The 288,358-nt window shown below is 37.6% G+C and overlaps 8 protein-coding genes and 1 long non-coding RNA gene across 17 annotated transcripts in view; 3 read left to right on the forward strand and 6 right to left on the reverse strand.

Moving 5' to 3' along the window:
* LOC126824820 (cathepsin B) overlaps positions 1-12,465 on the reverse strand; it is a 12,620-nt gene extending 155 nt beyond the window's left edge. The window contains exons 1-9 of one of the 3 annotated variants that reach the window (XM_050554229.1): positions 12,337-12,465; positions 9,411-9,546; positions 8,368-8,577; positions 7,638-7,753; positions 5,147-5,231; positions 4,524-4,668; positions 2,686-2,799; positions 1,814-1,942; positions 1-579 (exon numbers count right to left, since the gene is read on the reverse strand). The exon at positions 1-579 is cut by the window's left edge and continues 155 nt beyond it. In XM_050554229.1, coding sequence (XP_050410186.1) covers positions 503-579; positions 1,814-1,942; positions 2,686-2,799; positions 4,524-4,668; positions 5,147-5,231; positions 7,638-7,753; positions 8,368-8,577; positions 9,411-9,536 — 1,002 coding nt within the window. In that variant the 5' untranslated portion in view covers positions 9,537-9,546; positions 12,337-12,465 and the 3' untranslated portion in view covers positions 1-502. Of the gene's footprint in view, positions 580-1,813; positions 1,943-2,685; positions 2,800-4,523; positions 4,669-5,146; positions 5,232-7,637; positions 7,754-7,812; positions 7,929-8,367; positions 8,578-9,410; positions 9,547-12,336 lie in introns of those variants that run through there. The other 2 variants (XM_050554226.1, XM_050554231.1) reach the window with 2 other exon arrangements.
* A 10,345-nt stretch (positions 12,466-22,810) lies between these two features.
* Positions 22,811-28,242, reverse strand: LOC126824187 (uncharacterized). Its single transcript, XM_050553375.2, has 2 exons — positions 25,100-28,242; positions 22,811-23,602 (listed from the first exon to the last, which is right to left on the reverse strand). The coding sequence occupies exons 1-2, from the start codon at positions 27,632-27,634 to the stop codon at positions 23,516-23,518; spliced, it is 2,622 nt and encodes an 873-aa protein (XP_050409332.1). The 5' UTR covers positions 27,635-28,242; the 3' UTR covers positions 22,811-23,515.
* A 3,441-nt stretch (positions 28,243-31,683) lies between these two features.
* LOC126824597 (polyadenylate-binding protein 1) lies at positions 31,684-48,274 on the forward strand. The gene is made up of 8 exons (XM_050553859.2): positions 31,684-31,814; positions 34,084-34,359; positions 38,139-38,213; positions 39,410-39,643; positions 40,328-40,531; positions 41,950-42,112; positions 43,244-43,425; positions 45,249-48,274. The coding sequence occupies exons 1-8, from the start codon at positions 31,743-31,745 to the stop codon at positions 45,300-45,302; spliced, it is 1,260 nt and encodes a 419-aa protein (XP_050409816.1). The 5' UTR covers positions 31,684-31,742; the 3' UTR covers positions 45,303-48,274.
* A 527-nt stretch (positions 48,275-48,801) lies between these two features.
* On the reverse strand, positions 48,802-74,809 carry LOC126808633 (polyadenylate-binding protein 1A). 6 transcript variants are annotated; one of them, XM_056098345.1, is made up of 14 exons: positions 74,589-74,809; positions 72,022-72,164; positions 59,819-60,019; positions 59,541-59,615; positions 58,465-58,698; positions 57,880-58,089; positions 56,182-56,344; positions 55,198-55,445; positions 54,615-54,818; positions 52,947-53,109; positions 51,951-52,210; positions 51,139-51,360; positions 50,206-50,242; positions 48,802-50,173 (listed from the first exon to the last, which is right to left on the reverse strand). In XM_056098345.1, exons 2-14 carry the CDS (start codon positions 72,142-72,144, stop codon positions 50,037-50,039), a joined length of 2,277 nt encoding a protein of 758 aa, XP_055954320.1. In that variant the 5' UTR covers positions 72,145-72,164; positions 74,589-74,809; the 3' UTR covers positions 48,802-50,036. The 6 variants fall into 6 exon arrangements, with proteins under 6 accessions (XP_055954320.1, XP_055954317.1, XP_050389483.2 ...); XM_056098342.1 differs by lacking the exon at positions 59,819-60,019 and adding an exon at positions 71,080-71,370 and having other exon boundaries at positions 74,589-74,805; XM_050533526.2 differs by having other exon boundaries at positions 48,802-50,242; positions 74,589-74,807.
* A 667-nt stretch (positions 74,810-75,476) lies between these two features.
* LOC130010631 (polyadenylate-binding protein 1-like) lies at positions 75,477-87,113 on the reverse strand. The gene is made up of 10 exons (XM_056098368.1): positions 86,892-87,113; positions 84,324-84,466; positions 83,386-83,676; positions 83,106-83,180; positions 82,539-82,772; positions 81,367-81,570; positions 79,699-79,861; positions 78,703-78,962; positions 77,790-78,011; positions 75,477-76,915 (listed from the first exon to the last, which is right to left on the reverse strand). Exons 2-10 carry the CDS (start codon positions 84,444-84,446, stop codon positions 76,844-76,846), a joined length of 1,644 nt encoding a protein of 547 aa, XP_055954343.1. The 5' UTR covers positions 84,447-84,466; positions 86,892-87,113; the 3' UTR covers positions 75,477-76,843.
* Positions 87,114-87,779: 666 nt separating this feature from the next.
* LOC126824298 (polyadenylate-binding protein 4-like) lies at positions 87,780-103,419 on the reverse strand. The gene is made up of 10 exons (XM_050553508.2): positions 102,920-103,419; positions 101,596-101,789; positions 100,094-100,369; positions 99,826-99,900; positions 95,391-95,624; positions 94,808-95,011; positions 93,136-93,298; positions 92,140-92,399; positions 91,311-91,532; positions 87,780-89,218 (listed from the first exon to the last, which is right to left on the reverse strand). Exons 1-10 carry the CDS (start codon positions 103,110-103,112, stop codon positions 89,147-89,149), a joined length of 1,893 nt encoding a protein of 630 aa, XP_050409465.1. The 5' UTR covers positions 103,113-103,419; the 3' UTR covers positions 87,780-89,146.
* Positions 103,420-113,935: 10,516 nt separating this feature from the next.
* Positions 113,936-127,263, reverse strand: LOC126824512 (XK-related protein 6). 2 transcript variants are annotated; one of them, XM_050553762.2, is made up of 4 exons: positions 127,139-127,263; positions 117,479-118,251; positions 116,201-116,409; positions 113,936-114,972 (listed from the first exon to the last, which is right to left on the reverse strand). In XM_050553762.2, the coding sequence occupies exons 2-4, from the start codon at positions 118,183-118,185 to the stop codon at positions 114,347-114,349; spliced, it is 1,542 nt and encodes a 513-aa protein (XP_050409719.1). In that variant the 5' UTR covers positions 118,186-118,251; positions 127,139-127,263; the 3' UTR covers positions 113,936-114,346. The 2 variants fall into 2 exon arrangements, with proteins under 2 accessions (XP_050409719.1, XP_050409710.1); XM_050553753.2 differs by lacking the exon at positions 127,139-127,263 and adding an exon at positions 126,680-127,097.
* Positions 120,540-124,481, forward strand: LOC126825113 (uncharacterized). Its single transcript, XR_007681800.2, has 3 exons — positions 120,540-120,760; positions 122,546-122,640; positions 124,153-124,481. It is a non-coding gene; the product is annotated as an uncharacterized LOC126825113 (long non-coding RNA).
* A 14,307-nt stretch (positions 127,264-141,570) lies between the features above and the next one.
* LOC126824922 (uncharacterized) lies at positions 141,571-150,669 on the forward strand. Its single transcript, XM_050554377.1, has 2 exons — positions 141,571-141,648; positions 148,570-150,669. The coding sequence occupies exons 1-2, from the start codon at positions 141,634-141,636 to the stop codon at positions 149,485-149,487; spliced, it is 933 nt and encodes a 310-aa protein (XP_050410334.1). The 5' UTR covers positions 141,571-141,633; the 3' UTR covers positions 149,488-150,669.
* Positions 150,670-288,358: the final 137,689 nt, after the last annotated feature.

Consider the following 288,358-nt stretch of genomic DNA (forward strand, 5'->3'; position numbering starts at 1 on the left):
ACGATTGTAATCCTTCTGCAAAAAAACCCCATTTAAATTTTTACTCAAACTTCATATGTTTGAAAGACAGAATAGTCCACGAGTTTTTTAATGTACAATCAACTACCTAATTTAGACAATGACATGAGCATTAGACGTTTTTTCACAGAAGCATTTATAAATCGTTTCTTCACCGAAGCATTTATAAATAGTATTTGGCTGTATTCACTAGTTGTGTGGGTTTTGTGACCAATACAAGGCGTCAGTCTAACACTAGTTTTGTTTATAGTGCTAACACTATTTGAGCTGTTTTGATATGGAGTACACCATTATTATAAAAATACTTAATTGAATACATTATGGTGGAGAAAAACAACCTAAACACTGTTCGAAATTATTCAAATACATGAATAAATCGCCTGAATTTAACATTTCAACTGTGTAGGTTGGGATGTAGCAGAAGTCAATGTATTATATGTACAATCATAATGATGAGGATGAATTTTTTTGATAGTTTTTATTTTTACATTCTTGGTTCACCAGCGACGATCTGACTTTCGATTCCACACTCATCAACACCTCTAAGGATTTTGAAAAAACCTGAAAATTAAAAAGTAAAAAAAACGTTAAGCATGTAAAAACGTGTACTAATGGGGGGGGGGGAGGGGTAGGTGTGTGTTTAGGAGCTTTAGGGTCATCGTTTTTCTGACCTTGAGCCATCCTTTACACATAAAGGACCAGGGTTGAAAAATCGCACAGTCCTTCTCTGACTAGTCAAGCTACACGCTTGGTTGAATAAAACAAGAACTCTTAAAGGGCCAATCCCGATAATATTTTGGAGAATAAAACTGCTTAATTTTGAGTTAAAATCCCTTAAAATCGTCTGCCTTAGGGCCGAGCAACGAACTCAATATATTTGATACGTTTTCAAACAACTTAAACCCGTTAGTCTTTATCTGGAAGTGGGGACCGGTGCCCAAAGCTGTATTATGCGGTGTCTTGATAAAACCAGACTTTTATTTTATAAAAATAATGTGCAGGAGAAATTTATCTTTTGTTATCAAGTACAGCACATGGGTCATTCACTGTATAAACCTCTAAAGGAACGGGAATCGATTATCAGGTCACCCAAAGAAAGAATTCACCCAAAATCTTAAAAGGGTTACGTGTCCGGATAAGCAGTTTTGACGTTCACGTCAAAATGACTCAATATTTTGAGCTGAAATTTTGAGACAGGGTAAATACACCATTCCTTTATATTTTGGTGCTTAAATTTCATACATACTCGGACTTTTAATTTTGAGACTGTTCAATCCGGGATAGTCCCTTTAAATTTTTTAGGGTTCTGCATCTCGTAATTACTCTAATGCACAGAGTCACTCAAGAACTTTGAGTGCACCATCTCCAGCTGAGAATATGTTCTTTACGTTTTGTAACAACCCAATGCTGCCCCATATCTGTTTTTGGAAATGAAACAAAGCTCATCTTCCTACTATTCTGCTTCTACTGGGCCAATCAATGAAGGAATGAGGAAACTTTTGTGGCACTACTGGCTACTTTTATATCGAATTCCAACTTCCAATGGATCATTTACATGCACACCAATGGTGAACATGCATCCTCATTTTTTTGTCCAATCCTAACAACTATACTTTGTTCCTTGCCAGTCAGTCTGTCCTGCACTACTGATAAGGGGGAACCATAATGAAAAATCCTGATGAACTTTCTAGGCCAACACCAAACTTGAACTCGGGATCTCAATGTTATCAGACTTTATGTCACTTCATGACAATTCTGTCAAATCAGAAAAGTTTCAAAACCATTTTATTCTTACCTTTATCACCCCAGTCTGAGTTCCAGGAATTGGCAACCAACCAGTATTTATCTCCATTCTCAACTCCGTAACCTAAAATTTTGACGGCATGACCTCCAAGAGCAGCACCGCTGGTGTGTCGGTAAACACCTAAAAATTAAGCAAAAATGCAAACTGAAAAATATTGGTTAAGATTAAATATTCTTGTGACTGGTAAATGATCTTCAGGGAACTCAGCGTGACCTCCAAGAGCAGCATGCATGGTGTCCTGTTAAACAACTAAAAATTAAGTAAAACTGAAATCTGAAAAATATTGGTCAAGATTAAATATTCTTGTGATTGGTAATTAAATGATCTTCAGAGAATTCATTTGGAAAGAAATGAAATTATATGACATGGGGTTTAACATCCTATTTTTCTTAACCCAACATAGCTGATTTTGTCTGCACAGCAGGGTTTTCGTCTACTCTTTATTGAATTCCAACAGTCTAGGGTTCTTTGCCATGCACACCACTTGACTCAGTGACAGACCTTACGATCTAAAGTGCAGCATTAGACCATTTGGTCCAAATAATAAGTAGAAAGTATCTATATCATATAGAAAGTGGTGGCAATGACAGACCTTATGATCTAAACCGCATGTATTAGACCATGTGGTTTCCATAATAAAAATGAAAGTAGTAGAAAGTATTCATATCATATAGAAAGTGGTGGAAATGACAGACCTTATGATCCAAACCGCATGTGTTAAACCATGTGGCTCCCATAATAAAATGAAAGTAGTAGAAAGTATTCATATCATATGATCTAAACCGTATGTGTTAAGACCATGTTGTCCCCATAACGAAAACGAAAGTAGTAGAAAGTGTTTATAAGAAAGTTGTGTAACTGACCTGATTTATAAGCTACAAAATCAGCATAGACAGTATAGGCAGCTTCTACTGGTCCGTTATTCACCAATTCAGTCATAACTTGTTCTACACTTCTTACTTGGTAAGAGGAGCTTCCTGAAAATCAATTAAAATTGAAACAATTTAAAAATAAACAGAAAAATCTGTAATCTAAAGATGCCTATTGCAGGTCTTTATTTTGGCTTCAAATATTACATGTATATAAACTATATTAATGGACTCTATTGTCAAGTATATGAACTATAAATTATTAAAGATACATTATGGGAGATTAGATAAAGAGTTGACTGTTCACACTATAATAGTTAAAAACTAGTTAATGTAAATAGAATATGTTGAAAATTTCAGTCAAATTTCTCCACTCTGAACCAAGATATTAGGTTTGGAATTTTAAGCCTAGCCTCAATCATCATTACTAAAGTCGGTACGATAAAAAACATAGTCTTCATTATCCATTTTTGGCTTTAATCAGCAGCAGATCGGATTCAAATCCAGTGAAAATCTGACACATAAGATGACATCGAGAGCTGATTATGGTCTGGATAAGTTAATTAATGTCTAATTAATAATTTAGATAACATTTCAGGCCTACAGAAAGGCCTGAAATAGGAAGATTTAACTATTGCATAATGTATGATTAACACTGTAAAGTTGATATTGTTGACTAAGCAACAAATAGCTTTTAAAAATGAATCTATACGACACTGGCAGATCAACGACATCATTTTATTTACATAATGTTTATTAGTTCATAGAAATTGCTACTAATCAGGCAGAAGTCATTAACTAGGTGTTATGTCACTAAGGTGTTAAAACTGTGACTATTGAATGATATACATCACTATTGTACATCTTCAAACACACATAACTTCACTTAGACTAAAGTAATTTGAATGAAATTTTCAATATATTCATTTTGCATTATCTATTTTTAAACATCATTAGTATTATAGCAGAGAGAGAGAGAGAGAGAGAAATGGGGTTTAACGTCCACACGACACAAACTAGGTCATTTTGGGACTAACGTATGGTTTAATTTTATTTCTTTAAATCGCTTGCGCGTAGGGGTCTTTAGCAATGGGAGGAAACCCGGAGTAAACCCACGAGGTTCGACAGGCGAGCCTACTCCTTGTCACGTACAACCGGGGATTCAAAACCACGCCAGTTGACTCAATGACAGACTTTATGATACAGCGTGCATACGCTAACCATTCAGCCATCCAGCCCCCCCAGTATTATAGCAAGACTGACCAGCTCTTTATCTAAATCTGACATAATGTTTGTTTAAATGTTCCAAGTTTCTTAAATGCATAGATAATTGAAAACAAGTAAGAGCGTACTATGAACAAGGAACCGAGTACGATACGACATCATCACAGCCATCTTTGAATTGTGATGTCATATCTAATATCTAAGTCTGTCAATCGGTACGTAATTGTCAAGGAACAAGTGTGCTAAGTTTAATGTCAATTGTAATTGAATTGGCGGAGAATAAGAACAAGATGAAGTTCCTGGAGCAAAAAATATAATTTTCTCACAGTTGCAACATAAATTAGGGAATTTAAGGTAAATTTAGAAAGCCACTCTAACTTTATGCTTTTAAGTTATGTAAGTTGGCAAGTTTCACCCTAACTTTATGTTTGATCCTACCTTTATGTTTATCAGAGCTGTAAGTCAGCTAGTTTCTCTACCTATATGTTTATCAGAACTGTAAGTTAGCTAGTTTCCCCCTACCTTTATGTTTATCAGAACTGTAAGTTAGCTAGTTTGACTCTACCTTTATGTTTATCAGAACTGTAAGTTAGCTAGTTTCACCCTACCTTTATGTTTATCTGAACTGTAAGTTCCATTAAAGCCAGCTTCACAGGTATGAGAACATTTTGGTGTTTTTTCTTCACCACCACAAGGGTTAAGATGGCCCACAACATGGTGATCACAGGATTTTATTTCATAGGGTTGACATCCCTAAAATATATATATATACATATATGTGAATGATCATGGATTCTGCTAGACTTCAATGAAATGAAATGGGATTTAATGTCCTGCTTTTCTGCATGAAATGTAAATGGACATACTTCATGCAGTGTGCTATGAAGGTTATTTTGATCATATAGCAGCGTTTCGTTCTGATCTTCATCGAATTCCAATTGTTGAGGGTTCTGTTAGGTGTAGGTAGGCTACCCCAACATGTACATGGGACCTCACATTTTTGTCCCATCCAAATGACTAGATACTGCTCCTTGTTAGGAGAAACCACCTGGTTGATGAGCCACTGCCTTACTCAATGAGACATGCCAGATGTCAATCAAAACAGGCAAGTTATACTAAGAGAAAGATAGAGAGACATGGGGTTAACGACACAAACTAGATCATTTTGGGACTAACACATGGTTCAATTATATTCCAATCAATATATGTTAAATTAACTTAAAAAACAAACCTGGTGTGAATTGTATTGGCCTCCAGTAACAAGACCTTCTGTCTTCCAGAAATCCCAAGCAGCAGCAGGGAAACCACCATTACATCTGTAACAAATAATCTGATTGGTCAGACCAATGTGACATGATTGATGAATAATAAAAACAGAACCCTTCAGCTAACAAAAAATTGTAACCAACAATCTGATTGGTCAGACCAATGTGACATGATTGAAGAAGAAATTCATAAACTTAATCAGCAGTAAATATCTGCTTGGCCACTACTATCACTGATTAAAAAACATTGTGGCCAGTTAATAACCTTTCTTCTTCTCCAAATTAAATTCTAAAACAATTTTTTTAAATAAGCAAAATAAATAAAGGTGAATGAAGTTTATCTGGATAAAAAATATTTCCTATTTAGTGTAAGTTGGTACATAAAATAGTACAGGCAGGCGTAAAATGAGTAAAACACTCTGCCGGATACCAGTTTGTATTACTAGATCTGATGTAAACAATTCACATGTCATTGGTGCAGTATGATGTGATGTCACATGTAGAGCTATACTGGGTGCGACCTTAAAAGTCAATCATTTTGTACAGTGTTAGAAGAAGGCCAAGCTGATTAAAATACAGATCTATATTTTGTTTTGTTTTTTTATATATTCAATGGCCTCTACTACATGAAAATCTAACTAGTTGAGGTGTGTGTGGGGCGGGGGGAAGCTTTTGACCCTATGACTTCAGTCATTTGGTTAACCAATCAGTGTTGATGTTTCTAGCAGGATGCCCACAGTTCTCTGCATTGCACACCAAGAACTCTCTGCAACAGACCGTTTCATTGGCTAATCCCCCACATCAACCAGAACGCAGGTTATATAATAACTCTTCCAGATCCTAGTGTAAAGACAAGTAAAACAATTTTGACCTATAAAAAATGAAACAAATAGGAAGAGGATCTGTGTTTTAATTAGATTGAAAGAAGGCTTTCACATTACCAGTGTGAAACTGATTGGAAATTCAGATATATCAATAATTTACTTGATAACAAACATATTAAACGTTTTTTTGGCAAAAATTATGAATGCTTTAACAGGAATTATTCAAGAGGTAAACCTGTCCATTTATTTAGGCCTTAAATGTTTTATAAACTATTAATTAGACATTTATTAACATGAAAAGACCATAATCAAAACCTGATGCCATTGGACAGGTCCGATTTTAAGTAGATTAGAATGGTCCAGCCATCTAATAGCTGAAATGGTGAAGCGAGGCTAAACTTCAAACAACCAGTACGGTAATTACACTCAGTGCACACATCTTGTCAAACCTTCAAAGGCTGATATCACTGCTCAGAATAAAGTAATTTGAATTAAATTTTCAATATATTCATTTTGCATTATCTATTTTTGAACTATTATAGCAAGAATGACTAGCTCTTTATCTAAATTGTACATAATGTATCTTTAAGTACACACTACACAATGTGATTCATAATCAAATTCATTTTATGGGAAAAGCATGCCAAACAAAAATAGCTTTATAAATGGTTAATAATTTCAAATATAATTTACAGAAGCATTTCTACCAAAATAAATATAAAATCCCTCATGGACATAACTAATACAAACATAATCACACAGAAGCGCCCATCTCAAAATAAAAATATGCAGATATAATTACTCATGAAACAGGGTTTTTAAAGTCCTACAGTTCTGCTCTGACTGGGCTAATGAAGACGGGCATATACCATACAGTGTGCTATGAGGAAAATTGAGCCCAGACAGCAACACTATGGCATACTCTTATATCGAATTCCAACTGTCAAGAGATCTTTTATGTGTACACAGGACTTCAGTATTTCATCCCATCCGAACGACTAGACAGCTGTCCTTGTCGGGTCCTCCGTCCTATACAACTGACAAGGGGAAACCACGTCGGAAAATCCTTTCTCGGCCAATGCAGGGATCGAACATGCGACCTCCACTTGGACACCATGACTTCCCAATCCATACAACCGTCGGATGCAACATATTGGATGACTGCTTACACGATACAATGGTTCTATTCATTGTAAGGCCATATTTGCCCCTTCTTAGTAACTAAATAAAATAACAGTGACTTTTCACCCCCATCGTCTTGTAGTTTTGATGTCGCGGGGCTCCACAAAGTCCATGTTTCCTATATAGATATTCTAATGCAGTCACGGATAGATCCATCAATTTGATTTGCTAGTGCATCAGACCTTTAGATGGGAATAGAACTGGTCCTATCCATGCAACATGCTGTCCATCCGTCCATTTGGATTGGTTGTATCGTGTAAACACTGCTTGATACATAACTAATTATTCTTTACCACAGGTTAATTAATGAACACAGGTAAAAAAAAGCCCAACATAATAACTAATGCGCTCATGCTCTAACATAAATAATCTGCATAGGGTATAGCATAGCAAAACAAGAGGTTGCTAAGCATTTTGTTTTGGCATAATAAGGTTACCATGGAAACCTCACCCAAATCCACAAAGATGGCAGCAAGTCATCAGATCCTCAGCAGAAATATGGTGATTTACTTTTCCATTAGAGCTAATGCAAATTCTATCAGACATTGCCTCTACAGCTCCAAATGCCTAAAATAGTTATTCATTATTAACTTTTAAAAATTCTGATTGGTCTATTTTTGACTTACCCATAACCACATTGGCTGCAACATGTGAGTAAGTCTTCAGCAGAAATATGGAGGTTGACTGTTCCGTTGGATGCAATACAGACTCTGTCGGACATGGCTTCTACAGCACCAAACGCCTGAATGGTCAAGTTTAAATCATAATCAGGAATCACATTTGAGACATACTGGACATATCTTTGGCAATCTGGACATATTTGGGACAATCTGGGCATATGTGGGACAGTCTGGGCATATGTGGGACAGTCTGGGCATATTTCAGACAGCCAATTAAGGCATTCATATTTTCAAGAATTAATGCATTGTTGAATCACGAGTTTGTCAGAACTAACCGACAGTGGAAATTATTCTTATTTAATATCACCTAAAATTAAAATTAGGGATCGTTAATCTTTAACGCTATGATATGCTATGACCCACTAAAAGTTTGGGAATTTCGGACCAATTTAAAAATGGGTAATGTACAACTAACTGGTGGTCGTTGCTTCAGGAACATATCTATACATAGAAGAGTTCCCTGGTGAACTACTTTTGGAAAATACTGAAATAAATTCTTACCCAGCAGGAACCACAGCTACCTTGATCTCTGACCTCTTTAAGAGTTGGACAGTTTGGCCACTGTTCACGTGCATCAAAGTTTTCAGGTAAATCTTGTTTTTTATGGACTTTTATTGGAAGTTGATCGTGATATTTTTGTGATCCTTCAGCCACGCCCATCAATCTGTAGATGTATTTCTTGTCAATATTCTCAGCAAAATTTCTACCAGCCTGAAGAAAAAAATATGTATTGCACAATGCTGGAAAGCTGTCACATTTCTTGTTTAAAAATGAAACCTGTGAGGTACTAACTGAAAGTCCTAGGGACTTATTCAATAAAACTTGATGCAAGAGCAGGCCATAATCAACACTTGATGTCAAAAAATAGGTCATTTCGGGACTAACATATGGTTTAATTTTATTTTAATACTTCGCTTGAGCATAGCGGTCTTTAGCAGTATGAGGAATCCGGAGGACCCAGAGAAATCCCACGAGGTTGAACAGGCGACCCTACTCCTTGTCCCGTACAACCGGGGAATCGAAACAACACCCATTGACTCAATGACAGACCTTATGATACAACGTGAACGCGTTAACCATTCGACCATCCACCCCTAACTCCCGCCTTCATAAACAGAAATGAAATGAAATGGAGTTTTTATTGTCAAACTGTTCTGCTCCGAACTGGGCTAATGAAGACGGGCATACACCATAAAGTGGACTATGAGGGAAACTTTGCCTGGACAGCGGCACTACGGCCTACTCTTATATCGAATTCAAACTGTCAAGGGATCTTTTACGTACATGCCAATGTGTACACAGGACTACTTTTTTAGTACCATCCGAACAACTAGACAGCTGTCCTTGTCAGGCCCTCTGTCTTGCATCACTGACAAGGGGGAACCAAGCCAGAAAATCTTGATGAACTTTCTTGCCCAATGCAGGGATTGAACACCCGACCTCCAGGCTAGCGAGCCAGCGTTTTACACACTAAGCCACTGTAACCCCCTTCATAAACAAGGCCCCAGTTCCACTTGTGTATCATTATATAATTATGGCCTTACCTTCCATGATGTCTGAACTTTGTTGATGTAATCGATTTCTACATCAGTCAATAAACCAAAATCAGGTTTTCGGGGTGCTGCCCAGGCTAAAACCACCAATACAGACAAAATTATCAACACCTTCATCTTGATGGATCTGGAATGAAAAAAATAAATGGAGTATTTATTTTAACCAATATCTGATCTTCACTCGGGATTGTCAGTCATTAGATTCAATCTGATTAAAACACAGATCCTATTTCGTTCCGTTTTTTTATAGTTCAAAATTTCGTTTTACTTGTCTTTACTACACTAGGATCTGAAAAAGTCGTTATATAACAGGCGTACTGCTTGATGTGAGGAAATAACCAACAAAACAATCTGTTACAGTGAGTTCTTGGTGTGTTGTGCACGGAACTGTTGTTAACCCACTAGAAACATCAACCCTGATTGATTAATAGATGTTTGACATCACAGGGTCAAAAGCCTCGACCTCCCACTACAACTGGTCAGATCTTCATGTACTGTAGTCCATCGAAAGTATAAAAAAAAAGCAATTAAATATGGATCTGTAATTTAATCAGATTGTCATTAGACCCACAATCAAATTAAATTTATTATTATCATAACCATCAGCATCACCACAGCAGCCCAAATAGGGCTTCTGAGTCAATCTGATCTTCACTCGAAACTGTTAAAACTATTTGCTCACCCTACTTAATTATTATCTTTTTTTTAGCATTTTCCAAGCTTCTATCCGGATTATCAACCTTATTGTTAATATTGTTTGATGTTCTAAATCATGACATCCACTGGTAGACTATCGCCATTAAAGAGATGAACAATGTCAAGATCGGTCGCATGATTTCTGGTAAATTTTTTTTTTTTACATTTTGAGTGAAACCTGCATTATTACAGGCCCGGGACGGTATAACGAAGTATATGCTTACGGCTGGTCCCTGCATCCATTAGCTTAATTTGATGTGGATTATTTCTTGCAATGTCTATGTAGTTTATTTTGTCGGTTATGTTTTGTGTGTAGTGTGGTCCTTCTGCACTATTATAAGTATAGTTGGACCTTAAATCACAATAACAAATGATTTAACTAGGGCAATAGAGTGAATCTCCAACATGTGCAAAGTAGATTATAAAGCCAGCCATCATCTATGCATGCCATGGGATTAATCCCAGGACTGTACGTGACAAGAACCATGTTAGGGTTCATAGATAATTTTATTTGTACACAATGTTGATCAGCTGAAACGCAGTTTGTTATTAATTTATCTCATCCAAATTAATCTCTTTATCTTCACCTATCATGTTGACGACATACACCCAGATATAGATGTGTCACTTTTACAACAGATATAGATCTATTACAGATAACAAACTTTGACCGCAAATTCGATAACGATGACATTAGTCAGCATTATCTGAAAGTAGCCAAGAAATAAGGCACCTGTCACAAACATTGTCAGACACAAATCCTGGCTTTGTCGATAAAGTTTAACAGAGCTATTATAATTTCCGACGGAGCATGTACCCTGCATGGCATAAATGTCTGTCGTCTTCCTTAGGGAGAAAGAGAGAAATGGGGTTTAATGTCCACTCGACACAAACTAGGTTATTTCAGGACTAACATATGGTTCAATTTTATTTCAATAATTCGCTTGTGCATAGGGATCTTTAGCAGTGGGAGGAAACCCACGAGGTTGAACAGGTGACCCTACTCCTTGTCACGGACAACTGGGGAATCAAAACCATGCCAGTTTACTCAATGGCAGACCTTATGATACAACCTGCACATGATAACCATTAAAATTTAAGGTATAAAGATTGATTAATCAGGGAATTTGTAGGTGTTATTGTTTTGAACAAAGGTCATAGATAGATTTGGAGAGGTAAATAAAATGGTGAATTGTGAATCCCTGAGAAAAATTATCAATTACATCTAACTGACTTATTGGTCAATTTAAATCAACAATGATGTTGTTATATCTTACCATGAAAAGATGGGCTTCTGATATCCAATATTTAAAACAAAATGAAAATTTTAAAATTGGCACACGAATCACATGCCAGAATGCTTTCGAGCACTATTTCTAATGAAACAACTTGATGAACAAGGCTAAACATACACCGGTGTAGACTGTAATAATTAGATACCAAAGACTCCCTTTCAATTCAAACTCTTTGCATATTTCGCCGAACATAACTAGTCAGAAATTATAGTAAAAACAGAAACGACTGAATGTAAATCAGTTTATATATACACTCATAATACATTATTATTGCAACCCATTTGTGTCCATCTCTTGGTGATGAAGAATATCGATTTCGCTGCTAAAGTCTCGATTGTTCGGAAACGCTGATAAAGACAGGAACTTATAAGTCATTGCAATCATAATAAAACCACCACAAAGTCCAGAGAACTAGCAATTCAAACAATTCGGACTAGCGCCAAGCTTGCATGGGATCGATGATTCAGAGTAAGTTACTTTTAAGATCGATATTCGGAGAAAATGAAAATGCAGTAGGCCTACCAGCAAAGTTTTTACAAACGGTAATTACTAAGTAAGCTGGCGATCATGTTTGATCTGACTCCCTTTTCTATTTCCATCACTTTTACACCGAAAAACTAGCGGTCAGCCGTCCGTAGGCCACTGTGTCCACATGGAACTTCCTACTTTCTATTAGGATTAGCGTTAGGGTCAGGTATTTAAGATTAAAACCTATAACACAAAAATGGGAGTCCCATCAATCAAACATAATGCCAGTGAGTAAGCTTCCGTAGGCCAACCACTTCTTTGACTTGCTTGACTTGAGGGGCGTACTAAACTAAGTTACAATATGACGTTTTTGATAATTTCGTTCACTTTCCGAACAATCGGTCTGTGGTTTCTTTGGATCGTGTATAAACTATTTAGATAAATAACACGTTACTCACCTTAAAACAATTGGCCCTAAGAATGACAATATAACTTTCTTCCTTCCTTATTATTACAGGTAAATAATCACGAGATCTCTGATCATGTGACGGTCATGTGATTACGTCACGTGATAGACACTGTCAGGTTTATCCAGTCACATGCATGGCAGGATTACGGTAAGCAGTCTTGTCAACATAGTCAACAACTACAGAAAACGTTGGATTTTGAGGGTCTTCTTCCTTTTTTATTTCCAAGCAAGAACATGGATAATGGCAATAAATTAATATTTTTATTCTACCGCTTTGTCCGCCGACTTGGTTTTATGGGAAAATGATTGCTTAATTGCATTATAGTCCTTTTATCGGATGAAAAATTAAAAAGCTGGCATTAATGGTGTGTGTGAAAAATATCTAGACTGGGATCTGTGTGTACAAAGACGTATGGTAGCTTACTGAATTGGCAAGCCTAGGACCTGCCGTTCGGATGGTGCAAAAAACGAGGTCCAGTGTACACGTTGGTGTGCACACAGGGCCGGTGGGAGCAATTCTTCATTGGGGGTGCTCCCATCCTAAGACTTAATTTAGGCCAATAAAATCACTCAGCAATGAAGTGAAACTTTATTTCTTTTCTAAATTCATTACCATGCAAACACAGTCGATAGTGGTTTCCTGCGATGCAGAACTTGACAAATATATACATAATGATACCAAGGTTGTGAACACTCTAGAGGTTACAATTTTTATACGATTTTGATGAAACTGACATTGTATGTTTATAACCTAGGACCGCCACTTCATACAGTGCCGGACTGGTGTGCCGAAGGCCCACCTGTCAGGTCATTGACCAAGGCCCACACAAGTACGCGCCGAAGGCCCGCGAGCGTCCGAGGGGGGTCATGGGGGGTCTCCTCCCATGAAAATTTCCAAAGCATTTCAGACCAAAGCAGAAGAAGGCAAATTTTTGATTTCCTGATACAATTAGATAACAGAATGACCTAAGAGCACTATCATTAGATGAATTTGAGAATTCTCTTCAGTGTCAAAAGAGGTTAAAAGATGAATTACACGGTTCTCGGTATAATGAGGTCAAACTCATAAAGTTCTTTCCTTGTAGTACACATCTTTTTTTGTGTTGTTTGTTAGTCATTTTTTTCCTATCTTTTCTTTCTCCTGTGTCCTGTCCTCTCCATCTTTCTTTCTTTTTTTTCCTCCCCCTCTCCTTTCTTTCTCTTTTCTTTTTTTCTTTTTTCTTTCTCTTTTTTTCTTTTTTCTTTCTCTTTTTTTTCTTTTTTCTTTTTTCGTTTTTCCTTATAGGCTTAGGCCCACTTTTTTTTAATGAGCTTAGGCCCACCTGTCATGGACAGGTGGACAGGTATGCCCAGTACGGCACTGACTTCATATATATAAGCTTTCAGTCAAATGGCAGTTCCCCTCTATGCAAATAGTATAATAGCATGTAATGCCCAGGTTGTAGACCATCTAGAGGTCCGATTTGGATGAAACTTAAAACGGGTATCACTAGCTCTTGGACTTCAGTTTTGTTGCGCATTAATTTTGCCCTTGCCTTTTACGGAAAATGTGAAATATGTATGAATTGTGTAGGCCCTCGTTATTTCATGGATAAGGGACACGAGGAAAGGGTGTGAGAAAAACTCTATTCCGTCGTTTTTTAAATTACCTAATCTGCCATAGATACAATGGAATTGAGATGGGGTTGAAATAAAGACCGACTGTAGTTAACTAATCGTACGTGACCCTTGGAACTGGGAGTAGCTAAAGGGGAGACAATTCTACTTGGAATATTCGCTGTACATATAATTGTCAATCTATCTATACTGAGCGCCATGGAAAACGCATCACTTAGTTTTTCGTATAACAAAATGATCCTGTAAACATATCTTATTTATTTTGCTTCTTATTGTGAACAATATTCAAATGGGAACACATCAATAACAACACAGATGTTTAATCTGTAATCAACGGTACAAAGTCAGAGGGGTCAAAACCAAAAGTACGACACAGATGTCAGTAGCACGTGTGTCCTCCGCGGGCTCTTACGCACGCTGTGCAGCGACGTCGCATGGAATTTACCAATGTTTGAAAGAAGGCTTGGGGCAAATTGTTCCATTCTTGGACAAGAGCAGCTTCTAAAGCAGCAATGGTGTGCATCTGTGGTCTCCGATACAGACGGCGTCCAATCTCATCCCAGACATGTTCTATCGGTGCCATGTCCGGAGACATGGCTGGCCAGTCCAAGACATTGATGTTGTTAGCAGTCAGGTAGTCCATACTAAAACGGGCGGTATGCGGACGTGCATTATCCTGTTGGAAGTGCTGAAGTTGTGGGTGCGCTCGAAACATCGGAACAACAATTCGTTGCAAGACATCATCACGGTAGGCTACAGCATTAACGCGACCCCTGCAAATGTGCAGGGTGGTCCGGTTATGAAATGTGAAGTCTCCCCACACCATTACACTTCCCCCACCCCATCGATTCGTTTCGAAGATGCAGCAGTCTGCAAGACGTCTCCACACACGTTGACGGCCATCAGCGTGATAAAGATGAAAGCGACTCTCATCACTGAAGAGCACACTTTGCCAGTCTACTCTTCTCCATGTCTGGTGTCCTTGAGCCCATATCAAACGCCACTGACGGTGATGATCCCTGAGGATAGCTCCAACATAAGGTCGTCGTGCACGGAGTCCTACTTCTCTTAGACGACGTCTTACGGTGTTGGCACTTACTGGTCCTTGTCTTCCGACGACTGCTGCACCTGTTCGAGTCGCTGGGCAGAATTTGTCTCGCAGATGAGTGACCCGGATGTAGCGGTCTTGACCCTCGGTTGTAACGCGTTGTGGACCAGGACGTTGACGGTCACGTGTTAATCCAGTAACTCAAACACGTTCCACCAACCTTACAATAGTGGACTGATGACAATTGAAGTGTCTGGCAATAGCACGTGTAGACATGCCAGCCCTGGACATTCCCATGGCTTCATTCCTTTGATTTTCAGTAAGTCTCGGCATCTCTAGCTCGATTCCTTCCCACGTCCAACAACAAATTACGACAGATTGACGTTTCACAGTTCATGTACTGCACATTAAGTTGAAAACATGCTTTTAAAGGTCTCACACACAATACTGCACGTGAATATTGGGTTTTTCATGTGCATCTCGTGCAATTTTTTTGTGCACACAGGCCGATATTTTTTTGCGATTGGGAGCATTGTGTGAAACAATAGTTCATAGTATTGCATAATATTATACATACAAAACCACCTAGTAAGAAATGTTTAACGCCCTACTGCAGTTCTGCCCTGACTGGGCTAATAAAGATGGGCATACGCCATACATTGTGCTATGAGGGACATTTTACCCGGACAGCGGCGCTACGGCCTACTCTTATATCGAATTGACAAGGGATCTTTTACGTGCAGACCAGTGTGTACACGGGACCTCAGTTTTTCGTCTCATCTGAACGACTATACCTTGCCTGGTCTTCTGCCCTGCACCACTAACAAGGGGGGACCTCGCCGGGAAATATATGCAATATATATTTGAATGGTTGCAAACATACCAGAATATAGAGAGGGAATGCTGATAATGTAATATAGCCAGGAATGCCAATTGATTGTCGATTATTTTCTTTGTCAGCATACCATATTATAGCAGGAACGATTTTCTCCGGGGACTACTTCCAATGAATGCACTGGGGTCTTTCTACACTATACCCGAACATGCATCGAGTGTATAATATTCCAAACCCTCCCGAAATTAACAGAATGCTGTTTTGGTTGTTGTCGTACTTTTTTAATACATCGACCGAATGCTTTGACACGCTTCCGTATTAAAGATGCACATACACTAGCACACTCCAATGCCAAATGTCTATTTTGAATTTTTGGAAAAATATCTCAATTTCGACATTTTAATCTATGATAAAATGTACTCAAACTGGTTATCTAACATTGATAATTATAATCCGGTAGATTCGGGCCCTTGACCGGAAGTAGTATAACGCCAACATCGAAAGTAGAAGTCACTCCCCGACCTGAGCTGTTCTTATCATGCAAATTTTCAATTCATTTTATCTGTGTAAATACTGAACCATTTTGGGCTGACATTCCCATTAGAGATCCAACTGTCACCATATTGTATTTTGCACCCCGTCCAATGATACTTAAAGACAACAAAGACAACTAAACAAACTGGCACGAAGCGAAAATGTTTAATAGTCAAAATACATAAAGTATAACAAATTTATGTTTCAAGACATCAGTCGACTCAACTCTTCAACACCAATCTGATTAAAATACAGATCTATATTTCGTTTCGTTTTTTATACTTTACACCAAAACCTCGCCTTAACAGACCGTTTCATTGGGTAACCCCTTTCATCATCCAGAACACGCCAATAATAACAACCCTTCCAGATCCTAGTGTAGTAAAAACAAGTAAAACGAAATTTTGAACTATAAAAAACGAAACGAAATAGAATCCGTGTTTTAATCAGATTGCCTCAACACCCCCGCCCTCTCACAACCGGGCCTATTCAGTACTAAATCTACTATTGAATAGACGCACTGAATAAACCCTGAGTTGTCTTACCATAGATGTCGACGTCATACATCTTGTAAAGCACGTACATTACAATGTATGCTTACTTGTTCCCGGACAGCTGTTACTATTTTATTATTGGCCAATTGATAATTTAGATAAATTTTATTTAAAGATACATTATGGGAGATAAGATAAAGAGATGGCATTTCTCGCTATAATAGTTAAAAACTAGATAGTGTAAAGGTAATTTGCTGAAAATTTCAGTCAAATTGATCCACTATGAGCCGAGAAAGAAGCGGGTGAAATTTTTGCATAGTCTCGGTCATCATTACTAAAATCATTAATATAAACAGCATAGTCTCGATTATCCACTTTTATTGATTTAATTATCAATAGCCGTTAGCGGCATATAGGAATCTAATCCAGCCAACATCGAAGGCTAGCCTTGACATCGAGAGTTAATTATGGTCTGGATAAGTTAATTAATGTCTAATTGATAATTTAGATAACATCAGGCCTAAAGAAAGACTTGTAATAAGCAGATTTTGCTCTTGCATAATGCATGTTTAATGTTTCAGTATTGAATCAGTTTTTGACGGATATTCTTCTCAGAGATTCAACTATCACAATAGTGTAGCTTGCAGATGGTGATCAGCGGGCTTTAATTGTACGTGCTGTATGTGCGTGGTTTTGTGTTCTTATACTATCATGTGTAAGGTCCCAAATTCAAAGCAGGTAGGTCCAAAACGATATTACTGAACTAATGTCTTGTTCGGGTCGGGGAGGTTGATTTCTATATGGTTCGAAATAAATAAATAAATAAATAAATAAATAAAAAAATAAATAAATAACAGCGTGGGGTCTACGTCATTATAGCATGTGTTCTTCGTATGGTACCACGGGCTCCCATGGGATTCAAACTTGCCTGAAACGAAAAAATTACAAAACACATTTAATGGAAACGAAAATTCAATGGTAAAAAATAATAATTTGTTCGGATATATAGTTGCAGTAAATACAAAAATTTAATTGTTTCGTTTTATTTTCCTTCAAGAGTGGGACACGTGTTACATAAGCTTATCATAAGACCTGTCATTGATTCAACTGGCGTGGTTTGGAATCCCCGGTTGTACGTGACAAGGAGTAGGGTCGCCTGTCCAACCTCGTGGGTTTTCACCGGGTCCTCCGGATTCCTCCCACTGCTAAAGACCCCTACGCGTAAGCGAATTATTGAAATAAAATTAAACCATATGTTAGTCCCGAAATGACCTAGTTTGTGTCGAGTGGACGTTAAACCCCATTTCTCTCTTTCTCTCTTTTACCTGAGCCACTATGCTCGAGGGACACCCGGGCAAACTATAGGCATCGAGTCCTTGCGTTAAGACGACCCTGCTTAGCGTCATCAATCCTTCAAAACTATTTACGGGGCATCCGTAATTCATAAATACAATAGGTAAATGAATTTCGAAGTGAATGAATAACCTCGCCCTTTTTTGAAAATAAATCTGTACTCACGTGCACATTATTGTAAGCCCCCATGGTTGCAACAACTTCTGGTGGTAATCGACCTTTGCTGGCATCATTTGTTGGGCTTGAGACTTGTGGTTTTGGACGCGAACTCGCGGGAGATGGAACCGGTATCAGAGGTAGGACAACTGGATCCGGTTCGATGTCACTGTAACGTCTTATTGTTTGACGTTGATTCGGAACCGGTTTGGGCGATTCACTGACAGGAAGATACGTTTGTTTCGGAGATGGAGTTCTGGGTTTAGCAATTGGAGGCAGTTTCGTAACGGATGATTCGTTCGTTTTATTTAATGACTGTGTCGTGACAGCTGCCACTGCTACTACTGGAAGGTGTGTGGAAGTAACTGAGGGTGTTGTTGAGTTTTGTTTAGGAGGTTGCACCCTAGGAGATTCTTCTATGGTTGGTGTTTTAGTCGTCGCTGTCGCTGTTTTCTGTCGTACACGTCCATTTGAAACGTTTGACCCCACGACTGCGGCTGCGGCCACGGGAATAGGACTGATCCGTTGACTTTGTTGGACACGTTCGTCTGTTTTTGACGGAGTCGAAATCTTTCTGTATGATTCAATAGTTTTTGACTCATCTACAGAAGCAACAATAGCTGTCGGTACTTGTGGTTCAACAATTGGAGAATCCCATGCGCTATCGGGACGCTCTGTATCGAATTTCTGTTCTTGGGATTCCTCAATCGTTTGTTGTCTTGGCTCTTCTTTCTTGATCTCTGATTGCTTTTCCTCTCGTTTGACTTTTGAAGCAACTTTGGCAACCGTCGGCGCTTCCCTAGGTTTAGGTTTGGGATTTTTTGTCCGTGAAGTGGCCACTAGAGGTTTAGGGGCTGGTTGATGCGTTGTCGTCGGTTCGACAGTTTCGTCTAACCGAACTATATGAGGGTTACCGTCAGTTGAGTTTTTACTGGTATAATCGAACCGGTGATCGTAGGGTTTAGCCTCGTATTCCCGGTAACCCGAATAGTTGTGAACATGGGCATATTCATGATAACTGGTATAGTCGTGAGATTTGTATAATCCGTTGTCTTCCCTCCTTACGATTCGTCTAGGTTTTGGCGCGATTTTTGTATCGTTTGCTATGACAACAACCTTTGCCTTTTCAGGCGACGTAACTTTCTGTGGTTGCGGTTTTTCCTTAACTTTCGGGGCCTGTTTTGTTTCCTTAGGAACAGTTTTCGGTTGCACCCTTTCTTTTGGTTTCCTCTGTATAATTTTGTCTACGGATTCCCTGGTAGCGGGTCTATAGACTCGATTACCACGACGAAAACCATAATAGTTCTGTGGTGTTTGTTGATAGTTCACATTACCTTTATATTCGAGAAAGTTATTATAAGGCTTGTAACCGTTGTATTCCCTATACTTATGGTTATAAGGTTTCGGCTTATAGTCACGTTGTTTGTACTCATGAACTGGATATTCGGGACCACCAGGTTTATTGTAACAATATTTGATTTGTTTTGGCCATCGCTCTGGACGATTGAGTCTTTTACGTTTCGTATTTTGTCTTGGTTTGGTAACCCTTTTGGTGAGGCCTGCTTTGTATCCATGGTAACCTACGCGGGTTGGTTTGTATTCTCTGTGATGGTAGTTTCGTACTTTGTTGTATTCGTGATATGATGAATATTCGTGGTATTTTGGCTTATGTCTTATTCGGTATTCCGTGGGCTTGTTGTAGTCTCGAATTTTATATTCCTTTACGCGCATTATGATAATATGACCTCTTACTGAGTTTAAATAGTTTGTGACACGTTTTTGTTTTTAGAATGCTATACACCAAAAATATTTTATCGCATGTCAGTCACAGAAAATACGTTATCGAACTATCACAGAAAATACGTTTTCGAATTATCACAGAAAATATGTTTTCGAATTATCACAGAAAATACGTTTTCGAATTATCACAAAACAAATCAGAGATATTATTTTAATCGGAGTTATGCACTAAAATGTTATGATACGCACAGAAAATAATGTGTTTAATGTTATATACAAAAAATACTCTCTTGAATGATTCCCCAAATTTTCTTTTGAATTTATTTCACTAAAATGTTATTTCTGATATTATCGGAGAAAATAGTTTTTTGAATCTAATTCATAGATACTATACCTGGATGTTATTCACTAAAATTATTTCTATTCTAATTCACACGTATTGATCTACAAAATCCTGAATAAAAACAGAATTTAATAATAACTGAGGTTTTTTGAGTATTTTTAAATTATTTTAGACCGAACTACTGAGACGTTCTGTGACTTCAGATTACTTCGAATTTTATTGCAACACTATTCAATATTTCCACCATATTTCGCAATATTTTAGATTAAAATCACCGTAAAAGAAACAATGGCGTTCTGTCACCTCAAAACAAACTTTATATTAGTCCGATTATGTCCGAAATATCCTTGTTTAAACACTATGCAGGATTTCACAAATGAGAGTTTTTAACCATTTTCAATTCATTGCTTTGTAATCCAGCGAAATAATACTGACTGAGATAACACAATCACACATTTTATAATTACACACGCAGACAGTTTTAAATCACCTCTTTACTCCCGGATTGAGATTTCAAATGAATTTAAAATCCAAAAATATAGATATCACTTTAAAAAGTGAGTAATTAATGTGTAGACGTACAGTAGATAGGTGTGTAATATTTAGAATATTTAATTATTAATAATCATGTATGGTTATATATACCTATATCGCCCGTTAGCCTCGAAATGAAACGTGTGTTATTGTCTATATCACAGGTTTATGTTTAATAGACTTGATTGATGTCCATGAACACGACTTGTATTCAACACCCCCATTATTCAAATCATTCATATATTTACTTGCTAAGAAAAGGCTCATGTTACATGATACGTCACCCATTGATGTTGACTTTATTAAAATATGTTATCCCCAAATGAAATCACTTCAGTTGTATGGAACCATATACATGCCAAAAGTGCAAAAAATGTGTAGGACATGAAAGGAAAGGAAATAAATTGAAATGGCGATTAAAGTACGACTTTTCGGGCTAATGAAGAAGCGCATCCGAGTAACCTTCTCGGACAAAACCGTAATCGAACCAGCTGGATGGACAACACCGCGGCTCCGGATGTGAAACATTTGATATTTGATATTATAGCTTAATATTTATTCATTTGAAATTTGAATATGGGTTGGGTTGGGTGTCTTGTACTCGACTAACGAATGCTAAACTGGTTGTATAACGTCAGATTCGTCAACTATGAATATATCGTAATGTTCGAATACGTCATTAAATCATAGCTTACGTGACGATGATAAACACATTCGTCATGTGTGCTCTATAAGACACGTGGCCCATAATTATTTTATGTGTGCCCTGTAAGACACACATACCCCAAGACAAAGGGATACTAACTATTTTAAGTTTGCCATGTAAGACACATGGGCCATAGTTTTTTTGTGTTTTTTTTTTTGCATGCCATATATAAGACACAAGACTCTTGGGAATTTAAGGCCCAACACAGCATGGTGCATCTATCTATCTCTTCTTCATTACCATAAGGAATTGTACTTGACACAGTGTTCCAGCACAAATATCAAGTATATAATGTAACAAATATCACGTACTTAATGTAACAAATATAAAGAATTTGTTATAACAAGTATCACGTATATGTTCTAACAAGTATCACGTATTTAATATAGCAAATAAAAAGTATTTATTATAACAAATGTCACGTATTTAATGCAACACATATCACGTATTTAATGTAACAAATATCAAGTATTTAATGTAATAAATTTCACGGGTTTAATGTAACAAATATCACGTATTTGTTATAACAAATCTCAATAATTTGTTATATCAATTATCGCATATTTAATGTAACACATATCGCGTATTTAATGTAACAAATGTCAAATATTTAATGTAACAAGTATTTAATTTAACAATGTAACAAATATCAAATATGTAATATAACAAGTATTTAATGTAACAAGTATTTAATGTAACAAGTATTTAATGTAACAATGTAACAAATATTAAATATTTAATGTAACAAGTATTTAATATAACAAGTATTTAATGTAACAAATATCAAGTATTTAATGTACAAGTATTTAATGTAACGCATATCACGTATGAAATATAACAAATATCAGGCAAAGTAATAAATATCAAGTATTTAATATAACAAATTATCAGATATTTCATATAACAAAAATCAAGTAATGTCACAAATATCAAGTATTTATTATAACAAATATCAAGTAATGTAACAAATATCAAGTATTTATTATAACAAATATCAAGTATTTATTATAACAAATATCAAGTATTTATTATAACAAATAACAAGTAATGTTGTAGATATCTAAGTATTTATTTAAACAAATATCGAGTATTTATAATAACAAATATCGAGTATTTATAATAACAAATATCGAGTATTTATTATAAAAAAAATCAAGTATTTAATACAAGAAATATCAAGTATTTAATATACGAAATGTCAATAACAATGGTCAATTCACACATTAAAATACATATATTTACAATAATATCAATTTATTTTGTTAAAATAATATTCCTTTTACGTCAAAGGTCCTAAATTTGTAACAATCTATTGTGGAATGAAGCCAAACTGTCAGAATACTGTAAATGTTTAAGAAATGTCTTCGTTCAACTGTTCACGTCCGTAGATAAAGCCATAGTGTTGACATGTAACGAATGTGTGTTTCATTGACAACATGGGAAGCCCGAGGTGAAAATACGTTTCGTAAACAGACCAAAAGCCGCGTAATCCATCTAAACAAATAGTTAATCGCACAAAAAGTGTCATATCACTCCTCGAAATAACGCAACAAGTCAACACAATTTTATACTTTATTTTGATCTAACATAAAAAGGTAGATCATTGGGCCTTGTATGGCTAGGAATGGAACAGTTGCGTTTTCATTGGCCGTTCACAGCACACAACCAATAACACGTCACGCTGATAAATCATGTCAGATATTGTGCAACTGATTCCGGTAAAATATGAAATACGGAATATGAATCGACGGAAATGAAAAACGAACTAAACAACATCTGGTTTTTAGTTCCACTGAATTCATGATCTATTATCCCATCATATTAAACGTTCTTTTGACTGTTCCTAGTGCTCCTAATTTTGGTACTGCTATTGACGGCGCTGTTTCAGGGGTCGGCTGAAAGTAGAGCATTTCAACAATTAGAGACATAAAATACAGTTTATATATATACAGTCGATAAAAGGGACAAAGAGACACGAAATAAAATAAAATGGGGTATAACGTCCTACAGTTCTGATCCTATACTGGGCTAATGAAGACGGGCATACGCCATACAGTAGTGCTATGAGGGAAAATTGGCCCGGGCAACGACACTATGGCCTACTCTTATATCGAATTCCAACTGCCAGGGGATCCTTTCCCTCTGGCAAGCGGAAACCACGTTGGTAAACCCCGATGTACTTTCTCGGCCAATGCAGGGATCAAACACGCGACCTCCAGGCTAGCGAGCCAACGTCTTACCCACTTAGCCACCGTGGCTCCACAAAGAGAGACGATTGTATATGGACTTCCCACGGTTAGTAATAACCTGCAATTAACCTGCATCCTCATAAGGAACGTAACATACCCACAAGCTGTTAATGGGGATTTAGGCATCGGATACCAATCGGGAGATGTTCGACAACTGTCCATAGCCTCTAGTAAACAGTGGTGTGTCGGGAGAAACAAATCAAGCAACAGGGGCGGATCCAGAGGGGGGTTTGGGGGGGCGAAACCCCACCCCAGCCCCCTGCTCAGCTACATATTTTTTTTGTAAATCAACACTTTTTATGAGAAAAGTTTCTCGGTCGTGTGCTTTATCCTTTATCGTCAGATGTGGGAAAGGATGGGCACTCAAAGCACTAGATAATGATATAGACAATATGTGATATCACAATTAATGCTTTGCATCCATGAAATTGAATCCCAATGTCATTGTATTAATTCATAATAAAACTGACGTCAATTTCTCTGTTTATAAAGCTCAATGTGTATGTATATACGCCAAAATGACGATAGAGACCTCTAACTCAATATGTTTCATAATATCCGAAATTAAAACCACGAATTATGATTCCCGATTTGTCTATTTCAATCAATACCGATGTTGTTTTCTTGCCCTACAAAAATGTTGGTATAATAATATCCAATATTTAAAACATAATGAACATTTTATAATCAATACACGAGTCGTGTATTTTATGGTTTCTGGTGCCATTGTCAATGAACAATGACAACATATCCTACAAGACAATTCGGAAGTCATTAGTAATGGCTGATTCATAAATGACAAAATAATAACAACAAGACATGTACAAACTACCGCCGTTCAATTTTCACTGATCACATATTTCACCGAACATAATTGATTAGAAATTACAACAATTTATTTTTTAAAAATTGAATATAATCACTTTGATACATTCATATTACATTAATATGTGCTTCTAGACCCATTGTCGTCTATTTTAAGGTTCCAAAGAATACTTCACTGTTCGACAGTCATGTACATTGTCCGACAAATAGCTTTTATGTATGAGAAGACGGTAGTGAAAATAAAAACTGCCCGATATGTACAAATCAGCCAGGAACGAACTATAAATGGTTAAAAGTTGTATAACGTTGAACACTTACCTTCCGTTTGGGAGGAGGTGCACTTGGCATTTCTAAGGGTGGTGAAGCAGCTCGAGAAATACTCGGTTTTCTGATGGCGGTTCGTAATTTTGGGGGTGTACGTGGAGTTTCTGGTCGATCAGGTTCTGGAGGGGTCTCTGGTTTGGATTGTACAGGTTTTTCCGCTGGTTTCGGTTTAGGTGGGGCTTGTCTCGGCTGCGGGGGTTTCACTGGTAAAGGTGTGTATCTAGGCCGCTCCACCTTTTGCTCGACTGGCGTTAATTTTGGCAATTCGGCTTTTATTGGAGGCTGCTTAGGTTCCGGGTCATTCGGTTTAAAGTGCGGTATTGTTGCCACTGGGCCAATGTCCGGTTTGCTTTTCGGTTGTTGAACGGGTGCCAGTTCACTTGGCTGCGGTGGGGGTAGCTGAACTGGTTTAGATTCTGGAGATTTCTGTTTAACTTCTGGTATTGCTAGAACAGGTGCTATAACTGGTTTAGGTTGTTCTTTTGGTGTAGACGGCTTAGGCTGTGGCGTGGGTGTGGGAACGACCACAACCGTCTTCTGTTTGGGCTTTTCTTTCTGTTTTGGTGGAGGTTTCGCATGCACAATAGGAACCACTACTGGGTTAATAATTGTTTGGGCATTTTCTTGTTCAGGTTGTTCGGCTTGTAGTATTACGGGTGCAGGTTGGACTACTTTAGACACAGATGGTGGAGGGATTGGTGGTTCACTGGGGGGAGTAATTGGTCGTGGCTCAGACTGTTTAACCCGGTTTGATTTAGAGGCAGCGGCAACAAGTGGGACGACTATAGGATCAGGTGTACGATGGGTTGTCTGCTCTTGTATAAATGGTTTAGGTTGTGCAATAGGTGTCATAGGTTTGGTCTGAATTTCTTTATCCACTTTCAAAACAGGGGGCGGGACTGGTATGGGTTTCTCTACCTTTACTTCTTCTTTTCTAAATTTCTTAGGCATAGTTACAATGACCGATTGATCCACATATGTACTGTACGTAGGGACATATTTCTGTTGGACTGGGGCTTTTGGAGGCGGGGCAGCCGCTGCCGTCGCCACTATTGGTGCTACAGTCGGTTTAACAACTTCCGAAACCTCTTCAGTAATCTCAACTGGTTTTATCGGAGGCGGCTTTTTCTTTGGGGCAATCACAGTGATGGATTCTTCTACATATTGTTTGGTTGTTGGGACATAGTGTGGCTTCTTGTTTGCAACTGGTAAAATCAAAACCTGGGATTCTTCTACGTATTCTCGTTTGATGGGTATGTATCGTGGTCTGGGGGCTCTTTGAACCCGAGTCTGTTCCTCCTTTACCACGGTTTCTTGGACGGTCTCTTGCACGACGAGTGTTGGCATGATCAACATCTGGCTCGGATAAACTGGTTCATTTTGATTTGGTAGTTTCTTTCTAGGTTTCACTTTTTCTGGTTTCGTGGTTGGCATGATAAGAATTTGTTGCTTTAGCTTCTCCTCCTTGGCGAATATTTTTTTCCATTTTTGTGGCTGTTTCTGTGGTTGTTCAACAGGTGCTTTAGACACTGGTTCAGCCTTGACGGGTTCTTCAGGATAAGATATATGCCGGATATCTTTTTCCTGTCTAAATATGTGTGGTTTACGATCGGGCATGTCTTTGGCGGTATATATGTATAAATGATCATAGTCTCGATATTGATTATATTCTTTATACTGGTATGGTCTAAACCGTGTGTTGTAGCCATGGTAACTCTTATATTCATGATAAGTAACCGGGTGTTTCAAGCGATAAAACCCGTTGTTTTCTCTGATGATTGGTTGATAAACCTCCTTTTCTTTTACGATTGGGAGTACCGGTTTGACTGTTGCCGGGCGGATCAAAACCTGTTGTGGATAAACGATTTCTGATGCCGGGGAAAGGGGTTTGTTAACCGTCATTTGTGGTTGGGGAGGTTCAATTACGGTCGGTTTGGTTAACGTTTGTTGTGGAAATTCTGGCTCTGGAACCGGTGCCAATGGATACCAAACCGGTTTAGGTTTAACCGTTGCTGGAGTTATGGGCCGGTAGACTCGCTTACCACGTCTGAATCCATAATAGTTTAAGGCAGTCAATGGATAATGAACTGATCCATTATATTCTGGATATCCCTTGAAGGATTTGTATCCTTTGTACTCGTGATAATCAAGCTGTTGTTTTTTACGTTTGTATTCCCGAGTTTTATACGTTTTTACTGGGTATTCGGGTCCCATCGGTAATTTATAACAATGCTTCAACTGTCTGAACCATCGCATGCGATTATACTGTCTCTCGCGTTTGGGAAGCAACCGTTCATTTTCTGGCTTTGGTGGACGCTTTTCTGGTCTGTAGCCACTGTAACCAGGCTTGATAGCTTTGTATTCCCTAAGTTCGTGGTTTCGTATTTTATTATATTCACGGATTTTTCCATATTCATGGTATGATTTGTATTCGTGATATTTAGGTTTGTTTTTTAGCTTATATTCCTTAATTGGTCCATAGTCTTTCCTTTTATATTCGGTCACGTGGTACTGTGTATTCGTTGTCATAGTTACGCTACGTTATATTGCACTTTTCTATACGGTAAAAACAAATTATGACACTATTGTCCCTGTCTCGTTATCAACTGAACTAAATTCTCATTGACGGCTACCTCCGGATGTCCTTTTCACTACAAATGTCTGTTCAGTAAATGTATTCCACGAATATGATTAAAATGACAATAATTGTGCCACATCACAGTCAAACTACTATCCTTCGCATAATGGCCAACAGAGTCAAAACTGTAGAAATATAATCTTCCGAAAGTGGTTTTTGTTAAAACTGGGTTTACATAAAGGTAACTAACATTTCGTAAAAGTAAATTCCCACTCTCTTGAAATAGAAATAATTTGTCATTAAATAATGTTATTCAAACCATAATGACAACTCAGATTACATAAACTTGTACCCAGATTTTAACACGCCTTTCCTTGTTGAAATCACTCATAAAATCGAATCCATCGAAATGAATCTGCAGTTTATTTTCTGTTGAATTTTCTACTTAATTAATCGGTCTGATTATTTATCATTTAATCCAACTTGATGCGATTCTTGTTTGGCTGTATCGAAATGTCTGCTATGCTATCCTTCTTATATCATATATTCCGTTATAACCTATTGATCTATAACTCGTCCAATTCCAATACAACTGAATAACAAAAGGCTTTTAGATACAATTTCTATAGCACAGTCGAAGGTATAACAAAACTTGTGCTTTGTACACCCATATTCATGACGTTTTCCACACGTTACACAAAAGATCACTAGTTATGTGTACTGATTTCTCTGACGTATAATGTGTAATGCTAATAAAGATCTGTTATAAGTGTTTATGACTTGTATTTATTGATATATAATAAGGGCGAGTTAAAGGCTTGTAAATAATGTCAATAACAAATTGTAGGTCACAGGAAAAGTCATGAGATAGATGACGTCAACTCTTAGGCCAGGGCGAAAATTAATATTTTGGTGTATAAGTTATTGCACTTGTCTAAAAGATTGATTTGTCAATTTTAATTAAAAATTTAATCTGTTTAGGAAATCATACGTTTTTTAAGTTAAAAAGTATAATTATCCATCATCCAACCCCATTCACCTCATAAAACAAACACACCAACAAAATACATAGGCCCCATTCCACCCTAATCCTAATCCCCTCCCCCCACCCCCACCCAAAACAAGGAATTCTCGGGGAGAGGCTAATTAGCCCTTTGATAGAGTTGCTAAGATTGGGTATGCAATTTAAAGTCTCAATAGGTCATTTAGAATTCCCTTGCAAACTACAATTTTGTTAAAGATAAATCTCTAATAGGAAAATTTCCCCAAAATGGTTGAATTCCGTTCAGTATTTACAAGGTTGTGTTGAATTGAAATGGTATCGATCTATGCTGCTCGCTATGTAGTCCTACCGTTGATATTTTGATTATGTTATCTTAATTAAATGGATTCCCCGTTTGTACGTGACAAGGAGTAGGGTCGCCTGTCCCACTGCTAAAGACCCCTACGCGCAAGCGAATTATTGAAATAAAATTGAACCATGTGTTAGTCCCGAAATGACCTAGTTTGTGTCGGGTGGACGGTACCCCCTTCTCCCCCTCTCTCTCTCTCTCTCTGGTGGACGGTACAGACCCCCTCTCTCCCCTCCCTCTCTCTTTAACATTAATTAAATGTTAAAGATGCACTACGTAAGATTAATATATAGAGATGCGTTTGCTATAATAGTTCAAAAATAGATAATGAAAAGTGATTTTATTGAAATTTCATTCAGATTACTTTATTCTAATCGAAGTAATGACTGTTTGAAGTTATAGCGTACGTTAATTCATTGTCGTAGCAACGTTACTTGCTAACCGAGGCTTATCCTCGATTGTCCATTTTATCGTTAAATCCATTTAAATATCGGCCATCAGATTGTCTAGATAGTTGATTATAGGTTTGTCATGTTAATAAATGTCTAAATAAAAATTTGAAGCCGAACGAAAGACCCCCAATAGGTAGATTTAGCTCTTTCATAATGAATCTTTAAATAGCCAATCTGGGTAGCGAATCTATTATTATTTCGAATCTATTGTAGTTTGGGCGCAGTGAGTTTCGTATTGGGGAGGGTGACAAGGCGTTACGGCCTTCCAGTTGGCATGGGCTCTTTTACTTATGTGCCAACGGTCTTTTGGCTCATAGGCGTGACTGGGCCATATCCCCTGCCAGTCATTCCGTCCCCGTCCGGTGGATCCTTCTGGGCCAACACCAGGATCGAACACGCGACGTTCGGGTTAATTAGTCAGTGCCTTACTCACTGAATCATGATAACTCAGCTCGCTTGACATGAGGCGATCTAATATTATAATAAGTTATTTTGGACACGCGCAATCGCTTTAGATCTAATTTCATGGCACACTACAACCGGCATATTCTCAAAATCTTGTAAAACAATATTAACTATTTCGACTGATATGTCTATCCATACAACAGCTTTATGTTCGATAAAAACAGCTACTGATTTGTTTATATATGTTTAGGTGACGTACCCTAGCAGCTGTAAGTGTTATTGAATATAATAAGATATGAAATCATAGAGTAAGTATACAGGTCAAAGGTCAATTGAAAATAAGGTCACGCAGATAAAGCCAATCGGTACACATAAATAGTCTCACACAACATGTTTTTTCATATTAATTATAGGGGGTTTTGTGGACTAGTGGTTTGAGGCGTGCACGGGAAATCACAAGGTCTGTCATTGAGTCATGTTGCGTAGTTTCCCCGCTTGAACGTGACAAGAAGTAGAGTCACCTGTCTTACGTCGTGGGTTTTCTCCGGGTCATCCCGCTTCCTCCCTCCCACTGCCCTACGCATAAGCGAATCGATCCATTATGTTAGACCCGAAATGATCTAGTTTGTGTCAAATGGACGACAGCCCCCCCCCCCCTACGGCCTACAAAAAGGTTCGCTACCCCCTGAGAACACTTCCCGCCCTCTCGTTGCTCTGAGCTAGTTACGGCCCTGATGGACGATAAACCCCGCCTCTCTCTCCCTCTCTCACTCCTCATGACATTAAAATTTCTAAAGACAATGAGCAATCCACTAAAAGTTGCCTCGGTGCATGTGGTTTGATTCCCCGCACTTACGTGACAAGGAGGATGACCCTCCGGTTTTCACCCACAGCTTAAGATCCTGACACGCAAATGTTACTCCCTCTCCCTTTCTCTCTCTCACACACACACCCTTACCCCCCCCCCCCCCCACACACACACACAGCAGACACGTAAACAAAGCCAAGATTTAACAAATAAATGAGGGCCCGTAGCCACAGGGGGGGGGGGGCAAAAAATTCCGTAGCCCCACCAAATTTTAAGAGCTGGCTACGGACCATCTTTGAGTCGACAAAATCCTTTTTCTTACTGCGTCTAATGGGATTTTGTAGAAACCTGGTTGGATATTCGATTAAGCCAGCTAAGAAAAAATTGTCCTCTCGAAGAACATGACTGTGTTTTTTTAAGCTGACTTTGTTCGCCCCACCTTTGATTTCCACTGTGTCTAATGGGCTTTCGTAGAAGCCTGGCTTGGTATTCCCCGTTTTCTTTTCTATGAAAGAGAAACTAGTAATATATAGATCGACCAATCCACACGTTGTCATCATTCCTTCTACGGTGATATTTGAGTCTGGACGATGAAGACTACGTGTTATACAGTTTTGCTTTCGTATTCATTATACCCGTCAACCCGGATTTTAAATTCTTACTGAAGCGATATAACGGTCTTGAATATAGTAAATATTATGATACGGGTTAGTCTGATGACATTAACAGATATAAGTTTAATATGGACATTGGAATGTTTTATTTGTGGTATTAAAACTGAATTTTACCAACGGAAAGTACCATTTAATATCATTTATTGGCGACCCGAAAACAGATCGAAAGAACACCAGGAAACTGAATACAACGCTCATACTTTAGGAAGGTTAATTTTGCTAATTGGCGACAACGACAATCATACAAATGAATCCAACAGGAACTAACTACAATGCGGCTACACTACGCGTTGGTGATTTACATCCAGATGTTTCCGAAGCCATGTTATTTTCCAAGTTTTCAACAGCAGGACCAGTGGCATCCATTCATGTGTGTCGAGAGGGGATTACGAAGCGATCATTGGGTTATGCATACCTTAACTTCTCTCAACCTGCGGATGGTAAGTGGAGATTGAATTTTTGTGTGCGTTATCTACACATTTTTGTTGGCATTCTCAGAAAACTAATGAAGATGAGAAAACCATTAGCCAAGAGATGACCATTCTACCAGTAAGACAAAATAAATCAACCAAGGAGGTAGTCATTCAATCTATCACACGAAATATATAGAGTAAATAGGTTATTCGAGAGAGAAAACCGAGATTTCAAGACGTAATATATAGTTTAATCTTGTTCAAATCCTTTCTTTTCTACACTATAATACAGTCGTATTTACAAATTTTGAGAAATACACCTATAAATGGACACGAAATTCACCAGACATAATAAAACTGGTATTTTCACTGGCATAAATATGTACCCTGTGTCCTTTTTGTTTTGTTTACATTTTTAACACGGGGGTGTTTTCTTGGAAATCTTACCGGAAGTTGTAATGACAACAGGGAGATAACTTGTGGATAACTTGTGGATTAAGACCACAATGGTTATCACACAAAATAAATCTACCAAAGAGGGGGGTGGGGTCATTTTATCTATCACACAAAAGAAATAGAGCAAAGAGGTCGTCACACAAAATAAATTTACCAAAGGAGTGGTCGTCCTATTAAACACACAAAATAAATCTACCAAAGGAGTGATTATTTTTATTAGCTTAACTTTCGTTTTATCGATTTTATAAGCTTCATGAATTGACAACCACCCAGTTATTTTTACAATCTTCACCTTCCAGCAAAGCGAGCAATGTCCACCATGAATCACGATATCATGAATGGAAGATCAATTCGTATTTCGTGGGCTCAACGGACAACTGAAGACGGGGAAGATACAAATGTCTTTATTAAAAATCTGGATAAGGGTATCGACAACCAATTTCTGTATGATGTGTTTTCTCCTTTTGGTGACATCCTTTCTTGCAAGGTAATAGGCAATCTGATTAAAGTACATATCTATATTTCGTTTCGTTTTTTATTTTTTCGGTGGCCTCTACTACATGAAGAACTGACCAGTTGTAGTGAGTGGTCGCGCAAAGGGTCGTACGAGAGGCTTTTGACCCTATGACGTCAGACATTTGATTAACCAACCAGCGTTGATGTTTCTAGTAGGATACCCACAGTTCCGTGCATCGTGCGGCAACTCATTTGATAATTCCTCACATCATCCAGAACGCGGGTTATATAACAACTCTTCCAGATCCTAATGTAGTAAAGACAAGTAAAACGAAATTTTGAACTATAAAAAGCGAAACGAAATAGGATCTATGTTTGGATAAATACATCAACATGAACATCCCTTAAACGTAACTATGGTAACAAGTGGTCACATCGATTGCTGATTTTACGATTAGAAATTCAAAGATATTATTCAAGCGCTTTTCGAAAATCCGACTGAATTTAGATATAAAGTTTATTTTTGTCCAGAAATTATTTAATAAGATTAAAAACAATTATCGCATCCGTTAGACTATCGAATATAAAAAACCCAACTAAAATGTGAACTAAATATTTGTATCTTTTAAACAGTTGAGCGCCTTTCCAAATAACCCTTGGGCTTAGAAATGATGTAACTACTGGCAATGTTAATCATTTTATTATTATAATGTTCTTATATAAAATCCTATACTCTGCTCCGAATGGGCTAATAAAGATGGACATATTCCCTACACAGTCCGATTGGGAGCGATTTTACCCTTGTCAGTGGTGCAGGACAGAGGTGCAGGGTCAATGTATAGTCTTTCGGATGGGACGAACAGCCGTGGTCCCGTGTACATAGTGGCGTATCCGTAAAGAACCATTGTCAGTTTGAAATCGATAGAGGTGTAGGTGTAGCGCCGTTGCCGGGCAAAATTTCTTTGATAGCACAATGTATGTTGTATGTCCTTCGTCGTTAGCCCAGTCGGACGTTAAACCCCATTCATTTCGTTTCTGATGTATACATGGGTTTTACTATGTTCTCCAGATTGCCGAGGATTCCCTCATCGCACACTGTATGGCGTATGCCCGCCTTCATTAGCCCAGTTCGGAGCAGAACAGTAGGAAGTTAAACCCGATTTCATTTCATTTCTAGTTAACCAGCGTAATACTCACTGAACCACTATGCATTTTCGTTCAACACTTCGAGCCCATGCCTATGGTCATCTGCTTATTTGCACACCTTGTCTACATTCATAAAGATCATTCCCGCCAATATTTACTTATGGCCTGAACTGCCTCTGAATTTTGTTTGGTTTTATATAAATAAATTAATATGAATAATTTTGACTGATTTCTTTAGGTTGCCGCTGATGAACAAGGCTCCAAGGGTCATGGATATATACAATTCAAAACCGAAGAAGCGGCTAAACAGGCTATTGAGAAAGTCAATGGTACGGTGTTAAAGGACAAGAAAGTATATGTTGGAAAATTCATACCCCAGTCTGAGCGTTTAGCAATGATGAGTGACAGGCCTAAAAAATACAACAATGTATACATCAAAAACTTCGGCAATGAGTATGATGATGACAAACTGAAAGTAGAGATGGAAAAATTTGGAAAGGTCGTTAGCGCAAAGGTGAAAAATGTTTATCTATCTTCAATCTATCTATATATATATTTGTGACTGTCGTTTGTCTGTCTGTCTGTCTGTTCGGGGTTGGCGGCTACACTAGGTCTGCCCCGAGTCTGAAATTTGGGTTATAGGGGTAGCTCGGACTGGGGAGTAACATAGGCCAGGTGGCGTTAGTCTACCACTTCCGGTTTCGTAGTTATGACCCCCGAGCGAAGCCGGTCTGTTCGGGGTTGGCGGCTACACTAGGTCTGCCCCGAGTCTGAAATTTGGGGTATAGGGGTAGCTCGGACCGGGGAGTAACATAGGCCAGGTGGCGTTAGTCTACCACTTCCGGTTTCGGAGTTATGAACCCCGAGCGAAGTCTGTATGTTCGGTGTTGGCGGCTACATCTGCCCCGAGTCTGAAATTTGGGATATAGGGGAAGCTCGGACCGGGGAGTAACATAGGCCAGGTGGCGTTAGTCTACCACTTCCGGTTTCGGAGTTATGACCCCCGAGCGAAGCCGGTCTGTTCGGGGTTGGCGGCTACACAAGGTCTGCCCCGACTCTGAAATTTGGGGTATGGGGGTAGCTCGGACCGGGAAGTAACATAGGCCAGGTGGCGTTAGTCTACCACTTCCGGTTTCGGAGTTATGACCCCCGAGCGAAGTCTGTTCGGGGTTGGCGGCTACATCTGCCCCGAGTCTGAAATTTGGGATATAGGGGAAGCTCGGACCGGGGAGTAACATAGGCCAGGTGGCGTTAGTCTACCACTTCCGGTTTCGGAGTTATGACCCCCGAGCGAAGCCGGTCTGTTCGGGGTTGGCGGCTACACAAGGTCTGCCCCGACTCTGAAATTTGGGGTATGGGGGTAGCTCGGACCGGGAAGTAACATAGGCCAGGTGGCGTTAGTCTACCACTTCCGGTTTCGGAGTTATGACCCCCGAGCGAAGTCTGTTCGGGGTTGGCGGCTACACTAGGTCTGCCCCGAGTCTGAAATTAGGGCTATAGGGGTAGCTCGGACCGGGGAGTAACATAGGCCAGGTGGCGTTAGTCTACCACTTCCGGTTTCGGGGTTATGACCCCCGAGCGAAACCGGGCATTCTTCTAGTATAACATAATGTTTACAGAAAATGACTTAAACTTTACTCACTGTAGAAATGGTTCCACTACTGATGTCTTCCGTCTTGGTCCAGCCACGGTAGTGGATCGTTTTAAGGTCTTCCTTTGAGCAAGTTGTGTAATCATTTGATTACAGGGGGCCACGGTGGCTAAGAGAGGTTAAGACGCTGACTCGCTGGCCTGGAGGTCGCGTGTTTGATCCTTGCATTGGCCTGGAAAGGTCATCGGGATTTTGCGACGTGGTTTTCTCTTGTCAGTGGTGCAGGACGGAAGGGCCTGACAAGGAAAGCTGTCTGGTCGTTCGAATGGGACGATAAACCGAGGCCCCGTGTATACATTGGCATGCACGTAAAAGATCCCTTGGCAGTTGGAATTCAATATAAGAGTAGGTCATAGTGACGTCATTAGCCCAGTCGGAACAGAAATGTAGGACGTTAAACCCCATTTCATTTCATTACAAAAAAATACTGGCCTGTAACTCCCTTAATTTCCAAATAAACATACCCCGAGCTGGACTGCACATAGCTTAACATATAATCATAGGGTACGAGCCAGGGGTGGCAAGTTTCGGGTAGTCTGACTTTTTGGGCAAACGGGTAAAGTGAAAACAAAAATTATTATTTCATATAGTTGGCAAAATAAAGTGCCCGAAATCTAAGAAAACACTAATTTTCTTTTTCTTTTAATTGAATTCCACGAATTTGTACTGAGTATACAGTAGATCAAAATAAGCATTTTGTCTGAAGCCACTCTACTTTGTGCGACATTTTTCGGGCATCGATTAATATTTGTGAATGCTGCTGCAACATTTTGATTGGATGGTTGGAATTCGAGTCGGCATAGAGTGAGATTTCGGTTGCAACTCGACTGGAAACTTTAAAGTTGTATAATCCACGGGCTAGAATAGGAGAAAAACACATTTGCGGCGGTTAAATTTTCAAAATGTTCTCCCCATACCCCGCGAGGATTGATTGGTTGTTCGGGTAAGTGACCAAAGGTAGGCTATATTGGACCACATTGAAGTTACTGTATTCACAGGCTGGAAAAGCAGGAAAACGCGTTTGCGGCAGTTAAATTTTCATTCATCGAGCTCGTACGCCTATGCATCACGGGACCATTTTATGTATAAATTTATCTGATATTTCTAGATTTGTCTTGGTAATAGGACACCGGTGAAACGTGAAACACCCTTCCTAAAAGGCTTCTGGTTATTAAAAAATTTAAAAGTCACGTCGTAATCCAAATGTATAAATAATGAATTTATTTATCGTTGATGTTATACATAGTATACAATTTCAAACACCGTCTTATTTATATTATATATTATTATTGACACACTTATTCAACACGGATGTTACTCAAATATCTATTTTATTTTTACACATGTGGCGGCGTTAAGGAGCATAAAAAGTCTGACTATTCATGCTATTCGTACAAACCAGTGAGGTGTTAAAATAGTTACATAGAAATAGATGTTAATCCAACCGTCTTAACGCTAGGTTATAACTATCCCGATTCGCGCCAGGAAAACGTGTTTGTGGTCTTCAAACTTTCCAAATTATCCTCTCTTTTTTTGGGGTGTGTGTGTGTGTGTCTGTAATTCTGCCCCCCCTCCCCCCTCCCCCCCATGTTCATCGATCATCGATCCCGTACGCCTATGCTTATAATAAACTAATTCCCATTAAAATAAATGTGAAGCCTTACAGCATAATTTTTATGATGAAACCCAACTAACCTACAGCTCACGAAATGTCTTTCCTTTTCCTACATATCCTTGTAAAGAAAATGAAGGGCGGGGCTATGTGGCTTGACATTTGGCAAGATTACACCTGGGTGATATTATGGCGCCCTGTAAATCATTAGGTTCAAAAACAAGGGTGGGTCTAGTGTTGGTGTGTGTGGGGGGGTGGGGGGGGGGGCACGCAGATATCGTAATGTACAATTACAGCTTCGATTTGAACCAGTAGGTCTTGTTGCGTCTGGACTCGGTTTGCGCAAGTAAGCACGATCACGATCCCCATGCTTGTGTCGAGGTCGCCTCAACTACGGACCGTCGGTGCTCTCCGCCTATCCATAGTCGCTGGACCCGCCGGTGCAAAAGTCATCAGTGCAAAGGTGCAAAATGTTTCTAGTGAATAATGTTTACAGAAAATGACTCACTGGTTCTTCGAATTCTTAGTATCATTGTTTTTAGGTTCACAAGTCTGCCAAATTCGGGGAGCCATAGTCGGTCGGTGAGAATGGCACTGATGATCACGCGATCCACCGTTCGTTTCCGGTGTTGGTCGAGACAATTCCTCGAGATTGTCCAGATTGTCCAGTCTCCCCTTGCTTGTGCAGGACGGGGACAATGAATGGCGTCTAGTTGTTATTGCCGGATGGAAACTCAACTGGCAGCAGGTACAAGATGCCCCCCACCCCCACACCCACTATAATTGGCAGCAGGTGAAAGACATCCCCCACCCACCAAACACTACCACACCCATTACAATTAGTAGCAGCTGAAAGATCAACACACACCAACTACAATTGTAACAGGAAATAAAAATAGGCCAGACAAGATTTGCCAATATTGAACACATCTTCACTGGTGCAAGAGCCACAAAATAAGAAGAATCCTCTCCTAGGTCCAACACGTTATAACGACTTGTTTTTATCATTTGTTTTTTAAACATTTACTAGGTGATGACAGATCAACAGAATATATCACGAGGCTTCGGTTTTGTTTGTTTTGAAGATCCAGAGGATGCAGAAAACGTACGTATATGGCCTTATTGTTATATAATATGAAGAACGATAGTTTGAAACACATCCAAACCGGATTTGTAATACGACTGATCAAATATGTAACACTGTCCTGTTGCAACTCTCAAATAATGGACATCACGTTGTGTTTTAATGTGGACTTCACTAAACAGTCTAATATGACTTCACGGTGTGTTCTTTTGATATTAAAAACTCAGGAAAACCGTGTAGCTTTAAATACGTCTTAATATAGCAGAATACATCACAAAAGCATATATAAGCATATCCTGTCCATAATGTATTGGACATTAAATTTATAATAAACAACAACATCTATAGAATCGCTAAAAAATAGCCCCCTCTCAATCCGTCCGCCCGTACTGGCTGACCGAAATCCAGCTTCAAAATATCTCCCTCATTTCTGCTTGCTCTTTTATTCCCTGATATAGTAAGAAAGAGAGAAATAACTATGGGGTTTAACGCCCACTCGACACAAAATAGGTCATTTCGGGACTAACATATGGTTTAATTTTATTTCAACAATTCGCTTAAGCGTATGGGTCTTTAGCAGTGGAGGGAAATCATAGGACCCGGAGAAACCTCACGAGTTTAAACAAGCGACCCTACTCCTTGTCGCGTACAACAGAGGAATCGAAACCACGCCAGTTGACTTAATGACAGACCTTGCGATACAGTGCGCACGCGCAAACCATTCGCCCCCCCCCCCCCCATATTCTATAGATCGACAGCCAGAATTGAATTGTTGTTTATGATGTTAATAACGAAGTTTGAATACAAGGTTGTTATAGATTTTAATAGCAAATATCCAGCATACAACATGTCTGGGTCATCTTGTTATATTACATCCGTCCTGACACTTTACCCAGTTGTACATATAATTGAAATATGTTTACCCCCCCCCCCCCTCCCCATGGCATATATAAGGATGGCTGCGAGGATATGCCTCAGCCGTCAAACTAAAATTGTTTCCATACACCCCAAATAACTGACCTCGATCATCTTCATTATCTTGTGTTTGGCACAAATATATATGCACTCCCTATATGCACTCCCTGAATCACTCCACAACCCCACCCAAACCAACCCCCTTTTAAAATCAATTTATCCCACCCCCGTTGCAAACACTAAATTCCCCACCTCTATTACCTTCTAATCAGTGCTGAAAATACGATATTTCTGAAATTTAGTGTGTAGACCACATTATGGGATCTGAGCTCAATGGTAAGATACTGTATGCTTCTCCAGCTCAAAAACGTGCTGAACGACGGGTCGAGTTAAAGGAGAAGTTTGAGCTCTCGATGAGAGAAGGAGTTAATGGTTACCAAAGAGTGAACTTGTATGTTAAAAATCTGGATGGCCGTATAGATGATGAACAACTGAGAAAAGAATTCTCAGACTTTGGTACCATCACTAGTGCCAAGGTAAGCATTGAAGTTTAGTTTAATGTGTAAATATAATTTACTACAGTTGCCATGCAAGATACGCCCACATTTTTCAAGAGCAAGTTGTGTATTTTCGGTGTTATGATTAACATAGCTGTTGTATTGTCGGTATAGTGATGTTATAATTAACATAGTTATCTGTTGTCAATATAGTGATGCTATAATTAACGTTAGTGTTATGTCGGTATAGTGATGTTATAATTAACTAAGTTGTCTGTTGTCTGTATAGTGAGATCTTAATTAAAGTTGCGTATTGTCGGTATAGTAATGTTATAATTAACATAGTTGTGTATTTTAGGTGTTATAATAAACATAGTTGTGTATTGTCGGTATAGTGATGTTATAATTAACATAGTTGTGTATTGTCGGTATAGTGATGTTATAAATGAAATGGGGTTTAACGTCCTACTGTTCTACCGCTGATGGGCTAATGGAGACGGGGAGTGGTGTTATAATTAACATAGTTGTGTATTTTCGGTGTTATAATTATCATAAATTAAATGAAATGGGGTTTAACGTCCTATTGTTATGCCCCGGCGGGGCTAATGGCGACAGGGGGTGTTGTTAGAATTAACAGATATTGTAAAGGATCATATATTGGAGTTGCCCTAATTTAATATATCCAGGTTGGGTATATGGAGCTTTTTAACATTTCTTTTCCAGGTGATGAGAGATGGAATCAAGTCAAAAGGATTTGGATTCGTCTGCTTCAGTTCACCAGAAGAAGCAACTAAAGCTGTCACTGAAATGAATGGTAGAATTGTTTACGACAGACCTCTGTATGTTGCTCTTGCTCAACGTAAAGAGGAACGTAGGGTTCATTTAGCTTCTCAATACACGCAACGTATTACTACCATGAGACAACAGGTTAGTGAATTTACAAACTATGGGAATACTCGAATGAACATTCAGGAATGTATCCTCGACAAAACGTCACTTAGTATTAAACTCAGTAATTGTGTATCCATAAAATTGTACCTTGTGTTATATTATTATTCAGATTTCTAAATGTCATTCAAAGAATGGACCTAAAAGCATAATATTAATGTAATACGAATGTATTCAATTTTTTTAAAGCAAATATTGTTCGGTGAAACACGTCAACTATCCAAATTGAAGGTCAATCGTTTACGCCTGCTTAGTCCATTCTACATGATATTTTATTATTATTTTATCGTTTGTGAATCAGTCATTATTAAAGATACATTATGGGAGATTCGATAACGAGTTGGCAGTTCTCACTATAATAGTTAAACACTAGATAACGTAAAGGCAATTTGCTGAAAATTTCATTCAAATTGATCCACTATGAACCGAGAACTAAGCGAATGAAATTTTTGCCTAGCCTCGGTCATCATTACTAATGTCAGTACGATAAACAGGATAGTCTCGATTATCCATTTAATCGTTAAATCGAGAAGAAAAGTTATGCAGTAAATCGGCTCACAATCCACTTAAGATCGCAGGCTAGCGATGCCATCTAGAGTTGATTATGGTCTGGATAAGTTAATTAATGTCTAATTAATAATTTAGATAACATTTCAGGCCTAAAGAAAGACCTGCAATAGACAGATTTAGCTCTTGCATAATGTATGTTTAATTACTTCCTCATTTTGTTGTGGGATATGTTTGCTTTGTTCATTAAAAATGGCCCCCGAAACCATAGAGTACACGACTCGGTTACTTACTTTAAAATGTTCAATGTGTCTATTTTCACGGCAAAATAACAACACCAATATTGATTGAAATGAAAACATATTGACTTCTAATTCGTGCTATTCATTTCAAATAGTATGAAAAATATTGATTAAGAGGTTTAGATTCTGTAGGGGGATCACGTGACTAAGTGGGTAAGACGCTGGCTCGCTGGTCTGGAGGTCGGGTGTTCGATCCCTGCATTGGCCGAGAAAGTTCATTCAGATTGTCTGGCGTGGTTTCCCCTTGTCAGTGATGGAGGGCTTGACAAGGACAGCTGTCTAGTCGTTCGGATGGGACGAAAAACCGAGGACCCGTGTACACATTGGCGTGCACGTAAATGATCCCTTGGCAGTTGAAATTCGATATAAGAGTAGGTCGTAGCGCCGCTGCCCAGGCAAAATTTCCCTCATAACACACTGTATGGCGTATGCCCGTCTTCATTAGCCCAGGTTAGGAGCAGAACAGTAGGAAGTTAAACCCTATTTCATTTCATTTCATTTCATTAGATCCGTTAAGTCCTTTAATACACGAAAATAGAACGCTATATATATTAGACCTATTGTATTATTGTTTGGTTTGTTTTACAGCAAAGTGCTCAGTACAGTCAGATGTTCCAACCAAGTGGAGCCGGTTATTTTGTTCCCCAACTGCCTCAGGCTACTCGTGGATTCTTCACACCAACTCAGATGCCACAAGTTAAGGTTATTCCAAGATGGAAGACTGTAGTCCGTGAACCTACACCTTGGCGAGGTGAGAAATGATATAGGCTTATTTTACTATGAACTGTTATCTATTCAAAATTAGATTACAATTTCGTGTACTGATTTAGAGAGAGAGAGAGAAATGGGGTTTAACGTCCACTCGACACAAACTAGGTCATTTCGGGACTAACACATGGTTCAATTTTATTTCAATAATTCGCTTGCGCGTAGGGGTCTTTAGCAGAGGGAGGAAACCGGAGGACCCGGAGAAAACCCACGAGGTTGGACAGGCGACCCTAATCCTTGTCACGTACAACTGGGGAATCGAAACCCCGCCAGTTGACTCAATGACAGACCGTATGATAAAGCGCGCGCGTGATAACCATTCGGCCATCCAACCCCCGTACTGATTTGGGAAATGAAATGGGGTTTAACGTCCTACTATTCTGAACCAGTCAGGCTAATGGAGACGGGTATGCGACATGCAGTGTGTTATCAACTAACGGACTACTTTTGAATTCCACCTGTCAAGAGTTCTTTTACGTTTACACCAACGTGTACACCAACGTAACTTTGTCTCATCCGAACGACTAGACGGTGTAAACCACGCTCGAAAAACCCTGGGAATTTCTCTGCCAAGACCTGGACCAAACCTCTGATCTTCAGATTAGCGACCCAGTGCCTCACTCGCTGAGCCACCATGACCCCCTTGCATTGTAATCTAACCTTCTAACAGTAGTTTGCTTGGTGCACAAAATTTGGACATCAAACCCCACTTCATTTTATTCGGGGTGGAGGGTGGGGGGTGGAGGTGATTGGTTAGCTCGTGCGCGTTGTATCATAAAGTCTGCCATTGAGTCAGCTTGCATGGTTTCGATTCTCCGGTTGGTCGCCTGTCCAACTTTGTGGGTTTACTCCCACTGCTAAAGAACCCTACGCGCTAGCAAATTATTAAGATATGATTTAACCATGTTAGTCCCGAAATGACCTAGTTTATGTCTAGCGGACGTTACCCCCCCCCCCCCCCGCTCTCTCTCTCTCTCTCTCTCTCTCTCTCTCTCTCTCTCAAATTGCATGGAATCAAAACATCTTTTCATTAGCAGTAATATCGGTGACTTGACTTAATTTGGTGAATGCAAGCCAAGCAGTATAATAAATAAAGCTTGGCTCACTTTTTCAGAAGCCGTCGCGTTCGATGTTGCCTCCCCTACAAAACAACGACAGATGTTGGGCAATAGATTGTTTCCTCTGATCAATGACATGTACCCTAAACTAGCTGGTAGAATCACAGACATGTTGCTGGAAATTGATAAGTCTGAATTATTAGATATGTTGGATTCTCCAGGGGATCTCAGAGACGAGGTATGAACGACATTTGTTTTAAGGGCGTTAGATCTAACTAAGCATTATCTTCAATATTAGGATTACAAACACGATTTATTGGTCCATTTCGATCAATATTGATGTTGTTATCTTAACGCGCGCGAGCGCCATTTGTAATGAGGTGCCGTGGTTAACGTGGCAAAACGTCAGTGCGTAAGTAAAACCTCAATCCATATTTCGTATACAGTTCTATGACTATGGTCAAACCCGACTCCCTTTGTTGACTGGACTAACCAGACACAAACGGCCATCATTCAATTTGGACTGCTCGCGTATTTCGACAAACATAACTGATTAGAAATGACAATAAAACTATTAAAAAAAAAATGTAAATCAATTTATATACAATAATATTCCGTAGATATGACTGTGCTTTTTGGCCCTTTTGCGTCCGTTTTAGGTTCAAAGGAATAGGGCGGATCACGGTGGCTAAGACGCTGGCTCGCTAGCCTGGAGGTCGGGCGTTCGATCTCTGCATTGGTCGAGAAAGTTCATCCAGATTATCTGGCGCTGTTTTCCCCTTGTCAGTGATGCAGGACGGAGGGCCTGACAAGGACAGGTGTCTAGTCGTTCGAATGGTACAAAAATCCGAGGTCCCAAGTACATATTGACTTGCACGTAAAAGATCCCTTGACAGTTGGAATTCGATATAAGAGTAGGCCGTAGTGCCGCTGTCCGGGCAAAATTTCCCTCATAGCACACTGTATGGCGTATGCTCGTCTTCATTAGCCCAGTTTGGAGCAGAACAGTAGGACGTAAAACCCAATTTCATTTCAAAGGAATAGAGGGATACTTTAATTTTAAATCACGTTAGAAAAAAGAAACCGATTTATTTTTATCAGTTTTTAATGATATTATTCCAAGTAAATGTTATTTATGTTAATTATTAGTTTGTATCTCTTTTTTTTCATCTTTTACAGTTTTAATTTATATACTTTTATATGCATTGTATATTATGCATGTCAACAATGTTAGTTGCTCGTTAAACGGGTGGTCTCGGTTTTGCTCCTGGCGTTGGCCGAGAAAGTTCCTCGGGGTTTTTCGGCGCGGTGTCCGATTGTCAGTGGTGCAGTACAGTGTCTAGTCCCTAGGATGGGACGAATACCCCGCGGTCCCGTGTACAGATTGACGTGCATGTAAAAGAACTCCCCTTACGCAAATGAAGTGACGACACCACCCACATGAAGTTTGAATGACACTACACTGTGACGTTTGGAATTCGAAATAAGAGTAGACTTTAGTGTAAGTCCGTCTTGATTAGCCCAGTTGGTGCAGAAAAGTAGGACGTTAAACCCCATTTCATTTCACCATTTTAGTTGTAACTAGAAAAAAACACGAAGTCAAACCCGATAACGGGTCAAACCGTCCCGATAATATTTCGGAACCAGCTGGGGCTAAAATAATCTTTTCGAGGCGTCTTCCCATTGTCAGAGGTGCAGGGCGCTTAGCCTGGTAAGGACGGTGTCTAGTCGCTCGGATGGGGCGAAAGAGGCACCAAATCAAACCCGATACAAAGTCAAACCGTCCCGAGAAAATTGCGGAACCAGTTGGGGCTAAAATAAACTTAAACATACATTATGCAGGTCTTTCTTTAGGCCTGAAATGTTATATAAACTATTAATTAGACATTTATTAACACGAAAAGACCATAATCAACTCCTGATGCCATCTTATGTGTCGGATTTTGACTGGATTTGAATCTGATCTGCTGTTCAAAGCTCATTAATGATTAAATCAAAAAATGGATAATCGAGATTATGTTTTTTTATCGTACCGACTTTAATAATGATGTCCCTTTTCAGGTTGAAAATGCTGTTTCATGGCTGAATAAAAGATACCAACCAGAACAATCTTAAATTCTCTATTCGCCAGACTGTCAGTCATTTCTCTAAATGTAAATGACTGCTAGTAGTCTAGACCAGTCCCCAAAAAATGAATATAAAAATGGTCCCTAGAGTGTCGATCGGAAAATTATTTTTTTATAATTCGTGGGATTTGGGGGATAAGAATGGGTAGAATCAAGGGCGGATCCAGAGACTATGGATAGGCGGGGGCGCGCACGCTGCGAGCACCGAAGGCGCGAAGCGCTCAACGCGGTGTTCGGGTGGCCCCCTCGGAAAATATTGAAAACTAGAAGTCTGGAAATGCCATTTCCTGTGATCTGAGACAAGAAACTGGTTTAAAAATAATTATTCCAATAGCGGGACATGCACCTCGCGCCCTCCCCCCTTCCCACTAGATCCGCCCTTGAGAATATTATTACCTCTTTTGAACAGTGAGTTAAAGATAAGACTAAAACCTTAAATTAGACGCCATCAGTGGACATTAATGTATTTTTCTTTAGGCATCGTCAAGTAAGATGTCGAATGGAGTTTAATGCAAAGGTTAAATGGCGCTATCAATATGATTTCAGGAAATCTTTTTATTGTGTACTGTCGCTAAAGCGTTGAATGGTGTTGACCGAACAAACTCACTCGTATTTTCTCATGTCTGTGGCACAGGTAAAGAGCGGTCGTTGTGTTTTGTGGCCAGTGGCACAACTTATCCCCCCTCCACGCCCTTCCCCCCTTACATATCATATGTTACCGTTTGCATATAGTTATTAACTACTATTGGTTTATACATAACATATCACCCTGAATGTAACATGACGTATTAACATTATTCGTATGCTTATAGACTACTATTGGTTTATACATTACGTATATCACCTTGAATGTAACATGACGTATTAACATTATTCGTATGGTTATAAACTACTATTGGTTTATACATTACGTATATCACCTTGAATGTTACATAACGTATTAACATTATTCGTATGGTTATAAACTACTATTGGTTTATACATTACGTATATCACCTTGAATGTTACATAACGTATTAACATTATTCGTATGGTTATAAACTACTATTGGTTTATACATTACGTATATCACCTTCAATGTTACATAACGTATTAACATTATTCGTATGGTTATAAACTACTATTGGTTTATACATTACGTATATCACCTTGAATTTTACATAACGTATTAACATTATTCATATGGTTATAAACTACTATTGGTTTATACATTCCGTATATCACCTTGAATGTTACATAACGTATTAACATTATTCGTATGGTTATAAACTACTTTTGGTTTATACATTACGTATATCACCTTGAATGTTACATAACGTATTAACATTATTCGTATGGTTATAAACTACTATTGGTTTATACATTACGTATATCACCCTGAATGTTACATGACGTATTAACATTATTCGTATGGTTTATATATTACATAATCATCTTGAATGTTACCGTTATTGATAGAGGTATAAACAAGCCAACGGCGAGGCTGGTGCCCCCCGTCGAAATATCAAAATAAATAGATGACACATATGGATTAATTAAATATTTGCCTTTAATCAAACTAATTATCTGTACTTAGCCTAAGCATAAAATGTTAATGATCAAATTCAGTCATGGTTTTGAAGTACCTGGTAGTGAAACTATACACTAAGTTTCATCAATCTCCATCAGTTAAAATCAAAGTTATCTTGTCCCAATGCATCGACCAATGAAATTGCTTATTCCTGCCTAGCTTTAATTGGAAATGCTAATCATCGAACTCAGTCATTGAACTCACTTAATGAACATCTACATCAAGTTTAAACATTCCACCTCAATTAAAAGCAGGGTTGTTATGTTCCAAAGTCTTGACCAATCAAATTGCTTATCGTCACTTAAATGGTAATTATCGAACTTAGTCAAGGTATTGATGTAATGAAACTATAAACCAGATTTCATCACTCCCACTTAATTAGAACTAAAGTTATCGTGTTCCAAAGCATCAACCAATCAAATTGCTTATCCCTGCTAGCCGTAAGCAGAAAATGCTCATATTCAAACTGCATCAAGGCATTAGCCCAATGAACGCCTACACCAAGTTTGAACATTCTGCCTCAATTAGAAGCAGAGTTATTGTGTCCCAAAAAGTGTGACCGACAGACCCATTTTAATAGTTCCCTTTCTTCGAAAGGCGGGGACAACTGGTCCTGGGCCATGTTTCTCAAAATCTTAACTTAAGATAAAATCCAAATCTTAGTAGGTACTTCAATTTTGATTGGTTAAGCACTAAAACCAATCTAATATTATCCAATCAAATTACTAAAATTTGGATTTTATCTTAGTTAAAATTTCGTGAAAGAGGCCCCTGGTTTATATATGAAATATTATATATCATCCTGAATGTTAATGTATTACCGTTATTGATATATTTCCCACCTCGTCTTGAAATTGTAATTGTTGTGTTTTGTTAAATCTTTTGTCTTGTATAATGTATTAACTTTTCTCTTTGTACATCTATCGATTATTATATTCCTCATAAACCAAAATAATGTCATAATTTTATTTATTCTTGTATTATTGCTTACTTATAAATAAGTTCAAACTTAACCATAACACGTATGGTCACTCGACTGGTCTTTTCAAGTCCTTATCAAGAGAAATGATTTGAACAACTGGACTGATCTGTTAACGTGTGCTTCCACAATAGTGATATGGCAGACAAGATATTGTCGCTTACCATTCAGGTTATAGTCGGCAGTAGGGGTAGCGATTTAAAAAGGGTACGACCTACTTTACCATTCAGGCTATAGTCGTCAATATTGATATCGCAGACAAGATATAGTCTCGAACCATCCATGCTATGGGGTATTATGGTAGCTATTCAAGAATGGACAGATCTTTTTTCAAAAGAGGACTCCACTTAATCTATTATATTCCCCACCCTTTCAGAGTCCTTTGATCAGACACTGGCACTACGGCCAACTCTTATACAATTTGATTAAAATACAGATTTCGTTTATTTCTTATACTTTCGATGACCTCGACTACATGAATAACTCTGCAACAGACGATTCATTGGCATAATCCCTCACAAACCAGAACGCAGGCAATGTAACAACTCTTCTAGATCCTAGTATAGTAAAGACAAGTAAAACGAAAATTTTCAACTGTAAAAAAAAGTCCTACTGTTCTGCTCCGAATTTTGCTAATGAAGACGGCCATACGCCATACAGTGTGCTATGAGTGAAATTTTGCCTGGACAGCGGCACTACAGCCTACTCTTATATCGAATTCCAACTGTCAAGGGATCTTTTACGTGCACACCAATGTGTACACGGGACCTTGGTTTTTTGTGCCATCCGAATGGCTAGACAGCTGTCCTTGTCAGATGCCAGAAAATCTGGATGGACTTTTTTCAGCCAATGCAGGGATCGAACACCCGACTTAGCCACTGTTACACCCCCTCCCCACGGACTACAAACAAGCAGATATATAACAACAAACTAGATATATATTTAATCCAGAATGATAGTTTTATTGTAGAGAAATTAAAGACTGGTTGAAAGGAACTAGAAATATGAAACTTTCCACATAATATGGAAACAGATTTGAATTCGAAGAGACCTTGTGATAAAAATAATTCATAGAAACTTATCCGTCCCCAATTCCCTGTTTTCTTTCATAGACTGATTTCTCTAGGAAAACAATTTACTAAAAAAACATCTGAGACACCCCCTTGACCATTAAGTTCAAATCAAGACTAAATGTCTGATAACACATTTATAGAGTTTTTATCCAGTATGAATTCTCATGTGTCCCTGTAGACTACAAACATTCACATTTAAAAGTTTTAATCTCCGGTGTGCATTCTCATAAGATGCTGTTGATCACAACCACACCCATTTTGGGGATCTGTTGATCACAACCACACCCATTTTGGGGATCAAATTTGAATCAATTATTTTTTTCCAGATGGAATTCCTTAATTTGCCACTCGATTGTTAAAATGCATTTTCATCCTAAAATTTCTATCACAAGATCTCTTAACATGAAATCATTAACTAAAATATAACATTTTTACAATCCTTTGAAAAGGAAACAAAAAAATCTGAACAGCTTCTTTTATTGGATGTACAGTGTTTTTTTAACCAAAGAATTTCAAAAATGTACAAAGAAAATAAAAGTTAAAAGAAAATAATCCTCAATAGTAAACCATTTCTCCATTAATAAACTAAAGAAAAAAAATATCCTACAAACTGGCAATTTGTTTTGCGTTTTTTTTTTTTTAAGTGAATGTAAATAAACAAGTATCTACAAATTGAAAAATTATTTTGCAGTTTTTTTTAATCATTTGTATTTTTTATCTTTCCATGAAAAGATTGGTTTTGTAGATTTGTCCCATCTTTTTTTTGTTAAATAGTTCTTAAATTTTGATCTTCATCCCAAAATTAATTTTCGGAAACTAAAATGAAATTAAGGCTGACACTTTGACTTGCCCAACACAAACTGAACGCTTTGAAAAGTCAATTACTTGACTAGAAGTTTTGACAATATTAAATATTCCTTTGCTTGTCAAAGTCCACTTTCAATTTAATTTCAATTTCAGAAAATCTACGTTACTTTGGTAAATATTTTTTTTTATTGATAATCCAAAATTTTACTGTTTTTTTTTTCTAAATAACTTCAAGTACCAAACATCTAAAGTAACAAATTTTGTTAATTTTTTAGATTTGTAAACCAGGTGAAACTATTTTTTTTTTTCAGAATTATTTTTAATTTTTTTTGGGTATGTTGGTGAAACGGAGTTTCTTTTAAAACTCTTTAAGAAATTCTGTGAATCTGGTGACAACTGATCCAATGCTAAATCCTTTCCAAGGGAGATTACTCAGGGCCTTTCTTTGTAGCACTCTCTTTGGCTTGATGAGCCACGAGTCCAGCCACAGCTTCTTCAACCTGAAAACAAATAACAAAATTACTCAAGGATTTAAGTTAAATTCCATGTATTAAGTTAAAGGAGCTAAATCACTAATATTTGGGACCTAAACTGATTTACAGTCAATCATTTCCATTTTTACTCTAATATCTAAATCAATTATGTTTGGCGAAATACACCAGAGTCTCAATGGTGCTGAAACGCATTATGGTACACGATTCGTGTACCAATGGTAAATGTTTATTTTGTCTTAAATATTGGATATCAGAAATCCATCCTTTCCCAGTAAGATAACATCAATGTTGATTTAAATAGACAAATAATTTGTGTTTTCAATGCCGAAGACTTTTGATGATACTGAGTTAGAGACAGCTACTTTTAGTTATGCCGTACTGCTGCGCTTCTGTCGAGACTCTTAGTGAAATTGTAACTGTTGAAGAGTTCTTATACGAAACGCCAGTGTTCACGTGACCTTGGTTTTTCTTCCCAATTAAACTAGCTTCTTCTCAGCCAACAGGAAACAACCATCTGACCTCGCAAAAAAGTTGTAAGAGCTAGCAGATAAGATATTTAATGAAATGAAATGGGGTTTAACGTCCTACTGTTCTGCTCCTAACCTGGGCTAATGAAGACGGGCATACGCCATACAGTGTGCTATGAGGGAAATTTTGCCCGGGCAGCGGCGCTACAGCCTACTCTTATATCGAATTCCAACTGCCAAGGGATCTTTTACGTGCAGGCCAATGTGCACGGGACCTTGGTTTTTCGTCCCATCCGAACGACTTAACAGCTGTCCTTATCAAGCCCTCTGTCTTGCATCACTGACAAGGGGAAACCATGCCGAAAAAAAAGATTTTTTAATGCCAATTATATTGTCAACATATTCTCTGCTCCAAAGCAAATTTTGATTTCATACCTTGCCCTTGAGAGATTCCTGGGATTCCAACATGTGCAACAATTCTGAGTTGTCAATTTCCAGCAACATTCCAGTGATTTTACCAGCTAGATCTGGGTGCATACGATTGATCAGAGGGAATAATCTTTCTCCCAACATCTGTTTCTGGTCTTGTGGTGGAGCAGCAGCCAACATGTTGGCGGTCAATGGTTCCTGACCAGCAATTACCACTGAAGCAGCAGGCTGAAATAGAACATCAAGTTTTATACAATGGCAATAAATTTATGACTGTTTGTCAAATATTTATAACTGGGTGGGTGGAGGGAAAGTATGAAATGGGGTTCAACGTCCAATTTTCTGCACCTACTGAGTAAATAAAGATGGGCATACACAATACAGTGTGTCAAAGTCAAATAACATGGGGGTTTATCGTCCTACTGTTCTGCTCCGAACTGGGCTAATGTAGACAGGCATATGCCATACAGTGTACTATGAGGGAAATTTTGCCTGGACAGCAGCACTACGGCCTACTCGTATATCAAATTCTAACTGCCAAGGGATCTTTTGCGTGCACACCAATGTTTTTCATCCAACCTGAACAACCAGGCCCTCAACCTGCATCACTGACAAGGGGGAACCACGTCAGAAAATCTGGATATGCACACACACAAACCTAGACATAAGGCACCTGGCAAAGACTGTTACACACATCACACAACGTAAATATTATAATAAAGACTGCCAGATGCCATGATATTTTTTGTCACCGGATTAATTTTCTCACCATACGAATTGTGTACGCAGATAAAAAATTTAAACAATATGATCCTTACCTGTGACATGACCTGTTGACCCATTTGAGGATTTCTGATTTGATTGTTGAATTTGAAGGCACCTCTCTGGGGTGCAGCCATACCGGCAGCCCCTGGGGGTCCTCGTGGCATACCTGGACCCATCATTCTCTGTCCACCTGGCTGACCACCAGCTTGTCCAGTTATAGGTCGAGCGTTCATGTTAGCTCTTACACCCTGTTGTCCACTACCCTGGAAGCGAGCTGGTCGAAGTTGATTGCTTTGAACAGCTTGGAAGCTTGCTGAAAGAAAATTTGGGAAATAAAACATTTCATTCAATGATTTCCATAATGTGTGTTGGACTATTCTTTAGTGGTCTGAACTGACATAGGAACTGTATATTATATGGAGTTGTTTCCCCTGGACAAATTACAAGACGGCTTAGTTTTTATAATTAATTGATAGGTAATTTCATTGAAGCTAGCTTTATTACAAAAGTTTCATGATCTGTAGGTTTCAGCAGTCAGTTGGGGATAATTAAGTTTTAATTCTAGCTGCTAAGGGTTCTTTTATGCAACCAGTAACATTACACAGGATGGGCCCTTGTTTTCTAGTACGATACGAACGACTAGTCACTGTACCTTTACAAGCCATTCTTTCTACACCAGACAACGAAATACCAAGATAGAAAATCCTCCATAACTTTTTTGGGCAACACTGGGAGTCGTGCGGATGGGACGAAAAAACAAGGTCCTTTGTATACATTGGCATGCACACGAAAGATCCCTTGGCAGTTGTAATTTGATATAAGTGCCACTGCCCGGGCCAAATTTCACTCATAGCACATGCATGGCGTATGCCAGTCTTCATTAGTCTAGTCGAAGCAGAACAGGACGTTAAACCCCCATTTCATTTTTGCAACACTGGGATCGAACTCTAACCCCATTGTCAGTCAGTGTCTCAATCACTAGCTTTTTTAGGGGAAATGCATTCTGAAATTGCTCGCAAGACCATCTTCATATTTATATTATTTCTCACCTCCTCCTGGTGCAGGTTGTCTGACTTGAGCCTGCCATCTTGGACTAGCTTGAACTTGTGGCATCTGAGTTGGTGTGAAGAATCCACGAGTAGCCTGAGGCAGTTGGGGAACAAAATAACCGGCTCCACTTGGTTGGAACATCTGACTGTACTGAGCATTTTGCTGAAATTGAAAGGGATGATTATAGCTGGATAACCGACCAAATTACCTCAAGACAAATAAATTTTACACAAAGAACACATTAATTATCCTAAAAACCCTTCAATGACCAAAATTATGATTAGAAAAGCAAAACAGTGATTTAATCACCCAAACATCAATGGTAGATATTATTCAGCTCGAGTTCAATCTTATTAAAATACAAATCTACATTACGTTTAGTTTTTTTAATACTTTCGATGGCCTACACTACATAAAGATCTGACCGGTTGTAGTAAAAGGTCGCGTCAGAGGTCGTGCGAATGGCTTTTAACCCTATGACGTCAGACATTGATTAATCTATCAGTGTCGACGTTTCTAGTGGGATATCTAAAGTTCGTGCATCGCACTCCAGGAAGTCGCCGTAACAGATGGATTCATTGGGCTAATCCCTTGCACCATCGAGAAAGCAGATTATATAACAACTCTTCCAGATCCTTAGTGTAGTGCAGACAAATAAAACAAAATTTTGAACTATAAAAAAACAAAACGAGAGAGAGAGAGAGAAATGGGGTTTAACATCCACTCGACACAAACTAGGTCATTTCGGGACTAACATACAGTTTATTTTTTTTTTATTTCAATAATTAGCTTGCGTGTAGGGGTCTTTAGCAGTGGGAGGAAATCGGACGACCAGGAGAAAACCCACGAGGTTGGACAGGCGACCATACCCCTTGTCACGTACAACCGGGGATTCGAAACTACACCAGTTGACTCAATGACAGGCTTTATGATACTGCACGTACGTGCTAACCATTCGGCCATCCAACCCCCCAAAACAAAACGAAATAGGATCTGTGTTTTAATGAGATTGGGTTCAATTGGATAAAAAAAAAAGTTCAGTAGAAATCATTGGTATGTGTCGACCACATCCTATACAGTGGATACCAAATGGTACAATTCATATCTTTGTAATGAATGTAAAAGAAACATTTTTGAATATTTCTTTGAGAGATACAATTTTCACAATATTGTAGTTTGCTAAGAGATTAACATTCCCTTAATACTTATGTGCAAAAGGCTTAAGATTAAAAATATCCCCCTTAAAATAGTCAAACTAGCTTGTCTGAATACTAATTTTATGGTGAATGTATGAAATTTCACAAGCACATTACATGGAAGGGCAAGATAAGTCAAATTGTCCCCCCTCCATTCCCTCCAACCATGGAGGCTTTATAATACAAAATGGATTTGTCTTTTATATCTGCGGTTAACAGGGAAACAAAATTGTAGAGAGAAATGGGAGTGTGAACGTCTACTCGACTCATTTCAGGTCTAACATATGGTTCAATTTTATTTCAATAATTCGCTTGCATGTAGGGGTATTTAGCAGTGGGAGAAAACCGAAGGACCCAGACAAAACTAGTGAGAATGGACAGGCAATGTATAAGCTGGGAATCTAAACCATACCTGATGACACAATAACAGACCTTACGACAAAATACACGGTACCCACCTCCAACACTAACCTGTTGTCTCGTGGTAGTAATACGTTGCATGTATTGGGAAGCTAGATGAGCTCTTCGATCCTCTTTGCGTTGAGCAAGTGCGACATACAGAGGTTTGGCAACAATAATTCTACCGTTCATTTCAGTGACAGCTTTAGTTGCTTCTTCTGGTGAACTGAAGCAGACAAATCCAACTCCTTTTAAACTGGTTCCATCTCCCATCACCTGGAAAAGAAATTTGTTTATTCGCAGGATCCTTTTAACATGTATAAATACAAATTCCTAATAATGATACACAATTGAATAGGTACAGTTCATAGGGGTTAACCATTTCAGGTCCAAAAATTGGTCATGAAGAAATTATTGGGGATACTCAAACATTTTGGGAATTCAATTCTTTGAATCCCAAAAGAGACAATCGGGTGTATAAGAAATCTGACAAGACTGCCATTCTGAAAATTCGGAATGTTCCAGACTTGACATTCGAGCATGGACAATAAGTGTTTTGCACAACAGAATGTCGCTTAATTTAACAGTCAAAATATTGACGGGGTGAGTGGTGGCATGTTCACAACATTGAAAATAACATCAACTTTGTTCTTACCTTGGCACTAGTGATGGTACCGAATTGTGAGAATTCTTTTCTCAGTCGTTCGTCATCGATACAGTCATCCAGATTTTTAACATACAAGTTCACTCCTTGATAACGATTAATTCGCTTCATCTTCAATCGCTCAAATTTCTCCTCGAGCTCAGCCTGACTTTCAGCACGTTTTTGAGCTCGACCAGCATACAATGTTTTGCCATTGAGCTCTGTTCGAAGTTGATTGCTTTGAACAGCTTGGAAGCTTGCTGAAAGAAAATTTGGGAAATAAAACATTTCATTCAATGATTTCCATAATGTGTGTTGGACTATTCTTTAGTGGTCTGAACTGACATAGGAACTGTATATTATATGTAGTTGTTTCTCCTGGACAAATTACAAGACGGCTTAGTTTTTATAATTAATTGATAGGTAATTTCATTGAAGCTAGCTTTATTACAAAAGTTTCATGATCTGTAGGTTTCAGCAGTCAGTTGGGGATAATTAAGTTTTAATTCTAGCTGCTAAGGGTTCTTTTATGCAACCAGTAACATTACACAGGATGGGCCCTTGTTTTCTAGTACGATATGAACGACTAGTCACTGTACCTTTACAAGCCATTCTTTCTACACCAGACAACGAAATACCAAGATAGAAAATCCTCCATAACTTTTTTGGGCAACACTGGGAGTCGTGCGGATGGGACAAAAAAACAAGGTCCTTTGTATACATTGGCATGCACACGAAAGATCCCTTGGCAGTTGTAATTTGATATAAGTGCCACTGCCCGGGCCAAATTTCACTCATAGCACATCCATGGCGTATGCCAGTCTTCATTAGTCTAGTCGAAGCAGAACAGGACGTTAAACCCCTATTTCATTTTTGCAACACTGGGATCGAACTCTAACCCCACTGTCAGTCAGTGTCTCAATCACTAGCTTTTTTAGGGGAAATGCATTCTGAAATTGCTCGCAAGACCATCTTCATATTTATATTATTTCTCACCTCCTCCTGGTACAGGTTCTCTGACTTGAGCCTGCCATCTTGGACTAGCTTGAACTTGTGGCATCTGAGTTGGTGTGAAGAATCCACGAGTAGCCTGAGGCAGTTGGGGAACAAAATAACCGGCTCCACTTGGTTTGAACATCTGACTGTACTGAGCATTTTGCTGAAATTGAAAGGGATGATTATAGCTGGATAACCGACCAAATTACCTCAAGACAAATAAATTTTACACAAAGAACACATCAATTATCCTAAAAACCCTTCAATGACCAAAATTATGATTAGAAAAGCAAAACAGTGATTTAATCACCCAAACATCAATGGTAGATATTATTCGGCTCGAGTTCAATCTTATTAAAATACAAATCTACATTACGTTTAGTTTTTTTAATACTTTCGATGGCCTACACTACACAAAGATCTGACCGGTTGTAGTAAAAGGTCGCGTCAGAGGTCGTGCGAATGGCTTTTAACCCTATGACGTCAGACATTGATTAATCTATCAGCGTCGACGTTTCTAGTGGGATATCTAAAGTTCCGTGCATCGCACTCCAGGAAGTCGCCGTAACAGATGGATTCATGGGCTAATCCCTTGCACCATCGAGAAAGCAGATTATATAACAACTCTTCCAGATCCTTAGTGTAGTGCAGACAAATAAAACAAAATTTTGAACTATAAAAAAACAAAACGAGAGAGAGAGAGAGAGAGAGAGAGAGAGAGAGAGAGAGAGAGAGAGAAATGGGGTTTAACATCCACTCGACACAAACTAGGTCATTTCGGGACTAACATACAGTTTATTTTTTTTTATTTCAATAATTAGCTTGCGCATAGGGGTCTTTAGCAGTGGGAGGAAACCGGACGACCAGGAGAAAACCCACGAGGTTGGACAGGCGACCATACCCCTTGTCACGTACAACCGGGGATTCGAAACCACACCAGTTGACTCAATGACAGGCTTTTTGATACTGCACGCACGTGCTAATCATTCGGCCATCCAACCCCCCAAAACAAAACGAAATAGGATCTGTGTTTTAATGAGATTGGGTTCAATTGGATAAAAAAAAAAGTTCAGTAGAAATCATTGGTATGTGTCGACCACATCCTATACAGTGGATACCAAATGGTACAATTCATATCTTTGTAATGAATGTAAAAGAAACATTTTTGAATATTTCTTTGAGAGATACAATTTTCACAATATTGTAGTTTGCTAAGAGATTAACATTCCCTTAATACTTATGTGCAAAAGGCTTAAGATTAAAAATATCCCCCTTAAAATAGTCAGACTAGCTTGTCTGAATACTAATTTTATGGTGAATGTATGAAATTTCACAAGCACATTACATGGAAGGGCAAGATAAGTCAAATTGTCCCCCTCCATTCCCTCCAACCATGGAGGCTTTATAATACAAAATGGATTTGTCTTTTATATCTGCGGTTAACAGGGAAACAAAATTGTAGAGAGAAATGGGAGTGTGAACGTCTACTCGACTCATTTCAGGTCTAACATATGGTTCAATTTTATTTCAATAATTCGCTTGCATGTAGGGGTATTTAGCAGTGGGAGAAAACCGAAGGACCCAGACAAAACTAGTGAGAATGGACAGGCAATGTATAAGCTGGGAATCTAAACCATACCTGTTGACACAATAACAGACCTTATGACAAAACATACAGTACCCACCCCCAACACTAACCTGTTGTCTCATGGTAGTAATACGTTGCATGTATTGGGAAGCTAGATGAGCTCTTCGATCCTCTTTGCGTTGAGCAAGTGTGACATACAGAGGTTTGGCAACAATAATTCTACCGTTCATTTCAGTGACAGCTTTAGTTGCTTCTTCTGGTGAACTGAAGCAGACAAATCCAAATCCAAATCCTTTTGATCTGGTTCCATCTCCCATCACCTGGAAAAGAAATTTGTTTATTCGCAGGATCCTTTTAACATGTATAAATACAAATTCCTCATAATGATACACAATTGAATAGGTACAGTTCATAGGGGTTAACCATTTCAGGTCCCAAAATTGGTCATGAAGAAATTATTGGGGATACTCAAACATTCTGGGAATTCAATTCTTTGAATCCCAAAAGAGACAATCGGGTGTATAAGAAATCTGACTGCCATTCTGAAAATTCGGAATGTTCCAGACTTGACATTCGAGCATGGACAATAACTGTTTTGCACAACAGAATGTCGCTTAATTTTAACAGTCAAAATATTGACGGGGTGAGTGGTGGCATGTTCACAACATTGAAAATAACATCAACTTTGTTCTTACCTTGGCACTAGTGACGGTACCGAATTGTGAGAATTCTTTTCTCAGTCGTTCGTCATCGATACAGTCATCCAGATTTTTAACATACAAGTTCACTCCTTGATAACGATTAATTCGCTCCATCTTCAATCGCTCAAATTTCTCCTTGAGCTCAGCCTGCCTTTCAGCACGTTTTTGAGCTCGACCAGCATACAATGTTTTGCCATTGAGCTCTGTTCCCATAATATTGTCTACACACTAAAATTCAGAACAAATTCATTTTTAGCATTGATTAGAAATTAAATGAAATGGTATTTAACATCCTACTGTTCTGCTATCATACAGTGTGCTATGAGGGAAATTTTGTCAGGGCAGCGGCACTATCGAATTCAAACTGCCAAGGGATATTTCACGTGCACTCCAATGTGTACACAGTACACAGGGCATTGGTTGTTGTCCCATCAAAACGACTAGATAGCTGTCCTTGTCAGGCTCTCTTTTCTGCACCACTGACAAGGAGAAACCCAGGCGGAGAATTTTGAAAGCGAGACCAGAAATGACAAACTTACGAAACGTGGAAAATGTCTCACCAGCCATCAGATACAATTACTGATTGATGGCTGCCAATAATTTTTTTTTTTTTTTAACTCTTAGCTGACTAAAGTCGGCTTTTGTCGACACCTATAATATTACCTCCGACAACTTTTAATGACAAAACCCGTTAGAAATGAAAGGAGTTACTTCTTATAAACAGGCGACTTTCACTTGCTTGTAAACTTCCTGTTTTGACATTTTGACAGTTAACGTCCACTAAACACAAACTAGCTCATTTCGGAACTAACACATAGTTCAATTTTATTTCTATAATTTGCTTGCGCGTGGGGGCTTTAGTAGTGGGAGGAAACCGGAGGACCCGGAGAAAACCAACGAGGTTGGACAGGCAACCCTTCTCATTGTCACGTACAACCGGGGATTTGAAACCAGGCCAGTTGACTCAATGACAGACTATGATACAGCATGCACGTGCTAACCATTCGGCCATCCAACCTCCCCAGCAGGCATACATATCAATACCGACAGATATATGTAATCTAATTTACCTTTTCAGCAGTTTCTGGATCTTCAAAACTGACAAAACCGAAGCCTCTTGATAGATTCTGGTTATCTGTCATCACCTATAAAAATATTAAAATGGTAAAAAAATAAAATAACGGGCCCCAAAAATATATGGTTCTGAATTTCAATTGAAAACGATTTTCAAGAATATCAGAATGAGTTTATGGTACTCAAGGTCATGAAAAATAGTTTCAATTACAAGGCACGAACACTGAACTATAACATCCAACTGCTAACTACCAGTATTAAAAACATATTTTACCTTTGCACTGATGACCTTTCCAAATTTTTCCATCTCTACTTTCAGTTTGTCATCATCATATTCCTCACCCATCATTCCTACATTTACTTTCTTACCGTTTAACAACATACCATTGACTTTCTCAATAGCCTGTTTAGCTGCTTCTTCGGTTTTAAAATGAACAAAACCATAACCTTTGGAGCCTTGTTCGTCAGCGGCAATCTGAAGAAAATCAATTATTCATATTTTTTAATTATATAAAATCAAAACAAAATTCAGAGGCAGTTCAGGCCATATGGCATAAGTAAATATTGGCGGGCATGATCTTTACGAATGTAGACATGGTGTGCAATAAGCAGATGACCAAAGACATGGGTTTGACGTCAGTGTTGAACGAAAATGATTAGTGGTTCAGTGAGTATTACGCTCGTTAACTAGAAATGAAATGGGGTTTAACGTCCTACTGTTCTGCTCCGAACTGGGCTAATGAAGACGGACATATGCCATATGTAGACATGGTGTGCAATAAGCAGATGACCAAAGACATGGGTTTGACGTAAGTGTTGAACGAAAATGATTAGTGGTTCAGTGAGTATTACGCTCGTTAACTAGAAATGAAATGGGGTTTAACGTCCTACTGTTCTGCTCCGAACTGGGCTAATGAAGACGGACATATGCCATACAGTGTGCTATGAGGGAAATTTTGCCCAGGCAGCGGCGCTACGGCCTACTCTTATATCAAATTCCAACTGTCAAGGGATCTTTTATGTGCACGCCAATGTGTACACAGGACCTCGCTTTTTCGTACAATCTGAACGACTAGACAGCCGGAAAATCTGGAAGAACTTTCTCGGCCAATGTCCAATGTACATAAAAAGAACCGTTGGTAATTAGAAATATAGTAGGTGGGAACATCCAAAATATTATCGGGATTGGCCCTTTAAGTAATCATTGATGGGTTGGGATGGCTTAGTGGTCTATAGTGCAGTGCCGGACTGCATGGGTCCACCTGTCCATCTGTCCGTGACAGGTGGGCCTAAGCTCATGAAAAAAAAGTGGGCCTAAGCCTATAAAGAAAAATGAGAAAGAAAAAAGAAAAAAAAGAAAATAAAAAAAAGGAGAATAAAAGGATTTTGTTTTTGACACTGAAGAGAATTCTCAAATTCATCTAATGATAGTGCTCTTAAGTCATTCTGTTATCTAATTGTATCAGGAAATCAAAAATTTGCCTTCTTCTGCGTTGGTCTGAAATGCTTGGAAAATGGGTTTGTGGTTGTCAATTTTCAAAATTTTCATGGGGGGAGATCCCCCCCCCCCCCAGACCCCCCTCGGACGCTGGCGCGCCTTCATCACACTCGTGATAGTGTTGTGCTTCGAGCTCTAGCTGGCCGGTGACCTATGGCTTGCGGCCATTGTTTTGATCCCTGGTGTGAGTGTATGTGGCTTAGTAACAGGGAGACACGGTGGCTAAGTGAGTAAGGCGCTGGCTCACTACCCTGGAGGTTGCGGTTCGCTCCCGGTGTTGGCCGAGAGAGTTCATCTGGATTTTCCAGCGGGGTTTCCCTTTGTCAGTGGTGTAGGACGGAGAATCTAACAAGGCAAGCTGTCTAGTTGATCGGTTGGGACGAAAACCCGAAGTCAACAGACACTGGCATGCATGTAAAAGATCCCTCGGCAGTTGGATATAAGAGTAGGCCGTAGCGCAGCAGTACAGGCAAAATTTCCCTCATAGCACACTGCATGGTGTATGCCCGTGTTCATTAGCTCAGTCGGAGCAGAACAGTAGGACGTTAAACCCATTACATTTCATGGGTTTACTATGTGTATTATGGTTACCACCCACAGGAAAGATGCATGCAACAAGACAGAGTCAGGATCAATCTCAATTTTAAACCGAATTAAACTATCTACATATATACTACGTAGAAAGACTGGGGGTGGGGGATGAGTTCGCCATGTGACAGGAAGCGCTAAAATTAATGCCCCTCCTTTCAAAGAGAATTAACATATATCCAATGATAAACACAAAGCATGTGGTGTTTTCCATTTTTAGGGATTCTTATTCATTATGACGAAATAGATCTGCCATATTGGATTTGGTTTTATCGCCATCGTGGACATTTTCTGAAATCTCTGTCATCGAGTCAAGTGTCGTGGTTTCGATTCACCGCTTGTACATAGACAAGAAGTAGGGTGCCCTTAACAGCCTCGTGGGTTTCCATCCATTGCTAAAGAACCTTACGCAGAAGCGAATTATTGAATTAAAATTGAACCAGATGTTAGTCCCGAAATGACCTAGTTTAAGCAGACCCATTCAAAAGCCAAGTTTAACCACCTTAGAAAAAAAGGGCCTTTAAGCTGGTTTATTTTGCCTCACCTTTGAGTTGAGTTCACAAAAAAAAAATTCTACTGTGTCAAATTGGCTTTCCCAGAAACCTGGTTGGGTATTCCGTTTTCCTTTTCTAAGAGAAAGTAGGAAGATACTATATCCGTTCCTCTCCAAGGTTGGAGGACCCACACTGCAGGTAAAAATTATTTCCTATTTAGTGTAAATAGGTATTCAAATGAGTAAAAGACTCCATTCAGCCCGATCACTGACAGCCTTCACCTCCGTAGATTTGTTTTGTGTAATTATGTCTGGTGTACTCCCCCTGCACTTTCTATCAGGAATATTCAAGGGAAATAATTTCAACTGGAGGCAGACCACTAAACTGTTAATGTGCTTCCACAATAGTATTCTTTTAGTGGGATTTAGTAACTGGGTATAAAAAAAAACAAACTATAACCATACTTATGGAAAGGAGCTTTCATATTTCCCCATAAGTATGTATAGTTTTGTATTCCACAATAGTGATATGGCAGACAAGGTATTGTCGCTAACCATCCAAGTTATTAGTCGTGGGTTGGGGTAGCGGTTTTTAAAGGGTACGACCTACTTTGCCATATCAGGGTAGTCTTAATATTGATATGGCAGACAATGTATAGTCTCGAACCATCCAAGTTATGGGAGTATGGGCTAGCTATTCAGGAATGGGCAAGTCTTTTTTCATAAGCGAAGACTCCACTTAAAAATCTTTATTTGCATTATATTCCCCACCCTTTCAAAGTCCTTGGCACTACGACCTACTCACAGTCAAATTCCAACTGTCAAGGGTTTTTTTATGTGCCCCCTGTTGTGTACACAGGATCTTGGATCTTTAGTTCCATTCAAATGACTACAAACGAGCAGATATCAATATGGGAATATATAACAACAAACTAGATATATATTTAATCCAGAATGATAGTTTTATTGTAGAGAAATTAAAGACTGGTTGAAAGGAACTAGAAATATGAAACTTTCCACATAATATGGAAACAGATTTTAATTCGAAGAGACCTTGTGATAAAAATAATTCATAGAAACTTATCCGTCCCCAATTCCCTGTTTTCTTTCATAGACCGATTTCTCTAGGAAAACAATTTACTAAAAAAACATCTGAGACACCCCCTTGACCATTAAGTTCAAATCAAGACTAAATGTCTGATAACACATTTATAGAGTTTTTATCCAGTATGAATTCTCATGTGTCCCTGTAGACTACAAACATCACATTTAAAAGTTTTCTTTCCGGTGTGCATTCTCATAAGATGCTGTTGATCACAACCACACCCATTCTCATAAGATGCTGTTGATCACAACCACACCCATTCTCATAAGATGCTGTTGATCACAACCACACCCATTCTCATAAGATGCTGTTGATCACAACCACACCCATTCTCATAAGATGCTGTTGATCACAACCACACCCATTTTGGGGATCAAATTTGAATCAATTATTTTTTTCCAGATGGAATTCCTTAATTTGCCACTCGATTGTTAAAATGCATTTTCATCCTAAAATTTCTATCACAAGATCTCTTAACATGAAATCATTAACTAAAATATAACATTTTTACAATCCTTTGAAAAGGAAACAAAAAAATCTGAACAGCTTCTTTTATTGGATGTACAGTGTTTTTTTAACCAAAGAATTTCAAAAATGTACAAAGAAAATAAAAGTTAAAAGAAAATAATCCTCAATAGTAAACCATTTCTCCATTAATAAACTAAAGAAAAAAAATATCCTACAAACTGGCAATTTGTTTTGCGTTTTTTTTTTTTTAAGTGAATGTAAATAAACAAGTATCTACAAATTGAAAAATTATTTTGCAGTTTTTTTTAATCATTTGTATTTTTTATCTTTCCATGAAAAGATTGGTTTTGTAGATTTGTCCCATCTTTTTTTTGTTAAATAGTTCTTAAATTTTGATCTTCATCCCAAAATTAATTTTCGGAAACTAAAATGAAATTAAGGCTGACACTTTGACTTGCCCAACACAAACTGAACGCTTTGAAAAGTCAATTACTTGACTAGAAGTTTTGACAATATTAAATATTCCTTTGCTTGTCAAAGTCCACTTTCAATTTAATTTCAATTTCAGAAAATCTACGTTACTTTGGTAAATATTTTTTTTTATTGATAATCCAAAATTTTACTGTTTTTTTTTTTTCTAAATAACTTCAAGTACCAAACATCTAAAGTAACAAATTTTGTTAATTTTTTAGATTTGTAAACCAGGTGAAACTATTTTTTTTTCAGAATTATTTTAAATTTTTTTTGGGTATGTTGGTGAAACGGAGTTCCTTTTAAAACTCTAAGAAATTCTGTGAATCTGGTGACAACTGATCCAATGCTAAATCCTTTCCAAGGGAGATTACTCAGGGCCTTTCTTTGTAGCACTCTCTTTGGCTTGATGAGCCACGAGTACAGCCACAGCTTCTTCAACCTGAAAACAAATAACAAAATTACTCAAGGATTTAAGTTAAATTCCATGTATTAAGTTAAAGGAGCTAAATCACTAATATTTGGGACCTAAACTGATTTACAGTCAATCATTTCCATTTTTACTCTAATATCTAAATCAATTATGTTTGGCGAAATACACCAGAGTCTCAATGGCGCTGAAACGTATTATGGTACACGATTCGTGTACCAATGGTAAATGTTTATTTTGTCTTAAATATTGGATATCAGAAATCCATCCTTTCCCAGTAAGATAACATCAATGTGTGTTTTCAATGCCGAAGACTTTTGATGATATTGAGTTAGAGACAGCTACTTTTAGTTATGCCGTACGGCTGCGCTTCTGTCGAGACTCTTAGTGAAATTGTAACTGTTGAAGAGTTCTTATACGAAACGCCAGTGTTCACGTGACCTTGGTTTTTCTTCCCAATTAAACTAGCTTCTTCTCAGCCAACAGGAAACAACCATCTGACCTCGCAAAAAAGTTGTAAGAGCTAGCAGATAAGATATTTAATGAAATGAAATGGGGTTTAACGTCCTACTGTTCTGCTCCTAACCTGGGCTAATGAAGACGGGCATACGCCATACAGTGTGCTATGAGGGAAATTTTGCCCGGGCAGCGGCGCTACAGCCTACTCTTATATCGAATTCCAACTGCCAAGGGATCTTTTACGTGCAGGCCAATGTGCACGGGACCTTGGTTTTTCGTCCCATCCGAACGACTTAACAGCTGTCCTTATCAGGCCCTCTGTCTTGCATCACTGACAAGGGGAAACCATGCCGAAAAAAAAAGATTTTTTAATGCCAATTATATTGTCAACATATTCTCTGCTCAAAAGCAAATTTTGATTTCATACCTTGCCCTTGAGAGATTCCTGGGATTCCAACATGTGCAACAATTCTGAGTTGTCAATTTCCAGCAACATTCCAGTAATTTTACCAGCTAGATCTGGGTGCATAGGATTGATCAGAGGGAATAATCTTTCTCCCAACATCTGTTTCTTTTCTTGTGGTGGAGCAGCAGCCAACATGGAGGCGGTCAATGGTTCCTGACCAGCAATTACCACTGAAGCAGCAGGCTGCAATAGAACATCAAGTTTTATACAATGGCAATAAATTTATGACTGTTTGTCAAATATTTATAACTGGGTGGGTGGAGGGAAAGTATGAAATGGGGTTCAACGTCCAATTTTCTGCACCTACTGAGTAAATAAAGATGGGCATACACAATACAGTGTGTCAAAGTCAAATAACATTGGGGTTTATTGTCCATTTTTCTGCACCTACTAAGTAAATAAAGATGAGCATACACAATACAGTGTGTCAAAGTCAAATAACATGGGGGTTTATCGTCCTACTGTTCTGCTCCGAACTGGGCTAATGTAGACAGGCATATGCCATACAGTGTACTATGAGGGAAATTTTGCCTGGACAGCAGCACTACGGCCTACTCGTATATCAAATTCTAACTGCCAAGGGATCTTTTGCGTGCACACCAATGTTTTTCATCCAACCTGAACAACCAGACAGCTGTCCTTGTCAGGCCCTCAACCTGCATCACTGACAAGGGGGAACCACGTCAGAAAATCTGGATATGCACACACACAAACCTAGACATAAGGCACCTGGCAAAGACTGTTACACACATCACACAACGTAAATATTATAATAAAGACTGCCAGATGCCATGATATTTTTTGTCACCGGATTAATTTTCTCACCATACGAATTGTGTACACAGATAAAAAATTTAAACAATATGATCCTTACCTGTGACATGACCTGTTGACCCATTTGAGGATTTCCTATTTGATTGTTGAATTTGAAGGCACCTCTCTGGGGTGCAGCCATACCGGCAGCCCCTGGGGGTCCTCGTGGCATACCTGGACCCATCATTCTCTGTCCACCTGGCTGACCACCAGCTTGTCCAGTTTTAGGTCGAGCGTTCATGTTAGCTCTTACACCCTGTTGTCCACTACCCTGGAAGCGAGCTGGTCGAAGTTGATTGCTTTGAACAGCTTGGAAGCTTGCTGAAAGAAAATTTGGGAAATAAAACATTTCATTCAATGATTTCCATAATGTGTGTTGGACTATTCTTTAGTGGTCTGAACTGACATAGGAACTGTATATTATATGTAGTTGTTTCCCCTGGACAAATTACAAGACGGCTTAGTTTTTATAATTAATTGAAAGGTAATTTCATTGAAGCTAGCTTTATTACAAAAGTTTCATGATCTGTAGGTTTCAGCAGTCAGTTGGGGATAATTAAGTTTTAATTCTAGCTGCTAAGGGTTCTTTAATGCAACCAGTAACATTACACAGGATGGGCCCTTGTTTTCTAGTACGATACGAACGACTAGTCACTGTACCTTTACAAGCCATTCTTTCTACACCAGACAACGAAATACCAAGATAGAAAATCCTCCATAACTTTTTGGGGCAACACTGGGAGTCGTTCGGATGGGACGAAAAAACAAGGTCCTTTGTATACATTGGCATGCACACGAAAGATCCCTTGGCAGTTGTAATTTGATATAAGTGCCACTGCCCGGGCCAAATTTCACTCATAGCACATGTATGGCGTATGCCAGTCTTCATTAATCTAGTCGAAGCAGAACAGGACGTTAAACCCCCATTTCATTTTTGCAACACTGGGATCGAACTCTAACCCCATTGTCAGTCAGTGTCTCAATCACTAGCTTTTTTAGGGGAAATGCATTCTGAAATTGCTCGCAAGACCATCTTCATATTTATATTATTTCTCACCTCCTCCTGGTGCAGGTTGTCTGACTTGAGCCTGCCATCTTGGACTAGCTTGAACTTGTGGCATCTGAGTTGGTGTGAAGAATCCACGAGTAGCCTGAGGCAGTTGGGGAACAAAATAACCGGCTCCACTTGGTTGGAACATCTGACTGTACTGAGCATTTTGCTGAAATTGAAAGGGATGATTATAGCTGGATAACCGACCAAATTACCTCAAGACAAATAAATTTTACACAAAGAACACATTTATTACCCTAAAAACCCTTCAATGACCAAAATTATGATTAGAAAAGCAAAACAGTGATTTAATCACCCAAACATCAATGGTAGATATTATTCAGCTCGAGTTCAATCTTATTAACATACAAATCTACATTACGTTTAGTTTTTTTAATACTTTCGATGGCCTACACTACATAAAGATCTGACCGGTTGTAGTAAAAGGTCGGGTCAGAGGTCGTGCGAATGGCTTTTAACCCTATGGCGTCAGACATTGATTAATCTATCAGTGTCGACGTTTCTAGTGGGATATCTAAAGTTCCGTGCATCGCACTCCAGGAAGTCGCCGTAACAGATGGATTCATGGGCTAATCCCTTGCACCATCGAGAAAGCAGATTATATAACAACTCTTCCAGATCCTTAGTGAAGTGCAGACAAATAAAACAAAATTTTGAACTATAAAAAAACAAAACGAGAGAGAGAGAGAGAGAAATGAGGTTTAACATCCACTCGACACAAACTAGGTTATTTCGGGACTAACATACAGTTTATTTTTTTTTTATTTCAATAATTAGCTTGCGCGTAGGGGTCTTTAGCAGTGGGAGGAAACCGGACGACCAGGAGAAAACCCACGAGGTTGGACAGGCGACCATACCCCTTGTCACGTACAACCGGGGATTCGAAACCACACCAGTTGACTCAATGACAGGCTTTATGATACTGCACGCACGTGCTAACCATTCGGCCATCCAACCCCCCAAAACAAAACGAAATAGGATCTGTGTTTTAATGAGATTGGGTTCAATTGGATAAAAAAAAAGTTCAGTAGAAATCATTGGTATGTGTCGACCACATCCTATACAGTGGATACCAAATGGTACAATTCATATCTTTGTAATGAATGTAAAAGAAACATTTTTGAATATTTCTTTGAGAGATACAATTTTCACAATATTGTAGTTTGCTAAGAGATTAACATTCCCTTAATACTTATGTGCAAAAGGCTTAAGATTAAAAATATCCCCCTTAAAATAGTCAGACTAGCTTGTCTGAATACTAATTTTATGGTGAATGTATGAAATTTCACAAGCACATTACATGGAAGGGCAAGATAAGTCAAATTGTCCCCCTCCATTCCCATCAACCATGGAGGCTTTATAATACAAAATGGATTTGTCTTTTATATCTGCGGTTAACAGGGAAACAAAATTGTAGAGAGAAATGGGAGTGTGAACGTCTACTCGACTCATTTCAGGTCTAACATATGGTTCAATTTTATTTCAATAATTCGCTTGCATGTAGGGGTATTTAGCAGTGGGAGAAAACCGAAGGACCCAGACAAAACTAGTGAGAATGGACAGGCAATGTATAAGCTGGGAATCTAAACCATACCTGTTGACACAATAACAGACCTTATGACAAAATACACGGTACCCACCCCCAACACTAACCTGTTGTCTCATGGTAGTAATACGTTGCGTGTATTGAGAAGCTAAATGAACCCTACGTTCCTCTTTACGTTGAGCAAGAGCAACATACAGAGGTCTGTCGTAAACAATTCTACCATTCATTTCAGTGACAGCTTTAGTTGCTTCTTCTGGTGAACTGAAGCAGACGAACCCAACTCCTTTTGATCTGGTTCCATCTCCCATCACCTGGAAAAGTAATTTGTTTATTCGCAAGATCCCTTTAACGTGTATAAATACAAATTCCTCATAATAACGATACACAATTAAACAAACAATAAGTCAGTACAGTTCATAGGGGCTAACCATTTTAGACCCATAATTGCTAATGAAGAAATTATCAAACGTTACGGGAATTCAATTCTTTGAATCCCAAAAAGAGAGACAATCGTGTGTATAAAAATTATCTAAACCAACCTAAACAGCTGAAACACATTGTATGAATAATCGAGTCACGCTTCTACCCACAAAACCTCAGTTGTTTGTCTGGCCCACCCGATTAGATTTTATTACATACTTCGAGAAGGTATTTGTTGAGTAATAAAACCTTCTAGACTAGTAGTTTATCGAGGGCTGGCCGTCCTTACCGCACGGTACAAATATTATCACCACTAGAAGCAACAAATTCCAGAACAAGCCAGAACTCATACCAAAATGGCCGCTTTATACAAATGAGTATTTAGGGGAATACTAACCTGAACCCTAACCCTAACCCTTTTAAGAGAAGTAAAAACTAAATTAGACCCAAGTTCAGTCTTTTAAAAAGGGTTAGGGTTAGGGTTAGTTATCCCCAAAATTCTCATTTATATAAAGCGGCCATTTTGGACTCCGGAAGCACCCGAACCCTCGATAAACTACTAGAAGGTTTTATTTGTACCGTGCGGTAAGGACGGCCAGCCCTCGATAAACTACTAGAAGGTTTTATTACTCAACAAATACCTTCTCGAAGTATGTAATAAAATCTAATCGGGTGTCAGGCCTGACAGAACTGTGACAAGACTGCCATTCTGTAAATTCGGACCCTTCCGGACTTACAATCGAGCATGGACAATAAGTGTTTTGCACAACAAAATGCTTAATTTAACAGTCAAAATATTGATGGGTGAGAGGTGGCATGTTCACAACATTGAAAATAACATTATAAATTCTGTTCTTACCTTGGCACTAGTGATGGTACCAAATTGTGAGAATTCTTTTCTCAGTCGTTCATCATCGATACAGTCATCCAGATTTTTAACATACAAGTTCAGTCCTTGATAACGATTAATTCGCTCCATCTTCAATCGCTCAAATTTCTCCTTGAGCTCAGCCTGCCTTTCAGCACGTTTTTGAGCTCGACCAGCATACAATGTCTTGCCATTGAGCTCTGTTCCCATAATATTGTCTACACACTAAAATTCAGAACAAATTCATTTTTAGCATTGATTAGAAGGCAATTGTGAGTCGGAGAATTTTGAAAGCGAGACCAAAGATGTCAAACTTACGAAACAGTTTAAATGTTTCATCATCCATCTGATACAAATACTGATTATGGTTGCCAATGTATTTTAAGGGTAGTGTCTTACTAACAGGATCTGTTTTTACTTAGTTAAATCTCAAAGACAAAGCAAGTCAGTCCAGCAGGCATACCATGGTAAATTCTGATGAAATAATACGTCCGCATTATGAATGGGGACGTATAATAAAAAAAATGGCTATTTATATCAATATGTAATCCAATTTACCTTTTCAGCAGTTTCTGGATCTTCAAAGCTGACAAAACCGAAGCCTCTTGATAGATTCTGTTTATCTGTCATCACCTATAAAAATATTAAAATGGTAAAAAATAAAATCATACTGGGTTCAAAAAATATATGGTTCCTAATTTCAATTGAAAATGATAATTTTCAAAAATACCAAAATGAGTTTATGGTACTTAGGTCATGAAAAATACTTTTAATTACATGGCAAACATTGAACTATAAAATCCAACTTCTAACTACCAGAATCAAAATCATACTTTACCTTTGCACTGATGACCTTTCCGAATTTTTCCATCTCTACTTTCAGCTTGTCATCATTATACTCCACACCAAAGTTTTTGATGTACACATTATTGTATTTTTTAGCTCTGTCATCAATCATTGCTAAACGCTTAGGCTGGGGTATGAATTTTCCAACATATACTTTCTTGCCCTTTAACACCATACCATTGACTTTCTCAATAGCCTGTTTAGCCGCTTCTTCAGTTTCAAAATGAACAAAGCCATAACCTTTGAAGCCATAAACTTTGGAGCGGTGTTGGCTGGCGGCGCTCTGAGAGAGAGAGAGAGAGAGAGAGAGAGAGAGAAATGGGGTTTAACGTCCACTCGACACAAACTAGGTCATTTCGGGACAAACATATGGTTTAATTTTATTTCAATAATTCGCTTGCGCGTAGGGGTCTTTAGCAGTGGGAGGAAACCGGAGGACCCGGAGAAAACCCACGAGGTTGGACAGGCGAGCCTACTCCTTGTCCCGTATAACCGGGATTTCGAAACCACGCCAGTTGACTCAATGACAGGCCTTATGATACAGCGCACATGCTAACCATTCGGCCATCCAACCCCCCAGCGGCGCTCTGAAGAAAACATTCAAATTGATTGAAATTTTACCTCCATGTGGATCTCCTGGCTTTCTAATCTGCACTCGGCTCATATGAACCATAAAACGTCTACAAAAAAACTCATGTGCAGTTCAAACATTAGAAAATATTGGTGGACACATGCTTATATGATCTTTATGAAGGAAGCAGAGGTCAATGGACGTGGGGTTTGAAGTCATTCCATGCCTTTTCTTTCGGCTTGAAACACGGTGGTTCAGTGGAAAACAGGACTGATCGACGACCCAGGCTCAGACCTTGGGTTTCTCATCACTTCATTCAGCAATGATAATATAAGATTTCTCATGATGGGTTTGCTAGCTCACCTTACAAAAAATGATGTTTCCAAAAGCAGAAAATGTACGGTACAGAGCTTTGTTATCGATACTCTTATCCAGATTCTTAATGAAAACGTTTCCAACACCAGATTTGAAGTTGTTAACATTCATGGTATCAAGTGCCCCATCCGCTGAAAATATTAAATGAAAAATTTCAATGTGAATATAATAGTCAACTTAAAGAAGCCAAACCTCTAAATCAACATTTTCCATAATATTCAATAGTAGCCCATTTCGATTTGGTGTTGTTATCATAGGCCTACTGTGAAAATATATGTCCTAATATCCAATATTAAATATACGATAAGCATTTTAAAGTTAGTATACAAGTCGTGTATTCTATAGTTTCGGGCACCATTTGTAATGAACAAAGAAAAACATATCATACAAGACAATATGGAAGTAATTAGTAATGGCCGATTCACAAACAAAATGATAATAAAAGAAAATGGACTAAGCAGGCATGAACTACTGTCTTTCAAATTGAACTGTTCACGTATTTCACCGAATATAATTCATTAGAAATTACAATAATTTTTTAAAAATTGAATATAAATCACTTCATTGTTAAGGTGCCAATGAATAGAGCCATACGCCCATTAACAATGATACTGAATCACTCCCTGCTAATTAAAGGGACTATCCCGATTTGAACAGAATCTCAAAAATAAAAGTCCGAGTACGTATTTAAGCACCCAAATATAGAGAAATGGTGTATTTACCTTGTCTCAAAATTTCAGCTCAAAATATTGAGCCGTTTGGACGTGAAAGTCAAAAATGCTTATCCGGACACGTAACCCTTTTAAGATTTCTGGTCAATTTTTTCGTTGGGCGACCTGATAATCGTATAGAAGTCTATACAGTGAATGACCCGTGTGCTGTACTTCATAACGAAGGGTAAATTTCACCTACACATTATTTTTATAAAACAAAAGTCTGGTTTTATCCAGACACCGTATAATACAGTTTGGACACTGGTCTCCATTTCCAGATGAAGACTGACGGGTTTAAATTGTTTGAAAACGTATGAGAAATATTGAGTTAGTTGCTCGGCTCTTATGTAGAGGATTTTAAGGGATTTTAACACAAAATTAAACATTTTTATTCTCCAAAATATTATCGGGATTGGCCCTTTAAGTAATCATTGATGGGTTGGGATGGCTTAGTGGTCTATAGTGCAGTGCCGGACTGCATGGGTCCACCTGTCCATCTGTCCGTGACAGGTGGGCCTAAGCTCATGAAAAAAAAGTGGGCCTAAGCCTATAAAGAAAAATGAGAAAGAAAAAAGAAAAAAAAGAAAATAAAAAAAAGGAGAATAAAAGGATTTTGTTTTTGACACTGAAGAGAATTCTCAAATTCATCTAATGATAGTGCTCTTAAGTCATTCTGTTATCTAATTGTATCAGGAAATCAAAAATTTGCCTTCTTCTGCGTTGGTCTGAAATGCTTGGAAAATGGGTTTGTGGTTGTCAATTTTCAAAATTTTCATGGGGGGAGATCCCCCCCCCCCCCAGACCCCCCTCGGACGCTGGCGCGCCTTCATCACACTCGTGATAGTGTTGTGCTTCGAGCTCTAGCTGGCCGGTGACCTATGGCTTGCGGCCATTGTTTTGATCCCTGGTGTGAGTGTATGTGGCTTAGTAACAGGGAGACACGGTGGCTAAGTGAGTAAGGCGCTGGCTCACTACCCTGGAGGTTGCGGTTCGCTCCCGGTGTTGGCCGAGAGAGTTCATCTGGATTTTCCAGCGGGGTTTCCCTTTGTCAGTGGTGTAGGACGGAGAATCTAACAAGGCAAGCTGTCTAGTTGATCGGTTGGGACGAAAACCCGAAGTCAACAGACACTGGCATGCATGTAAAAGATCCCTCGGCAGTTGGATATAAGAGTAGGCCGTAGCACAGCAGTACGGGCAAAATTTCCCTCATAGCACACTGCATGGTGTATGCCCGTGTTCATTAGCTCAGTCGGAGCAGAACAGTAGGACGTTAAACCCATTACTATGTGTATTATGGTTACCACCCACAGGAAAGATGCATGCAACAAGACAGAGTCAGGATCAATCTCAATTTTAAACCGAATTAAACTATCTACATATATACTACGTAGAAAGACTGGGGGTGGGGGATGAGTTCGCCATGTGACAGGAAGCGGTAAAATTAATGCCCCTCCTTTCAAAGAGAATTAACATATATCCAATGATAAACACAAAGCATGTGGTGTTTTCCATTTTTAGGGATTCTTATTCATTATGACGAAATAGATCTGCCATATTGGATTTGGTTTTATCGCCATCGTGGACATTTTCTGAAATCTCTGTCATCGAGTCAAGTGTCGTGGTTTCGATTCACCGCTTGTACATAGACAAGAAGTAGGGTGCCCTTAACAGCCTCGTGGGTTTCCATCCATTGCTAAAGAACCTTACGCAGAAGCGAATTATTGAATTAAAATTGAACCAGATGTTAGTCCCGAAATGACCTAGTTTAAGCAGACCCATTCAAAAGCCAAGTTTAACCACCTTAGAAAAAAAGGGCCTTTAAGCTGGTTTATTTTGCCTCACCTTTGAGTTGAGTTCACAAAAAAAAATTTCTACTGTGTCAAATTGGCTTTCCCAGAAACCTGGTTGGGTATTCCGTTTTCCTTTTCTAAGAGAAAGTAGGAAGATACTATATCCGTTCCTCTCCAAGGTAGGAGGACCCACACTGCAGGTAAAAATTATTTCCTATTTAGTGTAAATAGGTATTCAAATGAGTAAAAGACTCCATTCAGCCCGATCACTGACAGCCTTCACCTCCGTAGATTTGTTTTGTGTAATTATGTCTGGTGTACTCCCCCTGCACTTTCTATCAGGTATATTCAAGGGAAATAATTTCAACTGGAGGCAGACCACTAAACTGTTAATGTGCTTCCACAATAGTATTCTTTTAGTGGGATTTAGTAACTGGGTATAAAAAAAACCAAACTATAACCATACTTATGGAAAGGAGCTTTCATATTTCCCCATAAGTATGTATAGTTTTGTATTCCACAATAATGATATGGCAGACAAGGTATTGTCGCTAACCATCCAAGTTATTAGTCGTGGGTTGGGGTAGCGGTTTTTAAAGGGTACGACCTACTTTGCGATATCAGGGTAGTCTTAATATTAATATGGCAGACAATGTATAGTCTCGAACCATCCAAGTTATGGGAGTATGGGCTAGCTATTCAGGAATGGGCAAGTCTTTTTTCATAAGCGAAGACTCCACTTAAAAATCTTTATTTGCATTATATTCCCCACCCTTTCAAAGTCCTTGGCACTACGACCTACTCACAGTCAAATTCCAACTGTCAAGGGTTTTTTTATGTGCCCCCTGTTGTGTACACAGGATCTTGGATCTTTAGTTCCATTCAAATGACTACAAATGAGCAGATATCAATATGGGAATATATAACAACAAACTAGATATATATTTAATCCAGAATGATAGTTTTATTGTAGAGAAATTAAAGACTGGTTGAAAGGAACTAGAAATATGAAACTTTCCACATAATATGGAAACAGATTTGAATTCGAAGAGACCTTGTTATAAAAATAATTCATAGAAACTTATCCGTCCCCAATTCCCTGTTTTCTTTCATAGACTGATTTCTCTAGGAAAACAATTTACTAAAAAAACATCTGAGACACCCCCTTGACCATTAAGTTCAAATCAAGACAATGTCTGATAACACATTTATAGAGTTTTTATCCAGTATGAATTCTCATGTGTCCCTGTAGACTACAAACATTCACATTTAAAAGTTTTAATCTCCGGTGTGCATTCTCATAAGATGCTGTTGATCACAACCACACCCATTCTCGGGATCTGTTGATCACAACCACACCCATTTTGGGGATCAAATTTGAATCAATTATTTTTTTCCAGATGGAATTCCTTAATTTGCCACTCGATTGTTAAAATGCATTTTCATCCTAAAATTTCTATCACAAGATCTCTTAACATGAAATCATTAACTAAAATATAACATTTTTACAATCCTTTGAAAAGGAAACAAAAAAATCTGAACAGCTTCTTTTATTGGATGTACAGTGTTTTTTTAACCAAAGAATTTCAAAAATGTACAAAGAAAATAAAAGTTAAAAGAAAATAATCCTCAATAGTAAACCATTTCTCCATTAATAAACTAAAGAAAAAAAATATCCTACAAACTGGCAATTTGTTTTGCGTTTTTTTTTTTTTAAGTGAATGTAAATAAACAAGTATCTACAAATTGAAAAATTATTTTGCAGTTTTTTTTAATCATTTGTATTTTTTATCTTTCCATGAAAAGATTGGTTTTGTAGATTTGTCCCATCTTTTTTTTGTTAAATAGTTCTTAAATTTTGATCTTCATCCCAAAATTAATTTTCGGAAACTAAAATGAAATTAAGGCTGACACTTTGACTTGCCCAACACAAACTGAACGCTTTGAAAAGTCAATTACTTGACTAGAAGTTTTGACAATATTAAATATTCCTTTGCTTGTCAAAGTCCACTTTCAATTTAATTTCAATTTCAGAAAATCTACGTTACTTTGGTAAATATTTTTTTTTATTGATAATCCAAAATTTTACTGTTTTTTTTTTTTCTAAATAACTTCAAGTACCAAACATCTAAAGTAACAAATTTTGTTAATTTTTTAGATTTGTAAACCAGGTGAAACTATTTTTTTTTCAGAATTATTTTAAATTTTTTTTGGGTATGTTGGTGAAACGGAGTTCCTTTTAAAACTCTAAGAAATTCTGTGAATCTGGTGACAACTGATCCAATGCTAAATCCTTTCCAAGGGAGATTACTCAGGGCCTTTCTTTGTAGCACTCTCTTTGGCTTGATGAGCCACGAGTACAGCCACAGCTTCTTCAACCTGAAAACAAATAACAAAATTACTCAAGGATTTAAGTTAAATTCCATGTATTAAGTTAAAGGAGCTAAATCACTAATATTTGGGACCTAAACTGATTTACAGTCAATCATTTCCATTTTTACTCTAATATCTAAATCAATTATGTTTGGCGAAATACACCAGAGTCTCAATGGCGCTGAAACGTATTATGGTACACGATTCGTGTACCAATGGTAAATGTTTATTTTGTCTTAAATATTGGATATCAGAAATCCATCCTTTCCCAGTAAGATAACATCAATGTGTGTTTTCAATGCCGAAGACTTTTGATGATATTGAGTTAGAGACAGCTACTTTTAGTTATGCCGTACGGCTGCGCTTCTGTCGAGACTCTTAGTGAAATTGTAACTGTTGAAGAGTTCTTATACGAAACGCCAGTGTTCACGTGACCTTGGTTTTTCTTCCCAATTAAACTAGCTTCTTCTCAGCCAACAGGAAACAACCATCTGACCTCGCAAAAAAGTTGTAAGAGCTAGCAGATAAGATATTTAATGAAATGAAATGGGGTTTAACGTCCTACTGTTCTGCTCCTAACCTGGGCTAATGAAGACGGGCATACGCCATACAGTGTGCTATGAGGGAAATTTTGCCCGGGCAGCGGCGCTACAGCCTACTCTTATATCGAATTCCAACTGCCAAGGGATCTTTTACGTGCAGGCCAATGTGCACGGGACCTTGGTTTTTCGTCCCATCCGAACGACTTAACAGCTGTCCTTATCAGGCCCTCTGTCTTGCATCACTGACAAGGGGAAACCATGCCGAAAAAAAAAGATTTTTTAATGCCAATTATATTGTCAACATATTCTCTGCTCAAAAGCAAATTTTGATTTCATACCTTGCCCTTGAGAGATTCCTGGGATTCCAACATGTGCAACAATTCTGAGTTGTCAATTTCCAGCAACATTCCAGTAATTTTACCAGCTAGATCTGGGTGCATAGGATTGATCAGAGGGAATAATCTTTCTCCCAACATCTGTTTCTTTTCTTGTGGTGGAGCAGCAGCCAACATGGAGGCGGTCAATGGTTCCTGACCAGCAATTACCACTGAAGCAGCAGGCTGCAATAGAACATCAAGTTTTATACAATGGCAATAAATTTATGACTGTTTGTCAAATATTTATAACTGGGTGGGTGGAGGGAAAGTATGAAATGGGGTTCAACGTCCAATTTTCTGCACCTACTGAGTAAATAAAGATGGGCATACACAATACAGTGTGTCAAAGTCAAATAACATTGGGGTTTATTGTCCATTTTTCTGCACCTACTAAGTAAATAAAGATGAGCATACACAATACAGTGTGTCAAAGTCAAATAACATGGGGGTTTATCGTCCTACTGTTCTGCTCCGAACTGGGCTAATGTAGACAGGCATATGCCATACAGTGTACTATGAGGGAAATTTTGCCTGGACAGCAGCACTACGGCCTACTCGTATATCAAATTCTAACTGCCAAGGGATCTTTTGCGTGCACACCAATGTTTTTCATCCAACCTGAACAACCAGACAGCTGTCCTTGTCAGGCCCTCAACCTGCATCACTGACAAGGGGGAACCACGTCAGAAAATCTGGATATGCACACACACAAACCTAGACATAAGGCACCTGGCAAAGACTGTTACACACATCACACAACGTAAATATTATAATAAAGACTGCCAGATGCCATGATATTTTTTGTCACCGGATTAATTTTCTCACCATACGAATTGTGTACACAGATAAAAAATTTAAACAATATGATCCTTACCTGTGACATGACCTGTTGACCCATTTGAGGATTTCCTATTTGATTGTTGAATTTGAAGGCACCTCTCTGGGGTGCAGCCATACCGGCAGCCCCTGGGGGTCCTCGTGGCATACCTGGACCCATCATTCTCTGTCCACCTGGCTGACCACCAGCTTGTCCAGTTTTAGGTCGAGCGTTCATGTTAGCTCTTACACCCTGTTGTCCACTACCCTGGAAGCGAGCTGGTCGAAGTTGATTGCTTTGAACAGCTTGGAAGCTTGCTGAAAGAAAATTTGGGAAATAAAACATTTCATTCAATGATTTCCATAATGTGTGTTGGACTATTCTTTAGTGGTCTGAACTGACATAGGAACTGTATATTATATGTAGTTGTTTCCCCTGGACAAATTACAAGACGGCTTAGTTTTTATAATTAATTGAAAGGTAATTTCATTGAAGCTAGCTTTATTACAAAAGTTTCATGATCTGTAGGTTTCAGCAGTCAGTTGGGGATAATTAAGTTTTAATTCTAGCTGCTAAGGGTTCTTTAATGCAACCAGTAACATTACACAGGATGGGCCCTTGTTTTCTAGTACGATACGAACGACTAGTCACTGTACCTTTACAAGCCATTCTTTCTACACCAGACAACGAAATACCAAGATAGAAAATCCTCCATAACTTTTTGGGGCAACACTGGGAGTCGTTCGGATGGGACGAAAAAACAAGGTCCTTTGTATACATTGGCATGCACACGAAAGATCCCTTGGCAGTTGTAATTTGATATAAGTGCCACTGCCCGGGCCAAATTTCACTCATAGCACATGTATGGCGTATGCCAGTCTTCATTAATCTAGTCGAAGCAGAACAGGACGTTAAACCCCCATTTCATTTTTGCAACACTGGGATCGAACTCTAACCCCATTGTCAGTCAGTGTCTCAATCACTAGCTTTTTTAGGGGAAATGCATTCTGAAATTGCTCGCAAGACCATCTTCATATTTATATTATTTCTCACCTCCTCCTGGTGCAGGTTGTCTGACTTGAGCCTGCCATCTTGGACTAGCTTGAACTTGTGGCATCTGAGTTGGTGTGAAGAATCCACGAGTAGCCTGAGGCAGTTGGGGAACAAAATAACCGGCTCCACTTGGTTGGAACATCTGACTGTACTGAGCATTTTGCTGAAATTGAAAGGGATGATTATAGCTGGATAACCGACCAAATTACCTCAAGACAAATAAATTTTACACAAAGAACACATTTATTACCCTAAAAACCCTTCAATGACCAAAATTATGATTAGAAAAGCAAAACAGTGATTTAATCACCCAAACATCAATGGTAGATATTATTCAGCTCGAGTTCAATCTTATTAACATACAAATCTACATTACGTTTAGTTTTTTTAATACTTTCGATGGCCTACACTACATAAAGATCTGACCGGTTGTAGTAAAAGGTCGGGTCAGAGGTCGTGCGAATGGCTTTTAACCCTATGGCGTCAGACATTGATTAATCTATCAGTGTCGACGTTTCTAGTGGGATATCTAAAGTTCCGTGCATCGCACTCCAGGAAGTCGCCGTAACAGATGGATTCATGGGCTAATCCCTTGCACCATCGAGAAAGCAGATTATATAACAACTCTTCCAGATCCTTAGTGAAGTGCAGACAAATAAAACAAAATTTTGAACTATAAAAAAACAAAACGAGAGAGAGAGAGAGAGAAATGAGGTTTAACATCCACTCGACACAAACTAGGTTATTTCGGGACTAACATACAGTTTATTTTTTTTTTATTTCAATAATTAGCTTGCGCGTAGGGGTCTTTAGCAGTGGGAGGAAACCGGACGACCAGGAGAAAACCCACGAGGTTGGACAGGCGACCATACCCCTTGTCACGTACAACCGGGGATTCGAAACCACACCAGTTGACTCAATGACAGGCTTTATGATACTGCACGCACGTGCTAACCATTCGGCCATCCAACCCCCCAAAACAAAACGAAATAGGATCTGTGTTTTAATGAGATTGGGTTCAATTGGATAAAAAAAAAGTTCAGTAGAAATCATTGGTATGTGTCGACCACATCCTATACAGTGGATACCAAATGGTACAATTCATATCTTTGTAATGAATGTAAAAGAAACATTTTTGAATATTTCTTTGAGAGATACAATTTTCACAATATTGTAGTTTGCTAAGAGATTAACATTCCCTTAATACTTATGTGCAAAAGGCTTAAGATTAAAAATATCCCCCTTAAAATAGTCAGACTAGCTTGTCTGAATACTAATTTTATGGTGAATGTATGAAATTTCACAAGCACATTACATGGAAGGGCAAGATAAGTCAAATTGTCCCCCTCCATTCCCATCAACCATGGAGGCTTTATAATACAAAATGGATTTGTCTTTTATATCTGCGGTTAACAGGGAAACAAAATTGTAGAGAGAAATGGGAGTGTGAACGTCTACTCGACTCATTTCAGGTCTAACATATGGTTCAATTTTATTTCAATAATTCGCTTGCATGTAGGGGTATTTAGCAGTGGGAGAAAACCGAAGGACCCAGACAAAACTAGTGAGAATGGACAGGCAATGTATAAGCTGGGAATCTAAACCATACCTGTTGACACAATAACAGACCTTATGACAAAATACACGGTACCCACCCCCAACACTAACCTGTTGTCTCATGGTAGTAATACGTTGCGTGTATTGAGAAGCTAAATGAACCCTACGTTCCTCTTTACGTTGAGCAAGAGCAACATACAGAGGTCTGTCGTAAACAATTCTACCATTCATTTCAGTGACAGCTTTAGTTGCTTCTTCTGGTGAACTGAAGCAGACGAACCCAACTCCTTTTGATCTGGTTCCATCTCCCATCACCTGGAAAAGTAATTTGTTTATTCGCAAGATCCCTTTAACGTGTATAAATACAAATTCCTCATAATAACGATACACAATTAAACAAACAATAAGTCAGTACAGTTCATAGGGGCTAACCATTTTAGACCCATAATTGCTAATGAAGAAATTATCAAACGTTACGGGAATTCAATTCTTTGAATCCCAAAAAGAGAGACAATCGTGTGTATAAAAATTATCTAAACCAACCTAAACAGCTGAAACACATTGTATGAATAATCGAGTCACGCTTCTACCCACAAAACCTCAGTTGTTTGTCTGGCCCACCCGATTAGATTTTATTACATACTTCGAGAAGGTATTTGTTGAGTAATAAAACCTTCTAGACTAGTAGTTTATCGAGGGCTGGCCGTCCTTACCGCACGGTACAAATATTATCACCACTAGAAGCAACAAATTCCAGAACAAGCCAGAACTCATACCAAAATGGCCGCTTTATACAAATGAGTATTTAGGGGAATACTAACCTGAACCCTAACCCTAACCCTTTTAAGAGAAGTAAAAACTAAATTAGACCCAAGTTCAGTCTTTTAAAAAGGGTTAGGGTTAGGGTTAGTTATCCCCAAAATTCTCATTTATATAAAGCGGCCATTTTGGACTCCGGAAGCACCCGAACCCTCGATAAACTACTAGAAGGTTTTATTTGTACCGTGCGGTAAGGACGGCCAGCCCTCGATAAACTACTAGAAGGTTTTATTACTCAACAAATACCTTCTCGAAGTATGTAATAAAATCTAATCGGGTGTCAGGCCTGACAGAACTGTGACAAGACTGCCATTCTGTAAATTCGGACCCTTCCGGACTTACAATCGAGCATGGACAATAAGTGTTTTGCACAACAAAATGCTTAATTTAACAGTCAAAATATTGATGGGTGAGAGGTGGCATGTTCACAACATTGAAAATAACATTATAAATTCTGTTCTTACCTTGGCACTAGTGATGGTACCAAATTGTGAGAATTCTTTTCTCAGTCGTTCATCATCGATACAGTCATCCAGATTTTTAACATACAAGTTCAGTCCTTGATAACGATTAATTCGCTCCATCTTCAATCGCTCAAATTTCTCCTTGAGCTCAGCCTGCCTTTCAGCACGTTTTTGAGCTCGACCAGCATACAATGTCTTGCCATTGAGCTCTGTTCCCATAATATTGTCTACACACTAAAATTCAGAACAAATTCATTTTTAGCATTGATTAGAAGGCAATTGTGAGTCGGAGAATTTTGAAAGCGAGACCAAAGATGTCAAACTTACGAAACAGTTTAAATGTTTCATCATCCATCTGATACAAATACTGATTATGGTTGCCAATGTATTTTAAGGGTAGTGTCTTACTAACAGGATCTGTTTTTACTTAGTTAAATCTCAAAGACAAAGCAAGTCAGTCCAGCAGGCATACCATGGTAAATTCTGATGAAATAATACGTCCGCATTATGAATGGGGACGTATAATAAAAAAAATGGCTATTTATATCAATATGTAATCCAATTTACCTTTTCAGCAGTTTCTGGATCTTCAAAGCTGACAAAACCGAAGCCTCTTGATAGATTCTGTTTATCTGTCATCACCTATAAAAATATTAAAATGGTAAAAAATAAAATCATACTGGGTTCAAAAAATATATGGTTCCTAATTTCAATTGAAAATGATAATTTTCAAAAATACCAAAATGAGTTTATGGTACTTAGGTCATGAAAAATACTTTTAATTACATGGCAAACATTGAACTATAAAATCCAACTTCTAACTACCAGAATCAAAATCATACTTTACCTTTGCACTGATGACCTTTCCGAATTTTTCCATCTCTACTTTCAGCTTGTCATCATTATACTCCACACCAAAGTTTTTGATGTACACATTATTGTATTTTTTAGCTCTGTCATCAATCATTGCTAAACGCTTAGGCTGGGGTATGAATTTTCCAACATATACTTTCTTGCCCTTTAACACCATACCATTGACTTTCTCAATAGCCTGTTTAGCCGCTTCTTCAGTTTCAAAATGAACAAAGCCATAACCTTTGAAGCCATAAACTTTGGAGCGGTGTTGGCTGGCGGCGCTCTGAGAGAGAGAGAGAGAGAGAGAGAGAGAAATGGGGTTTAACGTCCACTCGACACAAACTAGGTCATTTCGGGACAAACATATGGTTTAATTTTATTTCAATAATTCGCTTGCGCGTAGGGGTCTTTAGCAGTGGGAGGAAACCGGAGGACCCGGAGAAAACCCACGAGGTTGGACAGGCGAGCCTACTCCTTGTCCCGTATAACCGGGATTTCGAAACCACGCCAGTTGACTCAATGACAGGCCTTATGATACAGCGCACATGCTAACCATTCGGCCATCCAACCCCCCAGCGGCGCTCTGAAGAAAACATTCAAATTGATTGAAATTTTACCTCCATGTGGATCTCCTGGCTTTCTAATCTGCACTCGGCTCATATGAACCATAAAACGTCTACAAAAAAACTCATGTGCAGTTCAAACATTAGAAAATATTGGTGGACACATGCTTATATGATCTTTATGAAGGAAGCAGAGGTCAATGGACGTGGGGTTTGAAGTCATTCCATGCCTTTTCTTTCGGCTTGAAACACGGTGGTTCAGTGGAAAACAGGACTGATCGACGACCCAGGCTCAGACCTTGGGTTTCTCATCACTTCATTCAGCAATGATAATATAAGATTTCTCATGATGGGTTTGCTAGCTCACCTTACAAAAAATGATGTTTCCAAAAGCAGAAAATGTACGGTACAGAGCTTTGTTATCGATACTCTTATCCAGATTCTTAATGAAAACGTTTCCAACACCAGATTTGAAGTTGTTAACATTCATGGTATCAAGTGCCCCATCCGCTGAAAATATTAAATGAAAAATTTCAATGTGAATATAATAGTCAACTTAAAGAAGCCAAACCTCTAAATCAACATTTTCCATAATATTCAATAGTAGCCCATTTCGATTTGGTGTTGTTATCATAGGCCTACTGTGAAAATATATGTCCTAATATCCAATATTAAATATACAATAAGCATTTTAAAGTTAGTATACAAGTCGTGTATTCTATAGTTTCGGGCACCATTTGTAATGAACAAAGAAAAACATATCATACAAGACAATATGGAAGTAATTAGTAATGGCCGATTCACAAACAAAATGATAATAAAAGAAAATGGACTAAGCAGGCATGAACTACTGTCTTTCAAATTGAACTGTTCACGTATTTCACCGAATATAATTCATTAGAAATTACAATAATTTTTTAAAAATTGAATATAAATCACTTCATTGTTAAGGTGCCAATGAATAGAGCCATACGCCCATTAACAATGATACTGAATCACTCCCTGCTAATTAAAGGGACTATCCCGATTTGAACAGAATCTCAAAAATAAAAGTCCGAGTACGTATTTAAGCACCCAAATATAGAGAAATGGTGTATTTACCTTGTCTCAAAATTTCAGCTCAAAATATTGAGCCGTTTGGACGTGAAAGTCAAAAATGCTTATCCGGACACGTAACCCTTTTAAGATTTCTGGTCAATTTTTTCGTTGGGCGACCTGATAATCGTATAGAAGTCTATACAGTGAATGACCCGTGTGCTGTACTTCATAACGAAGGGTAAATTTCACCTACACATTATTTTTATAAAACAAAAGTCTGGTTTTATCCAGACACCGTATAATACAGTTTGGACACTGGTCTCCATTTCCAGATGAAGACTGACGGGTTTAAATTGTTTGAAAACGTATGAGAAATATTGAGTTAGTTGCTCGGCTCTTATGTAGAGGATTTTAAGGGATTTTAACACAAAATTAAACATTTTTATTCTCCAAAATATTATCGGGATTGGCCCTTTAAGTAATCATTGATGGGTTGGGATGGCTTAGTGGTCTATAGTGCAGTGCCGGACTGCATGGGTCCACCTGTCCATCTGTCCGTGACAGGTGGGCCTAAGCTCATGAAAAAAAAGTGGGCCTAAGCCTATAAAGAAAAATGAGAAAGAAAAAAGAAAAAAAAGAAAATAAAAAAAAGGAGAATAAAAGGATTTTGTTTTTGACACTGAAGAGAATTCTCAAATTCATCTAATGATAGTGCTCTTAAGTCATTCTGTTATCTAATTGTATCAGGAAATCAAAAATTTGCCTTCTTCTGCGTTGGTCTGAAATGCTTGGAAAATGGGTTTGTGGTTGTCAATTTTCAAAATTTTCATGGGGGGAGATCCCCCCCCCCCCCCAGACCCCCCTCGGACGCTGGCGCGCCTTCATCACACTCGTGATAGTGTTGTGCTTCGAGCTCTAGCTGGCCGGTGACCTATGGCTTGCGGCCATTGTTTTGATCCCTGGTGTGAGTGTATGTGGCTTAGTAACAGGGAGACACGGTGGCTAAGTGAGTAAGGCGCTGGCTCACTACCCTGGAGGTTGCGGTTCGCTCCCGGTGTTGGCCGAGAGAGTTCATCTGGATTTTCCAGCGGGGTTTCCCTTTGTCAGTGGTGTAGGACGGAGAATCTAACAAGGCAAGCTGTCTAGTTGATCGGTTGGGACGAAAACCCGAAGTCAACAGACACTGGCATGCATGTAAAAGATCCCTCGGCAGTTGGATATAAGAGTAGGCCGTAGCACAGCAGTACGGGCAAAATTTCCCTCATAGCACACTGCATGGTGTATGCCCGTGTTCATTAGCTCAGTCGGAGCAGAACAGTAGGACGTTAAACCCATTACTATGTGTATTATGGTTACCACCCACAGGAAAGATGCATGCAACAAGACAGAGTCAGGATCAATCTCAATTTTAAACCGAATTAAACTATCTACATATATACTACGTAGAAAGACTGGGGGTGGGGGATGAGTTCGCCATGTGACAGGAAGCGGTAAAATTAATGCCCCTCCTTTCAAAGAGAATTAACATATATCCAATGATAAACACAAAGCATGTGGTGTTTTCCATTTTTAGGGATTCTTATTCATTATGACGAAATAGATCTGCCATATTGGATTTGGTTTTATCGCCATCGTGGACATTTTCTGAAATCTCTGTCATCGAGTCAAGTGTCGTGGTTTCGATTCACCGCTTGTACATAGACAAGAAGTAGGGTGCCCTTAACAGCCTCGTGGGTTTCCATCCATTGCTAAAGAACCTTACGCAGAAGCGAATTATTGAATTAAAATTGAACCAGATGTTAGTCCCGAAATGACCTAGTTTAAGCAGACCCATTCAAAAGCCAAGTTTAACCACCTTAGAAAAAAAGGGCCTTTAAGCTGGTTTATTTTGCCTCACCTTTGAGTTGAGTTCACAAAAAAAAATTTCTACTGTGTCAAATTGGCTTTCCCAGAAACCTGGTTGGGTATTCCGTTTTCCTTTTCTAAGAGAAAGTAGGAAGATACTATATCCGTTCCTCTCCAAGGTAGGAGGACCCACACTGCAGGTAAAAATTATTTCCTATTTAGTGTAAATAGGTATTCAAATGAGTAAAAGACTCCATTCAGCCCGATCACTGACAGCCTTCACCTCCGTAGATTTGTTTTGTGTAATTATGTCTGGTGTACTCCCCCTGCACTTTCTATCAGGTATATTCAAGGGAAATAATTTCAACTGGAGGCAGACCACTAAACTGTTAATGTGCTTCCACAATAGTATTCTTTTAGTGGGATTTAGTAACTGGGTATAAAAAAAACCAAACTATAACCATACTTATGGAAAGGAGCTTTCATATTTCCCCATAAGTATGTATAGTTTTGTATTCCACAATAATGATATGGCAGACAAGGTATTGTCGCTAACCATCCAAGTTATTAGTCGTGGGTTGGGGTAGCGGTTTTTAAAGGGTACGACCTACTTTGCGATATCAGGGTAGTCTTAATATTAATATGGCAGACAATGTATAGTCTCGAACCATCCAAGTTATGGGAGTATGGGCTAGCTATTCAGGAATGGGCAAGTCTTTTTTCATAAGCGAAGACTCCACTTAAAAATCTTTATTTGCATTATATTCCCCACCCTTTCAAAGTCCTTGGCACTACGACCTACTCACAGTCAAATTCCAACTGTCAAGGGTTTTTTTATGTGCCCCCTGTTGTGTACACAGGATCTTGGATCTTTAGTTCCATTCAAATGACTACAAATGAGCAGATATCAATATGGGAATATATAACAACAAACTAGATATATATTTAATCCAGAATGATAGTTTTATTGTAGAGAAATTAAAGACTGGTTGAAAGGAACTAGAAATATGAAACTTTCCACATAATATGGAAACAGATTTGAATTCGAAGAGACCTTGTTATAAAAATAATTCATAGAAACTTATCCGTCCCCAATTCCCTGTTTTCTTTCATAGACTGATTTCTCTAGGAAAACAATTTACTAAAAAAACATCTGAGACACCCCCTTGACCATTAAGTTCAAATCAAGACAATGTCTGATAACACATTTATAGAGTTTTTATCCAGTATGAATTCTCATGTGTCCCTGTAGACTACAAACATTCACATTTAAAAGTTTTAATCTCCGGTGTGCATTCTCATAAGATGCTGTTGATCACAACCACACCCATTCTCGGGATCTGTTGATCACAACCACACCCATTTTGGGGATCAAATTTGAATCAATTATTTTTTTCCAGATGGAATTCCTTAATTTGCCACTCGATTGTTAAAATGCATTTTCATCCTAAAATTTCTATCACAAGATCTCTTAACATGAAATCATTAACTAAAATATAACATTTTTACAATCCTTTGAAAAGGAAACAAAAAAATCTGAACAGCTTCTTTTATTGGATGTACAGTGTTTTTTTAACCAAAGAATTTCAAAAATGTACAAAGAAAATAAAAGTTAAAAGAAAATAATCCTCAATAGTAAACCATTTCTCCATTAATAAACTAAAGAAAAAAAATATCCTACAAACTGGCAATTTGTTTTGCGTTTTTTTTTTTTTAAGTGAATGTAAATAAACAAGTATCTACAAATTGAAAAATTATTTTGCAGTTTTTTTTAATCATTTGTATTTTTTATCTTTCCATGAAAAGATTGGTTTTGTAGATTTGTCCCATCTTTTTTTTGTTAAATAGTTCTTAAATTTTGATCTTCATCCCAAAATTAATTTTCGGAAACTAAAATGAAATTAAGGCTGACACTTTGACTTGCCCAACACAAACTGAACGCTTTGAAAAGTCAATTACTTGACTAGAAGTTTTGACAATATTAAATATTCCTTTGCTTGTCAAAGTCCACTTTCAATTTAATTTCAATTTCAGAAAATCTACGTTACTTTGGTAAATATTTTTTTTTATTGATAATCCAAAATTTTACTGTTTTTTTTTTTTCTAAATAACTTCAAGTACCAAACATCTAAAGTAACAAATTTTGTTAATTTTTTAGATTTGTAAACCAGGTGAAACTATTTTTTTTTCAGAATTATTTTAAATTTTTTTTGGGTATGTTGGTGAAACGGAGTTCCTTTTAAAACTCTAAGAAATTCTGTGAATCTGGTGACAACTGATCCAATGCTAAATCCTTTCCAAGGGAGATTACTCAGGGCCTTTCTTTGTAGCACTCTCTTTGGCTTGATGAGCCACGAGTACAGCCACAGCTTCTTCAACCTGAAAACAAATAACAAAATTACTCAAGGATTTAAGTTAAATTCCATGTATTAAGTTAAAGGAGCTAAATCACTAATATTTGGGACCTAAACTGATTTACAGTCAATCATTTCCATTTTTACTCTAATATCTAAATCAATTATGTTTGGCGAAATACACCAGTCTCAATGGCGCTGAAACGTATTATGGTACACGATTCGTGTACCAATGGTAAATGTTTATTTTGTCTTAAATATTGGATATCAGAAATCCATCCTTTCCCAGTAAGATAACATCAATGTTGATTTAAATAGACAAATAATTTGTGTTTTCAATGCCGAAGACTTTTGATGATATTGAGTTAGAGACAGCTACTTTTAGTTATGCCGTACTGCTGCGCTTCTGTCGAGACTCTTAGTGAAATTGTAACTGTTGAAGAGTTCTTATACGAAACGCCAGTGTTCATGTGACCTTGGTTTTTCTTCCCAATTAAACTAGCTTCTTCTCAGCCAACAGGAAACAACCATCTGACCTCTGGGCTCGCAAAAAAGTTGTAAGAGCTAGCAGATAAGATATTTAATGAAATGAAATGGGGTTTAACGTCCTACTGTTCCGCTCCTAACCTGGGCTAAGGCCGTGTTGAATTGATTCCTTGTTTCTCCTTGCCCGCGCGCTTAGGTCGAGGACCCCGAAAATCGTGCGCTTACGTTTTTAACACAAAAAAAAATATTCAAAAAATTACGTTAACATCTAAATAAAATTCTACCAAACATCAGAAGTCAATTCTCGTTGTTTATTCATCGTTACGAACTAAATAAGTGCAGGGGGCCGCACTACACGCAAAACAAAAATCTACAAGATAAACCTGCGGACAAGACAGAAAATAGGCATTGCACCGAATAAACAAATATCAAATCAAGTGAATGGATCCGGTTGATAATACACATGTAGGGGCCCGCATACTATGGAATAAGTTACACTGTATATGATTGGATGAATTCCGCAAAATGGCGCGTGTAGCAGTCATTTCGGCTAATGAGAAAGCATATTATAAACTGTAAGACAATCACTAATATTCAACAGCGAACCTGAATAATCAATTTTTTCATTGGCTAAAATTATAACACATGTCATTATTATTCAAGTATTACCCAATCATATCTTGTGTAATAAATAACGCACGCCTTACAAAATGGTGAGCTATGCCGGGACATAGGTAAATTCGCGTACCGGTCGGCCTAATTTATTGATGTTCAAGGAAATAATAGTGGCCCCGTTCGCTCGTTTCTCGAGTTTAACGAACGAACGAACAAACGGGACCACTATTATTTCCTTGAACATCAATAAATAAATTAGGCCGACCGGTACGCGAATGTACTTATCTCGACTTGACTATGGTGGTTATTCCCAGCACTTTCACGTTCGATGATATTATGGAAACCATCTATAACTCAACAAGCGAATCAAATATCGTCTAACAGGAATGTTTCCATTGTGTTTTAACACAAGAATACGGAAAATTTATATCAAAATATGGTTATTTCATTTTTTAAAAAGTTAAACAAAGAAGCCACTTGTTACCAAATTTTAGTTTTGTTATTAAATTTATTTAATTAAATATTATCTGTGTTTTTATTCTAACCAATAATATAACTAGATTATTTATAATATTATTAAAAACGGTACACAACCCTCAGACTATATAGGTATTATGCCAGACCACTTTGTGTTTTGAAACCCACTTTGTGTTGTGTTTACCGCACTACCGCACATGATTGCCAGAGTGGTGGCAGGAGAAACAAGGAATCAATTCAACACGGCCTAATGAAGGCGGGCATACGCTATACAGTGTGCTATGAGGGAAATTTTGCCCGGGCAGCGGCGCTACAGCCTACTCTTATATCGAATTCCAACTGCCAAGGGATCTTTTACGTGCAGGCCAATGTGCACGGGACCTTGGTTTTTCGTCCCATCCGAACGACTTGACAGCTGTCCTTATCAGGCCCTCTGTCTTGCATCACTGACAAGGGGAAACCATGCCGAAAAAAGATTTTTTAATGCCAATTATATTGTCAACATATTCTCTGCTCCAAAGCAAATTTTGATTTCATACCTTGCCCTTGAGAGATTCCTGGGATTCCAACATGTGCAACAATTCTGAGTTGTCAATTTCCAGCAACATTCCAGTGATTTTACCAGCTAGATCTGCGTGCATACGATTGATCAGAGGGAATAATCTTTCTCCCAACATCTGTTTCTGTTCTTGTGGTGGAGCAGCAGCCAACATGGAGGCGGTCAATGGTTCCTGACCAGCAATTACCACTGAAGCAGCAGGCTGAAATAGAACATCAAGTTTTATACAATGGCAATAAATTTATGACTGTTTGTCAAATATTTATAACTGGGTGGGTGGAGGGAAAGTATGAAATGGGGTTCAACGTCCAATTTTCTGCACCTACTGAGTAAATAAAGATGGGCATACACAATACAGTGTGTCAAAGTCAAATAACATGGGGGTTTATCGTCCTACAGTTCTGCTCAGAACTGGTCTAATGTAGACAGGCATATGCCATACAGTGTACTATGAGGGAAATTTTGCCTGGACAGCAGCACTACGGCCTACTCGTATATCAAATTCTAACTGCCAAGGAATCTTTTGCGTGCACACCAATGTTTTTCATCCAACCTGAACAACCAGACAGCTGTCCTTGTCAGGCCCTCAACCTGCATCACTGACAAGGGGGAACCACGTCAGAAAATCTGGATATGCACACACACAAACCTAGACATAAGGCACCTGGCAAAGACTGTTACACACATTACACAACGTAAATATTATAATAAAGACTGCCAGATGCCATGATATTTTTTGTCACCGGATTAATTTTCTAACCATACGAATTGTGTACGCAGATAAAAAATTTAAACAATATGATCCTTACCTGTGACATGACCTGTTGACCCATTTGAGGATTTCTGATTTGATTGTTGAATTTGTAGGCACTTCTCTGGGGTGCAGCCATACCGGCAGCCCCTGGGGGTCCTCGTGGCATACCTGGACCCATCATTCTCTGTCCACCTGGCTGACCACCAGCTTGTCCAGTTATAGGTCGAGCGTTCATGTTAGCTCTTACACCCTGTTGTCCACTACCCTGGAAGCGAGCTGGTCGAAGTTGATTGCTTTGAACAGCTTGGAAGCTTGCTGAAAGAAAATTTGGGAAATAAAACATTTCATTCAATGATTTCCATAATGTGTGTTGGACTATTCTTTAGTGGTCTGAACTGACATAGGAACTGTATATTATATGGAGTTGTTTCCCCTGGACAAATTACAAGACGGCTTAGTTTTTATAATTAATTGATAGGTAATTTCATTGAAGCTAGCTTTATTACAAAAGTTTCATGATCTGTAGGTTTCAGCAGTCAGTTGGGGATAATTAAGTTTTAATTCTAGCTGCTAAGGGTTCTTTTATGCAACCAGTAACATTACACAGGATGGGCCCTTGTTTTCTAGTACGATACGAACGACTAGTCACTGTACCTTTACAAGCCATTCTTTCTACACCAGACAACGAAATACCAAGATAGAAAATCCTCCATAACTTTTTTGGGCAACACTGGGAGTCGTGCGGATGGGACGAAAAAACAAGGTCCTTTGTATACATTGGCATGCACACGAAAGATCCCTTGGCAGTTGTAATTTGATATAAGTGCCACTGCCCGGGCCAAATTTCACTCATAGCACATGCATGGCGTATGCCAGTCTTCATTAGTCTAGTCGAAGCAGAACAGGACGTTAAACCCCCATTTCATTTTTGCAACACTGGGATCGAACTCTAACCCCATTGTCAGTCAGTGTCTCAATCACTAGCTTTTTTAGGGGAAATGCATTCTGAAATTGCTCGCAAGAACATCTTCATATTTATATTATTTCTCACCTCCTCCTGGTGCAGGTTGTCTGACTTGAGCCTGCCATCTTGGACTAGCTTGAACTTGTGGCATCTGAGTTGGTGTGAAGAATCCACGAGTAGCCTGAGGCAGTTGGGGAACAAAATAACCGGCTCCACTTGGTTGGAACATCTGACTGTACTGAGCATTTTGCTGAAATTGAAAGGGATGATTATAGCTGGATAACCGACCAAATTACCTCAAGACAAATTTTACACAAAGAACACATTAATTACCCTAAAAACCCTTCAATGACCAAAATTATGATTAGAAAAGCAAAACAGTGATTTAATCACCCAAACATCAATGGTAGATATTATTCAGCTTGAGTTCAATCTTATTAAATACAAATCTACATTACGTTTAGTTTTTATAATACTTTTGATGGCCTACACTACATAAAGATCTGACCGGTTGTAGTAAAAGGTCGCGTCAGAGGTCGTGCGAATGGCTTTTAACCCTATGACGTCAGACATTGATTAATCTATCAGCGTCGACGTTTCTAGTGGGATATCTAAAGTTCCGTGCATCGCACTACAGGAAGTCGCCGTAACAGATGGATTCATGGGCTAATCCCTTGCACCATCGAGAAAGCAGATTATATAACAACTCTTCCAGATCCTTAGTGACGTGCAGACAAATAAAACAAAATTTTGAACTATAAAAAAACAAAACGAGAGAGAGAGAGAGAGAGAGAGAAATGGGGTTTAACATCCACTCGACACAAACTAGGTCATTTCGGGACTAACATATAGTTTATTTTTTTTTTATTTCAATAATTAGCTTGCGCGTAGGGGTCTTTAGCAGTGGGAGGAAACCGGACGACCAGGAGAAAACCCACGAGGTTGGACAGGCGACCATACCCCTTGTCACGTACAACCGGGGATTCGAAACCACACCAGTTGACTCAATGACAGGCTTTATGATACTTCACGCACGTGCTAACCATTCTGCCATCCAACCCCCCAAAACAAAACGAAATAGGATCTCTGTGTTTTAATGAGATTGGGTTCAATTGGATAAAAAAAAAAGTTCAGTAGAAATCATTGGTATGTGTCGACCACATCCTATACAGTGGATACAAAATGGTACAATTCATATCTTTGTAATGAATGTAAAAGAAACATTTTTGAATATTTCTTTGAGAGATACAATTTTCACAATATTGTAGTTTGCTAAGAGATTAACATTCCCTTAATACTTATGTGCAAAAGGCTAAAGATTAAAAATATCCCCCTTAAAATAGTCAGACTAGCTTGTCTGAATACTAATTTTATGGTGAATGTATGAAATTTCACAAGCACATTACATGGAAGGGCAAGATAAGTCAAATTGTCCCCCCTCCATTCCCTCCAACCATGGAGGCTTTATAATACAAAATGGATTTGTCTTTTATATCTGCGGTTAACAGGGAAACAAAATTGTAGAGAGAAATGGGAGTGTGAACGTCTACTCGACTATTTCAGGTCTAACATATGGTTCAATTTTATTTCAATAATTCGCTTGCATGTAGGGGTATTTAGCAGTGGGAGAAAACCGAAGGACCCAGACAAAACTAGTGAGAATGGACAGGCAATGTATAAGCTGGGAATCTAAACCATACCTGTTGACACAATAACAGACCTTATGACAAAATACACGGTACCCACCCCCAACACTAACCTGTTGTCTCATGGTAGTAATACGTTGCATGTATTGGGAAGCTAGATGAGCTCTTCGATCCTCTTTGCGTTGAGCAAGTGCGACATACAGAGGTTTGGCAACAATAATTCTACCGTTCATTTCAGTGACAGCTTTAGTTGCTTCTTCTGGTGAACTGAAGCAGACAAATCCAAATCCTTTTGATCTGGTTCCATCTCCCATCACCTGGAAAAGAAATTTGTTTATTCGCAGGATCCTTTTAACATGTATAAATACAAATTCTTCATAATGATACACAATTGAATAGGTACAGTTCATAGGGGTTAACCATTTCAGGTCCAAAATTGGTCATGAAGAAATTATTGGGGATACTCAAACATTCTGGGAATTCAATTCTTTGAATCCCAAAAGAGACAATCGGGTGTGTAATGAAAACTGACAAGACTGCCATTCTGAAAATTCGGAATGTTCCAGACTTGACATTCGAGCATGGACAATAAGTGTTTTGCACAACAGAATGTCGCTTAATTTAACAGTCAAAATATTGACGGGGCGAGTGGTGGCATGTTCACAACATTGAAAATAACATCAACTTTGTTCTTACCTTGGCACTAGTGATGGTACCGAATTGTGAGAATTCTTTTCTCAGTCGTTCATCATCGATACAGTCATCCAGATTTTTAACATACAAGTTCACTCCTTGATAACGATTAATTCGCTCCATCTTCAATCGCTCAAATTTCTCCTTGAGCTCAGCCTGCCTTTCAGCACGTTTTTGAGCTCGACCAGCATACAATGTTTTGCCATTGAGCTCTGTTCCCATAATATTGTCTACACACTAAAATTCAGAACAAATTCATTTTTAGCATTGATTAGAAATTGGTGGAAAAGGTGATTTTGAGATTATGATTATACATTTGATTTTATTAGCTTTCCAAGTAGATCTCATCATTCTTCTCACAAAACTTTTTACAGATTCAAAATCGGATGAAAACTTTTTTTTTTCTTGAGGCTCAAAGTTGCGATTTTTGACTTTTCGCGGAAGAAAGGTTTTTCAACACTTTGAAAAAGCCATTTTTGGTGTTTTTTGTGATGCCATATTTCATTTCATATCAAACCTATTAAAAATGAAGATGTAAATTCATGAAATACAACTTTAAGGCTAATTATGCTTCAATTTTCACATTTTTGTAATAATTACACTGATTTCCACAGTAACTGCAAAATACATAGGTTTTCTCAAAAATTCCATTTTGTCAGAGCGATTTTGGTCAATTTTTTCATCAAAAATGGTCTTGTGCATGTTATATCTGTAATTTTGAACCTGGTTGTTATGCATTTTAAAATCAGTAGCTATCAAGTATGATTAACGAAAAAAAAAAGAGTAAAAATATATATATGCCTTCTCTCAAGAGCTGAATATATGTTCATTTTTGAACAATTTTCCGCGGCACACAATTGCCTATTTTTGGGGCGTTTTTGGGACATTAATAAAATAAGAAGGAATGGAGATACACATGTGAAATTATGGGAATATGTCAAAAAGTTTGTGAATTTTTAAAATCACTTATTTCCAATCCGCCATATATTATCAATTTTGGTTGTCATAGCAACCAAAATGGAAAAAATGCAATTTTTGACCGTTTTCAACGCTACTTACCATAACCCAAAAGGTCATCACCACATTTTAAAGTAAGCAGTTTAAAATATTTGAAACCCATGTAATATTAAATGATATGGATTGTGTAAGTTTGAGAAAAATATGAAGGAGTTTGGGCTGTTACCATAGCAACCACATTTATTTTTTTCCGAAAAGCATTATTTTCCAATAATCATGACATCAATATTGATAATTGTATTATTTTAAAAACAGAAGCTATTGGACAAGATTTTAAAAAATAAATAAAATGAAAATATTTATATGTCTTCTCCCAAGAGCTGGAAAGGGGTTCCCTTTTGAAGAACATTCTGCAGTAGCTAGTTGTCCATTTTGGCCATTATTAAGACATAAATAAAATATAAAAGGAATTAAGATCTTGAAGAGAAATTTTGTTTACAAGTAAATATGTTTGTGAATTTTTAAAATTACTTATCTTTACTCTTGTATATTACTTAATATTTGGTTTTTATAGCAATCAAAACGAAAACAAACACCCCAAAAAAGGCAATGTTATTCCATTTTCAATGATGTTTACCATGACAAACCAATTGATCGCCACATTTTAAGTACAGTAGCAGAAAGCTTTTTAGCATATATTTATAGCCCATGTAATACAAAATATTAAGAATTATATAATTTTAGTGAATTATTAAGGATTTTGGATGGTTGTCATAGCAACCACATAATTTTAAAAAACGGACAACTCTTGTTGCATTATCATTGTTCTCAGCATTCCTTGCTTACATTATTGTTAGAATTCTGCTTTTACATATTATTTTCTACTCAGAAGATAACATTGACCAATAAAAAATTATTCTCTAAAGACTAAAGAGTAAAAGTAGGTTACTCAGTTACTGATAGGCTATGGTAGGCCTAGTCATGTTTATAAAGGCCTAGGCCTAACAGCTACAATTTAACTCAAAGAATTGTTATGTTTTTACTTCACTTTTGAATATTTATATTATTCCTTCAAATTGGTATGTAGCCCATTGAGCAGCTTCCTTTTTTGTATATTTTAATCAATGTAAACAAATATCGAATCAAGGCCCAATTAAGGCCTTAGGTTTGTCCGTTTATTCAATTGTTTAACTGGCCAACAAATATGTGATACTCGAGGTGTTAAATATATTTTCCTAAAAAAAAGAATTAAAATCATAATAATTAGTATGACAACTGTTATATAATGCTAAATTATTTAGTAAAAACTAAAACGTTTTGCGAAAATTGGGTATCCGTATCAATACTGAGTGATGATAGTAATTAGTATTGACATGACTGACCTAATTCATAATCTATGCCGGTTCCATCATCTCAAACGAAATGTTGCAAATCGCCAACGGCAAATCCAGAAATTGAGTCATTTTTCAAATTATTTCAGCTAGTTGGTCCAACTTTATATATTTGGGTATAATATCCGTTTAAGTGGATAGAAATCGATGTACTAATTATCAGTAGTACCTATACTATCTTCCTCTTGCCTGCTGTCAGTACCAAGACCCGTGTGGATGTTTTCCGGTTTCATTTCCATTCGTGTGCACAGAAATGCTTTAAAATTGGGCTTGAATAATTCAGTGAACAGCGAATTTATGATTTCAGAGCATTGAAACATTCGTCAATTTTACGGAATTGTTCAATTCTTGAAAAATGTTTGGTGTTAAAAGTAAAGACGTGTGGTCGCCGATAGGAAATTTCCATTCGATTTTATATTTATATCCTGTCACATGGTTATAAAAGCGCGCGAATATGAGTCACGTGATGTAAACACAGTCAACCCAGCAAAGCCAAAAGGCGTGAAAAAAATGGAATTAACTATCCTTATTTATTTTCAGGTAAGTCCTTTATTCATATAACATAACGCTTACTTCATAAATAAACATCGGAGTTGCCTTTCGACGTAATTTACCGCGAATATGAGTCTAAGGAACATGGAATACATTTTAGTTTTGGTGTTGAAATGACGTCATAACAAGGCTAAACTACGCGATTTATTTTTGACAAAATTTCTCATTGTATACCATTTTCAATTGCTTGGCGGGCGCACTTGCCATGCTCCGATTTTGTTGATTTTAATAGCATCAAAACGACAATAAAACGAACTTTCAATCGGTCGGGGGTGCTATATTGACAAATCGCCTAAAAAAAAGATTGCGTGAATTGAAGCGTTCAACTTGCAAAAAATGCATGGTATTTCGAAATGCCAACAAAGCACCCCCGACCAATTGAAAGATCGTTCATTTATCTTTCTAATGATATTAGAATGAAAAAATAATATTAATAATAAGTGCGCCCGCCAAGTACTTGAAGTGGGGTACCCTCGTTTAAAAACGTGACAAAATTTTTCAGCGTAACGTCAAAACACGGGAAATTAACGTTTTTCAACTTACGTTTATGAAATTAATAAAATGAACACATATATAAAAATTATATCAAACAAAAGAACAGGATATCGGCTTCCAAAATATTTTAAAATTACAAAATATTAAATAGCCACCGTATGACGTTAAGTTGAAAAAGGGTTACAAATCAGGAAAAAATTACTCTTCCACACGGGCAATGGAGCTGTGACACCTATTAGAAATTAAATGAAATGGTATTTAACATCCTACTGTTCTGCTATCATACAGTGTGCTATGAGGGAAATTTTGTCAGGGCAGCGGCACTATCGAATTCAAACTGCCAAGGGATATTTCACGTGCACTCCAATGTGTACACAGTACACAGGGCCTTGGTTGTTGTCCCATCAAAACGACTAGATAGCTGTCCTTGTCAGGCTCTCTTTTCTGCACCACTGACAAGGAGAAACCCAGGCGGAGAATTTTGAAAGCGAGACCAGAAATGACAAACTTACGAAACGTGGAAAATGTCTCACCAGCCATCAGATACAATTACTGATTTATCTGCCAATAATTTTTTTTTTTTTTTTTAACTCTTAGCTGACTAAAGTCGGCTTTTGTCGACACCTATAACATTACCTCCGACAACTTTTAATGACAAAACCCGTTAGAAATGAAAGGAGTTACTTCTTATAAACAGGCGACTTTCACTTGCTTGTAAACTTCCTGTTTTGACATTTTGACAGTTAACGTCCACTAAACACAAACTAGCTCATTTCGGAACTAACACATAGTTCAATTTTATTTCTATAATTTGCTTGCGCGTGGGGGCTTTAGCAGTGGGAGGAAACCGGAGGACCCGGAGTAAACCAACGAGGTTGGACAGGCAACCCTTCTCATTGTCACGTACAACCGGGGATTTGAAACCAGGCTAGTTGACTCAATGCCAGACTATGATACAGCATGCACGTGCTAACCATTCGGCCATCCAACCTCCCCAGCAGGCATACATATCAATACCGACAGATATATGTAATCTAATTTACCTTTTCAGCAGTTTCTGGATCTTCAAAACTGACAAAACCGAAGCCTCTTGATAGATTCTGGTTATCTGTCATCACCTATAAAAATATTAAAATGGTAAAAAAATAAAATAACGGGCCCCAAAAATATATGGTTCCGAATTTCAATTGAAAATGATTTTCAAAAATATCAGAATGAGTTTATGGTACTCAAGGTCATGAAAAATAGTTTCAATTACAAGGCACAAACACTGAACTATAACATCCAACTGCTATTAAAAACATATTTTACCTTTGCACTGATGACCTTTCCGAATTTTTCCATCTCTACTTTCAGTTTGTCATCATCATATTCCTCACCAAAGTTTTTGATGTATACGTTGTTGTATTTTTTAGCTTTATCACCCATCATTGCTAAACGCTCCCGTCGGGGGATGAATTTTCCTACATACACTTTCTTACCGTTTAACAACATACCATTGACTTTCTCAATAGCCTGTTTAGCTGCTTCTTCGGTTTCAAAATGAACAAAACCATAACCTTTGGAGCCTTGTTCGTCAGCGGCAATCTGAAGAAAATCAAAATTATTCATATTTTTTTATTATATAAAATCAAAACAAAATTGAGAGGCAGTTCAGGCCATATGGCATAAGTAAATATTGGCGGGCATGATCTTTACGAATGTAGACATGGTGTGCAATAAGCAGATGACCAAAGACATGGGTTTGACGTCAGTGTTGAATGAAAATGCTTAGTGGTTCAGTGAGTATTACGCTCGTTAACTAGAAATGAAATGGGGTATAACGTCCTACTGTTCTGCTCCGAACTGGGCTAATGAAGACGGACATATGCCATACAGTGTGCTATGAGGGAAATTTTGCCCAGGCAGCGGCGCTACGGCCTACTCTTATATCAAATTCCAACTGTCAAGGGATCTTTTATGTGCACGCCAATGTGTACACAGGACCTCGCTTTTTCGTACAATCTGAACAACTAGACAGCAGTCTAGTCTTGTCAGCCCCTCTATCCTGCATCACTGACAAGGGGAAACCACGCCGGAAAATCTGGAAGAACTTTCTCGGCCAATGTCCAGTGTACATAAAAAGAACCGTTGGTAATTAGAAATATAGTAGGTGGGAACATCACTCAGTCTAGACAATATGGCTCATAGCACAATGCATGTCATATACATTGCACTTGTCTTAATTAGCCCTGTTGGTGCATGGATATTAAACCTAATTTAATTTCATTCTTTTCTTACAGGCCTACATGTAACAGACCCTCGACTCGTTCTATATCATTAAATCAGGTTTTGATCGATGACAAGGCTCACCAAATCTGAGTTTCTGATCACTTCATTCAGCACTGATAACATCAATCTGATTAGAATACCTAGATCTGTATTTCGTTTTTTATACTTTCGACGGCCTACACTACATGAAGATCTGACAAGTTGTACTATAAGGTCGTGTCAGGGGTTGTACGAGCGGCTTTCGACCCTATGACATCAGACATTAATTAATCAATCAGCGTCGGCGTTTCTAGTGGTTTACTCACAGTTCTGTGCATGGCATGCCAAGAAGTCGCCGTAACAGACCGTTAAATTGGCTTATCCCGGACTTCAAAACGTGGATAATAAAACAACTATTCCAGATCCTAGTGTAGTAAAGACAAGTTAAACGAAATTTTGAACTATAAAACGAAAAGAAATGGGATATGTGTTTTAATCAGATAATGATAACACGAAATTCGTCATCCATTAGATAAATTAAAATGATAGGTTTGGGAGCTCACCTTACAAGAAAGGATGTTACCAAAAGCAGAAAATGTATCGTACAGAGCTTTGTTATCAATACTCTTATCCAGATTCTTAATGAAAACGTTTCCAACTCCAGATTTTCGTTGAGAGGGATCTCTTTGAGACCACATGATACGTATTGGTCTTCCTTTGATGGTGTCAAAATTCATGGTATCCAGTGCTCTCTCCGCTGAAAATATTAAAATGATGTCATTAATTTCAATGTAAATACAATAATCAACTTAAAATCGAAACTGAATTGCAGATAATTTAAATTACATTAATGGGTTGGGATGGCTTAGTGGTGTAGTGTCGTGCATCAAGCTCTACCTGGACAGTCACCTCTGGCTTGCAGCGGTCATGTCTGGTGTGGGTGTATGTGGCTTGAGAGAGGGACGTCTTCTCAATTCTCAACCTCATGGGTTACTCCAGGTAGTACATTTACGTGCAATAGGAAAGACCCCTGCACGTGCGCCAATAGCTACGAGAACATAGCTAAAAACTTTTGAGATATTGCTGTGCTTGTTTTTGGCTACGATTTGGTGACTTTAGTTCTAAGTGGCAAACTCACGTAAAACATCATGAAAATAAGATAATTTATACTATTAATTAAACTAACAGAGACCAATATAGGGGCACAACTATTGTGTTTTAATTAATGAAGCCTATTTATCCGACATACACCGCCATCATGGAGGTATACATATGGCCACAATACTTCACCCGTTTAAAAATGGCGTTCCTAATAACGGCTTATTAAGGCCTCGATTTTGAAAACAATGATTTATACCAGGTAGGATTATATGGCTATATGCTTAATTCTAGTTGGATGTGGCAGAAATCGATCGTTTTGATATCACGAATCACGAAAAATGTTGCCAATTTTTCTTATTAAATGTCGGGATCAATCTCAATTTTAAACCGAATACAACTATCAACATACATACTACGTTACGTAGTGAGGAGTTGTGGATGGGGGGGGGGGATCATTGGACAGGAAAATCTGGAATTTTCTTATTAATGTTCCGCCTTTCAACATTAATTTCACCACATTGAATAATATCTTTGGAACCATCATACAGACAAGAGATTAAGCATATAATCTAGTGATAAAACACAAAACACGTGTTTTCCATTTTGGGGGATTCTTATTCATTATGACGAAATAGATCCGCCATATTGGATTTGGTTTTCGTACCATCGTTGACATTTTCAATAAAATGCAATGGAAGTAAACATCTCTTAATATAAATAAAGATGATTTTCATCATCTACAGTTATTAATCTGTGAATGCCCACAAAAATTAAATCTTCACTTACCATCAGCGGGTTGAGAGAAGTTAACGTATGCGTAACCTAATGATCGCCTCGTGATCATATCTCGACACACACGAATGGATGCCACTGGCCCTGCTGTTGAAAACTTGGAAAATAACATGGACTCGGAAACATCTGGATGTAAATCACCGACGTACAGTGTAGCCATAGGGTAGTTAGGTCCTGCTGGATTCATCTTTACGATCTAGGTTGTTGCGAATTCACAAAATAAACTTCTTTACACGTCAAGTATGGCTGATTTCTTCAATTTCTTGATGTTCTTTCGATCTGTTCTTTAGGTTTCCCTCGTCTGCTGCCGTTTCAACCAACAATTTTTTGTAATTTTTTAGAGTTTTGCTGATTTTTTTGTAATTTTTTCACTATTTTATACTTTTTTTATATATTTTTTTTAAACAAATGATTGAAAATCGTGCTGTGAGAAGCTATATCTCACAAACACGTGCAGTCGGAGCAGTTACCACGTCCTCGAGGGACGAATAGAAGTACTACGTCATTTATATACAAGTGAACACCCAGATGAAGTCGCGAAGAAAAATAGTCCCAGATTATCTCATCCATTAGTAATGTTTGCGTTTCTAATTATCCCTATACACAAATGGTTAAAACAACACGTACATTATCTACAATAACCAACCATGGCCCAAGCTAATCTATAATACCTTTGGGGATTATTGTCTTAATACGCAAAATTATGACGTAAAAGTCACGAGACTGATCAATAATTTTCATTCACGTTCCAATTTACAACTTTTTATTTATAAACGCGCAATTTGCACAGATTATATTATATCATTCAGATTAAATAGCGACCGAATCACAAATTAAACCATCGTATCTATCAATTAAATTGCGTTCCGTAGCGTCGTAGGCTAATTGAAACGCTCAAAAATAAAGAAGGAAGTTTAAATATCAATATAGAAACTTAAAGATGGGTTCCCAGAAAAGTATTTATCGGGTGGTTATTTCCAATAAAAGTATGGCAATTTTGGTATATATAGAAAGTAGAGATATCCAATCTTACTAGAAAAATACTGGATTCCCCGAAAAACACTTATGGAGAGTTTACAGGACAAAAATGTAAGGGTTCCCCTAATCAACAGCCCGACGATTAAGAATTTCTGCACGCGTGATGTCAAAGGTCACACGCGAACATTGAGCGCTTGATGTACAAGTTGATAAACTTTATGAAGTGTTAGACGTACAACACTTTCTGAGATAAAAAAGACGCGGTTAGTGGATAATTAGGATTCGATATTTGTAATAAATAGTAAGCGATTAAAGACAACATCGTCTTATGTATGCAATGAATTCTCCTCTGATTTCTATAATAAGACCTGACGTAAACATGACCTGGTTTGATCGAATTTTAATAGCAGGGCTTTCCTTCGAAATTACAATGTTTGAGAAGGATTTGAAGCATAATTATGACAAATTAATTAGTTTGATTATGTTTTTAGTCCATATTTACCATTAAATCACCCAGTTTGTACGCGGGAACCCATCTTTAATGGACATTGTATTGTCTATATTCAATTGACAAACAAAAACATATCACCGTTTACCCGATGTCTGAAAGACGTAGACACGTCTAAAGCACCAAATTAATTTAGGTGTCTTAAATATTAAATCTTAAGTATAGTTAATTATATATGAAGAAGAGAACTTGCAGGGATGTCCGGTGACAGATTCGTAGTAATATAGGTCGTGATCGTTTTGTTGTCATTATAGATTCGCCTTGATTTTGGCACTTGGTTTGACGATTTGCCCAAAACTTTGACAGTTTCGACTGGGTTTTAGCGCCCCGCGATTCTGCACAGACCGGAGAAACGAGACGTGAAATTAAAAGTAATTTATCGTTTCAAATGGGCCCCTATCTAATCACCGACAAGAGCGTTTCTTTTGTCAATAGCGCCCGAAGTATTTCAAAACGTAACCGACAAGGAAAGAATATGTTATAGATTATAGACATCATATCTAAAATTTAAATGGCTTCATGAAAAATACACAAAATTATGCATATATTATCTGAAATGTTGACAAAAAAGGGCTTTGATAATCACGCTAGGTTGTGTTTTTTTGGGTTTTTTTTTTTGTCAATTTCACTTACAAAAGAAAACCGCTCATGTACGCTCTTGTTGGTGATTAGTAAATTAATTACTTTCTTTAGATTTGTATTTATGTTTGTAAAGTTAAAGATGCATTATGTAAGACCTATAGATCGGCCTATTGTGGTTCTTTATTCACACGACAGGCCCATAATCAACTCTGTAGTCCATCGGATGCCTTAGATAAGCCTATAGAGCTGATTTGACAATGTGTGTCATATCTTCATTAAACGTTAAAATGAAAAAAATAGAGACTTCGTTTATTATTGTAACAATGGAACTTGACAACCGACTTGTAAAAATTTCAAACATTCATAATTTCGCCTAGAATATTTGACTGATATTTTCAATCTATTCATTTTTCATTATCTACTTTTAAACTATTTTAGGAAAAACTGACAGCCCTTTATCTCAATCTTACACAATGCATCTTTAAGTGCTTATGTATTAACTTTAACCGCTAATGGGTTAATCCTTTAAGCTTAATAAGACAGGACAGTGTGACATGTTTATAGGGTAGTCTATAGTGATTGCGCAATGACTAAAAATAATCCGCACTGTATTTAACAGATAATGAATGAATGAAATGAGGTTTAACGTCCCAATTTTCTTCTTCAACCGGGATAATGAAGATGGACATACGCCACGCAGTGAGCTATGAGTGAATTTTTTTCCGGACAGCAATTGAGTTCCAATTGTTATTTGCTCTTTTGGGCTGCGTGCATGTCAAGGTGTATAAGGGACCTCGCTTTTTGGTCCCGCCCGAACTACAAAGCGATGTTCTTTGTCAGGACCTACCGCCCTGTAACACTGGCAAGGATAAATCACGCTCAAAAATTCCGGGGAACGTTCTCGGCCTATTCCGGCGAACGTTCTCGGCCTATACCGGGATCGTACCCGGACGTTCCCGTTAGTTAGTCATGAACGGCTGATTCCGGTTGAACGACTGATACCGGTCATGAACTATTATTTCGGTGACAACAGGAAGTTTGGCCACAGGCAAATAGCAATCACCGATTTCGGTCTATCAGTTTGTCAACATATTGTAATCAACTAGCATAAACAAATTTTCAGGGTATATATTTTGCTTCAAAACGCACCTGTTAGGTCTTACCCCCACCCCACCCCCGCGTATATAAAAATGATATGAAATGAGATTTAACGTTAACGTCCTACTGTTCTGTTCCGACTGGGCTAATGAAGACGGACATACACCATAAAGTGGACTATGAGGGAAATTTTACCCTGGCAGCGACACTATGGCCTACTCTTATATCGAATTCCAACTGCCAAGAGATATTTTAAGTGTATGCCAATGTATACAAGGTACATCGGTTTCTCGTCCCATTCGAACGACTAGACAGCTGTCCTTGTCAGACCCACCGTCCTGCATCACGGACAAAAGGGGAAACCACGACGGAAAATCCCGATGAACTTTCTCGGCGAATGCAGGGATCGAACACCCGACCTCCAGACTAGCGAGCCAGCGTCTAACCCACTTAGCCAACGCCACTCCCTGTAAGTAAAAATTCTCTTGACTGTTGGAAGTCGATGTCCAGGCAAAATTTTGCTCGTAGCACACTGTATGGCGAACATGCCCGTCTTCATTAGCCCAGTCACAGCAGGACAGTAGGACGTTAAACTACCCGCCCCCTCCCCCTTTCTCTCTCGCAATAGGGAATTGGAGGGGGGGGGGGCTGGGAGGTAAACAAACATCAGTAAGGAAAGTAACGTATACGACGAAAATTCACGTTTGAACTATCGTAGAAAAAATAAAAATGACTTAAGGCGAAGAAAAAAAACAACGGATTATAGATACGGAACAGAACAAAAATTATTATGTTTAAAGTGTCATAATTATTAACCTAATAAATAATACTTCTGTATCGCGAATCTCGATTGACCTTATGATAGATTTATAAAACAGAGATGGAATGCGGTGCCGGGGTGGACAAGTGAACATTAGATCATCGAGTCAAGTGGCGTAGTTTCGATTCCAAGGTTGTACGTGACAAGAACTAAGGTCGCCCGCCAACCTTCGTGGGTTTTCTACGGGTCCTCCAGTTTCTCCCCACTGGAAAGCGAATTATTGAAACGAAAGTGTACATCGAATGGCGCTAAACTATAACTATACTTTGTCAATTCTTAATACGGCATTATATTTGTCAAATGTTATAATCAACTTGTCGAACCTAATTTTTAAAACTAAAAATACATGTTGCATTTTATAAGAACAATTTATAAGAATTTTATAAGAACATTTTATAAGAAAAAGAACATTTAAAATTAACTTTATAAAAACATTTTATAAGAACTTTATATGAACTATATAAAAACAGAGAGAGAGAGAGAGAGAGGGCGAGAGAGAGAGAGAGAGAGAGAGGTGGGGTTTAACGTCCACTCGACACAAATTAGGTCATTTTGGGACTAACACATGGCTCAATTTTTTATTTCTATAATTCGCTTGCGCGTAGGGGTCTTTAGCAGTGAGTGGAAACCGGAGGACCCGGAGAAAACTCACGAGGTTGGACAGGCGACCCTACTCCTTGTCGCGTACAACCGGCGATTCGAAACCACGCCAGTTGACTCAATGACAGACCTCATGATACAGCTAACCATTCGGCCATGCAGCCCCCTTTATAAAACAGAAAAGCATTCAAAGCACCAAGTTTGCGCACCGTGTTTTGTAAAAGCTGATCTGTTTGACAATGATATAATATTGATTACTGAAAATAGTGATATACGCCCACAATGTTCCCCTTGCTCCGGTCTCGAACACATGAAAATTATGAAGACCAATGAAAAAAAAATAATTAAAACCTCTCGTAGAATATCTGTCTAGAAGATAGAGACTATAATTAGATATCTGTCAATCGATGTGAATCACTACACGGAAGTGCATTTTCTCGTCTATTGACACCGAGAGATGCTAATTATAGGCTGGTTGGGGAAGTTCGGGAATTTCCGGAGTCTACAATGACCGCTTTATATAAATGAGTATTTTGGGGAATACGAACCCAACACCAAAAACACAAGCCAATTTGAAACTAAAGTATTTTTCAAAGAAACCGATAAACATCAATTATTGTTCAAAACCTCCTTTCACCGAAAACATACGTTCTCTGGCATCATAAAATTTCAGATTCTCCGTGTTCATAGGCTATGCACTTAGAAGACCGACTTTGAGTCAGCATGTACGCTGGTATTTATCATAAGAGAAAGGGGATACCCCAAACACTTTCTCCGACGTATAAAACAACAACACTCTAGCTGAACTTGCCGTCAAACAAACAAATATAATATACAATCAGCAGTTAAAACCAAAACTTGTGGCCACCCAAGATACCAAACATGCAAAATCATAAACATATCCACCATTTCCATAACAAAACATCTGGCACACAATAATTCCCAATATTAGACCAACTTTCGTGCAGTAGTTCAAACATAATATATCTAATTTCATGTAGACAATGTGACAACCAATACGTAGAGGAGACTCAAAATGCACTTCGGGGAGGAATTAACGGCCACCGGTCAGACATAGTCGCAAAAAAGACAAACCGGTCTCAATTCAGTGCTTTTGTGGAGACTTAACCTCTCCCCCAAATTCTTAAACCTACCCCCCCCCCCCTCCCTTAGAAGACTACACATGGACATAATTTACCTTTTAACCCCCTTGAAAGGGTTAGGGTTAGGGCTAGTATTCCCCCAAATACTCATTTATATAAAGCGACCATGGTGGATTCCGGAAATTCCCGAACCTCCCCAACCGGGCTACAACTATTATCTCACATTGACACCGGACTCACAAGTTATCACAGGATCCAGACCACCATTAATTCCAGGTTTCTAGGAATTATTAGTCCCTTCTATTTACAATGTATTTATATTTTGTCACCTTTTCCCCGCTTTTCGTGGATGTTTTTGTTCACTTTTTGGTATAGAATGGCAGAAAATGGTCTAAATTAGCATTTGTTGACAGATTTGGGTTAATATTTATGATTTTGTGTAGAATGGAAGAAAATGATTTTAATGTACACGTGTTGCCAGATTTGGGTGAGTATTCATGCATGATTTTGAGGTGAACGTCATACGTGCAGTTGAGCCAGACGTTGCCACAGGTTGCGCCCCCCCCCCCAAAAAAAAAAAAATAAAAAAATAAAATTGGGCAAATAGACGAGAATAAACATTAATTTAAAGGGGGAGCTCAACGATGACCTGGGGTTCATAAATACGGGAATGTTCGACTCTCAGTCTGGAACGTCCCAAATTGACAGAATTGATGGCAAATGACTGACATGGATTTCAGTCCTGTCACAGTTATGACAATGCCGACAACTGAGATGGTGTCAGCTGAAACATGATGTAATTAAAAACAACGAATATGTTCCAACTGTCATGGTTGGTTGGTATAGTTCTTTATGCAGTCGGCATATGCGTTATAGCCCGAAATCACTATTTTCACTCGATTGTCACTATTTTTGGGATTGAGATAATTCAATTCCGGAACGTTCAATCGAGTACCCACATCAGTTTTCTGAACAGGTAAGCATATATTTACCCTCACTGGCACTGTTCTTCATATACAAATTGCATTTTTGTGAGTGTGGCAATACCCAGATTATTACCCCCTTTTGTATTGTTATACAAGTTCCCCCTCATGACATAGCCTGCCACGGAGAGCCACGGCGGCTCAGTGACTAGGATGTTGGCTCGCTAACCTGGAGGTCCCGTCTTCGATCCCTGCGTTGGCGAGAAAGTTCAACGGGATTTTCCGGCGTGGTTCCCCTTTGTTAGTGGTGAAGGACGGGGGGGGGGGGGTGTTCTGGCAAAGCACAACGTATAGTCGTTCGGATGGGACAAAAGCCGAGAATCGAAATAAGATTGGGCCATAGCGCCGCTATCCGGGCAAAATTTCCCCCCAGTACATTGCATGACGTATGTACGTCTTCTTTTGCCCAGTTGGTGCGGGAACAGTAGGACGTTAAACCTTTCAAAACGAGTAAACCCGTGTGGGGGGGGGGGGGGGAATATGGACCTAGAGAGAGAGATAGGATATTAAAGTCCATACGACACGAACTAGGTCATTTCGGGACTAATACTTAAATTTTATTTTAATAAATCGCATTAAGCTGGTGGGATTGGGGGGGGGGGGTACGCGGTTGGAGAGAGAGAGAGAGAGAGAGAGAGGGAGAGAGGGGGTAACGTCCACTCGACACAAATTAGGTCATTTCGGGACTAACATATGGTTTAATTATATTTCAATAGTTCGCTTGTGCGTAGGGGTCTTTAGCAGTGAGAGAAAACCGGAGGACCCGGAGAAAACTCAGGAGATTGGACCTACGAGGTTGGACAGGCGGCCGTAGTCCTTTCAGTGAGCAAACGGGGAATCGAAACCATACTACTGGACCCAATGGCAGACCTAATGAGCTAAAAATCACAATAAATCAATAAAGCAAATGTAATATATAAAACATGTTTATACTGTATACGTGTATCTGAGAGAGGGGATATACATAGGCATAGCCTGTTCTTCAATCCAAATTCAGTTATATACTAAATAAAAATATTGTTCGTACCTTTCTACACACCTACCGACAGAGAGTAGGTGTCAGAAGAGTTAAATGCCCCCCCCCCCTGCATTTGCTAATGTCGCTTATACCCCCGTCAAGGTGATGTCCTTACACACCACAGAGTAAACTCTGTGTTACACACCTACCGACCAAGAGTAGGACTAAGACTAGTAATAATTTAGTGCGAGTTATAAATAGACAATTTTTCCCTTAATTTTTTTCTCCCCTCTTCCTGCATTTTTGGGTTGACTTTTTGGTCTAGAATTGGGAAAAGGGATCAAATTTGCAATTTCATAGCAGTTTTGGGTAATACTGATGATATTACAGCGGAGGGATAGGGGGTGTAAAGTGTCTTTCTGCAGAGCAATCATTGTGTCGGAAGTGAGATTTTCACCCCTGTCAACTTCAAATCCGTGTAGCAAAAAATCTAAATGGTCAACCCCCTACAAAATTATGATGAGGAGATTGCCAAATGTTGTCCCCATTGTGCCTATAAAGATTGGAACCAACGGAATGTTGAGCAAAAAGCTACAGCCTGTGATGTTACAGTCATTTAACATTGAAGTCAATGGGCAAATAATTGCTAGTAGATGTCAGAAGAGTTATTTGCCCCCTGCATTTGCTAATGTCGCTTATACCCCCGTCAGGCCAGGTGATGTCCTCACTGCGCTGCTACAGTGACGTAAAAGCGTGGTGGAAACGCCAGATATCGCGACGTGCTCTCCATGGTGGTCAATGATTGCCGACTTACGGCGTTTATTTTGAGCATGTTCGAAACAAACGCCAAAGTTCTGTGATCTGCCCCGGAAAGCTGTGAGAACGCGACTTTTTTCAAGTTTGCAATTTTTTGGGACATTTTCTCGCGTTGTGTTCACCTTTGCCGGCGACCTTGTCGATTTTCTGGTCGCCGTTCGGTTGCAGCCAGCAGCGCAGTAAGGGCTCCATCCCGGTCTGACGGGTGCATTAGGCCTACATCCAAAACTCGCAAAATCATATAGACTGTAACAGGGCCCTATTTCTCGAAATTTTAACTAAAGATAAAATACAAATTTTAGTAGAAACTTCAATTTTGATTGGCTAAGCACTAAAATCAATATAATATTATCCAATCAAATTACTAAAATTTGGATTTTTATCTTAGTTAAAAGATCGTTTAACATCAAAACAAAACATAATAAATTGACAAAAAATAATGAAATATGACATATTATTGCCGTACATCAACACATATAAATATCGACAAAAAGATGATATTATATTAAAAATGGATTAAAAAAATAATAAATGCAAGAGATTAAGTTAAATAATGTTCTGATCATTTCTGATTCAACCTTCAAATGAATAAATGGAATGGTGTTTAATGGGACGTCAGCTCCAACCGGGAAATATTGCGCAAAACAAGGCCTTCAATCGACCAATAACAAAATTGTTGATATCATTAGATTTTATGTATTGAATGGCAATATTGGAAGTTTTACATATATAGGTAAATCTATTTTAAGGTCAAATCCAAAAATGCGAAACAAAAATAAAATAGTCGTATGACACGTGATATGCAAATTACTGGCAATGTTCCGTTTAATAAGACCTAGCTAATGCCACCCAAAGATTTGTCGGGCCGTTACTTCAGGAATATACGTGAATCGATAAAAAAAAAACACATCATATATCCACCCAGTATATGGACCTCAATCATAAACTCAAAACTCATGTAAGCCTGTCTGGTATATGCAGTGACTCAGTGACTAAAGCGTAGCCTCGCTAACCAGGAGGTCTAGAGTTCGTTTCCGGTGTTGGCCGAGAAAATCCCCTCGGGATTTTCCGGCACGGTTTCCCTTTGTCAGTGGGACGGAACGTAAAAAAGAGGTCCCGTGTACACGTTGGCGTGCACAAAAAGGATCCCTTGACAATTGGCATTCGAAATAAGAATAGGTCGTGGCTCCGCTGCCCGGACAAAATTTCTCCCATAGTACAGTGTTTGGTGTAAGTCAGTCTCATTACCCCAGATGACGTACAGGAAAGTAGGACGTTAAACCCCATTTCATTTCATTTGGTTGTATGAAGTTAAATCCATTTAATTCTGTCTGGCAAGTCAACATTAATAAAATGCAAAAGAAACATTCGAGAAAGTGAGTATTTGAACATAAATAAAATAATAGCCATGGATAACAAGTAAAAAAATGTAAAAAGATATGGTTTGAGCAGTTTCAGTTAAAGATGCATTAGAAGAAGAAGAAGAAGAAATTTTTATTATAGTGACATATGTTATGTTATATACAATATAACTTATGACATAGTTCAAACACCCGGCCTCTTGGGCCTATTAGTCACTTTAAATATAATTAATAATAAAGTAAATAAGTACATGTAATAATATAAATATTTGTAGTTATTTCGTTAAGAGATTATTTATATACAATTAGTTAGGATTAAATAAGAATTCTCGTCTTATATTAAACGACTTTGTAATGTATCGAGGGTAATTCATTAATTTAATCATTTTGGCATTGTCATTTAAGTTTTCGAAACTTATGTAAGAGCTAAATCTGTCTTGCACATTTTTAAATTTTATTTCAATAATTCGCTTGCTCGTAGGGCTCTTTAGCAAAGGGAGGAAACCAAAGCACACAGATAAACCCACGAGGTTTGACAAGCAATCCTACACGTCACGTACAACCGTGGAATCGAAACCACGCCACTTGACTCAGTGACAGACCTTATAATTTAAAGCAAACCCGCTAAACAATTCGGCCACCCAACTCCAATGTGAATAATAAACAGCACCCGTGCTACAAATTTGGATAGAATCCATGAGCGGGTGAAACGAAACAATCAGACACCCACGGAGCGCCCATATGGGTCCACTCAATCACTTTTTTAAAAGCTGAATACGTATCCACAACTCGCAAACAGCATACATACCAAAATTCAATGATAGTATGTTAATAAGCACCATAGAACAAATTTAAGTTATATTCAATCAAGTCATTTTTATCTCAATCTGATTAAGATCTCTATTTCGTTTCGTTTTGGGGGGTTGGATGGCTGAATGGTTAGCGTGCGCGCGCTGTATCATAAAGTCTGTCATTGAGTCAACTGGCGTGGTTTCGAATCCCCGGTTGTACGTGGCAAGGAGTAGGGTCGCCTGTCCAACCTCGTGGGTTTTCTCCGGGTCCTCCGGTTTCCTCCCACTGCTAAAGACCCCTACGCGCAAGCGAATTATTGAAATAAAATTTAACCATGTTAGTCCCAAAATGACCTAGTTTGTGTCGAGTGGACGTTAAACCCCATTTCTCTCTCTCTCTCTCTCTCTCTCTCTCTCTCTCTCGTTTCGTTTTTTTATACTTTCAATAGCCTGCACTACATGAAGATCTGAACGGTTGTACTGGAAGGTCGCGTCAGGGGTCATACGGGCAGCTTTTGACCAATGACGTGAGACATTGATTAATCAATCAGCGTTGACATATCTAGTAGTTTGTTTACCCAGTCCCGTGCATCGCACGCCAAGGGCTCGCCTAACAGACCGTTGCATTGGCTAATCCCTCACTTCAACCAGAACTTCCAGATCCTAGTGTAGTAAAGACAAGTAAAACGAAATTTTGAACTATAAAAAAAGAAACGAATTAAGATCCGTGTTTTAATCAAATTGATTTTATCTAATTTCTATGCTAATATTTTAAAATATTGTATGTTCAAAAGAGCACATATCACTGACTTTATTCAATTTGTTATAACATGTTTTTGTTATCTTCATCTTCAGAAGAGCAGATATTGTTAATTCGTCTCAAACATGTACCGTTGTCTTTATTTGGATGACAAAATTTGTAATACAACAGCAGGAGAAAAATATGGAGGCAACTAAACACGATGACGAAAACGACGTACACATAATTCCAACACCATTTGGAAGGATTGACAACACTTGTCCAAACGACCAACACAATGTTTTCAATGTAGAATATGACGTAATAAACAACTAATCGGCATTTCGAAGGACCCTCAGGAATGTTTAAAAAGCAAAAAATCATGACGTAGCCCAAACATACGTCATATCCTTTATTGAGGATTTTGTTTTCATAGAAACTAGTTCCATTGCTCATATTCACAATTGATAGCAGAATCCAGTGGATTCCAATGCCAAGCAAAATCCATTCGTGGAAATAAATTGCGAAATATGCTAAGCTTATCACCCTGCCGCCGACCTCAAAGACCCGCCAGGCTAAATAACCTGAATAACTGACCACGCCCATCTTCTTTTTCCCTGCTACTGAGTTGCGTAGACTTGAGTGGTATGACGTCAGACTCAAACTTAATCCGATCCAAGTTACAAAGAGTTTGCCTAATCTGTACAAAACTGAAACAAAAGAAAAGTTAACTTTATTTGAAAACAAACAATTTTTGATAAATGAAATGGGATATACGTGCACACCAATGTGTACACGGGATCTCGGTTTTTCGTTCAATCGGAAGGACTAGACAGGTGCCTCGCCAGACCCTCCGTCCTGCACCACTGACAAGGGGAAAACACACCGGAAAATCCCGATGAACTTTCTCGGCCAACACTGGGATCGAACCCGCGATCTCCAGACTAGGGAGCCAGCGTCTTACTCACTTAGACAACGTGGCTCTGTGGTCTAGCTATGTGTTTTTTAATGCGAGAACTTCATCATAAAGCAAGTGGACTCTTTTCCCCCACGGGTGTTTTTCTATCCGCATTGCCAATTACGATACTAAACTTCAATCAGTTGAACCTCCTGTTTTAACTCGATTTTATTACGACCAATATGACCCACCCTTTCGCTCACGACACCGATTTTTTTATGCTTTTACCAATTTGTTTTCTTTGCTCCTTCATACCAGTATTGGTCGAGAAAGTACGGGCATCTGTACAAAGTACAAGGAGCAATCTGTAGTCATTCGGATGGGATAAAAACCTAGGCCCCGTGTACACGTATTCGAGTACGCAAAAGAACCCACGACAGTTGAATTTCGATATAGGAGTGCCCGGAGTAAATCCTCCAAGCCAGATACGCGCACATCAGGGATCTAACCCACGGCCCAGAGGTAGCCGGCCAGCACGAATCACGAATCACAAGAACACTTGCCCCCCACTCCCCGGACCAATAATTTAGCAGGGCTATACTGTTCTTCACCAACCGGGATAAAAAAGACGGGATGTCATTTTCATAAATGAAATGCAATGAAATGGGGTTTAACGTCCTACTATTCTCCTCCGAACTGGGCTAATGAAGACGGGCATATGCCATACAGTGTGCTATGAGGGAAATTTTGCCTGGGAAGCGGCACTATGGCCTACTATTTTATCGAATTACAACTGTCAAGGGATCTTTTACGTGCACGCCATTGTGTACACGGAACCTCGGTTTTTCGTCCCATCCGAACGACCAGACAGCTGTCCTTGTCAGGCCCTCCGTCCTGCATCACTGACAAGGGGGAACCACGCCGGAAAATCTTGATGAACTTTCTCGGCTAATGCTGGGATCGAACACCCGACCTCCAGGCTAGCGAGCCAGGGTCTTTACCACTTAGCTAGCGTGATCCCGGTCATTTTGATAACTTACGTGAAATAATGTCTTTATCAACTGGTCGAAGTGTACCAAAAACATACAGTTGAAAAACCAGTTGCGGGGCGGACTCCAAAAAACTCTCAAAAACACACAGGAACCGTAGATCGACAGCTTCATCGACAGTCTTAGAAGTATATTTTCTTTTTGTTTTTTCATTTTTTGACTTCAGTGATTTGTAACCATAATACAGATATTCCATAGTCCTAATTCAAGATAACAACATTGGGGTTATTTCATTTCATAATCAATCTGGTTAAAATATAGATCACATTTCGTTTCGTTTTTTTTATAGTTCATAATTTTGTTCTACTTCTCTTCAGTATACTAGGATCTGAAAGAACTGTTAAATAACCCAAGTTCCGGTAGATGTCAGGGATTAGCCAATCAGTATCTTCGAATGCCCACTTAAAACACAGATGCTGATTGGTTACTCGAATAACTAACGTCATAGGCTCAAAAGACATTTGTATGACCTTTGACACGACCTCCCATTACAGCCGGTCAGATCTTCATGTTATGCAGGCCATCGAAAGTATAAAAGCGAAATATAGATCTGTACTTTAATCATATTGTTTCCTAATATTTCTTTCAGAAAAAGTATTAATTGTTTTAAAGATATTACAACATAATGTGGTTCTTTTTTTTCTTTTGATGTCAAAAACGTGATTTAGCAAGAGTTAAGTCGCCTACCAAAGGTATTTTTCTGGCTTCAAATGTTATTTAAATTATTATCTAGTCATAAATCAACAAAATACGCCCATAATCCAATTCTAGACCATCGGATGGTGAATCGAGATAAATTAACAGGATACCCGAACAGTCAGACCGTCAGCTATTAAAATGAAATGAAATGGGGTTTAACGCCCTATTCTTTTGCTCCGATTGGCCTAATGAAGACGGATATAGGCCATACAGCGTGCAATGGCCTATTCTTATATTAAATTTTAACTGCCAAGGGATCCTTTTCGTGCACACCAATATGTACACAGGACCTCGGTTTTTTGTCCCATCCGAACGACTGTCCCTTGTCAGGCCCCCTATCCTGCACCATGCACATACAAGGGTTAACCACGCCGGAAAATCCCGATGAACTTTCTCAGACAATGCAGGAATCGAACACGCGACCTCCAGGTTAGCGAGCCAACATCTCACCCGTTGAGCCACCGTTACGCCCTATCGTCAGTTACTATAATACATAATTCAGGCTTTTTTAAACACGCGATCCCCAAAAATCAAAACCTAAATTATCCCATCGTATACTATCAATCTTACCTCCACAAAATGGCCAACTGCAGACACGAAAATACAATTCTGCAGACCCACAGCCAAGTGGGATCATTCTTATTGACGGCGTAGTCCAGATAATACCAATACAGACTATAACCACAAACCACAACGGACGCCCCAGAAACCAAGATGGCTGTGACGATGCCAAAAATGCCAAAACCTTCTCGGAAATATTCTACCGTCAAATAAACGTCCGTGGATATATCTGTTAACAAAACTATACCAGATAGAATACCGAGCAAAAAATGGTGACATTTGAACTTGAATTCGTCGTCTGAGATATAGGGCTGTTTCGGATAGACAGACAAATCGACAACATCTTGTCCTTGATAAAGATTCACTGTAACCGAATCGTGGCCGGTACCGGGATCGCCGTTTTGATTAACCGAATCGTGTTCTGATCTGTAGGGCTGGTCAGCATCGTGTACAATAAATTCGTCATCTTCTCCTGCTTGATTCTGATTCGCTGTAACCGATTCGTGGTCAGCATCGACTACTTTTTTGCTATCCACTTCACGGATTTTTCCGTCATCACCCTGTATGAGAATTCTTGTAACGGGGTCACCATTCTGATCTGCATCAAATACTTTTGCTTGTTTTCGAGCAAGTCCTACATCAGGTTGAGTCCCACTATGGTGCAATTGTCCTGTCTGGCGACGTGAACGGGGTATTTTAGGAACACAAGACGACATGTTGGTCTACTTAAGAATCTGTACTTCTTAAATTAAACTCTATCCTGATAATTTTGTAGAAGCCACCTGAAAATACAAAAAGTACATATTACCGCTTAATTATTTTAGATAGCAGGATGCCCGACCTCGCCCGGGCACAAATTCACCCGGGATCCAAAGCCCGTCGCCCAAATTGAACCGAGTAATAGATTAAAAATTCACGGGGTCATACCGGTTGATTTGATACGACATACATACATACACACATACACACCTCCATCCACAGTGCCGGACTGGGCCCACCTGTCCACCTGTCCGTGACAGGTGGGCCTAAGCTCATTAAAAAAAGTGGGCCTAAGCATATAAAGAAAAAAAGAAAAGAGAAGAAAGGAGAGGGGGAGGACAAAAAAGAAAGAAGGAAGGAGAGGACAGGATACTTGTGTGGGCCTTAGTCAATGACCTGATATAAATGATGGTTCGCGAGTTATTGTGGTGCTTCAACCGTTTCCTGTCTTTTGACTTTCACAAAGCGTCTTAAAACTTCATATGTTCATGTTGGACATTTTGATAATTTAAAAACTTTATACAGCTCTGGTCGAACATAGCCTACACCAGATTATAAAATACTTTAAAAGTCCAAAACTGTTCAACTAATCTCCTATGGTCATCACTCCTTTAGTGTTCAAGTCCATGTTTTATGGAAATATCTACCTTTAAGTTAAAGTTGTTGCATATCTCTAGAGAGAGACTAGAGGGTGGGGTGGGGTGAAATTGGAGGATGCAGAGGAAACCCAAAAGAGAGGTAGAGACTTTAACTCAACCCAAACTAGGTCATTTCGGGACTAACACATGGTTCAATTTTATTTCAATAATCGCGTAGCCATCCTTAGCAGTGGGAGGAAACCGCAGGACCCGGAGAAAACCCACGAGGTTGGACAGGCGACCCCACTCCTTGCCAAGAACAACCGGGGATTCGAAACCACGCCAGTTGACTCAATGACAGGCCTTATGATACAGCGCGCACGTGCTAACCATTAGGCCATCCAATCACCGTAATAATAATAATACCCCTACTTATAGTATATACTTTGTAGTTACTGTACACGTACGTTTGTTGTTTTTTTGGTTTTTTTTTAAAAATATGGCGTAGAATCGAAAAAAAAAAGGTTTGAATATTATACAGGCCTACATTTTCTGCCAGGTGAACATTCACGATTTTGAGGCGTAAAGATACAAGAGTTAGGCGCTAAATTTAAATATACGTGTACATGTACAATTTCTGCCAGATTTTGGTGGATATTTGATGCAGCAGGATAAAAGCCATCTTCAATAGAAGGCTTGATCTCGCTTTAAAGATGTTAAACTCGCAGTCGTTGTTTCAGGAACATGGATTAGAGGTTGGCAACGTTGAAACATTGGGTAGAACTGTTGCATGTAGCTAATGACCTAGTTATTCTCAAATGTTGACAACCCATCCAGACTAATATTCGTAGAATATTTGTTTGAATTATAGAGACCAACTTGTAGTCCGATTGCCAATAACAAAAACGACACGACTGTATAAATATAATTAACAGTATTTGTAAACAGCAATAAGATGGAATGGGGTTTAACGCCTTACTGCATTTTTTGTGACACCAAGACTGGCATACGCCGCGCCATGTGCTAATGCTATGAAGAATATTTCATCTATGTTAGCAAGTTTTTATTCCCCGGCTCGTCTCCACGAAACAAGTTACAAAATTTCAAACTTTCAATCGGAACATAAAAATCTTCTTTGGCTTATTATTTGTGACAAAATTGTCATGCGCGGCAACTTTGACCTCTTAACTCACTGCTTTGATTTGAATGGAACCGGTATCAATTGCAGAGGAAACAGGCAAGAGGCCGCGACGTCTCGCATGACCTACTTTTCGCGAAAAATTTAAGCCATATTTGTGAAAGCGAACAGATAGCAGAACACCATTAAATTTCATCGTCTCGATGCCCACAAATTGTATTTCCTCTATTTATAGCAATTCTCTCTTTTTTTTCTCTCTCCCCGTTCGCATGTACATTTTTGTTGATTTTTTGGTCTAGAATGGACGAAGAGTGTTTGAATTAAAATTATCTGCCAGGTGTTGGTAAATAAAATATTCATGGTTTCGGGGCGGAAGGATGACAGAGTTTGTGCATCTCAAAATTTTGGTGGTCAACCTCATGGCCATTCGTTTCTCTGTAGTGAAAAGCATTCAGCCCAATGAGAATTTTGGGAAAAATGGAGCCGGGAAAAGAGACAGAATTAACATTGAAGTCAGTGGGGAAATTAATGGTAGTCTGCATCCAATTACGAAAAAACGAGTTACGTCCCTTCTTTGGCTGATCCATGCTAAATGGGGTCAATGAGTCAATGGTCGAAATTAATTATGTAATGTGGTCACATGTAGCTGAAACACTTTAGACATAGTTGTACTGTACTATACTGTTTATATGAATGTATTACTTATGTATACATGTATATATTATCAAATCTATATGACTATATCTAAATGTCTATACACGCTATAGCTGTCCTTAACCAGTTATTTAATGTTTAATATTGAACCCTCCTTGCAAAGTAAATTGAGTATTTTAAATATGTTTTATTATCTCTTAAATGATTTATTTTAGTTCTGAAACTTTAGTGTTTTTATTTTATAATTGTATTGCATTTTAATCATTTAGTTTTTGGTCATTTGCTATGTCTGGATTTGGAAAGAGCTATTTCAATCTATGTCTGGAATTGGAAGGGGCCATTTCAATATTTATAGTATTGTATAATGGACTTTCCCATTATCTATTATCTTTAAATTTATAGGGTTACCGATTTCATGAATTGTTTAGATAAGTTGATACTACCCCAAGCTTTGCAGGGAGTGTTGATAATAATGTAACGTATACAAAACTTCGAACGTGAATTAATAAGACATTAATTTCCCGTGATATATTACAAATGACAAATGCTATATGAACTTTGTGCTGTATGAACTATTTATATAGTCTTTATAGTGAATGAAAACATTTTTGGATACCATTCCTGGTTTTGAATGTCAAATATGATATGAAAACGAATATCGGTTTGTAATATTGAACCGTTTCACCAGTAGTAACCGATGAACGGTTAACCAAGTCGCTGTATACATCTTAATTATTAGGCAACCAAGTCTACGATCTTATAGGTTGACACGCAACAAAACATATATGCTCTGAAAATTAAATCTTGTACTTTGTCGATCTACGGACAGGTGGATATAATGCCGGGCTAGTGCGACTGTTAACACCACAGCTCTTTAATTGCATGCTTGTGGGTTTTAGATTTAATTCAAGTGAAGGGTAATTTTATTATTAAATGTACAACATCAATATTCATGAGCATACACCTGCATAATTGAACTGACATTGATTGTAAATATTACAGTGATTGAAGTATAATAATATACTAGATGTGTTTCATTTATTTCATGTTATAGCTATAGATAACCCATCTGATGAGCCTTGGTGGTTACCAGTTTAAAGTCGTATTTTTTCTTTTGAAAACAAATTGATAAAAGAATCGTACATTCGTTTTCCAATCGTCTTCGTCTTAAAGGAGTCAAGTCTCTAACTCAATATCATCCACAGTCTTCGACATTGCAACCATGGGATTCATTGTTTAATTAAACCCAACATCAATGTTGTAACCGTGAAAAGATGGGCTTCTAATGTCCAATATTTAACACAAAGTTAAAGTTTTGAAATTGCCACACGAATCGCGTGCAAGAATGCTTTCAAGTTTCATTTGTAATAGAGAGACTCGAAGAATGAAGTTAAATATACCCAAGAGAATACTATGCGGGTGTAAACTTGAATAACCAGACGCCAAAGAGGGCATTCAATTTGGACTCTTCGTGTATGGGGGGTTGGATGGCCGAATGGTTAGCACGCGCACGCTGTATCATACGGTCTGTCATTGAGTCAACTGGCGGGGTTTCGATTCCCCGGTTGTACGTGACAAGGAGTTTGGTCGCCTGTCCAACCTGGTGGGTTTTCTCCGGGTCCTCCCACTGCTAAAAAGACCCCTACGCGCTAGCGAATTATTGAAATAAAATTGAACCATGTGTTAGTCCCGAAATGACCTAGTTTGTGTCAAGTGGACGTTAAACCCCATTTCTCTCTCTCTCTTCGCGTATTTCGCTGAACATAACTGATTAGACATTAAAGTAAAAACAGAAACGATTGAATGTAAATCAGTTAATATACATTCATATTACATTATTATATGCGTTGCAACCCATTAATGTCCATTTCTAGGTGTCAAGGAATGGAAAGTCAAAATTCGTGGTAGTGTCAAACGCATAAACAGTATGTCTTTTTATTTTAACAGGTTGATGTCTAATTCCCTAATGGCCCAATTTAATTTAAAGGGAAATAAAGGGAGGCGGTCCATAATGGACTTAGAAATTTACAAAGTTGTCCGAGGTTTGTTTTTATCATACTCAATTTACGAACATATCCTTAAATATCGGATAATCAAACATGGTATGGGCATACACAAGTTTTTATTACTTGATCGATGAGTGTTGATCTTTTTATACGGCCAGAGTTATGGCCCTTGATCACTTAAAAAAATCTTGTGGACGCTCTCGAGGCCAAAGTTAATATTCGATTGACTTTAAATTTATACACAGTGTTTAAGATCATGAGACGAAGAAGCCTATTGATTTTCAGAGATTTCCGATAATTACTGCCAGAGTTATGGCCCTTGATCACTTCAAAAAATCTTGTGGACGCTCTAGAGGCCAAAGTTATTATATCCTATTGACTTTAAATTTATACACAGTGCTTAAGGTCATGAGACGAAGAATCCTATTGATTTTCAGCAATTTACGATAATTACTGCCAGAGTTATGGCCCTTGATCATTTTGAAAAATCTTGTGGACGCTCTAGAGTCTAAAGTTAATATCCGATTGACTTTAAATGTATACACAGTGTTTAAGGTCATGAGACGAAGAAGCATATTGATTTTCAGCGATTTCTGATAATTACTGCCAGAGTTATGGCCCTTGATCACTTCAAAAAAATCTTGTGGATGCTCTAGAGGCCAAAGTTATTATATCCTATTGACTTCAGATTGATACACAGAGTTTAAGATCTTGAGACGTACAAGTACATTGATTTTCAATGAATTTTTATGACTTGGAACAGCAAAATCCATGATACAGTATTAAAAGTTTTGTATACAAAACGTTAGCATGGGGCAGAACTTTATAAAAACCAAACAAATTCTAATGGTTTTCTGAGTTGTTGCTCTTAATCAGATTTTAGTGTATTATAAATGTTTCATTACCGAAAAAAGTAAAAATATGCGACAACTCTTGTTGACTGCCCGGACGATTTAGCTGCTGTGGGCGTATGTTTCGTTGTCTGGCAACCTATCTTTTTTTGTAATTTAACACCCAGGCCTTTCTTACACGTACAAATTTATGGAGAATATGAAAGTAATAACACAAGCGATGTCTCATATAGAATGTGTTATTGGGTCATATATAATATAATTCATATGGGGTTTAACGTCCTACTGTTCTGCTCCGACTAGGCTAATGAAGATGGGCATGCGCCATACCGCGTGCTATGAAGGAAGTTTTGCCCGGGCAGCGGCACTATGGCCTACTCTTATATCGAATTCCAACTGCCAAGAGATCTTTTACTTGCACAATCAATGTGTACACGAGGCCTCGGTTTTTCATACCATCCAAACGACTAACAGTTGTCCTTGTCAGGCCTACTGAACTTTCTCGGCAAATGTAGGGATCGAAAATGCGACCTCCAGACAAGCGAGCCAGCGTTTTACCCAATAAGCCACCTTTGGTCCATAATTCATGGGATGCAGAATTATCTGTTACAGCTTTAGGACCACCTTTTTGATCGGACTGAATTATATAATTTACAAAATTTGACAGAGTAAATATACAGTTTTTTGTATTCTTCAGATAGTGTTATGATCAGTCAGCCGAGCTGCAATGAAGCCGAGATAATAACAGCAGTTTCGGCTCATCTAAAATATGAGCCGGACAGAAGAGGGACCAATAAAGTACATGTACAGTTTTAATTTGTTTATTACATGTCATATTTTATTATAATCTTTATAAGCCAATTTAAGTTCTTTTATCATCCATTTAATTTTATTTTATTTTCTATGTGCGATGTCCACAAAAAGTTAACTGCGCCATTGAGCATTGAGTGTTTTATATTGGTAATAGGCGCATTATAAATAATAAATTATTATTATTATTACAGTACCAATTGCATTAAAATTACTTTCTCATTTTTAGCAATATCATTCATTACCCATTACATTGAAAGTATATAATTACATTTTATTACTATTTAAAGATTAGTGCTAATTTAGCATTTAATCAATCAGATTTAAAGACATGTCTTTAAATCTGATTGATTGAATGCTAAATTAGCACTAAATCTTTAAATAGTAATAAAATGTAATAACATTAAATATGTTTCCTTGTTATATGCTTTTAAAACTCTAGTTATCACTGAATGCATAAGAGTATGGTTGTAATATATGTCTGTAAATCCTCTGTTTGATCACTTATGAATGTATATTTAGTTAATCATAGTATATAGATCTATGCCTTATTTTCTTTTAAACTGGTTTCAATTATATAGTATAATGTGTATGGTTTCAGTACATCTCAACAATCCTCTGTTTGAACTTTTAATTGTATAATGAGTTAATCCTAGTATATACGATTATTCACCGTTGTTTCATCAAAAGCTTGTGATAGCTACTCATGTTCACCTTCCTTGCACACCATTGGATAGTTCGCACTGATGTTTATATATATATATATTCATATCTTTCTCATTTTTTTTATTTTGTCTACGATATCACCTTAGGTGGAAGTGGACGTAAAACACCAGAAGCGAACGAACAAAAAATCATTTTATTTATTTGTGTATATATGCTTGAAAACGACTTGTGAAATCTTGTTGAAACGTTGCAGTGAAATAAACCATAGAAATTGTTATTCCATAAAAGTGTGTTATTTGATTATGTTCTAATTACTAAAATGCCATTCAAAGAATGCGCCATTAAATGTAATTGAAATGTAATTGACCATTACATGATTTTCGGAATGTAATTAATTACATTTCCATTACTCATTACTTTTGAAATCTTCCATTACTCATTACATGACCATTACTTAAAATTTAATGATCAGATTCTATTACCTTTACCCATTACTGCAAAGTTATATGACTAGCATTAATATTAACTGTAATATAATCGTTTGAATTGAATGTTTTGAAACTACGTACTGTCCTATTAATTGATACTGATTTCATTCAGAAAGAAGCAATTAGATTGGTTGTGATGGGACACAATAACTTTGATTTTAATTGAGTGAGAGTGTTGAAACTTCGCGTATCGTTTCACCATGTCAAAACCGTGGCCCAAATCTGTCGGGCATTTAAGCACCCCCTCCCCCTTCCCCGCACACACACCTAATTTAACATCCATCGTGCCCGGCCGCCTATTCCCGTCTTCGTTAGTCCAGTGGGGGCAGAACTGTAGGGAGTTCGATTGGGGCTTATACTGGGTTTTATACAACCTCAAAACAACAAATTCTGACGTCGTGACAACTTTTCGCCAACCACCACACTACGTTGAAAAACAACAAATTCTGACGTCGTGACAACTTTTCGTCAACCACCACACAACGTTGTGACAATGTTGCTTGGACGTCCGTACAGCGTTGTCACAACTTTTCGTCAACCACCACACAACGTTGTGACAATGTTGCTTTGACGTCCGTACAACGTTGTCACAACTTTTCGTCAACCACCACACAACGTTGTGACAATGTTGCTTTGACGTCCGTACAACGTTGTCACAACTTTTCGTCAACCACCACACAACGTTGTGACAATGTTGCTTTGACGTCCGTACAACGTTGTCACAACGTAAGAGTTTGTTGCAAAACAACCTACAGCTGACCTATTTCAGACGTTGTGATACAACCCCTGAACAACGTTGTCACAACGTTGTGTGCCCGCTGGGATGGACGTTTTGATGCAATAGGCCCTAAACATTTTTATCTTGTCTTATATATATGTAATTTTATTTACAAAGACAAGGAAGCAATACTTAACATCCTATAAATGATGTCTATAAACCAGGGCCCTTGAGAGGGGGAAAAAATGTTCTGGGGCGAAACCTTATATTTTTGCCCCCCCCCCCCCCGTTCTAACACTATAATCTAGCAGATTACGATAAATCAAAAACTTTTGTACATTATACATTCTTATTAGAAGCTAAAAAGGAACAGTATTGATTGCCCATTTCAATTTTGAACTTTGATAAATTCATGCCCCCCATCACACACACACACACACACACACCTCGTGAGGCGGGCTATAAACAAATGTGAATATATAATATATGCGAATTGTGTCATACATACTGGTCGTTAGAAGGTAAAAAGTTGTTATACTTACGCTTGGAGGTGATTCGACTCTTAAATCATATATCCTATTTGAATTGCCTACAGCATGCCCGACTTAACATATACACATTATACGAAAGCTTCGTGTATTTTTGAGTGGCGTATTAATCATCACAAAGTTCACAAATCTCAAAGTACATTAAAATAGTCTCGTCTAGTATTTCATGAACTCTCTCGGGTTCACTGTTAGTGTTACCTATATTCAGCAATATTGAGTGTACGATAGTTCGGTATTCAACATGCTATTCGGATCAAATTGTCGTCTCGCCCATTCACAATCCAGTGGCAGTATTAAGAACGTGTATTAAAATATAACCACATTCAACCCAACTACACCAACGCAGAACACATATAAATCCGTTATTTCGCCACCCACGCTATTTGCGAATTTCTATGATCTAGGCCTAAATCAAAGACAACTTTCTGAGAAAATAAAACACGCTATAAATACCTTGGAAAAACCCTCGGTCAATGACGTGTGACGAAACAGCACGCGGCTTCAATCGTTGGTTTAATGACGCAGGCATTGTTTACATTAGACGTTACTGGTCCGGCCAGATTTGCCCTCGGTAGGCGGTTGATGCTACATCGCATCCTTCAAAATAACAAAAAGGAGAGGAGCTATTAATAGCTTGCAGAGCAGAAATAGTCACGGTCACCCAAAACTTTCCAGTTTCAGCATTGGTCGAGTATTCGTCTGAATGATTGAGACTATGTCGCGGCTTGACTACGTGAAACCGGATCAGAATGAAGATATAAATAATAATATAAAGTTCGTCTATTTATAACAATATTATCTTTTCCATTTTTGTGCCATCGTATGGCATTGTTTGTTGATCCTTTGATATAGAATTGAAGAACGGGATTTGTTCATTTTCCTCCCGGTTTAGGTGAATATTCATGAATTTGAGGCGGAAGGTAACCGATATGATTATGACTTAGAGAAATCTCCCCTGCAAAGGACGCAACAGATTATCGATTTATGAGATGATTGTCACATATTGAACTCTATGTGTTTATAAAGATGTCAGTGGTGCAGAATGGAGGGCCTGACAAGGACAGTTGTCTAGTCGTTTGGATGGGACTAAAAACCGAGGTCCCGTCTATACACTGGCGTGCACGATAAGGATCCCTTGCCGTTGGAATTCGGTATAAGAGTAGGCCATAGTGCCGCTGCCCGGGCAAAATTTCCCTCCAAATGGTTAGCTCGTGCGCGCTGTTTCATAAGGTCTGTCATTGAGTCAACTGGCGTGGTTTCGATTCCCCGGTTGTACGTGACAAGGAGTAGGGTCGCCTGTCCAAGGTTTCTCCGGGTCCTGCGGTTTCCTCCACTGCTAAAGACCCTTATGCTCAAGCGATGCTCAAGCGAATTATTGAAATAAAATTGAACCATGTGTTAGTCGCGAACTGTGTGGAGTGGACGTTAAACCCCATTTCTCTCTCCCTAATTTACAATATATTGACATACTTTGACGGGGTCCAGGAAAGATTGGGGCCTTGAGCCGGGAGGCGAGTAAATTTGGAAGACTCGTGTTGTCAAGGGTGATTATTTATTTGAGATATTAATTTGTCATCGGCAAAGTTTGCATTGTCCCGAGTACACGAATCTGATTAAAATACAGATCTTTATTTCGTTTCGTTTTATATACCTTTGATGGCCTACACTACATAATGAGTATATTTATAATGCGCTATATCCATAAACCAAGTTTATGCTCAAAGCGCTACACAATTATTATCCCGGTCTCTAGGATACAGGTAAAGCCTGCTTACCTCCCTTTACCCCTGAACTCTTGGAAAGCGCCCCAACATATGCTGCTTCAAGGAGCGCAACAGTTTTTTGTATAATACATACACCATCCTACTGGTACCCATTTACAGCTGGGTAGACTGGAGTACAGGGATAAAGTGTCTTATTCAAGGACACAAGAACTCGACTGGTCTCGAACCTGCAACCATTCGGTCACAAATCCTACTCTCTAACCATTGCGCTAAATCCCTCCCAAATAACACACTATTTATGGATAATTATTACTATGGTTTATTTCACTGCGACGTTTCAACAAGATTTCACAAGTCGTTATCAAGCATATAACACAAATAAATAAAATGAAAAAATATGGTTATATATATATACAAGAGCAGTGCGAACCCTTCAATGGGATGCATAATCAGCAAGCATGAGCAACTGTCCCCAGCCGTTAAATAAACAAATGTACATTGATGGTTATAAACTCTAATTGGTATAGATAAGTACAGGAATAAAGGATCAAATAATTATTAACAGGTATAATGAGCCATGAGCAATAGGTCCTGACAGTGTCACAATCAAATATCATATTTTTTCTTTTACATCCGAATTTATAAATATTTATGTTCACATCCTATTTGTCTGAGTTTGATCCCCCAAACTCAATTTTAATTGTCTAAGCTGTATCCCCCAAACTCATCTTGATTGTCAACTGCATCTGAGGCATGCAGCATGTGCACAATATGGCTATATAAGCAGATGTGGATGGCACATCAGAGTCAGTCAGTCAGTCAGTCTTTTAGTAAGGTTCGTTCAGGCCGAATCGGATCGATTATGTAGGAGGGGCCAATTTAACCTTTCTTCTTTGAATACATAACTGTAGTGAATATCGGACCATGTTTAATTAAATCAGAGGTACATTGGAACTGGGCCACGTTTGATTACGCCCAGTAGGTGAAACTTTTATGTGTGTAGATTATTGTTGGGCAACGTTTGATATGGAGCGGCGTTGGGGCCAAGTTTAGCCGTAGCTGATATCGTGAACAGAACATTTGAGATGATCCCAGAATAGGATCCACAGGCCTATAATTATCTCAACGGTGTTGTGGAGAACTGTGCGGTGTTTAAATGTTTTACGAATAACTTAAATCAGAATAGGTATTGCAGGCCTATGTTTAATGTTTTCGTTGGACGAATAATGTTTTTGTGAATTGATGGTTTGATTCCCACCGGAAGTGACCTATGGACATACTGAACTCTGAAAATTGATTGTTTTACTGATCTGATATAAATATATAAAGTATTAAATTATACTATTAATGCCATTTCGTTTTCTTTATGATTTTGAAGACGCAGCTGGGGGGGTAGTTTGCACGAGTGGCAATTGGTCAGGTGCCAAATCGTGACAGACAGAAAAAACATAATGAAGACCTGATCAGTTGTACTGGAAGGTCATGTCAGGGCTCGTACGAGCGGTTTTTGACCCTATCACCTCAGACATTGATTAATCAATCAGCGTTGACGTTTCTAGTGGTTTACCCACAGTTCCGTGCATCGCACGCCAATAAGTCATGGTTTCATTGGCTAATCCCGCACGCCATCCAGAACACGGGTTTTATAACAACTCTTCCAGATCATAGTGAAGTACAAACAAATAAAACGAAATTTTGAACTATTAAAAACGAAACTAAATAGGATCTGTGTTTTAATCAGATTGCGAGTACACAATATCGTGCATTTAAAATAAACCTTGACGGTTGGAATTCGAATACAGCGCAGTCCGTAGTGCCACTGTCCAGGCAAAATTTCCCTGATAGCAGTAGCACACCATATAATGGCGTATGCCCTTCATCATTAGCCCAGCCGATGCAGAACTGTAAGATGTTAAATCCCATTTTGCTTCACTAATAAATGAGGTGACATAACTGACTTCTTAGAATTTAGATTTTAGCCTTAGTAAAATATATTAAGGTCTGTCATAGGTGAGCTTTACACCTACGTGTACAGGCCCAGATCCAGGAGTTTGTCGGGGGGGGGGGCATACATTGGAGCAGTAAAGAGTAATCATCAGAGTGCCGCATGCATTAGTGGTTTGGTGTAGTCCCCAGAGCCTTCGTCGCGGCCTCATCCCGAAAGCAATTGTATACGTTAGGAATTGCTTGGGTGGAAACAATGCGAAAACCATGTTTATATCATCTATTAAAGAGCAGATATGTGAACTACAACAGTAACAAAGCAAACGAAAATGAAAATCAACCATGTCACAGATCAATAGTTGATATTATTGTCAGTTATGTCATTATTCGAGTATGTAGTTCTTTTGCACAGGAGCATCCATGATCGTTGATCAACAAACAGTTGATATTGATTAGTCAACAACGTGGTTGGGCAGACGACTCTACTCCCTGTAACGTACAAGCGGGGAATCGAAACCACACTACTTGACTCAATATCACGAACCTTATGATTTAACGTGCACGCGTTGAAACACTAGACCAGACAATGAGTCTTTTATTTTAAGTGCACGCCTGGACTAGACGTTGATCCTTACCACGCCCTCCGTTCTGCACTACTGGGCCCGATTCCTAGAAAATTCTTAAGCACATTCTTGTGCTTAGATTTTAAGTAGACTTCAGTGCAAGCACAAGCACATTATTATGTGTTCCAAGAACAAACTTAAGCACAACTTCGTTCTTAAACATTGTCAATCTAAGCACAAGTCCCAAGCAAGGTATACGGCTTGCTTACCAACCTTAAGCCCGTCTGTTTCAATCAAGATGGCTGACCGTAGAGTTATTCGACGGCATTTCCTTCATCTTTTGATACCAAAAAGACAATTAACAGACATAAAATCCTTTAGAAACATAATTATTCTCGAGAAGAATATAGAAAATTTCGCTTCTACCCGGAAACCATTTTATTTATTTGCCAATTAGTAAACAACACAAACACGGGCTACTTTAAGATCAGGCGCTCTCACAATTATTCAGTTTGTTTGCATGTGCTTGTGTTTGTTTTGTTTTTTTAACTTTATATATAGGGGTCATGTAAATGCATCAAAATCGACCATTTGCCGGGAAGCATCCGACCAATTTATGATGTAATTCGCATGCCAAAATTGTTTTTATGACGGTAGAGAGCATCGTAGTCTCAGTTAACTAGTCACAATGTGCTTAGACTCGTACTTGACTTGTGCTTACGTAAGAACGGTTTTTGGGAATTTTCTAGAGACGGTATTTTATAAAGTTTCTTACGTAAGCAAAAGTGAAGCATGACTTTGTGCTTACTTTAAGAATTTTCTAGGAACCGGACCCTGATGTTGGAAAATACCAATGAACTTTCTCGGTTTACATCTGTTCTTTTGAGTTTCAAAAAAAAATCAATATAGCTATCGCCTGGGAAGGCACGCGCTATAGTTTATAGTATCGTATACTAACACGTTATATAATCAATTAATGACAACCAACGCAACAGAAAATTCCCGGTGGAAGTGGACGTAAAACTCGAGGAACAAAGGAAAGCCACAGAAAGAAATATACAGATAAATATGAGACTGGGCATAGAACAAGAGCTTTTATAGAGACAGCACCCATTACCCATTAAGAATTTATATTTGCGTAAATTTCACTGGGTTAATCAACGAGATGTTTTTCACTAATTAGAGAGAGAAAAATAGGGTTTAACGTCTACCCAACATAAACTAGATCATTTCGGGACAATTTTATTTATTTCAATAATTCGCAGTGAGAGGAAATCGAAGGACATGGAGAAAATCCAAGCGGTTGGACAGGCGATCCAACTCATTGATACATACAAGCGGCGAATCGAAACCGCGCCACTTGACTCAATGGCAGGCCTTATGGTTCACGCGTACGTGTTTAACCTCTAGACCCCCCCCCCTCCCTTTTCTCTAACTAAAACCCCAATGACTGATTTTGTTCATGGGAGTTTTGATAGATTCTAACCTTGAATAGAACTAAATAATTTACATTTTGTATAAGCATCGATACGTCAGTCAATCGTGAAACTGCGTGGCTGTACTACATTATTGGATAAACAAAACATATCGATTTTCAGTTGCTATGTTTTTTCTTCATCAATAGTATGTTTGTGGGATTTTCGCTTTGTTAGGGAAGGATATTAAATGGGGCCTGTGCGTCCGCCCGTCTGTCCCTATTTAGTTTCCGGAGCATATCTCATAAAGATATCTTTTTGAAACTTTGTACACACATCAACCTCTTACAATAGTCGTGCCTTTTGCTATTTAGGAATTTCTGGGATTTATATTTTTTGTGTTTCCATGGAAACAAATTTGACTTAGACTTTGGTGTACAATTCCGTTTCCGGACTAAATCTCATAAACCGTTCAAGATATCTTTTTGAAATTTTGCACACATATCAACCTTTTACAGCAGTTGTGTTTTTTTCTTATTTAGGAATTTCTTGGATGAGTGAATTTTTAACTGGTTTGCAGAGGACTGTACAATCAGCTTAATGTTATGGATTATGCAAAAACTCACATCTGGGTCAATTTTGACAAAATGTCGTTTCATTTGGTGGAAAATCCTCGGTCTCATGTCGGTTTATTTAATTTCGCCTACGATAATCTTCAGGGTGAAATAGCGATTTACACCCCGGCGGATCTTTATCAAGGTGAAGGATTTGAGTTGATTAAAAAAGATGTGTCGGCCGCGAACAAGTTGATCTATATTGTGTCTCGACATAGCCGACAAGAGAAACATTGCGATATGAGTCGAGACATCACATCTACATCATGCACCGATAAAAAGTATTGTGGATCCCATGATACGTATGTCTTCGTGCCCAAAGGGAAATTTCGTAAAAAGGTTCGAGACTATCTAACAGTACCGTCTCAGGATTATGGCGTTGAAAATATGTCGACCAGGGTCCGCATTCAAAGGATATCTTAAGTCTAAGATAGTCATTTAACTACTAGATTTCACTTAAATATACGCAACTTCCTGTAAGTTAAGGGTATTCAAAGGCAGTGTTAAGTATCGAATTTTCCATTAAAGTTAAGCTGCCTTAATTTATAAGTGTTTAGTCTTTTAGTGGTATTCAAAGGCCAGTTTAATTGAGAAAAATCCACTTAACGTTAAGTGACCTTTTATTTATCATAAATTATAGTCTCACATGACATGAGTAATTCGTGATGTTTTGGCAGTGTAGGTAATTCCAGAAGTTAAAAATTCATGCTTTGTGGCTAATTTTGGTATTCCATGTGTTACAATATAATATTTCGACAAACATTTTCCTAGTAAGTAATGACAACTAAGAATTTAACAGAGTATTGCGGTGCTCTTAAGGGGACATAACTTGCGTGCGACATGAGTAATTTGTGATTTTTGGCAATGTAGGTTATTCCAGAAGTTAAAAATTTATGCTTTTTGGCTAAGGTTGGTATTCCATGCGTTACAATATAATATTTCGACAAACATTTTCCTAGTAAGTAATGACAACTAAGAATTTAACAGAGTATTGCGGTGCTCTTAAGGGGACATAACTTGCGTGCGACATGAGTAATTTGTGATTTTTGGCAATGTAGGTTATTCCAGAAGTTAAAAATTTATGCTTTTTGGCTAAGGTTGGTATTCCATGCGTTACAATATAATATTTCGACAAACATTTTCCTAGTAAGTAATGACAACTAAGAATTTAATAGAGTGTAGTGGTGCTCTTAAGGGTACATAACTTGCGTGCGACGTAAGTAATTCGTGATTTTAGCAGTGTAGGTTATTCCATAAGTTAAAAATTTATCTTTTTGGCTAATGTTGTTATTCCATATTTTAAGTGTGCAGTTAAGTTTTTCACATAGCCAAGTATATGTAAAATAGAGCCCTTGAATACCGAATTAAGGTAAGACACTTGGTTAAGTGGAAAAATTAAGTATTTTTATATACGTAACTTTAAGAAAACCTTTGAATACGGGACCTGGGCTTTCAGGCCTCTAGGTATTTTTACAGTGACTAATCCATGCAAAGTTTTGAAAGTCTACCATTTACATTGTACTTATTTATGTGATGCAACCGATCAGTTGGGTTTACTGTACAACATACATCTTTAATTGTAGCACCAATAGGACATATCTGGGATTCTGAAGTGTCAAATGGGGCGACTTACTGGGGAATATTTGCTTGGAACTAGATTATCCTAACAGTGGCGCAATAAAGTTTTATTGCAGTGTTGTCGACAATGAAAAGTAGAACCTTACAAGACCTCATGATCGGGACATGGTTTATTGGGACCATGGTTGATTGGGACCAAAAAGTCAAAGCTGATTGAGACCATGCTTAATTTGTGTACCTTTCTTCTGTAAGACTCGCGTGCGCATTTATTCGTGGAAGATGTTACTTATATATATTCCAAACTAAAAAGTAATTTTATTTTCTGTACAAGTGTATTCGTGTGTGTTTTTGCTAATGTACTACCTGGATACCCGGTTTGGCCCGGGGCCCCAAGATCTGTGACCTTGGCCTTCATAAATAACGGCCCGATCCCACATATGTGGGGGGTGGATCGCGGCGAACATAAACAAGGAAACTAGGATTATTACAATTTACCGCCGCACAATAGCAAATTGTGTCAAAAGTTTATGGAAGAATTTGGATTATTTTGGGAGCAGTTGATTACCACTAAGTGTTGCACTATTATATGGGGGGGGGGGGGATTAATTTTCATGTTGATGATTCCAATGACTCTAACAAGGTTGATTTTTGTGAAATGTTGAATAATAGATCTCTCACACAACATGTTTCTTCTTCGACTCATAACGGTGGACATATTCTCGATCTGGTGATAACTAATCCACGTGATATTAAACTGGATAACCTCTATGTCTCGGACAAATTAATATCTGATCATTTCCCGGCAAAGTTTTAATCTTAAGATCCAGTAACCACAACCAACAGGAAAGGCTGTAACATATCGAAGCTTTAAATCACTTGACAAGAATACATTTAAAGCGGAAATAGTCAACTCAGATTTCTATGACATTCAACGTATTCAATATATACAAGAGAAAGCAACCAATATCACTCTAAGCTTGCTGGAATTTTGGACTCACTTGTTTCTATTTTAGAAGCTAAAAGGGACCGTAATAAGACTGAACATCTGTGGCGGAAAACAAATCACATGTCCATAAACAGGTTTATAAATATTTACAAAACAATGTGAATTAATTGAAGAAGCTAAAATTAAATTTTACTCTGATAAAATAGAAAATGGTGAAAACAGACAAAAATACCAGTATAAAGTTGTGAATTCCCTTTTGGATCATAGTGCTGAGCGGACTATTCTCCCGGACACTGATAATAACACTGAACTCGCGAATTTTATTCTCAGATTTCTTTCAAATAAAAATACACAAAATACGAACTGAACTTGATGATTTAAATAAAAGAATTGACTTTAATGCTCATGACTTTGATAAGTTAGAAAATTCCGTTTATTTAGAAAATTGTTACTGAATCTTTTGTTTTAAAGCTTATTAAATCGTCTGCTCCTAAATCTTGTTCATTAGATCCTGTTCCGACTCCTGTTCTTAAGGACTGTCTAGACGAAGTTAATCCGGTTTTTACCAATATTATTAATTCTTGTATATCTCTTGTATAATTCTTGTATAAACTTATGTCTACACTTGATCCTAATGTTTATAAAAATTACAGACCTGTCCCTAACTTAAGCCTTATTTCTAAAATATTGGAGAAAAGTATTGCTTCTCAGATAAATGCCCATCTAGATGATAACTGTTTGTATGAGCCATTTTAAAACAATTTCACAGTACCGAAACAGCTTTAACCCGCGTTTCAAATAATATTTTAATGGAAATTGATAATAGAAAATGTACATTTTTAATTTTATTAGATTTATCTGCTGCTTTGGACACGGTGGATCCTTTTATTCTTTACGTAGACATCAATGTAAATTCAGTATTTGTGGCTCTGCATTAACTCTTTTAGAAAGCTTTTGTGTGGTAGAAAACAGTGTATTTTAGTTAATTGTAATCTGTTTTGTCATCTGGGGTTCCTCAAGGTTCTGTTCTTGGTCCGAGTTTATTTACCCTTTATACGGTACCATTGGGGGACATTGTCAGAATTATTATATTATTATTTTGGTGTATTTCTATAGCGCACCTTTCACAAAGTGCTCAGATGCGCTTTACAATTCAATAAAATTATAAAATGCAGATAGACAATATGATAAAAACTAATTGGAATAATAAAAAACAGTAAATTGGAATAATAAAAAACCCCAATAAATTGGCACACATTAAAAGTATCACAATAATAATAGCGTAAAAGAAATGAAATGAAGTTATAAAGTCAGTAGTAAAGTTCAATAAAATGCTTTAGTAAATAAAATAGTTTTTAGATTAGATTTAAAAGTCTGAAGTGATTCATAGCTTCTGACTGTTAATGGTAATTTATTCCAAAGTTTAGGAGCTTTAATAGCGAACGACTTTTCTCCCGCTGATGACTTAACGTTAGATTCACAAAGTAACCAGTTATCAGATCGTACGGGATCGTTACAGGGTCGGAATACTCAATTTTCCCAAAACCGGAAGTATTATTATAATGTAGCTTCGAACCCTCAGAACGTTATTCCCTTTAAAAATGGTAAACCTTTCTGTACATTCAAAATTTTATTACATTAATTTTTATTTCATTTAACATGCGTAGTCATTTTGAATAGGTCAAGTCTGTCGTTAATTTATCTTCTTCGTCATCTTCAGTTAATTTATCTTCTTCATCATCTTCAGTTAATTTATCTTCTTCATCGTCTTTGGTTGATCGCACACTTGTCTTTGGTGTCACGTGTTCATTGATAATCAACATATCCTTTCCATAAATATAACCCAAACCCGAACGTCAATATTATCAGCAACAGGTAAATTTCAACATTAGTAATTTCCGCCGTTCGCCGTGGGTAGTCGGAACTTTCCGTCAATAAGCAATCCGTGACGTCATTTTAGTCCCTTTACACATAGAAATATAGACTAGAATATGAGCAGAAGGACTGAAATGACGCCACAGATTGTTTATTTACGGAAAGTTACGACTACCCACGGATAATAGCGGAAATTACTAACGTTGAAATTTACCTGTTGCAGGTAATATTGACATTCGGGTTCGTGTTATACTTATGGAAAGGATTTGTTGACATAATTACTTGCATTATTTAAAAAATTTATGAACCTTTCCCGGTGACCTTTAAATCTTATTTCTTCATTTGTTGTCGTATTGCGACATTTGTACACTAAAATTAACATTTGTGTCTTAAAATCATTATTTGTTTTACAAATTAGACATTTGTCATATCAGATTTGTAAAATATATTTTGTTTAATTTAATTATATTTTAATATAATGACAAAATTTATTTTAGTAAATCAAAAAAATAATCTACATTTACATTTCATCATAGACATACAACGGAAAACAAATCTCGAACAACAAATTTCTAAATACAAATCTCCAAATACAAATCTTGCAAAACATTTCTCCAAAAACATTTCTTCAATAACATTTCTCCAAAAACATTTCTCGAAATTCATCGAACCGGATCATTATGACGACATAGTGGAAATCAACCTGTCATACAATAAGTCACCATACAGGAGAATCGAGCAAACATTATTTACAATAATAAATATCGCCCGATGACCGTGACTTTAGGGAAATCTGAAATTAATTTTTATTTCATTTAACATGCGTAGTCATTTTGAATAGGTCAAGTCTGTCGTTAATTTATCTTCTTCGTCATCTTCAGTTAATTTATCTTCTTCATCATCTTCAGTTAATTTATCTTCTTCATCGTCTTTGGTTGATCGCACACTTGTCTTTGGTGTCACGTGTTCATTGATAATCTGTCGTTCTATGACCAGGTCGTCGTCCCGCGGTTCGGATAGATCCATAGGGTGAACAAACTTAGGTATTCAGGTTCAATCGACATGCGCAACGAATGTTTCCAACAAGTGCTAGGAATATTTTTACGACTGTGAATAATTCGTGGCAAAATACGTGGGTATTCTTGAGTATTTGTCACAACTATGTTACAAGAGATTAAAGAATTATCAAAGTAATCAACAAAGACCTATGCGAGCGAGTTTTAATCTCACCGATAGTTGCTTGTTAATCTTTTGTAGCTTCACACCCACCGATTGCAGGCCGGATTATACAGTGTTGATTCAATGGAAATCATGTGACGGGACTGCTGATGGATGCCGTAATTCGCAATATCCAGAGTACGGATTACTCAAAGTTTTTTGGGCTGAAATAATAAGGAAATAAACCGGAAAATGGTGTCGGATTTCACAGAGTGTCGGAGTATTCAGAAGATGTGACAAAGTCCACTGTAATAGGTAGCAAAGTGGAGGTTAAATAATATTGGTGTTATATGATTAAATTTTGATGATACAGTTATAAGGCGGGCAGCAGAGTTTTGGAGTTTTTGAAGTCAGAAGATGTGGTCTCGACTTTCATTTGTATGCCCATGATACTCAATTGATATCAAATAACTTTCTAAAATTGAATAATGATAATAATTAGGCGCAAGGCATAAATTAAGTAAATTTGCACGTGATACCCCCCCCCTCCCCCGTTGTAATTGTGATACATGTTCATCTTATTCTGCTCGTAATATTGGCGCAATCGTTGATAGCTTTATGCATATGGGAACTCAAGTAAATAATATTTGTAAATATTTGTAAATTGTGCTATTTTAATATCAGAAATATAGGTAAAATACGCAAATTTGTAACTGTAGAGGCCACTAAGTCACTTGTTAATTCTCTGGTAACTTCTCGATTAGATAACTTTAATTCACTTGGTTTACCTTTAAAGCTTATAGATAATTTACAAAATGTACAGAATACTGCAGCTATACTTGTTACTGTAACTAAGAAATGCGACCAAATAACTCCTGTTTTATATAATTTACACTGGTTACCTGTTAAATATGGAATGGATTTTAAGATTTTATTTACTTACTTTTGAATGTTTAAATAACTTAGCTCCTGTTTACCTCTGAAATCTATTAGAACTTTATACACCTGGTCCAACATTACATACATCAGAAAAACTACTTTTAAAACACAAAAACTGTTCAACTAGTCTGTTATGGTCAGTTTGGGGATCAAGTGGCTAAGTGGGTAAGACGCTGGCTCGCTAGGGTGTTCGATCCCTGCATTGGCCGAGAAAGTTCATCCAGATTTTCCGGCGTGGTTCCCCCTTGTCAGTTATGTAGGACGGAGGGCCTGACAAGGATAGCTGTCTATTCGTTCGGATGGTACGAAAACCGAGGTCCCGTGTACACATTGGCGTGCACGTAAAAGATCCCTTGACAGTTGGAATTCGATATAAGAGTAGGCCGTAGTGCCGCTGTCCGGGCAAAATTGCCCTCATAGCACACTGTATGGCGTTTGCCCGTCTTCATTAGCCCAGTTCGGAGCAGAACAGTAGGACGTTAAACCCCATTTCATTTCATTTCATTGCATATCGTTATGGTCAGCGCTCTTTTAGTTATCAAGCATCTGTTTTATGGAATAATCTACCGTTTAATTTAAGATATTGTACATCGCTATATTCTTTTCAAAAACAACTTAAAACACATTTATTTAATCAGGCTTTTAATTGACTCTATACAACTGTTAACATGTCCATAATCTTGTAGTTTATATATGATTACATTGTCATTTGTAACCTCGGTAGGGTTGTCTATACATAAAGCTGTCATCATCTGATGTCGCGATTTAGTTTTATTTAAGATACATTAAAATCTATCTAAACTCTCACACTATCTTGCATGAAACAAACAGTCATTGGGGTTCAAGTTAGTGAAAATCTTCTCACTGATTAACGCAGTGAACATGTTATATGAAAGGGCGCACAAAAGATATGCTGTACCGCCCGGCGTGGTTTCCCCTTGTCAGTGATGCAGGACGGAGGGCTTGACAAGGACAGCTGTCTAGTCGTTCGGATGGGACGAAAAACCGAGGTCCCGTGTACACATTGGCGTGCACGTAAAAGATCCCTTGGCAGTTGGAATTCGATATAAGAGTAGGCCGTAGCGCCGCTGCCTGGGCAAAATTTCCCCCATAGCACACTGTATGGCGTATGTCCGTCTTCATTAGCCCAGTTTAGGAGCAAGACAGTGGGACGTTAAACCCCCTTTCATTTCATTTCAAATATGCTGTAATAATTATATTGATCGACAGACTTCGATTTGTAAAATTCCAAGATGGCTGTTATGACGTAATGATACTCGTTTCCAGTCCATATAGTGCTATTGTGCGTGTTTCTATATCAATATCCTAAATTTTATACACCCACCCTCTTTATAATTATATATGTATAAATATATTTTATATTGTTTACTTCAAAGTAGTTTTCAATCCCTCATTATTATCTGTTCAGTTATATAATAAGATTGGTAAATATCCATATAATGATAGGTAATAATACTCATTATTATCTGTTAATTTATAAATATCCCTTTCATGGAGACGTTTACATCAGCAGTCTATTCATTATCATCTCGGGGGATCACGTGGCTAAGTGGGTAAGACGCTGGCTCGCTAGCCTGGCGGTCGGGTGTTCGATCCCTGCATTGGCCGAGAAAGTTCATCCTGATTTTCCGGCGTGGTTCCCCCTTGTCAGTGATGCAGGACGGAGGACTGAGGGCCTGACAAGGACAGCTGTCTAGTCTTTCGAATGATACGAAAAACCGAGGTCCCGTGTATACATTGGAATGCACGTAAAAAATCCCTTGGCAGTTGGAATTCGATATAAGAGTAGGCGTTAGGTCCGCTGCCCGGGCAAAATTTCCCTCATAGCACACTGTATGGCGTATGCCCGTCTTCATTAGCCCAGTATAGGAGCAGAACAGTAGGACGTCAAACCCCATTTCATTTCATTATCATCTCTCTTTAATTAATCTTCATCCTTTTTTTTTTTGAAAATAAAAGTTGGCATTATTTGTTTTCGTCGTATGAAAACCCTGGATACGCCCTTCCCAACTCCCATGGAAAGAACTAAGTAGTATTCCGTTGGTTCTAAAAAAAATCAATAAGGGCAATAGTTTAAGGCTCCACGCTATAGTCTATAGCCTTGACAACCAACACGCGCGTAAACATCTATCGTGTCATGCAAGCTATAGGTAAAGAGGATACAGGTAAAGATGACACGATCATATGTAAGTATTTAATGGTATTTGTGGGGTGGCGGGGAGACTATGCATAGGATAAGAGGTAAAATAATCAGCATTTATTACCGTTCATTACGTTTCAATATTTTATTTGGGGTATCGTATTCACTGCATTTGCACTAACTTGAACCCCAATGACTGTTTGTTTCATGTAGATAGCGTGAGAGTTTAGACAGATTTTAACGTATGTTATATCTTGAATAGAGCTAAATCGCGACATAAAACGATAAATCTGCGACCCTAGAACCCCTATGACTGATGTATATTTCTTTTACATCTGGGCTGTATCTTATTGTCGTTTTATTCATCGAAAGACGGCCAAATAAACATATTGATTAAACAGGACTGCGTTCCCATAGTGAAGTTGCGATAATGGTGGATAAACATCTGTATTGACATTCTGCTGCTATTTTACGGTCAATATTTTACGAGGTTGTTAAGGGCTTAATATTGAAGCACGATTTTATGAAGGACTCACCAGTTCTTTTTTCAGTGTTCTTAATTCTTAGTTCTTAATTCATAGTCCTTAAAGGTCACCAGAAAAGCATCAATTTTCTTTTTAAATAATGCAAGTAATTATGTCAACATATCCTTTCCATAAATATAACCCAAACCCGAACGTCAATATTATCAGCAACAGGTAAATTTCAACATTAGTAATTTCCGCCGTTCTCCGTGGGTAGTCGGAACTTTCCGTCAATAATCAATCCGTGACGTCATTTTAGTCCCTTTACACATAGAAATATAGACTAGAATATGAGCAGAAGGACTGAAATGACGCCACAGATTGTTTATTTACGGAAAGTTACGACTACCCACGGATAATAGCGGAAATTACTAACGTTGAAATTTACCTGTTGCAGGTAATATTGACATTCGGGTTCGTGTTATACTTATGGAAAGGATTTGTTGACATAATTACTTGCATTATTTAAAAAATTTATGAACCTTTCCCGGTGACCTTTAAATCTTATTTCTTCATTTGTTGTCGTATTGCGACATTTGTACACTAAAATTAACATTTGTGTCTTAAAATCATTATTTGTTTTACAAATTAGACATTTGTCATATCAGATTTGTAAAATATATTTTGTTTAATTTAATTATATTTTAATATAATGACAAAATTTATTTTAGTAAATCAAAAAAATAATCTACATTTACATTTCATCATAGACATACAACGGAAAACAAATCTCGAACAACAAATTTCTAAATACAAATCTCCAAATACAAATCTTGCAAAACATTTCTCCAAAAACATTTCTTCAATAACATTTCTCCAAAAACATTTCTCGAAATTCATCGAACCGGATCATTATGACGACATAGTGGAAATCAAATTGTCATACAATAAGTCACCATACAGGAGAATCGAGCAAACATTATTTACAATAATAAATATCGCCCGATGACCGTGACTTTAGGGAAATCTGAAATGTATATATATACACAAAAAAATAAATAAAATATGGATGGAAGAACTACATTTGTATATATTTGTAAGTACTTTCGCTAATGCTCTTCAGGCTAAATATACAATGGTAAAAAGATAACTAGATACAGAACACAATAATGATTATGACGTCATAGTTACAGAGTATTGTTCAGAAGGGGCATAACTGAAAGTCAGTGAAGTTATGACGAATATCTTATAAAAGATTAAGATTATCGATAGTCTAGCTGAAACAACCAAGGAATCTTGCTAGATTATATTAACATCCTCAAAATTTGATAGCATTCAAAAGAAACCAGTGGTAACGCAATAAGGGGAGAAAAGATGCAAAACTTGCAAAATATTAATCAAGGGATCCTCCATCCAGATTACAGTTGACAAACTCTTCCACATCCAACAATCTATGAATTGCGAAACCAGATATGTAATCTATATGATTGTTTGCACTGGTTGTAATGGATGGTATATCGGGAAAACAATTATTATGCCAAGAACAAGGATGAACCTCCATCGTAAACATGTCCTGAATCCACAATATAGGATGATCCCACTAAGTGGCCATTTAGATGTTTGCGGTGGACGAGAGTTTAAAGGTTTCCCGTTATATAAATAAAATAGCAATAACAGCAATTAACTAGAGGTCAGAGAATCATATTTTATTTAAAAGTATCGACCAGAGTTAAATGCAAAATTGTGAAGTGTTATATTGTATTATCATTGTAGTCTGAGTTATAATTTCAGTTATGCCCCTTCTGAACAATACTCTGTAACTATGACGCTATGACGTCATAATCATTATTGTGTTATCTTTATCTTTTAACCATTGTATATTTGTCTGAAGAGCATTAGCTGTCTAGGAACTGAGATGGCAATCTCTCCGGAATCTAATGAAATCTGGCTTGAAAGTTTGCCATGATTTCTTTTATAGGACCTATGGACATCACGCACAGGCTAGGATATCCATGACCCCGAACCTGTGCAATTACTGATATGATTGGTCATTTAAACCAAATGATGCAATAGGTAAATTTCCAATCACGTGTAATCTGGTAACACACAGAACCAGCTATGTTTTGGTTCTATAACTTTTTTTATATACCCATCTGTCACTCATATTTTAGTGCACATTTAGTACAATTAATTAATACAATATAATGCCATCATTAATTATAAGAGCAAAAATTCTAGCAAAAGTCTTACAAGGGGCATACAATAAGTTTTGAATAATTTATATTTAACTCTAAATGAGGAGAATGTAAAATTTCTTAATGTTACATTACTTTTAACAGTAAAATTATTTATACATTGACATAAATGTTCATGTTCTGACGGAACTATGAAGCAGATTTCCTAAATGGGATTCAGAAGTTTGATAGGAGGCAGTTTATAAGAATGGGTTTAAGATCCCGAGTTCCAGTTTCAGATGGTTTGCATGGAAAATATACGAGTCTGCTCTTGTCGGGATTAAAAGTGAGGTTATATTCTTCAGAATATTAACTTGCTATGCGCAATAAACCATTGAGAGTTTATACTAATTACTTGCGGCGACTACTGTGAGGTCACTGACATATACGTTCCCAATATGGCAGCCAAAATTACTTTGTCTGCACCTTCTCAGAAGTTCATCGATATCGAGGCAGACCACCATTAAATTTCATCATCTCGAATTGTAGTTCGTCTATTTATAGCAATTCTCTCTCTCTCTCTCTCTCTCTCTCTCTCTCTCTTTTCTCCCCTTTTGTATGCCCATTTTTGTTGATTTTTTGGTCTAGAATGGACGAAGAGGGTTTGAATTAACATTTTCTGCCAGGTTGTGGTAAATATTCATGATTTTGAGGCGGAAGGATAAGAGGGTTATCAGGTTAGCTACGGCGATATGTACGGCAACTAGCTACATGTTTTTAGTATGCTTCTTCAAGTTTGTGTATCTCAAAATTTTGGTGGTCAACCTCATACAAATTTTAGTGCAAAGACATGACCATTTGTTCCTCTGTCTGTAGTGAAAAGCATTCAGCCCAACGAAAATTTGGGGAAAGTTGGAGGTGGGCAAAGAGGCCAGAATTAACATTGAAGTCAATGGGGAAATTAATGGTGGTCTCCATCCATATAGACGGTAAATAATACTGGAGAGATTACTCCCCCTTGTTTAACACCATTAGTTACATTAAAAGAGTTGCTAACTGTTTGGCACCATCTTACTCGTATCCTCTGGTTGAGGTATAAAGAAAGTAGAAAACTTGAAAATAAAGGACACAGACATTTAGAACGTAACAGTTGGAAGAATTTTTTTACGTTGTTTACCTTATCAAAAACTTTGCTTGCGTCTAGTAAACTAACATACACACTAGAGTTGAGACTATTGTAATAATTAATGGATCATTTAGTACAAAAGAGAAATGACCAAATTGTTGTTCAGAATCAGAACATTGAAACACGTGATTTAACTTATCTAATATAACATTTTACCGAAAATACTGCTCAATGCAATTCCACGATAGTTGCTGGGATCGTTGAGAGGGCGTTTCCTATTTTTTCGAATTGAGACAATAATTGAGAGGAGAGAGAGAGAGAGAGAGAGGGAGAGAGAGAGAGAGAAATGGGGGTTAACGTCCACTCGACACAAACTAGGTCATTTCGGGACTAACATATGGTTTTAATTTTATTTCAATAATTCGCTTGTGCGTAGGGATCTTTAGCAGTGAGAGGAAACCGGAGGACCCGGAGAAAACCCACGAGGTTGGACAGGCCACCCTATTCCTTGTCACGTACAACCGGGGATAATTGAGATGATAAGATTGTTAGTTGAAATGCCATGAACGACAAGAGCTGTCAGTAGCAATGATACATGAATAAAGTAAGAATATGGAGCATAAATAATATGATCAGAATATTGACCACTACAACCATCAGATTTCTTATGTTTGAGAGATTTTACGGCTTTTGAAACATTGTTTGCTGTGATATTATGATCATGTTTACATTTACCACTATTACACACATGATTGATACTAAACTCAATGTCTTCCTTTAATTTAATCAAATCATGTTCATTGAACGATACACTATTAAAACGTTGCTTATATACTATTCAAAAAAAGTAGGGGATATTTGATTTTGGGGGCATAATACTAAAATATGCAAATGACTACGAAAAAAGTCACTATAGAACCTAACAGAAGAAACATTTCCAGTTACATGTGACGCCCAAACGCACCAATAGCTACCGCATGGAATGCAGGTGATGCTTGGGATCATCATGGGGGTCCAACCCAAGATTTGCACGACTCTGACTTTGAATGTTACAGTCATTGTGGCATTGAATTCCAGGGTGGAAACATCAGTTTAATTGTTTTAGTGACCAGAAAACAAATTTTGATATGCGTCGGCTTACCCAAAATGAAAGGTTACGTGCCCTTGGCATGCTACAGATCGGCACAACACAGGCGGTTGTGGCGCGGACGGTGAATGTTTCTCAGTCTGTCATAAGCAGGCTATGGTCCAGATACCGTGATACACAATCTGTACAGGACAGACCACACTCAGGTCGACCAAGGGCGACAACTCAAGCCCAGGATCGATTTATCCGTACCTTGGCCTTGAGAAATCGTGCCATCACAGCAAATCAGATCAGCGTGAGTGGCCAGACGATTCGGAATCGACTGCATAGGGGTCACCTTCGCGCCCGACGTCCTCGCGTGATCCCTTGTTTGAGAGATCATCACATTCAGGCAAGACGTCGTTGGTGTAGGGATCGTCAACACTGGGATAATCGACGCTGGAGCAATGTGATGTTTTCAGATGAGTCAAGGTTCACTGTTGATTTTTTGGACAGACGTAGGAGGGTGTGGCGTCGTCGAAACGAGCGCTTCCAAGACGTTAACGTCATCAGACATGATCGATTTGGGGGTGGTTCTGTTATGGTGTGGGGAGGCATCACTGTTGCTGGAAGAACGGCTTTACATGTTGTTGCAGGGCGTGTTACAGGCCAGTACTACCGGGACAACACCTTGGCAGTCCATGTTGTGCCGTTCGCACGACGTCATGGCCGCCGTTTCATCTTCCAGGATGACAACGCAAGATGTCACAGGGCCAGGTACGTTACAGGTTACCTCCAACAACAGAACATCACCACATTACCTTGGCCAGCACTGAGTCCCGACCTCTCCCCCATCGAGCATGTCTGGGACATGCTTGGACAGAGGTTACGTCAACGTCAACAACGTCCTGCCAATGTCCAAGAACTTGCTGCTGCGTTGCAACAGGAATGGGACAATCTGGACCAAAATGACCTTAGACGTCTCATTAGGAGTATGCCACGTCGGATCAATGCTTGTTTGGCAAACAGAGGAGGATTTACCCGTTACTGACTTGGTTGTGATGCTGTGGTAACTTTGCTGTTTGACCCCGGGTATCATTTTACCCTTATAATGGTCAGTCTGTGCCTTACTTAGTCTAACGATCATTTGGAATAAATCGATGAATGTGAACTTCATTTCATTTTGTCATTTGTTTCTTCGTCAGTTTCATTAGGTGACTTTAATAACACTTAAAAATCAAATATCCCCTACTTTTTTTGAATAGTATATTTACAGCTATATACTAAGGCTATAATTATCGGCTCCTATCTGCCCATTGACACTTTGTGGAAGCGAGTTACTGGGCCCATTATTCCTCTTAATTTCTCCAACCTCGTGGGTTTTCTCCGGGTCCTCCGGTTTCCTCCCACTGCTAAAGACCCCTACGCGCAAGCGAATTAATGAAATAAAATTGAACCATGTGTTAGTCCCGAAATGTCCTAGTTTGTGTCGAGTGGACGTTAAACCCCATTTCTCTCTCTCTCCTCTTAATTTCGCCCCAAAAGTCTTGCTATTGATAAGATTTTTAGCCATTTTGTTCGAACGGGTTGATTCTCTTGTTTTCGAACTAGTCGCGTTTATTAAGTCACCAACGAAAAATTTGACCCGAAATTCAGTGTTCGTGTCCAGATAAGCGGTTTTGACGTTCACGTCCAAATAACACAATATTTTGAACTTAAATTTTCAGACAAGATTTATATGTAAATCCTCTATCTTTCGGAGTTTAAATATTATACGTACACGGATTTGTATTTCTCAGGTTCAGTGAAAATCGGGATTTTCCCTTTTATTTTCTAATCATTCATATACAGTGAAATACGTGAGCAGTGTAAATTGCATGATAGTCGTTTTCGCCTAGTTAGTCTATACAATCTACAAGGCTATATAGCGCTAATCCCAACCCTGACCCTGGACCTAACTCTAAAGCTTACCTTAACCTACAATCTCACCAACAATCACGTGCCCTAACCTTATTTAATAACTCATATGATCCTTTCGGACCACAATATGCCTTTGTAGTTCAAATTTACTCCCTAACATTCCCCATTGCATTACACATATAATACTATTAATAAACCTGTTTTTATTTCTTTGCAGTTCTGTTCAAGAAAAAATGTGATGGTCTGTGTTTTTATTCTGATCACAATTGTCGCCATTGCTGTATACATACCAAAGCAGGGTGTTTATACATCAAAAGTCAGAGTTTATGACCCACTTATTCAACGATTTCCTACACCCCTTGTTTTGCCTCCATGTCGGTCACAATTACACGTTATTATGTCATTTCCGCTACTCACTAACGATTCCATAAAAACCGGAAGTTACTCACGAGCCACTCCAAAGATGATACAAGAGCGGATGACTGAATTTTTAACTGGTTTGCAGAGGACTTTAAATCATCCATGTGTTCATCGTGTATACTTCCTGTACAATCAGCTTAGCGTTATGGATTATGTAAAAACTCACATCTGGGTCGATTTGGACAAAATGTCGTTTCATTTGGTAGAAAATCCCCGGTCTCATGTCGGTTTATTTAATTTCGCCTACGATCATCTTCAGGGTGAAATAGCGATTTACACCCCGGCGGATGTTTATCTAGGTGAAGGATTTGAGCTGATTAAAAAAGATGTGTTGGCCGCGAACAAGTTGATCTATATTATGTCTCGACATAGCCGACAAGAGAAACATTGCGATATGAGGCGAGACACCACATCTACATCATGCACTGATCAAAAATATTTTGGATCCCATGATACGTATGTCTTCGTGCCCAAAGGGAGGTTTCCAAAAGAAGTCCGAGATTACTTATCAGTACCGTCTCAGGATTATGGCGTGGAAAATATGTCGATCTGGGCTTTCGGTACTCTGGGTAATTTTACAGTGACTAATCCATGCAAAGTTTTGAAAGTCTACCATTTACATTGCACTGGGCTACGTGATGCAACACGGAAACGTCTTAATACTAAAAAGGATACAGGGAAGGTCTGGCCTACGGATCAGTTGGGAATAGTGTAGTACGCGGACGTTAAGCCCCACGATAAATAGTTGTCCGTAGTGATGTGTGGTTATCCGTAAATTTCTGTTGAATTTGTTTTATGACCTGGGTCCATATTGAAAGGAAATCTTAAGTCTAATGTAGTCACTACTAGATTTCAATTAAATATACATAACTTCCTGTAAGTTAAGGGCAAGTGGTGTTCAAAGGCAATGTGAGGTATCAAATTTTCCCTTAAGTTAAGTTACCATAACTATAAGTGTTTAATCGTTTAGTGGTATTCAAAGGCCGCTTTAATTGAGCAAATCATAACGACTCATTCTAGCCGGAGTACACAATGTAGTAGCAGCCCAGTTAAGATGTGAAGCAGTCAAGAGCCAGGATGATCGCGACTACTTTGTTTTTTTCTATTTACTGATACTATCATATTTCATTATTTGTTAGCGTAGGACATTGTCATTTATATATATATTAAACATGTATTATATGTCTTATCATAGAAGTCTATAGTGTTATGTTCTTTCGTAATCATTTGTTTAAATACCTTAATTGTTCGTACCTTTATAACCAAGGTAATTATATAACTGTTAAATTAAACAACGGATAACTCCTACCTCCTAAAGTGATTTATATAATTAGTAAATAATTATTATTATCTAATGATTGGTGTTTTGTGACATATATAGTGTAACCAATATATACATTGTACTTTTATAATCAATGTGATACTGTTTATTAGTCGTGTTTATGTTCTTATGATTTGAATTTCTTCATGCAATATTTGTGAATCGCCAGTAGGAATAAATGTCTCTTATAGATACGTCTAGATGGCTGGAAATTGCACGATAGGCAAGCGTCTGATATTCACAAGCTACGTTTCGATGGCACAGAAGCTCCTTTAAAGCTTCTTTCTCTTTCAGCGAGTACGGCAAACTAGGATTGCCCGAAAAAAGACAAGTTGCGGATTGAAGAAAAGTACGGCGAATGCTATTCGCCCGAAAAAGGACAGACACTGACAGATTCAAGAACAAGTACGGTGAATGCTATTCGCCCGAAAAAGTCAAGACACTTACAAAGTACGGTGAACGCTGTTCACCCGAAAAAGGACAGTAATTAATAGAAATAAACGTATTTAAGCTGTAAATACTGATATAAATATATTTTGAAAGTTTTTTTTGTTACATAAAGGTTTGAAAACTGAACGAGTCTGTTTTATTCCTACGGTGAAGCTTATTATAATTTTAGCAAAACACCGTTACTGACCACTTTTAAGCTGGTCCTTACACACCCTTCCGAAGTTCCGTTTACCGGTGGCTCGTGATCAGCCAGGAATTGATCACTGGTGGCAGAGATACCAAGCTCCCCATACCCCAAACGTGGTTTTCCCTTCAAGGAAACGTTACAGATGAAAGTATGAGGATTAAGACGGAACCAAAAACAATGTCGCCGAGCGTAGCTGCCTCAATTTTCTCTTTCGAAGGCAGATTTGATAATTGATTTTGTAGTGCAAGGATACGTAATATAATTTATAATCATAATATTTCGACTAACATTTCCCTAGCAATGAAAACGAAGTTTAATAGAGACTTGGAGCACTTAAAGGGACATAACTTGCCTTTGAAGTTAGAAATTCTTAGTTTTTGGTAGTGGAGGGTATTCCATAAGTTAGAAATTTATACTTTTTGGCGTTTGCGGGCATTCCATACGTTAAGTGTGCAGTTAAGTTTTTCAAGGATAATACCGATACCGATTTAAGGTAACACACTTAGTACCGTGGAAAAATTAAGTATTTTCAATTATCTTTAAAGGGACAATAACACTCTTGCTGGCTTGAAAGCTCCAGAAAATAAATAACATCTCTATCTAAGTACTAGATGTTTAAGTGTCCTACCTGTTGTGTAAATTATCCATAACATCCTTTTTTACTTGTCCAGAGGGTTCGAAAATATTTTTAAATCGAAGTTTCATTTGAAAAGGTTTACGTTAGACGTTTCAAACAATTATGTTGAATTTTTCAAAATTTTTAAATAAGGTGTGTTAAGATGAAATTTGTATCATCAATTAATTGAAATTTTGTAAAATAGTACAATTTGTTGACCAGAATAAAGATTGGGACATATTATTGAGTTACAACAAGAGTGGTATTGAGCCTTTAAGAAAACCTTTGAATACGGACCCTGTTTTGTATTATAAAGTTTACGTAGTTATCCTTAAATGTTTGCTTAATTTGCCTTCTACACTTGAACCTTTATACTTGTGGTTGTACAAATGTGAATATATTTTAAATATTTTTTATATCGCCACAATGACTTAATTTAACGGTCACCGGAAAAGCTTCATAATTTTTTTTAAATAATGCAATTAATTATGTCAACATATCCCTTTTCATAAGTATAACACGAACCCGAATGTCAATATTACCTGCAACAGGTAAATTTCAACGTTAGTAATTTCCGCCGTTCCCCTTGGGTAGTCGTAACTTTCCGTCAATAAAGCAATCCGTGACGTCAATTTAGTCCTTCATAAAAATATAGACTAGAATATGGGCAGAAGGACTAAAATGACGTTAATTTAATCCTTCATAAAAAGATGACTTCAATTCCTGCTTGTTGGAGTTATCTTCTGATCTAGTGCGATCTTGAGACTTTAAAGGGGATGGATACCCTTATACCACTTGTGGTCGGTTTGGCAAGTTTGGGGGTTCTGTCTTGACTGTTGGTCACTTCTTTGGTGGCTTGGTTAACACAATGTGGGGTAGCTATTAAATTCAGTGAAGACCTTCCGTAAGTGTGTTATTTCTGTACTTAAAAAGTCATCTTGGCAGATCATAGTGGCGCGCTTGGTGAGGGTTGAGACAATAGACTTCTTAATATTTAATGGTTGATTTTATAAACGTTCCAGTTATATGGATACGTATCAAAGTTATTATATAATTGAACAAATAATATTGTTATTATAAACATTTCCATTATATGGAGATGTATAAATCTTATTATATATATATAATTGAAGAAACAATATTGGGTTTTATTAACATTTTCATTAGTTCGATACATTTACCAATCTTATTGTATAATTGAACAAATAGAATTATAAACTTTATCATTGTTTGGATATGTATCAATCTTATTGTATAATTGAAAAAATAATAATGCATTATAAACGTTATCGTTATTTGAATATGTATCAATATTATTATATAATTACAGATAGGGGTTCAAATTATTATGTAAAATTGTATATACTCGTCATTTTTTCATTAATTCTTTAACAGTATTATTTGTTACACTTTATGGCACACTTTATGACCCTCTTTTAATTACTCTTTATTAGTTACATAATTCATGATGATTTTGTTCTGTTTCATTTTATGAGTTCCACATTAATATATCGTTTCATATTCACTGATTATTTTAATACAAGTTGGAAATTAAGGATTTGTCATTAATTAATTGTTGTTTTAAATATGAGTTGCGATTTTCTTGCCTTTGTAGGGTATCCTATCAGTAAACTGTTTTCTCGGGTTTAACACCATATGTGTCTTTGAATGACTTCTGTTCTTTAATAGTTAGTTTATTGTTACATGTTTGCATATAACCTTCTGTAACATGTATGATTGTATCATTGTTTGATAATGGTGAGAGTTAATAAACCTAGTGAATGTGATCCATAAAGCTGTCTGTTATTATGTTTATAAAATTCATTATTATCTGTTCAATTATATACTAAAATTGATAAATCGCCATATAATGGAAACGTTTATGATTGAAATGAAATGAAATCTTTAACGTCCTACGTCCGACTGCCAAGGGTTCTATTGCGTGCACGTCAATGTGTACACAGTACTTACGTTTTTCGTCCCACCCGAACGAATATACATTGTCCCTTGTCAGGCCGTCCGTAAGGGGGAAAATCCCTATGTATTTTCTCGGTCAACACGAACACGCGACCTCATGTTAGAGAGTCAACGTCTTACTCACTGGGGATCACGTGGCTAAGTGGATAAGACGCTGGCTCGCTAGCCTGGAGGTCGGGTGTTCGATCCCTGCATTGGTCGAGAAAGTTCATCCAGATTTTCCGGCGTGGTTCCCCCTTGTCAGTGATGCAGGACGGAGGGCCTGACAAGGACGGCTGCAAAGTCCTTCGAATGAGACGAAAAACCGAGGTCCCGTGTATACATTGGAATGCACGTAAAAGATACCTTGACAGTTGGAATTCGATATTGCCCGGACAAAATTTCCCTCAAAGCACACTGTATGACGTATACCCGTCTTCATTATCATATTAGTGATAACCCAATGTGCTCATGTGGCCACCAAATAGAAAATCCCGAACATTATTTTCTGTACTGTAATAATTATACAGCTATCCGCAATGTAACTATTAATAAACTGCCTTATGACCAGCGATCTATCATTTATTTAATTAAAGGCAACAATGAACTTGGTGATGACGTAAACGAAAATATATTCCAGATAGTTCATGACTATTTAAAACTAACAAAACGTTTTGACACATAGAAAATCACTTTTGCGAACGACTGGAATACGTCTTTAAATAAAAAAATAATCAATAATTACTCTTTAACTTTAACTGTATATCTAATGTAATTTAGTTAGTTGGCGTGTTGGTTAGATCGGCTTGTTACTCATTTATTTATCTTATTAATTTACACTGTTAAATTGGAACTTTCGTCGTCAAGAAACAAGTACATTATCAAAAGTAAATAACATAAAGATATATGAAGCAAATTTATATAAGCTTTTAGCTTGTTTTTGTATCATATCTTTAAAACTGTAAAGTATTATATGATATTTTATGAATAAATATTGTTTAAACTATTAGCCCAGCATAGGAGCAGAACAGTAGGACGTTAAACCCCATTTCATTTCATTTCATTTCTTACTCACTGAGCACTCTCAGCTAATTGGATGTAACCAAACGGATGCTAAACAAATTGGGAGTGCAGGTAAACGATTTCATGAAATTTTGAATTCAATAAAATATTGCACACAATATTAATGTTGAAATATAGTATCGTCACAGTGGGTCTGGCAAAGGACAGATTTTGTCCTGTGTCGTACTTTGTATCACAAAATTGTTTTAAACCGTGGATCGAGTGTATTGGTTAGTCGTAGTATCTAGTTATCTAGCTTTCGACTACTCGAAAGTTGACCATCATCTTCCAAAAATGTACTAAAAAAATGTCCTGTTTTGAAGCAAAACTTACCGGGTAAGGAGACAGACAATTAACTTTCTACAGCTATTTTACCCCCCCCCCCCTCAGATGTATAGACTCTTCACCCAGAACCGTTTATAAATCTGGATATTTCGGTAGACACTGACAAGGGGTGAACTAATTATCTCGTACCGATGTTGCTGATCAGTTTGGTCAATCCAATGTTGTGTTTTATTGTCAACACATTAAGGAAAAGGGGAAAATGAAATTCGCAACCAAGCCTGCGCAATCACCAATCGAAGCAACATATCAGATCACCCCCTATGTCTTGCAAAACGATCGGTTCATGTATTTAAGAGTTATCTCCCCGTTTACGTTCACATTTATGGAATTTTGTTGATGCAATATACATGTAGGACAGGGTTCTTGGCGGAAATTCGTGTCCAAAGGGAATTTTCCAAAACAAGTTCGAGACTACTTATCAGTCCCGTCTCAGGATTTTGGCGTGGAAAATATGTCGATCTGGGCTTTCAATACTCTGGGCAATTTTACAGTGACTAATCCATGCAAAGTTTTGAAAGTCTACCATTTACATTGCACTGGGCTACGTGATGCAACACGGAAACGTCTTAATACCAAAAAGGATACAGGGAAGGTCTGGCTTACGGATCAGTTGGGAATAGTGTAGTACGCGGACGTTAAGCCCCACGATAAATAGTTGTCCGTAGTGATGTGTGGTTATCCGTAAATTTCTGTTGAATTTGTTTTATGACCTGGGTCCATATTGAAAGGAAATCTTAAGTCTAAGGTAGTCACTACTAGATTTCAATTAAATATACATAACTTCCTGTAAGTTAAGGGCAAGTGGTGTTCAAAGGCAATGTTAGGTATCAAATTTCCCCTTAAAGTTAAGTTACCTTAAAGTTAAGTTACCTTAAAGTTACAATTTCATATTTTAAAGTTATATTTTTAAAATAAAGCCCTAAAATAGGTAGTATCTATAAACAGTCCTACTTTGTTAAAGAATAATCCTTTAATTCACTATTGCCAGTTGAGAAATTGGCAAAAATATCATTTTCAACTTCAAATTCAAACGTTTGAAGATAGCTATTCCGTGGTGGAGAATAGAAAACAAGGGGGGTAATTGTGTTATTATTTCCTTTGTAAATGAGTTTTAAGTGTGAGAATGACACCTATGATCGTATAATAGTAAGTTGACAACCTATTGAGCAAAAGACATAGAAATAATTATTTTTTGACTTTCTTAGAAAATATGAAATTATAACTTTTAACTATAAGTGTTTAATCGTTTAGTGGTATTCAAAGGCCGCTTTAATTGAGCAAATCATAACGGCTCCTTCTAGCCGGAGCACACAATGTAGTAGCAGCCCCGTAACGATGGAAGTATGGGGACTAAGACCGAATCAAAAACAATGTCGCTGAGCGTAGCTGCCTCAATTTTGATAATTGATTTTGTAGTGCAAGGATGCGTGATATCATTTAAAGCTATAATATTTTCATGCGTTACAAAATAATATTTCGACTAACATTTCCCTAACAGTGACAACGAAGATTTTAATAGAGACGTGGAGCACTTAAGGGGACATAACTTGCCTTTGAAGTTAGAAATTCTTAATTTTTGGCAGCGGAGGGTATTCCATTCCATAAGTTAGAAATTCATACTTTTTGGCGTTTGCGGGCCTTCCATACGTTAAGTGTGGAGTTAAGTTTTTCACATAGCCAAGGATAATACCGATACCGATTTAAGGTAACACACTTGGTACAGTGGAAAAATTTTAGTATTTTCAATTATATTTAAGAAAACCTTTGAATACGGACCCTGTTTGTATTTAATGTTTACGTAGTTATCCTTAAATGTTTGCTTAATTTGCCTTCTACCCTTAAACCTTTATACTTGTGGTTGTACAAATGTGAATATATTTTAAATATTTTTTATATCGCCACAATGACTTAATTTAACGGTTTAATCTTTAAATAATGCAAGTAATTATGTTAACATATCCTTTTGCATAAGTATAACACGAACCCGAATGTCAATATTACCTGCAACAGGTAAATTTCAACGTTAGTAATTTCCGCCGTTCCCCTTGGGTGGTCAATTTAGTCCTTTATACAAATATTGACTAGAATATGAACAGAAAGACTAAAATGATGCCAATTTAGCCCTTCGTAAAAAGCTGACCTTAATTCCTGCTTGTTGGAGTAATCTTCTGATCTGGTGCGATCTTGAGTCTATAAATGGGATGGATACCCTTTTACCACTTGTGGTCGGTTTGGCAAGTTTTGGGGTTCTATCTTGGTCACTTCTTTGATGTCTTGGTTAACAAAATGTGTGTGTGTGTGTGTGGGGGGGGGTAGCTATTAAATTCAGTGAAGACTTTCCGTAAGTGTGTTATTTCTGTAGTTAAAGAGTCTTCTTTGCGGGGCTTGAGAGAATGACTTTATTCTATTATGCATTGTACCATACGTAAGCAGCTTTATATATAAAATGTAAAAAGGAACTGTTGCATTGTTGTTCCTGGTGAGACAAACGTCGTAACGAACTGAGATAGATAAAAAGAAGTAAATACACAACGTAAAGGGGAAGCAAAGACGACAAGTGAAATTACTAGACGATCACAAGGCTACTAAAATATGTAGTAAACAAAGATGCATGGGTCATTCGCCGGATATGGCGACCGGTTTTAGTTTGTTGTCCGCTCTCCACGTCTGACAGACGACCCATTGAGCTACACGACGTAACAGCAAATAGAGATGCACAGGTGGTACCCATAGGAAATCCTTGTATATCACTGCACCTGTTAGAATTAAATCTTAAAATCGGTAAATAATGGGGCACGGATGGTACACATAGGAAATCTTTGTATAGTACTGGTCTCGTCAGCATGACATTGTAAAATTAGTAAATAGACGAGCACGGATGATACCCATGACAAATCCAATCAGGTCCTGAAATGTGTCATTCCCGAAATAACAAAGATGTTGTACAATATGGCAGTTCTTTGGCATCAAGATTGTTCTCAAATGCGTATGTAAGGTTATACAGCAACGCATTTTTATTATTTACAAAACTAACAGCTTCACCAAAAATGTTTTCGTCTTAGCCTCTAATATGTTCTTAGAAAGTCGGGGCATTGTCTACCACCCTTATGTGCTATTATGAAGCCCATTTAAAATACGGACTTAAAAGTGATTATACATAGTAATCTAGACGATTAAAACCAAAACAGCAGATAAGATGGCATATGAAGTGTTAAAGTAAATAACAGTTTACATTTTTTATTGATTAAAAGTCAAATGAAGACACCGAAGCCGTCGCGAAATAAAAACAGTAGGAAAATAATAATAATAGAAGCTACATACATATTTCAGGTTTTAATAATATTCAACCCATTTCAACATATCATGATTTTATTAATACATGGGGGTGGGGGCGATGGCCGAATGGTTAACACGTGCGCGCTGTATCATAAGGTCTATTATTGAGTAAGCTGGCGTGGTGTCGATTCCCCGTTTGTATGTGACAAGGAGTAGGATCGCCTGTCCAATCTCGTGGGTGTTTTACTGGTCCTCCGGTTTCACCCCACTGCTAAAGACCCCCTACGCGCAAGTGAATATTGAAATAAAATTTAGCCATGTGTTAGTCCCGAAATGGGACTACACTATCAGTCACATTTAGATCTAATTACATTTAAAAAAAAATTACGAAACAAATATTATGACACTTATCTATTTTTAATACATTTATCCTGAGCCAGTCCTGTCATTTCCTTTTCCAAATAACTCTCTACATTTCGGCACAGGCTTTATAGATAAAAAGCTCATTTACATTAGTTAATATCTTTTCTATTCAAAAAAAGTAGGGGATATTTGATTTTGGGGGCATAATACTAAAATATGCAAATGACTACGAAAAAAGTCACTATAGAACCTAAGAAACATTTCCAGTTACATGTGACGCCCAAACGCACCAATAGCTACCGCATGGAATGCAGGTGATGCTTGGGATCATCATGGGGGTCCAACCCAAGATTTGCACGACTCTGACTTTGAATGTTACAGTCATTGTGGCATTGAATTCCAGGGTGGAAACATCAGTTTAATTGTTTTAGTGACCAGAAAACAAATTTTGATATGCGTCGGCTTACCCAAAATGAAAGGTTATGTGCCCTTGGCATGCTACAGATCGGCACAACACAGGCGGTTGTGGCGCGGACGATGAATGTTTCTCAGTCTGTCATAAGCAGGCTATGGTCCAGATACCGTGATACACAATCTGTACAGGACAGACCACGCTCAGGTCGACCAAGTGCGACAACTCAAGCCCAGGATCGATTTATCCGTACCTTGGCCTTGAGAAATCGTGTCATCACAGCAAATCAGATCAGCGCTCGTCTTCAAACAGACACTGGTGTGAGAGTGAGTGGCCAGACGATTCGGAATCGACTGCATTGGGGTCACCTTCGCGCCCGACGTCCTCGCGTGATCCCTTGTTTGAGAGATCATCACATTCAGGCAAGACGTCGTTGGTGTAGGGATCGGCAACACTGGGATAATCGACGCTGGAGCAATGTGATGTTTTCAGATGAGTCAAGGTTCACTGTTGATTTCTTGGACAGACGTAGGAGGGTGTGGCGTCGTCGAAACGAGCGCTTCCAAGACGTAAACGTCATCAGACATGATCGATTTGGGGGTGGTTCTGTTATGGTGTGGGGAGGCATCACTGTTGCTGGAAGAACGGCTTTACATGTTGTTGCAGGGCGTGTTACAGGCCAGTACTACCGGGACAACATCTTGGCAGTCCATGTTGTGCCGTTCGCACGACGTCATGGCAGCCGTTTCATCTTCCAGGATGACAACGCAAGATGTCACAGGGCCAGGATCGTTACAGGTTACCTCCAACAACAGAACATCACCACATTACCTTGGCCAGCACTGAGTCCCGACCTCTCCCCCATCGAGCATGTCTGGGACATGCTTGGACAGAGGTTACGTCAACGTCAGCAACGTCCTGCCAATGTCCAAAAACTTGCTGCTGCGTTGCAACAGGAATGGGACAATCTGGACCAAAATGACCTAAGATGTCTCATTAGGAGTATGCCACGTCGGATCAATGCTTGTTTGGCAAACAGAGGAGGATTTACCCGTTACTGACTTGGTTGTGATGCTGTGGTAACTTTGCTGTTTGACCCCGGGCATCATTTTACCCTTATAATGGTCAGTCTGTGGCTTACTTAGTCTAACGATCATTTGGAATAAATCGATGAATGTGAACTTCATTTCATTTTGTCATTTGTTTCTTCGTCAGTTTCATAAGGTGACTTTAATAACACTTAAAAATCAAATAGTATTTTTAAATAGTATATATGAATAAATACCTTTTGCATAAAGTATTACAATATTACCAAATTGTAACTGTTTACGCACCAAATGTTTCTCGTCCTAATTATTGGTGGCGCGTAGCTATGTGTAGTTTAATGGTCGAGAGCGAGATATTAAGTAATATATTGATATTGCAAAATATCTTGCACGAGACCATTAAACAAGTTAAAATACAGACACTATCCAGCACGTGCATTTCAAGGCAATATGTCACGCGGGTCCAATATTGCAACTAGTATAAATAATGTACGCTTGTTGGCACATTGCCCGTACCATTATTTGAAATAACGGTACGCCAACATCAAAGGATGACGTCACATCTATATCGAGAGCGAGACATTTAGTAATATATTGATATTGCAAAATATCTTGCACGAGACCATTAAACAAGTTAAAATACAGACACTATCCAGCACGTGCATTTCAATGCAATATGTCACGCGGGTCCAATATTGCAACTAGTATAAATAATGTACGCTTGTTGGTACATTGCCCTTACCATTATTTGAAATAACGGTACACCAACATCAAAGGATGACGTCACATCTATATTTTAAATAGCATTATTGTCAGCAGAAGATGTACCTATACCGGTGCGTTAGTTGTAAGCCAAGCAAATGAATTATAGAATTGGGTTTTGTATTCAACAATGATGCTACTAAAAGAATTTAAAAGACCTCGCCGCAATTACTGCCTCGGATATCCTTTATCGTCTGCTGGTGAATATAAAAACATTCCCAGGTGTACATATTCATTTGATCAGGTGATGAGAAATCGTTGTTATAAAGTTTCAGGTTTTAAAGGTCTTACTCTATAGATTTGAGCATACATTATAGAATATTTTTTAAATTAAATATGTCTGACAAGGTGTTGGCCTGGAATGACAAGGTGTTGGCCTGGAATGTAGGAGTTACCTGCTCCCCACTCTTTTAGTTTTTTGTCCATATACAAATCGACAAGTCCATGACGTTTGGCAAAATGATCAATGAGAAGAAACTACCTATGCATACTACCGACGGCCTGTCGTCTTCCATACTTCTGTACTTCCGAATTGTAGCCGACAGCTTTTCATAATCTAAATCCCTTAGAATAAAGTTTAGTCGTGTTTGCATCATTTCAGCACTTTCGTTCAAAATTCTATCCCCACAAAAACATCCACAAAATGTTGAATTAATGGCATTATTCACGTCGGTTGCTGATGCGATACCGGTAATACTACTTGCAGATTGTGTTGTACCGAGTGTGTTATTAGTGTTGTTATTACTGATGCTATGTGGTGCAGCACTCGTAGCTAAGTCGTTCACTGGAGTATTGGTATCGCTTGGTGACGTTATTTCGTTCGATAATATTGTTGTATCGTCTTTCGTGGTACTGACGATACTGCTAATTTCAGATTGTGTTGTACGAAGATTGTTATTAGTGGTGCTATTGGATGCAACAGTCGTTATGAACTCGTTCAATGGCGTACTGATATCGTCCGGGGACGTTATTTCGTTAGGCGACGTGGTTGCAGCGCTAGTTGTGACAACCGAGGTAGCGGTATCGCCTGGGGACGTTATTTCGTTGGGCGATGTGGTTGCAGCGCCTGTTGTGACAACTGGACTACTGGATGAAACGGTCGTTATGAACTCATTCAGTGGCGTTCTGGTATCCTCTGGTGACATTATTTCGTTAGGCGATGTGTTGTCGCCTGGTGACGTCAATTCGTTTGGCAACGTGGTCGTATCTTCTGTTGTGATACTGATAGTTAACTCGGGTAGGAAGAGATCAACTGTAAATGTAAAGTATTCCATAAATATTGAATATCAACAAAGAGGCTGACAATTTAAATTGTCTTAAGAAACATGTATAAATATAATACGACAGCGTAGTATTTCTTGTGCCTCATATTTCTAAAATGGATAATGAAAAATGAATATATTGAAAATTTTATTCAATTTATTCTAGGCAAAGTTATTACTGTCTGAAGTTTTGACAAGATGCTTCAAAGATTGTTTATTATCGTTACAACGGGTACTTGTTAATCGGGACTGAGCCTCGATTCGCCATGTTTAAATTAAATCATTAAATGGCGACCGTGTTTTGAGCGGTGTAATTAATCTCCGCCATCCGATGATCTAGACATGTGATTATAGTCTTTAGAATAAATGTATAAATAATAGTTTATATTACATGTGATGCCAAAATAAAGACCTATGTAATAATGAAGCCAAATAAAACCCAATGCAAAAGGCGGATTTAGCTCTTACATAACGCATCTTTAATCTATATTGATTACCATAAAAACATATAATGTAACATACCACAAATAAATTGTAGTTCTAACCAATTGGTGTCATCATAACAAAAGAGTTTCTTATTATAATATTTTTGACAAGCGTCATCAATTGTTGTGTCGTTTAAAACGAGGTTGTGTATATATCTTGGTTGGTTAGCGTCACTTGGTATCCAATAGTAACACAACCTTTGGTCTAGACTGTTGCTTTCATTACTGTATATTGTGGTAAATTGGAAGATCTCAGTTGTAACAGGAGTAAAGTTAAAACTGAATATAAGTCTACACTACCACAACCAGTAATGGTGTCCCTGGTAGGAATTCGGCGTTTTTAAAACTTAAGTTTGTTCATAATACAATAAAATATGTCGAAATCATGGAATCTAACAGTACTACTGTACCATATGAACTGTTGGCGATTCGATTTATTTGTTAGATACAAGAAAAGAAGTCCATTCATTAAAGATTAGCCACATCTGGTACTGTTTGTTTAAATATTTGAATGACCTCCCTTGAGCCAACGAAGCTAGAAAGCAGTGACTAGAAAAACTAGTAATTATTGGGCGTCGTCACGAAATGTTGGAATAATCACAGGTGTGTTTTAAGTGGTACTCAATTACAAATCTTAATATCACAATAGTGATGATATTAAGGGTCAAACTCGTATACAAGGGAAAACATACTGCAGTGAGCATTTCAACACTGGACCATTCGCAAAAGTCAACCCATGTTAGACGATCTCGTTTCGCTAAAAACATAGTTTAGAATGCATCTTAAGAGCAGATTAAATACTAACGACATGTAGGAATAGAACAAGTCTGACTAATAGGTCCAGTTGGTGAATTCACAAAACACCACGGTGAAGATAGAAGACTTCTGGGATTACGACAATAAGAATGATCTCCAACTTCATCTAACAGTCCTTGCCAAGAACGACAACTCTGCCCAGTAGAAGTAAAATCCACATTACCATTATAATTATCTCCACTTGTTTTAAGTCTACAAAAATCGCCTTCAAATGAAAAATATAAATATAAGTATATATGAATGAATGAAATGGGGTTAAACGTCCAACTTTTCTGCACCAAACGGGGTAATATAAATGGAGACGGGACCGTGCCTTCAGTAACCTGATTTAAGTCATCTTCGAAACTTGGTAAAATGTTTCCATTAATTGGCCTGCAATCATGCTAGATTATTGTAATAGTCAACATACCTTGGTCAACATAAATTTTGACCTTGCATACACACTGGTCAACTCTTCTATGTGTGCCATTTTGTCTTAATGCCACATGAATTTAGGTATGTCAGCTGATTTCTGATTGGTTAAAGTTTGCCAACTTCTCAATTATTGTATTTGCATTCTCAGCCAGATCCTCCTAAGTGTGCCGCGGAATTGTGAAAGTTCATAGCTGTGTTTTTCTTGACTTTGTTTGAGTCATTCTGTCTACGGTTGTCTGCCGTTTGACTTGCTATGGTTTAACTTTGCAAATTTTAAATATTTTTCATATATATTTAGCTAGGTGTGCCGCTTCATGTGTTCCAAGGTGTGCCGTTGGCAAAAAAGGTTTAGAACCATTGCTCTAGTGACTGCTCCAACCGAAGATGTACCTGCAGGACAAAATGGATTCGACTGCAATCATGGTTGCGGCTGTAGTGGAGATTGTCGTAATCGGTCGGAAGAGCCGGAATGACCTACCCTCACCAGGATTATCAGAATATGTTATACTGAATGTAACAGCTAATTCGCAACTGACTGAACATGTCTCGCTGAGTATTCCGGCAGGAATAACAATCATTAAATACGTTTTTCTACTACAAAAAGCCCCCTTCGGTACTTAAGGCTTGGGCAATCTCTGTTACACTGATCCGTCGTGTGTCACCCAATAACAGGAAAACAAACAAACTGTGACATGAATGCTGACGTTAAAAAACGAACCCCGGTCGTTAATATCAGATGCTATTTCATCATACATTTAAAGATACCGATACATCAGCTGAAAGTCTTAACTTATAACCAGCCTTGATTACGGGAAACGCCAATTTCCGATGTGATTTCTAGGTGGAGCTACTACCACACACAATCATGATAGTTCTAAGGTGTTGGATAGTGCCATCTCGAAGTTAAATAAATATTTCACGTCGACCGATCTTATTGAATATTCGAAACTAATGCTTTCGGTCCCCAGCCGTAGCCCGGGCATGGACTGTCCTCGCCACTAATTTGTATGCATCTATTCCCATGAAGTACCTCATGTTGTTGTTATACTCGATATTAAAGATAACATGAACTTCTCTTTGTGCCCAAAATAAAGGCTCTAGCTGAAACGTGATAAGTGTGAGTAGATTCCATTATTAGATAGGCTCACATGCTCAATTATTGCATTTCTCGTTGGGAAAAATAACGAATAGAAGAGAAATCATGGCAATGGCATGAGTTGTGAAACTTCATTAAACTTGCCGAGGACACCTGTAGGAATCGCACATGTGACGATATGGTCTCCACGGTATCCACTTTCTGGCAAAAGTTTTCGTTGTAATTTATCACATTTCGAATGGTAAAATGTAACTTCGATATCTCCCAAACCCTTGCGTGGATTTCGGTGGATTTTCAGTATGATATAAAGGGAACGGTCCGCTACATGTTGGTAAATGAATTAGTTGTGGGTCTTTTGACTAGACTAATACACTTTGGTCACTATGGTGTTGGGGTCGACATATTGATCAACATGTTTGCAAGACGTTGATAGTGTACAAGCTGCTTTATTTGTTGATATTATGAAATGTAACAGACTATCAGTAACTGCGATATTGTACCTGATATAGCTAGTTTACTTATAAATTACAAAAATGGCGAGTTGAGAATTACTTACCACACATGTTTATTTGGCAATACTCCCAATCAGTAAAATTTTTAATCCAACACCAAGGTTTATTTTTATACGGGTTGGGATTCCGACAATAATTCTTAGCTTCATCAAAATCTATATTAGGATTAAGTGTCGTGTTGATGGCTAATTTGGGCGGGGCATTTGACCAATGGTCACATGATTCACCGGTTATAGTATAATCCAACTCTCCTTTATAATCTGCACCTGTTGGATAACGTAGATATTCTAGACCTAGAAATAAAGAAAATAAATTGGTTGCCAGTTTGTATCATTCAGAGAATCATATCCTTACTGTCTAATATTGCAATTACCTGACGAATTGATTATCATGATGTGAAACGAACTAGTTACTTATAGGTTAAAAAGGGTAAATTAACGCTTGCATAGCATAGAAATTATTCCAGATCACATTTATTTATTATCTCTAATACATCAAGTATATGTTATATAGGTAGGTGTGTCTAATATTTCAATTTGCCTGATGAATTGATTATTGATATCACGGGTCCAAATCAAAATGTTTACCATTAATTGAAATGAACGTGTTACTTATAAGCACGAATATAGATAATTACAGCATCAAATCATTCCAGATCACCATTATTTATAATCTTTATTATAACGCCAACTATATATCATTCGTAACCCTAATTAACTAACATAGTCTTTATTGCGATAAACTCTAGATAGCTTTGCGCTCACAGACGATACATATTTTCACCAAAGCCCAGTGGCATCGCCATAAATCGTGAAGTACATGACACAAGAAGGCAGCTTTTAGTTCCTTCTGGACGTATTGTTACGAATCTATCCGTTCCCAGTTTGATCACCAGTGTGCTCTCTGTATGCTCTCAGTTCGGCCACGTCGATGTCATTGCTCACTCACTGCGTTTGCAACTCGTGCACTGCGCATACGTGGGACGTGTATAATATAGAACCTCCTGCAATAAGAACACCTTTTCAGTACGCCGTGTAAAGACGATGATGCTGTATTCATACCAAAATGTCTGTGTTGGGTGGTAAATATGAACGTTTTGCTCTGATGGTAGCTAACGGCGACCCTCTCCCACCCTTGATAGTTTCAACTGCGTCATGAACTCGTTCTTAGAGGCCATATTGCGCTTTGCCTCTCGTTTTTTTAAATATTTTTCAGGTCGCAAAAGGAGCACAAGCGTGATCGCGGTTTAACTGACAGCCCCCCCCCCTCGTCTGCCTGCATACTGTAACTGCTTTGTTCAGTGCCTGCGTTCATTTGACTTTTTTATGATTTGGTCAAATATACCCCGAAAACTCGTAATTCTAACCTTTCCATATGCTGAAATATGAACTGGTTTACACGGGTTTAGGGTAAGCGAAGACTGGTGCTATTTCAGCCTCCAAGTAAGCTAGTCCATAAAAATTCAAACGGGCCCCCATGATGATCTTAAACTTTTTATCGCAAAATATAACGCATTCGTTCCTACTGCGCCTCTGGGTTGAATATTTCCCTGCAGAATCATCGATACGTATGATTTAAAAAAAAGCGTTTCGAAACTACAATTCCGGAATTACTACACCAATCTAAAACAGAGAAAGAGAGAGAAATGAGGTTTAACGTCCACCCGACACACACTAGGTCACTTCGGGACCAACATATGTTTTTTTTAAATTTTATTACAATAATTCGCTTGCGCGTAGGGGTCTTTAGCAGTGGGAGGAAACCGGAGAAAACCCACGAGGTTGGACAGGCGACCCTTCTCCTTGTCACGTACAACCGGGGATTCGAAACCACGCCAGATGACTCAATGACAGGTCTTGTGATACAGCACGCACGTGCTAACCATTCGACCATCCCCCCCCCCCCCCCCAATCTAAAGCAACATTTGTATTTTTTTTAGCCACATGCCTTCTCTCACAAAGTTATCCTTGACGCATCATGATTATTTGCATTTATTTAAATGGTATAATGGATGTTTTAGAAAGTCATTGTCTTCGGTTTCGAGGTGTGTGTGTGTGTGTGGGGGGGGGGGGGGTATGTAGTTCATTGCAGGAGAAAACCCCTCGCTAAACGAAATAAAAGCCTGTAGGTTTCGTAGAATCTTTCAAAAAAGGATGATGTAAAACGTGGATTTTCTTGTATACATTGATTGTGTGGGTTTATACTCTCACATATCCCGGCAAGATTGCGCTTATCACAAGGGTGTATATATACTCTTCAAAAAAAGAAACGCATCGTGACATTCGTCGTCGGTATACCCTCGCTCTACCATTGCCTCGTGCAACAGGAACCACGATTCGTCGCTGAATTATTCAGTTCTCCAACATCGCTACATTTGGCCATACCCTGTTTGTCTGAACCCACTGAAGTCGGATTTGACGGTGTCGGCGTATTTCAAAATAACAGCTCCATCGGGCGACGTCTGGCTCGTAATCCGATTCCGCGTATGCGTTTATGGACTGTCTGGTCTCAGATCCTACGCCACCCAGGAATTGCTGCTGCAGCAGGGGTTGCTGTTGTGAACGATTTCCTTAAATGACGTAACCAGATGTGACGATCCAGGACAGGTGGGGTCACTCTTGTTAGGCCTGGGATTGGGCGGTCACGTGTTCAACTTCGCTGTCGGTGAGAAATGGTACACTGGGAAACATTCAGCAGTCTGGCTACATCCGTCTGGGATTCACCTGCTTGTAACAGACCGATAACCTTGTTGCGTTGGTCTTCGTTCAGATGTGGCATCAATTGGCTCGTTGAGTGTTTACATGTGCAACTGATTTTTAAACCCCGGGATTTTAAATGCCTTAGATTTGGGTTGCATGCGAAAAGCTTGCGAAGTTGTTAAACTCATGTGACTTGGTGCAAAATCAAGTGGAAAAAAATTTCGGCAAAAAGTACAATCAGTCATAATTGGTGAACCTACATTTAAAACCAATAATGGGTTTCTTTTATCCTTACATAATGACATAAAAATATGTAAGATTTATAGAAACACCGATCCCGTTCGAATAAAAAAAATGATGAAAAATGGACTGTGCTTTTACTTCTTTTTTTTGAAGAATATATATTCACACATATCCGGGCTAGATTGAGTTTATCACAAAGGGGTATATATATATTCAGTCATATAATAATTACCTGTATTCCAGTTTCGGAAGGACACATAAATCTCACAAAAAGACACATTTGCTCTGGTCGTACTACCCACAGTAACAAATTGATCAAGAATGATATTTGGACATTCAAATGTTCTAGCTCTGGTCATATCATCTGGTGGACCGTTGTAATAACAAAATTTGTTTAACATAGCTATTGACCCAAGCTTTGTCATCATACCATCCCAAATTTCATCTACTGCAACAAAAAATAATATTCACCATAAAGAGATGGAAACTGTTTGCTATGGAATAATCTTAAATAATTTGATGGATTGATTTGGACATAAAATTAATAATTGATTTATATAGCGCCAACAATTCAACTCAGAGAGCTGCTATCGGGCGCTTTACATAAGTACTACTAATTACAACAATCATAACACATCAATCCATAAAAAAGACATAAACAAAAAACGTTGAACATTATTTAGTACACATGGTAAAAGTCTGACACAAACACGGCTAAAACCGTATTCAGCTAGGTGTATATTTGATTAAAAAGTTCGGCTTTGAGATACTTTTTAAAACCTTTAATATAATTTGCGCTTTTGGTTTTGTTTGATATTGAATTCCATAACTTCGGAGCACCGACTGCGAAAGATCTTTCACCGGAGTGATAATTAAGAGGTTGTCTGATTGTGATCGAAGGGTTCTGCATGGTTTATTGGTGTTGAGAAGGACTCTAAGGTATTGAGATGAAGAATCGTCATTTAGAGCAGAATACCTAATAGACATTATTAGACATACGTTGACGGACTGGAAGCCAATGGAGATCTTTCAGAAGTTGTGTCATATGTTCTTTTTCTTAGCCTTGGTTATGATCCGGACTGCTTTATTTTGAAGTTTCTGAATTCGTTTGATTTTCGAGTCTTGATGTAAACCATATTGTTTACCAGCATTTTTATCGTGTCACTATCAATGAAAGATCTCATTTTTCCAATATTATAAATCTGAAAATTAATACTTTTACACATGGTTTTCTGTTTTATATTTTAGTAGTTGCAGACTGCTGCCGATTTTCATTATTTCTTTTTTGTCATCGTTGAATTTTAATAAATTTGAGTCCATCCATTTACGAATATCTGATAAACAGGCCCCAAGTTTGCATATCTCAGATGGTTCAGAAGAAGGCTCAAAAGCTGTATAAATTTGAGTGTCGTCGGCGTACAGATGGTAGTTAAGATCTTGTTTACGAATGACATTTCCTAAAGATGTTGTGTATGTAGTAAATAATAAAGAACCGAGAACGGAACCCTGTGGCACGCCGTACTATAAAACTGTTTACAGTACAACTTTTGCGTCATCAATTATAGACATTTGGGATAACCGAATTTCAGTTCAAGAATCTGCCTCAATTCGATCATTTATGTGCACGCCGAAAGGATGAAAAGGGAAAATCTTTGGGATTTCTTGAAATAAGTATGGATATTAGTTCCAACATCTCATATTATCATTGTTATTGCCCGGTAATCATGTTCATTTAAGCGTGGAGATAAAATGTATGGTTGTTTGACCAATGTATGGGGTTCTTTAAGTTTTTATTATTGTTAATGGTATTAATACGGGTGCTTTCAACTTGATTCCATTCAATCCGCACAAATAAACACATTTACGTTAAGTATTTTTCTGTGTATCTTTCGCAGACACGCCATTGTAGTTACGAAAATTTTAATGGCGCCAATTTTCATACGCACACATTTATATACATATCACAGTGTTGCCACACCTGTACCTTCGTCTATCCACAATTTCCGTATTTTAATGTATTATAAATAAAATAAAACCAAGTACGAACAATCCAAACCATTAGACAAAATTCGAAGTCCTAAAAAAACGGTATAGGCAAAATAGTGTAATAAAGCAAAATAGTGTAATCAGCATATGGACTGTTCACCGTGTACAAATTACACGATAAACAGTGGTAACAGGTGTCCGGAAGAGTAAGCTTACCCTGCCTGGCGCCACACCCGACATAGCTGCATCCAAACTATTAGGCGAAATCTCGGTAAAATAGCTTGATTGGCCAATGGACTATCGGTATGCAAAATGCACGTGATGAACAGTGTTAACGATGTCAGTAGACAAGACATTATCAGCGAGATTGTATACGCGTCAATTAAATATATCTAGAATAATAGCCGAGAGAGACATGTTATATTTAACAATCAAGTCAATATGACGCCCATAAAACTTTTTAAAGGTTTTGGTAAGCACCCTTTTAATACATTTTTCCATATCGAGGTGCTAGTTATAATCTTTTAGAAGCATTTAGCAACTGGATAGAGCAATAAACACACACATATGGAAAACCACCCGATTAGATTTTATTACATACTTCGAGAAGGTATTTGTTGAGTAATAAAACCTTCAAGTAGTTTATCGAGGGCTGGCCGTCCTTACCGCACGGTACAAATATTATCACCACTAGAAGCAACAAATTCCAGAACAAGCCAGAACTCATACCAAAATGGCCGCCTTATACAAATGAGTATTTAGGGGAATACTAACCCGAACCCTAACCCTTTTAAGAGAAGTAAAAACTAAATTAGACCCAAGTTCAGTCTTTTAAAAAGGATTAGGGTTCGGGTTAGTTATCCCCAAAATTCTCATTTATATAAAGCGGCCATTTTGGACTCCGGAAGCACCCGAACCTCGATAAACTACTAGAAGGTTTTATTTGTACCGTGCGGTAAGGACGGCCAGCCCTCGATAAACTACTAGAAGGTTTTATTACCCAACAAATACCTTCTCGAAGTATGTAATAAAATCTAATCGGGTGGGAAAACAGCTACTGATTTATTTGCGCGACGAAAGAAACTGAGATCTTTGGGATTTCATGTTTCAACAAAATCGGATAAAAATTGTGACCTCTATAGAGTCCACAACCTTGATATACCATATTTTAACGCAATTTGAGAACGCGGGGCGGTCATTTTGTCTGTCAATTTTGGGCCGATTTTCACGAAATTCGAACTCAGCCGTCCTTAGGGTGTCACGGTGATATAATAATACGATTTTTTCAAAATTATGACCTCTATAGGGTCTACAAGCTAAAAACGTGATTTTTCGTACAATCAGGGGCCATAATTCAGGAAGTTACGGTCCGATATGCGCGAATATCGAGGGGAACCGAGATCTGTTAGGTTATAAACTTACATTTCAGTTTTCAACAAAATCGGATAGAAATTGTGACCTCTATAGGGTCCACAACCTTGATATACCACATTTTTACGCTATTTGAGAACGAAGGGCGGCAATTTTGTCTGTCAGTTTTGGGCCGATTTTCACGAAATTCGAACTCACCCGTCCTTAGGGTGTGACGGTGATATAATAATATGTTTTTTTTTAAATCGGATAAAAATTATGACCTCTATAGGGTCCACAAGCTAAAGACGCAATTTTTCGTACAATCAGGGGCCATAATTCAGGAAGTTATATTCCGATATGCGCGAATATCGAAAGGAACTGAGATCTTTGGGTTATAAACTTACATTTCAAGTTTCATCAAAATAGGATTAAAATTGTGACCTCTATAGTGTCCACAACCTTGATATACCATATTTTTACGCTATTTGAGAACGAAGGGCGGCCATTTTATCTGTCAGTTTTGGGCCGATTTTCACGAAATTCGAACTCAGCCGTCCTTAGGGTGTAACGGTGATATAATAATAAGATTTTTTCAATCGGATAAAAATTATGACCTCTATAGGGTCCAGAAGCTAAAAAACGTGATTTTTCGTACGATCAGGGGCCATAATTCAGGAAGTTAAGGTCCGATATGCGCGAATATCGAAAGTAACCGAGATCCTTGGGTTATAAGCATACATTTCAAGTTTAAACCAAATCGGATAAAAATTGTGACCTCTACAGTGTTCACAAGCTAAAAACGTGATTTTTCGTGCAATCAGGGACAATAATCCATGAAGTTACGGTCCGATACATGCCAATATCGAAAGGAACCGAGATCTTAGGATGATAAACCTATATTTCAAGTTTCATTGAAATCGGATAAAAATTGTGACCTGTAGACTGTTCACAAACAATTGTGGATGGACGGACGGACACGGGCGACGACAATATACGTCCACATGAAAATGTGAGCGTATAAAAATGCCCCTCCCAGAGGGGTCAAGGGGTCGAAAAATTTGAACCCTGACATTTTTGGATAGCTTGGTCCCTAATCAACTCAAAACAACAAAGAAATCAATTTTAGCATACAAATCCTACGACATCTGTCTTGATGACATGTCACGCAACACCATTACAGTTAGGACAAAATTACTTCTAACGCTGTCTGTCTACTAGTTAAAATATATATAATGTATACACTTACCACCTATATAGACCGTTACAGATTCAGCCTCTAGTAGTTTGAAGCTATCTATTGAGGCAGATAAATAATAAGTGGGAGGTGTACGGGTACACGTTGTGATATCACCATCTAATAACAATTTATTGCCAGGTGCGTTGTACTTATTTGACATAACACCAGTTCCAGGTTCTGTAATAATGCATATTGTATAGATGAAGACTCGTACAATAATAGTAATACTGAGATACATTAGATAATTATATAATATAATCTAGATAATCACATTTTATAAACATTTTTAAAACATATTACTCAAACTATCTATCACAGAAGCATGGCAACACAATACATAATGTTATCTGACATAATAAGTTTATTCAAGTCATATTCTATAGAGGATATAGAGATAACAGCATTCAATAGCAACGTTTCTCGTTTATGTCAACTCATGCGGGGTAAATGGTTAGTTGTATGGGCCCATTTTAAGAGTTACTTCCCTTTTTTGAGAACTCAAGTTTATTATTGTCGCCATATTGATGTACCGAAACCCACCAACGGGGCATCGAGTTTTTAAAAGCAGTAAAACCTAACCCCGATGTGATTTCCGGCATATTTTGTACTCTGAGATGTTATTACACATTAAAATAACAATTCGATATGAGATATTGTTTTAATACGTCCACATACGTAAGTGTTTGTGCACACTCTACAGGTCGCAATTTTTTCCCGATTTTGACGATATAGGTTTATCTCCGAAAGATATTGTTTCCTTTCGGTATTGGTATGTATCAGGTCGTAACTTTCAAAATTATGGTCCCTGATTGTACGAAAAATCACGTTTTTAGCTAGAGATCGAAATTGTTATCCGATTGTGATGAAACATATAATGTACGTTTATAATCCACAGAGCTCGATTCCTTTTGATATTCGCGCATATCGGAATGTAACTGCCTGGATTAAGGACCCTGATTGTGAGAAAAATCTCGTTTCTAACGTGTAGCCCCTCTAGAGGTTACTATTTTTATTCGTTTTTTTAAAACCGTTTAAACATGTCACCATTCCATTATAATGGCGGTAATGGCCGAATTGCGTGAAAATCGGACCATAACTGCCCGACCAGATGGACACTCCTCTTATGCAAATAGTGTAATAGTATGTAATACCAAGATTGATGAAACTTTAAAAATGTTTATATCCCAAAGATCTCGTTTCCTTTCGATACTCGCGCATATCGGACTGTAACTGCATGGATTATGGCCACTGATTGTACGACATCTCGCGTTTTTAGCCTGTGGAACCCCTAGAGGTCACAATGTTTATCCGATTTTAAAAAAATATTCAAATAAAATATATCCCCTTTATATCCGGATGACGGTTGAGTTCGAATTTGGTGTAAGTCGGACCGAAATTGCCCGAAAAATTACCGCTTCTCGTAATCAAATAAATGAAATGAAATGAAATGGAGTTTGACGTCCTACTGTTCTGCTCCTAACCTGGGCTAATGAAGACGGGCATAAGCCATACAGTGTGCTATGAGGGAAATTTTGCCCGGACAGCGGCACTATGGCCTACTCTTATATCGAATTCCAACTGTCAAGGGATCTTTTACGTGCACGCCAATGTGTACACGGGACCTCGGTTTTTCGTCCCATCCGAACGACTAGACAGCTTTCCTTGTCAGTCCCTCCGTCCTGCATCACTGACAAGGGAGAACCACGCCGGAAAATCTGGATGAACTTTCTCGGCCAATGCAGGGATCGAACACCCGACCTCCAGGCTAGCGAGCTAGCGTCTTACCCACTTAGCCACGTGATCCCCCGTAATCAAATAGTCTAAAAGTATGTAATACAAAGCTAGTGGACCCACTAGAAGTCATAATTTTTATTCGATTTTGATCAAACTTAAAACATTTCTTTATATCCCAAAGATCTCGGTTCCTCTTGAAATTTTTGTATATCGGACAGTAACTTCGTACATTATGGCCACTCCACTGTGGATCCTCCAGAGATCACAAATTTTAACGATTTTAAAAACCGTTCAAATATATCACAGTAACACCATAAGGACGGTTGAGTTTGAAGTTTGTGGAAATCGGACATAAACTGTCTGACAAAATGGCCGCCCACTATACGCAAATGGTATAAATCTATGTAATACCAATGCTGTGACCCTCTAGAGATCACAATTTTAGTCCGATTTTGATGAAATTTAAAATATTTGTTTGTTTATATCTCAGTTCCGTTCGGTATTCGCACATATCGGACTGCAACTTCCTGGATTTTGGTCCCTGATTGTTCAAAAAATCTTCTTTTTTTTTATTTTAGCTCGATCGCTGTCTATCTCTTGCAAAATGTGGGCGTATCTTGGCAACCGCAAGTTTAAAATCAAATCTAAATTATGACCTCTAGCGGGTCCACAAGCTAAAAACGCGATTTTTCGTGCAATTTTTCGAACTTTGTGAATTGAATTCCCATGCCATATATTAAGTTTAAATTAATGTATTAAATAGACCAGATAATTAATAGTGTTTATCGATTATTTTCGGTTTAATTTAAATAATCACAAGTTCAAAAATTAACAAAAAAACAAAAACGGATTATTTTCTTTGAAAGATGTTCAAAATGAAAAAAAAGAATGTATGCTATTTGTTGACAAACTGCTAACTTATTTTCATACATTGATATGATGTTGATATTGAAGGGTGAGATGAAATGAAATGGAGTCTAACGTCCTACTGTTCTGCTCGATAATGTAGGGCAACGATTGAATTACGGCAATGGAATTTGTTTTCTGTTTTAGTATTCTAAAACCTACAATAAAATTGGGCCTTAGGCCATACTAAATGTTTATTGCAAATCAACGTTGTGATCTTAAGTTGGCAAACCAGGATTTGAATAATTTCAAAAAGCAACCTTGCTACTCGTTCCCAGGGGCGGATCCAGGAATTTTTGCAAGAGGGGGTTTGCCAGGTTCCGGAGACAATGTATCCCCCACCCTCGCGCATGGTCTCTATCGTCATTTTAGCGTATATACATACACATTGAGCTTTTTAAACAGAGAAATTCAATACCTCGTTTAATGTCAATTTTTATTATAAATTAATACAATGACATTGTGATTCAATTTCATGGATGCAAAGCATTAATTGTGATATCACATAATGTCTATATCATTATCTCGTGCTTTGAGTGCCCGTCCTGTCCCACATCTGACGATAAAGGATAAAGCACACGGCCGAGAAACTTTTCTCATAAAAAGTTTTGATTTACAAAAAAAAAATATGGTTCCGTAATACTTCGTACTAACACAATTCTCGGTAAACCAATTAAAGATAATGCGGCATCAGCAAATTTTACATGGGTTGTAATCACGAATGTAGTGGAAGTTCCGATAACAAAAGTCAACACTGAAAATGGCTTCCTAGCTCATAAACATGTAACGGCTGGTTTCAAGATCGCCGACACACGTTCAAGCAAACCAAAAGTAGATCAGACAAATAGATTGAATGGATTAGAATAAACGCGCCATATTATAATCTAACGTTAAAATGGATAATCGAGATTTCGTTTATTATCATAGCAATGTTACCTGAAAATCGAGACTATTTACGCTATATCTTGTGAAAATGTCAAACACTCACAATCTCGCTCCGAATAAAATAATGTTTATTAAATTTATAATATATAACTTTTCATAATCAATTTTCGAACTATTATAGCCCTTTATCTTACTCTCACATAATGCATCTTTAAGATTAATTAAAACTGCTTTAGATTAAAGTTACGTGAAATTCAGTGCATATATAATAGCATAGACAGATTTTAAATGATTTTTGCGTCTATTTTCTGTGTGTTTAATGATTGTTAAAATGTGGCTTAAATTACATTAATTGATCGTTCCGTTTATATCGACAACATAAAGTATGGGTTATGTCGCTCACTTACCGGCAATACTATATACCGGAAAACAACCGGAAAACACCATTTTTCACTGAATACCGGAAAACATCGGAAAAACACTAGCTAATCCAGCAATGGTCAGAGAGGGATTTCTCGGGCCATTGCTTCAGGAATATGATAATTAACAGACAAACTATTATCTACACCCCCCTCCCCCCACCACAAAATAAACAAATAGGGATTAACATATACACATTTATTTGTGGTATTGGCAGATCATAACACCACACTTTGTCTCCAGAATAATTGCATTCAATAACCATAGCTGCAATATCTGGTAAAACCCTAATTCATCTTTTATAGAAGAGATCACGACATATTGCATGACACAATTGATCTCTATGAAATAAATAAAAATGACTATTAGGAGTGTTATTTTAGATAATAGTTTCTAAAAGTGGTAATCAATAGGAGCGGATCCAGAATATTAAATAATGGACGGTTTGAATGGTAATAATAATAGACAAGGAATTGAAATGGGGTTGAACGTCCCACTGTTCTGCTCCGAACTGGGTTAATGAAGACGGTCATACACCATATAGTGTGCTATGACGGAAATTTTTCCCGGACAGCGGCACTACGCCCTACACTTATATCGAATTCCAACTGTCAAGGGATCTTTTATGTGAACGCCAATGTGTACACGGGACCTCGGTTTTTCGTTCTAATCGAACGACTAGACAGCTGTCCTTGGCAGACCCTCCGTCCCGCATCACTGACAAAAGGGGGGGGGGGCACGCCGGAAATTCTGGATGAACTTTCCCAGCCAATGCAGGGATCGAATAATAGACAAGGACCATGCCCCTGTGGGTAATAAACTTAATCAGTATTAAATATCGCTGTTAAAAATATGATAAAACTAAAGCTTGAAATCCAGAAATCTGTTTTGGAAAATTGCATATTAGAACACAAAGTTGCAGAAACTATTGCATCTAGCTAAACAACATTTTTTCGAGTTACATGTATTTTATTTAAGCGTTGTATTTGCTTTAATGTTTTTCACATCGTGTGCGTATAGGTTACTAGGAATATTTATCATTTTTGGTTTGTTTTATTGTCTTTGTTTTGTAACACAACGGTTTGTTACACTGTCTGCAAAATGGCACCCAAACGACTAGGTGGCAATGTCCTTCGGTACATCCGCTAATTCCTTGCTTTACGTTGTTTAATATTAATGGACTTAGAATGAGACTTAGAAATAGACTTACCAAAGGACTAACTATGACTTCCAATATATCTCCATAAAAACTTAGAAACACACTGTTCTCCTTAAAAAAGTACAAGCACAAGTCTGGATGAAACGCAAAAATAACATGCCTCTCGGTCTCTCTCAATACACTCAGCTCGTTCTAGACAGGAGAATCTAACCGCTGGAAATGTTACATTGTGTCTTTCTAAGAATTATAATAGATCTGGCCAGCTGGAACGCGTTCTGGTCTTCTGGATCCCTGGTATACTATCTGATCGTCCACATATGCAGATAATTAGCCACATCTGGATTATGTAAACTGCGTCTAATATATTTGATGGTTCGACAACATGACTAGAATTCATTAACGCTATCTGTTGGTGACAGATGCGTCTGCAAAACATCCTAATTGTGAAATACGAAGCGTAATTTTAAACTAAATTAATTGCGTTTACAAAACAAACAACGTGTAGCCGAAAAGAGGACTTTTTAAGTCAGGTAGTTACCATATGCATATTACGTTATACTTATATGTTGCATCAATCCCTAATTATTTTTATTACAATTTCTCCACTGAAAATAACTGACTTCTCTACAATAACATAAATATTGTCCCGATTACTAAAGGCGTTTCAACGATATACTAAATCGTTTATTAATTATTTTAAAAAAAGATGCTCAAGATTATCGTCACAAGACTTAAAATGTAAGGTGGTTACCCTGTAGTAGATAAAAGTTCTTTTAGCAATCAACTAAAGGCACACTCAAGATTATGGTCACAATACTGAAAATGTAAGGCGTCGTAGATGTAAGGTAATTACCCTGTCATAGATACAAGTTCTTTTGGCATTCTGATTACCTTTAAACATAGAAGCTCAAACTAGTAGCGATTGCCAGAGTACTTGCTCTCCGTGCATTTGGAACACTCCATACCCAGAACGCTTCTCAATATGCTGGAGAAATAAACGGAGAAACGGTGATCGGACATGTATAAGTACTGCTAGAGAATGAATCCGCCGCTGTATATTTATAAAAGAGACTGAATAATAAATCGCTGAGATGTTTAAAGACAAAGCTTTTAGTAAGATTTCCGCTATGCTCTAGCGCCTTTATGGGGTTCAAATCCATTAGAATACTTTGGACCGGATATCCTATGTATGATAAAGGACTATCATATCCAATATTAAAACCTACCTCAAGACAGCTGAACCTAATACCCCGGATGTCTCTTTGCTCCACATAGTTTCCATTAAAGGTACAGTGATTGAAGGGACAATGTGTTCGACCAATAAGTCAGAAATGAATAGGGTTTAAGGGTTTAACTTCTACAGGAAAGCAAAGGGGTTGGGTAGGGAGCAAAGCTCTCCGGACAAAATAGCCCTCCCCCCCAACACACACACAAACAACCTTGATGAAATTTCATTGAAATAAACACTTTCCCAAATCGGTCACAGGTTACCCACAGGTCGTCCAGAGCATCAGCAACAACTCAGAAAAGAAGCAGAATCTCTCTCTCTCTCTCTCCCTCTCTCTCTCTCTCTCTCTCATGATCTGTTCTACAATAACTTTTAACAAGTAAATTAGGTAAAAAGCTTATAAATTGTATGTACCCGCAGTAATTTCATTGATATGTAATTGGCCTTCCATAAATTTCTTCCATAGAATGTTAAGTTTTCAGCGTGGTTTCTCCATCAGTGGTGTGTCGTCCAGAGAGCTTTTCAACAACCCATCACTTGATTATTAGAACCATTTATTTGGCGATGTACTGTTATCTTTCTTCTTTTTGTTAAAACGTTTTCTTATCATCTGACCTACTAAATTCCACTACCATTTTGCTTGGGAATACTTTAATTGATTAGTTCTAATATTTTGTAGAAGAAAGAATACATGTATATAGATATATATTTTGTAACTTAAAAATGGTAGCGAAACAGATAAAATCCTGGATTAAAACGTGAGCTATTTTGATATTTTAGGAAAAATGCAAATCACGCACAGTTACTTTCAGACTTAAAAATGGTAGCGAACCAAATCGCAACCGCTTGCGTTTGTAGTAATATGAATGGCAGGGATTTGTGCTAAAGAACACATATGTAACATAATATTATGGTCTGGATTAATTATTCTCCATTGTCAAAATATTAGCTATGTTATAAGTTTATTCTGAAACGCAAATGAAATTGTTTATGAAATATTGTGACAATAACAGGACATGGGGTCTAAAGACAAAGAATGGAGAAATATGATGACTGAAACAATATTGTTATCTTTACATATTTTTGATTCTAAGTTCATAAGCAAATATATAGAATGTATGTTGGTTATTTTGATAAGTTGTTATTGTTTGAAATACACGTGAGTGTAATATTACTAATTGGCGTACGCCATTCGACACCTATAAGAAACAGCGAGGCAAGAATAATTTTTAGACACGCATTGGGTTCTTTAGACGTTCATTTCACGATGTAGTGGTTTCCCGAGTCTAGCCACGCTGGTTAGACTTTTACATATGGTGGCCGATTGGTATCATGTCGTGATGTCGTGGTGTCGCCCTTCATAAGGCGACAACCCGACATCACGACATTATAACCCGACACCACGACAACCCGACATCACGACATTTTCACCGACACCACGACATTAAGAATGTCGTAATGTCGCGTAAAATTGTCGTATTGTTGCGTAAAAATGTCGTGATGTCGGGTTGTCGTTGTGTCGTGATGTCGGGTTGTCGAGTTGTCGACTTTATTTATCAATGTTGAAGCGGCCATCAATAATAGAGTGCTGTCCCTTGCCGAGAACAAGTCAACCCTCACTATCTCATCCGTCACTAAGAATACATACCCTTCACTAACTGCGAATCAAGCTGTCCCTCACTACCAAATTCGCTGGATGACCATGACTTGAGTGTACTCACGTGCTCGGTATGGGCTAATTCGAGCCTTCGATAAATAAAATGTATTGAAAGTAGTCTATTTTTAGTAACCCATTTCTTTGCTCAAAATAAAAATGCTTTCATCTCTTCTAAAGTATGTAATCGTGAAAATAATAAGTAGATTTAAAGAGCCATAGAAACCTACTTTCCGGTGATGTATGAGAGAGAGAGAGAGAGAGAGAGAGAGATGGGGTTTAATGTCCACTCAACACAAACTAGGTCATTTCGGGACTAACGTATGGTTTAATTTTATTTCAATAATTCGTTGGACAGGCGACCCTACTCCTTGTCACGTACAACCAGGGAATAGAAACCACGCCAGTTGACTCAGTGACAGACTTTATGATTCAGCTCGCACACGCTAACCATTCAGCCATCTACCCCCGATGTATGACACAATAACTGGAATTTCGTATTAAGACATGTATGTTGACATTAAACACTCGCCCAACCCCGCCACTCTCTTTAATTCAGCCAGCAAGGGCTACCAAACTTGTATCAATTTTAATTTAAAAAAGTATATGTGCATTCCACCTAAAATATAATAAATACATTTCAAGAGAGGATTAACTTTACTTTTCAGTATAGATATACGGAATTTTGGATTAAGCCCGCATATTTATTTCAAATCCCCCCCCCCCTTTCCACTTTTCAAGGCAAGTAAATATAAATGTGCCAGAAAATTATTTATATATTTGAAAAGAACAGTGAACATGCTTTCTACTGATATGTAGCATGATATCTGGAATTTCGTATTAAGACCCCTAATTTGGCAGTGAGGGCCAGCTTGATTCGCAGTTAGTGAAGGGTTAGTAAAGAATACCCCACTTTCCCCCATGATGGAATGCAAAAATTAGGAATATCAGCAGTATTATGTTGGGTATTTTTCAACGTGTTGTTAAATAAAAGAATACCCCACTTTCCCCATGATGGAATGCAAAAGATAGGAATATCAGTAGTATTATGTTGGGTATTTTTCAACGTGTTGTTAAATAAAAGACTACCCCACTTTCCCCCATGATGTTTAACATGGAGAACTGCAGTAAAGTTGTGTGAACACACACAGGATACATAACGATGCCATGATAATGATTATTTGATTGTTTGTGCTTTTTCTTATATAATCATGTGGTTATTTTTGTTTGTTTTTAACTACGTGTCAGTAATGTAAACAACAGTTAGAATAAAACGAGGAATTAAATTAATCTGTCAAATATGCCCATACAAAACAACGAACGATCTTATGAAAGAATATCGCAAATTAATCCGATTCCTGCTAAACACGAATAAAGAAATGATTTTTTTTTCTTTTGATGAAATTCAAAATATAACCCTATTTAAACATCTCATTTCTAAATATTTTCATTCAGAAGATTGTTTTCATAAAATTCAAAATATAACACAATTCAAACATCGCATTTCTAAAGCATAGGGGATATTGCAATGCAAATACCTATGCAGGTTGAGATATGATAAATAGTCATGGACACTTGATATGCTTTGAGAGTATGTTCACAGATGTAGAACTTATCGCCATACACTTGGGAGGGGTTCATTGTCAAATTTGACACTTCAAGGAAGGGTTGATGAGAACTGCCGCTTGCTGGTTTATCCTATCCATGTTTGCTTTCTTATCGGTTCTTGCATAAGATTTACTTTTAGCGTATCTTTGCTTTAGTGTGTTACGTTTAATTTGATCGGGAGACGTGATTGTCGACAACACTGCAAGAATTGGCCGTGGCACTGCAAGAGGAGTGTGTCAGATTGCCCCAAATAGTTCTTGGACGGTTGATTAGGAGCATATCATGGTGAATTGTTGAATGTCTGAGGATTGGTGGAGCAATCACTCATTATTAAGACAAAAATCAAAAACGTCCATTTTCACTTTTGACAGTGTATCTCTTTGCGCGTGAAATGGGACCGTCCGATAAGCCGCCTATATGAACTGTTTATGTTCATGTGTAGGCAATTGGCCTGTTATTAACAAACACTGGTTACCTCTAATAAAATCAACAGTGCATTTTCCCAGTTTTGTAGTGTTTCTGAATATGCCCTACTTTTTTTTGAAGAGTATATAACAAAATTTAAACATTGCATTTCTAAAACATTTTCATTCAGAAGATATCTAGTTATGGATTATGTATAGCCCTCCTCTACATATATACCCGTACAAAATATATTAATAATTACATAATTATAGGAAATGATGATAAAGGGGCATTTTTTAAAAAAAAAATAGCCAAATATTTGAGAAGCTTCAATCTATTGAAAATATTGAAAAACCGCGGGCACAGAAGTATGTGTTGCATAACATACAATCATCAAATATATTTCCAACTCTAGGCGATAATACACGACCAATGTACGTTATACAGGGTTGGGATTGAATTGTTTTTATGAAAATTTAAAGCTTTTTGACAGATGAATAAATTCATGCATATAAACGTGTTTATTGAGATCCAACTACCATATCCAAAATGGCTGCTATTTTATCCAGACTTATATCCTATGTAGTCGGGATCCTCTTAAATAATCTTCAGTTATCAGAGAACCTGTAAAACTGACACTTTTTTTATTTATTAGTAATAATACTTGAAGGTGTCCACGTCAAATTTCATCAATAGCAATGAAATGAAATGAAATGGGGTTTAACGTCCTACTGTTCTGCTCCTAACCTGGGCACTATGGCCTACTCTTATATCGAATTCCAACTGCCAAGGGATCTTTTACGTGCACGCCAATGTGTACACGGGACCTCGGTTTTTCGTCCCATCCGAACGACTAGACAGCTTTCCTTGTCAGCCCCTCCGTCCTGCATCACTGACAAGGGAGAACCACGCCGGAAAATCTGGATGAACTTTCTCGGCCAAATGCAGGGATCGACAATAGCAATGAAATAACTTACGGTAAATCAAAAATATTTCAATATTCAAAGTAAATATATATTAAAACTAAAACACAATACAAAAACGTTAATGGTAAAGGGGTACAGGGAAATCCAACAATGGCTTGTCTTGGTGTAAGTCTGATTAAAAATCTAGGCAGAAACAATTAAATAAAAAGAAAGAAAGAAATTGTCATCTAATGGACTGTCAAATTTTAATGCGAATACTATAGTCGGGCAACTTGGGAGCAGATTTCAGATGGACGTGAACGTTATGTACAATGGAGCAAAATTTTCCACAAATGCTTCATATATAGTTTTCATTTTTGATACCAGGTCCTCAAAATATGGTATGGTGGCCATCTTGGATCTTCAAGATTTTCGCCATGCAAAAACCTATATTCCAGCTTCTAAAGCACTTAGGACCAAAGCACTTAGGATCGCAATCTGGGTGCCCAAAACCTACATTTTCAGTGACATGGACTGCAATTATACCATCTAGAAAGATACCATTTCCTCCAAATATATTATGACGGTCATAATTCTATCTTCAAAATGACCACTATGAAAAACCCTATGTGTACCAATATCTCGGCGGATCACGGTGGCTAAGTGGGTAAGACGCTGGCTCGCTAGCCTGGAGGTCGGATGTTCGATCATTGCATTGGCCGAGAAATTTCATCCCGATTTTCCGGCCTGGTTCAGGTCACAGTTGTAATTCGATATAAGAGTAGACCATAGTGCCGGTGTCCGGGCAAAATTTCCCTCACAGCACACTGTATGGCGTATGCCCGTCTTCATTAGCCCAGTTCGGAGCAGAACAGTAGGACGTTAAACCCCATTTCATTTCACTTCATTTCTAAACCACTTAGTGTCTAAACCTACATTTGCAGGGCCATTATAACATCTAGAAAATGATAAGATTGCTTTTACTGACATACACAAAGAAGGAGAACTATCTAACCCAAATCTGTATAATTATAGATATTAATATTTCTGCTTCTGAACCAGTTAGCATCGCAATCTTGGTGTAAGTGAGGGTTAGAATTAAATGAAATGGGGTTCAACGTCATACGTCATACAGTGTGCTATGAGGAAAATTTGCCCGGACAGCGGCGCTACGGCCTACTCTTATATCGAATTCAAACTGCCAATGTATCTTTTAGGTTCACACCAATGTATACACGGGACCTCGATTTTTCGTCCCATCCGAACGACTATACGCTGCCACGCCGGAAAATCCCGATTAACTTTCTCGGCCCACGCTTGTGTCGAACACGGGACCTCCAGGTTATCGAGACAGTGTCTTACTCACTGAGCTACCGTGGCTCCGAGTGAGGGTTAAATTGAAAAAAATAAAACCCAACCCGAATCAGTATAATAATAAGGTACTGTAGTCACTTAAAATATTGCATACTGAAATGACCTAGTTTGTGTCGAGTGGACGTTAAAACCCATCCCTCTCTCTCTCTCTTTCTCTCTCTCTCTCTCTCTCTTGTGTTAATAGCATGAATCTGATCAATAAACTATAACACATACTTATGGAAGAACAATAAAATTACTGATTTAGTTAGGTGACGTTTCGAAGCTGAGATTTAAGTATACCAATTTGTTTTTTGTTTTTTTGTCTTAATGAATACAATCTGATCCGTTTGTAGGTGGTAATATGGTATTCATTGGCTCTGACTAAGTGGTTTAGAAGTGGAGATATAGATACATGTATATATAGGTTTTAAAATATTTAAATGATGTGGCACCTGTTTAAGTGGTATAATGGTATTTCTTGATTCCGCAAGTGTAGGTTTAGACACCAAGACTGTGATCCTAATCGGTAGATAAAGGGTTTGACATAGCAGGAATCTTAAAGATCTAAGATGACCGCAATAATATATTTGGAAGAAGCGTTGATTATCGAAAATGGAAGGCTAAGGTATCATTTGTGGAATGTTTTGCACTTTTTTCCGGAACTTTTACACCAACCTAAAAACGACTTTCATAATGATTTAATGTTAAAATAAATAACAATGAAACAAACCTGTCCTAACATACCGGGGGGGGGGGGTGGCTGAATGGTTAGCGTGCGTGCGCTGTATCATAAAGTCTGTCATTGAGTCGACTGGCGTGGTTTCGAATCCCCGGTTGTACGTGGCAAGGAGTAGGGTCGCCTGTCCAACCTCGTGGGTTTTCTTCGGGTCCTCCGGTTTCCTCCCACTGCTAAAGACCCCTACGCGCAAGCGAATTATTGAAATAAAATTAAACCATATGTTAGTCCCGAAATGACCTAGTTTGTGTCGAGTGGACGTTAAACCCCATTTCTCTCTCTCTCCTAACATACCAAAATTGTTCACGTTTTAATCCATGATTTTATTTAACAGTTAAGTAAGAACAGCAAAATCGAAATATCAACGCTAGATAATCCCTCAGATGGATTCAGTCAACAGTTTCATTAACTAAATTTTGTCAAACATAAAGATGCCAGTGTACCATTTACATATGGCGCAACAAAGGTATCTTTGTCAAGGCTGAAAGGGAACTGAAATGAAATGAAATGTGGTTTAAGGTCCTACTGTTCTGCTCCTAAACTGGGCTAATGAAGACGGGCATACGCCATACATTGTGCTATGATGGAAATTTTGCCCGGGTAGCGGCACTACGGCCTACTCTTATATCGAATTCCAACTGCCAAAGGATCTTTTACGTGCACTCCAATGTGTACACGGGTCCTCGGTTTTTCATCCCATCTGAACGACTAGAGAGCTGTCCTTGTCAGGCCCTCCGTCCTGCATCACTGACAAGGGGGAAACCCCGCTGTTCAGTCGAACACAAGGTATTATCGATAAATCCATCTGACAGACAAGATTGAATGAACCATGACATAAATCAGTTTAGTACCTTTAATTCTGTAAATAAAGCATTCTGTTACTGTTTACATCTGTTTAACATTATTCAACCATTTGTTTATCTCGGTGAATTTCAAGAGAAAATGAACAATTAAGATTTACATGCAGCCACTTGAATTTTGATGGTTTTTTGTGGTCAAGGTCAACTGAACAACGTAATGCAACTTCAATAGTAAATAGTTGTAATTATTAAAACAAAAGTAGAAAGAAGGGAGATAATTAATGGAAACACGGAGCGAACACACTATAATGTCTTTTAAGGCATGAACACCGCCACCCCCCTGACGGAGTCACTTAAAGTCCGATAAAGTCTTTAGGTATTCTGTGCATCTTCAGCTTGACTCTGGGTATCTTCCTCGAGCAAACAGATCTTTGCTGTAGGGCGGACAAAGGTTCCCCTTGGAGTCTTTACTTTGGCTGATCGGATTCTGTTGTCGTCGCCTTGGTAAACTTCAATAATCCGTCCAAGAAGCCATGATCCTCTTGGCAAAGCATCATCAATGAGAAGTACAAGGTCATTCACTTTAAGCGGAGGATTGTCGACTTTCCACTTGTTCCGTAAACTTAGGCTAGGTAAATATTCTTTGCGGAATCGATTTACGACATGATTGGCAATTACTTGAACCCGTCTCCAGCGTCGTCTGCTGTTGACTTCCTTGTCTTCTACGTGACTTGGTGAAGTGCTGTAATCCGCTCTGCTTATCAAGAAGTGATTAGGAGTCAATGCGGTAAAATCGTTTGGGTCGGAACTGTTGTAGGTTAGAGGTCTACTGTTTAAAGCTGCTTCCACTTCGATCAGGACGGTTCGAAGGACAACATCAGGAACCGGATTGGTGCCTATTACTGTATAAAGAGCAGCCTTAGTGGAGCGGACTAACCTCTCCCAGGCACCACCAAAGTGCGGGCTAAGAGGGGGGTTGAAGTGCCACTCAATTCCTTGAGGAGCTAGGTACTCTCCAATGCGTTCATTAAGATCTTGCAAGGCTTCCTTTAACTCGTTGTTGGCGCCTACAAAGTTTGTCCCATTATCGCTGTATATGTGCTTCGGGTGACCTCGTCTGCCTATAAAGTTACGAAAGACGAGGATGAAGTCATCGGTCTCCAATGATTCTGCCAATTCAAGATGTATGGCCCTTGAACACATGCAGGTGAACAAACAACCCCATCGCTTTACTGTTCTACGACCAACTGTTGAATACATGGGGCCAAAGTAGTCAACCCCTGTGTGGTAAAATGGACCAGAGTAGTCTGTCCTACATCTTGGAAGGTCTGCCATTCTTGGTACCTTTGGTGAGGCTCGCCGTTTCTTACAGAGGAAACACTGACGAATGATCTTCTTAGCCGTTTGTCTGACTGAAATGGGCCAAAAACTTTCTCTAATCTGTACAACCATATGCTCCACACCGCCATGAAAGGTCTTCAGATGAGCATCTAAAAGGAGCAAATCAGTGATGACGTGTGATTTAGGTAAGATAATCTGATTCCAAGTATCACGTGGAACGTTAGCCTTTCGTAGGTGGTGGTGCTCATCATAGCTAGGTGTCAGAGGAAGAAGAGTGCTACCAGCAGGCAAGTCTGCTGGGAAACCATCCACTTGAGCTTGTTTCGTCCAATGAAGTAAGGCACTTTCGTATTCGTCCGGCAGAAGATGTGATGAGGTTAAAGGGGTAAGTTGTAGTCTCTTTACAGGAACCAAGAAGTTTCTAAGTGCACGGAGAAGCCATGCTGTATGGCGTAGGAGCCGTTGCCATGTGGAAAATCTCTCCGGTGACATGAGATCTCTGATCTTGAGTGAAGATAGAGGAAACTCCTGGTTGGTTCCACTGTTTGTCTTTACAAAGCAGGATATTTTGATTTCAGGATCTGTACCATCAACATCTTGATCGTTCGCTGGTTGAACAGGCCATGATTCTTTGTCACTATATAGAAATGAAGGACCCGTAAACCAACTGTGTTTAACCGTTAACTTAGAAGCTGGTAGCCCTCTAGAACAGTAGTCAGCAGGATTTTGGTCTGATGAGACATGGTACCATTGACTTGAGTTGGTACTGTCTAGAATCTCAGCAATTCTGTTGGACACAAATGGTTTAAATCTTCTGGTCTGATTATTTATGTATTGAATGACTGTCATTGAATCTGTCCAAAAGTAAACATGTTTCACTAGCACAGGTAATTCTTCCTTTAAGCAGTTCCACAGTCTAACTGCTAAGACAGTTGCTTGGAGCTCAAGGCGAGGTATAGAAAGTTGAGGCTTGATCGGTGCAACACGAGTTTTGGCAGCCACAAAGGAACAAGTACCATTTCCTGTATCAGGTAAGTATTTCAGGTAAGCAACACTACCAAATCCTTTTTCAGAAGCATCGGCAAATAAATGGACTTCGATATCGGTAGCTGCTTTAGTAAAACCAATGTGGTGACGTGGTAATTGAAATCTCTTAAGTTCATCCAGTTCCTTAAGCCATGCATTCCATTTTACTTCAAGATCTGTTGTAAGCTTGTCATCCCATTGAATTCCTGTTCGCCAAACCTCCTGGATGAGACATTTAGCTCTGAAAGTAAATGGGGCAAGGAAGCCACATGGGTCGAATATTGAACTCACAATGCTGATTACTCCTCTCTTGGTGGCAGGCATGAGCTTGACATGAGGATCAAATATGAAGACATCATCCTGTACATTCCACTTTAGACCAAGTGTTCGTTGGACTGGAATATCATCTAAGTCGAGGTTTAGACATTTGACAGCACGCTCAGATTCAATAATGGAATCAAGGACTTCATACGAGTTTGACATCCATTTGTGAAGTCGGAAGCCACCGTTACCGAGTAGCTTGGTTATGCCTTTATAGAGTTGAACTGCTTCTGGTGGAGTTTCAACAGACTTTAATAAGTCATCGACATAGAAGTCTTTAAGAGTTGTTTCGATGACGAGTGAATTAAACTGGTTACAGTTGTCCTTAGGTGTACGTTTAATTGCATAATTGGTACAGGATGGTGAATCGACAGCACCAAATATGTGAACTTTCATTTTATAAACATCTGGAGGTCCAGGTTGCAAGATATCTTCTTTCCATAAGAACCGAAGGGCGTCGGTATCTCTGACAGGTACTCGAACTTGGTGGAACATACCTTCCACATCAGCAACAATTGCAACTTTATAGAGTCTGAAGCGGATAAGAATGCCAAGTAGATTGTTCAACAAGTCAGGACCAGTCATGAGATTGGAATTCAGTGAAGTGCCTCGGTAAGTAGCAGCAGCATCAAACACAGTCCTCACTTTTCCTGGTTTGTTTGGGTTTGTCACACCATGATGCAGTATGTACCAAGTGAGAGGTGTAGTCACACAGGCTTCGTCACTGAACTTTATCTGAAGGAAGACGTTTGAGTGCCTTGATGAGGGTATCACTGCTATACAAGTCAGAAAGGTAATTCATTTGCTGGAGTGCCGCAATACAGTCTCTGACAGCAATGTAGAAATGACGTAGTGAAGTTGGATCTCTGTTTGTGACAGCTTGGCCAGAGGTGACCGTTTCCACTAATGCTCTAGCAACCTTGATGGGATGACCAAAGGTCAATTTAAGCTCTTGTAATTCCAAACAATAGTTTTTTCCGGAGTATCCTAGGCCTTGGACCAGGGCCTTTGCATCGCCTTCGAGATGGGACAACAGAATGTCTAGCCGCCTTGTGTCTGAAATACCAGGACGACTGTGAATTTGAGAATAAAACTGTTCTATAAACTTTGGCCAATGTGCTGCAGCGCCATTGAAAACAGTAAGTTCAAGTTTGGGTAAGTCCCGTTCACTCTCAAGTCTTATAATAGTCTCTGTCAGTTGATCGGTTGTTATGGGTGGATCTTTTCTAAGGCTTGATATGTCTCTCCTAGGAGCTAAACTCCCTATCCAGGAATCAATTGGTTCAATGTTATTTTGTGGAGATGAGCTTTGAAATCCTGTGCGATCACCTTGTAATACCGGTACTTGGGTTTTCTGTTGAGGTGTTGGACCATCTTCAATCTCAGTGGGATTTGCAGGTGGCAACTTACTTGTGGACAAAACATTATTCAAGGGTTGATAAGGAGAGTCAGTTTGATTGAAATTCTGATTTAGTACCCATTCATGTACAGTGTTCTGAGGAATATCAGACTTGCTGTCAGAAATGAAGGCTTCAGGTTGGAGGCTGTTTTCCTTTCTTCCTCTTCAAGAATATCTTGTAAAAGTTCAGCCTCTAAATTAGCTTGTTCAACAGCTTGTCTATTTTCTTGTTTTCTTCTTTCTGTTTCTAACTGAAGAATTCTTTCCTCTAACTCCTGAGCTTCAGCCATGTGTCTAGCCTTTAGTTTTGCATTCTTAAGCTTGAGTTTAAGGTCCACCGAACTAGAAGAACAGGCACTTTTCCTGGAATGTTGACTGTTGACACTGCCATGGTTTCCAGCCTTGACACCTTTAGGTTGACTTACATTCTGTAGCGAGAGAGAATGGCATGGACCTTTAAGTGAAGGTGGTCCCGAATGGGCTCTTCGAGTCTTTAATTCAAGAGTTTGAGTAGTGCGGTTCTTGTTAGTAGCCGGTAAGGACATAATGATTGACAAAAAATCGAATTCGAGCTTTTCTGAATCTTGATTGGCTGTTAAATATTATTATTTTCTCTGTTGAATGTTCGAGATAAACCACATGTTCAGTCGAACACAAGGTATTATCGATAAATCCATCTGACAGACAAGATTGAATGAACCATGACATAAATCAGTTTAGTACCTTTAATTCTGTAAATAAAGCATTCTGTTACTGTTTACATCTGTTTAACATTATTCAACCATTTGTTTATCAAGAGAAAATGAACAATTAAGATTTACATGCAGCCATTTGAATTTTGATGGTTTTTGTGGTCAAGGTCAACTGAACAACGTAATGCAACTTCAATAGTAAAGAGTTGTAATTATTAAAAAAAAAGTAGAAAGAAGGGAGATAATTAATGGAAACACGGAGCGAACATACTATAATGTCTTTTAAGGCATGAACACCCGCTGGAAAATCTGGCCAATGCAGGGATCGATCACCCGATCTCGAGGCTAGCGAGCCAGCGTCTTAGCCACGTGATCCCCTGAAAGGGACTGAATCATTTTTGGACTAGTATTCCTATTAGAGGTTCGACTTTTATAATATTGTAGTTTGAAAAGGATTCATAAAGCGCTAAAATCACGGTTATAGTCTTTATAAATTCCCTTATAAAAATACGCCATACAGTGTGCTATGAGGGAAATTTTGCCCAGGTAGCGGCACTATCGCCTACTCTTATATCGAATTCCAACTGCCAGGGGATCTTTTACGTGCATTCCAATATATACACGGGACCTCGGTTTTTCGTCTCATCCGATGGACTTGACAGCTCTCCCTGTCAGGCCCTCCGTTGTGGCCCTCTGACAAAGGGAAACCACGTCGGACAAAATATTAGAACTAATCAATTAAAGTATTGCCAAGTAAATTGGATCTAGTAGACCAGATGATAAGAAGAAGTTTTCTGAGTTTTTGCTGATGCTCTGGACGACGTGCGAGTAACCTGTGACCGATTTGGGAAAGTGTTTATTTCAATGAAATTTCATCAAGGTTGTTGGTGTGTGTGTTGGGGGGGGGGTGTCTATTTTGTCCGGAGAGCTTTGCTCCCTACGCAACCCAACCCCTTTGCCTTCCTGTAGAAGTGAAACCCTTAAACCCTATTCATTTCTGACTTATTGGTCGAACACATTGTCCCTTCAATCACTGTACCTTTAATGGAAACTATGTGGAGCAAAGAGACACCCGGGGTATTAGGTTCAGCTGTCTTGAGGTAGGTTTTAATATTGGATATGATAGTCCTTTATCATACATAGGATATCCGGTCCAAAGTATTCTAATGGATTTGAACCCCATAAAGGCGCTAGAGCATACCGGAAATCTTACTAAAAGCTTTGTCTTTAAACATCTCAGCGATTTATTATTCAGTCTCTTTTATAAATATACAGCGGCGGATCCATTCTCTAGCAGTACTTATACATGTCCGATCACCGTTTCTCCGTTTATTTCTCCAGCATATTGAGAAGCGTTCTGGGTATGGAGTGTTCCAAATGCACGGAGAGCACGTACTCTGGCAATCGCTACTAGTTTGAGCTTCTATGTTTAAAAGTAATCAGAATGTCAAAAGAACTTTTATCTATGACAGGGTAATTACCTTACATTTTCAGTATTGTGACCATAATCTTGAGTATGTATTTTAAAAAATCAAAAACGATTTAGTATGTCGTTAAAACGCCTTTAGTAATCAGATTGTTAAATGAACTTTTATCTATGACAGGGTAATCACCTTACATTTTCAGTATTGTGACCATAATCTTCAGTATGTATTTTAAAAAATAAAAAACGATTTAAGATGTCGTTGAAACGCCTTAGTAGATTGTTAAAAGAACTTTTATCTGCTACAGGGTAATCAGCTTAAATGTTCAGTATTGTGAGGATAATCTTGAGCATCTTTTTTTTAAAAAATTAAAAACGATTTAGTATGTCGTTGAAACGCCTTTAGTTATCGGGACAATATTTATGTTATTGTAGAGAAGTCAGTTATTTTCAGTGGAGAAATTTTAATATAATTAGGGATTGATGCCACATATATAAGTATAACGTAATATGCATATGGTAACGGCCTGACTTAAAACGTCCTCTGTTCGGCTACACGATGTTTGTTTTGTAAACGCAATTAATTTAGTTTAAAATTACGCTTCGTATTTCACAATTTGGATGTTTTGCAGACGTATCTTCACCACCAGATAGCGTAAATGGATTCAAATTAAGTTGTCGAACCATCAAATATATGAGACGCAGTTTACATAATCCAGATGTGGCTAATTATCTGCATATTTGGACGATCAGATAGTATACCAGGGATACAGAAGACCAGAACGCGTTCCAGCTGGCCAGATCTATTATAATTCTTAGAAAGACACAATGTAATATTTCCAGCGGTTAGATTCTCCTGCCTAGAACGAGCTGAGTGGATTGAGAGAGACCGAGAGGCATGTTATTTTTGCGTTTCATCCAGACTTGTGCTTGTACTTTTTTAAGAAGAACAGTGTGTTTCTAAGTTTTTTTATGGAGATATATTGCAAGTCGTAGATAGTCCTTGGGTAAGTCTATTTCTAAGTTCCATTCTAAGTCCATTAATATTAAACAACGTAAAGCAAGGAATTAGCGGATGTACCGAAGGACATTGCCACCTAGTCGTTTGGGTGCCATTTTGCAGACAGTGTAACAAACCGAAAATGATAAATATTCCTAGTAACCTATACCCACACGATGTGAAATACATTAAAACAAAAACAACGCTTAAATAAAATACATGCAGCTCGAAAAATATTGTTTAGCTAGATGCAATATTTTCCGCAACTTTGTGTTCTAATATGCAATTTTCAAAACATATTTCTGGGTTTCAAGCTTTAGTTTTATCATATTTTTAACAGCGATATTTAATACTGATTAAGTTTATTACCCACAGGGGCATGGTCCTTGTCTATTATTCGATTCCTGCATTGGCTGGGAAAGTTCATCTAGATTTTCCGGCGTGCCCCCCCCCCTCCCTTTGTCAGTGATGCGGGACGGAGGGCCTGACAATGACAGCTATCTAGTCGTTCGGATGGGACGAAAAACCGAGGTCCCGTGTACACATTGGCGTTCACGTAAAAAATCCTTTGATAGTTGGAATTCAATATAAGAGTAGGCCGTGGTGCCGCTGTCCGAGCAAAATTTCCGTCATAGCACACTGCATGGCATTAGCCCAGTTCGGAGCAGAACAGTAGGACGTTAAACCCCATTTCATTTCATTTCCTTGTCTATAATTATTACCATTCAAACCGTCCATTATTTAAAATTCTGGATCCGCTCCTATTGATTACCACTTTTAGAAACTATTATCTAAAATAACACTCCTAATAGTCATTTTTATTTATTTCATAGAGATCAATTGTGTCATGCAATATGTCGTGATCTCTTCTATAAAAGATGAATCAGGGTTTTACCGGATATTGCAGCTATGGTTATTAAATGCAATTATTCTGGAGACAAAGTATGGTCTTATTTATGATATGTCAACACCACAAACAAATGTGTATGTGTTCATTGTTTATTTTGTGGGGGGGGGGGTGTAAATAATAGTGTCTGTTAATTATGTCTATTATAACTATCAGCGTAATGAAATGAAATGGACTGGGGTTAAACGTCATACTGTTCTACACCGACTGGTATAATATACAAGGGCTCGAGCCGTACACGGACAGCGGCATTACGACCTCCTCTTATTTCGAATTTCAACTTTTACGGGTTATGTTACCTGCATGTCAATGTGTATACGGGAACTAGCCATATCGTCCGTCCTGCACCACTGTCAAGGTGGAAGATCGACAGATAATCCCGATGTTTTCCCTCAACTAACACCGTGATTGAACACGGAACCTCCAGGTTAGAGAACCACCATGGCTCCCCTATCGATGTAGGGCTTTCAATGGTGGGGGTGGGGGTGGGGGTGGCCGAATGGTTAGCACGTGCGTGCTGTATCATAAGGTCTGTTATTGAGCCAACTGGCGTGGTTTCGAATCCCCAGTTGTACGTGACAAGGAGTAGGGTCGCCTGTCCAACCTCGTGGGTTTTCTCCGAGTCATTCGGTTTCCTCCCACTGCTAAAGAAATATTGAAAAAAAAATTGTTAGTCCCGAAATAACCTAGTCGAGTGGACGTTCAATCCCAAATCTCTCTCTCGCCATCTGTAAACGCACTCCCCAAAATACACATTGAAATGAAATGAAATGAATTGGGGTTTAACCTCCTATTGTTCTGCTCCGAACTGGGATAATGAAGACGGACATACGTCATACAGTGTGCTATGAGGGAAATTTTACCCGGACAGCGGCACTACGACCTACTCTTATATCGAATTCCAACTGTCAAGGAAACTTTTACGTGCTCGCCAATATGTACACAGGACTTTGGTTTTCCGTCCCATCCGAACGACTAGACAGCTTTCCTTGTCGGAACCTCCGTCCTGCATCACTGACAAGGGGGAACCACGTCGAAAATCTGGATGAACTTTCTCGGCCAATGCAGGGATCGAACACCCGACCTCCAGGCTAGCGAGCCAGTGGCTTACCCACTAGCCACCGTGACAACCCACCCCCACCCCACCCCATGAAAGTGCAATACAAGGCGAAACGCTATATCAATATGAACATCTACCGCAGCTCAGAAACACAACAGTAGGTGTCACATTATTTGGTCCAACTTAAACAATCATATAATAAAAGTACAATACAGGACGATACGTTATATCAATATGACTATCTATAGAGATATTATATTGAATTATTTATAACCCCAGGGATTCACCATAGACAATAAAGCAGGAAAATTAATAAATATGTTGGGGTTTTTTTGGCACACGCGTGCGAGTATTCAAAAGGGACGTGCTTTTGTTTTTCGCATCAAACGGATCTCTTTATAAGATGTTTTTTATTTATTTTTTCAAAGTCTTTTGTTTCGAAAACATTGTTTGGGAAATCGTACTCAAAATATATGATATCGATAAAAATACGTCTATTGTGTAAAGTGATAAATAATTTATGATAATCGAACGATTTATTTGATTACTTAATCGATTTTGTTTCATGCAAAACCAAGATCCAAGATTATTGATTTTATATTCAACAAAAAAAACAACAAAAAACCCACCAAAAAACCTGATATTAGACCGTACTTGATGTTTAAGCATCACCAGTCTTAAAGGGTTGCGAGTGGATTGTCAGTCTTGGTGTCAAGAAACTTGATTCTTTTTTGTTTATTTAAAGATCCTAATACAAAAACAAAAAAAACCCCAGACATTAAACACTTTCAGATCATACCCAAACTTTTGTTAGTCCGAAACTGACCTGCCCTGACGTAAACAATTTAAAACTTTGTATTCATTTCATTGTGCCACTTCATTTATTGTAAGTGTCTATCGGCGTCTTCTGTCCATGAAGAACGAGGACACTATATAACGTTGTTTTTCTTTTAATTGAATTAAAGGAGCTAAATCTCTAATGTTTGGGACCTAGAAATTGACACAGGTGGGTCGCAAGTCATATAATAATGTAATATGAATGAATATAAACTGATTTACATTGAATCGTTTCCGTTTTTACTCTAATTTAAGATCAGTTAGAGTCGGCGAAATACGAGAGAAGTCTCAAGCGAATGGCAATCTCTAGCGTCTGGTTATTCCAGTCAACACCCGTAGTATTTATCGCACTTGCTCTCCAGATAAGAATGTGACGTCAGCGTTTGGTATGACTAGTGGAATATATCTAGCATCATTCTTCGAGTCCCTTGTTACAAATGGTGCTGAAACGCATTATGGTACACGATTCGTGTACCAATGGTAAAATGTTTATTTTTTCTTAAATATTGGAGATATCAGAACCCCATCTTTTCCTGGTAAGATCACAACATTAATGTTGATATAAATTGATAAATAATTCGTCAAAGACTGTGGATGATATTGAGTTAGAGATTTAGCTACTTTAAGCCCTTTACCACTTCTCCTATGACGAGTTGATATGGGTAACAAATGTTTGTTCTGTTGTATTTATGTCCTTATTTTTTAAAAATTTAAATAAATAAAATATTTATTGACCGTCTGCCAGATTGCGTCTTTAAGCTTTTAGACTAAATATGCTCCATTTTAATCCATGATTATCGTGGTCAATTTTTCTGTTTAGTTCTTATTTTTAACGGTCTATTATTGAGTCAAGTGGCGTGGTTTTCACTCCCCGCTTGTAAGGTCGCCTGCCGAACCTCTTGGGTTTTCACCGGTTCCCCCCACTGCTAAAGACGCATGCGAATTATTGAAATAAAATTGAACCATACATTAGTCCCGAAATGACCTAGTTTGTGTCGAGTGGACGTTAAACCCGAGTTCTCTCTCTCTTTCACCTGGATTTACATTTATTACAAGGTCTCTTCGGTCATAGACTAATCACTGATATCGGTTGGATGTGGTCTCAAGATCTCTTCTTCGTGAACGAACTCTTTAGATGTTAACCATAGAGAAGATCATGTTTTACGTGGATTTACATTTATTACAAGGTCTCTTCGGTCAAAGACTAGATCACTAATATCGATTGCATGCGGTCTCAAGATCTCTTCTTTGTGAACGAACTCATTTAATTTCATCCATAATTACTGGGGGTCGCGGGGGGGGGGGGTCGAATGGTTAGCACGTGCGCGCTGTATCATAAGGTCTGTCATTGAGTCAACTGGCGTGGTTTCGAATCTCCGGTTATACATAACAAGGAGTAGGGTCGCCTATCCAGTCTCCTTGGTTTTCTCCAGGTCCTCCGGTTTTCGCCCACTGCTAAAGACCCCTACGCGCAAGCGAATTATTGAAATAAATGGAACCATATGTTAGTCTCGAAATGACCTAGTTTGTGTCAAGTAAAAATTAACCTCATTTCTCTCTCTTGATAATTACTTATTGCTAAACATAAAATTGTGATTGGCGAGGTAGCTGTTGACATGTATGTTTCGACATGAATTTACCCATTACAGTCGGTGTGATATAGATTTGCAATATGTTTTTTAGAGAAAGATTTTCTCAATTATCGAATCACGTATTATAAGAATTTTATTCGATTTGCAAGATGCTTTTTATCACGAACTCATTGATGATAGCAATCGTTGAACAACCACTTAATAGAATAATGTGTTTTTATTTTTTTTATTTCACCCAAGAATAGACAATTCTTTCAAGCGTTGGATGAATCTACTTCAGTTAGCTATTAGTAGTGGCTCGAGTCGTGCCGGGTGTTTTAACCATTTTTAACCAATTCTAGAACATCTGATACCACTTCTCGTTCGAGTAGTTTAAATAGCTTCTAATTTAATTTCACTAACCTTGTATTATCATAGTAATATGGAATGGCTCGTCTCCAGCAAAATAAAAGCCAATGCAACTTTTTAATTCCGGTCATGTTTACTATGGAGGAAAATCCTAGCTTTAGCCGTGTGCACATCGGCATGGCAGTTGGATATTTGTTTTAAGATTACCGATATAAAGACGTGTAAGTCCATTCCATATTATAGTGAAATGACTAGGCTGTCGACTGTAGATGGACTTATATGTAAACCATTGGGCTGACAAGAGCCAAAGCTCATATTTCCCGTTCCTGCTGATTAAAGCCGGTAAACACCTATATAATTGGAAGTGTCAGAGACTCGTCCCACCCACCCTCGTAAGCCTTACTAGACGTAACAAAAGCTCTCTAAGACCAGATACTCTCTTTTCTTTTCAGATGCTGGAGTCTTCCTTCAGAGAACCAATAACAAAAAGAACGAACAAACAGAAGTAAAAATGAAATCAACAACCATACCGGACTAGAAGAAGAAATAGAAGGAAGAATGCACCAGGCCCTACACTCACCAACAAGCCCCAAGCACGAGTTGCACGGCCCTGCTATTCAACCGGACAACTCGACCAGACCGACAGAAACGACTTATTTAAATATATATGTACATACTATGTCTCTTTGTCTAAATGTTTGTCCACATTCATGTCTGTCTTGTCAAATATTCGTGCTGTTTGTCTGTCAAATGTCTATTATTGTCACTATTCGCACTTCTTTATTTACACTTGTCCCGCTACTTAATGTTTTCTGCTATTTCACACACAGACTCATCCTCAGAACCGTGGTTGGATGACCAAAGCCCAGTGACCACTTGGATACTTGAGCACAACACATTATGTAACATATCAGGTTTGCTAGAAATTAGCTGAGAGGAGATTCTTTGTTGATTCGCCAGACCCAAGTTTGTAGAGCAGAACCCCCATCGGACAACAGAGAACGTGAACAATGAACGTGGATGTCTGAAGTTGAAGTTGGAAGTCGGTCCGAACCCGTCTTTCGCGAATTCCAAATACCATTTCATATCTGGTGCGGGGTATTGAGCCCTACTATATATTAAAGACCAGGTTGTCTACACACTCTTTGAATTATCTCACCCTGTTCCATGTCTAACCCTAATTAGTTTACTCTTTATACTCTGGTATCCTCTAACTTCTAAACAGCCCTACGCCCATGCATTCTTTTGTAATAAGACTGTACCATGTTAGTCACCTCTCTACCAACCCTTCCCCCCACGCCCCACTCTCGCCAAATCGTGTCAGTGCACGTTCTTTATTCTTTTATGACTCAAAATCTGGGGAAAAAATGTATATTCAAACCCATCCCAACCATTCTATATTAGACACTTTGAATTATTTGTGCTGGTACATGTCTTTGCTAGGCAACCATACAACATAGCGTACATTAAAGTCATGAAATTAAAACTTGGTTTATTAAAATAACGTTTGCACTTAATTCACATCAGCGTATTACTTTGAATGAAATCATAACTTTGGTCTTTCTCATTATGCGTGAATTAGGATTTCAGAAATAATTTTAAAACCGTTAATCTATCCACTATCAAGCATATTTGGTAATTATATAAATTGAAATTTGTAAGTATCGGTTCACTGAATCTTTTATACGTGTATATAATCAAAGCTTCATTATTTCTCTAAAGGCATTATAAAAGAAATGGATAAATTTAGTTTTATTAATTATTTTAATAGTAAGCGCAGCAGGGCATCACTACACGCAAGACAAAACCGACATCACAAAACTGCGGAGAAGACAAATTATATTATGGGCATTGCAAGAAATAAACAACAAATCCAAATCAAGTGAATTGATCCGGGGGCCATTCGTAAGCGTCTACTGCGCTGTGTTGTTTTATTATTTCTCTTTTAAGAGCCTAATCGACAACACAAACCTGCGGACAAGACAAACTCCATATGAACATTGCAAGACATAAACAACAAATCCAAATAGACTTGCTTGCAAGACTGAAGGCTTTCACTGTAGCCAAGGCGTCACACGGTCGCCAGATGCATGACAAAAGACTATTCCCACCACTCCCGCACCCCCCCCCCCCAATAAAAACACAAATATGCATAACTCAGATATTGACACGTTCTTTGCATGCGCATTGCGATAGAGAAGGGGATTGAAAAATAGAGTTGAACAATTCACATGATGATAATCCTAGATCGGTAGAATCGAACAGACGCCGGCAATCCAAATATGTAATCGAAAACTCAAAATTCCAAGAAATAACAATTTTGGTAAATTTTCAAATTTTGAAGAAAAAATGAGAACGACATTGTATCTCAATTCGGCCGTTATCGCATCCGCAATATCCCCAGATGTACAAAAATATAACTTTTTCGAAAATCGGTTGGGAATTGGCATAATTAGGGCCGGTTTTCAATTTTCGTGCACGTTAAAGATTTACACCACTACCGGCCTGTTCACAACTTTCTCGATAGTTATTAGTAATAATTGCTAAAAACAAGGGAAAACTCAATATTCAGAACTCTGTTAATTTCAGAGTTCTACACGAATTGTAAATGGAATAAAAAAAACAACAGTTTTCCGAATGGGACCAAAACAGTCTTTTAAGTCTCAGATAACAACTAAAAACACTAAATCATAATTATCAACATCAAATTTTCTTTATAAATATAGAGGGGCGACTTCCTTATAAATAGCTGCAGCAGAGAGCTTTATTTTAAATGGTATAAAGAGATGACGTCATGTACACAAAAAAAAACTGGGATATTAATTTCAGGAGCAACTGTTATTTACTAATATGAAATATTTTCACTCTAGAAGCACCAGTGCCAGCTTTGGTTAACAGTAGAACACCCTTAGTCCAAATATTGCCACTTTGAAAAATAGCTCTCTATATTATACATATGCAGAACTTTTCGATTATGACCATTTCGGACTTCGATTATGACCATTTCGGACTTTTGTCGATATACAGTACCATTTGTTTGGCCACTCTTGATACTTTTGACCGTTGTACGGTGATTTCATACGGGGGTGGGGTAACACGCGCGTGCGCTGTATCATACGGTCTGTCATTGAGTCAAATGGCGGGGTTTCGATTCCACGGTTGTACGTGACAAGGAGTAGGGTCGCCTGTCCGACCTCGTGGGTTTTCTCCGGGTCCTCCGTTTTATTCCCACTGCTAAAGACACCTACGCGCAAGAGAATTATTGAAATGACCTAGTTTGTGTCGAGTGGACGTTAAACCCCATTTCTCTCTCTCTCTTTTCATACACAGTTATATCAATTAGGCTCTCTAGAGAACGAGTTCCCCAAAAAATATTAGATTGCCTTTTTGAGAAAAAGACCTCTAAACATGCTCGTACAGCGGCGCTAGTCTACTTTTATATACAATTCCAACTGCCAAGGGATCTTTTACAGTCACACCAATGTGTACGCGGGACTTCGGAATCGCGTTCATGTCAGCTACTGAAATATGTAACTGGTTCAAAAATTAAATATCGACAATTTTCTAGTTTCGTGTTCGTTAAAGATTTGACGTCATTAACATGTAAAAGTTTACTATTAATTACAGACAGAGTCCAGGATCAAACAACTGAAGCAGTCAAGGGCCAGGATGTTCGCGACTACTTTGTTTTTTATTTTTACTGATACTATCATATTTCATTATTTGTTAGCGTAGGACATAGTCATTTATATATATATTAAACATATATTATATGTCGTATCATAGAAGTCTATAGTGTTATGTTCTTTCGAAACCATTTGTTTAAATACCTTAATTGTTGGGGGATCACGTGGCTAAGTGGGTAAGACGCTGGCTCGCTAGCCTGGAGGTCGGGTGGTCGATCCCTGCATTGGCCGAGAAAGTTCATCCAGATTTTCCGGCGTGGTTCTCCCTTGTCAGTGATGCAGGACGGGGGGGGGGGGCTGACAAGGAAAGCTGTCTAGTCGTTCGGATGGTACGAAAAACTGAGGTTCCGTGTACACATTGGCGTGCACGTAAAAGATCCCTCGGCAAAACTGTATGGCGTATGCCCGTCTTCATTAGCCCAGGTAAGGAGCAGAACATTAGGACGTTAAACCCCATTTCGTTTCATTTCGTACCTTTCTAACCAGGGTAATTATATAACTGTTAAATTAAACAACGGATAACTCGTACCTCTTAAAATGATTTATATAATTAGTAAATAGTTATTATTATCTAATGATTGTTGTTTTGTGACATATATAGTGTAACCAATATATACATTGTACTTTTATAATCAATATGATACTGTGTATTAGTCGTGTTTATGTTCTTATGATCTGAATTTCTTCATGCAATATTTGTAAATCGCCAGTAGGAATAAATGTCTCTTATATAGATACATTATGCTGGCTGGAAGTCGCACGGTAGGCTAGTCTTTGGTACTGCAGTGAAAGGTCAGCGATGAACTCGCTGATCTCGACATACTACGTTCCGATGGCACAGAAGCTTCTCTCTGTTTCAGCGTGCGCTGTATCATACCGTCTGTCATTGAGTCAACTGGCGGGGTTTCGATTCCCCGGTTGTACGTGACAAGGAGGAGAGTGGCCTGTCCAACCTCGTGGGTTTTCCGGGGGGTTGGATGGCTGAATGGTTAGCGTGCGCGCGCTGTATCAAATAGTCTGTCATTGAGTCGACTGGCGTGGTTTCGAATCCCCGGTTGTACGTGGCAAGGAGTAGGGTCGCCTGTCCAACCTCGTGGGTTTTCTCCGGGTCCTCCGACTGCTAAAGACCCCTACGCGCAAGCGAATTATGTAAATAAAATTAAACCATACGTTAGTCCCGAAATGACCTAGTTTGTGTCGAGTGGACGTTAAACCCAATTTCTCCCTCTCTCTCTCGTGGGTTTTCTCCGGGTCCTCCGGTTTCCTCCCACTGCTAAAGACCCCTACGCGTAAGCGAATTATTGAAATAAAAATATATAAACCATATGTTAGTCCCGAAATGACCTAGTTTGTGTCGAGTGGACGTTAAATCCCATTTCTCTATCTCTCTCTTTTCATTCACATATATATCAATTAGGCTCTCTATAGAAGGAGTTCCCCAAAAAATATTAGATTGCTTTTTTGAGAAAAATACCTCTAAACAAGCTCGTACAGCGGCGCTAGTCTTCTTTTATATAGAATTCCAACCGCCAAGGGATCTTTTACGGTCACACCAATGTGTACACGGGACTTCGGAATCGCGTTCATGTCATCTACTCAAATATGTAACTGGTTCAAAAATTGATTGAATATTCAATGAAATATCGTCGATTTTCTGGTTTCGTGCACGTTAAAGATTTGACGTCACTAATAAAAATTTAATATTAATTACAGATAGAGTCCATGCTCAAACAACGTCATGCCTTTTATCACAGGTGCAATATTCGATACTACTGTACGATACTTCTGCAACCGCTAAAGAAATTGGACTTTCTGATAAACAGGGCGAGCCGTCGATTTCTGTCCAGATGATTACCGGTATAAGATAATTTTGACAAAGAAGCAACAATATTAATTCAAAGACTAATTATTACACACAGCAATCAACTATTTCTGTTACAGGGTCACTAAACCCATATTTTGGATAGAAGAAAACACTCATAGTTGAAATAATTTCAGTTCAAATATCATCACTGATAAAAGCACTCTTGAATAGGCTCTATACGTTGACAAAACGTACAGATTGTATCCCCCCTTATGTTTCGCTTAACAATAAAAGGTACCGTGTTCAATTTTCGATCCCTTTGTTCTGCTACTCCTGAAATTTGGAACTGTTGTACAATGGTTTTATATATAACACTACTGATAGGCCTCTCTGTAGAAGTTCCCAAAAAATATTATGTTGACTTTTCGAGAAATAGACCTCTAAAAATGCTCCAAATTGTAAAAATACGACGTTTTCGATTTTCGATCTCTTTTTTTCGGCTACCCCTGACATTTCAAAAAATGATACAGTGGTTTCACACAACAGAGTACCCATTAGTCTTTCGATTGAGAAAGTTTTAAAAAATTGTTGGCGGGGTTTCCGAGAAACATGCGTCTAAAGTTGCTCGAAATCGCAAAATACCTTACTTTTCAAAGTCACATAACTTTTTTATTTTTTGATAGAATCTTGTCGCTGAGGTACCATCTGATAGACAATTCAATTGGCTATTAAACGATATAAAACTTTAACTAATCGGTAAAAAATAACAATTGGTACATCGCTTTTTCCGCACATGCATCCATTTTTCTGAATTTAATCCAAGTTTGGACACTTTTTTTTACCACTTCCGGTTAATGGGAAATTTTCATTTTTACTTTAATGACTAATTTCATCCTTCGACTTCATATTCCTGAAGTTTCAGAAAAATCCTTTATGTCTTTTTTATAAAAATCCAATAATAATTGACTATTTACAGGCAAAATAACGAAAACGGGGACTTATACAAAATTGCCCATTTCTTGGCAACTGCTTATATTACAAACTAATTTTAACATACATTTTCTTCGTATGGATTATAGCTACAAGGTTATAAAAGTTACGTAGATATATTTTAAAATTTGAAAAGCCTGAATGGGTTGTAAAGAGGTTAATTTTAGACCTTTTTTCACCTCTAAATCGAATTTGCTCGAAAATGAAATCGAAATTAAAAAAACTAAGCTCAGCGTTTTTTGCGCCTTTAAAGGTCACACTCTTTTAGTTATATCAGTTTTAAAAAAAATAATATTTGCTTTTGAAAAATGGTACCTAACTGTCAAAATTTTAGTTTTTGGTAAAATTATGCCACTTCCGGTGCCGACAGATAACACTATCTGTAACAAAAAAATGACAATTGAGACAACATAGCATATGAACTTTGTTTTATACAAATCGAACAATAAATAATTTCCGCACAGGCACCCATTTTTCACAATTTTGTCAAACTTTTGTCTTGACTACTTCCGGTGATTAGAGGATTTTCAGTTATTGTTCATGCACTGGTTTGGTCCTTCGACTTCATATATCTGAAGTTTCAAAAAAATCGTTTTACTCGTTTTAAAAAAATAAGAACTCTACGATTTGACCAAAATGCGAAAAAAAGTGAAAAATCAAAGTCAACATTTCAGAACAAAACTTATATTGTTGGAATCGGATTGATGTCAGCTATCCAAAAATATAACTGAAATTTCAAAATTCCCAAAATTAAAAATTTTAGAAAATTTTCCATTTTTCACCAAAAAAATGAGAGCTACAAAATTTCTAATTTCCACAGTTTTGAACTGCTATCTGCTCAGAAATGTCTCCAGCTATCCAAAAATGTAAATATCTGAAGAATCCATTGAGAATTAAGAGAATAATGGCCGATTTTCAATTTTCGTGCACGTTAAAGATTTGACGCATTTCCGCTGTGCGCACAAATTTCGAAATAGTTTTAAGCAGTAGCTGCACACCACTTTTCCGACAAAAAATCAAATTTCAAACCTGGATCTCTTATAGTTGCTGAGGTCTAGCTTCCCCCAATAAAAAAAAAAATAATATTAGGCAACACAAATAAAATAACTTGTTTCTCGGGCACCGCCCGCACGCAAAATTGGTTGCGCGTGCAGTCTATTTATTAGTCTTGATGAAAAAAAATAAATATGTAACGCCCGCCCGCACATCGACAAACAAGTCGTAAAAAAAATATCCCGCATGTACCTACATCCGCCATACATGTATATCTATTCAAATGTATTAAAACTGATTCAGATGAACATGCTGTCTTTTTTATCCGAACAATGGCGAAGTTTGGCAGATTTGCCTTTTTTATTGATATCGAAAGAACCTCCATTTTGTATCACGTGATATTAATTACCTCCCCTGATAAACTAGAATTTGATTCGTGTTAAAAGTCATTGGCGACAATATTTCAATCATTCGATCGTACTCGGCTCATTATTGCCGGCTTCAGTCGGTCCTTGTTTGGAAAATCCTATTGATAAAATAATGAACCGTAGAACATGTTAATTAATTATAGCTAAGAATACGATACGATGACGATAGTCGTCATAATGCATACCTTAGAATCTGGGTCATTATTAGAACATTTACGGTAGTTTCGATAATCCGGAAAATAATAATTGGATTACCGATTTGATGGTTTTACTGACCAGTTGTTAGTTAGATTTAAATAGTCATTCAATATAAACACCGGATAGAACACCGAATATCCTGAGAAACACACCGAATATCCCAAGAAACAGTATTTCCGGCAATCTCCAATACCGATGACACGGTGTGACATGCATTGGTTGGAATTCGGTAAATAATTATAAATAAACCGGCGATACTAGATTTAGTTTTAAATACTGTTTACCATGATTATTATTTTTGATACACCTGGTGAAAGAGGCTTAGTTTTTAAAAATATTGTTGTCTTTATGGAGGGCTATTACATAGTCGTATGGAATTTTATTTTAAACCAATTTCAATTATGTGAATTAAATATGGAAAATTATTTTCCTTTCAGTCAGTGTTCAGTCTCAGTGTTTTAGTAGACTTGATTTTGGGTTTATGTTTTAAGTATGTACAATAAAGTTGAATATAACGGAAAGCAAAAACGTAAACAAGTAATGACTTTCTCATTTAAAAAAAAAAAAAGAAAGACCGCCCTCCCGCCCCAACAATTTTCAGCAATAGCCAAATTTTATTTTGCACCATCAATGAGTAAAAAAAAAAAAGAAACCGCCCTCCCTCCCTACAGTTTCAGCTGTCAGTTGCCCGAGAAACAAGACATTTATTTTGTGTGGCCTTAATCTTAATAATAACAATAGCCTTTCACCGAAGGTGAAAGCCTAAATATGATCCGGTCGGGGTGGGGTGGGGGGGGGCACTGCGCTGTGATGTTCCCCGGGCATGTAATGACAAGGTCTTCACTCATGAAAATAAACAATTATACACTTCACTGGAAATTCCAAAAGTATTACTGAACTATATGGCTTCCATATTATATAATGTAAAAGCGTAAGTTGAGATTTGGTCTCGATCAAACACGAAATGAAATGAATGGGCTTTAACGTCCTACTTCAGTTGATGCCAGCCGACACATGGTAAAACCTGTCTACAACCAGTCGCAAAAGTAGAACATCTGCGTCCCACGAAACTCTGTCTGAAATTAAGTCCGGACGGTAAAAAAAACAACCAATTTTGGATGCAGAACATCCCAGGATTTTCTAACTGGTGAAATTTTATTGATAGCCCAGTTAAATCTAATTTTTACTAATCGTATGTGAGGGGCTATACTATATACTGGAAAACAATAGGAAAACTATCGGAAAACACCATGTTATACTGGAAAACACCGGAAAAACACAAAATACCGGAAAACACACTAAATACCGGTAACCACCCTAAATAGGCAACCCGGAGAAGGGCTATACTATAAACCGGAAACTAACCGTAACCCAGGCACACAGAGGACCAGGCTCCCGGTTACCTATTTAGGGTGCCAGTCTCCGGGTTAGCTATTTAGAGTATTTTCCGGTATTTAGTGTGTTTCCGGTATTTAGTGTTTTTCCGGTGTTTTCCGGTGTTTGCCGGTATATAGTATTGCGACATAACCCGATCAATTAATGTAAATTAAGCCACATTTTAACAATCATTAAACACACAGTAAATAGACGTAAAAATCATTTAAAATCTGTCTATGGTATTATTTATGCACTTAATTTCACGTAACTTTAAACTAAAGCAGTTTTAATAAATCTTAAAGATGCATTATGTGAGAGTAAGATAAAGGGTTATAATAGTTCGAGAACTGATTATGAAAAGTTATATATTATAAATTTAATAAACATTATTTTATTCGGAGCGAGATTATGAGTGTTTGACATTTTCACAAGATATAGCGTAAATAGTCTCGATTTTCAGGTAACATTCCTATGATAATAAACGAAATCTCGATTATCCATTTTAACGTTAGATTATAATATGGCGCGTTTATTCTAATCCATTCAATATACTAGCCAGCCGTTGATTGTTGGCATGTCATGCGAATAAATGTCTTAATATTAATTCATGTAACATTTGAATTAGCCAGAAAACATACCAGTGCACGACACAGTGCAATCTGAGCTTTCTGTATATACTACATGTACATAATATTTACTAATCTTCGAATTGCTTCTGTGAGAGAAGAAGAAATGGGGTTTAACGTCCACTCGACACAAACTAGGTCATTTCGGGACTAACATATGGTTCAATTTTATTTCAATAATTCGCTTGAGTGAGGGGTCTTTAGCAGTGGGAGGAAACCGGAGGACCCGGAGAAAACCCACGAGGTTCGACAAGCGACCCTACTCCTTGTCACGTACAACTGGGGAATCAAAACCACGCCAGTTGACTCAATGACAGACCTTATGATACAAGGATTGTTTTTGTTAAAGGTAATAATAAAAGAAAAAAAAATATTTTAAACTATGAGAGTGGAATAATTATTAAATATTAAAGAAATAACATTGTGAAAGAATTATGTCACTACGGCTTGAAATATCAACAGGATCATTTCTTTTTAAAAAATCGCAACACTTTTTGAAGACTACAAACTAACGAAATAACTATTTCACTGTTTTGCAAAATTTCATTACTAAAGCAGGCAGTATCACCACTTTAAAGGGACAATAACACTCTTGCTGGCTTGACAGCTCCAGAAAACAAAAAATAGCCTTATTCTAAGTACTAGATGTGTTAGTGTCTTACCTGTTGTGTAAATTATCCACTTAATCCTATTTTACTTGTCGAGAGGGTTCAAAAATATTTTTAAATCCAAGTCACATTTGAAAAGCTTTACGTCAGGCTTTTCAAATCATTTAGTTGAATTTTTCCATTTTTTTTTAAATTAGGTGTGTTAAGTTGAAATTTCTATCATCAATTAATTGGAATATTGTAAAATAGTACAATTAACATTGTTGACCAGAATAAAGATTGCGGCATATTATTCAGTTACGACAAGAATGGTATTTAGCCTTTAACCAAAAGAGCCAAGAATATTTGTGACCCTGAATCCCTTCCCGTAGAAATTCAACACTTATTTTGAACAAATGGTCAACAAGCTCATCAATGCCACACTATCCGACCTACCAAAACCTGATAAACCCAAAAACGATAAACCTCCAATTAGAATCTTTATACCAACAGTTAAGAAATATAGAATTTTATGGTTGTGTTTTATATGTATATATGTATTTACAAGGTAAATATATATCAAAGGGTTGAATAAAATATAAATATATTATGATAAATTGAACAGAATGCCCTATGATGAAAACCTTTTTGTAATTATAAATGTGAAAGGTAAGGTATTGTAATTGAGTTACATAGACATAAAATACTGTGATTAGCTAAATAAATTATAGAAAATAATTGAAACATACAAATTTTCACATATTGATAACAGAGGATTATAAATATGAGGGTTGTGGTATAGAATATACCATCGATTCGGTATTGGATAATGCCAGAAGTTAAATATGGTTTTGCATGTTGAATTACTTTAGAGGGACTGTGTTTACAATTTAATGATGCGGTCATACGCTCTGGGGATATAAACGCCTGGGTCTCGATTCGGTTTCGGTTCATGTCTTCTAATGTTGATCGCCTCGTGTATTTCTTTTGTTCTGGTGGTTCACAACCGACGTTTTAACTTTAGTCCAATCGACTCGGTGCCGTAAGTTCTCATTCAGATGTTTAGCAACTGCAGATTGGTTGGTGGGGGCTTTTGACATGTGTTCTTTCAGTCGGATATCTAATGGTCTTTTGGATTCTCCAACCTAACTTTCCTGGCAAATGCAGTTGATTTTGTAGACACAGCCTTTTGGTGAGAAGGGTTTGGTGGGGTTTAACTTTCCATTTCCTTTTACTAAGTCTTTGGTTGTTGCGCCCTTCACGAAGGTGGTTACAATATCTGCTTCACTTTTCAATAATCTTTTGATTTGGTGGGAGATGTTGCCGTGGAATATGTGGTATAAAGATTCTAATTGGAGGTTCGTCGTTTTTGGGTTTATCAGGTTTTGGTAGGTCGGAGAGTGTGGCATTGATGAGCTTGTTGACCATTTGTTCTGGGTATCCGTTGTGGTGGGTGAATACTTCTTTTAAGTGTTGAATTTCTACGGGAAGGGATTCAGGGTCACAAATATTCTTGGCTCTTTTGGTTAAAGTGGTGATAATGCCCGCTTTAGTGTTTATGGGGTGATTAGATTTGTAGTGGATAGACTGACCGTCTATCCAAAATTTTATATTAATGTAAATCATTTGTTAAACTTTACTTGTCGAGAATAAAACATCTTAGCTACACCTCTACAATCAGTTTAAAATCGGCAATGAGACTGACTATTATTGGGTTCACGTACGGAAAAGATCTACGTGTGACGTCACATCATACCGCGTCGATAACACGTGCATGGTTGACATTGGACGCAGTACGACAAAAGGTCCAGGACAGAATTGGTGCCCTTTTCTCATTTTATAACTTCACATACTATTTTATGTACCCATTTACACTAAATAGGAAATATGTTTTATCAAGATATACTTCCAACACTTTTATTTTTTTTTCTTAATAATTTAATTGAAAAAAAAATGTTTTAGATTTTTAATTTGCGGAAGAAAAACAAAAGTTATTATTTACAGGTAATTAACTCGCCTAGATGAAAGTAGCGGCAAAGCGAATATATTATTTACTTGTGATTAGTTTGAAATCTCTTGCCATGATTATTTTAAGCGATCTGTACTATTAGTATGCATGGAAGAGAGGAGATGAATAAATTTGTTAATCAGTAAATTTTTAAAAAAATAAATAAAATAAACAATAGGACATCGATTTTTGGACTTGATGCATTTCTTCGGTATTTTTCTTTCTACATCTATAGATCTAGCCAGCATGATAATAGTCGACAAAATGGAAATAATTTTACTGCTCTTGTGTTGGTAAAGTTTTTTGTTTATCTTTGAAAACAATTATATACAATTTTGTAAACTTTCATTGTTAGGGCGAATCTCTTGGTATTTATCTTATGTGACGGAAACACGGGGGGTCGGATATTTTAGTTAAAGGGCCAATCCCGATAATATTTTGGAGAATAAAACTGCTTAATTTTGTGTTAAAACTCCTTAATATTCCGTACCTAAGAGCCAGTCAACTAATTCAATATAAATTTTGTGATATGTTTTCAAACAACTTACACCCGTCAGTCTTCATCTGGAAACGGAGACCGGTGTCCCAAGCTGTATTGTGCGGTGTCTGGATAAAACAAGACTTCTATTTTATAAGAACAATGTGTAGGTGAAATTTACCTTTCGTTATCCAGTACGGCACATGGGTCATTCACTGTATAGACCTCTAAAGGAACGGCGATAGATTATCAGGTCATCCAACGAAAAAAATGACCAGAAATCTTAAAAGGGTTACGTGTCCGGATAAGCATTTTTGACGTTCACGTACAAACAACTCAATATTTTGAGCTGAAATTTTGAGGCAGAGTAAATACACCATTTCTCTATATTTTGGCGCTTAAATTTCATACGAACTCAGACTTTTATTTTTGAGACTGTTCAAATCGGGATTGTCCCTTTAAACAATTAATCAGAATTGATAAAATTACCAAAGAGATGGTTTTATTATATTTTCCTGTGAATTACCGTCTTGCTTATAGATATAAGTATTGCTGGCACAGTGCTTCCATCCCGGGATCGGTTTAGCAATATCAAAACTGAGACGATGACAAATATATGAACTTTATTAACATATTTACTTAATACTAATTCAACCCACAATACACTTTGCCCCATAAAACACTTCATCCCACCATATATTTTCCCATTTAACCCATTTTTGTTAATACCGGCCAATTATTTGTACATATAAAAGCCTTGAACTTTTAGAAATTTTCGGCTATCTTCGTGGTTGCAGCCCAGATAAATTGTTAACCCAAATGAGTTTAGAGAAATAGCTAAATTTTAATACCCCAGATTAAAAATTCGTACAACTTATTTTACATGATTACGCTAAACCTACATTGCTTTGCCACGTTTCTTTGATTTCACACTGGCAATCTCACCTATTCGCTTCCACACACGCAATTCCTCTTTATTTGCTTCCACGCAGGTAAACCACTTACTTCGCTTCCACACAGGTAAGTTCCTTTCATTCCCTTCCACACAGGTAAGTCTCCTTAATTTGCGTCCACACAGGTAAGCCCCCTAACTTGGCATCCACACAGGTAAGCCTCCTAACATTGATTCCACACAGACAAGACCTTTTAATATACTGCTCGGGTTGCCGACAAAGTAGAAATTAATTAAAACCTTAGAGTATGTTCCATGCCATGTCGCGGAACAACCAGGTTGAACACGGCTCACCAAAATTATTAAAGAAAACATTCACGTTACAACTTTCCAACACAGTAGAAATGAGTAAAACAACCTTAGTGTATGTTCCATGTTAGATTGCGGAACAACAAAGGCTGATGATCTGAACAGGCTCATCCAAAATTACTAAAGAAAAAAAAAATTCGCTTGTCGACACAGTAGAAATAAATTTTGACAGCCTTACTGTATGTCCATGTTAGATCGCAAAACAACCAGGCTGGACACAGATCACCCAAATTATTAAAGTAAACATTCGCTTTACTACTTGTCGACGTTGTCGATGAGTATAAATAAATAAGCGATATTAGTGCATGTTAGAATGCCGAAAAACAGGGCTGACCAAACCCAACCAAAATTACTAATAAAGAAAAGATATTTATTAATGTATTTGTATTGGAGCTGGCGACACACCCTAATCAACCACAGCTAAACACAAGCCACGTGCGTAGAGTATAAATAAATAAGCGATATTAATGCATGTTCCATGTTAGAATGCGGAATAACAAGGCCTACCAGACCCAACCAAAATTACTAATAAAGAAAAGACATTTATTACCGTATTTGTATTGGAGCTGGCGACACACCCTAATCAACCACAGCTAAACACAAGCCACGCGCAACATTTGCACGTGTGTGGCCCATATTGAGGTTTTCCTTCGAATACTGACATACAGATAATATACTTTACCTATCCATTATAGATTCAGATACTTTTAGGTCTAACACTATAATAGCCGCGACAAACAATTTTCTCCGGCATCTTCGATATCAAAGTTAATGTCGGACGCAAACCGTTTTATATCTGTTTCACTAAAAGTTTCGATATTGACATCAGGTACAATATTGGCCATCTTCTTTAATCTGCAAAGGGTTTACTTTCCCGTGCAACATTATTCGCGATATTTTAAAAGATCGTCGACTTGATTTGCCGACTGCATTGCTTCAGACAAAGTGAGCGATACAGTTGGGACACCTCCCTCTTGCGGCTAATAGTAATGAATCCGACACATTAATAATAATATGAAACAAAGAATTTGTATACAAATAAAAGAAGAATCACATGGCACCACTTCTTCCATTTGTAGGATCCGTATATTGCGCAATTTTGCCCTTTTGATTTCGTTGGTAACCGCCTACGGCTGGCTGTATTTACAATTTGCAAGAAACCGCATGGATTTTGCCCGTCACTAATTGCAATAACATATCGGATGAATCTATTTGGGCTGTTTATTTTATCCGAATTCTAATCAGAAAGATTTAGCTCCTTTAAAACTCCCGTGAGACTAATTTTCACAAAGACATTTAGCTCCTTATTACGGTTAATTGAGTAAGTACAATGCAACAAGATGTGTTATGTAAAGGTTACAAAAGGGTGTTATATTTACTGCTGGATCATTTTACACGATGCTAGACCCTTATTTATGGTTACTTCTTTAAGTACAATACATCACTTTGTCTTGTGTTAAAGTTATGGAAGGGTATTACATTTTCAATGCAACAAGTCGTCTTGTGTTGAAGTTATGGAAGGGTATTACATTTTCTTCTGAACCATTTTGGACGATGCTAGATCCTTATTATGGATACTTCATTAAGTGCAACGCAACAAGTCGTCTTGTGTTAACGTTATAGAAGGGTGTTACATTTACTGCTGGACTAGTCTGAATGATGGCAGATCTTTATTATGGATAGTTCACTAAGTACAATGCAGCAAGTTGTACAGGCGGATGTTACATTTACTGGTGGATAAGCTTCCACGATGAGGAATCTTTATTTTGGTAACTTCATTGAGTACAAGGGAACAACCTGTCTTGCGCAAAATGTACTGTGTGTCACTTACTGTGGGGCTAGTTTCTAGATTGTATTTTATTATGATTACTTCATTAATTAAAAGGGATTAATTTTCGCAAAAGTTGAGGACAGTGCGTCATTTATTACCGCGGGACTGGTTTCCAAGATGCCAAATATCTATTATGGTTACTTCATTAAGCACAATGGAACGAGTTGTTTTGTGTAAAAGTTATTGTATCATGGAACTAGAATAAATAAAATCTATCGGTTTATCAAATTATTGATGTTGGCTTATCCTATGGTTTATTAATATTAAATGAGAATCTATAATATGCCACGGGTATGGAAGTAAACTCAACCCATGTGCGTAAGTCGTATTTATTGGTGGCGAGGGTTGCAAAGTTATTGCTTAAAAAAGTGCAATATTCTATATTTTCGACTTGTCGGGTTTTGAAGTCCACAAGATCAACACGAAAAAATGGCCCGACAATCGTCGAAGGCGACAAGTCACAACCCAGCAAGTCAAGAATTTAGAATGGCCGCCACCACAGCTACATGTTTGTATGTATATAGAATTTAAAACGATAACCGATTTTATTTTTTCTATTTGCCCTTAAGTTTCATGGTGAAATGTCATTGGGTCATGTCTTATTTTTAAACATTTAGGTCCTGTTTGTGTACATTTGGGTAGTCGAGCAACTAGGCAAGGTTCTAATACCAGAGCTGACAAGGAACGAGTTTCTCAGTAGTTAGAATTGGATTAGAAATCAGGGTCCACCCGTGTTACACCAGGAAATAAAATCTGGATTTAAGTCACGTACAGTAGTCATAGGCCTACCAGGTAGGGCATCGTGTTAAAAATAAAATAGTGGACAGATTCAAATATCCCTCTAAACACTTTCCCATATGAAGTGCACACATGGCTATAACAATAACTGTGTGCTATTCTCAAAAGAACCGAATAGTCGTTAAACTTTCATTCGGTACTGTGTCGAACGTCCGTTGAGACAGCGGTACTATCTACAACCCCTACCCGTCACAATGCGCCCACATACTCGCGATACAACATTGATTACATACAATAGAAAATACAATGATAATAGATCCATTTATATACCGCTATAGTACAAAAAGCGTTCGTTAGTTCAACATATGGGTCTGGAGAGTTAGAGGGGGAATATAGGGGAACCCTCGTGATTAGGAAGGCAACACTACTCCTTCTACCATTGTATTCCAAAAACATTAGTTCAAAATATTGATCGAGAAATATCCAAAGAGAGGGAGATGAGGCCCACGACGTTATGCAGGTGATCCGACTCAAAAAGAGGAAATATCATGTCCGCGGAACTTATTTAGCGATACGAAATATTTATCGTCTTCGCCGTCCTCGGCAACCGAAAACGGAAAACGACAACTTGTCCTTCTAATTGGCAGATGTACAGTACATATTTAGCTATGGTTTCGTTTAGAACGACTTTGTTTTGGTAAGCCACCCCCCTTCACCCTCTACAAAAACGAATCTGGCGACTGCAGTTCATTCAGCAGTGAATACAAGTTCCTTGAATAGATTAATTAAAAGCTGTGCTATTCAACCATAAAATGGTAAATGACATAACGGATATTTCAAGTACAATTTAATATAGATTAATACATGATATAGTATTCAACGGGGTAGTAAACACCCTAACGCGTAAACACTTATCCGAAACAAAGTCATTTATGGATACTTGTTCAAACAGAAGAAACGATTATTGACAAATATACAACAACTTTAAAATGACACGCGATATTAAATGTTCTAAAAAAAAGGCATACCCTAACTTGTTCAGATTTATTCCAATAATAATTCGCTTTGCGCGTAGTCGTCATTTGCAGTGGGGGCAAATGAGCCAAGGTGGCTAAGTGGGGAAGGCGTTGGATCGCTAGCCTGGAGGTCGGCATGTTCCTGAAGCAGCGACGGCGAGTAGTTAAGGCGAGATCAAGCCTCCTATTGAAGATGGGAGGTCGGGTGTTCGATTCCTTTATTGGCCGAGAAAGTTCATGGGGATTTTCCGACGTGAGTTCCACTTGTCAGTGGTGCAGGACGGAGGGTCTGTCAAGGACAGCTGTCTAGAAGCTCGGATGGGACGAAAAAAAACGGTGTCTCGTCTATACATTGGCATGCACGTAAAAGATCCCTTGGCAGTTGGAATTCGATATAAAAGTTTCCCTCATAGCACACTGTATTGCGTATGCCCGTCTTCATAGGAGCAGAACAGTGGGATATTAAACCCATTTCATTTCATTTCAGTCTGAGCAACTTGATTCAATCATCTATAATCTATAAGTATGATTGTGGGATTCACGGTGGCTCCGTGAATAACGTTCTTCCTCATCTAGATAGCTAGATATTATCATTATGTCAACTCTCCAACACTACGGCGCTAGTATTCACATGATTTATCGACCATTACTTCAACGAATATATTATTAAGTAGAGACGGGTTTTGACAGTAGGCGGGGGGAATCAAATGACAACTGTCAGTGTAGAAGTATTGTGGCTAGCAGCACAAGTGGGTAATGATAACGTTGATGACTTTGTGAATTACTAAAAAGAAGATTGATGTTTTTATATTCGTCAAATCAAGTGGACACTAATATTTCTATTGTTTTTTTCTTTGTTTTCGTTATTCACCAAAACTGTACAAAGTGAGAAACTGAGGACTATCGTAAGGCATGTGCCATTAGATAAATATCACATAAATTTTAATAAATGTTATAACGGTGAACCTAAATTTTGCATTATTGACCCATGTTTCTAAATATCTCACATGTAATAGCTAAAACTCAAAATTAAGACCGTCAGATTAAAATCATATCGATTGAGTTTTCGCGAAAAAAAAAAGACAAATCGAAATCACATTTGGCTGAATAGTTTGTGTTGTTGGTAGAATGCATGTGGTATCTGGGTGAAAATAATATGATCACAATTAATAGACAATGAATAGTTTGTGTTGTTGGTAGAATGCATGTGGCATCTGGGTGAAAATAATAAGATCACAATGAATAGTTTGGGTTGTTGGTGGAATGCATGTGGTGTAAGAACAGTAGAATATTATAGACACGGTATCTGGGTGAAAATAATAAGATCAAAATTAAAAGACAATACAGTAAACATTAAAATCAATCCGACCAGGTAAAAGTAGTACGAAACCATTAGCTGAAAAAGATTCTTGGATAACGGGAAATGAATATGAAATAATAGAATGTATTTTACTGTGTATGAGCTGATCATTAGCTTATTGATTGTATGCTATACAACACTAATGAAAATATTTCGTATTTAAAACATTATTGATTTTCTTGATAAAAACAAATCAAATCCATAAAAGGGTGTGGATTAGAAAATGGGCGTGTGAATATTTGCCGGTATTAATTAGCATAGATCAACAATGGGTGTTCTAATATATAATAATTATGTTTGATGTGAATTCGTCAATTGCAGAGCATCTTATGCCAGTAAACAACCGTCTGTGTAGAAAAGGATTATAATATTTCTATTGACTTGTGATAACATTATATCATGAAGATATGAATCCGTGGAACTATATAAACAAGTTGTATCATATCTTCATTATTATTACTTGCGGATTCATAAATATTTCTTTAGAACAGGGTAAGTACCAGATTAAGTAGATTGCTTTTTAAACAGAATAGCGTCAACGCCTGGTAGTCCCAAGCTGCCAGTCCATGTGAAAGGGTTGTGGTTGTCGTACACGGGCAGGGTATGTCTTTGCCATAGAATGTTGAATACCATGTTTTTATTTATTAAGTAATAAATAGCTAACCAGATATATTTATTAAAGCTAATATATATCCCCACTTTTAACCGTACACAGGCAGGGTATGTCTTTGCCATAGAATGTTGAATACCATTTTTTATTTATTAAGAATTAAATAGCTAACCGGATATATTTATTAAAGCTAATATATTCTTCCACTTTTTTGTAAAATTTAACTTTAAAGAATTATACTTAGTTAAAGCGGCATTAGGTAATATATCAACGATTCAATTTTCTGATAGTTGCGATCATCATTACTAACATTGATTCTATAATTAACAAAGTCTCGATTATCCAGTTTTACGTTAAATTATCCATAACGAAACATGGCATCGAGAGTTGATTATGGCCTGGATCAGTTAATTAATGTCTAATTAAAAATTTAGATAACATTTCAGGCTTGAAGAAAGTCCTGCAATAGACAGATTGAGCCCTTGCATAATGTATGTTTAACTTATCTTTATAAAAGAGGTATAATGTAAAGTATTATTTAGACATTTATTGACATGACATATTTATAATCAACTCTCTGGCTGTGAAATTGAAAGAACTAGAACACCTTCGCCATTTAATAATAGATTTAAATGGATTGAAACACGGTCGCCATTTAATAATTTAATTTAAAAATGAATAATCTGGACATAGTCTCGATTGTCAAGTACTCTTTCTACGATAATAATCACGATTGTCAAGTACTCTTTCTACGATAATAATCAATCTACGACACATCTTCAAAATAACTTTAAAGTTATCTGAATGACATTTTGAATATATTCATTTTTCAAGTAATATCTGAGTATTTTCCAGAATTTTTGCTCGTGTAAGGAAAAGACGCATGTCGTACGGATTGTGCAAAGCTCCAGGTTCCTTCCGCATACTCGTTACTATAATTCGATGAACCGTAGAAGGAAACGCAAAATATCACACATACCACACCAGAGCCGGGCAATTACAATGGTAATTTTATTAATTACATAACCATTACATTTTAAATGTAATTAATTACTTAATCATTACATTTTAATTGTAATTAATTACATAACCATTACATTTTAATTAATTACATAATAATTACTTTTTAAATGTCATCATTACAATTACTTGTCACTTTTAGCAATGTAATGCATTAAGCCATTACCCATTACATTGGTAGTAATTAATTACCATTACCCATTAATTTATGACTATATAAATAAACCCCCTTTTTTTATAGACATTAAAAAGATATCCTTATTTTTCTGCCAACGAGCGCCTACAAAATCATGCTCTTATATCTATTACTCTGTTGGAGGCATAGACCCAGTATAGGAGCAGAACAGTAGGACGTTAAACCCCGTTTCATTTCATTTCTGTTGGTGTAGAAAAGTAGGACGTTAATCTCAGTTTCATTTCACTTGCCGCTTTATAATGGATTGCTCAAGCCATTTCATCGTTTTATATTTTATAATATTCAAATTTTTATTTACACGTAATAACTTGTGGGTCTATTTATAAAGCATCTAAATATAAATATGTTATCGATTGTGTGCCAGTACGCAAAATAATTGTTTGGAGGAGCACAGTGATATTTTAATCTGCTTTTGATAATACTTTACAACTTAACGGATCATAAGACTGTATGCTAAATGTCATCATTAGCTTCGCCCAAGGTTGGCTATTTCTGTTTAGAAATATCTGTATCCAAAATAATGAATAGATTTCCCGAATGATAAACGTTACAATTATCCATACTTTCTTTTTTTTAATTTAACATCAATTCCCAAGAGAATCGTATTTATTTAAAAAATGTAATTTTGTTTATTGCGTATAGAGCCTGGAGCATACAGACATTTCCTTTATTTTTCAGAGAAGCCAAGTATTTTCATTATTCAAAGTTTTCCATTTAATGTAAAATTTCTTAGTGTTTCCATATCCCCAACGTAGTTCTTATTTCGTCTATAATTTTCTTTATGTTTCATCATTCAGACTATTTAATTTCCTTTTTGATAGTGGTAGTGTTGAATAGTTGATCAAATACTAGCCTAAGATACTGTTTTAGTTAAATTAAAGAAGCCCATTCGCTATTTTTTTGGAACCCAAAATGGATCAAAAAGCACATATCGAAGTTATACGCGTCAAGATATCTGATATACATTTATTTTTTTTATAATTTTTATTGGAATTTCGTCGAAATAAGCGAACAGTCCAAGGAGCATCGTTTCAAATCGCGCTGGTGGTCGGGGGTGGGTATAAAGTGTCGCCCCTCGAGTTCTAAATGAAATTAAATGAAATGGGGTTTAACGTCCTACTGTTCTGCTCCTAAACTGGGCTAATGAAGACGGGCATACGCCATACAGTGTGCTATGAGGGAAATTTTGCCCGGGCCGCGGCGCTACGGCCTACTCTTATATCGAATTCAAACTGTCAAGGGATCTTTTACGTGCACGCCAATATGTACACGGGGCCTCGGTTTTTCGTCCCATCCGAATGACTAGACAGCTGTCCTTGTCAGGCCCTCTGTCCTGCATCACTGACAAGGGAAAACCACGCCGGAAAATCTGGATGAACTTACCCACTTAGCCACCGTGATCCCCCGCCCCCTTGAGTTCTAGCTGACCAGCCACCTCTAATTTGGCGACCGTGGTTTTTCCAGCCCTGATGCGGTCGAACGTGGCTTGGAGACAGGGGCACCTTCACAACCTCGTGGGTTAACTCCGGTTTCTCCTCCCACAGGAAAAATTCCTGCGCGTAAGCTAAGCATAATGAAATAAGACAACTTATTTACGATATCACCATCGGTGGAAGCGGGCGTTAAACAATAATAGGACGTTAAACATTAATAGAAGAAGAAATCGAGTAGACCCGACGTGTACTGTTTTTAAAACTGCTCTCTGGGTCTTAAATTGGTATGTCGAGACCCCATGATTTTCAAGGTAAGATAACAACCTCACTGTTGATTGGAATGGGCCAATAAATTATGTTTGTAATGTCGAGGACGTTTAGCTATATAGAGTTAGAGCCTTTAACAAATACTCCTGATGTTCAAAAAGATCTTGGTTTTTTATTGAGCTTGTAAACGCAGATAACGACTGATAAGCATGTGAAGACAGATAATTTAAGACATGACCACGTTTAAAATTACATCAACCACGTTTCTTAAGAACTCGAAGATAGTTTAATAATGGATTAGCCATTTTTATACGTCCACATTTTCATCGTCGTCCCAATGATCCCGATTCCTTTCGATATTGGCATATATCGGACGATAACGTCAGGGATTATGACCCCTGATTGTTCGAAAAAATCATGTTTTTAGCTTGTGAACACACTAGAGGTCACAATTTTCATCTGATTTTGATAAAACTTGAAATGCATGTTTATAACCCAACAATCTTGTTTCCTTTCGATATTTGTGCATATCGGATCGTAACTTCCTGAATTATGGCCCCTGAGTGTACAAAAATTAGCGTTTTTAGCTTGTGGTCCCGCTAGAGGTCACAATTATTATCCGATTTAATTGTTTTTTTATTATATCACCGTGACACTGGAATGATGCTTCAGTTCGAATTTCGCGAAAATCAGACAAAATGGCCGCCCCTCATACGCATAGTATAAAAATTTGGTATATCAAGATTGTGGATCCTCTAGAGGTCAGAATTTTGATCCGATTTTGATGAAACTTGAAATACATGTTCATAACCCAAAGATCATGGTTCCTTTCAAAATTCGCGCATATCGGATCGTAACTTCATGAACTCTAGAGGTAACAATTTTTCACCGATTTAAAATACCGTTTGAATATATCCCCGTTACACCCTAATGACGGCTGAGTTCGAATTTTGTGAAAGTCGGACCAAAACTGCCGGACAAAATGGCCGCCCCTGGTACGCAAATAGTGTATAAATGATATGTGTTCCCTCTGATTTTGATGAAACTTGAAATACATGTTTATAACCCAAAAATCGTGGTTCCTGTCGATATTCGCGCATATCAGATCGTAACTTCCTGAATTACGGCCCTTGATTTTACGAAAAATCGCTTTTTGTTTAGCGTATACTGCCTGGCAGCCGCTGGTGTTACTGTATCTCTACATAGATTCCCAATAACGAAATTGACACAGGATCTCCTTGGCTAACAACACTTTTAATACTGAAGTACTTTGTCTTAAAACCTTCGATACTGATTGCATATTCAATGTTTTTATACGGAGTTTTCATTTATTTCATTTATTTGTTTTCAATAGGAAAGTGCTTAAAGAATTGGAAAAAATATGAAGGCGAAAACTACTCAAGTGCTTTTGCGAAATCGATGGTTAAAAGAAATACAGTAATAGTTTCTGTAGGGCCAAAGTAAAGTAAATAGACGTTAAAAAATTTCGACATGTTCAAATATGTGTCTCCCTGCTACAAATGTTGTTTGCATGAGTGGTTTGAATATGTTTCAAAAGACAAAGCACTTTGAATTTAACCTTAATTAAGGCCATTGGCCTCCGATTTGTAAAATAAATCATAGTTTTGCTTGCTTTTGCTATCAGTTTTTTTTATTGATGTTCATGGACTGACTGAAAGACAGTGGTTCTCAACGCCTGCAATGAGTGCATATTGACAAGATTGTTTCATTTTACAACCAATCTTATTAAAACACAGATCCTATTTCGTTTCGTTTTTTATTTTCCAAAATTGCATTTTACTTGTATTTACTACACTAGGATCTGGAAGAGTTGTTATATTACTGGTGTTCTGGTTGAAGTGAGGGATTAGCCAATGAAATGGTCTATTACGACGAAATCTTGGCGTGCAATGCACGGAACTGTGGGTAAACCACGAGAAACATCAACACTGATTGATTAATTATCAATGTCTGACTCATAGAGTCAAAAGCCGCGCATACGACCACTGACGCGACCTTCCAGTACAACTGGTCAGATCTTCATGTACTGTAGTCCATCGAAAGTAAAAAAAACGAAACGAAATATAGATCTGTGTTTTAATCAGATGTTTTACAACATACTTCATTTTGCAACCAATCTATCTTTACCAACCGGTTTCTCATCTTATTTGTGTTGGAGGCAACCAGCCTTATTTTGTATGCGTGTGATGTTTCATGGTATTTTTTTTTTAAACTTATAATAACATTTCTCAATGATACACGAATCGGCAATGATAGTTCCAGTAAGAGTCGAAACCACAACACCCACAGCTCGTATATGGAATGGAATTTAATTTAGCTGTAACTTCTTCATATTGTGGTATTTTGTGGATCGGTTATAATATTCAGATTCTTCCAGTGTATAGTGATTCTGAGAATTTACAACTTTATCTTTTTTTTAAATATTACATATACCTGTCATTCACTTATTCTGGCAAATAATTAAATTCCAGCAACTGTGGTTTGGAATTGTTCTGACGAAATAGGACGTTAAATGCTATTTCATGTCAGTTTGTCTAAAGGTTTAAAATATTCGATTTCGGAAAGTGGCTTATGTCTAGTAGTCTGGAATTTTTAAAGAGTTAAATATTTACTGATGCGGACTCCTTCCCTTTAATGGTTAGGATGTTTTACGCCTTTCTCTATTTCAGAATGGTCGTTAAGGACATAAGGTGCACTCTTATTATATCTGAGAGCTGCGATGGCGTAGTGAGTAGGACTTTGGCACGGTAACCTGGAGGGCCCGTGTTCTGTTCCATCTCCCGGTGTTGGCTGAGAAATTCTATCTGTATAATATTCAGGCGTAGTTCCCAAAATCCCGGGACCCCCTGGTTAATGAGCCAGTGTTGTTATCGCTGAGCCATTAACAAGACCTTTCAGTAGAATGGGACGAGGTTTTATGGATTCAGACGTATAACTCCCGAAGTTATCTGAACTCCAGCAACTTCGACTTCAGCAATCCAGGGCCAAACCTTCCCGCAAGTTATAGCTATAACATTATATATAAATCATTACAGAATACATGAAGACCACGCTTCATTTGATTACTCGCCAGATTCTCGTTTGTGTTAGTATACCCATCATTGCCACGAGGCTTTGTTTTATTGCTAAATGTGTTTTCTCCGTCAGACAGGATGTTTATGTAACACATTTGACAAAAGAACCATACAGACATTTATATGCACCATTGTCCTATTTAATCAATAACCATAAGTTCAATAACAATGTATAATACATGTTTAAATCTAATCGTTACACAAAAATAGTAACAGGATATTAAACATTATTTACTAAAACGATCAGACGATTTATATCTGCTAATCTTATGGTTAGGCGGATTTTATGTTCACTTCAGGACATGCAAAATGACATGAGAAAATTGAACTTGATGGAAAGAAAGGTGTAACATTGTTTCGGAGTTATTTAGCACTATGTAATAACTACCGCCCCACCCCCTCTCTCCCCCACCCCCTCTCTCCCACCCCCCTCTCTCCCCCCTCAAGAGTAATTGTTTTAGAGTGGTATAGTGGCTTTTTATATGTACTTTATTAGTATTTAATTTTAGTCAAAATAGCAATTGACCAATGTCGTAATTGATATCACACTTAATGTAAGCGATATATATTACGTAATTATAGTTGTGTCCATAGCAACTTTTGTATTAAAACATCTGTTTCTTTTGTGCAATGTAACATTTCTTATCAAATACTACTCCAAGATTATATGTGTGTCAACTCTGAACGAAAAAATTGGGAAGGGCCACTAAACCCATGACGCAAAACGTTTCCTGACAACTTCAAACAACAAAATGGGGAAAGACCACTAAATCCATGACGCTAAGCTAACGTTCCCGAATTTTTCAGTTAGACATTGGTGTTTAAAAGTATAGAGTTATTATCCCGGACGATGGACTTTGTTTCCGAAAATCGTAGACCGTATTTTACTTACATAGCCAGCAGGAGAAAGAAGACAAAATTTTGAGAATTCTTTTGTTCAACGCCAGTTAAGAATGTTTATGAATTTAACGGTACATTCCATTTGACCTTTATACTAACACAAACTGAACTATTTATCATAGCTGGTTTTATTTGACTTAAATAGCGACTCGACCAACACCGGAAGTTCGTCTCATACACGATAGCGACCTGTATTTAAATTGTTTAAAAGGCGGATGGATGTTTAAGGTAAATACACGAAGTCTCGAGACTTAACAACAGTAAATCAATGCGGTTTTGAGCTGTAATCTATGAATATACACAAAGACATTGATAATAAGATTATAAGGCTATTTGTGTTTAAGACCAATGTTTCAAGAAATATAGGTCATCTAATTCACCAGCAAAACTAAAGAGAGAGAGAGAGAGAGAGAGAGAGAGAGATGAGGTTTAACGCCCTACTGTTCTGCTTCGACTGGGGTAATGAAGACGGGCATACGCTATACAATGAACTAGGAGGGAAATTTTGCTCAGACAGCGGAGCGGCGCTACAGCCTACTCTTGTAGAGTGTTCCAACTTCTAAGTGATCTTGTACTTGCACGCCAATGTGTACACTTAACCGCGCTGTTTCCTCCTATCCGAACGACTATACGTTGTCCCTTCCCAGGCCCTCTATCCTGCACCGCTGACAAGGGGGAACCACGGCGGAAAATACCGATGAACTTTATCCGCCAATGCAGAGGTCGAACACGGGACCTCCAGTCTAGCAAGCCAAGAGAGTGTTTTACTTTATCGATTTGTGTTGATATTTTTTGTTTTTTTTGGTATCGAAAGAGAAAGAAAGATAGATGGGGTTTAACGTCCACGTACACAAACTGGGTCATTTCGGGACTAACATGGTTCAACTTTATCAGCGATCTTTATCAGTGGGAGGAAACTGGAAGACTCGGCGAAAACCGACGAAGTTGGGCTGGCGACACTACTCCTTGTCAGACACAAGCGGTGAATCGAAACCACGGCAATTGACTCAATAACAGACCCGATGATCTAAGGCGCACGCGTTAAACCATTCGGTCACCCTTCGTTCATTAGGCATGGAATTTAAAATCCTAAACAGGAAAAATATTTTTAACTTCTTGTTAATAAAAATAATAATGAAATTTGTCATTTTTTTTATCTATATATTATTGACTTAAAATTGTTTGGTATTCTGGATCAATTATTAATCAAAAGTTAGTTATTTGATGCAAACGGCTTAAGATAGAATTCTCCAGTTACCTTTAGACCCCTTTATTTTAGATCCAAGCAACTATTCGAAACTCTTTATAACATTTTCAAAGACAGGTTAAGTCCATAACTCACAGGCGTGCTCTATGACATTATGGGGCGTTAGATGGCTGAATGGTTAGCACGTGCGCGCTTTACCATAAAGTCTGTCATTGAGTTAACTGGCTTGGTTTCGAATCCCCGGTTGTACGTGGTAAGGAGTAGGGTCGCCTGTCCAACCTCGTGGGTTTTCTCCGGGTCCTCCGGTTTCCTCCCACTGCTAAAGACTCCTACGCGCAAGCGAATTATTGAAATAAAATTAAACCATGTGTTAGTCCCGAAATGACCTAGTTTGTGTCGAGTGGACGTTAAACCCCATTTTTCTCTCTCTCTATGACATTATCCCACGTAAAAGGACGACAACCAATCACTTAGTGAACATCTGAACAGATATCCTTGGAAATAGCATACATCAATAATATGTCTAAGCTATTAAACATTTGAAATAATAGTTGCTATAGTGACAAAATCAAAGACATAATAAATTATACTGACAAGACTCACAATAGAAGTTGACATAGTCTTCAATATCCTAGCATACATTCATAACAACCCATTATATAACCACATGCTTAAACTTAAAGGACAAAATTGGTGTTAGTCATTATCACATATATGATAGAAATCGTTAAACCCGTTCCAAATATACTTTTAACACAGAGATCATTGCTACGATAGATGCGTAGTGAAGGTTTCTACAAAAGAAAGTGACGAACACGAAAGGAAAACACGAGTTATCCTTCTATATAACTGACTGAAGTGACGAGTGATAACATATACACGGGCGAATTTCTGCTCACTAACAATTCCATCGAAGACCAAAAGTTGTTATGTGAAACTGTAAGAGGATATCTGACAATTCAAAAAAATAATTGAATGTCACTAGATAATAGAACAAAAGAAAAATTGAAATCGTCCGTACATTGACTTGTTTTTATTCATTCTATACTTAAAACATGGTAATGCACGGAATTTTTATATATTTTTTCGTTTTCTCTTTTCTAGTGACAGTCAATTTCTGTTTTGAATCGTCAGATATCCTCTCAGTCTCATATAACAACTTTTGGTGAGCAGAAATTCGCCCGTGTATCACTCGTCACTTCAGTCAGTTATATAGAAGGATAACTCGTGTTTTCCTTTTGCGTTCGTCACTTCCGTTTGTTGTAACCTTGATTACGCATCTATCGTAGCAATGATCTCTGTGTTATATTTGGAATGTGTTTAAAAACCAGTTCTATCGTGTGATAATGACTGACACCAATATTGTCCTTAAACTGCGTTGAGTTTGGAGGTATGTGGACAAAACAACTTCATCGGACCAACACAACCAGAGCCACTACGTGTGTCACTATCTAAACGAATGGGAACTGGGGCAAAATTGTTGAGGACATACTGACTTAGTTTTGTCAATGATACAAACAGTCTTCATATATTTACTTCTTTGGGTGGCATTTAGTAATTGAACAGTAACACACTAACAACTGTTTATGGAATAACAACTACTTGTTTATTGACATGCAACGTTTTAACGATGATATTCTCGTCTTTATCAAGCATATGATGATAAAACGATAGTATCATCTTTGAAACGTTGCATGTCAATAAACCAGCAATATGGTTAAAATACAGATCTAAATTGCGATTTCGTTTCGTTTTATTATACTTTCGATGGCCTCCACAACATGAAGATCTGACCGATTGTAGTGGAAGGTCGCTTCAGGGGTCATACGAGCGGCTTTTGACAATATGACGCCAGACATTTGATTTACCAATCAACGTCGATGTTTCTAGGGGGATACCCACAGTTCCGTGCACCACACACCAAGAAATCACCGTAACAGGCTGTTTCATTGACTATACCGTCACATCAACTCTAACGCGGGTTATATAACAACTTTTCCAGATCCTAGTGTAGTAAAGACAAGTAAAACGAAATTTTGAACTATAAAAAACGAAACGAAATAGGATCTGTGTTTTAATCAGACTAATATTCCATAAATAGTTGTTAGTGTTTTCATATATTTAGCTTTATATGTGTGCTAATACGACCACATCTTAATGTGGTAGTATATATGATGCATTAATAGGCATAATATGGACTACAATAATCAACATACATTCCTGGAATTCCTACAGAATCATATAAATAAGTGCTACCGTACTGCTCATTCGGGTCTTAGCCTCGATTCTGCATTTTTAAATTAAGTCTAATCTATTTAAAATGGCATCGAAAGTTAATAAATGTGTAATTATTTAAGAACCCACGAAAGACCTGCAATAGACAGATTTAGCTCCTACATAACGCCTGTTTAAGGATGACGGCTTCATTACCTTCATCGACTGATCTAAACCTGTAAGAGTCTAACTCAGCAAGAGCAAGTGGGCCGACTGATTTCACCTTACAGGTTTCAATTATCCTATTTTTATTACTAAATGTTTACCAAGTCATGTCTCTTTTTTAGTAAATATTTTTTACAATTTCCAATTATTATAATTGACAATTAAATCATTATGAAAACAATAAAGGCGTTCGAAGAATATCTGGATAAAAAAAAATGTGTGTGAGTGTGTAGAAATGGTACACGTGGGTGTAAAAGGCGCAAATTCTGACCGGACAAGTTTGTATTACCCATGTGTTATCGACGCCGTATGATATGACGTCACACGTAGAACTTAATTGGGAAATGAAATGAAATGGGGATTAACGCCATGGGGCTATAATGAAGACGGACATACGCCATACAGTTTGCCAAGAGGGAAATGTTGCCTGGATAGCGCGCTCCGGCCTTTTCTTATATCGAATTTCAATTGCTATGATATATTTTACGTGCACGCCAATGTGTACACGGGGCCTCGGTTTGTCCTGAAATCCGAACGACTATACGCCCCAGTAATGTACCACTCCCAAGGAGGAACCACGCCGGAAAATCCCGATGAACTTTATTGACCAACTCAGCGATCGAACACGGGACCCCCAGGTTGGCCAACCAAACACACTGAGTCACGACTGAAAGGTCGTTCATCTTGTACAGTAGTTAAAGAAGGATTTCGCATTACCGCTTAGTCAACAGTGTTGGGTGATAACTTCTAAATGAGATCATGTTTATAGAAAGCCTTATTGGCTTTTTAAAGACCAGGGCCCTGTTTCACGCAATTTTAACTAAAGATAAAATCCAAATTTTAGTAGATACTTCAATTTTGATTGGCTAAGCACTAAAATCAATCTAATATTATCCAATCAAATTACTAAAATTTGGATTTTATCTTAGTTAAAATTTCGTGAAACAGGCCCCTGACTTATCATGCAATCTATTTTAAGGAGTGGAGCCCATTCAAAGAAATTTGTATTTCATACTCCTTTGTTACTAAATCTGGTACTATTGGGGTACTAATCATCCTTCCAGCCTTTTGATATATGTTTAAGGCTTTTATCGTATTCAATGGATTTCGAGGCAAGTGACATTTGATGAGTGTTTCCCTTTGCCTGGAATAAATAATATCACAATTCATCCTTATAATGAGTCGAATTATTAAATGCAAATTTCTGTTTCATAGTTTTGAAATTATACATTGTTAACTCTTTAGGGTTGATTGACCAGTTATAAAGATAAACCCTCTCTAAATTAGCCCTATGGACTATTTCTTTATATTTTCTGGCTCGCTAGCCTGGAGGTCGGGTGATCGATCCATGCGTGGTTCCCCCTTGTCAGTGATATAGGACGAAAAGCCTGTCTAGTCGTTTGGATGGGACGAAACACCGAGGTCCCGTGTACACATTGGCGTGCACGTAAAAGATCCCTTGACAGTTGGAATTCGATATAAGAGTAGACCGTAGTGCCGCTGCCCGGGCAAAATTTCCCTCATAGCACACTTTATGGCGTATACCCGTCTTCAAATACATTCTGTATTAACTGATTGGACGACTTATATGCTTATTTCGTTGCCTGGTAAACTAAATCCAACCTGTATAACTGTGCATTTGAAGTTTAAATTCTTAAGGGTATTATCTGTTTCAATACCATTATCATTTATCATATGTTTGTAACAATATAACAGTAAGTTGATGTGCCATACAATTATATTTCACTTATCCACTGATCCATGTATCATTTATCCATTGATCCATGTATTAAGAGACTATGGGAAGGTTAAAACCTCAAAGGTGGAAGACCTTTTCACGGCTACTATAAATTTTATCTAAAAAAATATTGTTTTAACATTACAGGTTGCAATGAACCAGAACCCGTTTACCATTCATATAGACGTGGAACTGGTTTAATGGAGGGCGGTTGGTTTAATTATACATGTTACCAAGGTTACTATTTAGTCCAGGGAGATTTAAACAGAGAATGTCAAGCTGGTGTTTTAACTGGTGATGCTCCTTTGTGTTCCGGTAGGTATAGACTGAATCACTCGACGTAATCAATCGTGGCATTATTGTTTTCAAAATACAATTGAATTTGTGACCCTGTGTGCTTTTTAAAAAAGTGCTGATTAGCGGATAAACATAGTGTGCTAGTCAATGAAAGCCTACAACATAAATAAACGTATTCTCGGTATACCCTGTGGTATCGCTCCACTAACCTCTGGGTCCATCCACGGAGTTTTCACGAATTCCAAATATCTGACCTTGATCGTTGCTTGATTCTACGAGCCAATCAAAAACAGTTACCAGTCTTAACGTCGTTGTTTACTTTCGCCACAATAATCTTAGTGGCAACAAAATGCGAGTTACTTAACTTTGCGCACTCGATTGGTCGATACAAATAGCAGAATAAATGTTGCATATTTATAATCATTGTCCGTTAAATATATTAAAGGGATATTCGGGGTCGCCGGAACGTCGCGAGGGCCAGGGTACCAAAAGATAGGGAGGGTTTGGGGGGGGGGGGTGTCTCTCCCCCCCCCCCTCGACCTCTAGAAAACTTTGAAATTTGCCAATTCCGAGAACGCTGTTTAAAGCGCCTCTAGCATTCCAAATTCCAACATAAAAACCCTTTAAAATACATGATAATGGAAGAGACAAAATCCTGATTATTCACAATTTTCGTATCATGAGCAATTCCTCTCATAAAAAATTATTTTTAATTTGACATGGCACTATAATGAGACTAGTAAAAAGGTTGAAAACTTTCATCATTAGGGCATGGGTATACATGTATACCCTATACCCCAGAAAAGGGCAGGGTACCATTTGTATACCCTGGTATTCGGGTTCCGGCGCCCCTGGGGACATTAATCCAAGAAACAACATGATTAAAGTTATCCAAAATAACCAAAGGCCAATTTAATTACGCACACTGTACATGAATCCGCAGGTAAATTGCTTGACTGATCTACACGATGTAACCGTGTACTTACAAACGTAATGGATCATGATCTACTGACCTAGGTATAATTATCTGAATGATAAATAGTATAAGCCGTGTGCACTGTCTAGTCGTTTATTTACTATGTGTATCAATTTATGAAAGAAAAATGGAAACATACTTCATTTGTAATTTCCGAATGAACACTAAGCCATGCGTTGTAGTGTACATACTCGGTCAGCTACTTTCATTTTTACTTCTTTACATTGCAGATAACTTGGCACTATATGGTGTATTTGTAGCTGTTCCATTAGACTCAAATAGTATACCAATGCATATAGTTGACGGAGACAACACAACCTGTTCCCAAAGCGCCGCTGACATTAATCCTACCTGGCAAATTACTCTAACTGAAAAGAAAACAGTGCATCGAATAATACTCAGTTGGTCACTTGGATCAAGTAAGATTTATTATCAGATAATATACAATCTGATTAACATGCAGATCTATATTATCTCGTTGCGTTTTTTTATACTTTCGATGGCCTCCACTGCATGTTCGGAGCAATACTGGTCACATGATTTACGTTCCGTGTACCTGGTGTACACCGATCATTAATGAATTATTCAAGTACACCCTTAGTGTACCGTTTACACCCGAGTTCAAAAATATAGCCATTACCTGTGACCCAGTGGATAGAAGGCTTCTTGAAACAATTATATCAGTTTCACTCTCTAAATGCATGTGTGATACCTCCCTTACCGTAAGTCTATCGCCCTATAACACTAGTCTTCTCATCATATTTCCAGATAACCTATTAAATTCTATATCAGTTACCATAACAGATGGGAGTGTTGTTAATAATTGTGGTACAGCTACTTTCACTTCTCCACCAACTAACTCTGTTATTATTGATTGTCATATATTTTACACCGGGGAGGTAATCAACATTGTTGGTAACTCTTTTCTCCTCGCCTCGTCTCTAGAATTGTGTGAAGTTAGAATTTATGGAAGCGATTTTAAACGTAAGTTCTCATCGTCAATGATTTATGTTTATATTAATTGTTTTAATTAAAACAATAACCAATATAGTATATTTTACACCTGAGAGATAATAAGCATTGCTGGTGCCAGTCCCAGTTCCTCATATCTAGAATTATGTGAAGTATAAATATAGGGAGGCGATTTTAAAGCAGCTAAATCGCTAATATTTGGGACCCAGAAATTTACACAACGCATATAATAATGTAATATGAATGAATATAAACTGATTTATATTCAATCGTTACTGTTTTTACCGTAATTTCTAATCAGTTATGTCCGTCGAAATACGCCAGTAGTCTCAATCGAATGTCAATCTCTATAGTGTAGTTTTTTCCAGTCTACACGGATATTATTTATTGCGCATGCTCTGCAGATAAGAATATGGCATCATCGTCTGACATGACTTCTGGAATATGTCTGAAACGCATTATGACACATGATTCGTGTACCAATGGTAAAATGTTTATTTTGTCTTAAATATTGGATAACCAGTAAGATCACAACATCAATGTTGATTTAAATTGACATATAATCTGTGTTTTCAATGTCGAAGACTTGGATAATAATGAGTTAGAGACTTAGCTACTTTAACCGTAATTTATCTGATGCGTTATTTCGTTTTATTTGTATCTTGATAATTGGGCCTGTTCAATTAATTTCGAATTGAGGCTTTATTATCGTCAACTAAATGTATGAATTTGGCACAGACTTCGCTACGTACATATCACAAAGTTAGAAGAGTTATTTGGACGAATTTTTCATAGTCTTTTTGAAAAATGTAAATTTTCTTTCAATTTGGGAGATTTAATAAGATTATCACATTGACAGATGTAAACTGACCTTTAATATAAACCTATTGATGAATCAAAAAAAAAAATAATAAAAAATTCATTTGTCCCCTAAAACGAAATGATCGTTTAAGTACTTGTTAGCACACGTACTATCGTCTAAAAATAAAATTTCGTCTGGATATCTACATTTGAAATTGAACTAAATTTGGTTAAACATAAATTTAATCATGTAGAGCTTGCCAGTGACTATTCGAAATAACAAATCAGATCAATTTCAGATTGTTTATAATTTTAGATATCTGTGGTAATCCACCATTTGTGTATGGTGGTGAAGTTGTAGATCAATTGACATTAGATACTATATTATATTCCTGTGTTCAGGGGTTTTACTATGGTGGATTGAACCGAACATCAACGTGTCAACCTGATGGTACATGGACAGATGTTCCTATACTGTGTTTAGGTAATTTATGCGGCTGTAACCTTAATTATCTGACTGTTTCCAGGGATAGCTATTTTACTCCGCCAACGTATTATGTCCTCGCCCCTGCGAACACTATAAGTCACAATTTTTATCCGAGTTTGATGGGACGAACCCTACAGATATCACGCGTTACGTAACCTCCCCTTCGAGAGTTACACCCCACCCAACATTACCGAAAACATCCAGAACTCGATAGAGGCTACAGTTTTTAACAAGCTTTTTTTTCAAATTTGATATAAAGTATTGGGACACTGATAAGATAAGGAGGTTTGGATGGCAGTTTCCTCCCACTGCTAAAGACTCCTACGCGCAAGCGAATTATGGAAATAAAATTTGACCATATGTTAGTCCCGAATGACCTGGTTTGTGTCTTAACGAGGTTAAACCCCATTTCCCTCTCTGATAGGATGAACCACGTCGATATTCCCAGTTCTCCGTCTACCTCTTGCAAAATATGGGCGTATCTTCCAGAACAACCTCTTTTTGATTTTGACAGATATATTTGTCTGATCTACTTTTGGTTTGCCTGAACGTGTGTCGGCGATCTTGAAGCCAACCTTTACATGTTTATGAGATAGGAAGCCATTTTCAGTGTTGACTTTTGTTATCGGAACTTCCACTGCATTCGTAATTACAACCCATGTAAAATTTGCTGATGCCGCATTATCTTTAATTGGTCTACCGAGAATTGTGTTAGTACGAAGTATTACGGAACGAGTAGCAAGGTTGTTATTGGCAATTATTCAAATCCTGATTTATCAACTTAAGATCACAACAATGATTTGCAATAAACATTTGGTATGGCTTAAGACCTAATTTTATTGTAGGTTTCAGAATACTAAAACAGAAAACAAATTCCATTGTCGTATTCAATCGTTGCCCTACATTATCGAGCAGAACAGTAGGACGTTAAACTCCATTTCATTTCATTTCATTTCACCCTTTAATATCAACATCATATCTATGTGTGAAAATAAGTTAGCAGTTAGTCAACAAATAACATTCATTTCTTTTTCATTTTGAACCTCTTTCAAAGGAAATTATCAGAGATAGAGAGAGAGAGAGAGAGACATGGGGTTTAACGTTCACTCGACACAAACCAGGTCATTTCGGGACCAACACATGGTTCAATGGTATTTCAATAATTCGCATGCGCGTAGTGGTCTTTAGCTGTGGGAGGAAACCGGTGTACCCAGAGAAAACCCACGAGGTTGGACAGGCGACCCTACTCCTTGTCACGTACAACCGGGGAATAGAAACCCCGCCTGTTGACTCAATGACAGGCCTTATGATACAGCGCGCACGTGCTAACCATTCGGCCATCCACCCCCCCTCATCCGAAAGAGGTAGCTGATACCTGTGCCATATATTTTTTGTTGTTAATTTTTGAACTTGTGATTATTTAAATTAGACCGAAATTATTCGATAAACACTATTATCTGGTCTATTTAATACATTAATTTAAAGTTAATATAGAGTGAATCATGGCATGGGAATTCAATTCACAAAATTCGAAAAATTGTACGAAAAATCGAGTTTTTAGCTTGTGGACCCGCTAGAGGTTACAGTCTGATATGTGCGAATACCTACCGGAACTGAGATATAAACAAATATTTTAAATTTCATCAAAATCGGACTAAAATTGTGATCTCTAGAGGGTCCACAGCCTTGGTATTACATAGATTTATACCATTTGCGTACAGTGGGCGGCCATTTTGTCAGACAGTTTAGGTCTGATTTCTACAAACTTCAAACTCAACCGCCCTTATGGTGTTACTGTGATATATTTGAACGGTTTTTAAAATCGTTAAAATTTGTGATTTCTGGAGGATCCACAAGCTAAAACGCGATTTTTCGTACAATTAGTGGAGTGGCCATAATGTACGATGTTACTACCCGATATACAAGAATATCAAGAGCAACAGAGATCTTTGGGATATAAAGATATGTTTTAAGTTTGATCAAAATCAAATAAAAATTATGACTTCTAGAGGGTCCACAAGCTTTGTATTACATACTTTTGGCGCAATTTAGGTCCGATTTACACGATATTCGAACTCAACCGTCACCCGGATATAAAGGTGATATATTTTATTTAAACATTTTTTAAAATCGGATAAATATTGTGACCTCTAGAGGTTCCACAAGCTTAAAACGCGACATTTCGTACAATCAGTGGCCATAATCCATTCAGTTACGGTCCGATATGCGCGAGTATCGAAAGGAAACGAGATCGTTGAGATATAAATATAAATATATAAGTTTCATCAATCTTGGTATTACATACTTTTACACTATTTGCATAAGAGGAGTGGCCATCTTGTCGGGCAGTTATGGTCCGATTTTCACGCAATTCGGCCATAACCGCCATTATAATGGAACGGTGACAAGTTTAAACAGTTTTTAAAAAACGAATGAAAATAGTACCCTCTAGAGGGGCTACACGTTAAAAACGAGATTTTTCTCACAATCAGAGGCCATAATCCAGGCAGTTACATTCCAATATGCGCGAATATCAAAAGGGATCGAGCTCTGTGGATTATAAACGTACATTATAAGTTTCATCACAATCGGATAACAATGGCGACCTCTAGGCTGTCTAAAAGCTAAAAAAACGATGATTTTTCGTAGAATCAGGCACCATAATCCTGGAAGTTACGACAGGATACATACAAATACCGACAGGAACCAAGAGCTTTGGGAGATAAACTATATCGTCAAAATCGGGAGAAAAATTGCGACCTGTAGAGTGTGCACAAACACATATGTATGCGGACGTATTAAAACAATATCTCATATCGAATTGTTCTTTTAATGTGTAATAACCTCTCAGAGTACAAACTATGCTGGAAATCACATCGGGGTTAGGTTTTACTGCTTTTAAAAACTCGATGCCCCGTTTCGCTACATCAATATGGCGACAATAATAAACTTGGGTTTTCAAAAAAAGGGAAGTAACTCTTAAAATGGGCCCATACAACTAATCATTTACCCTGCATGAGTGGACATAAACGTGAAACGTTGCTATTGAATGCTGTTATATCCTCTATAGAATATGACTTGAATAAATAGCATAAAAACAAACTTATTATGTCAGATTATGTATTGTGTTGCCATGCTTTTGTGATAGATAATATTATATAGTTTGCGTACTATTATGTTTTAAAAATGTTTATAAAATGTGATTATCTATATTATATTATATAATTATCTAATGTATCTCAGTATTACTATTATTGTACGAGTCTTCATCTATACAATATACATTTTTACAGAACCTGGAACTGGTGTTATGTCAAATAAGTACAATGCACCTGGCAATAAATTGTTATTAGATGGTGATATCACAACGTGTATCCGTACACCTATCCATAATAATCTCGCCCTCCTAATGAATAGCTTCAAACTACTCGAGGCCGCATCTGTAACAGTCTATATAGGTGGTAAGTGTATACATAATCTATATTTAAACAGTAGATGTAATGTTGCTCTAACTGTAATAGTGTGGTATGACATGTCATCAAAATAGCTCCCGTAGGATTTGGATGCTAAAATTGATTTTTTGTTGTTGATATGAGTTGATTAGGGACCAAGATATCCAAAAATGTCGGGATTCAAATTTTCCGACCCCTTGACCCGCTGGGAGGGGCATTTTTGAAATCGGCACCCCTTTGAACGAGGGCATGGATATCTCCGCCAATAATAGTTGGATTTTCATGATCTAAAGTTCATTTTCAGTTTTTTTTTTTCATTATGCCAACCCTATTTATGATACACTTAAAGCGAATGGAAGTAGTTTTCATTGACTTCTGTTGGGAAATACCAATGTCCGTGTTCAAACGGGGGTGGGGGGGATGGCCGAATGGTTAGCACGCGCGCGCTGTATCATTCGGTCTGTCACTGAGTTAACTGACGGGGTTTCGATTCCCCGGTTGTACGTGACAAGGAGTAGGGTCGCCTGTCTAACCTCATGGGTTTTCTCCGGGTCCTCCCACTGCTAAAGACCCCTACGCGCTAGCGAATTATTGAAATAAAAAAAAAAATAAACCACATGTTAGTCCCGAAATGATCTAGTTTGTGTCGAGTGGACGCTAAACCCCATTCTCTCTCTCTCTCTCTCTCTCTCTCTCTCTCTCTCTCTCTCTCTCTCCGTGTTAAACCTCAAATTTATTTCAGCCAATAATCTTTGGATTTTCATGATCTGAAGTTCATTCGGTTATATTTTTTTTTCGTCATGCTGACCCCATCTATGATACACTTAAAGCATATGGTAGTAGGTTTCATTGACTTCCGGTTGGAAATACCAATTTCCGGTGTCAAACTCTGATTGATCTTAGCCAATTATCTTTGGATTTTCATGATCTGAAGTTCATTCTGTTTTTTTATACGCCCATATTTTCATGTGGACGTCTGTTGTCGTCGTCCCGGTCCTTCCATCGTGGACACTCTACATGTCACAATTTTTAACCGATTTCAACGAAACTTGAAATATAGGTTTATCTCCCTAAGATCTTGGATCCTTTCGATATTGGCATGTATCGGACCGTAACTTCATGGATTATGGCCCCTCATTTACGAAAAATCGCGTTTTTAGCTTGTGGACCTTATAGAGGTCACAATTTTTATCCGATTTTGTTAAAACTTGAAATGTAAGTTTATAACCAAAAGATCTCGGCTCCTTTCGTAACTTCCTGAATTATGGCACCTGATTGTACGAAAAATCACGTTTTTAGCTTGTGGACCATATAGAGGTCATAATTTTTTATCCGATTTATAAAGCCGTTTGAATATATCACCGTAACACGCTAAGGATGGTTGAGATCGAATTTCGTAAATATCGGACCAAAACTGACAGACAAAATGGCCGCCCCTCGTACTCAAATAGCGTAAAAACATGACATATCAAGGTTGTGGACTCTCTAGAGGTCACAATTTTCTTCTGATTTTGATGAAACATGAAATGTAAGGGTTCAACCCAAAGATCTCGCTTCATTTCGATATTCGCACATATCTGACTGTAACTTCCTGAATTATGGCCCCTAATTTTACGGAAAATCGCGTTTTTAGCTTGTGGACCCTATAGAGGTTATAATTTTTATCCGATTTCAACAACCGTTCGAATATTTCACCGTTACACCCTAAGGATGGTTGAATTCGAATTTTGTAACAATCGGACCAAAACTGGCAGACAAAATGGCCGCCCCTCGTACTCAAATAGCGTATAAAAATATGGTATATCAATGTTGTGGACCCTCTAGAGGTAACAATTTTCTTCTGATTTTGATGAAACTTGAAATGTATGTTTATAACCGAACGATCTTGTTTCCTTGCGATATTCGCGCATATAGGATCGTAACTTCCTGAATTATGGCCCCTGATTGTACGAAAAATCGCTTTTTGTTTAACTTGTTCTCTATCCATCGCTTGTAAAATGTGGGCGTATCCTGCCTGGCATCCGCTGGTTTTTCATCATGCCGACCCCATCTTTGATACACGTAAAGTGAATAGAAGTAGTTTTTATTGACTTCCGGTCGGAAATACCAATTTCCGGTGTCAAACTCGGATCGAGTTCAGCTTAGAAACTGTTTGTGGCTTCTGAAGCATGGTAAAATGATTCATGCGGTCACCCTTTAGTCATTGGAATGTTCTGTCATTGGATTCAAGACAAATATGCATTAGTAACAAGTATACAGGTTTAATATCAAACCAGAACTCGCTAGAAATGAAAACAACGAAATTCCGAAATTAGAAATAAATACAACGACCCGACCTTTCAAAGAAAATATAGATTGATGAAATTAATTAAATCAATTAATAAGCATAATAAAATAGGAATTCCAAATCTTTCATGTTGTAGATAACAGTTCACAATTAACACTGCAGTCTCATAATTCAAACAAATATGGTATCCCCGTCACCCATTAATAAGGCGGTTTAGTGTCAAAGTCTATAAACAGGAAAGGAATACGGTAATAGAACTCCACACAAGTTAGCTGCTAAAAGACGCATCAACTAGCAACTACAATGGTAACGTTGAGAGAATACATTTCGAAACGTCGGTCAAATAAATTAGTAGCTGTTTTCCAGAAGTATGTGTTTATTGCTCTATCCAGTTGCCAAATGCTTCTAAAAGATTATAACTAGCAACTCGATATGGAAAAATGTCTATATATCTTGATAAACGTCATTCCGATTAAATATGCCCATAAATTGAAGGTCTTTTCAGATCACATTTTAAAGAAGACTGCAACATCATACGTACCATGCAAACGTATACTTAAAAGACGTAGATTTGAAAATTGGCCAAATACTGTTTGAGACATTGACTTTTATAGCATTTATCATTATGACTAAACAAACAAACTATCCACCCTATTCTGTCCTCGGAATTTAGAAATTGTGGATAGACGAAAGCACGGGGGTGGTAACACTATAATATGTATATAAATGTGTGCGTATGAAGATTAGCGCCATTAAAATTTTCGTAACTACAATGGCGAAAGATACACAAAAAATACTTAACGTTAAATGTGTTTATTTATGCGGCTTGAATGTAATCAGGTTGAAAGCACTCGTATTAATACGATTAACATTAATAAAAACATAAAGAACCTCATACAATGGTCAAACAACCATAGATTTTATCACCGCGCATAAATGAAATGAACATGATTACCGGGCAATAACAATGATAATATGAGATGTTGGAACTAATATGCATACTTAATACTTGTTTCAATAAATCCCTAAGATTTTCCACTTTCAATATATCCGTTCAGCGTGCACTTTGTCATATATGATCGAATTGAGGCAGGTTTTTGAACTGAAAGTCGGTTATCCCAAATGTCTATAATTGATGACGCAAAAGTTGAACGGTAAACAGTTTTACGGCGTGCCACAGGGTTCCGTTCTCGATCCTTTATTATTTACTACACAACATGTCATTCGTAAGGACGGTCTTAACTACCATCTGTACGCCGACGACACTCAAATTTATATAGCTTTTGAGCCGTCTTCAGAAACATCTGAGATATGCAAACTAGAGGCCTGTTTATCAGATATTCGTAAATGGATGGTCTCAAATTTATTAAAACTGAACGATAACAAAACAGAAATAATGAAAGTCGGCAGCAGGCAGCAATTACTAAAATCTAAAACAGAAAACTATCAAATTAATATCCAATCTTTGTTTAAAAAGTCGTAAAAACTGTTTACCAGCGGCTGCCAGGCAGGATACGCCCACATTTTCGAGAGATGGATAGAGAACAAGCTAACAAGAAAGTGATTTTTCCTACAATCAAGGGCCATAATTCAGGAAATTACAATTCGATATGCGCATATATCGAAAGGAACTGAACGAACGGCAGCCATTTTGTCTGTCAATTTTGGGCCGTTTTTCACGAAATTCGAACTCAGTCGTCCTCAGGGTGTAACGGTGATATAATAATACGGTTTTTTAAATCGGATAAAAATTATGACCTCTATAGGATTCACAAGCTAAAAACGCAATTTTTCGTACAATCAGGGGCCATAATTCAGGAAGTTACGGTCCGATATGTGCGAATATCGAAAGGAACCAAGATCTTTGGGTTATAAACTTACATTTCAAGTTTCAACAAAATCGGATAAAAATTGTGACCTCTATAGGGTCCACAACCTTGATATAACATATTCTTATGCTATTCAAGAACGAACGGCGGCCATTTTGTCTGTCAATTTTGGGCCGATTTTCACGAAATTCAAACTCAGTCGTCCTTAGGGTGTAACGGTGATATAATAATACGTTTTTTTTAAATCGGATAAAAATTATGACCTCTATATGGTCCACAAGCTAAAAACGCAATTTTTCGTACCATCAGGGGCCATAATTCAAACTCAGTCGTCCTTAGGGTGTAACGGTGATATAATAATACGGTTTTTTATATCGGATAAAAATTATGACCTCTATATGGTCCACAAGCTAAAAACGCGATTTTTCGTACAATCAGGGGCCATAATTCAGGAAATTACGGTCCGATATGCGCGAATATCGAAAGGAATTGAGATCGTTAGGTTATAAACTTACATTTCAAGTTTCAACAAAATCGGATAAAAATTGTGACCTCTATAGGGTCCACAAGCTAAAAACGTGATTTTTCGTACAAACAGGGGCCATAATCCATGAAGTTTCGATCCGATACATGCCAATATCGAAAGCAGCCGAGATCTTTTGGGGATAAACCTATATTTCAAGTTTCGTCGAAATCGAATAAGAATTGTAACCTGTAGGGAGTCCACAAACAATTGTGGACGGACGGACAGGGGCGAGGGCATAATACGTCCACATGAAAATGTGGGCGTATAAAAATCACCATAAATCAAAATTAATCAGTCAGCTTTAAACTGGACACAAGTACAAATTAGATGATTTTTGGCTATTTTAAATGATTTTTACGAATTTTAAAACAAAGATTTAATATTAAATGAATGTGAAAGAAATTAGTGCTAGATACACAAGATTAAATGATACATGGGTTACAGTGTATGTACTAGACATAATCAGGGAGATAGTATACGCGTCAATTAAATATATCTAGAATAATAGCCGAAAGTGACATGGTATATTTACCAATCAAGTCAATATGACGGCCATGAAACTTTTTTTTAAAGGTTTTTGTATGTTAAGTGGGCAAGTATCCCTGTAGTTGAAGCTTAGATGACAAATGCCTCAATCTACTTAAAAATCAGAATCAAAGAAACAAGCTCTAGCGTAACGAATTAACTGAGACACAAACACTCCATAAGCTGGTGATATTGGAATGTTACTACTAATAATTGGAAAGTTAACAATCGAAAAGTCAAAATCGTCACGTTTATCGTAGTTTAACACCCAGTTTATGACAATTGTCGAAATCGAGACACAGGCCCAAGTAGGAAGCGTAATTGTCGCTGTCAGTAGTGTTTTGATTTTGAGTTTGTTAGGATATATGAATTCTACATAATTACTAAATTTGGGATTATTAAATACGGTCCTAGATGTGTTTGTGTCAGACTTTTACCAGGCGTACTAAATAATGTTCTCCGTTTTTTGTTTATGTCTTATTTATGGATTAATGTGTTATGATTTTTGTAATTTTATATTAGTTGTACTTATGTAAAACGCCCGAGAGCAGCTTGTCGAGTTGAATTGTTGGCGTTATATAAATCAATTATTATTATTATATCCAAACCAGTCCATCAAATTACTATTTAAAATTATTCCATATTAAACAGTTCCCATCTCTTTATGGTGAATATTATCTTTGTTGCAGAAGATGAAATTTGGGATGGTATGACGATAAAGCTTGGGACTGTAGCTACGTCAAACGGATTTTGTTATTACAACGGCCCAGCAGATGATATGAACAGAGCTAGAACATTTGAATGTCCAAATATCATCCTTGATAAATTTGTTACTTTCAGTAGTACGATCAGAGTAAATGTATCTGTTTGTGATATTTATGTGTCCTTACGAAACTGGAATACAGGTAATTATTATATGACTGAATATATATATATACCCCCTTGTGATAGGCTCAATCTAACCCGGATATGTGTGAATATATATATACACCCTTGTGATAAGCCCAATCTAGCCCGGATATGTGTGAATATATATATATATATATATATATATATATATATATATATACCCCCTTGTGATGAGCTCAATCTAGCCGGGATATGTGTGAATATATACTCTTCAAAAAAAAAGAAACGCATAGTCCATTTTTCATCATTTTCTTTCATTTGAACGGGATCGTTGTTTCTATAAATCTTACTTGTTTTTATGTCATTATGTAAGGATACAAGAATCCATTATTGGTTTTAAATGTAGGTTCACTAATTGTGACTGATCATACTTTTTGCCGAAATTTGTTTTCACTTGATTGCACCAAGTTTAACAGCTTCGCAAGCTTTTCGCATGAAACCCAAATCTAAGGCCTTTAAAATCCCGGGGGTCTCGTTTTCAAAAACGAGCCAATTGATGCCACATCTGAACGAAGACCAACGCAACAAGGCTATCGGTCGGTTACAAGCAGGTGAATCCCAGACAGATGTAGCCAGACTGCTTAATGTTCCCATAGTACCATTTCTCACCGACAGCGAAGATCAACACGTGACCGCTCAAGCTCAGGCTAAACAAAAGTGACCCCACTTGCCCTGAATCGTTGGAGAACGGAATAATTCAGCGACGAATCGCGGTTCCTGTTGCAACGAGGCAATGGTAAAGCGAGGGTATACCGACGACGAAATGTCACGACGCGTTTCTGTTTTGAAGAGTATATATACACCCTTGTGATAAGCTCCATCTTCCGGGATATGTGAGAGTATAAACCCACACAATCAATGTATACAAGAAAATCCACGTTTTACGTCATCCTTTTTGGAAAGATTGTACGAAACCTACAGGCTTTCATTTCGTTTAGCGAGGGGTTTTCTCCTGCATTGAACTACACCCCCCCCCCCTCGAAACCGAAGACAATGACTTTCTAAAACATTTTTATACCATTTAAATAGATGACGTTAATCTTAATGCGTCTAGGATAACTTTGTAAAAGAAGGCATGTAACTAAAAAAATACTAATGTTGCTTTAGATTGGTGTAGTAATTCCGGAATTGTAGCTTCGAAACGCTTTTATTTTTAAATCATACGTATCTATGATTCTGCACGGAAATATTCAACCCAGAGGCTCAGACTAGATTTCTGGAAATGGCACATTTTCTATAATCATTAGTAACGAATGCGTTATATTTTGCGATAAAAAGTTTAAGATCATCATGGCCAAGGCAGGGTAAAATTACTGTCGAGTTCGTGACTAAAAAAATACAACTGTATTTGAAAGCTTTTTTAACGTGGGAAACGCGTGAGTTCCCAACACGTAATGGAATCAGCACAATATTAAATCATTAGAGGAATTACTGCAGGTAGATCATATAAACAACGAGTCAAGGTATCAGATTTTCCAAGATCTGTAAATAACAGGGCCCTCACATAGGCTGAAGGGGGGGGGGGGGGGCAAATTATCTAAGAGTATACCAGAAATATTTATGGACTAGCCTACTTGGAGGCTGAAATAGCACCAGCCTTCGCTACCCTAAACCTGTGTAAACCAGTTTATATTTCAGCATATGGAGGGTTTTTTGATCAAATCATAAAAAAGTCAACTGAGCGCAGGCACTGAACAATGCAGTTACACTATACAGGCAGACCGGGGGGGGGGGGGGCGTTCCAGTGTCAGTGAAACTTTTGCGCTTTCTGTTAAACCACTGTTACATCCACCCGCGATCACACTCTTGCTCCTTTTACGACCTGAAAAATATAAAGATAGGTTGCCAGGCAACGAAACATACGCCCACAGCAGCTAAATCGTCGCATATTTTTACTTTTTTCCGGTAATGAAACATTTTTAATACTCTAAAATCTGATTAAGAGTAACAGCTCATGAAATAATTATCAGAAAACCATTAGAATTTATTTGGTTTTTATAAAGTTCTGTGCCATGCTAACGCTTAGTATACGAAACTTTTAATATCATGGATTTAGCTGTTCAAGTCATAAAAATTCATTGAAAATCAATATAATTGTTCGTCGCAAGATCTTAAACCCTGTGTATCAATCTGAAGTCAATCGGATGATAACTTTAGCCTCTAGAGCGTCACAAGATTTTTCAAAGTGATCAAGGGCCATAACTTTGGCAGTAATTATCGTAAATCGCTGAAAATCAATAGGCTTCTTCGTCTCATGGCCTTAAACACTATATAATTTTAAAGTCAATCGGATATTAACTTTAGTCTCTAGAGCGCCCACAAGCAATTGTGGATGACGGACCGACGGACGGACGGGGGCGACGACAATATACGACCACATTTCAATGTGGGCGTATAAAAACGAGAGGCATAGCGCAATATGGCCTCTAAGAACGATTTCCTGACGCAGTTGAAACTATCAAGGATGGGAAAGGGTCGCCATTAGCTTGCAATGGGCCCAAAACGTTCTTATTTACCGCCCACACAGATATTTTGGTATACGCACAGCATCACCGTCTTTACACAACGAGGTTTTTTTTTGCGTACTGAAAAAGGTGTTCTGATCGCAGGAGGTTAAAAAAAAAAGTAGGGGATATTGAAATGCAAATACCTATGCAGGTTGCGATATGATAAATAGTCATGGACATTTGACATGCTTTGAGAATATGTTCACAGATGAAGAACTTATCGCCCCAACAGAACCACTGAGCTGCACATGCGACACGCAATAGCGTGGGAGGGGTTCATTGTCAAATTTGACACTTCAAGGAACGGTTGATGAAAACTGCTGCGTGCTGATTTATCTATCCATGTTTGCTTTCCTATCGGTTCTTGCATACGATTTACTGTTTAGCGTATCTTTGCTTTAGTGTGTTACGTTTAATTTGATCGGGAGACGTGTTCGTCAACGTCAACCGACAACACTACAAGAATTGGCCGTGGCACTGCAAGAGGAGAGGGTCAGATTGCCCCAAATCGTGATTGGAAGGTTGATTAGGAGCGTGCCACGACGAATTGCTGAATGTCTGAGGATTGGTGGAGCAATTACTCATTAGTAAGACAAAAATCAAAAACGTCCATTTTCTCTTTGACGGTGTATCTCTTTGCGAGTGAAATGGGACCGTCAAATAAGCCGCCCATATAAACTGTTTATGTTCATGTGTAGGCAATTGGCCTGTTTTTAACATACACTGGTTACCTCTAATAAAAACAGCAGTGTATTTCCGCAGTTTTGTATTGTTTCTGAATATCCCCTACTTTTTAGAAGAGTATAATACACGTCCCACGTATGCGCAGTGAACAAGTTGCAAACGCAGTGAGTGAGCAATGACATCGACGTGGCCGAACTGAGAGCATACACAGAGCGCACTGGTGATCAAACTGGGAACGGATAGATTCGTAACAATACGTCCAGAAGGAACTAAAAGCTGCCTTCTTGTGTCATGTACTTCACGATTTATGGCGATGCCACTGGGCTTTGGTGAAAATATGTATCGTCTGTGAGCGCAAAGCTATCTAGAGTTTATCGCAATAAAGACTTAGTTAATTAGGGTTACGAATGATATATAGTTGGCGTTATAATAAAGATTATAAATAATAGTGATCTGGAATGATTTGATGCTGTAATTATCTATATTCGTGCCTATAAGTAACACGTTCATTTCACATAATTTTGATTTGGACCTGTGATATCAATAATTAATTCATCAGGCAAATTGAAACATTAGACACATCCACCTATATAACATATACTTGGTGTATTAGAGATAATAAATAAATGTGATCTGGAATAATTTATATGCTATGCAAGCGTTAATTACCTATAAGTAACTAGTTCGTTTCACATAATGATAATCAATTCGTCAGGTAATTAAAATATTAGACAGTAAGAATATGATTCTCTGAATGATACAAACTTGCAAACAATTTATTTTCTTTATTTCTAGGTTTGGAATGTCTACGTTATCCAACAGGTGCAGATTATAAAGGAGAGTTGAATTATACTGTATCCGGTGAATCATGTGACCATTGGTCAGATGCCCCGCCCACATTAACCATCAACACGACACTTAATCCTAATATAGATGTTGATGAAGCTAAGAATTATTGTCGGAATCCCAACCCATATAAAAATAAACCTTGGTGTTGGATTAAAAAATTTTCTGATTGGGAATATTGCCAAATAAACATGTGTGGTAAGTAATTCTCAACTCGCCATTTTTGTAATTTATAAGTAAACAAGCTATATCAGGTACAATATCGCAGTTACTGCTAGTCTATTACATTTCAAATATCAACAAATAAAGCAGCATGTACACCATCAACGTCTTGCTAACATGTTGATCAATATGTCGACCCCAACACCATAGTGACCAAAGTGTATTAGTCTAGTCAAAAGACCCACAACTAATTCATTTACCAACATGTAGCGGACCGTTCCCTTTATATCATACTGAAAATCCACCGAAATCCACGCAAGGGTTTGGGAGATATCGAAGTTACATTTTACCATTCAAAATGTGATAAATTACCCAGAAAACCTTTGCCAGAAAGTGGATACCGTGGAGACCATATCGCCACACGTGCGATTCCTACAGGTGTCCTCGGCAAGTAGAATGAAGTTTCATGCCATTGCCGTGATTTCTCTTCTGTTCGTTATTTTTCCCAACGAGAAGTACAATAATTGAGCACGTGAGCCTATCTGATAATGGAATCTACTCACATTGATCACGTTTTTGCTAGAGCCTTTGTTTTGGGCACAAAGAAATATTTATTTAACTTCGAGATGGCACTATCCACCTAGAAATCACATCGGAAATTTGCCTTTCCCCGGAATTGAGGCTGGTTATAAGTTAAGACTTTCAGCTGATGTATCGGTATCTTTAAATGTATGATGAAATAGCATCTGATATTAACGACTGGGGTTCGTCTTTTAAAGTCAGCATTCCTGTCACAGTTTGTTTCTTTCCCTGTTATTGGATGACACACGACGGATCAGTGTAACAGGGATTGCCTAAGCCTAAAGTCCCGAAGGGGGCTTTTTTAGTAGAAAAACGTATTGTTAGTCCTGCCCGAATTCTCAGCGAGACATGTTCAGTCAGTTGCGAATTAGCTGTTACATGCAGTGTAACATATTCTGATAATCCTGGTTAGGGTAGGTAATTCCGGCTCTTCCGACAGATTACGACAATTTCCACTACAGCCGCAAATATGACTGCTGTCGAATCCATTTTTTCCTGCAGGTACATCTTCGGTTGGAGCAGTCACTAGAGCAGTGGTTCTCAACATGAAAAATAGCGGCACACCTAGCTAAATATATATAAAAATATTTAAAATTTGCAAAGTAAATACATAGCAAGTCAAACGGCAGACAACCGTAGAGAGAATGACTCAAACTAAGTCAAGAAAAACACAGCTATGAACTTAGTGTGCCGTTCACAAGTCCGCGGCACACTTAGGGGGATCTGGCTGAAATCACTGCACTAGAGCAACTGCATCGAATCAAATTGATTGCTATATATACTTTATACACGGTAAAACCAACTAGGTGGATTTTCATTATGATATATAAGGGGATGTCCTCTACAAGTTGGTACCAAGAAACCTTCTGAAGGAATTAGTAGTGGTTCGACTCCAATATTGACGTATTTTGACTAGAATATAATAAATGTATGTATTGCTGAAAGAATGCAAATACAATAATTCTTCTTACCGTGTTGATGAGAAGTTGACAAACTTTAACCAACCAGAAATCAGCTGACATACCTAAATTCATGTGGCATTAAGACAAAATGGCACACATGGGGTATGTTGACGATTACAATAATCTAGCATGATTGCAGGCCAATTAATGGAAACATTTTACCAAGTTTCGAAGATGACTTAAATCAGGTTACTGAAGGCACGGTCCCGTCTCCATTTATATTACCCCGTTTGGTGCAGTAAAGTTTGACGTTTAACCCCATTCCATTCATTCATATATACTTGTTTTTATATTTTTCATTTGAAGGCGATTTTTGTAGACTTAAAACAAGTGGAGATGATTATAGTGGTAATGTGGATTTTACTTCTACTGGGCAGAGTTGTCGTTCTTGGCAAGGACTGTTAGATGAAGTTGGAGATCATTCTTATTGTCGTAATCCCAGAAGTCTGCTATCTTCACCGTGGTGTTTTGTTAATTCACCAACTGGACCTATTAGTCAGACTTGTTCTATTCCTACATGTCGTTAGTATTTAATCTTCTCTTAAGATGCATTCTAAACTATGTTTTTAACGAAACGAGATCGTCCAACATGGGTTGACTTTTGCGAATGGTCCAGTGTTGACAATGCTCACTGCAGTATGTTTTCCCCTGTATACGAGTTTGACCCTTAATATCATCACTATTGTGATATTAAGATTTGTAATTGAGTACCACTTAAAACACATCTGTGATTATTTCAACATTTCGTGACGACGCCTAATAAATTTCAACAAATCCATCTCGGATCTTCCGTTTGGGTTGGTTTACGGGTTTGTTCTCTTGTTGTTATCCAATATGTCCTCGTGTTCTTTACGTTCGGGTGTTGTCAGAGCATAGCATTGAACGCAGCCATACTGTCTGAGTTGTGTAGCTGAAGAATAGAATTCGACTACTACTTTGTGGTTTCTTGTCATAGTTCAGATCAAAAAACCGCATTTTCACCAATTTCCTAAGGGGTATAGGTTTATATCCTACTAGTGAAGATCGAATTTCGATTCCGAAAAACTTATGTGGAATGCAGCAGTTTTTAGTTAAAGTAATTTTAGTGTACGTAAATCAAACCTGATCATTTTTGTTGGAGCAGGAACTGGTACCCAAGCGCTAAACATTTATTGTCCCCCGCCTTTCGAAGAAAGCAGGGGATTATTAAAATGGGTTCGTCTGTCTGTCTGTAAGTCCGTCCATCTGTTTGTCCGTCACACTTTTTGGGACACAATAACTCTCCTTCTAATTGAGCTACAATGTTCAAACTTAGTGTAGGTGTTTATTAGGTCATTGCCTGGATGGAGTTCGAAGATGAGCATTTTCTGCTTAGGGTAAGCAGAGATAAGCAATTTGATTGGTTGATGCTTTGGGACGCGATAACTTTAGTTCTAATTAAGTGAGAGTGATGAAACTTGGTGTATAGTTTCATTACATCAATACCTTGACTAAGTTCGATAATGAGCATTTTCTGCTCAGGGTAGGCACAGTGATAAGCAATTTGATTGGCCGAGACTTTGGAACACAATAACTCTCCTTCTAATTGCGCTAAAATGTTCAAACTTGGTGTAGGTGTTTATTAGGTCAATGCCTTGATGGAGTGTGAAGATGAGCATTTTCTGCTTAGGGTAAGTAGAGATAAGCAATTTGATTGGTTGATGCTTTGGGAGACGATAACTTTAGTTCCAATTAAGTGAGAGTGTTAAAACTTGGTGTACAGTTTCATTACATCAATACCTTGACTAAGTTCGATATTCAGCATTTTCTGCCCAGGGTAAGCAGAGCTATAAGCAATTTGATCGGCTGATACTTTGGAACACAATAACTGTCAATGTCTTGATAGAGTGCGAAGATGAGCATTTTCTGCTTATGGTAAGTAGAGGTAAGCAATTTGATTGGTTAATGCTTTGGGACACGATAACTTTAGTTCTAATTAAGTGAGAGTTATGAAACTCGGTGTATAGTTTCATTACATCAATACTTTGACTAAGTTCGATGATGAGAATTGTCTGCTTAGGCTAAGGAGCAATAACCATTTTGATTGGTCAAGACTTTGGAACATAACAACTCTGCTTCTAATTGAGGTAGAATGTTTAAACTTGATGTAGATGTTCGTCTTGACTGAGTGCAATGATTAACATATCGAGCTAACGCTAAGCAGAGATAAGCAATTTCCTTGGTCGATGCTTTGGGACAAGATAACTTTGATTCTATTTATAGAGAGTGATGAAACTTAGCGTATAGTTGATAATCAGTTTGATTGCTCGATACTTTTGAAAAAATCGATGTGCTATTAATTAATACGTGTCATCTATTTATTTGGGGATTTCGGCGGGGGACACCAGCCTCACTGTTGGCTTGTATTATATTAGGAATTGGTACCAAATTAAGCGCTATTCATCCTTTTCTTCTTCCTGGGGGTGATACCCTTCGAATTATGTCTAAGGCTCTGCTAACACAAGTACGATTGACATGGAATTTGGCATTTTGTGTTCCTTGAAAATTGCGCAGCGACTGACGGATTTCGATGTATATGTCACAATTTCAAGATGGCGGCGATGACGTCAAGCTCGATTCCTAACTCGCACAGTGCTATCGTGCTGATTTATACTTAATATATCTGACCTGTTATACTTGTTCTCCGGAATGATCAGCAACTGTGTGATCAGTCATTCGTGACTGATTCTGGGGTTCACTTGTCCTTTAATTACTAGTTTTTCCAGTCACTGCTTTCTGGCTTCAGGGAGGTCATTCAAATATTTAAACAAACAGTACCAGATGTGGCTAATCTTTAATGAATGGACTACTTTTCTTGTATCTTAACAAATAAATCGAATCGTCAACAGTTCATATGGTACAGTAGTACTGTTAGATTCCAAGATTTCGACATATTTTATTGTATCATGAACAAACTTAAGTTTTAAAAACGCCGAATTCCTACCAGGGACACCATTACTGGTTGTGGTAGTGTAGACTTATATTCAGTTTTAACTTTACTCCTGTTACAGCTGAGATCTTCCAATTTACCACCATATACAGTAAGGAAAGCAACAGTCTAGACCTTAGGTTGTGTTACTATTGGATACCAAGTGACGCTAACCAACCAAGATATATACACAACCTCGTTTTAAACGACACAACAATTGATGACGCTTGTCAAAAATATTATAATAAGAAACTCTTTTGTTATGATGACACCAACTGGTTAGAACTACAATTTATTTGTGGTATGTTACATTATATGTTTTTATGTTAATCAATATAGATTAAAGATGCATTATGTAAGAGCTAAATCTGCCTTTTGCATTGGGTTTTATTTGGCTTCATTATTGCATAGGTCTTTATTTTGGCATCACATATTATATAAACTATTATTTATACATTTATTCTAAAGACTATAATCACACGTCTAGATCATCGGATGGCGGAGATTTACACCGCTCAAAACACGGTCGCCATTTAATGATTTAATTAAATATGGCGAATCGAGGCTCCGTCTCGATTAACAAGTACCCGTTGTAACGATAATAAACAATCTTTGAAGCATCTTTTCAAAACTTCAAACAGTAATAACTTTGCCCAGAATAAATTGAATAAAATTTTGAATATATTCATTTTTCATTATCTATTTTAGAACTATTATAGCACGAACGACGAGCTCTTTATCTAACTCTTATATACTGCATCTTTAAGGTTTCAATAGTTATGTTAGTCACCGCCATGTTGACGAGAGGAGGGTGCATAATTCAGATTATAAAGCCACGAGACTGAAACATTAAAATGTAGATTGCAGAGCACCTGCTTGTATCTATAATAGGCTACATGCATCATTTTAAAAGGGGAGGGGGGCGAATGGTCCTACGAGCACGTTTTAGATCAGAAGGTCTGGCATTGAGCTTAGTGGCGAGCTTTCTTCCCCACACATGTACGTGACAAGGAGAAGGATCGCCTGTCCAACCTCGTGGATTTTCGCCGGGTCCTCCAGTTTCCAACCACTGCTAAATACCGATACACGCAAAGGGGATGTTGTATCGATTAGCATGCTTTTTTGGTTATCAAACGTGGTAGAGGCACTAGGAGCAAAAATACGATTTTCAACTGCGCTAATATGAGGCACAGGGAATACTACGCTGTCGTATTATATTTATACATGTTTCTTAAGACAATTTAAATTGTCAGCCTCTTTGTTGATATTCAATATTTATGGAATACTTTACATTTACAGTTGATCTCGTCCTACCCGAGTTAACTACCACTATCACAACAGAAGATACAACCACGTTCTCAAACGATTTGACGTCACCAGGCGACAACACATCGCCTAACGAAATAACGTCACCAGAGGATACCAGTACGCCACTGAATGAGTTCATAACGACCGTTTCATCCAGTAGTCCAGTTGTCACAACAGGCGCTGCAACCACATCGCCCAACGAAATAACGTCCCCAGGCGATACCACTACCTCGGTTGTCACAACAGGGGCCGCAACCACGTCGCCTAACGAAATAACGTCCCCAGACGATATCAGTACGCCATTGAACGAGTTCATAACGACTGTTGTATCCAATAGCACCACTAATAGCAATCTTCGTACAACACAATCTGAAATTAGCAGTATCGTCACGAAAGACGATACAACAATATTATCGAACGAAATAACGTCACCAAGCGATACCAGTACGCCATTGAACGACTTAGCTACGAGTGTTGCACCACATAGCATCAGTAATAACAACACTAATAACACACTCGGTACAACACAATCTGCAAGTAGTATTACCGGGATCGTATCAGCAACCGACGTGAATACTGCCATTAATTCAACATCTTGTGGATGTTTTTGTGGGGATAGAATTTTGAACGAAAGTGCTGAAATGATGCAAACACGACTAAACTTTATTCTAAGGGATTTGGATTTAAATTATGAAAAGCTATCGGCTACAATTCGGAAATACAGAAGTATGGAAGACGACAGGCCGTCAGTAGTATACATCGGTAGTTCGGCTCTGCTGATGCTAGTCATTTTCTTCTCATTGATCATTTTGCCAGACGTCATGGACTTATGTCGATTTGTATATGGACAAAAAACTAAAAGAGTAGGGAGCGGGTAACTCCTTCATTCCAGGCCAACACCTTGTCAGACATATTTAATTTAAAAAATATTCTATAATGTATGCTCAAATCTATAGAGTAAGACCTTTAAAACCTGAAACCTTATAACAACGATTTCTCATCACCTGATCAAATGAATATGTATACCTGGGAATGTTTTTATATTCACCAGCAAACGATAAAGGATATCCGATGCAGTAATTGCGGCGAGGTCTTTTAAATTCTTTTAGTAGCATCATTGTTGAATACCAAACCCAATTCTATAATTCATTTGCTTGGCTTACAACTTACGCACCGGTATATGCACATATTCTTCTGCTGACAAGAATGCTATTTAAAATATAGATGTGACGTCATCCTTTAATGTTGGCGTACCGTTATTTCATATAATGGTACGGGCAATGTGCCAACAAGCGTACATTATTTATACTAGTTGCAATATTGGACCCGCGTGACATATTGCATTGAAATGCACGTGCTGGATAGTGTCTGTATTTTAACTTGTTTAATGGTCTCGTGCAAGATATTTTGCAATATCAATATATTACTAAATGTCTCGCTCTCGACCTTTAAACTACACATAGCAACGCGTCACCAATAATTAGGACGAGATACCTTTGGTTCGTAAACAGTTTCAATTTGGTAATATTGTAATACTTTATGCAAAAGTTATTTATTCATATTTATTTCCTTGGAGATAGCGAAAATATAGATATTAACTAATGTAAATGAGGTTTTTATGTATGAAGCCTGCGCCGAAATGTAGAGAGTTATTTGGAAAAGGATATGACAGGACTGGCTCAGGATAAATGTATTAAAAATAGATAAGTGTCATAAAATTTGTTTCGTAATTTTTTAAAAAATGTATTAGATCTAAATATGACTGATAGTGTAGTCCAATTTCGGGACTAACACATGGCTCAATTTTATTTCAATTTTCACTTGCGCGTAGGGGTCTTTAGCAGTTGGGTGAAACCGGAGGACCAGTAAAAAACCCACGAGGTTGGACAGGCGGCCCTACTCCTTGTCACATACAACCGGGGAATCGAAACCATGCCAGTTGACTCAATATTAGACCTTATGATACAGCGCGCACGTGTTAACCATTTGGCCATCGACCCCCCCCCCCCCCCATGTATTAATAAAATCATGATATGTTGAAATAGGGGTCTTTAGCAGTTGGGTGAAACCGGAGGACCAGTAAAAAACCCACGAGGTTGGACAGGCGGCCCTACTCCTTGTCACATACAACCGGGGAATCGAAACCATGCCAGTTGACTCAATATTAGACCTTATGATACAGCGCGCACGTGTTAACCATTTGGCCATCGACCCCCCCCCCCCCATGTATTAATAAAATCATGATATGTTGAAATGGGTTGAATATTATTAATGTTACCTGAAATATGTATGTAGCTTCTATTATTATTGTTTTCCTACTGTTTTTATTTTGCGACGGCTTCGGTGTCTTCATTTGGGATTTTTAATCAATAAAAAATGTAAACTGTTATTTACTTTAACATATGCCATCTAATCTGCTGTTTTGGTTTTAATCGTCTAGATTACTATGTATAATCACTGTTAATTCCGTATTTTAAATGGGCTTCATAATAGGACATAAGGGTGCTAGACAATGCCCCGGCTTTCTAAGAACATATTAGAGGCTAAGATGAAAACATTTTTGGTGAAGCTGTTAGTTTTGTAAATAATAACAATGCGTTGCTGTAGAACCTTACATACGCATTTGAGAACAATCTTGATGTCAAAGAACTGCCATATTGTACAACATATTTGTTAGTTCGGGAATGACACATTTCAGGACCTAATTGGATCTGTTATGGGTATCATCCGTGCTCGTCTATTTACTAATTTTACAATGTCATGCTGACGAGACCAGTACTATACAAAGATTTCCTATGTGTACCACCCGTGCCCCATTATTTACCGATTTCAAGATGGAATTCTAACAGCTGCAGTGATATACACGGATTTCCTATGGGTACCACCTGTGCACCTCTATTTGCTGTTACCTCGTGTAGCTCAATGGGTCGTCTTTCAGACGTGCAGAGCGGACAACAAACTAAAACCGGTCGCCATATCCGGCGAATGACCAATACATCTTTGTTTACTACATATTTTAGTAGCCTTGTGATCGTCTAGTAATTTCACTTGTCGTCTTTGCTTACCCTTTACGTTGTGTATTTACTTCTTTTTATCTATCTACGTTTGTCTCACCAGGAACAACAATGCGACAGTTCCTTTTTACATTTTATGTATAAAGCTGCTTACATATGGTACAATGCATAATAGAATAATGCCATTCTCTCAAGCCCGTCCAGCCAGACTCGCTGGGGCCAGTCTGCTTATAGAAATTGATACATCTTTTCCTTCCAGAATCAAGCTGCTGTCTGACGAAAGCCCAAAGGTATGATGGTCTTGTAGCTCTGGGTTTTGGACCTTCAATTATATAATTGGTTAAATATGACGTAATGAATTTTAACGATTGGTTACTCAAGCCAAATGATGCAATTAGTAAATTTTCAATCACGTGTTAAACATGGTATTCTCATTCGCATGGAACCAGTTAATATAATTTACCAAGTTATAGCTCTTTTTATGTATCAATCTGTCACTCATTCACTCCTTTTGATTTAAGAACATATTAGACAAAATGACTTCTATACAATGTATTAAACATGCATTATGCAAGAGCTAAATCTGCCTATCGCAGGTCTTTCTTTAGGCCTGAAATCTTATCTAAATTATTAATTAGACATTAATTAACTTATCAAGACCATAATCAACTCTCGATGTCAAGGCTAGCCTTCGATATCGACTGGATTAGAATCCTATATGCCGCAAACGCTCATTGATAATTAAATCAAAACAATGGATAATCGAGACTATGCTTTTTAACGTACTAACTTTAGTAATGATGAACGAGGCTAGGCGGAAATTTACAAAGCTGATATCTCGGTTCATAGTGGACCAATTTGACTGAAATTTTCAACAAATTACCTTTACATTATCTAGATTTTAACTATTATAATGAGATCTGTCAACTCTTTATCTAATCTCCCATAATGTATCTTTAATTTAATAATTAGCCAAAGATATTATTAATACAAGGCTTTTAATTTAAAGAGTAAAAATTCTACCAATCTTGCTACACTCGGTATCCCCGGTTGTCTCATTTCGTTCTACTCCATGGGGGAGACACGTATTCAGATTATCTGCCCTTAAAGATTGTGCTATTTTTATCGACCAAACAAAAAAACGCTAAATACATAAGAACTGACAGAAAAACATCTTTCCACCGAAAAGATGTTTTATGACATCTTTTTGTGTGCATGTCATCTCTTTTATATTAAATTTCTTGCAAACTTTCTCATAATCGAGCGAATAAGCCGCCATGTTGTAGTCAACGTAAACAGTGGCGCTAAGGCTGGTTTGTAAACTGTTTTTTGATTGGTTCGTAGAATGAAGCTACGATCAAGGGCAGATAATTTGAATACCAGAATACCCAATCTGTGAAGCCAGGGTAAAAAGAAGTAGAATGGAATGGGACCACTGAGGATACCGAGGAGCTGCAAAGCATACAAAAACATCCCTAAAGTTCATAAAAATCGGATCCCAAAATTTGAGGCATCCTGGTGGCTGCCCTCCTAAATTTCTAAATGGTCACCAATTCTATACTGTATTTCAGACAGGAAATCATGTGTTTATATTGGATTTCACGATTGCTACCATGTTTTAGAGAACAATTTGTATCCCAAAAAATATAAATGCCAGAAACAGAATTCTAACACTTAAACATGCATTATGCAAGAGCTAAATCTGATTATTGCAAGTCTTAATTTAGGCTTCAGATGTTATAGAAATTATAAATTAGATCTTTATTTAAACAACAAGACCAAAATCAACTCTGTAGACCCACGGATGGCTCGGCTACAGCTCGGATTTAAATAGGATTTCACTAATTGATTAAATCAAATAAGGGGTAACCTGATGAAAATACGTCAGTTAGATCGAGGCTGTAAAGCGTTTCGGTATGCCATTGAAAACTTTACTTGATAATCGAGATGTGTAGGTGGAGTTAACGCCTGTCAATCAAACGATCAGCGAAGGTGAAGACACAATTCGCTACCATTTCTAGGCAAATATTACAACGATGATAACTATGTTCAGAATAAAGTAATTTGACTGAATTGTTCAATATATTCTTCTTTCATCATCTACTTTTGAACTTTTATAGCAAGAATGGCCAACTCTCTATAAAAATTCTCCCATAATGTATCTTTAATGTATCTTATCGGTATATCCGACTTGTAACATTCGCTTAATTAAAACAGCCGCTATATTGAATTTCAAGATGGCCACAGGTTTTAATACATTCTTTTGTATCTTAAAAACTATAAATGCCACTATGTATTATCAGGCTTTAAATTCACTGATAATGAAATGAAATGAGGTTTAACGTCCTACTGTTCTGCTGCTAACCTGATCACTGATAATAGTCGTCATATTGGAACAAAATATGGAATATTAAAGGAGCTAAGTCTCTAATTAACTCAAAATTTTCCTTAATATTCGAAATTAAAAACACGAATTACAAATCAAAATTTACCAATTTCAATCAATATTTAATGTTGTTATCTTGTCGTGAAACTATAAGATCCTAATGTCCAATATTTAAGACACAGTTAACATTTCATAAGCAGTACACGAGTCGTGTACCCTATGTCTTCGGATGCCATTTTGTAATAAACAAATAAAAACATATCCCATAACAAAATGTGAACGTAATTAGTAAAGACTGATTCACAAATCACAAAATAATAATTTCAAAAACGTGTAAAATGCACTTTCCTTTCCTTATGCCACGACAGTTAAAATTAATATCCGTTCCTTTCTCCTGTCATGACACTTGAAATTACTTTCCTTTCTTTTCTTTTCTCTTGTATGACAGTTAAAGTGTCTTTTCATTTCTTCAGTAGGGGGTGAGAGGGGCGAATGATCTCATGCGTGCGCTTTAGATTATAAGGTATGCCATTAAGTGGCGTGGTTTTGATTCCCCGCATGTAGATTTCCTAATCATGTCTGCCCTTTGAGGCCGCAACCTGATATATAAATATTATAGATTATAGATGGTTTTATTTTAAGCTTAAAGGTTGTATGGTTCTATTTTTTTAAACCTTAAAATAGACAAAAATGAGTCTAAAAGCACATATTAATGTAATATTAATGTATGTTAAGTGATGTATATTTAATTTATGAAAATAATATTGTAACTTCTAATCAATTATGTTCGGTGAAATACATGAACAGTTTAAATTGAACGACAGCCGTTTACGCCTGCTTCGTAATGTAAACTAACCACGTAACCACTTACTCCCAAACGAATTTCAACTGCCAATGTTCAATGATAGAAGAACTTAAACAAAACGTAAGTTTTATCTTCTAAAAGAATATCTAATATAATTTTTAAAGCAGGCTATTCACTCCACTCACATCACACACATAATACAAGCTAATACTTTAGGGTCACATGCGTAATGCTAGGTCGGGGGATTATTTGTTTATCCGGATAACCACTTTTCCGATCGCCTCTCAAGGTTAAACGACATGGTAGCTTAATCAAAACGATTTACCTTGATATTTTATTTATATCTAATATAATATATAATGCAGGGGAACCGCACCACACACATCACACGAGAGAAACAATACACCATCGACGTCAAGAGATTATCTACCCTTTAGTTTTTGCTACCATCTTTTAAGTTACTATCTAACACGTTTAGAATTATGTCAATAATGTTATTAATAATATTTGTATTGACCACATGCTCCTAATTAAAAAATATGGTAGATTTTATTGATAATATTGATTTTTTTAATTGTTTGTTATTTCTAATAAAAACATATAAACACCGAAAGAAAGGTTACTTTTAATAACGTGAGTATCAATAAAAACACATAAGAAAGCTCGAGATAAAAGATATAAATTTAGCGTTTTATTTTTGTTTTGTTTTTTGTATTGTGTACTTTTTTTTCTTTCCTAAAAGCTTGAGATGAATGGGCAATAAAGGTGAAAGCCTAATAAACACCGAAAAAAAGATTACTTTTAACAATGTGAGTATCAATAAAAGATAAGAAAGCTCGAGATAAAATTGAGCGGTGTTTTTTTTAATTTTTTTTATTGTGTATTTGAGATAAATGGGCGATCACGGTTTCATTATTGCAGACCTGTCTGTTTGGCCATCACGACATTAGTCAGTATATCTGAATAAGAAATATTTTTCCGCACGCTATCTTTTTATAGTGCTCTAATGCAGTATGAATGGATAAAACAATGATGAATTATAACTTAATTGCTAGTACTGCTTTTAATTTTAGTTGGATTTGGACATCAAGTAATCTATTAATGCCTTTGCACTGAATCTTAGCAGGATAAATTGATATTCAGTACTTAACAGCTTAAAGGGGTATTATGGGGGTGGGGGAGGGGTTGAAACAGCAGGATAAATTGATATTCATTTTAAAGGGGGGATTATAGGCGGGGGGGGGGGGGCTGAAATTTGGCTGGATAAATTGATATTCAGCACTTAACAACTTTAAGGGGCATTATGGGGGATTAGATAAACAGTTGACAGTTCTCGCTATAATAGTTAAAAAATAAATAACGTACATAGAATATGCTGAAAATGTCAGTCAATTTGCTCCACTCTGAACCGAGATATTATCTTTTGAATTTCAGGCTAGGCTCGATCATCATTACGATAAAAAAGCAGTCTCGATTATCCATATTTACGTTTAATTATCAGTATATCCCACGGAGTTCGAAATTGCCCATAACAGACGATTAGACCTCTGGGAGGGCCCAGACTAACACCCCAAAGCCAAAGGCGGCCGAAAATGGTTTATACTCATACATGCCAGGTACCGGTCAAAACCAATTTTAAATGAAAGAGTACATCTCACTGAGTACAGAATTGCCCATAACAGACGATTTTGACCCTTTGACTGCCCAAACTGACACCCTAAATATGAACACCTGGGCCTTAAAAACAGGTTATATTCATACAATTTTAAATGAAAGAGTATATCCCGCTGAGTACAAAATTGTCCATAACAGACGATTAGGCCCAAACTGACACCCCAAAGTCGAGGGGGCCGAAAATAAGTTGTACTCATACATTTGAGGTACCGGTCAAAACCAATATTAAATGAAAGAGTACACCTCACCGAGTACGAAATTGCCCATATAAGATGGTTTTAGCCCTGGGACGGCACAAACTGACACCCTAAATATGGACCCCTGGGCTTGAACAAAGGTTGTGTTCATACATTCAAGGTACCCGTTGAAACTAATTTTAAATGCTATCTTCGTCATCATTATATCAGTTGTCCAACTTCTTTAATCAAGACTACAAATTAAGATTGTTGCCTGTTAAATACCGCCCACTAATCATTGTTAGTTTGTTCCTAACCCTGGCCCGAATAAACTCAATATAATTCACCTGAACGTTAGAAATGAAATGAAATGCGGTTTAACATCCTACTGTTCTGCTCCGAACTGGGCTAATGAAGACGGGCATACCCCATACAGTGTGCTATGAGGGAAATTGTGCCCGGACAGCGGCACTACGGCCTATTCTTATATCGAATTCCAATTGTCAAGGGATCTTTTACGTGCACGCCAATGTGTACACGGGACCTCGGTTTTTCGTACCATTCGAACGACTAGACAGCTGTCCTTGTCAGGCCCTCCGTCCTGCATCACTGACAAGGGGTACCATGCCGGAAAGTTTGGATGAAAGTATGAAATAGACTTCCATTCATATGTTAAACTAAATGATAATTATTCGTATAGATAATAAGAGATTCCAAATATAATTTCGTGGCATATGGTGTAAGCTTTCAATTAAGTTTCGGGGACTATGTTTACGCTTAGCGTAATAAGGAAACATTGATAAAGGGGCTATCGCATTTAGACTGAATTTATATTTGAAGTCTCTCTCTGAGGTCGGCGCTTGTAATCACATCGAATTTATTCTAAACTATTAATCAGGGGCCTGTTTCACGGAATTTTAACTAAGCTAAAATCCAAATTTTAGTAATTTGATTGGATAATATTAGATTGATTTTAGTGCTTAGCCAATCAAAATTGAAGTATCTACTAAAATTTGGATTTTATCTCTGCCGAGATATGACGAATGTCGGGTTGTCGTAATGTCGTGATGTTGGGTTATCGGCCACTTTCCTCTCAATATTATGATTATGTACACTGATCCTCGTGTTGGTCAAGAAAGTTCCCCGGGATATAGTGTAAACTTTATTCCAATTTTAGGAACTATCGTCAAGTTTGGCATACATAAACACTGATGATTTGAAAACATTCGGAAACATTGTGAGCTATGGCGTTTGAAAACTAAGCTTGTGTGTAACAGCACTTCAAGTCAGTCTTTCTGAGGTCTGAGTATTCAAACCGAGAACAAAACGACATGGGCTGTTAACTTATTTCAAAAGTGGCAAAGTCAAAGAACAAAAGTAGCAAGTAGTTCAAGGATTGTTACAAATGACTTGTTGAATCTGGCTACTAAAGAATTAAATGAATCTATAAGTTTTGTTATTGCTGAATTGCGCAATGAGTCTGGGGGGAAACTATAGAGGAGACCGGGGCTAAGTAGCCCTTGGGGCACATGCGATAAAATCAATTAAAAAAACTTCATCGTTTATTCCAGACCCATGACGTTATCACGCCTCCGCCATTTAGCCTAGCGCGCGTTTTTATTCAGGAAAATCCTATTTTGCTCTTTGTAAGTATATTTTGATTGTTTTTATAATTTCTCTTCTACAAAATTGACTGTGCCTAATATTTTATTGCCTTGATCAGAAATACAACCGTAACCATTCTATTATTCATCAAAAGAAGCATTACATGGCTCAAATTAATGACTCCCCTGCAACGTAGCTTGGCATGCTAATTCCTGAGTTGGGGCAAGTTAGCCCATTGACCATGGGGTCATGATGTCCCCTGGGCGAATTTACCCCTTAAATAAATCGAACGTGCCCCTGAGAATAATGTCAAATAGGTAGGCCTATGTAGTTATTGGCTCTATATCTGACAGAAACATAATTATGATGTTTTATTTATTTTAGCTTTGGACAGTAATAATGGTAAGAAATTACGTTCGGAAAACGGATCGAGCGGCCAAGACGGTTGAAGATAAAGAAAGCCATTCATGAATATTATTTTCCTACTAATGCTGGTACTCGGAACAACTTCAGAAATGTTTAGTATCCCCAGAACAACATTACGTGGTTATATCAAACGGATTCAGCAGCAACAACCGGGTGATTGGTCTGTAGATAACCTGCAAATTGGGTTTTTAAGGTATAACCAGATTTTCTCCCCTGACCAGGAACAAATACTCTCAAAGTATATAAAACGAGCTGCAGAGATATATTTTGGACTTAGCCCCAAGGATATACGTGTATTAACATTTCAATGTGCTAAAAAATTTGAAATTGTTACCCCAGCTTCATGGGAAGATAAAAAGCGGGCAGGTCCTTATTTGTTTACTGGTTTTATGAAAAGAAATCCCTCACTATCCATAAGGACACCCGAGGCAACCAGTATCGGAAGAGCATCTGCATTTAACCCTAAAAAAGTAAAACGATTCTTCTCCAAATTAGTTTCTTTGGTAGACAGATATCAATTCCATGCTAAAGACATTTGGAACATAGATGAAACTGGTGTGACGACTGTTCAAAAGCCCCAGAAAAATTGTAGCTACTAAAGGTGTAAAGCAAATTGGCTCATTAACCTCCGGTGAAAGGGGCACATTAGTAACCGTGTGTGCTGAAATCAGTGCCATTGGTCAAGCGAGTCCACCTTTTTTCGTTTTTCCTAGGGTCAATTTTAAGGAGCATTTTTTAAGAGGGGCGCCAACTGGCTCAAGAGGCAGTTCACACAAGTCTGGATGGATGACTGCGGACAATTTTTTTAAAGTTTATGCACCACTTTAAAGAGTATACTAACCCATCCTTAGATAAACCTATCTTAATCGTGCTTGACAATCATGATTCTCATGACAAAATTTAACTCATTAGTCCAGTTGGAGCAGAACAATAGGACGTTTAGCCCCATTTCGTTTCACTTATATTTGCTGATTTCAGGTTTTCGACACTTTTTTATACAATTACTTAATATGGGTTGTTACTCGTAAACAAAATATGCGACACGCCTTGTTGGCTGTCCGGACGACTTAGCTGCCTTGGGCGTATGTTTCGTTGCCTGCCAACCTATCTTCAAAAATCCACAACAGGCATTATTATTAACTGGAATACTTTGCACATGAACGATTCGTCAGCCACATAATGAACTTACTATACCATAATAGTCTGTGGGAATGATATTTTAGTTAAAATAGACATCCAAAAGGAAAGATTAAAATTATCTAAAAAAAAATGGCCAAACAGAAATTTATCCCAGTTCGTTAGTTGTGTATTTTAGCTAATGTTAATATTTCACCAACCATAAACCCTCACATTACAGGTTGATCAGTAACTTGAACACCGGAATCAGAACAAAGGGTCATATTCACTTCATCCCGTCTAAAATTAATGATCATTAATGTATAATTAATATTAGACATGTTCCGTATCACGCACTATTCGTTTGCTACAGACAGGCAATTGGTATTTCATTTCCAAACGTCTCTGAACGTCAATTGGAGGAATCCCCTGTAAACTACAGCATTGTGATAATGGTAGACGTATTTACAGAAATATGAAATGAAATGGGGTTTAACGTCCCACTGTTCTGCTCCTGGTCGGGCTAATGAAGACGGGCATACGCCATACAGTGTGCTGTGAGGGGAATTTTGTCCGGACAGAGGTACTACGGTCTACTCTGATATCGAATTCTAACTGTATTTTTTTTTTATTTAATTAAACGTTAAGTTTTCAGTTTTGGTAAAGTTCTCTTCTGAGTTTCTGGGTCACCTTTATTCATATTGCTACTTATATTATTGGTTATAGAACACTCCCAAAATTATTACTTATGAATATAGATGGAGTTCAGGTGTACAAGTTGGTAATTAAATATTTTGTTATTAAATCTCATTTATTGGCGTTCATATCTTCATCAGTCAGGATTTTAATTAATATTTGTTGGAATTAAAACAAAGTGCCATTTGATGTCTAGAAATGAAGATGTTAATATGTGGTCTTGTTTTCTGCATGTTTAATGCAATGTTAGTAACAGGTAGGAACAGGCATCTATTTTTTCTTTTAAATAAAGGAAAATATTTTTAAGCTCTGCAATATTGTAGCATTGTCTTGTTTTGCCTTGTACGCCGCTACAATTGGTACATAGTTCGAGGCTTTGCCTGAGTAAACATAGCTTCAAACGTATAATCCTCAACACAAATCATATAGTCCAGGAGCCAGCAAAGATTTAATCACCATCTACAGTATGAGACGAGGAATTATGCAATCTCCTCTCTCCATCGGTGGGTCGTGAAATGGTTGTCTTAAAGCCTTGCATATATTTAACTTAATTATATAAGGAAGATATGTATTGCTTTTGAGGCATTCCCCACCCCATGGACAGAACCACAGCCAATATTTGTGTATCTTGTCTACAGGATGGAATTCTGAATAGAAAATCTCGAAACTCGACATACGTATTTCTTTATACCCTAATTTCGGCACATATGCATGTCAGACCCTCTTAGTGGTGCCACGCCCAAATGTTATATGTTTTGTCTACATGTACATGCTACAGTTCTGAATAGGTCATCCTGAAACTTGGCATACTTATGTCTTATTTATATACACGTCTTGAGTTAGATCCAAGACTGACCCTCAAATTGGTGCCATACCAAAGTGATATATGTATCGTCTACAGGCTACAATTTTGAATGGATCGTCTTGGAATATTTATTCCTAAAACGAAATGAAATGGGGTGTGCACGCCAATATGTACACGGGACCTCGGTTTTTCGTCCCATCCGAACGATTAGACAGCTGTCCTTGTCAGACCCTCCGTCCTGCATCACTGACAAGGCTAAACCACGCCCATGTAAATATAAACGGTTTAGAAGGAAGATAAAGTCCTCGAATTCTGTTATGCTGGGGAAGAAAGAATTCTGAAAAAACTTTCGACAGAAAAACCCCAGACTGCCGGCCTTGGAATTTCTTTTTCTCGGGTTAATTTCTTCAGTCTTTCTTTCTCCAGCATAACCCCAGTCTCGTGCTTTATCCTACACATAATTATATAAGGACGATCTGTATTGTTTTTGGTCCATTCCTCACCCCATGGGTAGAGCCGCAGCCAATATATGTGTTTCTTGACTATCGGATGCAATTCTGAATAGAACATCTCGAAACTCGACATACTTATTGTTTTATATCCTAATTACGACACCTATTGATGACTCAATGACAGACCTTATGATACAACGCCCCCCCCCCCCCCAAAAAAAAAAATAAATAAATAAAAAACAATATAAACGAAATGGGGTTTAAGTCCTACATTGACAGGGCTAATGAAGACGGGCATACACTATACATAGCGCTATGAGGGAAATTTCGCCAGGGCAGTGGCAAAGGGATTTTTTTACGTGCGCGCCAATGTATACACGTGTATCAGAATTAATTTTCTCAGCCAATGAAGAGATCGAACATTCGAACTTTCGTCTAGCGAGACAACGCCTTACCCACTTAGCCATCGTGGCTCCAAGGCACAGAACAATTATCATTATTAAGTTATTGAAGAAATACCTTTCTCTGCAATTTTCTTCGTCTTACTGTTGTTCGTGTTATGACTATAGATGTTCTTGTCGTAAGTTAACAAAAGTAGTTCTTCCCCTGGATTGCAATGTCAAGCTGTCTTATACATGTGGGTCACAGTTTCGTGTAACCCCTTGCGAAACCTAGCTAGGTATTAGCGTATGCCAATGTGCATAGGTAGCGCAAGGTACATGTCGGTAGTTGGGTAGAAAATGGGTTTTAACGTCGACTCGACACAAACTAAGTCATTTCTGGACCAACACACGGTTCAACTTTAATTCAATAATTTGCTTGCGCGTATGTGATCTTTAGCAATGGGAGGAAACCAGGGGACCTGGAGAAAACCCACGAGGATGGACAGGCGACCCTACCCATTGCCACGTACAACCGGGGAATCGAAACCGCGCCACTTGACTCAATGACAGACCTTATGATACAGCGTGCAAATGCTAACCATCCGGCCATCCAACACCAAGTACCAACGAGTCACCATCCTTAGGGTACAAGGGATAAATATCCAAAGACGATCCGTTTAAAATTGTAGCCTGTAGGCTATGCAATTTTTTTATGGCACCACTTTGAGGGTCAGACATGGATCAAAATCAAGATGTGCTGTAATTAAGGTATATGAATAAGAAATAAGTATGCCAAGTTTTAGCATGACCCAATCAAAATTGTAGCCTGTAGGCACCACTCCGAGAGTCTGACATGCATGAAATCAATAGTGTCGTAATTAGGATATAAAACAATAAGTATGTCGAGTTTCGAGATGTTCTATTCAGAATTGCATCCGATAGTCAAGAAACACATATATTGGCTGCGGCTCTACCCATGGGGTAAGGAATGGACCAAAAACAATACAGATCGTCCTTATATAATTATGTGTAGGATAAAGCACGAGACTGGGGTTATGCTGGAGAAAGAAAGACTGAAGAAATTAACCCGAGAAAAAGAAATTCCAAGGCCGGCAGTCTGGGGTTTTTCTGTCGAAGGTTTTTTCTGAATTCTTTCTTCCCCAGCATAACAGAATTCGAGGACTTTATCTTCCTTCTAAACCGTTTATATTTACATGCACGTAACATGGAGGTTGGTGTCCAAGAACATCCAACAAAACAAGGGAGATAACTCCATTTAAATATGTCCAAAACAGTAGTTTAAGAAATATATGATTTGTGTTGAGAATTGAGCGTTTGAAACTATGTTTACTTAAGCAAATCCTCGAACTATGAACCAATTGTAGCGACGGGAAAGACAAAACAAGACACTGCTACATTATTGCAGATAATACATTTCAGTTTGAAAATATTTTCCTTTTTAGCAGAAAAAAGATATGCTTTGTTCCTACCTGTTACTAGCATTGCATTAAAATTGCAGAAAATAAGACCGCATATTAACATCTTCATTTCTAGACATCAAATGGCACTTTGTTTTATTTCCAACAAATATTAATTTCAAAATCCTGATTGGTGACGGTATGAACGTTAATAAATGAGATTTAATTACAAAATACTTAATTACGAACCTGTACACCTGAATTCCATCCATGTTCATAATTAATAATTTTGGGATTGTTCTATAACCAATGATATATGAAGTAAACTACTGGTCAACGATGTGAATAAAAATGAACCAGAAACTCAGAAAAGAACTGTACTAAAAGTGAAAACTTAACGTTTAATTAAATAAAAAGAAGACAGAAATGAAAATATCAACAGTAGATACGCTCTGCTTGGATTCACATTTTTGTAAATACGTCTACATCACTTTCACAATGAGATAGTTTACGTTTAGAAATGAAATACCAATTGCCTGTCTGTAGCAAAGAATAGAGCGTGATACGGATCAAGTCTAATTTTAATGATCATAAATTATGATCATTAATTTTAGACGAGATGAGATGAATATGACATTCTATACTGACCCGGGTGTTCAAGTTACTGATCAACCTGTAGTGTGTTTTAGCACATACACAGGTGATCATTTGAGATACTAACCCGGTGATTGTAGAAAATAGTCCATGCATTTTAATGCGTGCACTGTATTACAAATAACAAGAAACACTATGTTAATTAAAAAAGATAAATACATGTAGTTAACAATAAATAAATATTTTTTAAAGGGTTTATAGTTGGTGAAATAGTAACATTGGCTTAAAAAAAACCTCATCGAATATAACTATAAGGAAAAATACACAACTAACGAACTGAAATAAATTTCTGTTCGGCCATTTTTTTTTTAGATAATTTTAATCTTTCCTTTTGAATATCTATTCTCAGTAAAATACCATTCCGCCATGCTATTTTATCACATCCGTATATGGCAAATTTATTCTGTGGCTGACGAATCGTTACTGTAAAACGTATTCCAGTTAATTATAATGCAACATACCCCGTTCCAACAAAATGAATATTGCATTATCCATTAACCTGTTGTGGATTTTAAAGGTAGGTTGCAAGGCAACGAAACATACACCAACGGCAGCTAAGTCGTCGGGGCAGTTAACAAGGGGTGTCGCATATTTTTTTTTATGAGTAAAACTCATATTAAATAATTAAATAAAAATGTTTCGAAAACCTGAAATCAGCAAATAGAAATGAAATGGGGTTTAACGTCCAGCTGTTCTGCTACAACTGGGCTAATGAATACGGGGAAATCAGCAAATAGGTTTAAAATATATTTATCCGTATAGCAATCCAAATTTCTTAAAATTGTATTTCAAAAATCTGACATTGTAATGATCTGATTTGTATGCTCAGGTTGATATGGTATGCCGTACATGCTACTATCATCTACGCTGTATATGCAACATTAGAAACTATCTCACTGCTGACGCTTGTAAACTACTTGTGAGATCACTTATTTTATCAAGGATTGATTATTGTAATAGTTTACTCTATGGAATCCCACAAGCATTTCTAGCCAAGATCCAAAAGGTTCTTAATACTGCAGCCCGAATAGTAACAAGGACACATAAGTTTGATCACATCCAGAATGTGCTGGCTTCTTTACATTGGTTACCTGCTGAGGCGCGAGTCAAATACAAAATACTAACATTAGTGTATAAATGTCGCAATAATGCAGCTCCTCAATACTTATCTGAACTCTTATATGACTACAACCCTATTAGATCACTTCGCTCTCAAAATAAACAGTCACTAGTTGTTCCAAGATATAATTTGAAGTCATATGGGTATAGGTCTTTCAGTTCAGCTGGTCCTAGATTATGGAACGAACTTCCACAACAGATCAAGAATCAACAAACTTTTAATCAATTTAAATCCGCACTTAAGACTTTCCTGTTTCAACAGTTTTACCAGTAGAGCCATTACAAAAAGCGTTTTGAGCATGTGTCAACATGGTGAAGACGCTATATAAAACTTCATTATTATTATTATTATTATTATTAAACATGTCAAGTACGTTGATTTTCAAAAAGTTGGGAAATCGAACCCCTCGAAAAAATCTGGAAAAATATAAGTTATTGTACATGTAAAAAATTGAAACTTTGCAAAACTTGTGGTCTGTAGCTTGAAAATTAACTGAGATACGGGCATTTGAGTTTTAGAAAACAAAATGTATCAATAATTTACTCGAGTTTTAAATATATGGAAGCCTATAACTACCATTCATAATTTCTACTTTTCGCCTCTTCAGAACACGAAAGTCGAAAAGTAGAAACTACGACAAAATGTGAGGCGACAAGACGGTATACAAGCCAAAATCAACTCGAAAATAGGAAATTAAGAAATAACACACCGAGATAATAGCGCCCCCGTTGTTTTCTTAATTTCTACTTTTCGACTTGCATTTTGGCTTGTATACCGTCTTGTCGACTTTCAACTTAGTCATATTTTTGTATTTATTGATGTCAGTAAGAAGGCGCCAACACGCTATACAAGCCAAAATGTAACTCGAAAAGTAGAAATTAGGAAATTAACACACTGCGCTATTAGCGACCTATGATCTGTCGACTTTTCTACTTTTCGCCTAGGAAGTTGTTGTAGTCTCTGCCTTCCAGGTCACATTTGAATACGCGCAATTCCCGTTAACAAAAATGTCTGTATGCGCGTATTCAAATGTGACCTGGAAGGCAGAGACTACAACAACTTCCTAGACGAAAAGTAGAAAAGTCGACAGTACGACAGATCATAGGTCGCTAATAGCGCAGTGTGTTAATAGTTAAGTTGTTGTAGTCTCTGCCTTCCAGGTCACATTTGAATACGCGCAATTCCCGTTAACAAAAATGTCTGTATGCGCGTATTCAAATGTGACCTGGAAGGCAGAGACTACAACAACTTCCTAGGCGAAAAGTCGACAGTACGACAGATCATAGGTCGCTAATAGCACAGTGTGTTAATTTCCTAATTTCTACTTTTCGAGTTACATTTTGGCTTGTATAGCGTGTTGGCGCCTTCTTACTGACATCAATAAATACAAAAATATGACTAAGTCGAAAGTCGACAAGACGGTATACAAGCCAAAATGCAAGTCTAAAAGTAGAAATTAAGAAAAAACGGGGGGCGCTATTATCGCGGTGTGTTATTTCTTAATTTCCTATTTTCGAGTTGATTTTGGCTTGTATACCGTCTTGTCGCCTCACATTTTGTCGTAACTTCTACGTTTCGACTTTTCGACTTTCGTGTTCTGAAGAGGCGAAAAGTAGAAATTATGAATGGTAGTTATAGGCTTCCATACAAATATCTTGTTTTTACCTTTTTACTGAAGATATAGGCTCAAATCAAGTAGTCCTAAAGAACTTTGTGGGTAGATTACTTGGCCATGAAAACAGAAAATAATCTGGTGCAATTGTATATTTTCTGTATTTTGTAGTGCTCCAGGAGCTACAAAGTAATAGATATAGATCCAAATTTTGGCCTGTCTAGAGATTGCCGGTAGTACATATGAAAATGCATCAGTCTCCACTAGTGTCCCAGAAAATTGGCCTCGAATATGGTTTCAGACACAAATTTTTGAAAACTGCCTCGTGTTTCCGAATCGATAGAACCCGATAGATTATGAATCTGCTATCAGATTACAGATGAGTGGTATGTTTCACATGCTAATTGGCCATGAAAAAAAGATTTGATGTAATTGTATATTTTCTGGATTTTGTAGTTTTCCAGGAGCTACAACGTACTAGATAGAGACCCAAATTTTGGTCTGTCTAGAAGTTGTCGACAGTTCTACGTAAGAAACATATGCAAACGCATCAGTCTTCACTAGCTTCACAGAAATTGCCCTCGAATATGCTTTCAAACACGAAGTTTTGAAAACTGCCTCGTATTACGAATTACGAATATGCAATCAGATTACAGGTGAGTAGTAGTGTTCGCATGCTACTTGGTCATGAAAACAGAAAAAAAGATTTGGTGTAATTGTCTATTTTCTGGCTTTTGTAGTGCTCCAGGAGGTACAATGTAGTAGGTAAAGATCCAAATTTTAGCCTGTCTAGAGATTGCCGGTAATACATATGAAAATGCATCAGTCTCCACTAGTGTCCCAGAAAATTGGCCTCGAATATGGTTTCAGACACAAATTTTCGAAAACTGCCTCGTGTTTCCGAATCGATAGAACCCGATAGATTATGAATCTGCTATCAGATTACAGATGAGTGGTATGTTTCACATGCTAATTGGCCATGAAAAAAAGATTTGATGTAATTGTATATTTTCTAGTTTTGAAAACTGCCTCGTATTACGAATTACGAATATGCAATCAGATTACAGGTGAGTAGTAGTGTTCGCATGCTACTTGGTCATGAAAACAGAAAAAAAGATTTGGTGTAATTGTATATTTTCTGGCTTTTGTAGTGCTCCAGGAGGTACAATGTAGTAGGTAAAGACCCAAATGTTGGCCTACTAAGTAAGAAACCTGACAACGCATCAATCTTCACTAGCTTCCCAGAAATTGGCATCGAATATGCATTCAGACACACATTTTCGAAAATTGCTTCGTATTTTCGGAGCTGATTGAACCCAGTAGATGAGCACCTAAAAATCTGAAGGGGGGGACTCGGTTTACCCCATTGGGTGATAATTGACACGGAATGACCCAAAACACAGATTTTGAAAAAAAATATTGAGATGGCATGGGACAAGAATGGTTTTAACATATGTTGGAGACATTTCTACAAACTATAATTCCACTAAGTTTGAGAGTTTTAGGTGCTCAACTAACGGGTTCAATCGGCTCGAAAATACGATAATTGGCATGGAATGACCCAAACCATTGATTCTGAAAAAATCGAAAACAATATCGAGATGGCATGGTACAAGAATTGTTGACACATATGTTGGAGACATTAGTACAAACTATACTTCCACCAAGTTTCAGATTTGTAGATGCTCATCTACCGGTTCTATCGGCTCGAAAATACCAGGCAATTTTCGAAAATGTGTGTCTGAAACCATATTCGAGGACAATTTTTCTGGGATAGTGAACTCTGATACATTTTCATGTGTACTACCGGCAATCTCTAGACAGGCCAAAATTTGGGTCTATATCTATTACTTTGTAGCTGCTGGAGCACTACAAAATCCAACAAATATACAATTACACTATTTTTTTCTGCCCTCTCTCTCTCTCTTTCACTCTCTCTCTCTCATCGAAAATAAATTGATTACAGAATTCTAGCATTGCTGCATTTCTTTTGTCGTTTAGTATATAAACATATGGTCGAGATATTACACTTGTGCGTGGCAAGGGGTAGGTTCGCCTGTCAAACCTCGTGACTTCATATGGTAGTAAACGAAAGACTGAATTTCGACAAACGAATTTGATGTTAGGGGTGTCATATTGAAGCAGTCTGACGTTAGCTCGATATTACTGAAATATATAATAGTAGGTCATTAACGCATGGACGATTGTTAAATGCTTCAATGGTCACAATTCTATGGAATTATTGTTTATTACCAAGCCTGGTTTCGATTAGATTTCTCTTTTCTTTATCAAACAATGGTAGTATTTTTCTCTTATAACTTATTATACTTCAAGGGAACAATTTTATTTTAAAATGTTTGTATAGTTCTAAAACCCATCCGTCTAAGCTATATTCGGCACAGGGCTGCCGACAACCAGTATCGCAGCGCAATTTGCGATACATATTTTGTCCGTTGCTAACCAAAAATTAAAATCTAACGTTTTTGATTCGCAGTTACTGCGAATCATCAATATGCCTGTCATTTTGGATATTGACACAAGAATAATCCACATTTTGAAGACTAGAAGGCTTACTCAACACTTTCAACGTGTATAAAATGTTGAATAAAATTTTATAAACAAAACTGAATTCTCCGTGTGACATTTTCTTCTCGAACTACCAGACACAATACTATATAACACATAACTCTATGAATAGGGACTATTAAACCGGAAATAGGGAATCAAGTAGTACCACTCACGTTGCGAGACATCAAGTAATTATATCATATTCATTTTGAAAGAAATAAATCCAATGTATCCCCCACGTATTGTAAATAAAATATAAAAAAATAAATACATGTTAACGTATTGTAAAATGATAAATCAAAGTAAAAATTCCCGTAAAACATTATTGTTTATATCGTGTGTGTCTAGTTAATCGAGGTGTGTCCGATTGACGAAAAATAGTAATACACGATAAAAAGCAGACGAAATTGTTTTCTAACGAAGATTTCTAACGTAACAAAAAAATAACAATTAAAATGAGTGGGGCTTCGGAAGTCACTGTCAAGAATTGGCTTCAGACATAAGACCTAACTAAATTTCTACATCACATTCACAAACTGTCACAAGTACTTGTGGCAGTGCTAAAAAATCTAAGAATAGTCAGAATGGAATCTAATCATATTTGTTATGAGCTAAAGTAATATCTTGTTATTTAGGTGTTTTACATTGAAACTGAAAAACTGCTAATCAATTTTTAAATTTGCTAATCAAATTTGGCGAAATTGGACTTTTTGATTAGCAGTTCCTAAACCAGTAGAGACCCTTCAATATGGGCTTAATGCGGGAGTGTAGGGGTGATTGAGTTACTATCCTCTCAGCATTGTTTTTGGTTACTTGAAGCTTTGGGGGAAGATTTTGGTTTATACCGATGGAGGATGCTGTTACAATAATCTATATCTAGAAAAGATCGAACAAGTGTACGAGTATCATTTATCGCTACAAATGTCTTCTATTGCTGAATAAATTGAGATGAAAGCAGAAGATTTTGCATAGATGGCTGGCATGAGCTTCCATCTTTAGATTTGAGTATAATGTTGGGGCGTACATGTTCTACCACATTACTTGCCATTTGGTATATTTATAAACATGGATCAATATTAACGTAGTTCTAGTCACGTGTGTAGTAAACCTGTATCTTTTGTTGCTCACAGCAATTCATTTTTTAACCATAGGATGTACTCAAAGCGTCAGTTACAGCCTATACCACCAGGGAATATCAGATTTCTTTGGAAAGTTAATTATTGCCATATTTTGGACGATTGATTCCTGTTTCAATGGATTGGATATTCAGTCTACGATCTGTGTCCTGGCAGTATCCAATAAGTGGGGTCACAATTCCAAGAAATCGATAAAAAAAAAATTAAAGGTTGTATGACTGTATTCTTTGGAATCTCAAATGGGTCTAAAAACACATATTAATAAAGAATAAATGTATATACATTTTTAACCAATTATGTTCGGTGAAAACCGTGCACAGGCCCAATTGAGCGACAGTCACTTAAGCCTACTTAGCCTATTCTAGATGATTTTAATTTGGACTCTTCGTGTATTTCGCTGAATATAATTAATTAGAAATTACAATCAAAGTATTACGTTCAAGCCAATAAGATAGTCATACTAAACTTTGGCTGCCTGTCTACAGTTGACTTCGCTTAAGAACAGACACTAAGCTAGTTGACCGACATTTTAAGTCCTAAACACTAAGTATACTTTGAGAATTTTGAGATGTATTCATACTGCTTCTATTTAAACATACATTATGCAAGAACTAAATCTACCTATTGCAAGTCTTATGGAAATTATTAATTAGACCTTTATTTACATGACAAGCTCAAAATCAACTATTTAGACCCTCGGATGGCTTGGATACAGCTTGGATTTAAACAGTCGTACATTTAAAATTAAATCAATAAATGATCGACCAATTCAAGCTAACTTTTATCGTTAGTCACTGACGTCACTATCGGTGACTGGTGATGAAAGGCCTGTCAAGCGAGGGTACCATGGCCATTGAGAATGTTACTTGATAATCGAGAATATGTGGTGGAGTTATCGTCTGTCAATCAAACGATCGGCAATTCTCTTAGACACAGTTGAGTCATATTTCTAATCCAAACCTCCAACAGTGACAACTCCGTTCAGAATAAAGTAATTTGCCAGAAATTTTCAATATTCTATTTTTTATCATCTATTTTTGAATTATTATAGCAAGAATGGCCAACTCTTTATTAAACTCTTAACTAATGTATCTTTAATGGAATGTAAAAATCGTGACTCTACTTGACTTAGACGTTACCGTTTGGCATATTTTTGGTTGATATCAATAATACTTACACTGTCACGATACAATAGTTATAGCTAACTGTTTAGTTGGATGGAGAAACAATAATTACTAATACTGCTCCATTTGGCCTTCTATAGCTTTGTTGCGTTCAATTCAGAAAAATAAAGTAAACGATATTTTTAACTAATTTTAATTACAATATGGTTAAACCGACAAAACTACAGAAACACATAATTTTATGGTATTTTAATAAATACCAAATTACATTTTTTGATATAATGTTTGATATTTTTTGAATGGCATTTAGTAATTAGGACACAATCAATTAAAGCACGATTGATGGATAACAATTAGTTACACTGATATAGTGTAATGGTAGAAATGCAAAAATACCAAATAAATAGTAGGTGTTCTAATAAGAGTATTACCTTACATAGAAAAACGTCTACTGATATTGCAATTGTAAACTAATTTTAATTAGAATATTTCCAAACCTACAAAACTACAAGATTTTATGGTATGAATACACATCTACAAAGAAACTGAGAACATCTGAAATAAATGATAAAAGGCGTTCCACAATGAGTAACATACTCTGCATTATACACAACATCTACCAGTGTCTTATAGATAGGGTGACCATACTCTGCATTATAAACAAACAAGACAATCAACAATATCATACATATTTAGGTCTACACATTTTTTATATAAACAAATAATATGAGGACACATAGCTACTTTTCATATCTTTAACATAATTATATACAAGCACAAAATCACATTACTGCTTTTCATATCTTTAACATAATTATATACAAGAACAAAAATCACATAACTTCTTTTCATATATTTAAAATAATTATATACAAGAACAAAAATCACATAACTACTTTTCATATATTTAAAATAATTATATACAAGAACAAAATCACATAACTACTTTTCATATATTTAAAATAATTATACACAAGAACAAAATCACATAACTACTTTTCATATATTTAACATAATTATATACAGGAACAAAATCACATAACTACTTTTCATATATTAAACATAATTATATACAAGAGCCAAAATCACATAACTACTTTTCATATATTTAGCATAATTATATACAAGAACAAAATCACATAACTACTTTTCATATATTTAACATAATTATATACAGGAACAAAATCACATAACTACTCTTCATATATTTAACATTATTATATACAAGAGCAAAATCACATACCTACTTTTCATATATTTAGCATAATTATATACAAGAACAAAATCATATAACACTTACAATCTATATCTTTTGGGCAATAAATATTGTTATTGATAAATTGCTATCGTCAACAACAGATACACATGTAAGTGAGTTGTTATCCAATTTATGTGCAAACTCGCATTGTTTCATTACTATAGTCGAACGAATCCAAAGTCCAGATTGCAATTTCACAATAAACCTAAGCAAACACATATTCCTTGGCCCTGCTTGATTTGTCAATACCGACGCATACCGGCTGACCACAGTTCGGCAGTTTTTGTGCGAGGTCACTTGATTTCAGCGGAAGTCGACAAAAGTTCGGCTGCGACGTACGCCGAATGCGCCGCTTAGGCAGCATCGGCGAACACCGGCGCAAGATGGTGAACATGTCAACGAGATAAAATTCACGTTATTTAGGAATGCCATAAAACACTAATTTTAAAGCGTTAAAATTAAACCAAATGTTTTGAAGTTGAATTTGAGCTTCGTAAAACCAAAAGTTCATATGTCATTTATTTTTTCTCAGTAATATTACTAATAATAATTTTCTGCTTAATTTGCGGGCACTTTCAAGTCATACTTTCAAGAATACTGTTTTTGATTAAAACATGTCATGTAACCTGTTTAATATTATAACATTATCCGACGCCATATTGTTTATCAGCCGGGTCACTTGATTTGCTTCGATACGGTAACCTGACCGGCGTACGCCGTACTAGAAACCGGCTCACCTATCGGCGAACAAATCAAGCAGGCCCCTTGATTCATCTTAGTGACTGTCTCTTGTACTCTGACCACATTAACCCAATTTGTCGCTTACGGGCCATAATTGAAATTAGTTGTATGTTTGTCCAGTTTTGCAAAGCGTTGCTATTTTGTAGGGTCCGAGTTACACATATGTATCCATTAATAAAGAATTATATTCTATTGTATTAGAGATATTAACTGATGAGATTTCGTTGTGGAGGTATTCTAAAATGTCGTCTTTAACGTATAAATTAAAAATGACTGTATAAGGGGTTGGCCTAGAATATAGGTATTACTCACGCGCTATTCCTGATTTAAGGTGGGTTTGGATGGCCGAGTGGTTAGCACGTGCGCGCTGTATTATAAGGTCTGCCATTGAGTCAACTAGCGTGGTTTCGATTTCCCGGTTTTACGTGATAAGGAGTAGGGTCGCCTGTCCAACCTCGAGGGTTTTCTGCGGATCCTCTCACTGCTAAAGACCCCTACGATCAACAGAATAATTGAAATAAAACTGAACCATGTGTTAGTCCCGAAATGACCTAGTTTGTGTAGAGTGGACGTTAAACCCCATTTCTCTCGCTCTCTCTCTCCTTTTTTTCAAACCATATATATATCGACAGAAGTTCATGACGTCAGACAAGATGATGCATATCATGATAAGGCATAATATCATCACAGCCGAACCACCTATGTATACTACAGACGGTCTATCGTCTTTAATACTGTTGTACTTTCGAATAGTAGCGGATAGTTTTTTATAATCTATCCCCAAATATTTTTGAATACCGTTTATTCGTGCTTTCGCCATTTGCATACTAGCATTCGTAATTATGTTATCCAAACAAAAACAACCACAGTTAGTTTTCCCGGTCGTTGTTGTGATCAGTACGGTACTGGTATCATCTTGTGACGTTGTTGTATCGTCTGTTGTGATAATGACAGTATTGGTATTGTCTGGTGAAGTCATATCGTTCGGCGACGTTGTTGTGATCATTGCTTTACTGGTATCGCCTTGTGACGTTATTTGGTAAGTCACCGTTGTTGTACCGCCTGTTGTGATAATGGTGGTACTGGTTTCTTCTGGTGACGTAATTTCGTTCGTTGTTGTGACAATAGTGGTTAACCCTGGTAGACCACCAGTTGTTTTATCTACACCACCAGTTGTTGTATCTACAACACCAGTTGTAGTAGCTATACCACCTGTTGTTGTATCTACACCAGCAGTTGTCGCATCTACACCAATTGTTGTTTTATCTACATCACCAGTTGTCGCATCTACACCTCCAGCTGTTGTATCTACACCATCAGTTGTTGTATCTACACCACCAGTTGTTATATCTGCACCACCAGTTGTTGTATCTGCATCACTAGTTGTTGTATTTACACCACCACTTGTTGTATCTACACCATCAGTTGTTGTATCTATACCACCAGTTGTTGTATCTACACCACCATCTGTTGTATCTATACCATCAGTTGTTGTATCTACACCACCAGTTGTGGTATCTACACCATCAGCTGTTGTATCTATACCACCAGTTGTTGTATCTGCACCACCAGTTGTGATATCTACACCATCAACTGTAAATGTAAGGTAATCCATAAATATTTAACATGAAAAGGGCGGCAAATTTAAATTGTTTAATGCAACATATAGGCGCAGTAGAAGATGATATTTTGATCACAGTGCTCTGTTTTGGATAAACCATGTCTCCCGCACCTACACCCCAAGGTGATCCATACATTTCTACCAGCTCCCTGGAATTTAAGTCCCTGATTAAATTTGACGTCTTTGTGCGCCAAGCCTTTACGAAATCGTATAGTCTATGGCTTAGGTTATCGCCTGTCTAGATTTGATGTCGTCTCTATCTATTGACGCTTTCGTCTATTTGAGATTCCAGGTATTCATGATTCTAGTACACTGACCACACCTGTATATCACATGTAGCCTTACATTGACCACACCTGCATATCACACGTATCCTTACCTTGACCCACCTCTACAACACACGTAGCCTTACCTTGACCCACCTCTACAACACACGTAGCCTTACCTTGACCCACCTCTTTATCACACCTCTATCAGATCTTACGCATTGATTTGTTTCGATTTCGTCCATTATCTGTTTAAGAGTTTGACACCTCCCCACCCAACCCCATTTTAAAATATTGTGAATTATGATCTCTCTCCCAACGTTAACATGACACAGACTAAAACAGAAATATATGTTTTTTATAAAGCGTTTCAATTATTTTAAAAAATTCAAATTACCACAAATAAATTGTAGTTCTAGCCAGTTGGTGTCATTATAACAAAAGAGTTTCTTATTATAATATTTTTGACAAGCTTCATCAATTGTTGTGTCGTTTAAAACGAGGTTGTGTATATATCTTGGTTGGTTGGCGTCAGTTGGTATCCAATAGTAACACAACCATAGGTCTAGACTGGTGCTTTCATTACTGTATATGGTGGTAAATTGGAAGATCTCAGCTGTAACAGAAGTAAAGTTAAGACTGAATATAATTGTAAACTAATATAACCTGTATCGCTGTCCATACGTTCGGATGGGTTTAATTGTTAACTAATAAAACCTGTAACATTGTCCATTCTTATGGGTAGGTGTTTTGTTAAAGCGGAAATTGCAAATTTTCTAAGAAAGTCAAAACGTAATTATTTCTATGTCTTTTGCTCAATAGGTTGTCAACTCACAATTATACGATCATGGGTGTCATTCTCACACTTAAGATTCATTTACACAGGAAATAATAACACAATTACCTCCCTTGTTTCCTATTCTCCACCATGGAGTAGCGATATATAAACGTTTGAAAATGAAGAGGAAAATGATATTTTTGCCAATTTCTCAGCTGGCAATATAACTTAAAAATTTGCAATTTCCGCTTGAAAATGGGGTTTAATGTCCTACTGCTCTGCACCGACCGGGAAAATGAAGATGTGTATATGCCATACAGTGTGCTATATGCGGTGCTAGTGCCTACGTGCACGCAAATGTAAACGGGACCTCGACGCTGCCCTTATCAGACCCTTTGTCCTGCACTTTAAAGGGGAAACCACGCCGGAACTTTCTGGGGACGTCCAGGTTAGAAGCGCCGCAACGGCTCTATTTAGGTCATATACCGTATCTTAAACATGAATACCACCCCAAACTACCAAGATCATAAAATTGGGCAATACTAGTCCACATCAAACAAGAAAGAGTAGGTGTATCCTGTTTTGTGGAAGACATCCGATAATGTTTATAAGGTATCGGTCCCACAAATTGGGGCCAAAATTCACAAACAGATGCCAGAGTCAACTGTCAAGCTGTTTAAATACAAAACAGCTGGCGGTTACGTCAAGTTCAATTACTGATTTGCCTCCCTTGAACAGAAAGTATATGAATAGAATAACTTGTAATTGAACTCCAAAAGAAGTCACGACTGGTATTCAATAACAGTTTAGCTGAGCGCATATTGCAGTAAACATTGTTATCACTTGCTCATTCACGAGAACGCATGCTGAACATAGTTTTGAATACATCTTAAGAGAAGATTAAATACTAACGACATGTAGGAATAAAACAAGTCTGACTAATAGGTCCAGTTGGTGAATCCACAAAACACCATGGTGAAGATAGCAGATTTCTGGGATTACGACAATAAGAGTGTTCTCCAACTTCATCCAACAGTCCCTGCCAAGAACGACAACTCTGTCCAGTGGAAGTGAAGTCCACATTACCACTATAATCATCTCCACTTGTTTTAAGTATACAAAAATCTTCTGTGAATAAAAGATATAAATACAAATATAAATCAAGATAGAGCTGTGTTTAATTTAACGACTGCTTCATTAAGGATACTTTATGGAACATTAGATGGCAGTTCTCACTATAAAGGTTAAAAATTAGATAATGTAAAGGAAATATGCTGAAAATTATTTCAGTCAAATTGCTTCACTGTAATTTTAAAATCATTGTAGCCTCGACTGGCATTATTACCGCTGTCACGATAATCCATCTTTGCGTTTAATCATCAACAGGCGTTGGACAGCAGATCGAATTCAAATCCAATGAAAATCGGACACATAAGATTGCATCGAGGATTGGTCAATCAGATTTAAACACAGATCCTATTTCCTTTCGTTTTGTATAGTTCAAAATTTCATTTAATTGTCTTTACTACACTAGGATTTGGAAGTGTTGTTATCATTGACGTGTTCTGGATGATGTGAGGATTTAGCCAATGAAACGGTCTGTTACAACGAGCTTTTGGCTGATTGGTTAATAAAATGTCTGACGTCATAGGGTCAACAGCCGCTCGTATGACCTCTGACGCGACCTATTACTACAACCGGTCAGATCTTTATGTAGTGTAGGTCACCGAAAGAATAACACCACGAAACGAAATATAGATCTGTATTTTAATCAGATTGAGGGTTGATTGTGGTCTTTTCATGTTAATAAACGTCTTATAATTAATAGTATATAAACTTTTCGGATCTTAAGATTTATCTCTTGCATAATGTATGTTTAAAATAACTGATCAATGGAATATCATAACATTCAAGTGAGACATATATCGTCATTTAAAACTAGTATACATACTGTAGCGGCCTGCTTATCATATTACTAATTTTATCGGGTATAGACTCCGCCTACATTGGCATCACTTATCGATTAGTCTTGCTTTATGATGGTCTCTTTTCCGCTTGTAAAAAAGAAAAGCATGCTTGCTGGTGAAGCCAAAGTTTGACAGTTTTATATGCGAAGAGTAAAAGGGAAAACGAGTTTTTACAGGCAAGGACAGTACAGAATACAGATATAGAATCCTGTAAAAACAAACCTACTAACTCTTCATAAAGTTAAAGTACTTGTATTGTATGAATATATGAATATTATTAAAATATCTCTACATTGACTTGATTGTCATCATTGATGTTACATCATTCACTCAGCCCTTCTTCTACAGTCTCTGAAAGACTGTATAGTAAAAACTCGTTAATAAACTCGTTAGGATAAAACTTGTTACACAAAACCGTTGTGAAAATCTATCGTCAACATGGCTAAACCATCAGCATCTGGCATACCTGATATTGACAGATTTCGAGTAGAAAAAAAATGTTCAGCTGCAGTGAGACACTTCCAAGGCTTGATTGATAGAAAGTGTTACATTAATGACAGCAACACAGACACAGTTAGACAATATAAGGAGGATGTGCAAAATGGTATCCAAAGTATTGCAGTTACCTACAGGCTCAACAGTTTTTATCATCTGATGAAATAACCGCACAATCTGTTAGTTTAGAGGAGCATGAAAATGAAGCACAAGAAATCATTGAACTGTGTATCAAGAAACTTGACATGTTGAAGTGGATAGAGACAGATTCGAGACAAAAGAATGATGATGTAGACAGGCAGTCTGTTACGTCCAGTCACCACAGCCAAAGTTCAACCACATCATCCAACAGTTTAAAATCTTTAAGATTACAAGAAGAAGAAAGATAAAATTAGAAGCAGAAAGAAAAGCCATTCAAAACAAAAGAGAAATAGAAATAGCGAAATTAAAGTTAAAATTTCAAGAACAAGAATTAGACTTACAAACACAATTAACCATAGCAAGTTGTAGTTCAAAACTCTATGAACAATATGATACGTGTAATGATTTACCTGACAGTAATCATATAGCAAGTAATGTACAGTCACAAACTGTTCCACCTGTGAATACCCTACAGCAATCTTCAAGTAATGAGCCACCAGACACCTTAAATCGTGCAACAAGCATCACGCAGTCACAAGTTCTTGAACAGCAACCTTCTACTGCATATCAACAAACTGAATTCATAAGACCGCAAGACGAGAACACGGGACCTACCGATACTATTAATCAACCCACATCAAATTTGCACCCACCACCGCAGCCTCATCAATACATTCAACAACCATATACACCACAACAGCAGCATAGGCAACCACAGCAGCAACCATCAGAGAGAGAAGACCCTTTGATTACTCTGGCCGATATTTTATCAAAGCAACAGGTTAGAAACACACTAACTAGACCTGAACCTGACATTTTTCGTGGTGACATCTTGAAGTATCCTATGTGGGCTAAGTCCTTTCAAACCCTAATTGAAGACAAAACTGATAATCCTGCAGAGCTTCTCTATTATTTAGGAAGATATACAACTTTTGAAGCAAAAGATCATATTAGTGGACTGCTCTCACTCAATACATCAGAGGCTTACGCTAAAGCAAAAGTCAAATTAAAATTAAAATATGGTGATCCGTTAAAAGTTGCAGAATCCTATCGTAAGAAATTAGAAGAATGGCCAAAAGTGAGGAATGCAGAAGCAGATCTTGAAAAGTTTGCAGATTTCCTTCAACAGTGTGCTGATTTTAAGGAGACTACAGTATACTTGGCCATTTTAGATGATCCAGGGGAACATCGGAAAATATTAATGAAACTCCCAAACTACATCATAACACGATGGGGAAGAATTGTCGATTTTTGTTTAAGACCAGATAATGGTGAAAGTCTATTAGAATATAATTCAATAGCTGTAGGATATCCTTCCTTCCGAGAATTAGCAGATTTTATTTCAAAGGAAGCTAGAATAGCAAGTAACCCTAATACTAGTCTGAATGTCACCAGAGATGCTGTTAGTAGATTCAACAGAAGAGATAATAATATTCAGCCTGATCGTCGAAGACCTTTTGCCACATTCAGTACTGATGTAAACAGAAATCCTGGTGCTAAGCCCAACAGTGGTTGCATTTACTGTAATGATACAGGTCATCATATTGACATTTGTAGAAAGTTTATTAAATTGACATTGAGTGAGAAAAATAAATATATCCTGGACCAAAATTTGTGTTGGGGATGTTTAAGAAGAGGCCATAGAGTAACAGATTGTACAATAAGAGAGAGATGATCAATCCGATGCTTCATTTATTAAGAATTCTTTAGTCAACAAGCTTAACGTTAAAGGCTGTGATGTTAATATTACACTTTCAACAATACTTAGAAGAAATGATATTACCTGTAAAAAGATTAATGGTTTAGCAGTACATGGTTTTGCTGAAAATAAAGAGTTATACTTACCTTCACTCTATACCAGAGATGCCATTCCTTCAAGGAGAGGCCAAATACCTAAAGATTACCTCGTCTCGCAGTGGCCTCACCTTAGAGAAATATCACAGTCACTGATGCCTTACAGAGAAGATATTGAGATTGGACTATTACTAGGGACCAACAGTATACAAGCTATCAAGCCATTAGAAATTGTTCCTGGGAAAGAAAATGATCCATATGGTATTAGAACTTATCTAGGCTGGGGAGTTATAGGCACAGTTAATGGAGATGAAGATAATGACAGTAATGGTAGTACAGTAACAGAAAATATTTTACAAAAAAAGTTATCATGGAAACACTAGAGCAGATATATAGCAGGGATTTTGTAGATTATAACAGTAATGACAAACCTTATTCCTTCAATGACACAAAGTTCCTTGAGAAAGCTAAAAATGGTATTAAACTCATAGATGGTCATTTCCAGATGCCCTTGCCATTGAAGACTGATCAATTACCCCTCCCTAATAACAGAGATGTAGCTGTTAAAAGACTGTTTCTACAGAAAAGGAGACTTGAGAAAGATAGTAAATACAGATCATCATATCAAGATTATATTCTCAAACTACTAGAGAATAAACATGCTGAAATGGGACCCCAAGAAGAATTAAACACAAGTCCAGTTTGGTATATTCCTCACTTCTCCATCCAACATGCTAAGAAACCAGAGAAGCGGAGAATCGTATTTGACTGTAGTGTTAAGTACAAAATGTTTCCTTGAATGAGAATTTACTACAAGGTCCAGATTTGACCAACTCACTAGTAGGAGTCCTGAGCAGATTTAGAAAAGAGAACTATGCATTTGTATGTGACATTGAGGGATTGTTTCATCCAGTAAAGGTTGATCCAGATTACAGAAACCTCCTTCGATTTGTATGGTGGTCGGACGAAACACTTACTACAATAGCAGATTACAGAATGACAGTACATCTATTTGGTGCCACTTCTTCACCAGGATGCGCCAACTATGCTTTAAAGGAAACAGCCAACAGATTTGAAGATGTCTATGGAAAAGACGTCGCAGATTTTGTCAGGGATGATTTCTACGTAGATGATGGCCTTAATCTGTTTCAACTTTTATGTAAAGAAGGTGGTTTTCATCTGCATAAATTTCTTTCAAACCCCAAAGAAGTTATTTAATCTGTACCAGAAGAGGAAAGAACACAGAGCCTTAAAGATTTTGACATTAATAAGGATATACTCCCTATGGAAAGAACACTTGGAGTACAGTGGTGTGTCGAATCAGATTGTTTCCAGTTTAGGATTATACTTAAAGATAGCCCTCTTACACGACGCCGAATCCTATCAACAGTCAGCTCCATATATGACCCGTTGGGTCTTGTTGCACCTGTAGTCCTTGTTGGTAAGAGAATACTCCAAGATCTTTGCAGAGATGGTCTTGGATGGGACGATGATATACCAGACGACATAAGGGTGAAATGGGAAGTCTGGAGAAAGGATTTATACCTACTTGGTCAAAAGAAAATACCAAGATGCTATAAACCACCGAATTTTGGTACAGTAAAATCAGCAGAGCTACATAACTTTTCTGATGCCAGCTTAATTGGTTTTGGTGAATGTTTCTATTTACGACTTACAGATAACCATGGTAATATCCACTGCACCTTGGTAATGGCGAAAGCTCGTGTTACACCACTAAAATGCGTCACAGTTCCTAGACTTGAACTCACAGCAGTTGTATTATCCACAAAGATTAACTCTATTTTATGTAACGAACTGAAATATGACAACCTGAAGGAAGTGTACTGGACTGATAGCACAGTCGTACTAGGCTACATCAACAATGATGCTAAAAAATTCCATGTATTTGTTGCAAATAGAGTTCAGCAAATCAGAAATAAATCAGAACCAAACCAGTGGCATAAAATAGAAACCGCAGAAAATCCAGCTGATGATGCATCGAGAGGTCTCAGCACTAAAGAAATCATTAACATGGAAAGATGGTGGAATGGACCAGAGATGTTATGGAATGATCTAGATGTTGAAAATTATGATGTTTTATTATGATCTATTAAAATCAGTGATCCTGAACTTAAAGTCTTGACAACTAATTATCAACCACAGTTTCCTTCAGTCACAGATAGAATAACATGTTTTTCTGATTGGTTTAATGCAAAAAGAGCAATAGCTATTTGCATGCGTTACATTAAGATATTACAATACATTGTGAAATCACGTCACAATACAAAATCAGAATGGACACCTATATCACACTCCTCACAGAAAACACCCAGTATCAAATTAACAGTTGAAGACTTAGAGCAGAGAAA

Source organism: Patella vulgata, chromosome 1 (genome assembly GCF_932274485.2).
Source record: "Patella vulgata chromosome 1, xgPatVulg1.2, whole genome shotgun sequence".
Classification (NCBI taxonomy): Eukaryota; Metazoa; Mollusca; class Gastropoda; family Patellidae; genus Patella; species Patella vulgata.

Bases quoted from the DNA above. Each gene is read 5' to 3' on its own strand.
- LOC126824298 (XM_050553508.2), bottom strand. From the start codon at position 103,112: ATGAATCCAGCAGGACCTAACTACCCTATGGCTACACTGTACGTCGGT. The intron at 101,790-102,919 runs GTAAGTGAAGAT...TAATATTTTCAG, and splicing joins CTTCTCTCAACCCGCTGATG to CGGAGAGAGCACTGGATACC. The intron at 92,400-93,135 runs GTGAGAAATAAT...ATTTTCTTTCAG, and splicing joins ACAACCTGCACCAGGAGGAG to CAAGCTTCCAAGCTGTTCAA.
- LOC126824187 (XM_050553375.2), bottom strand. From the start codon at position 27,634: ATGACAACGAATACACAGTACCACGTGACCGAATATAAAAGGAAAGAC. The intron at 23,603-25,099 runs GTAAGTGTTCAA...CTCTACTTTCAG, and splicing joins CACCTCCTCCCAAACGGAAG to CCGACCCCTGAAACAGCGCC.
- LOC130010631 (XM_056098368.1), bottom strand. From the start codon at position 84,446: ATGAATGTTAACAACTTCAAATCTGGTGTTGGAAACGTTTTCATTAAG. The intron at 82,773-83,105 runs GTAAATTGGATT...TCTGAATTTTAG, and splicing joins ATCCAGAAACTGCTGAAAAG to TGTGTAGACAATATTATGGG. The intron at 76,916-77,789 runs GTATGAAATCAA...ATTTGTTTTCAG, and splicing joins AGGAATCTCTCAAGGGCAAG to GTTGAAGAAGCTGTGGCTGT.
- LOC126808633 (XM_056098342.1), bottom strand. From the start codon at position 72,144: ATGAATGTTAACAACTTCAAATCTGGTGTTGGAAACGTTTTCATTAAG. The intron at 56,345-57,879 runs GTTAGTGTTGGG...TTTCAATTTCAG, and splicing joins TTACTACCATGAGACAACAG to CAAAATGCTCAGTACAGTCA. The intron at 50,174-50,205 runs CCAAAGAGAGTG...AAAGGCCCTGAG, and splicing joins TGGACTCGTGGCTCATCAAG to TAATCTCCCTTGGAAAGGAT.
- LOC126824512 (XM_050553762.2), bottom strand. From the start codon at position 118,185: ATGTCGTCTTGTGTTCCTAAAATACCCCGTTCACGTCGCCAGACAGGA. The intron at 116,410-117,478 runs GTAAGATTGATA...ATCTTGAATTAG, and splicing joins CAGTTGGCCATTTTGTGGAG to GACTATGGAATATCTGTATT. The intron at 114,973-116,200 runs GTAAGTTATCAA...CTTTTGTTTCAG, and splicing joins TGATAAAGACATTATTTCAC to TTTTGTACAGATTAGGCAAA.
- LOC126824597 (XM_050553859.2), top strand. From the start codon at position 31,743: ATGTGTGTCGAGAGGGGATTACGAAGCGATCATTGGGTTATGCATACC. The intron at 34,360-38,138 runs GTGAAAAATGTT...AACATTTACTAG, and splicing joins GAAAGGTCGTTAGCGCAAAG to GTGATGACAGATCAACAGAA. The intron at 42,113-43,243 runs GTGAGAAATGAT...TCACTTTTTCAG, and splicing joins TGAACCTACACCTTGGCGAG to AAGCCGTCGCGTTCGATGTT.